The 251,171-nt window shown below is 34.0% G+C and overlaps 19 protein-coding genes and 2 non-coding genes across 31 annotated transcripts; 7 read left to right on the top strand and 14 right to left on the bottom strand.

Annotated features, from left to right (window-relative positions):
* Positions 1-1,197: 1,197 nt before the first annotated feature.
* On the bottom strand, positions 1,198-3,099 carry LOC149487475 (uncharacterized). Of its 2 annotated transcripts, none has more exons than XM_089696146.1 (2): positions 2,514-3,099; positions 1,198-2,222 (listed from the first exon to the last, which is right to left on the bottom strand). In XM_089696146.1, the coding sequence occupies exons 1-2, from the start codon at positions 2,749-2,751 to the stop codon at positions 1,552-1,554; spliced, it is 909 nt and encodes a 302-aa protein (XP_089552272.1). In that variant the 5' UTR covers positions 2,752-3,099; the 3' UTR covers positions 1,198-1,551. The 2 variants fall into 2 exon arrangements, with proteins under 2 accessions (XP_089552272.1, XP_089552271.1); XM_089696145.1 differs by having other exon boundaries at positions 1,198-2,240; positions 2,514-3,087.
* Positions 3,100-21,231: 18,132 nt separating this feature from the next.
* Positions 21,232-22,808, top strand: LOC149487474 (uncharacterized). Its single transcript, XM_089695775.1, has 4 exons — positions 21,232-21,259; positions 22,218-22,389; positions 22,516-22,577; positions 22,652-22,808. The coding sequence occupies exons 1-4, from the start codon at positions 21,232-21,234 to the stop codon at positions 22,690-22,692; spliced, it is 303 nt and encodes a 100-aa protein (XP_089551901.1). The 3' UTR covers positions 22,693-22,808.
* Positions 22,809-27,382: 4,574 nt separating this feature from the next.
* On the bottom strand, positions 27,383-36,050 carry LOC149487472 (uncharacterized). The gene is made up of 2 exons (XM_089696164.1): positions 35,891-36,050; positions 27,383-27,595 (listed from the first exon to the last, which is right to left on the bottom strand). Exons 1-2 carry the CDS (start codon positions 35,976-35,978, stop codon positions 27,456-27,458), a joined length of 228 nt encoding a protein of 75 aa, XP_089552290.1. The 5' UTR covers positions 35,979-36,050; the 3' UTR covers positions 27,383-27,455.
* On the bottom strand, positions 31,313-32,482 carry LOC149487473 (uncharacterized). Its single transcript, XM_089695849.1, has 2 exons — positions 31,812-32,482; positions 31,313-31,506 (listed from the first exon to the last, which is right to left on the bottom strand). Exons 1-2 carry the CDS (start codon positions 32,360-32,362, stop codon positions 31,452-31,454), a joined length of 606 nt encoding a protein of 201 aa, XP_089551975.1. The 5' UTR covers positions 32,363-32,482; the 3' UTR covers positions 31,313-31,451.
* Positions 36,051-36,984: 934 nt separating the features above from the next.
* Positions 36,985-37,845, bottom strand: LOC149487471 (uncharacterized). The gene is made up of 2 exons (XM_089695848.1): positions 37,708-37,845; positions 36,985-37,559 (listed from the first exon to the last, which is right to left on the bottom strand). The coding sequence occupies exons 1-2, from the start codon at positions 37,769-37,771 to the stop codon at positions 37,075-37,077; spliced, it is 549 nt and encodes a 182-aa protein (XP_089551974.1). The 5' UTR covers positions 37,772-37,845; the 3' UTR covers positions 36,985-37,074.
* A 2,533-nt stretch (positions 37,846-40,378) lies between these two features.
* Positions 40,379-41,531, bottom strand: LOC149487470 (uncharacterized). The gene is made up of 2 exons (XM_089695847.1): positions 41,424-41,531; positions 40,379-41,195 (listed from the first exon to the last, which is right to left on the bottom strand). Exons 1-2 carry the CDS (start codon positions 41,485-41,487, stop codon positions 40,459-40,461), a joined length of 801 nt encoding a protein of 266 aa, XP_089551973.1. The 5' UTR covers positions 41,488-41,531; the 3' UTR covers positions 40,379-40,458.
* Positions 41,532-42,778: 1,247 nt separating this feature from the next.
* LOC149487469 (uncharacterized) lies at positions 42,779-47,779 on the bottom strand. Its single transcript, XM_089695846.1, has 2 exons — positions 47,719-47,779; positions 42,779-43,362 (listed from the first exon to the last, which is right to left on the bottom strand). The coding sequence occupies exons 1-2, from the start codon at positions 47,777-47,779 to the stop codon at positions 42,851-42,853; spliced, it is 573 nt and encodes a 190-aa protein (XP_089551972.1). The 3' UTR covers positions 42,779-42,850.
* Positions 47,780-51,293: 3,514 nt separating this feature from the next.
* On the bottom strand, positions 51,294-52,373 carry LOC149487468 (uncharacterized). The gene is made up of 2 exons (XM_089695845.1): positions 52,208-52,373; positions 51,294-51,936 (listed from the first exon to the last, which is right to left on the bottom strand). The coding sequence occupies exons 1-2, from the start codon at positions 52,275-52,277 to the stop codon at positions 51,614-51,616; spliced, it is 393 nt and encodes a 130-aa protein (XP_089551971.1). The 5' UTR covers positions 52,278-52,373; the 3' UTR covers positions 51,294-51,613.
* A 4,269-nt stretch (positions 52,374-56,642) lies between these two features.
* On the bottom strand, positions 56,643-58,736 carry LOC149487467 (uncharacterized). Its single transcript, XM_089695844.1, has 2 exons — positions 58,626-58,736; positions 56,643-58,406 (listed from the first exon to the last, which is right to left on the bottom strand). Exons 1-2 carry the CDS (start codon positions 58,696-58,698, stop codon positions 56,683-56,685), a joined length of 1,797 nt encoding a protein of 598 aa, XP_089551970.1. The 5' UTR covers positions 58,699-58,736; the 3' UTR covers positions 56,643-56,682.
* Positions 58,737-59,955: 1,219 nt separating this feature from the next.
* On the top strand, positions 59,956-60,860 carry LOC149487466 (uncharacterized). The gene is made up of 2 exons (XM_089695843.1): positions 59,956-60,029; positions 60,358-60,860. Exons 1-2 carry the CDS (start codon positions 59,969-59,971, stop codon positions 60,708-60,710), a joined length of 414 nt encoding a protein of 137 aa, XP_089551969.1. The 5' UTR covers positions 59,956-59,968; the 3' UTR covers positions 60,711-60,860.
* Positions 60,861-64,459: 3,599 nt separating this feature from the next.
* On the bottom strand, positions 64,460-65,699 carry LOC149487465 (uncharacterized). The gene is made up of 2 exons (XM_089695842.1): positions 65,598-65,699; positions 64,460-64,851 (listed from the first exon to the last, which is right to left on the bottom strand). The coding sequence occupies exons 1-2, from the start codon at positions 65,656-65,658 to the stop codon at positions 64,535-64,537; spliced, it is 378 nt and encodes a 125-aa protein (XP_089551968.1). The 5' UTR covers positions 65,659-65,699; the 3' UTR covers positions 64,460-64,534.
* A 3,686-nt stretch (positions 65,700-69,385) lies between these two features.
* Positions 69,386-70,459, bottom strand: LOC149487464 (uncharacterized). The gene is made up of 2 exons (XM_089695841.1): positions 70,125-70,459; positions 69,386-69,931 (listed from the first exon to the last, which is right to left on the bottom strand). Exons 1-2 carry the CDS (start codon positions 70,183-70,185, stop codon positions 69,543-69,545), a joined length of 450 nt encoding a protein of 149 aa, XP_089551967.1. The 5' UTR covers positions 70,186-70,459; the 3' UTR covers positions 69,386-69,542.
* A 189-nt stretch (positions 70,460-70,648) lies between these two features.
* LOC149487463 (5S ribosomal RNA) lies at positions 70,649-70,767 on the bottom strand. Its single transcript, XR_016315812.1, has one exon. It is a non-coding gene; the product is annotated as a 5S ribosomal RNA (ribosomal RNA).
* Positions 70,768-71,230: 463 nt separating this feature from the next.
* Positions 71,231-72,336, bottom strand: LOC149487462 (uncharacterized). Its single transcript, XM_089695839.1, has 2 exons — positions 72,227-72,336; positions 71,231-71,676 (listed from the first exon to the last, which is right to left on the bottom strand). Exons 1-2 carry the CDS (start codon positions 72,288-72,290, stop codon positions 71,324-71,326), a joined length of 417 nt encoding a protein of 138 aa, XP_089551965.1. The 5' UTR covers positions 72,291-72,336; the 3' UTR covers positions 71,231-71,323.
* A 1,532-nt stretch (positions 72,337-73,868) lies between these two features.
* On the top strand, positions 73,869-89,814 carry LOC149487460 (ATP-binding cassette sub-family A member 17-like). Its single transcript, XM_089696074.1, has 33 exons — positions 73,869-73,954; positions 74,191-74,419; positions 74,975-75,091; positions 75,958-76,131; positions 77,097-77,252; positions 77,450-77,666; positions 78,205-78,391; positions 78,661-78,832; positions 79,025-79,135; positions 79,229-79,352; positions 79,652-79,812; positions 80,060-80,233; positions 80,706-80,771; positions 80,894-81,029; positions 81,305-81,557; positions 81,829-81,911; positions 82,043-82,155; positions 82,384-82,488; positions 82,873-82,958; positions 83,040-83,115; positions 83,202-83,306; positions 84,219-84,371; positions 84,745-84,858; positions 85,115-85,268; positions 85,416-85,538; positions 85,792-85,986; positions 86,207-86,482; positions 86,747-86,917; positions 87,037-87,107; positions 87,376-87,523; positions 88,024-88,234; positions 88,594-88,795; positions 89,297-89,814. Exons 1-33 carry the CDS (start codon positions 73,869-73,871, stop codon positions 89,624-89,626), a joined length of 5,079 nt encoding a protein of 1,692 aa, XP_089552200.1. The 3' UTR covers positions 89,627-89,814.
* Positions 76,545-76,617, bottom strand: TRNAF-GAA (transfer RNA phenylalanine (anticodon GAA)). Its single transcript has one exon. It is a non-coding gene; the product is annotated as a tRNA-Phe (tRNA).
* Positions 89,815-90,717: 903 nt separating the features above from the next.
* LOC149487459 (BLOC-1-related complex subunit 8 homolog) lies at positions 90,718-92,295 on the bottom strand. Its single transcript, XM_089695838.1, has 3 exons — positions 92,077-92,295; positions 91,621-91,798; positions 90,718-91,251 (listed from the first exon to the last, which is right to left on the bottom strand). The coding sequence occupies exons 1-3, from the start codon at positions 92,126-92,128 to the stop codon at positions 90,966-90,968; spliced, it is 516 nt and encodes a 171-aa protein (XP_089551964.1). The 5' UTR covers positions 92,129-92,295; the 3' UTR covers positions 90,718-90,965.
* A 340-nt stretch (positions 92,296-92,635) lies between these two features.
* LOC149487458 (epidermal retinol dehydrogenase 2-like) lies at positions 92,636-96,532 on the top strand. Of its 4 annotated transcripts, XM_089696028.1 has the most exons (7): positions 92,636-92,653; positions 92,687-92,826; positions 93,183-93,227; positions 93,389-93,589; positions 93,948-94,277; positions 94,766-95,010; positions 95,628-96,532. In XM_089696028.1, the coding sequence occupies exons 3-7, from the start codon at positions 93,225-93,227 to the stop codon at positions 95,818-95,820; spliced, it is 972 nt and encodes a 323-aa protein (XP_089552154.1). In that variant the 5' UTR covers positions 92,636-92,653; positions 92,687-92,826; positions 93,183-93,224; the 3' UTR covers positions 95,821-96,532. The 4 variants fall into 4 exon arrangements, with proteins under 4 accessions (XP_089552154.1, XP_089552156.1, XP_089552155.1 ...); XM_089696030.1 differs by lacking the exon at positions 93,183-93,227 and having other exon boundaries at positions 92,637-92,653; XM_089696029.1 differs by lacking the exons at positions 92,636-92,653; positions 92,687-92,826 and adding an exon at positions 92,894-93,071.
* Positions 96,533-99,019: 2,487 nt separating this feature from the next.
* LOC149487455 (uncharacterized) lies at positions 99,020-246,145 on the top strand. Of its 7 annotated transcripts, XM_089696089.1 has the most exons (27): positions 99,020-99,203; positions 124,612-124,662; positions 135,040-135,081; positions 211,960-211,988; positions 224,035-224,175; positions 225,471-225,599; positions 225,885-226,044; positions 226,439-226,667; positions 226,982-227,325; positions 227,413-227,565; positions 227,924-228,067; positions 228,998-229,202; positions 229,611-229,723; positions 230,628-230,727; positions 231,740-231,935; positions 232,486-232,550; positions 233,011-233,090; positions 236,933-237,055; positions 237,376-237,412; positions 237,952-238,085; positions 240,789-240,938; positions 242,053-242,307; positions 242,652-242,819; positions 243,553-243,706; positions 244,549-244,742; positions 245,252-245,392; positions 245,730-246,145. In XM_089696089.1, exons 5-27 carry the CDS (start codon positions 224,060-224,062, stop codon positions 245,799-245,801), a joined length of 3,462 nt encoding a protein of 1,153 aa, XP_089552215.1. In that variant the 5' UTR covers positions 99,020-99,203; positions 124,612-124,662; positions 135,040-135,081; positions 211,960-211,988; positions 224,035-224,059; the 3' UTR covers positions 245,802-246,145. The 7 variants fall into 7 exon arrangements, with proteins under 7 accessions (XP_089552215.1, XP_089552217.1, XP_089552214.1 ...); XM_089696091.1 differs by lacking the exons at positions 135,040-135,081; positions 211,960-211,988 and adding an exon at positions 239,193-239,321; XM_089696088.1 differs by lacking the exon at positions 135,040-135,081.
* On the top strand, positions 108,372-109,813 carry LOC149487457 (uncharacterized). Its single transcript, XM_089695774.1, has one exon. It carries the CDS (start codon positions 108,392-108,394, stop codon positions 109,811-109,813), a length of 1,422 nt encoding a protein of 473 aa, XP_089551900.1. The 5' UTR covers positions 108,372-108,391.
* Positions 211,976-214,268, top strand: LOC149487456 (uncharacterized). The gene is made up of 4 exons (XM_089695773.1): positions 211,976-211,988; positions 213,194-213,416; positions 213,543-213,604; positions 213,679-214,268. The coding sequence occupies exons 1-4, from the start codon at positions 211,976-211,978 to the stop codon at positions 213,717-213,719; spliced, it is 339 nt and encodes a 112-aa protein (XP_089551899.1). The 3' UTR covers positions 213,720-214,268.
* Positions 246,146-251,171: the final 5,026 nt, after the last annotated feature.

Raw genomic sequence — 251,171 nt, 5'->3', positions numbered from 1 at the left:
TTTATACTACCAGTGGAAATTTAGAACCTTAGGAGTCTAGTTAAGTAGCAGAATCTTTTGGTTGAAACCATGATGACAACCCTAATTTTTTATTTGAACTTAATGCAATTTTCTAGTAACATAATATGATTTATTGGTGATCTCTTTAAATTAGTTTGCTTAAATACTTATTAGGACTCACCTATTATAATACATACAAAAACATTTATTTGGTACTAGACCTTATATCTCAGGATTTTAGGTGATTTATTGTGGAACTGATTTTGCATTGTTTGGTGACTACATTTTGGTGACGGATCTACTATTTTGAGAACAAACCCTATTATTTAAGAAACACAAAACTAATTAAATTGGTGATAGCTTAAATGATACCCATTACATATTAGCATTGCATTGCATTAGTATTAAGTACTAAGTAGCACTGAGTGGGTTTATTTTTTATTTACTTAAGATAATATTATATTTTTATAATTATTACATTACTTGCATAATATTCTAGAATGTATTTCTTAGAATTTTGTTTTTTTAATCATTTTACGTAACTAACTACATCCATGAAAAATATCTATTTACAAAATATGTTTTTGATTTAATTAAATTAATATAATTATTATCAGTATTTTTTACTATAGCACTTATAGCGAATCTTTATAATATAAAAATGAATCCCAAAATGTGTTGGTAAGCGCATAACTTGAGAACGGCTGAACCGATTTCGTTAATTCTTTTTTTATTATATTCCTTGAAGTACGAGGATGGTTCTTACGTACCTAGAGAAAACGTAAATATGTACCACGGGCGAAGCCGGGGCGGACTGCTAGTTGTAAGTATATAAATATTATTTATATTGTAAAAGTATATATTTTTTATTAGATTTTGTGAATTTAATATTGTTTTGCTGCCTCACATTGTTTAACAAGTTTAATATTTATATTTTAGGTAGCAAGTCGTTGTAATTTAAAGTATGCCCACACGTTTTTTAATGTTTACAAACATTATTTTGTAGTTTCGAACTAAGAAGTCACGACGATAATAAAATCTAAGAGTTCAAAGTAAACAGGTTCGCATTGCAGGTAAAAAATGAACATATTGCATCCATTTTTTACTTGCATAGATATTAGATTGAACTCATAAAATATAAGTCAACGTGTACCTCAAAGACCTTGAGCACAACGTAGAGAAATAAAAAACATGTGGTAAGGATTTAATGGCAATTTATTCAACGTTTCACACTTAAAGTTTTACAAAAACTTAACTATATTTCTGGCAATTTTTACGTCACAAGTTGATCTACAATGGCTTTTTTATTATATAACAAATTAAAATGTTTCTGATTTAATATAAAATATATTATACCTTTGACAAGCTTTTTGTTTTGCGCGCCATCTGTATTTGATCGGCGTAATTTTATACTCAGACTCAAACCATTATTTGCAATTCTGCAGGCATTGCTAATATTGTATTCCATTTCCACTAGATGTCACTGTTATACACTACGTCGAAGCTTTGCTTTCAAAGGCTCTATTTCATCTTACGTAGATTAATAAGGACTTAGTATTTATTTTCGGGTCTGGGTGGGCCGTACGCCGTGGCGTGGCTGGTAGCAACACCACCACGGCCAGTGCTGAAGGCGTTAGCGATAGCTGTCGCTCCTTGGGGAGCCCCTTGCGCAGCTCTGCCTCCGTAGCCGAAGAACATGGGGAAGTAGGCACCGCTTGGGATTCTGGGGTAGTCATCGCCTTCATCTTCCTCCTCATCGACGGGTCTCTTAACTTGCTTTTTCTTGGTGACACGCTTCCTGGGCACAGGGGCGGGCTCTGGCACTTCCTCAACTTCAGGTTCGGTTATTTCAGGGACGGCTACGGCTTTCACTGTTGTGGGAGATTCGATCTTTTCGGTTGGGTCTGCGATTTCCGTGGCTTCGGTAACAACGGCGGGTTGTTCGGCGGGTTGTTCAGCGGGAACAAATTGTTGTTCGGGAACATAAGACTGCTCGGGAACGGAGGATTGTTCTGGAGTCTGATAATACACTTCGTTCTGTTGTGGCGTGTAGTTTTCTTGCACGGTCTGGCGGCGTCTGTCTGGCACGTAGTATTGGCTCGTCTGTGGGGTGTATTGCTCTTCAGGCTTGAACATGAAGGCTGCCATACTACCACCGACGGCGCGAGGGTTGTAGTAAGGGTTGTAGTAGCGGCTCAGCACCATACCTCCACGATTTCTGTCTGCAGAACCATATGAATCTGTGAATAATGTAATGAAATTAATTACTTTTTGATAGTTAATGGATTATTTATTATTACAGATGGCAGGATTATTGTTAATTAGAATCGATATTATATGAGACAGATATTTTTTAATTGTATAAAAATGTATATCAAAATAATTACTGAAAAAATTAATTCTCCTTTATTAAATTTAAATAGACCCGACGATAATTTTAGAAAAATATTTTTGTAAATATTATTTTTGGAGACACAACCCTTAAAATAATATTAATATTTGAATTAACTCACAAGAATCCACATTAGCGCCATAATAAGGGAATGGGTATCCCGTGACTTCCCAGAGCGCGCAGGCAATAACGAGAACCACGCTTACTGCCTTCATTTTTGAAGATGATTTTTTTTTCAGGTAGCACTGAATTACCCTTAGTCTTCCGAAGGGTGTTGTGCGTTTAGCTGCTTTCGAGTTAGTGATGTACCGAACCTGACGACGCATTATATAGTCCATTTGGTTTGAACTTATTGTCATTCAGGGCACATCGCCAGCGTCTGCGCCTGAACCGATCATTTTACACGATTCGGCTGAGCTTTAGCCCGTTATCGAAATTGGTCTAGGCTGATTCTGGACACGTATCTATAAATCTATCTAACTGTTTGGCGCCTGTGGCCCACTTCTAATTGCATTGGTGAGTCATAAATGCATTTGCAGGATAAACAAACAATAAAATAGAGGAGGATTGGCGAACTGGAATGGAAATTTTATCCTGTGTGTTTTCATTAATAAATATAAAGACATCATCTCTATGAATGCTATTAAAGTTACAATCTGTGATCCCACCAAATTTCCCAACTGATATTTCATAAATCGTTTCTTGAATTTAGATTAGGCCAAGAACATTTTCTGAAATTGAAATCATAAATCCTTGACGTCATACGAGGTAGGAATGAACCTATGAACTACAATTGCCTAAAGAGATGCCTGGTATAGTTTATCATAACAAAGAGTGTTAATAGCTATTTATGTAGCTTACACTGACTGCATATTAACAAGGCATTGATACGATTTACTCCATAGTGAAATATCGTGTGAGTTTACAATACAAAGGCGCCATTGGCTTGCAAGTGAATGCACTTGGATTGCATACACAAATGATAATAATATTGATAAGGTTCATTCATGAAGATTTATACCCTAGCGCCAAGGAGCTTTTTACTGGATTTCTTGGAAGGGACAACGGGATTGTATAATGTATTGAGGAAATTCATTGCGTTCAGCATTATCAGGATCAGGAGTTCTTGTTAAAGAATTGTTTTTAAACAGCCTTGCAAGAAGTGCTTTAAATAGGTTTGAGGAATAATGGAATTGTAAGTAGTTTAATTCATCCTGTGATATTATTTAGACGACATCACAGTAAGGATTTCCGCTTTTGCTTTGTTTTTTTTAATTGTCCTAAGTATATTTTTTTAGAGAATTACTATGACTATTTGTAATTCATATGAGGTTTCATTTCTAGCTTTAGGTACGTGAGAAGTGCGAATGTTGTTGTCGAATAATGTAGGCTCTATTGTGGCATGACATTTAATAATATAATGACTTGCGTGATAGCTATAGATATTAAAATCAATTATCTTTTCATTATAGGAGCAATATCAATGCTCAGATACCGAAATCTATAGTAAATCCGTACATTCACACTGCTATAGTATTTCAAATTTGAACTCAATGATATTAAAGATAAGTGACCCCACGTGTAGATGGAGTGCGATAAAATTTAAATAATGGTATAATTTGTTGTGTATGTTAGGCACGACGCTGCTACCTAGAGCTGATACAATCGGTTTCTTTCTACCTCCAAGATAACATCACTGACCACGCCATATAGCCTCTTAAACGGTCGTAACAGTCAAATTTGCGAGCGAACAGTACATAGTGGGCCCTGTCGGAAAAATGAATGGCGATATTTGTATGCAAACGTTTTGGTTTGGAGTGGACTGGATGACCGATTTTATCTCTTTTGATATGTTTATGAGGCATGATGCGCAGTTATTACGTGAGAAAATAGCGACAGACTGTCTGTTGGAGCGCTTGGTTGGGAATGTTTCGTATATGTAGATTCTGTTTAATCTTTATTTAAATCTGGCTACTTTTGGGGAATGTACACAAATCAAACGAAATGACGAGATGAAGCTGACTGTTGAGAACAAAGTTTTTGCTTTATAGTGCGTGATAGCTTCTTCATCATCAGGCCAATTCCTTCCCTCTGTAGGCATACAGATTAAAGTAAGAAGAGTGAAATTTTAATCCATTCTGGTCAAGTGCGAGCTGAAAATTTACATGTTTTTAATTTTTCCGATCAGAAATGGATGTTTTAACTAGTGTCCGACCGAAACTGGTTTCCAGGCCGAAACCGAAACCGAAACCGAATGTTCGGCCGTGGCTTCAGTTTCGGCCGAAACCGAAACCGAAACCGAAACTCACGTGGTCTAGTATGAAATTTCTAAAAATACTGAACTTTGGTGCATTTTACCTATTATTTTGCCTTAATTAGGGCATGAAAGGAAAACACAGTATATTGTTGTAATCATTTATTTAATACTAGCTGTTGCCCGCGACTTCGTCCGCGATTACGTCGTTTTTCGTCATTCGTCGTTTAAAAAAAATACGTGACACTTTATTTTTGAATGTTCTTAATTGTCTCTTATAAAAATTAACTACATTTAAATTGAATACTCTGATAAGAAAATCTTAAAATCGGAGGACATCGAAAATCTGAGGAAAACATGAGTGAATTTGATTTAAATTCTACATTACTTAGTAATTCAAATAATAATCCAAATTAAATGTAGATTAACAGTTTGAGCGCATCATTATATAATATGTACCTAAGTATTAAATTACGTTAGTTTACATAGTAATTTTACTAAAAACACGATGACTTTCTTTCGCGCTCGGTACAACAAACTAAGCATGTTTGTGGTACGTGGCCCGCGTCACTCGACCCCCCGTGAGTTCCCCTCCGTTACTATGCGAAAATACATTCGTCGCAAGGAAAAATTGTAATATTTTAAATTCGAGAAATATTGATTTCTTGTATTCGACTATTCGTTGTAGTCGAATACAAAATATATTTGAAGAAACTTAGGTTGGCCTTCAGGCAAAAGGGATCCTATCAAATGATAAACTTGACCTTGTATCTTAAAAGTAAGCATGAAAGGATCCTCTGATAATTGTTGAGCACCAAAGGATCATTTAAAACGCACTACTATAAGAGCGAATATTGTCTAAGAACTGTTTAGATTGCACATGTTCCTCTAAAAGTAGTGATTTCAAAGGTTCTGGTGTATCTTCAAACGAAAGCCGACTCCTTACTCCTCTTTAAAGCATTACAAAAAGAACATACTACGTTAATATCGCCTATACAGAAGATGATCTGTAATCAATTGTGAGGTTATAAGCAAACCCACTTTTATATTTGTCGGACCACACCACCGAATTCGTAGATTGATCTTCTATGTTTACCTCTAAGTCATTAAGACTCGAAATCTGTCTACAGTAAGACGGGCCTCTCGCTATTCGTCCGTTTCAAGAGACCAAATAGTTTCAATTCTTAATCTTTCATTAAACAAACTTATTAATCGTACTTGTCTCAAATAATGGTAATATTCGCGTCCCTACTCTAGTCATTGCTTATGCTCATGTTCATCTTCAAGGGATCGAATAATATTATGGTGCACCCTATCATTTGTCAAACGGTCTTCATATTGAGTAAAAGTTTCAGATTATCGAGATAAAATATGCCATTTGCGGTCAGCTGTGAGACGTTATACCCTCTCAGTGAAGGTTTCGGTCTCACAGGATAGTACATGCCGTTCGCGGTCAGCTGTGAGCCGCAATTCTCGTTGTGAAGCGGTTTCAGGTTCTCGGCATAACACATGTTGTTTTCGGTCAATAGTAAGCCTCTTACCTCTAACGATCCTTGAGAACTCTTATTTCTCATTTTCTTAGCTTTGCTCGAATTTCGATATAAAGATTTTTTAGGTGGCACTGATGCGAGTGAATAAAAATTAAGTTGAAACGGACTGAGAGTGTTATAATCATCAATCATCATCATCATCAATACATATAATAAAATTGTGGAAAAGCGATGTCTGTACAATCAAAATATGTAGAAAAAAATTAGCAGGTGTTATTATTAAATCGATCTTGAACCCAAAACTGTAGTTAAAAATTTTTTTGTCTGTTTGTATGTATGTTTGTGCACGCTAATCTCATAAACGGCTTATCCGATTTAGATGCGGTTTTCACTAATGTATTGTGGTAATCTTCATTTAACATTTAGTGTTTAATTCATGTCAATCGGTTCATAAATAAAAAAGTTATGACAATTTATAAGTAATCACGGCGAACATTTGCTAAGGCATTCTATTGTACACTGTACAGTGTACAATAAAACGTAATTTATCTGTTATACGCTACAGTTATTCCTTTACATGTCCAGATGATCATATCAAAATTCCCCAAGGGTTTGGGGGTAAGCTGAGGTAGTAGGGGGGGGGCGGGGTCAAATTAACATTATGGTTACTTCTAATAGGTAAATTTTCCACATAAAATGTCCTTTAAATTATGTCGTATTATATTTTTAACCCCCGACGCAAAAAGACGGGTGTTATGTGTTTGACTGCTATGTATTTCTGTGTGTGTGTGTGTGTGTGTGTGTCTGTCTATGGCACCGTAGCTGGCTAACAAGTAAACCGAATTAGATGCGGCTTTTTTTTTGTTAGGCAGCATATTTTCCGACGCTGGTTCTTAGATAAATTGTATCAAAATCGGTTCATCCACTTATTATACCTACATAGGGGTAAAAGTGGGAATGAAAAAAAATGATATAATAATTTATTTTTAAAGATCGTCGGGAAGTTTATGAAATTATTTATTCCTTTTTCTATACACTTTTCTTCGATTAAACGGTTTAGTTACGTGCTCCCTCTCTCTCTCTTCAGCCTTTAGTTACGTGCGTGAGACAGGAAACATCTAATTTGGATTTGTTGCTGGATTTGATAAAAATTGAGTATCGATTAAGCTGATCAGTGGCTACACCATACATTATTAAAAACATCCATTTAAGAAAGGAAGGAAATAGAATTTGCTCCTCTCCCCCCCTGGTTCCTAAAAAATAATATGACATAATTTAAAATAAATTTTACGTAGAATTAGTTAGGCATTTCTTTTTTGATTTTCGATATTATATACTAATCATAATTTTTAATTACAATATTATGTAGTAACTATTTGGTATAGGTTAGGCATTTCATTTCTTGATTTTCTTTAATAAGTTGGTACGTAAGTTTTTTAGCTCAGTTTAGTAAGAAACTTTAATAACAATTCTTTTAATTATTTATGGTAGTACGTATTTACTCAATAATTGTATGTTAAGTAGTAATTCAGCATGGGCGTAGCCACGGTGGGGCTGGGTGGGGCGCTTACCCTGGCTTTGATCTGGTAGGTACCAATTGTGAAGTGTAGGAAGAGTGGGCGTGGGCGTTGGCGTGGGCCTGGGAGTGGGCGTGGGAGTGGAAGCATGAAAATAAAAACAATTATTCTTGCCCCACCCTGAGCCCATGGTCATAGGTCCCATAGTCACTATTCCACGCGGACGAAGTCGCGGGCACAGCTAGTAGACAAATATAATCAGAAAGCTTTGAACTCCTAAGCTCAACCATAAAAGATAGACATTTATGATGTCAGGAGATATTTTTTATATAATATGGAGAACATTTCTTTCATACTTGATTTCTGTGTAGCTTTAACCCGTAGGTTGCACACGCGACGAAAGCTTAAAAATGGAGTTACTGCTCTGCTCACGAATATGAAAAATAATTGTACCAAGTTTCGTTTAAATCCGTCGAGTAGTTTTTGTTTCTATAACGGTTATACAGACAGACAGATGGAAAAATTTTTGGCGTCAGTGTCGATCCCTAATCACCTCGTGATAGTTATTTAGGAAATATATTTCATGTACAGAATTGACCTCTACAGATTTAATATAAGTATATAAGTATACATATAATTAGATTCCAATTTCCATGTAACGTTAAATTCGACTATACAATAACTAACAGACAACGCAGGTTACTCTCGTTTCCGTAAGTTGAGGCGGCTACATATTCGGTCCTCATAACTTCACTTTTTGTGAACGAAACGACAGCGCGGTTTTATTCGATGCCAACACCATCAAAAAAAAGGAAATATTTTTAATTGTGAAAAAATATTATGATTTACACTATTAATACTATTTTAACATTAACACAAAATATAAGACTGTGAGTGTGTAAAAATAAATCCAGCTAGTTTCACATCAAACTTATGTTTTTAATTAGGTATACGACATGAAAATATTATATTAATTACCAAGCAATAATCATACAGGTAAATACTGAACAAAAGTATTAACAGTCAAAGTATATTTTTACTTACAACATGTAAATGATGAAGGAATAATAATTATCAACGAACTAACCTTTTTGTATTATTGTTTATAAATATAAATTCATAAACAATAAATTTATAAAGAATAGAAAAAATTCGACCACTAAAGAATGCTGGTTCGAGTCCCGCCTCGTTATCGAATTTTTAAAACACGAAGATTTTTAAAAATGTAACCAATGAACACAATCAATATTAGATTAACTGTAATGGTGTCTAGTTTGACTTAAAATAATAAACATCTACCCTCAGTTTTAAAAATGTAGTATATTCACAGTTCACACGAATTACAAGCGCACCTTATCAAGTACCTCTTTTTTAGAGTATAAGTATTCTTTGCACCTTATAGGGAAGGGAAGATATGGGTTAAAGAGTTAAATAAATAAATAACATAATTATATTTAAATTATTAATTTTTAACATTGTGTCCAGTAGTGTTTACATGTAAATTGATTTGATTTTTACGAAATCTCATAGATGGCGCTGTTTCAAATTTGTATACTAATAAATTCATTAAACTGATTCTCTGCCCAAATTACGTAAATGACATAGTTTTTATTGTGTAAAGCTAGATAATAGCATGGCTTACCCGAAACCAACATTTAAACATGAGTCTTTAGATTGTACGCTGTCGTAATACACGGAATACGTAAGAAAAAAAAAGGTTCACAGCTCCTCCCCCGGAGGTGATAGCATGATAATATGTTTAAAAAAGCCTCACTCGACCTGTTAGTAATATTCATGCAAAATTTGAAGTCAATCTATGCAGTACTTTTCGAGATTAGCCTGGACAAACATACAGACAAACAGACAAACAGACAAACAGACAAACAGACAAAAATTCTAAAAACTATGTTTTTGGCTTCTATATCGATTATAGATCATGGATTATGTATTCTTTAAAAAAAATATTCAATGTACAGTTTTGACTTTCCTACGATTTTATTATATGTACTAGCTGTTGCCCGCGACTTCGTCCGCGATTACGTCGTTTTTCGTCATTCGTCGTTTAAAAAAAATACGTGACACTTTATTTTTGAATGTTCTTAATTGTCTCTTATAAAAATTAACTACATTTAAATTGAATACTCTGATAAGAAAATCTTAAAATCGGAGGACATCGAAAATCTGAGGAAAACATGAGTGAATTTGATTTAAATTCTACATTACTTAGTAATTCAAATAATAATCCAAATTAAATGTAGATTAACAGTTTGAGCGCATCATTATATAATATGTACCTAAGTATTAAATTACGTTAGTTTACATAGTAATTTTACTAAAAACACGATGACTTTCTTTCGCGCTCGGTACAACAAACTAAGCATGTTTGTGGTACGTGGCCCGCGTCACTCGACCCCCCGTGAGTTCCCCTCCGTTACTATGCGAAAATACATTCGTCGCAAGGAAAAATTGTAATATTTTAAATTCGAGAAATATTGATTTCTTGTATTCGACTATTCGTTGTAGTCGAATACAAAATATATTTGAAGAAACTTAGGTTGGCCTTCAGGCAAAAGGGATCCTATCAAATGATAAACTTGACCTTGTATCTTAAAAGTAAGCATGAAAGGATCCTCTGATAATTGTTGAGCACCAAAGGATCATTTAAAACGCACTACTATAAGAGCGAATATTGTCTAAGAACTGTTTAGATTGCACATGTTCCTCTAAAAGTAGTGATTTCAAAGGTTCTGGTGTATCTTCAAACGAAAGCCGACTCCTTACTCCTCTTTAAAGCATTACAAAAAGAACATACTACGTTAATATCGCCTATACAGAAGATGATCTGTAATCAATTGTGAGGTTATAAGCAAACCCACTTTTATATTTGTCGGACCACACCACCGAATTCGTAGATTGATCTTCTATGTTTACCTCTAAGTCATTAAGACTCGAAATCTGTCTACAGTAAGACGGGCCTCTCGCTATTCGTCCGTTTCAAGAGACCAAATAGTTTCAATTCTTAATCTTTCATTAAACAAACTTATTAATCGTACTTGTCTCAAATAATGGTAATATTCGCGTCCCTACTCTAGTCATTGCTTATGCTCATGTTCATCTTCAAGGGATCGAATAATATTATGGTGCACCCTATCATTTGTCAAACGGTCTTCATATTGAGTAAAAGTTTCAGATTATCGAGATAAAATATGCCATTTGCGGTCAGCTGTGAGACGTTATACCCTCTCAGTGAAGGTTTCGGTCTCACAGGATAGTACATGCCGTTCGCGGTCAGCTGTGAGCCGCAATTCTCGTTGTGAAGCGGTTTCAGGTTCTCGGCATAACACATGTTGTTTTCGGTCAATAGTAAGCCTCTTACCTCTAACGATCCTTGAGAACTCTTATTTCTCATTTTCTTAGCTTTGCTCGAATTTCGATATAAAGATTTTTTAGGTGGCACTGATGCGAGTGAATAAAAATTAAGTTGAAACGGACTGAGAGTGTTATAATCATCAATCATCATCATCATCAATACATATAATAAAATTGTGGAAAAGCGATGTCTGTACAATCAAAATATGTAGAAAAAAATTAGCAGGTGTTATTATTAAATCGATCTTGAACCCAAAACTGTAGTTAAAAATTTTTTTGTCTGTTTGTATGTATGTTTGTGCACGCTAATCTCATAAACGGCTTATCCGATTTAGATGCGGTTTTCACTAATGTATTGTGGTAATCTTCATTTAACATTTAGTGTTTAATTCATGTCAATCGGTTCATAAATAAAAAAGTTATGACAATTTATAAGTAATCACGGCGAACATTTGCTAAGGCATTCTATTGTACACTGTACAGTGTACAATAAAACGTAATTTATCTGTTATACGCTACAGTTATTCCTTTACATGTCCAGATGATCATATCAAAATTCCCCAAGGGTTTGGGGGTAAGCTGAGGTAGTAGGGGGGGGGCGGGGTCAAATTAACATTATGGTTACTTCTAATAGGTAAATTTTCCACATAAAATGTCCTTTAAATTATGTCGTATTATATTTTTAACCCCCGACGCAAAAAGACGGGTGTTATGTGTTTGACTGCTATGTATTTCTGTGTGTGTGTGTGTGTGTGTGTGTCTGTCTATGGCACCGTAGCTGGCTAACAAGTAAACCGAATTAGATGCGGCTTTTTTTTTGTTAGGCAGCATATTTTCCGACGCTGGTTCTTAGATAAATTGTATCAAAATCGGTTCATCCACTTATTATACCTACATAGGGGTAAAAGTGGGAATGAAAAAAAATGATATAATAATTTATTTTTAAAGATCGTCGGGAAGTTTATGAAATTATTTATTCCTTTTTCTATACACTTTTCTTCGATTAAACGGTTTAGTTACGTGCTCCCTCTCTCTCTCTTCAGCCTTTAGTTACGTGCGTGAGACAGGAAACATCTAATTTGGATTTGTTGCTGGATTTGATAAAAATTGAGTATCGATTAAGCTGATCAGTGGCTACACCATACATTATTAAAAACATCCATTTAAGAAAGGAAGGAAATAGAATTTGCTCCTCTCCCCCCCTGGTTCCTAAAAAATAATATGACATAATTTAAAATAAATTTTACGTAGAATTAGTTAGGCATTTCTTTTTTGATTTTCGATATTATATACTAATCATAATTTTTAATTACAATATTATGTAGTAACTATTTGGTATAGGTTAGGCATTTCATTTCTTGATTTTCTTTAATAAGTTGGTACGTAAGTTTTTTAGCTCAGTTTAGTAAGAAACTTTAATAACAATTCTTTTAATTATTTATGGTAGTACGTATTTACTCAATAATTGTATGTTAAGTAGTAATTCAGCATGGGCGTAGCCACGGTGGGGCTGGGTGGGGCGCTTACCCTGGCTTTGATCTGGTAGGTACCAATTGTGAAGTGTAGGAAGAGTGGGCGTGGGCGTTGGCGTGGGCCTGGGAGTGGGCGTGGGAGTGGAAGCATGAAAATAAAAACAATTATTCTTGCCCCACCCTGAGCCCATGGTCATAGGTCCCATAGTCACTATTCCACGCGGACGAAGTCGCGGGCACAGCTAGTAGACAAATATAATCAGAAAGCTTTGAACTCCTAAGCTCAACCATAAAAGATAGACATTTATGATGTCAGGAGATATTTTTTATATAATATGGAGAACATTTCTTTCATACTTGATTTCTGTGTAGCTTTAACCCGTAGGTTGCACACGCGACGAAAGCTTAAAAATGGAGTTACTGCTCTGCTCACGAATATGAAAAATAATTGTACCAAGTTTCGTTTAAATCCGTCGAGTAGTTTTTGTTTCTATAACGGTTATACAGACAGACAGATGGAAAAATTTTTGGCGTCAGTGTCGATCCCTAATCACCTCGTGATAGTTATTTAGGAAATATATTTCATGTACAGAATTGACCTCTACAGATTTAATATAAGTATATAAGTATACATATAATTAGATTCCAATTTCCATGTAACGTTAAATTCGACTATACAATAACTAACAGACAACGCAGGTTACTCTCGTTTCCGTAAGTTGAGGCGGCTACATATTCGGTCCTCATAACTTCACTTTTTGTGAACGAAACGACAGCGCGGTTTTATTCGATGCCAACACCATCAAAAAAAAGGAAATATTTTTAATTGTGAAAAAATATTATGATTTACACTATTAATACTATTTTAACATTAACACAAAATATAAGACTGTGAGTGTGTAAAAATAAATCCAGCTAGTTTCACATCAAACTTATGTTTTTAATTAGGTATACGACATGAAAATATTATATTAATTACCAAGCAATAATCATACAGGTAAATACTGAACAAAAGTATTAACAGTCAAAGTATATTTTTACTTACAACATGTAAATGATGAAGGAATAATAATTATCAACGAACTAACCTTTTTGTATTATTGTTTATAAATATAAATTCATAAACAATAAATTTATAAAGAATAGAAAAAATTCGACCACTAAAGAATGCTGGTTCGAGTCCCGCCTCGTTATCGAATTTTTAAAACACGAAGATTTTTAAAAATGTAACCAATGAACACAATCAATATTAGATTAACTGTAATGGTGTCTAGTTTGACTTAAAATAATAAACATCTACCCTCAGTTTTAAAAATGTAGTATATTCACAGTTCACACGAATTACAAGCGCACCTTATCAAGTACCTCTTTTTTAGAGTATAAGTATTCTTTGCACCTTATAGGGAAGGGAAGATATGGGTTAAAGAGTTAAATAAATAAATAACATAATTATATTTAAATTATTAATTTTTAACATTGTGTCCAGTAGTGTTTACATGTAAATTGATTTGATTTTTACGAAATCTCATAGATGGCGCTGTTTCAAATTTGTATACTAATAAATTCATTAAACTGATTCTCTGCCCAAATTACGTAAATGACATAGTTTTTATTGTGTAAAGCTAGATAATAGCATGGCTTACCCGAAACCAACATTTAAACATGAGTCTTTAGATTGTACGCTGTCGTAATACACGGAATACGTAAGAAAAAAAAAGGTTCACAGCTCCTCCCCCGGAGGTGATAGCATGATAATATGTTTAAAAAAGCCTCACTCGACCTGTTAGTAATATTCATGCAAAATTTGAAGTCAATCTATGCAGTACTTTTCGAGATTAGCCTGGACAAACATACAGACAAACAGACAAACAGACAAACAGACAAACAGACAAAAATTCTAAAAACTATGTTTTTGGCTTCTATATCGATTATAGATCATGGATTATGTATTCTTTAAAAAAAATATTCAATGTACAGTTTTGACTTTCCTACGATTTTATTATATGTATAGATAGATAAAATAAAAAAATAATATTTTTAAAATATTAATGATAACAAATTTAATTTTTATTATTTTTTCAAATTAAGTTCTCGGTAAAATCAGTCATCTAAATCAAATCAGTAATTGTTACTGTTACTTTAAATACTAAGTTTTGGTATTTTGAGATCTTTCTCTTTATTAAAGAGTCTTTAATACTTTGGATTGGTATTTGTACTTAGAAGAATAAGAAGTCTCTTTTAGGTACCTCTTATATAAAAATAATAATTATTAATTACATTTACACCCAGTTCCAATCTCAACATAGATAATCAAAAATTGTTTCCACCAGTGTGGGTCAACCAACGCTTTGACAGCGTCCGTCAAAGCGTTGCCGAGGAAAACGAAGTTAGGCGAGCGTGAACGTGTGTGAACTAAGAGCGAGCGCCCACGAGCAACTTTGTCTCCGCAACAATTTTGTCTCCGCAACTATTTTGTCTCTCCAGCCATGGGCTAGTATGAAAGTGCGCGTACGTAGCGACGCAACTCCCGGGAGACTTTTTTGTCCGCGGGTTCGGAGACAAGCCCGCGACGCAACTGTCGCCCTATCTATTGGTTTCAATGCAAGTGCGCGCACGGCGACAAAAATGTTGCCAGGCGACGGCCGCCGGCCAGTTGCCGCGTAACCGGCGTAGCGATAATACCTATTTATGTCAACGTATTTATTCTCGTACACAGTAGTTTTAACCGACTTAAAAAAAAGGAGGAGGTTATCAATTCGGCCGGTGTATTTTTTTATGTATGGACACCGATTACTCCGAGGTTTCTGAACCGGTTTACGTGATTCTTTTTTTTTTTGATGCGGAATGGTGTGGAATTGGTCCCATAAATTTTATTCGGATAAGCCCAGTAGTTTTTATTTTATGAGCATTTTTGTCTGGTCTCGATGACTTAATTGAAATGTAGCAAGTAACTTTGATTCATTTCCAAGTAACCGATTGAGCTGAAATTTTGTATACGTATGTAAATTGGATAGCGATGAAACATTATTATGACATAGAGCTGATTTGATGATGGAATCGGAAGGTGGCTTAGTAATAATATATTGTCTCAACTTTATCGAGTTTGGGCTCGTTTGATTCGTGTTGAAAAATACACTAAAAAGTATTAAATAAAAATAACTTCGTTAAAAACAACCAAGTAAAAAATAAAAAAGATTTGATATTATTAATTACTACATATTATTTACCTAGATGTGTTATTTACTACAAAGGTTTGATGTCGGTGCACGGGCTTTACTAAGTGCTTAGTGCTTGGCACCGACTTCAAACCTATTTAATAAATTAATAATAATTAATAATATTGTTTTTAATGAAGTTATTTTTATTATTAGTAGTTTTTCTGTCTATAGTAGAGCCATTTTAATAGGCAACATTGACAGTTCAACAAAATTCAGCAACGTAATCTAGTAACGACGCCATAAAAAATATGTTATTTCGTTTTGTTGGAACTGCACATTTACTGAACTTTTTTCAATTACGATTACATATCTATACTAATATTATAAAAAGGTTTTTCAGTTTTCACGCATAAACTACTGAACCGATTACAATGAAATTTAGCACACATATAGAGGATAACTTGGATTAACACATAGGATAGGTTTTATCCCGGAAATCCCACGGGAATGGGAACTATGCGGGACAAGAGCACAGACCACAACCGTCTCTTCGAAAACCATGTTGATAAATGCAGAAAATTTTAAAGAAAAAGTTGCGTTGCTGTCGCTTTCGTGAGCGCATCGTTCAAAACTTTGCGAGGAGACAGCGACAGAGACAAAATAGTTGCCGGGCAACTAAGTTGCTCGTGGGCGCTCGCTCTTAGTTCACTGAACTTGCGAAATAGGTAAGTTTCGGTTTCGGCAAAAGTTTCGGCCGATTTTGGCCGAAACCGAAACTGCGGCCGAAACTTGATTTTTGGCCGAAACTCGGCCGAAACCGAAACCGAAAGTTCGGTCGGACACTAGTTTTAACTTATTGGTGTCGTATATTAGGAATATTTCTATATTACAAAATTACTATTGCAGACAAAACAAACTCAGAACAGATGTTAGCAAATTGAAATTTACTGCAAAATATATTCAAAGTCGTTCTAAAAATATAAGTGTCCGATAAATCAGATAGTTAAGTAGAATTAATTTGATATTCCGAGAATAAATGCAGGTCGATTGTATTGTAACAATGGCGATCGGTGATGCATTGGCGTGTTGTGACTTTAAAAGATTAATTTAATTGAAGTTTTTACACATTTAATATTATCTAATAGTATTTTGGGTTTGTTTGTTTGTTAGTAGATGTCAGAATCTTTAAGATTAGAATAATTTGAAGATATGATAGGAAATTTTATTATGACTAGGTTAAATGGTCTAATGTAAAAAAAAATAGCCATGACCACTTTTCGATAGGCAAGCAATAATTATAGGCATGTTTGTTAATAAAAATATTTAATAAAAAATACGTCTCATCTGGTTATCAGATCGGTGAAGGACGATCTCCCACGGGCTCTCCTACAATAATGAAATTTCTGCCTTTTTAGATATTACGAAAACAGTTTACAAGTTAATTGAATAGAAAGTCAGAAGTCTTCCCTGTTTTTATTAGAATTCATAAATTCTTGATAAAAAAAAAACAAATCTGTCTTAGCTTTATCAATTTGATTGTAATCACAATTTATTATAAACATTATTTTCATCTACAATAGTGATACAAAACATTTGTTTAAGTATATATTTTAAATCAGGCTTTACCCTTCAATGCAAGTTCCGTGAACTGTTTGTGCATATATTTGTCGTTGCAGACATTTGGACTGCTGCGCCTGTCGTGATAGTAATCTTGTATCGATGTAAGCGCCATACCGTTAGTGTCTAGAACTACTTCGGCTTTATTTATTGTTGTATTTATTCTAATAGCTCTGTTTCAGAGAAATTTGTTCTCATTTTGGCTAAAGTAAAAAGAAAGAGAGGTTGTCTAAACTGAGATGTGTAAAAAATTTATTAAAAGTTCCGTGATGAATGCTATCCTATGTCCTTTCTCAGACAAATTTCACAAATTTCATCCCAATCGGTTCAATGGTAAACCGTAAAAGCGTGAAAAAGAGAGAGACCGACAGACAGAACTCCTTTCGCGTTTATAATATTAGTATACCGATACATTACATTCTATATGATTGAGCCTAAATCAATAAATTAAGGTGCAAACATACATTGTTTCAAAACGTTTCAAAACGCATGTTCCTGGTACAAACCTTTCCAGTTGATTCCAATCTATGAAATTCTAAGTACTTTAGTACTTTTGGCACCCAAACCCATTGTTGAATCCTTAAATCTATTGGTGCATTTGACGTCATTTGCGCCCTTAACGTAGACGGCACACAATGCAGGAGTCATTGCATACTATTAACACTATCATCTGCATATCGAAGTGCAATTATTTACAGAGAATTTTATTGTTACATCGTGGTTTCATTTTTATGAACGCCAACATTTTTACCTTTTGGTAATTCCTCAAACTTGTTTTTCAGGTAGTATACTGAGTATTTTCATTCGGAGAACAAATTCATTAGTTGTAAATTCACGAAAGCTTTAAGCCCAAAAATATTATTCCTTTGTTTTGGTTTCAGTAACATTAATGAAAAATTTAAAATACTTAATTACGCGAGCGGTTAATTTAAAAAAGCAACATGCACCTGATGCCTATGCATCCATACAATTTAATTTACGCCTTTTATCAGATATTCTGCTTTCTTAAGACAATATTCTTAACAGTTAGTCTATGTGTGGTCGCATTTTCCTGTTTATTGTGAAGTCCTATCGGGGCATTAGCATCGATGTGGTTACGTGCCTAAGTTCACGATCGATATTGTTATTATTTGTATCTTCTGGATCAATGTGTGGCTTGAATTTATAGCGGGAAGACGTTTTAACAATGAACAAGGAACAATTATTTAAATATTCAGATTTTTGTTTTCGTGAAAGAGCTAGTACGAATAACTGGAAATGTATAGGGCAAATAAAAAATGTAATTTCTCTTCTCTTACATTACTTCAAATATTCTATTTCGTCAATGTATTAAAAAAAAGTAAAAAATTCGAGATTGTGGTCTGTCAATATAATTATTGGCTGCTTACCTGTGTTAAAGGATTGATTGAATGATATCCGAATTTCTGAGTTAAGAAAATCAGTTTCTATCAGTCTCCTCTCGGCAGTTTGGTTTCCCCGTCTTATTATTGGAATGTGATTAACAAAACAAGTGGTAATAGGTTTTTTGTACTCGAATTTTTGGCAAGAGGACAAAAATATAAATTTCGTTATGTTTTTGAACACGACGTTTAGATAATATCTTATCTTATATATAAAATTCTCGTGTCACAATGTTAGTCTGCATACTCTTCCGAAACGGGTGGACCGATTCTAATGAAATTTTCTGTGCATATCGGGTAAGTCTGAGAATCGGCCAACATCTATTTTTCATATGTACCACGGGCGAAGCCGGGGCGGGCCGCTAGTTTTAATCTAAGATTATTGAGAGACTCCAAGAATATTTTGATTGTTGCTAAGGATTCATACTTTATTCTACAGGTTCTGCCAGACTTAACCGATTCAAAGAAATCTCTATATTCGTGGATCGAGTCAATACAATGTAGCATCAAATTTATGACATTGCTTTATTCAAATTATCAAAAGAATTGTTTAGCTCAATAATCACGTTCGACAAATTTGTTTGGAAAATTATGCGGATGAGCTTAGAAAAAATGTGTCAGGTGTTGGTTGCATACAATAAACCGCTTAATTTAACTTCAGTCGTGGGGAGACTTATGACTGGCTTATTATTTAGCGTTCCTAGAACTCATATAACATTACAACCTCTCAATTGACTGTTTAGTATGATCCATGCACGCCATAATGACGACTTTCATGTGCATTGAATCGAATAAGATGTGGCATCTCATGATCTCAAACATTTTCTATTTTGATGACTTGATCATATTTTTATCGGGAATATCCCACGTAGCTCCCAAACGAATCGTGCCCTTATACCGGGTAGATGACATAATTGTTATCAATTCATAATCGTCATTGTTTCGTCTGATTCATAGTCTGCCGAGTGTTATGACGCACGTCACCACACGCCACAGATTATATCACGCTGTTTCAAAGATAGTTCGTTGTAAACACGGGAATACCTACGGAAGCTTTGAATTCACGTGCCGTTCAACCATTTTTAATTTATTACTCCCGAATCTATGGTCATTATAATGCATTGCGCGTAATACGAATTTTTATTGTTCTCCAATGAAATAAATCCGTTGTACATCTGCGAACTGTGATTTCTGAATTTAAATCCTATCGAGGTCGTCTAGCGATATAGTTTGAGTCTTCAGTTCCTAAACTCGTGATGGATTTAAAAAATTCGTATCACCAATTATCAATGAATATTTCATTAATTTTTTATACATTCAAATTGAATATTGCGCAGGTGTTTAATGCGATTTTTATGTACAACTAGCTTTCCACCCGCGGCATCGCCCGCGCAGTCAAAGAAAAACCCGCATAGTTCCCGTTTCCGTGGGATTACCGGGATAAAACCTATCCTATGTCCTTTCTCAGGTATCAAAATATCTCTATACCAAATTTCATGCAAATTGGTTCAGTAGTTAAGGCGTGATTGAGTAACAGACAGACAGACAGAGTTACTTTCGCATTTATAATATTAGTATGGATTGTAATTATGGGTCGGTAAAGACGAAGTTCAGGACGTGATTATTTTCATTGATTTTCTGATAATAGCAAACAGATGCAATGCAATGCTGTTTTGCATTTGTTTTTGTATGTACAGAATAAGGTAGTAACATAATAATATGTATAAAAATAGAATCATAATTTTGCATAATCTTTTTCAGATTTAAAAATACTTACCGACTGATATTCAGAATTAGGTATACATAGAAAGGTATATAGAATACCTTATTATTCAAATGCAATACTTATGTAATCCAAACATTTTTATAATGTTGGCGGCCTAGCTGTTGCACTGCCCAAAACTTTCCATGGTGTTGTATCATTGATGTATTAGTATTGTAGTTTTTTTATATTAGAAAAGATATAAATTAATAAAGAATAGAAAAGAATCGATCACGAGGCGGCACTCGAACCCACATCCTTTCACGCCAATTCGGGGCGGACGCTTGACCAACTCAGATCAAATTCTGCCACCCGTGACCCGGGTCACAGGTGGCAGAATTTTTTCTATTCTTTATAAATTTTTATTTATATAGCATTTGAATGCCATAAAACCAAAAATATCAAATTCATTAGAAAATATATTTAAATGTTTCTAACTTAACCGAGGCTCAATTTCGATGAATAAAAAATTTAAACTACTGTACTTTAAAATATTGTTTACGGAAGATCTTTTTATCATAATTTATGCAGCTACTAAAAAAACGTGCTTTGAATAATTGATAAAAATTAGTATGAATAAAACTGAATATGTTCCGACAAAGACAAACAGACATTACTAGTATCATATATCTATACGGTAAACAGTAGCAAAATTGCAAATAATAAATGCAAAATAACCCATATTTTCCGCTCTTAAGGGTTTGTTACCTCCTTGCAATACTAAATGGTCTAATTATGTTCTTTCTGTGAACACATTATTCTAATGAACTTGTTAGGATGTACAGTAGATACTAAATCCAATGTGTTTTTGCTTGGAAGTAATAGAACGTATGTACCCAAAAATAGTATAATTTCGAAGGTATTTTGAAGATACACAGGATAACATTATTACAGTAATTCTTCTACTCTCTTCTTCTTACTTCTCTACTTACTTATCTAAAGTTAGAAGAGAAGTTCATAAAAATGCACATTTATATTTGTATAATTTTTAGGAGTAGATGTTTTTAAATATGTACTTATGCCCTAATGAAAAGCTTGGATGAATGAAGCGATCCGCCTGATTTTCTTGCCTAGGTTTTTTATTATGTTTAGTTGAGGTATAAGAATTTCCTAGTGGTTAATATGTTACAGAGAAAAAACTGTGAAGCAGGTTTTCAGTGACGACCATGTAGAGTAAGAGTGGCAGCTTAAAATAACAGAGCATCAAATTTATAAAATACCTATGTCCCAACAAATATACACAAATATGTTATCTAGGAAATAAGTATTCACAAAATTGGCATGCAAAGATCATCCTGTGGCTAACATCAGTCGACCTGCGTCTTAATTCCAGTAATCGATAACCAATTTCGTATGTACTTGCACATCTACGAAACGCCATTAAGGTGATGAATTAATTTTTCTAACATTTACGGCCCTTTTTAAACCTTCGTAATTTTTATATTATTAAAGTTGTAGTGATGAAAATTCTTGACAAGAAAGTTCAATAGTAACACAATACGTCTACCGTTTTAGAAACATGATTCCATGATATTTTCTCGATAGAAAAAAAATACAAAGTTCTCATTGTTATTTTTTTTTAATCTCTGGCATCTTCAAAATAACAAACGTAAAGTTACGACTTTTTGGATATTAACTATAAAATATACAACCTATACGTCTACCGTGTTAGAATTTTGAAATATGCGATGGTTTTGAAATAAACAAGAAATACTTGAAATTAGCGCGCGACCAGCCAATATAGCGAGAGCCGCCCTGTACCTTCCTACCCCGATCGCTGCACGAGTCATTCCCGCTACGGCCGTCACACGGGGAACTTGTGTCGCTTGCGCAATCATAAAAAAGGGTGACAACACGATAAGACAAAATGAGACAAATGGGGACAATAAAGAAAATAAAAAGAAGAAACATAAAGGTTGGAGGAAAAAGAATGCTTACAATTGGAACAAATTAATGAAGTAAGTTGGTTTTATTTTAAATTTGATGATAATTGTATTATAGACGATATTTGATATGTACCCCTGTTTTAAGTACATAACGAATGTGTAAGATTTTTTCATTTATAGCATAAATAATCTTTTCAGAAATCCGGAATCCAGAAGGAAAATAAACCCACTGATTGTTCACAATGTGAACCCACTCCTTCGTAAGTACCTTTATTCAGTCAAAAATGTATGTTATCAACGCTCTACTGGTTTTATCGCATGATTCCATTTTTAGCAAAAAGCAACAAAGTGCAAAGAAATAAAAAATCATGGTGAACTTAGTGGAAGTATGGTGGATGTAATATGGAACAGGAGCTCATTGGAGTAGTATTATATTTAAAAAAATACGAAAAAATTTCAAGAATTACATTTCTTAGTAGGTGGTAGATAAGTATGTTGTATAAAGATGTTGATATTTATTTCATTTATACTTACTACACCTGTGCGGGAAATTGCTTAGTACTAAAACAGGTTTATATTCATATTTACATAGTAATGTGAGTTTTCATTTCGAAAAATTTTGTGTAAGTATATTAAATTGAGTTCCTGGGTGATCTGGAAACACAATTGGGCCCGGAAGATGGCGCTGCAGTCACTCCTCCTAATCACATGAACCGATTTGGATGAATATTTGTGTGCACATTTCATTGTTGTGGGATGATTGGTTGATTCGTTTTCACATTAGCTAATATTATGTATTTTTGTTGTAAACTTAATTTAATGTTTATAATACATTATTTTTGGTATAAATAAGCCAGTGTTCGTCTCACATTGCTGTACCTGCCTACCTACCCTACCAGGGCCTAACTTTGTTCTGGCTATTTTATTTTGAATATTTGTAATGAATAATTACAATTATAATAGAGTGCAAAAAATAAATACATGCGTCAATATATTTTGTGTTTTTTTTAAAACAATTTTTTTATTTAAAAAAATATCATTCCGACCGCGGCTTTGCCCGCGTGGAATTAGGTTATATCGTGAATCCTGTTTTATCCCACAGAAGTGTTCAGTTCGGATAAAAAGTATCCTATGTGTAAATCCAGGCAATTAGCTATATTTTATCAAAATTGGTAATGTAGTCTTGACGTGATTAAGTAACAACTAACAAAAAAATATACAAATTAACATCCAAAGTTTCGCATCAGTTTTACTGTATTAGTGATATCTTCCACTCTTGACTTTGACTGAGAAGAATTAGGGTTTATAACTTCTTTCAGAAATAGTACCTTTCATTTCTGGGCATGATGTAATATCTACGTCAGCATCAAATTCTATCTAAAACAATTCAGTAGTCCGCGTTATTGAGTACCATTTCATTTTTTCAGAGTAACAATATTTTTTGTTATTTTAAAGATTATTTATAACCTGTATTATTTTGTAATAAAGTTAACATTACGAAATAATAATTATTATTAATAATGTCTAAGTAGTTGTTAAAAAGAAGATAATTTTGTGTTTATAAGCAAGAAAATAAAACCAATAAATCAACAATTAAATATATGTATAACAATATTATAACTGTATGACGACTCCATACATGTTTGTCCCGAGTCGGCCAGCGGCAGCGCGGCGAGTATGAAAGAATGACTTCGCGCACACCCGCGTTCGCGATAGCGAGCTATTAGACTCCGCCCGCCAAGCAGTGGATTTTTTTTTGTGTATCGTCTTAAATTGGTAATAAAGCGTGTCTCACAGAAAAATCCATGTAAAAATTGACATAACAACAAATCAATGACAGGTTTTGCATGGAAATCGTTGGATCCTTACTTCTTAGAAGATGTAACCGTATTCTGGGCATATGGTCGAAATAAACAATGGTGGATAGTGCGCGCGCGCCTCTAACGGGCTCGGTGATCCCTTGCGCGTTTGATTGTATTCAAATATGGTATTATTTCGGTAAGTACAGGGTGTTCTTGTGGTGAGAAATCTATTGTCTATTCTACTTCGCCGTATAAAGTACGAATGTCATGTGGTTACACATATCGGCATGTAACTATACTATATGTATTAATATTTGTTCTTGTTATAGTTTGTTCTTCAATGGTATTACTGTGGGTATTGGGTACTCTATGCAATTTGTAAGGCTGAAAGATATAAATTATAGTCGTTGTCAAAGATAGCTAAAACTGCTGAATCTGATACGCATTGACTTGCCTGAAATTTCATTAAGAGTATGGGTTCAAATAACAATAATCCCACGAGCTTTAAGTTTTTTCAATTATAAGAAATTTAGCAAATGTTCGGGCTAACAATCCTGCGAAAATATTTATACAGGCAACCTACAAGTGTAGGTACTTTATCAAAAATGAAATGATGAAAACTATTACCTATATAATAAACTCTAAAACAAGACAGAAAAATCTTATTTTAATATACCATGCTATAATTTATTTGTTAGTTTCTAATATACTCCAGAGTCCAAACTTCGTCTCGATGACTCTCCAATGCTTTTATCGTTTAAAAAGTTACGAACGAATAAATTTTTAAGTTCATAATAGGTAACTCAAGCCAAGCCAAGCCAAGCTTTCAATCTATATACATTCATCACTCCTCAATTCTTTTTTTGTCATTTTTTTTTGTCTAAAAAGCACCCTGTACAATGTATCGCGGCGGTAGTATATTCGCAGCGCGTGCGCATCACATTGGCACGCCACCCCGCGTACCGCTCTATGAATACCATTATTGGTATTAGCGCTTTTTTAATCTGTCATCAAACGCCGACACGATCTTTGGAACAAAATTTTGAACATTTTGTCGCTTGCAAAAAGTTTTTAAATCATTCAAAATAGGTATCTATTTAGCCAGGGAGAGTTCTATTTGTAAATATCCTTAACCTTAAAGTAATGCTAGACAACCTTCTTGTTACCTTTGTAACTTGTAACTTTGTAACTTTGTAGCGATCTTTAGTAGGTTTATTTTAAAGTGAAACTTTTATTACATCGTCTCAAACTTTTTGGTCTGTGTAGCGCATGTCACTACCGCTGACGGTCCAACCGTACGATAATTATCGTACAAATACGATAATTTTGTGCCTAAATTTCCCTTTTACCGTGGTTTCATAAAACCACACAACATTTTTTTTGTATCTGGAGATAAGCTAGACCATCTTTTACCGGGCAAAAGGTAGTTTATGTCAGTCATAAATCATTTCCATGGGATTTTTCATTGACCCGCGACGAAAGATGCCGCAGATGCGACGGTGAAACAGAAAGCTAATAAAACATAAATATTTATAAAAAACAATATACAACATTACTGAGATAGAAATTACGACCTTCCTATGTTCAAGGACTGTTTCAGGGAAGTGTTGAGAGTGAGACCTACATAAATGAAATATCGACTGAACTATCGCGTTTTTCGCGGGAATAAGTCAGTATTTCTAATTTCTATATTATCTGATGTTCTTATCTTTTGGTACATGCGATGAAGTTAATAGCTCATTAGGTGTTGCTCCAAACTTTCGCGTTTATATACTAGCTTACCCCCCGCGGCTTCGCCCGCTTTGTCTAAAACGTAATAAATTATATACTAAAACCTTCCTCTTGAATCACTCTATCTATTTAAAAAAACCGCATCAAAATCCGTTGCGTAGTTTTAAAGATTTAAGCATACAAAGGGACATAGGGACAGAGAAAGCGACTTTGTTTTATACTATGTACTATGTAGTGATGAAGCAGGCTAGGATTTAATATTTCAAACATCTGTTCAAATCTATTTTGTTCATAATTGAAGTGAAACTTCTTTATCGGGGTTGGAAAGAAATTTAGTGTAACATTTTTTCGTTACGCGTGACATTTTTCCGTTACGCGCCATCTTTTATTATCCGTACCACGCGTGATTCGGTATTTCTGTAAAGTTGCATATATGTAGTAAATTATTATTTTTTGAAAAATAAGGTCATAAAGAAATTTCACTTCTTACGTGTGTACACTAGTTAGTACACGTACATATTTTTTATATTCAAAGATAAGTAAGAACCAAAAATTGCAATACGTAAAATTGAGTTCATTTTTAACCGACTTCAAAAAAAAAAGGCGGAGGTTATCAATTCGGCCGGTATGTTTTTTTTTTTTTATGTATGTACACCGATTACTCCGTGGTTTCTGAACCGATTTACGTGATTCTTTTTTTTTCTCGATGCGGGATGGTGTCGAATTGGTCCCATAAAAATTTTATTCGGATAGGCCCAGTAGTTTTTATTTTATGAGCATTTTTGTCTGTATTTGTAAATGTTGCAAGTGCAAGTTTGAAGTCGGTTGTTTTTAAACGCAGTTATTGACTTGTTAGTAATTTTAAAAACATCATATAATGTTAAGATGCGCCATCTATTGACGAGCTTGTGCCATAGATGAATCATAGAGGAGGATTCATTTTGTGTGGAGTTTTTTGTATTCTGTTAAATTTGGTATACGCTAATGTATTTATTATGTTAATACGGTGTTTACTTGTGTTATAAGTACCTATATACCTGTGGTATATACCTATAAATAGTTTATCACTATTATGCCTAATACATTTGCGTATGCAAAACCACGTCTAAAAACTCAGTCAATTTTAGGATTTAATTATTTTAAAGCAAGTGGTAGTTCCTTCCTATTTATAAATTTTATTTAATGATATCGAAATGCATGTTTTAAGTTTTTTTATAGAAGCGGTAACTTTGAGGTACATAAGTAGTAAACTAGTAAGTACCTACATATTATTTTATAGACCACTAGCGGTCCGCCCCGGCTTCGCCCGTGGTACATATTTCGCAATAAAATGTAGCCTATGTTCTTTCTCAGGGTCTAAAGATTATCAGTGCCAAATTTCATGAAAATCGGTCCAGTAGTTTATGCGTGAAAACCATACATACATACAAACTTTTCCTCTTTATAATATTAAGTATATATATTAGTAATTAGTATATATATATATATAATAAAAAAATTCATGTTACTAGTATTATCAAGGAAAGGATTAATTTTAACACAGATTCTTTAATTTATTTTACACACATATAGTACACTCATTTATCTTAAAGCTATAACAATTTATTACAATAATTGTTTAGTTTCCGCGACACGAGCGCCATCTTGCAGGTTCGTTTTGCTGTTGGTCCTCGCTTGCCGACCAGAGGGACTCTTCACACGAAGTACCGATTCTACCACCACTTCTTCTATGACTTGTTTGTTATCTGAAAAAGATGTGTATGCTTAGTGTTGGTTGTGAGACTTGTATATAAATATAGGTACTATATGAAGTGGGTCGTAACTACAGAGGAACTTTTAAAGTTCCGTTTTCAGCTGATTCGATAGATTATTATAAAGTATGAATACAGTATATATAACATCAAACATATTTTTAGGTCGGTACCTATATAATAGGCATGATGTTGCAGAGTGCATTAGAATAAATAAAAAAAATTAGAGTGAATTTTTTTTTTGCAAATATGCTTCTGACGCTTTCTGTTACATTATTATTATTTATACAGGTTGATATAATCGTTGAAAAAGAACAATATATAAAAAAATATATATTAAATTAAAAAGATTCTCGTAACCTGATTGACGGACTCTTAATAAATTTGGATTTCATTATTTTACTAATAATTTTAATTGAATTACTAAAAATTGTTGTTAATTTTATTTTACAATTCAAACAAGTACCAATACGTTTAAATATAAAAAGTCGAAAATTGAAACATGTTCCACATTGAAGTTGTTTGCATAATCGCCATAATCTGGTTATAGTTACATCATTATAATCCCATTTTCTCGCAATCGTATCTTTTTTTTTTTTTTTTGCTTTTTATGGCAAGAAGATGTGACTATTTGCCAGTGTCAAGTAAGTATGATAAAAGGTAAGGAAACAATTCGCGGTAAGGAATAAGGTGAGGAGATTTGGATTTAAGTCAGAGGAGTTGGGAAATATTTATATATACATAGATTACTATTTATATTATTATTTACATATTATATTTACGTTTTATGTTAGGTACTAGCACAGACTAATAATAATATACTACCACAGACTAATAATAATATACTACGGTACTAGATACAAATATACATATATGTTTATATTATTATAACTTTAAATTATTACTTATTATAAATGATGATAAGGCGTTGTATAACTTTATAGGATTTTGTAGTAAACATAACATACGAGTAGGAAATGGAATACGAAGGGATAGTAGGTTGGATATAAACGAAGAGTGGTCAAGTAAGGGGCATGCAAAAAATATATGATCTATATCTCCTACGTCAGTTCCAAATTCACAGATGGCATTGTTTAAAATACCCAGTCTCGCAAGATGAGCTGGGCAACATGTATGACCAAGACGCATTCTTATAATGATAGAGGTTACAAGCTTACAGTCTGTAACTTTATTGAACCAAGGTTTAGTGGGAACGACTTCTTGTAACTTATAATATTGCTTTCCTTTATATAATGTACTTTGTTTCCAGAGATTTTCCCAAGACTCGTGCAAGTAAATTTTAGGCAAACTGACCAAGTCATGGCAATAACTCTGATAGGGAACCATGTCTCCACATCGCACAGCAGACCTTGCCAACTCATCAGCTTTTTCATTTCCTTGGATACCACTCTGACTTGGTATCCAAGCAAATGTAACAGAATAACCTTTGAATGAACATTCTAATAATTTACTTTTAATATCAAAAATAATGGGGTAAAAGGGTTTATTAATAAATGAAAATTTGTGAAGACTTTGCAAGGAACTCTTGGAATCTGTAAATATAATTGTTTTTGGCAGTTTCATTAAGATTACATACTCTACGGCCTTAAGTATCCCTAAGCATTCGCCAGTAAAAACTGACGATTCTGGCGGAAGTTTATTTTTAATGTAAATGTTGAACTGCTGGTGAAACACTCCAACTCCTACACAACTCTGAGGTGATGATTTTGATGCGTCAGTATAAATGTGATTATATTTTTCCCATTCTTTACAATTCAATGCATTTTTAAAGTCTATACAAGCATATGTATCATGTTTCGTTATGCCTATATTATAAACTATATCTGGGGATACAAGAAGAGATTTGAAATTATTACTAAATAGCGGCAACGCCGAAGACCGATGAATCGGGGAAGGTATAGATTTAATTCTGTGATAACTTTGAATCAGACATGGTAACATTTTATGGTCCCAATACCTGCATGTTAGAATTTTGCAATAGAGTTTTTCTAATCTATTGAACAAGGGATGACTAGAGAATTGATATAAACGAAATACATATCTATCTGATAAATATTGCCTCCGAAGGGATAGCGGAGGCTCACAACATTCTATTTGAAGCGCATTGATAGGGCTAGATTTCATGGCACCTGTTATTATTCGTAACGCTTTCGATTGTATAAGATCTAACTTTTTAAAGGCTGTAACATTTCCACCGTCTAAGAGAAACATCCCGTAGTCCATAGTACTTCTTATAATGGCATTATAAACAAGCTTCAAACAAAATGGGTGAGCTCCCCACCACACCCCCGAGAGGCACCTTAACATATTTAAATATTTTTCGCACTTTATCAGCACGTAATTTATGTGAGGAGTGCCTGTGAGCCTATAATCCAATATAACGCCTAAAAATTTAGTCTGATCGTGTTGAGGTAAGGTATTATTTTTATACACGATATTTACGGTCGGTGACGACCGTTGTCTAGAAAAAACTACTACAGAACTTTTGGAAACCGATATATCGAGTGAATTAATATCAAGCCATTCGCCTAATAACGGGTGATTTTTTAAGAGGTTAGGATTTGATTTTCAAAAAAAACACAAAAAATTTGAAAAATTTGTTGTAATCTATAATGGAATCGATAGAACGATCAATATAATTTAATGTTTGAAGATGATTTCATGCAAATGCTGGCCGCGGCTCCGGTTTAGATGGCCCATTCGCAAGGCCCAATTTCGGCACACTCTCTACAACATATCGGCCGGTATATCACGAATAAATGCTTCAATATTGGCTCCCAGTGCGTCAATCGTTGCTGGTTTATCCCTGTAGGCATAAGAAATAGTCCAAAGGCGTTAGATCACACGATCTAGGCGGCCAATCGACGGGCCCAAAACGTGAGATAAACTGTTCGCCGAAGGCGGCTCTCAATTGGGCTATTGTTTCGCGTGCCGTGTGTCATGTGGCACCGTCTTTTTGAAACCACATGTGAGGCATGTCCAATTCTTCCATTTTGGGCAAAAAAAAAATTGCCAATCGAAGAAGTGCATCGCGCACTTCTTAACCGACTTCACACTCTCTTAACCGAGCATGCATTTTGATAGTAAAATTCAATAATTTGCAAGCGTTGTTCGTTCGTAAGTCGATTCATGCTTAAATTATAGACCAAACTGAACAAGTTTGATACAGACACAAGACACGATTCACGCGTGATCTATCAAAAACAGTATTGCCAAAAAGAAACCAGCAAAAAAATCACCCTATACATGCAAGTTATTGTTTATCGAGTTACAAGCTGAAATTAAATTATCATTTGCAATATACATTACAACGTCATCAGCGTATTGTAATATGTTAACAGAATCAAAAAATATGTCTTCTAAATCGCTTGTATAAATGTTATACAATAATGGGCTGAGGACGGATCCTTGAGGAAGCCCTTTATGTACAGTTCGCGATAATGTAGAGTCAGAATAATTTAACTTTAGATTTAATTTTCTTTCAGTGGCTATTACAATTATAAAGTTAATAAGTATTTCGGGGATCTGTAATTTGATTAATTTATTCTTTAGAATTTGTATATTAACATTATCATACGCAGAATTAATATCAAGGAAAACTGCAATGACATGTTGGTTATCAGAAAAAGCAATACAAATATCCGTTGTTAAAATACTTAAGTTGTCCATAGTACTTTTACCTTTCCGAAAACCAAACTGTGTTTTTGATAATGAGTTATGATGTTCAATATACCATTCTATACGGTTTTTAACTAAATGTTCTGCTATTTTGGCTAATACTGATGATAAAACGATAGGTCTGTAGGAGGATGCTTCCTCTGGGTTTTTGTTAGGTTTTAACACAGGTATTACTTCCTGCTCCTTCCATTGAGGTGGTATATTTCCTGTCAGCAAAACAACGTTAATAATGTTAAGATAATATTCCAAGGCAGAATCGCCGAGGTGCGTGAGGAAGGAGTAAGGTATTCCGTCTAAACCCGGTGCAGAATCGTCCACTCCAGACAAAATACCCTTTAATTCATATAATGTGAATGGTGTTGATAGAATTGCATAGTTATGATCCATTTGAACAGATTTTAAAATGGGAAAGTAAGCTAACTGTGATGGGACTGAAGGTGGAGCTATTGTATCTATAAATTCTTCAGCTAACGATTCTGGAACTATAAATTGTTGATCTCTATAAACTGACCTGAAACGTCTTATAGAGTTCCATACTTCGCTAGGATTAGAATTGGGAGAAAGAGAGGCACAAAATGATTTCCATCCCTCCCTTTTTTTGTCTTTGAGAAGAATTTGGGTATCTTTTATAATCGCGTTTAAAATTTCCAAATTTTCTTCTGACATGTCTTTATTATATGCTTTTTCTATGGATTTTCTTTTCTTGATAGCCTCTGAACATTCCTTATCCCACCAAGGGGGAAAAGGTAGTATTGAAGTTTTCGTTGGTTTTGTAGGAAAAATTTCATCAGCTACTTTTAAAATAATTTTTGCAAAAATGTTTGAACATTCTGCTTCTTTCCCCTCTTTGACTTCAGACAGCTCCTTAACCTCGTTTTCTATGCGATTTCGATAAATATCCCAGTCTACATTTTTTAAATTATATTTACAGCGTGGTGATCTTTTATTACAATGCTTATTATTTTTATTAGGAAGATTTAACAAAATTGGGAAGTGGTCGCTTCCAAAAGTAGACACTAAAGGCTTCCACGATATTTTTGAAGCTAAATTTGCCGAGCACATTGATAAATCTACTGCACTAATATTTTCATTAATATGTGTCCGTCGAGTCGGTTCGCCTGTATTCAATAAACATAAATTGAATTTATCAATTAACTCCAATAATAATTCTCCATTGGTATTAGTAATACTACTGCCCCATACTTGATGGTGTGAATTAAAATCCCCTAACACAAGCACTTGTCCATGTAGTGAGTTAAATACCTACCTGTCTTAAATCATTTAAAGCTTCAGAAGTTGGATGGGGTATGTAAATTGACACAACGGAAATTTTGTCAACAACGGCTCCCACAACGTTTAAATTACAAGACTGATTATTGTTGAAAAAAATTATTTTTTTATATAGCAATGAATTTTTTAATAAGATAGCAACCCCACCATATCCATCACTCCTGTCATCACGTAAACAGTGATAGCCAGGAATGCGAAAAAATGAATTTGGTTTTAACCATGTTTCATTTAGGGCAATTGCCAAAGGTTTATATTTATTTATAAGATGTATTAGTTCCGTTTTTTTAGGGATAACACTTCTACAGTTCCACTGAATTATATATGAATCCATTATTATTACCGAAATTTTTGAGCACATTGTTTAACTGAGCAACGTTGGACGGTTTTAAGATATTGTTTTGATGTAAAGCTTCTATTAGGGTTGATAATAAATCTAAAATGACATTATTAGGAGACTGGTCATTACTAGGCTGAATTGCGCAACCATTATCAGGAGCTGGGATCTGATATTCCTTTATGAGGGCTTCATGCGAAGCTCTATCATATCCCACACTTGTTTAAGGTGGAGATCGTGGTTTTAAAGCTACTGTCTTTTTATAAGATGACCTCTGAGTGCCAGCATGTAATAAATTTGTTTTATTTGATGTGAGGTGTACAGTTGGGGTTGACTGTAATATGTCTGTAAAAGATTTAGATATTTGTGGATGTAATTTACTGGCTTCAGCATATGATATATTCTGCTGAGCCATTGAAATTTTAATGTTCCTTTGTCTATTAAATTCTGGACAGACTTTATTCGTAGCGTAGTGAAAGCCAGAACATGTAATACACTGTGCGCAATCTTCCTCAACTGTACATGTCTCACCTGAATGATCTAGACCACATTTATAACAACGAGGTTTCGACCTACAAATGTTTTTTGTATGGCCATATCGGCAACAGTTAAAACATTGAATTGTTGGGAAAATATATAAATCAACCGGTAATGCATTATAGCACATGTATATTTTTTGGGGAAGGACTTGACCATCGAAGGTTAAAATGACAGATTGGGATGGCTTCCAAACATTGGATCCATCAATGTTAACTTTAAAATTGATTCGCCTAATTTTAATAATTTTACCACAACCAGAAGGCACAGAAATATTATCTATAACTTCCTCAGGAGACCAGTCACTCGGAACGCCCCTAACTAAACCCATTCTTGTAATGTGAAATGTTGGTATTTTAGCTTTTTGTTTAAAAACTTTAAATGTATTTAGATTGTTATTATTTAAAAATGCATTAGCATCGTAAAAGGTTGAAAACGCAACAGAACATCTATTTCTCCCTATTCTCTTAACGCTGCCAGGAACAATATTTTGAATTTTATTTTTCTTTAAAAAATTTCCAAATGTGATAGGGTGCAATGTGGAGCCATCTCCCGCAGAATCTTCAATTCTCTGCACATGAACTATGTATGGATATGCATCTGTTTGGATATAATTGGCACGGATAATATTATCCGTAGGATTAGGTGGAACTGAGTTTGATGTTTCTGCTACATTATTCATTGATATAGAGGAAGAAGGATCATTACTAGAATAATTAATATTTGTATCACTATCATTCATAATTTTTTTACGTCGCCTTTTTCTATTTAGTTCCGGGTCTAATAGTATACAGTGCCACAAACTTATCTGACCCGGTGGCAAGAACTGGAACTACGTGCCGCCATTTTGAAATGTCACATTTTCACAGATTTTTCATACGAAATATTTTGTTTATATAAAAAGAAAGCGACATCAGTGACACCGTCACCGGGTCAGATAAGTTTGTGGCACTATACTTTCATTGTTTGATTCTAAAGTGACATAACTTGCCACAAGAGGACCAGACCGTAAATCTGACTCCTCTACAAAAGGATCGGGAGGGTCATTCATATTCCCGCCCGAAACTCCCGCGAGGGTTCTTACATACTAAAAATATACAAGAAAACTTACCAATATATACACAAAACTATATGAATTTACAAATATATATAATAAATACAAGTAATATTTACAAAATAAACACCTCTGACTACGAAAAAAATAATTAAAATTAAATCAGCTTTAGAAACACTCCCTCCAACTTCGAAGTTTCCCGCGCTTTTTTTAATCGTATCTTGTTTTATTGAAAAGGAATTGGCGCCATGTACATTTATAGCCACAGGCCCACAGATAATGAATCATAGATTTTTTTATTGTTAACTTGTCTGGATACAAGTCTATTTGCCGATGCTATTCTATTCTTAAAGTAAATTTAGTTTTTGTAATAGTCCTTTTGTAATAACTTCATCGAAGATACCCTTGCATGCATATATCATCGCATGCATGCATGCATCAATAGTCGCGGCCCGGGGGATTGAATTTTAGTGCTCATAGGTATGTGATATAAATTATGTTATTTTTTACACTTACAACTTAGACATCAGTATCTTGAAGAGAACGGGGGTGTGCAATGTTCTTTCGAGAGAAATAACTTTTGTCTGGTGTCTTTTAAGGATATATTCGCATCTACTTGTAAATTTGGAAATTGATTTTGAAATTTTAAATCAAATTCTATACTTATTTATCTTTGTACATGAACAGATTTAAAAAAGTGGTCAGCTATAGACAATATTGGGATTGTTAGTTGATTGTTAGCAACCGTTATTAATCTCAAGAACATACCTAAGGCAAAAAGGTGACATACACGTACATGATACATTCAACATGTACCTACTTAGGTACTCGGTGGATTTAGATTATTTTATGCTTGTTATTTGTTGACCCTTCGTCTATTATTTTAAATATTATTGTAAAAATATTAGGTACCTACTAAATAAAACTTTAACTATGAAATTTACCACATTTAATTTCCTAAAGTATTTTTTCAATATCTATCTAGGTATGTATGTATCGAAACAAGGTAAAAATAACAATAATACAATGTTTGTTAACATCTTTAATGGCGACCTCTAACCTCTAACGCATAAATCTCAAGGATGATTGTGATTTGTGACAGAATTACTAGTAGCACAGACTAATAATAATATACTACGTATACAACTAGTAGGTAGAGTTTGGTTAAACTACTGTTAATTTGATATCAATATGTATTCAAATATATTTTTACAGATGTGTAATAACTTGATACATAATAAGACAATGCCTAAAATGAAGCCTGTCCTTATATCATATTACAACAAGGAAAGCATCTGTAAATTTTTTTAGACAGAACAAACTCTCTACTTTTTAATCTTCAACAATTCTAGTAATAAGAATTAAAATTACTCACCATATTCCCCAAACTGTAATTTAGACTGTGGTGTAGCGAATACAACAGAGAGAACAAAGAGTACAGATAATAATATAAATATTTTCATGTTGACGCGTGTACACTTACAAGAAGCGTGCGCAAATGCGCTAGACCAACATGGCGGACCAATCGTATTGCTTTTAGTTGCGAAATGCATCTCCTTTTACAGATAATGTGGGGAATAATAAGTTGCAATTAATTGCCGGCTCACATTTACAATATTATCTAAATGGATGAATTTAAAAATTACTTTTAATTTTTCATTTCAATTATAATATCATGATTAGATTTTTAGATAAGTGTTAATTTTCCATTATTGTCAAAAAACTAATTTAGTAACAACATAAACAGTCACAGCATCCGATAAACCTATTTTTGCGGGTGTGGCCGTAGTGGCAGATTATAAGTATCTATATTAAGAATGTTAGGATTTTTTAAGGAATTAATAAATAATTAATTACATTCAAACAGAAATCGGAATTAATGTTCCTTTTCTTTTTTTTTTCAATAGTTTTATCACAGTATTACCATTTACAATATCATTTCCTATAGGTACTGTGGTTTTATCTCATAATCTAAATTACCTAATTGAAACAATGGAAAATTCTAACAACCGAAAGTCTCTACAAAGTTATTTTGGAGGTGGTCTTTATTAACTGTCACATATTAATATATTATATTACCTAATACTTGTGATACCTATATTATGATAAATAATTTTGCAATCCATACGTTATAATTAAGAAACTAAGTACACACCTTCATGCATCTAATGGAATGTGGTACGAGCTGTGACTTATAATTTATGGCACATGGTAATTAAAACAGACGTTATATTCGAAGATAAAACACGTATGAACAGTTAATTTTAAAGCAGACGTTGAAATTAATTTTGCTGCCGATAATTTAAAGGAAGTTATTTATTATAGCACCATAAATAAATGATTATTAAATCTGTGTCAATTTAATTTGTAATTAATCTTGAGGTTTTTGTTTAGACATTTTTAAAGAGGATTTATTTTTACTTATTAAATAGATATCTATTTAATTAGATTAAAAAATAAAAACCGAAAAACATTGTAAAGGCATTTTAATAAATAAAATATCTATATTTAACATTAACAATTAAAAACCTTAACTATACTAAAACTAGTTAACACAATTCACCACATATTCCTAAATGGGTCGTAAATGGGATACCTCCATAAGTTGTAATTTGGCGCGTTACGAATATGCCTCAAAGGCCAAGGTGTTGCCATATTATGGAGTTCAGAAAAATCGGGAAACATTCCCCTTAAAGATATAATGGGAGGATTAAATAACCAAGGATTTAAATTGGGCATTTCAGAATCTGAGCTCCAAACTTTGGTTACTGGTGGGTTAGAACCTGTTCTGTAAGTTGTCACAAACATGCCACGTGGTGCTATTTTGTTGTCTTTACTAAAACTGTTTATATTTCCTTTCTTTTGATCAGCAACGGGATAGTAATGGATGCCACTCATGGATGAAACTTTGCCATTCCGTGACGTCACTTGAGCTACGCTGGTGACACCGAGGTTTCTGGAATTTTCTGGCATAACCAATTTCATGTGAACACCATTTTCAGATTTTCCATGAACACCATTTTGAGATTTTCCATCCAAAGCACCTGAAATTAAACACAAAAATATTAATTCAGAAGTATGAGTTGATATTGAAAATGACCAAATTGGATCAAAACCTGACAGACGAATCACTAATAATTAAAACAAAAAACAAGACCACATTATCATTATATAATGTTACATATATCATACCTGCAAGCGATGATTTAAATAAAATAGCAATTAAAATTAATATTGAACTTGATATATTCGTCATAATGCGGTATGGATTCAAATGCCGCCCGATGATCACAGCGTCCGCTTATATTCACCACAAACTACAATCTCGTTTATAGCTAAACTAACGGGACTTAATAAATGTTCTAAAGTATCTAATATCTCAGTGACACGAAAAGATATATAATATACCATTAAGGCTTGTCACTTATTCGCAAACTATGCGTTGTCTTTTTATTATTTAACAGTATTTTTATTAGCTTTTCGTACATTTAGGTCAGATTTTAATATACTGTAAAATCTATATTAAGGTCGACTTTACACTGTTATAAAGTTAATTAATTCATAATTATGGGCGTTCTGAATTCCAAAAGACAAATATCCATAAAAGGCGACACAATGGTCATTTGTTTCCATCGCCTTTCTTTTTTAACAATAAAGTTTTAGGACACAATAATCGTATATTTTAGCTTATATCTATGTATATGTAAATTTTGTTTTTATTAATTATTATCAGCCATGACTATCCCACTGCTAGGCAAAGGCCTCTCTTCCCTCAGTCCACTTCTCCCGATTTTGAGCAATTTTGCTCCAATCCGGTAAATTTCAAGCATTCAAAAATAATATTCATTTGTGATAACATAAAAGGCTGCGTGGTGGAATGCTAGAATGCCACTTTAAAGCTCTAGACTCTATAATAATAAGTTAAGAAATTGCAAACGTGTGTTTAATTTTATTAAATATTGAGTAAAAATAAATAATAAGTATTTATTTTCAACCAAGACACGCATATTGACGTCTGCGATTGTCCATTACAAATGAATTATCCGAATTTTCTTATTTACCAGAAATTTTAATACTTACCTACATTAATTGTACATGTACATGTTGAGGTTGAAGGTCTTGACTTTTTTTAACCAATTTCTTTGTCTTTATCCTTATCTATCTTAAATTTGGTGCGTCTGTTTGATATAAAACTATTGTTATTGCAATAGGTTAAGGGAAATCATTATTATAAGATTACTAACTGTCCCGACAAACACTGTTCTGCCTTCCTCTTATGAAATGAATGAACTGAAATGAAACGAAAATGAAACTTATACTACTTACTAAACTTATCACTTAGGGGTGAGAAAAATAGATGTTGGCCGATTCTCAGACCTAACCAACAGGCACTGAAAAAGTGAGCCGTTTTGGAGGAGTATGTTAGTAACATTGTGACACGAGAATTTTAATAGAGAGATTTTGATGTATATGTGTATGATGTAATAGTTAACACTGTGTAACCAGTATAGTAATATTATATTATCTCTGAGATATTATCTGTCTCGTCACAGATAAAATATAATAATGAGTCTAGAAAGGGCACGCCAGCAAATATACAAGCAGGCTCTTCGATATACTTACTTAAAAATATTAATCAAATTAAAAGAGTATAAATCAAACAATGAATCAATTTTAATTTTATATTGTCAAAAAAAAAAACACTAAACACCTACACAAAAGCTACCTACATCTTTATCCAAAAATATAACAGAAATGAAGTCACAAAAAATTTACGTTGACTAGGATCACGCGGTAATCGCGACGAAACAAACATTGGAAAAATCTTCATCATGAACAATACAATACATAATAACAGCAATACTTTATTGCACGCCTCATAAGCGAAGCGTTGAGGTGGGTACTACTGTCACTTCGCGCAAAACATCTGATTTTTCAAACTTAAAATGTCTTTATGTATCATACATTGCACTTGTAAGATAATACATACACACACATATTAAGAAAAAACACTATTTTTAACGTTCATGATATTTTTGATGTCATTTTTGTTATTTAAACTAGTTAAAAAACAGTTTAAAAAAGTTCTGTCTTGGACGTCCGTGTGTCTGTATGTGCGGATCCTTTTTCTTGTTAACACGATAGCGACCGAAATACTTTACTAATCGAGTCTTTTTTTTTCTCTTACGCTTGAGTATGCTCAGGAATAGAACCCTTTCATTTTTCAGGGTCTGATTCGATGTGGTTTAATTGTTATTAAATAAACAAAAATAATAATTAATAAATATTTATTAAAAAAAAATTATGAGGCGTGAACTTTTGGACTTTCCAAATTATTTTTGTATACGAGGAGGCAACAGAGCAGACGCGTCACCTGATGGTAAGTTTGCAATGCCGGGGACATTGTGAGTGTGTTGTGTCTTTGAGGTAAGAGTACGCTCTTTTCTTGAAGATCCCTAAGTCGTAACCGTTTGCAAATACCGTATGAGGAATACGGTTGATCTAAATTCTAAGGATTTTGAGACAACTTGAATTTGTATACGTAAGCCATTTTTATATTAAATCTCCAAAAAAATCTACTTTCATATAACGGTTATCTCAGAAATGTTTATCTCAAATTAGGAAGGTGCTTTTTTAAATTTCCTTAAATCAAAAGTGGCAAGTAGCAACTGTATCTAAGCAAACAGGTTTCTGAATAAATAAACGAGACATAATATAATACTTAAACTACTTCTGCCCACATTTGTGACATTCACGATTATAGAAGTTATTAGATCAAATCGCTAAATTAAACATTTCTTCCATGAAAATTATCATAACTTAAATTTCACTCAATAAATTTTGGATTTTCAAATAAAATACATTTTTAAGTGCAGTCTTTATTACAATGGTTTAACCATTATTACATTAAAATACTTAAATGACTAATTCACAGTCTTAAGTTTAATAATAACCGTTATTATTAGAATATGTCTGTGCTACTTGAATTCCTGGTCCGTTTATGGCAACACTATTTTGAACTGAACCTTGGTTAACATTGTAAGCATTGCTTGTTCTGTATCCACCAACATTCTGAGCTACAGCAAATTGTCCATGATTGCCGTACCCTTGTGTTGAGGAAATGGCAGATTGGTATCCTCCTAAGTTATCAGCTCTAGAAATAGCTGTACCATAGCCATGACCGTTACTATTTGTAGTAGCAATGGTCGAGTCATAGCCGTTGCGTCCAAGACTGTTGACGGAAGAAATTGCCGTTTGAGACTGTCCGTTATTCTGTACAGCACTTACAGCTGAACCTATCCCGTCGATAGATTGAGCTGAGGAAACAGCTGATCCAATATTGCCGAAGCTTTGAGCCGAAGCAGAGTTATACGACCTTCCTCCTGAGTTGAATGTAGCGGCGGATGCTTGCTGGAAATCTTGAGGTACTGTGTGTCTATATTGATATTGGGGTTTCCAGTTTGATTGAGGTAATGTTTGTGCATATCCTACACCGCGAGCGTAGGTGTTCCCATCAGCTGATCCAAAACCACCGCCGTAAGCTTGAGCGTTTCCAGTTTGAAATGAATTTCCATAGCTGCTTGTGTGTTTGATGCCACCAATGTCGCTGCTGAAGCCACTGCCGAAACCGAACGCTATACTAGGAGGCTGAGCTTGTCTTAAATAGATTCCAGGATGACCTGAAAAAATAAGATTATTTTTGGAATAAGCAAGCTCTGGATGTTGTGAAAAATATTATAAAAAATGATATTGACAAAGTTATCGATAAGTGCATGATTGTGACGTAATCTGAAAAAGCATGTTCAAATAATACAATCACGATCTTCTATAAAATTACTTTTGCACTTAATAATGTTTACAATAGATCAGTGCTAACAATAGGTAATTTCGTTTGTATTATCACTTACCCAGCCACGGCGCGGCTTTGCTTACAGCTAGGATAGCCAAGAGGGTTGTCAGTTTTGAGATCATTTTTAGTTTGATGAGTACCTTTCTCTGCTCGTTGTGAATACTAACCTACCATTTCTCTTAGTTTTTATATATCATAAGTTCCCCCACCAACTAGGTCAGATTCGTGTGAGGCATTGACACTCAAAAATTTATCACAAACCTTACGGTACAATAATTTATCTGTGATCCTATAAATATTTTGGATAGTAATATTAAATGCTAATTGACACGATGGGTAACATCATAAAGTTTTTTGCAAGTCTCATTTCACAAGGTTTGCCGGAAGGACATAGTTTGCTTTGATTATTAAAAAAATAGTGGTAACCACAAAACAGCTTTGAGTTGTTAAATTATCACATAAAATATGCAAATCTGTAATATAATAAACGATAATGTATTTTGACTCCTTGATAGAGGCAATTATGACATTGGAGAGGATAAAAAAGCAAGCGATTTGTTTTATGTATTGATTTATTAAATAGTTCGCAGTTCAACGTTCGATATATTCTGTAATACATTTCGTCATAAAAATAATCAAGACAATTTATTATGCATGGAACTGGTAATAGTGTATATTTGAAAGTGATAAATCTTGATCTCTCTGTGATTGATGTTAAAGACAAACATTTTAAAGAAATTAATTATTTATCAGCAGAGTTTTATATCCTTCGGAAAGTAGCTATTATAGTTGTGAAGATAATATATTTTAACGTAAACGATAAAACAATAAAAACCGGCCAAGTGCGAGTCGGGCTCGCGCACAAAGGGTTCCGTAGCAGCAAATATAATAAATTACAGTTAAATCAACCTATCTCAAAAACTATAAGAGATACTTTGATCAAACCAAAAATCGTTGAAAGAGTTAATTAGCATGCATCACCTCTATTTTTTTTAGAATTTTATACCCCGTAGTTATAAAAATAGAGGGGGGGGGACATACTTTTTACGACTTTGAGAGCTGATATCTCAAAAACCGTTCACTTTAAGAAAAATGTTTTTTAGAAAACTTTATATCATTTTAAAAGACCTTTCCATTGATACCCCACACGGGTATGTACATCGAAAAAAAAAATTTCATCCCTCAGTTACATGTATGGGGGGCCCCACCCCCAATTCTTTTTTTTACTATTTAGTGTCATATTTTTGTAGCGGTTCATACAACACATATTCTCATCAAATTTCATCACTGTAGTACTTATAGTTTCCGAGTAAATCGGCTGTGACAGACGGACAGACGGACAGACGGACAGACGGACATGACGAAACTATAAGGGTTCCGTTTTTGCCATTTTGGCTACGGAACCCTAAAAAAGACACGACATTTTGAATTTCGTATTTGCTTAACATAATAGCTAAAACTAACAGCTACAGTAAATCTAATAGTTCAGTCTTTTTTGCCTGCAGATCTTTCATAATGTTCATCACCATCATATTGTTCATCATAACCGCCTCCAAAACCGCTTCCGAATCCCGTTAAACCATAACCATTGCCAGTATTTGCCAAGTAATAGTTTCCATTGTATTGATTATTGGATGGACCATAGCCGCTTCCGAAGAAGGGCCTATATGGTCTGTTATGTCCGTGGTTTGGATAGCCTTGGTATCCATTGTATTGATTGTAATTAGGGTAATAACCACCGTAACCACCAGACGCTGAAGATTGAGATTGACTGATGCCTATATTGATAGGCGGGTATGGGTATTGGTTGCCTTGATAGCCTCCTTGGTAGCCTTGGTGGCCTTGGTAACCCCCATAGCCCCCGTAACCTTGATGGCCTCCAAAGCCTCCGTAATTGCCAAAGCCTCCTCCGCAAGATCCGAAATGACAACGTCTCTTCTTGTGTAAATGCCTGGCGTCTATATTATTATCTTCGTATTCATTTCTGTTTTGCACATCTGAAATTGCAAAATAGTTTAACATGAGCTTAGTTTAAAATAATTCAAATTTGTCGCGATTATTTGTGAATATTTTGCTATTTTACTCAAAAAAAAATTTATAAGTACCTATTTTTAATTAAAAGATGGTGACATTTAGCTGCCATTTCTATGAGAATAAAATTAATTAATTAAATAAATCAGAACTTATACCTTTTTAATACCGATATTAAATATGAAATATACGTATTCAAATGTGTTAAAATTATTATAAACAGTAATCTATGTACAATGTCAAAACGGGACTCTATAATGAGAAAAAATAATAACATTGGACCGTAAGCTTTGTAACAACAAAAGCTCTAAGAACATTTATATAACGGTGCCAATATCATATTGTGCTGGCTTAGAAGTTAAATCACCACGTATTAAACAAAGTCGCTTTCCGCTCTTTGTTGGTCTGTCTGTTTATGCTTAGATTTTTAAAAGTACGCAACGGATTTTGATGCTATTTTTTAATAAATATAATGGTTTTTGGCAAATAATTTGTTAAGTTTTAAGCAAAGTGGGCGAAGCGGCTGGTACGCTATAGTCTTTTTTTTTTTTTTTTTTTTTTTTTAACACACTGCTCAGGCATTTGACCGCCATCTCACCTGATGTGAAGATGCGGTCTTTCAGGTTAGCATGCCTGATCAGTAAGGTAAAGCCTATTCACTTTGGCCTTGAATAGATCCAAATTGTAACTATCGGGAAACACGAATGGCGGTAGGGAGTTCCACATCTTCGCGGTTTTTATTAAGAAACTGTTTTCGAAGCGCTTGGTGCGCACATGGGGTATCTCGACCACGTAGGGGTGGAAACCAGTATTCCGTCGCGAAGTCCTGTATTGGAAAGGAGAAGGTGGTATAAGGTGGTGTAATTCAGTCCCACATTCGCCGAAGTGAAGCCGGTAAAAGACTGAAAGGCAAGCAATTTTGCGTCTGTGCTCCAGAGTGTAGAGTTTGCCGCTGAGCAGACTCGGGTCGGCTATAAGTTTTTTAGCACGCCTTTCCATCGAATCTAAGGCGCCTAGGTGAGTTTTTGCAGCTCCAGCCCATATATGGCTGCAGTATTCCACACAAGACCGAACTTGGGCTTGGTATAATCTAAGAAGCTGGTCTGGTGTGAAGTACCGCCTTACTTTGGCCAAAATGCCGAGCTTTTTAGCAGCAAGTTGCGCCTTAGATTCGATGAACTGTCTGAAGGTTCGACGAAACGGTGACGCCAAGCAACTGCAGACTGTCAGACACCACGATCGGCACATCACGAAAAGTCGGAGCTAGGTGAAGTGGACTTTTTTTCGCTGTGAAAAGGCACGCCTGCGTTTTTGACGCATTAAATCTCACCAGATTCGCATCGCCCCATTTGGAGATATCCAGTAAGGTGTTATTCACGCGTTCAATCATGGCCTCTCTCTCAGTCGCTATAGTTTCTTTGGATGCAGCAGCATTGGATAGGTATCTTTCTACAACTGTACTGTCGTCCGCGTACCCAAAAATGTTAGGCCGAAGCATATCATTTATGTGCAGCAGGAACAGCGTTGCAGAAAGTACAGACCCCTGAGGAACACCCGCGTTAATATCCAGAGGATCAGACATGCATCCGTCGATAACTACTTGGATAGAACGCTCTCTCAGGAAGTCGGCTATCCAAGTGCAGAGATCAGGTGGTATTCCGTATGAAGGAAGCTTGCTTAGGAGGCTAGCGTGCCAGACTTTATCGAAAGCTTTCGAGATATCAAGGGAGACAGCAAGTGCCTCACCGTGATTCTCTATGGCTTCTCCCAAAATATGAGTAGCGTGTACCAGGAGATCGCCAGTCGATCTATTCTTGCGGAAACCATACTGCCGGTCATTAAGAAGATCGTTGGCCTCTAGGTACGCAAGGAGCCGGTTGTTCAATACACGCTCCATAATCTTGCAGAGTATGGAGGTGATTGAAATCGGGCGATAGTTAGTGGGGTCCGCACGACTGCCTTTTTTGGGCACAGGCTGCACGTTTGCAAGCTTCCAGGACTTAGGGACTTGACCCGACTCTAAAGACAACCGAAACAAGCGGGTCAAGATAGGAGACAGCTCAGGAGCGCACATTTTCAGGACTATTCCAGGGATCCCATCCGGACCACTTGCTTTATTGACGTCAAGACCACGCATAATGTTAAGAACATCTTTTTGCCTTATACGTATGCTAGGCATAACTGAGTGGCAGTGTGGTAAGGAAGGTGGTGTTGTGTTCGTTGGATCAAGACGTGAATTTTGTGCGAAGAGTATAGCAAATGTGTCGGCTTTCTCTTTTGCAGTATGAGCAAGTGATCCGTCGGGTTTCAGCAGCGGTGGTAGCGAGGATCGTGAAAAGTTCGATTCAACAACTTTCGCAAGCGACCAGAATGCCTTACTACCAGCTGGATAGGATGCGAGTTTGTCTCCGATACGGCGAATATGATCGAATCTTGCCCTCTTGAGTAACCTTTTACAGTCCTTGGCAGCTTTGTTAAAAGCTTTCTTTTTTTCATGTAAATCAGAAGATTTGTGGATCCGAGCATCGGCCCAGGTTCGATATGCGGCTTCCTTACTTCTTTCTGCTTGAGCACATTCAGCGTTGAACCAGGGTCGAGCTTTGGCATCGATGATAACGTCAGAAAAGGGAATAAAATACTCCATTCCCTGACGAATAACATCGGCGATGTTCTCCGCACAGGTCGAGGGGTCGTTAGAAGAGAAAAAAACCTGCCGCCAAGGATAGGAGGAGAAAAAGTTACGCATCTCTTCCCAGTCTGCCAACTTATATCTCCAAACCCTTCTCCTTCCTTTGGATGTAAAGTCCGGTGGAGAACAAGTTGAGACAGATCTTACCAAGCAGTGGTCAGAGGTACCAAGTGGAGCAGAAACTTCTACCACACAACGGTCGGGATCAGTAGTCAGTAAGAGATCCAGGCAATTGGACGTATGGCCTTCAATATCAGGAATTCGAGTTGCCTCTTTTACAAGCTGGGAGAGGTTATAAGAGGTTGCAAAATTGAAGATCTCTCTCCCAGCATGATCAGTTTTCTGGTACGGGAATAACCATTCGCTATGGCAGGCGTTAAAATCCCCCAGGAGGACGATTTGGGCACTGGGAAACCGGAGTTGGACCACATCTATCGTCTCACTAAGGTAGTCGAAGAGCCTAGTAGTCTCCATATCGCCGCTGTGGGAACGGTAAACACTTGCGTATACTGTTTTGTCAAATTTTGTTTCCACAACAATCCAGAGAACGGAAAATTTGGAATCTTCAAGGTGAAGGAGACGTTGTGCACAGACATCGTCGCGAATATACACACAGGTACCGGCTTTAGGTAGGAACTTATGTTCAAGAATGTACCCAGGATACCCGAGGTATGATGCGTCAGCAGGACATCTAATCTGCGTCTCGGTAAGGAAAAACAAGTGAGGCTTTTCGGTCTCAAGGTGATGGTGGACTGGCAAGAGATTTGAGTGCAGGCCTCGAATATTAGAGAGGTGCACATTAAACGAGAGGAAGTGCTGCCGCTGTCTATACTTGTTTCCTTTGTGACCTTTATTCATGTTTGCTTTGAGAAGAGTGAATAGGCAGCAACAATAAGCAGATAAACGAGGCTGAATGTCAGGAGCAACCTTAGAAAAACATTAGGGTCTACACTGGTGGAAGCCTAGTCTGGAGACCGCGGGGACGCCCGAAACCCCCTGGATATTGCCAACGGGTCCTCTCACCCGGTCGCCAACCGGCACGTTGGAGCCAATCCAGGATTATGCGCAGGCGGCGGGGCAGCCTTTCACGGGTGGCTAACCCGCTAGTTGGGCCCCCTACAACCTGCGGTCGGCCAGCGGTGAACCGTTTCTTCGGATCCCGCTACCCTCCATGACTAGGCGTCCGGCGCAGAAACACTAATGCAAAGGAGTCCGCTCATTGACATTGGGCAACTGTTTAGACCTTATTGTTACAGAGATGGGCTTCACCTAGCATAATGCCGGAACACGACGGGTCGTTTGGCGGCAAGGCTTTGCCAGGTGGGTGGTAACTAGCCGGGACAACTGTCTCCCACCAGAAAAGTTACGGTTACTCATTTAGCACCACCCGGGGGGCACGTGTAGGGACACAAGAGTTTTCACCTACGGACGCGAGTAACATTACCCCCCTAAAAGTAGTCTATACTAATATGTATTAGAGGAAAGGTTTTGTATGTTAGTAACGAATTGGTTCAAAAACTGCTGGACGGATTTCGATGAAACTTTACAGTAATATAGCACATAACACATGAATTATTGACTATGGGCGAAACCGTGCGGCACAGCTAGTGATGAATAAGATACAAATTAATACCTGCAGCAGAAACAAGGCTCCAACCAAGGCAGATCAGGAAAATCACAAGATACTTAGACATTTTGTTTGCTTTGTGAAGACATTCGGCGGGTCAAACGGTTATATATTATTTGATGCAAGGGCACCGCCTACGCCTTTAACATTGAAATTGCAAATTTAAAGCTAATTTCCTGCGGAAGTATACAAAATGCCCTTATATGGAATTATAGACTACAAGCCCGCATATGAAAAAAATATGGGTCAAATGAACCACCAGGGGTCATATCTAGAACGAAAGAAGAGCAAAAAATAATAAGATTCATCACTATGCCGTCACTTGTAAGCTGTCCAACTGAGTGCAGATGAGAATTGAAAAGTACAGGTAGACTCGGTAAATTTTGGTCATATATTTTTGTACGGCATTCTTAACCATCGATAGATCCATTAAAAATAATAAGAAACCGCTCAGTGCCGTACAAAAATGTGGGTCCACCAAGTCGGAATTTTTATTTAATTTCCGAGAGTTACCGGGGGTAAATTTGGTCATTTGACCATGTACGGCATCTGTGTCATACTATTGCTATACTGCTTTTAATCCATTATTCCGCAACGCCGTACAAAAATCATGGGGACAAGGGGAAAAAATCGAGAGTTGCAATCCCCTCTCTTTCCCCACTCCAGGGGGTCATTTGACTAAGTACGGCTTCGGTTCCAAAACATTATCTAGCACTCAAAAGTACTATTAAAAGCAATGCCGTCAAAAAATAATTGTTCTTTTAAATGTATACCAATAATCATCTTAATTTCATCGAATTCTTGATATAAAGAGCTGTAAGGTCATTTGACCCTGTACGGGAACTTTTTTTTTAACATGATATTGTAAAATTCAATTGTTATATAGTATTGCCGTTCAAAAGAAACCGTTCTAAAAAAAGTTATAGAGAAATGCAAACCCAGAAATTTTGTTAAAGTTTAAACATCGTAGATTAATGAAATATAATAGTTTTCTACACTTTATTCGTTGTTTTAAATAGTATTAACATAGATAAATTAGGAAAAAACGATGCCGTACATTTTTGTGCAGACCACATCTTTTAGGCTGATGAAAGCGACGAAAGCTACAATTTTAAGGGTGCTTTATGGCCATTTGATACAGTACGGCATTAACATATTTTTACCCAACTACGGCAAAGCAAAAGGAGGGTTATGGTTTTGACAGGTCATGTATGTATGTTTATCTATTCCCTCGTAACTTCTAAACTACTTATCAGAATTCGACAAATGACATATCATTAGAAGCGTCTGAATTGTTCACTGGATAATCAGTGACCAGCTAGCTAAAGGCTATATGGGGTTTCACAAAATCTAATGTGGCGCCCTCTAGCGGACAAAACATACAGAGTAAAAAAATAAAGTTAAGATAAATATGCCGTGTTTGGTATCATTTGAAAGCGCTTTACTTGTACATTTTGAATATGTATATATTACTAGCATTTGCTTGTGACTTTACCTGTATTCATGGGCTGATTGAATATAATTCACATCTTTTCGTTCATAGCTTTTTTATTAGTTCATCAATTTAACGGAGTCCATTCCACTTGACTCCGACTTTCCAAGGTGATAATTAACCACCTCGAGCTTCTTAATATTAATGTATATTTATATTTTATTAGAAAAATATAAAGCAAACATTTCGTTATATGGATTTTTTCTTTTTCAGATTTTTCCCCTTTGAACCAACGAAAATGTACGGCACATGAAAAAATATTATCTATGCATAAAATACTTTAAAAATAAATTTATTTCGTGTTGTGTCAAATGACCCCCTGGAGTGGGGAAAGAGAGGGGATTACAACTCTCGATTTTTTCCCCTTGTCCCCATGATTTTTGTACGGCGTTGCGGAATAATGGATTAAAAGCAGTATAGCAATCGTATGACACAGATGCCGTACATGGTCAAATGACCAAATTTACCCCCGGTAACTCTCGGAAATTAAATAAAAATTCCGACTTGGTGGACCCACATTTTTGTACGGCACTGAGCGGTTTCTTATTATTTTTAATGGATCTATCGATGGTTAAGAATGCCGTACAAAAATATATGACCAAAATTTACCGAGTCTACCTGTACTTTTCAATTCTCATCTGCACTCAGTTGGACAGCTTACAAGTGACGGCATAGTGATGAATCTTATTATTTTTTGCTCTTCTTTCGTACTAGATATGTCCCGTGGTGGTTCATTTGACCCATATTTTTTTCATATGCGGGCTTGTAGTCTATTAGGCGGAAGACATTTTTATTTAAATTAAAAAGTCCTCACATATGTTATTTTATATTTAGATTGTATAATTTTGCATAAATTGATGAGTTAACTGGAACGCCAGAAAAATGGATTTATGGAAACTGGTTGATGATTCACAATATCGGAATATCGAGTTTCTTTTATGTTTTAATAAATTGGTTCTATTCTATTATATTAATTATTGATTTTAGTGGTCTTCGTGTTCTATTAGGAATTGTAACTCAAACACGTTATTAAACAAATGTCAAAAACTATATGCACTGTAAATAAATCCATGAACGAAAGTAGTATCCTGTCCTGTTTGACTCGATTTATATATTTTTTAATATCTTTCTATAGCTTTTTTACACGCTTTATATTAGCTTCACCTGTATGTTTGTTTGTTTGTAACCGACTTCTTTGGGCGCGATTTTGACCCACTTTAAACGGCCAGATTTCGTTCAAACTTTGTAGATTTATTGAGGACCGATGACAATACACTAATTTGATAAAATTATTCCATTTTTTTAGTTCGGTTTCTATAAAAAGCGTGTTTTTTAGTTTTTTTAAACTATTATTATTAAATTAAGAGAACACGGATATTTCTTATTTACATTACACGAATTATTGGCGATTTCTCATCAGAAACCAACAGCAATCGATGAATAGTAAGCCAACTTAGTAAGGAAAAGGAACAGTACATAATGTGTATTCATTTTTTTTACTAGTGTGCCAAGTGAAGAACCGCAGATTGTACTTTTTTTTATGTGAAATTTATGTGATAACACAGGATTACCAAGAAAGTGCTACATTAAAAGCAATAAAAACTGTAAATATTGTCTAAGTCTCTACTCTTATATTATGACATTTATCATTCGTCACATGGAGTAGCACAACGTATCAAATTACTGTGCAATCTTGTATAAAAAATTATCTTTTTCTTAGAACATAACATTAAAACGGTTCGACCAATTAAAAGTCTAGCAAAAACTAAGCACTAGTAATAAAATCAGGAACACTATAATAAATGTCTAAAATTATTTGCCTTGAATACTAACGATATGCTAACTCTAGTTTATGAAGTTTATAGATACTCAGCGGGTTCAATAACCTTATCTATGTATTAATAATAATTTATTATCTATGGTTTTATAAGATTGCTCTCAATTTGATAGATTTTTTTATCATTCAGTAACAAAATTCTTATGGGCAGGTGCGATATCGGAAAAAAAAGGAAAAAAAGATATTTTGTAACAATTGTATTTATTTAAAACTTAATATTATTATAAATAAAATCTATACAAAGCGACTCAGACGACGACTAATAAATAACATTGTAGTGTCCTTTTTAATTAATACTTTAAAAAGCATACATTATAATATTCTATAAGAATTATAAAAAAAACTGTCTGTAACGCTAATCCTCAAAATGGCTGAACTGGTTTTGATAGGAACTTTGTTCTTCACCAATAGATCTGGTGATATGGTGACAAAAGCTTCGTCTAGTTTTAATATGAAACAATATATGCCTTTTCTGTTATTATATTCAGGAACGGACGGAAATAATTTATTAATATTATTTTTCGTTCGTCATTTATTAGTTAATTTGGTGTGACAATTCTCTATCGTTTTTCTTATGTCTTTGGTTTCCCAGACTTCGAAATTGCTATTGAGATGGCATCTCCAGAGTCACTTTTCGAGTTACTTATAGCAGCATTGCCATTGCAATTGTCACATGGTAGTTTGCCAAAATCGTCTTGATTATCTTGTCTTATGTCCTGAGAATGCGGAAAATTCTGCGGTCCAGGTCCCCAATTGTTTCCAAATCTATGATGCCAGGGTGGAGGAGGTCCTGGTGGCCAGAATGGCGGTGGTGGTGGCCAGAATGGTGGGTGAGGGTGTCCATTTGGACCACAGTCTTCAGCAGATCGCTGCAAGCGGTTAAGGAGGATGCTTTCTAAAAAAACATATTTTTTATGAAATATCAATATAATTTATAACATTTTCTTATTATTGTTTATGATATTATATATTGATATATATTGATTTTCTAAAATTTTACAATACTTATTTAAAAAATTATTTCGTTCTCAATCGAAAATTAATTCATATTTTTATATTCATAAGCAGTTTATAAAAGTGAACAAATAAAAATGTCAGATAAAAATATCGCCTAAATATTTTTTTATAATCTGTATTTAAATTATAGATAACTGTCAAAAACTTACGATTATTATCTATGGGCAAACAGCTGGCCACATAAAATGCCGCGAAAAATAAAAAGCCAAACCTCAACATTCTGGTGTGTTTCGGAGATATGCTAAAATAACGGAGATGCAACAAATTTTATACTTTTCAACGATATTTATAAGACAAATTGACAGTCTTACTAAGAATTCCTAATAACGCCTAGATGATAATAAAAAATGTAAAGTGATATTAAATCAGATTACATATCCTCGAAGTTTGTTTTTGATGTAATATGTTTGTCGGACAATGTTTGACAATTTAATTAGTGATTTAAAAAGGATTTTCCAATGTACCTACATGATTCCACACCAATTCCACACTGATATCCGTATTTACGATGACACTTGTTTGGGTAATTTTTATGAAATTATTTTATTATTTTAATTTCAGATTAATCTCTTCTTTGAATGGAGATGTTAACATAGTTTCTTTCTAGAATGTAAAATAATTAACATAATTAAAAAGAAATCGCCAAATCTCGATAAAGACTCGACCAAACGACTATTTTTTATATTTTTGTAATTAGACAGTTTTTGCGGAGAGAAAACTGTCAAAAGGCATATCCGGGCGGTGATGGGGCACTATAATATTATAATATCTACGGATTAAGGGTTTTAATTCATTAATTGTAATTTCTGATTTTAATTTTTATTGATAACAACTAAGGCTAACAATAAAGAGATAGGTAGGTATAAGAGATTGCAACTGCTTTGTGATTTTCTTTTGGCACATATTCTTAATTGTAAATAAATATGTACTTATGAGCTGATGTTAATAATTGTATGATTAATTGAATATAATAATATTTAATTAATTAGGTATCATAAAATTCTTATAATGTCCGCAAGATGAAGAGTTGAAGGTCCTTTTATCAAAAAAAAATAAGCATTAAAAATTGGGTTCGTCTATAATTAAAAGTATCATCACGCTCAAATCGGATATTTGGTTTTACAAATAAAATCTTGAATACGGTCAACACGTTAAAGGCAATTTGTTTATAAGGTGACTTTGCTAAGATTTTATTTATAAAACAAACAACCGATTTGATTTGCGTTTAATTTGTATGAAGTTTACTAGTTTACTTTCGTAATATTTAGAGGTAGATGATCCTATCTAATATCACTACATAGTATAAAACAAAGTCGCTTTCCCTGTCCCTATGTCCCTATGTCCCTTTGTACGCTTAAATCTTTGAAACTACGCAACGGATTTTGATGCGGTTTTTTTTAATAGATAGAGTGATTCAAGAGGAAGGTTTATATGTATAATAACATCCATTAAATAATGGAGAAGTACTGTTATTTCTGAGGTTTCTAATGTGATGTCGTAAAAAATTACATTTTTTCCGCTTACATTGCAAACGCAGGCTGAACCCTACGAGTTTTATCAAAATAATGTACTAAGTATTATACACATTGAAAAGGTCTACAGAAAAGTCCGCGATGGTATATGTCTATCTCTTATGGATAACCCACAATAACTTTTTTTTGTCATTTACTTTTTACGACAAATAATGGCTAATTTTCGAAGCGATTTTAACCAATACAGCATTAATCCTTAACCAATTAAATACCTTGAATACATTGTTCATTTAATATAGATCTATATGGCCCTTTACACCGTATGATTTAAGTGAATATTTTCGAAGATATTACAGATTTAAAAATTGCGGGACGTAGCATTTGCGGCGGTACCGGCCGGCCGCCGGGCTATATCTAATATATATTATAAAGGCGAAAGTTTGTAAGGATGTATGGATGTATGGATGTTTGTTACTCTTTCACGTAAAAACTACTGAACCGATTACAATGAAATTTAGCACACATATAGAGGGTAACTTGGATTAACACATAGGATAGTTTTTATCCCGGAAATCCCACGGGAACGGGAACTATGCGGGTTTTCCTTTGCAAACGCGGGCGAAGCCGCGGGCGGAAATCTAGTATTTTATACCCGTGCGAAGCCGGAGCGGGCCGCTATGTTTTTATATACAACGTTCACAGTTTTTCTGTAGTGTATTTAGTATCAGCATTGCACCCGTGCGAAGCCGGGGCGGGTCGCTAGTATATTATAAAGGCGAAAGTTTGTAAGGATGTATGGATGTATGGATGTATGGATGTTTGTTACTCTTTCACGTAAAAACTACTGAACCGATTACAATGAAATTTAGCACACATATAGAGGGTAACTTGGATTAACACATAGGATAGTTTTTATCCCGGAAATCCCACGGGAACGGGAACTATGCGGGTTTTCCTTTGCAAACGCGGGCGAAGCCGCGGGCGGAAATCTAGTATATAATAATTATTCTATACACGTCTTAGTGACATATCACACTAGCGGATTGCGAGCGGTTTCAAAGCGGAGCGGGTGCGCAACGAATACGTTGCGGTTGCGCAGCGAATTCGTTGCGGACGCGTGGCAGATGCGCAACGTTTAACGTCGCAGTCATGTACACTCATTAACAAAATGGAATCCGTGCTGGTTGTTACTTATAACTTGTGATAGTATAATAATTATGAGATCATTATTTTTTACGAGTTTCATAACATGTTAATGTTTAGGGTATTGTTTTATCTATTAAATCTTGGTCGAAATGCAATCAGATAACTTAATTGCTCATTAAGAAAGTTCATTAGTGAAATAAATGTTAAAGCTCCTTAACTAAAACAGGGCTATCTTATTATTAGATAAATAGCAGTGAATAGAAAATTTTATCAAGCAACCAGCAACTCACTATCACTTTGCTCATAATTAGGTTCACAAAATCTCTTTATAACATACGTTGCTATGGGAGAGATTATACTGGTCAGTCGTTACATACTTTTGGAATGTATGGTACATTCTAAAAGTCCTAGTAATTCAATTTTATAGCACCTTTTTTTAACAACTCCAGTTGTTATTACATCTTTAGTTAACTGTTAAGTAAGTGCATTTCCACAGTACGGTTAAAAAATTGAGTGCTACAGAAACGATGGAAATATTGAATGGAAGTTAGGCAAGGCGGAAGGGCTGGCTTTTGTGCGAGAGTATACAAAATGACGCGTCCGCAACGAATTCGCTGCGCAACCGCGGCGTGTTCGTTGCGCGCCCGCAACGTATTCGTTGCGCACCCGCTCCGCTTTGAAACCGCTCGCAATCCGCTAGTGTGATATGTCACTTACTACTAACCCTGGTAATAATTATACAATCTAGATCTATTTTTTCATTCATTGACCTTTATGAGAAACGTATAGTGCCACAAACTTATCTGACCCGGTGACAGTGTCACTGATGTCGCTTTCTTTTATATAAACAAAATATTTCGTATGAAAAGTCTGTGAAAATGTGACATTTCAAAATGGCGGCACGTAGTTCCAGTTTTTGCCACCGGGTCAGATAAGTTTGTGGCACTGTATTTATACTATTTTGGAAACAAAAAAGAAACACCCTTAGACTAAATAAAAAAATGATAAATAAAATTCTTGGCTAAATTCTTCTCGTGCTAAAAAAATAAGAGAAAAAAATTCGATAACATCTGTGAAAATAGCCAATCCTACTTACATATACCTATAAATAAATAATAACTCATAAATGCGAAATTTTGTGAGGATGGATGTTTGTGTAGATATGTGTGTATGTTTGTTACCCTTTCACGCAAATACTACTGAACATTGATTACACTGAAATTATACTTTTTATCTAGGAAATCCCACAGGAACGTGAAATATGCGGGTTTTCCTTTGATTACGCGTGCGAAGCCGCTGACGGAAAGCTAGTAGAATTATAACTTGTAATTTTGTTTCAATTATAATGGAAATAATGTATAAGCTATTCCTGCTATTTGGATATATTTTGGAAAATATTTATATATATTTTACCATTGATCTTATTTGGTCAACCTCATAATAAAAATTTTCTTAAAAGAAAATTCAATAAAGTAACCACGTTTATATTAACTGAACAAAAAAATATTAATATTAAATTATACAGGGATGCCGCCGAAATTTTATAATTATGGTTTGTAAGTGATGCATATCCTACATTCAATGAAGAAAAAAATTGAGATATTTTTTTTTTTAAGTGTAATTGTAATTTTTTTGTAATCTCGAAGTGAAGATCAAGTTTTTTACTAATATTAAATTTTTAGTTTACTACCATTCAAACATTCTTTAAAATTTTATTACATATTCATACTATGAGTAAGTACTTATTTTGAAATAAAAAAATGTAATTCTGTGTGATTATATTTTAAGAGAAAAGGTTTTCTTCATGTTGCTGAATTAATAAGGCATAATAACTGGACATGTAACTTTTATAATGGCATCCCATTATGGTATAGTGGTATATAGGTGGTACCGTATATATAGGTGGTGGTAGTGGTATAGGGTAGGGACATATCAAACAACAAAAATACATTTATAAATAGCGATTTATTCTCATAAATAATTACAACACAACAATTCACATTGATTTAACCCCCAATAGAAACGGCGACTGCGTTGCCGTTATGACTCCTAGCGTTACTAAGGGCATAACCGCCTTTACCACCGCAAGTACTGCACCCAGCATTCTGAGCTGACTCCAGACCTTGTGAAGCGAGGTTCAAAGCTCCACTTAGCGATGCAGATACGTCTTTGCTACCTGAACTAGCTCCACTAGCCTGCGATCCACTGGCTACACCTGTTTGTTCATTACTATCAGTTGCCTGGTATTTGGAGCTTCCGAAACCGTTACCGCTTCCATAACCGTGGCTAAAGCCGCGACCATGACCATATACATAGCCCCCTTGACCACCAAACTGCGATCCGGTTTGCTGTTGACCTAAGCTGAAGCCTCCTTGTGCAGATGTTTGGCTATTAGCACTTGAGCCAGCTAAGGCACCGCCATTTCCGCTGGATTGTTGTCCAAGTCCAGAAGCCTGTTGACTTTGTTGTCCGAAGTCATTGCTCTGTTGAGCTTGTTGTCCAAAATCACCACTTTGAGCACTTCCATATCCATGTTTGGAACCTTGACCGTGACCAAAACCGAATCCATAACCACCTTGACTGCCAGAACCAGATTGCTGTGTACCCAATGATCCGCTTCCTTGTGCGACAGTAGAGGCTTGGCTATTGGCACCTGAACCAGCTAAACCTCCATTATTTCCACTAGCTTGTTGACTTTGTTGTCCAAAAACACCACTTTGTTGTGTTTGTTGTTCTAAATTGCCACTCTGGGAACCGTGGCCATGGCCAAAACCGAATCCGTATCCACCTTGACCACCAAAACCAGAACCGGAGCCAGATTGTTGCTGTTGACCGGATAGCCCAAAACCACTTTGAGAATTAGAAGAGGCTTGGCTAGCAGAAGATCCAGAAAATCCAGCACCACTTCCACCAGCTCCAGAACTCTGTCCTAATCCGTTACTTTGTTGTGTTTGTTGTCCTTGTTCATAATGTTGATTAAAGCCACCTTGCCCGCTTTGTTTATCAAATCCACCAGCCTGTTGACTTTGCTGTTCAAATGCACTACCTTCTTTATGTTGATGAGCAAATCCACCTCCTTGTTGTTTTTGCTGGCCGAATTCACTTTCAGATTCAAGACCGTTAATCAACGCAGCCCCTTGACCTTCGTCACCACCTTGACCAAAGGAAGAGCTTTCAGAATGAGAACTACTGAAACCGCCCTGTCCCTGTGACTGAGCATTATTATTTCCAGCACTAGCACCAGTAGCACCAAAACCATCCGTTTGACCTTGGCTTCCTCCTTGTCCTGCAAATCCACCTTGTGTGCCAAACGTTTTCTGTCCTCCAGCTTTGAAACTGAAGTGGGATTCTTTGACCTTTTTGAACGAAGAGAATTCTCCGAAACCGCCTCCTACAGATTTTCCACCAAAGGCACCCCCTGATTGACCACCAGCGGCACCTCCGTTTCCACTACTGGCTCCTTCAGATCCGCCAAAAGCACCACCGGACTGAATATTGTATTGACCCGATTGGTCTTCATCACATCCTTCAGCTTGCCCACCAGGTGCAACAGATGCTAATGATAAGGCCTCTCCAGTGTTTTGTCCAGCATTAGCAGAAGCAGATGCTCCACTAAATACTCCTTGAGCACGGCCATCAGTAGACTTTGCTATTCCGCTCCAATTCTTCGTGTGAAAGAATGGGAATGGTGGAGGCGGTGGTGGCGGTAACGGTGGGTGGTCCAGGAAACCTGAAAATAAATTAATTGTATTAAAGCTCATATATACTGACAAAATGAAGTACATATCTATAAAAAAGTAGACATAATTAGTTAAAGTAAACTTCACATATTGATGTTTTCGGAGCTCAAGTTTGTATTAAAATTTAGCACTTCATAGTTACGTCATTACTCTCAGCGTTTATTAAAAGGCTCATTGTATAAACCTTAAGTAATTACAATTGCAATTACCTGGATATCCATGCGCTGCTCCAAGAGCAGCACAAATTGCTACAGTTAAAAAGAACACACTCAATTTTGTCATCTTGTTGAGATCGCTGTGCAGTCTGACCTAGTACAGCTCGATGCTATCATTTTATAGCCAGCATAAATAGGCAAATCCTGCTTTCCAAGAATATTTAGTTTTAGTCAACCTGATAAGTGATAATAAACACGGTCAATATAACACCGATCTAAGAAAACTCACACGAGTTGTTAGATTTGTCTAAAATGTATATAAATTGATAAGGTTGGAAAAACCCGCCTTATAATGTTTTCATTTTATTAAGATCTAATTTTCCGACCATGTAGTGAAAGAAAATTCCCATGGAAATGAAAGGTTTTATCACTCTCTGACCTCCAAATTCTAGCCATAATTTATCCATTAATGCGACATGAAAGAAACAGAGAAATAATTAAGTAATATATTTTCGCATTAATAATAATAAATTAGTAAGGACTAGTGACGCCCATGACTTTATCCGCGCTATACAGGAATAGTTCTAATTATTTTTTTTTAACCTTTTCTAACCTTAAAATTATAATCAAAGAATCAAAATAAAGACATTACCATAGAAATCTAAATAACAAGACACTAGAAGTCGTAAGCGTGCGTGACCTTGTCGCCACTCAGGTGATTTGCACATCACCAGTGCATTCGTCACTGTTCAGTTGCTCTGGAGACGTATGAGTGTATACATGGTGTGTTTCAGCAATTCCCATTGCGGAAATTCTTCCACAAGTTGTAATTATACTTATAAAGGAATAATGTTTCATCGGAAAATATTTTTTTTTAGAAATAATGCCGTTTTTCCTTAAAATTATAGAATATTTACAAGTATTACGAGTGTCACCATAGTAATCGAAATAACAATGAATGACACAGTCGACCCTTCTTATTATCACGTTTGTTCGTATTGGAGCAAAAAGTCTCATATACTTAGGGATGTTATTCTAAAATAAACCGTAAATTCGTGCGTTAGGATACATATTCAAAAGCTTAATTTAATAGATAAGTTAGTTTTCACTAAAATCAAGCTGTCCAATAAAAGGCATAGTTTACTTGTGTGTACTGTTTAGCTTTCGGTTTGAATGTGTTGATTTTGGCGACAGCGGTTTTCATACGAATTATGACATTACAGCACTTCTATGTGTCTTGTTATTTAGATTTCTATGGACATTACCAACGCTCTTATTTTGTCTCAATTCTAGTAATATTTGTTCAAGCAATACACACTACTCTAATAACGTTGTTATTGTATAAAACGAGAGAATATTTCAACTTATATGTCAGTCGCCGCCAAGTGTTACTAAAAATGGCGCGTTTTAACTTAATTTGTTTAACATTTTTGGTGATTTTGGGACTTGCTCTTGCAGGTGATACTATTAATAAGATGTTATCGAATTATTGATGCTTTTGGAGTTTTGCCTTAGTTGGAAGTGATATTAATAAGCACAGCTTCGCAATTCACTGTTCTTAATAATCTTATCTCATGTTATTAGACCTACCTATAAATTATCAAAAAAGATGTGAATAAAATAGATACAGATATATGACAGATCTAGTGAAGATTTAAATGACTTTAAATTAACGATTCAATCCGTTTATCAATGTTAGCTAAGTTTCCCAACTATCCTAATTCGTGTGTCTAAATTATTTCGTGTAATAATTACTACGAGGTATATAAATATTACTTCGTTACAGGTGTACGATTACCTCGATCTCCTCAATTTGGTGGTAGACCAGGAGGTTTTGGCCAAGGTGGTTTCGGCCAAGGCGGTTCCAGCCAAGGCGGTTTCGGCCAAGGTAGTTTCGGCAATGGCAGGTTTGGGCAAGGTGGTTTTGGCAATGGCGGCTTTGGACAAGGTGGTTTCGGGAACGGCGGGTTTGGACAAGGTGGATTCGGACAACGAGGTTTTGGACAAGGTGGTTTCGGACAAGGTCGTGGACAAGGTGGCTTCGGGCAAAGGGGCTTTGGACAAGGTGGCTTTGGCAACGGTGGTTTCGGGCAAAACGGTTTTGGCCAAGGTGGTTTTGGACGGGGTTTCGGAGGATAAATTGAGTGATTTATGAGAGAACTACATAACGGTTTCGATTGAGATGATTGATTTAATGATGTACTCGGCTAACAGATACAGTATATTTTATTTATTTTTTAAACTACGTTAATATGTTTTTATGTGATACTAATGTTATTTAATAAATGTATAAAATGTTTAAAGCTTTTTATTTATTAAAGTATTTACCTAAGAACCTTTGAACCTACCATGTATAAAATTTAGCACCTATGTATTTTTATAATCTGAAACAAAGACAGAAAATGAAAAACTAACAGAGTTTTATTTGAAATCTGATCTCCTCTGATTATTTATAATTATTTGTAATTTATAATGTAATTTTGTAGATACATTTTAATAAATGTTACAAAAACTAATATTATTATCAAAAACTTCGAATTTACCAACAAAAAAACCCAATTGTTCTGTTATAAACAGTTTTATATCATTTGGGTAACACAATATTTTATATATTTTTTTGTTCATTCTCATATATATAAATCTAAATTATAAACATTGTATTGTAAGATGTGCTAATTTCATAGGCGAGGGTGTTCTATGTAAATGATTTTCAAGTACAGTTCAATTATAATGCATTCAGACGTTGTGGATGACGTCATAACAAATACCCATTTATATGTTTGCTTTTCAATTCTGTGGGATTTCGCGGTATTAATTTGTACAAATCCTTGAAATATTTAGCAAATTATATAAATAAACAAATGTAGGTCACCTTTTCATTATAATTATGCACTTCTAATAAGAATTGAACTTGAAATATTATTTGTAGTATTGCACGCCTCATAAGCGAAGCGTTGAGGTGGGTACTACTGTCACTTCGCGCAAAACATCTGATTTTTCAAACTTAAAATGTCTTTATGTATCATACATTGCACTTGTAAGATAATACATACACACACATATTAAGAAAAAACACTATTTTTAACGTTCATGATATTTTTGATGTCATTTTTGTTATTTAAACTAGTTAAAAAACAGTTTAAAAAAGTTCTGTCTTGGACGTCCGTGTGTCTGTATGTGCGGATCCTTTTTCTTGTTAACACGATAGCGACCGAAATACTTTACTAATCGAGTCTTTTTTTTCTCTTACGCTTGAGTATGCTCAGGAATAGAACCCTCGATGTGGTTTAATTGTTATTAAATAAACAAAAATAATAATTAATAAATATTTATTAAAAAAAAATTATGAGGCGTGCACTTTTGGATTTTCCAAATTATTTTTATTTTTGTATCTCCTCTGAGATATGGCTCTCCATTAACAAGAACCTCATACCGGTCGACATAAAAAAGACGGTGTTTCTTTTATTTGTAACCCAGTTAAAAAAAGGCAAACTGAAGAAAGTATTTCTTAAAACTTTTAATAAATCAAATATATTTACATGAGGGTTGTACTCCTTATTTTAAGAAATTGAAATTATTAACTCACACAAAATGACTTTGTAACAACAGGTTTCAAACGAGATACGTTCAAAAATAATCGATTTAAATGTAACCATAGGTTAATAAGGTCAAAGGTACCTACTTGATTAAAAAAAAAACATTTTATCTTTTACACGTTTATTAAATAATTTTCTCACATATTACACAATTATTTTTAGACCGTTTAAATAATGAAATCAATAAAGTCAATCGAAACTGTTATGTTATAAATACATTTTTTGTGAGCTTTTCAAATTATCCACTCCTTCAAAACCACCATTGCTATTTATTTTCCAAGACCACCTAATCCGAAACTGCCGTTGCCGAAAGTGTCTTTTCCGAAGCCTCCAAAGCCTCCCCTAGAGCTACTTTGCCCGAAACCGCCACTTCCAAAACTTCCTTGGCCGGAACCTCTTTGCCCAAAACCAGAACCACCCGGTCTACCACCAAATTGAGGTAATCGGGGTAATCGCACACCTACAACGAATTGATACAAATAGTTACACGTTACATAACATAAATTAATTGACACATTTGAGCAGTTGATGAAACTGGAACTTGGAAATAAAATCTTTCGTCACATTGATAAATTTACTTTTTATGAGCAGGGTTTGTATGATCTCGCCACAACTTACGAGGTAATTACATCGGCATATGTATATTATTAGAATATTATTCTCTCTTTAATATTTTATAGAAAGGTCTTCAGAAATCAAAATCAGAATAAAAAAATAAGTTAAAATAAGTAAAAATAAGTTACGAAAAATAAGTTATGGAAATTAAGAACAAGTTTAAAAATTTAGAAAACTTCTTGAATTCTAATCGTCGGGCCAAGTGGGGACTGGAAATAAACAAACATAAGAAAGAACAACAAAACAGCAAAAAATCAAGGCATTCGTTAAACTGAGAACTGTTGCTAATCCATACTAATATTATAAATGCTTAAGTAATAAGTAACTGTCTGTCTGTCTGTTACTCAATCACGCCTTAACTACTGAACCAATTTGCATGAAATTTGGTATAGAGATATTTTGATACCCGAGAAAGGACATAGGATAGGTTTTATCCCAGAAATTCCACGGGAACGGGAACTATGCGGGTTTTTCTTTGACTGCGCGGGCGATGCCGCGGGTGGAAAGCTATTTATATAATATTTACTCGTATTTCAAATGAGAAAAACACAAAATTTATATCAAAATATCTCATTATTACCTACTATCACCTGCAAGAGCAAGTCCCAAAATCACCAAACATATTAAGCAAATTAATTTAAAACGCGCCATTTTATTAACACTTGGCTGCAACTGAAATATAAGTTTAAGTATTCTTCCATTTTATACAACAACAATGTTAGATTAATATGTATTAGGTACTGAAATTAAAACGATAAAACGTAATAAAAGCGTACTTAAGGTTTTTATTTGGTATTATTTTTAAAATAATTGTTATTTGTATTTAGGAAGTCTCTCCTTGAGTTACTAGGTAAGTACTTCTAAATGACAGCCACCATGATGAAAATAAAATATCTAGAAATTTTTTTAAATTCAGCAGCAAATTCAGCTATTTGTTTTTTTTATCAAAATTAACAGGAAAGTGGTTACTTGGGTAGATAGTGCATATATTTTCACTTAGATTGTGAATTAAATGTTGTGAGCTGATTCTTGTATCACCTATGTGGAAGCGATTATAGTTTCAGGTTTAATCGATGATCTGCAAGAACTCATTTGGTAATTATCCTTCAGTCGTGTTTACCTTCATTCCTGTAATAATCTTTTGCATTAATAAACTATTGTATAGCTTCTATCGCGGGCCTTGAGCGCGGGGACCGAATCCAGAAATTGCTTAGCGAAAAACCTCACGCTCCCCACTCCGATGGGCGCGGAGGTATGGCTTGGAGGTTTTACCGCGGCAGTCCCCAAGTGCCACACGTCTTTTTTTCTTACCGTACACCGTCACACTCACACATAATTGAAAAAAAAAGAAAAATCTACGTAACAGATATTTTAAATGTTAGTTGAATCCTCATTTGGGTAATTCACAAAAGCCCTTTTCTTAAACTTTGAGCCTTGTATATTTTTTTTAAATAATGCATTTATTAATATTAATAATTTTTATCTTGATTATTGATCAAGTCTCTATATACATATATTCGAGTCATTCGATTACACATAATTACAAAAAATACATTTATACATATTTAGACATAGTTTCGTCAAATTTTGTTCTAAATGTTTTATGTGTGAAATAGTCAGGAAGTAATCGTAATTGTGTACCTACGTCTCATATATTGCAAGTAAAAAAACACAACGTAGGAGGTAATTATTTATTTAAAAACAAAAAGATCACAAATTCGGACGGTTTTACAGTCTTATACATCAATTTGATCATTTGCCAAAGGAGTTAGCACTGGAGCTCGACTGCGCACCACCTCTTCCTGCACTAATGCTGACACTCTTCGAAATGCTAATGGACGGACCACCTCCTGGACGGTTGAAACCGGGACGGCCGAAACCACCTTGACCGAAACCGCGTTGTCCGAAACCGCCTTGTCCGAAACCGCCTTGTCCAAAACCGCCTTGTCCAAAACCGCCTTGGCCAAAACCGGGACGAGGTGGGCCGGGGTTAAATCTGTTCCCACCAAAAGCTCCTGCCTGGGCGCTCGCACTGGCCCCTCCAAACTGTGGAGATCTGGCTATCCGAGCTGTAAAGATAACAAAGTGTTAACTTGTTCAAGAGTAATTCAACTGAATGAGATTTATAAAGTAGATATTTACATCTAAAAGTATCTATATAGGTGGATTTGAAAATGGTTTGTTGCCAAGATAACTAGAATTTCGTGTACACACAGGCACATTGTATGTATTATTTTGGTTTAAATGAGATCTAGATGAGATTTCAGAGTATTTATCAAGATCATAAACCTTCAGACACCAACAAATTGGAAAATCTTTGTAGTTCACTACGTCAACTTAAAAATTAAAATTATAAAATTTGCATCTAAATATAGAAACGTATTGACGTTTATATCCCAGTTGATAAGAACTATTTAAATTCTATGTAAATAATGTGATAATATTATTTTTAAGTTGTTTTTATTACCCGAGCATAATTGATTATGACGTAAGACCATGTGAACATTATAAGTGATAGCTCTACATGCTGTCTAATTAAGTATACATGGATATGTATATCAGAATAATTTACACAAAAAATGGTTTTACAAATACAGATGCATAAATTACTAACACAATATCATGAGTCTTGTCTATTCGTATTTCGTAAACACTATGCCTAAAGGCGAATAGAAATGGAGACGTGTATTATTTAGGCTGTAGAAACATTATTATTGAATAGATAATATCTAAATGTAAATATCTATTGTACAGTCTGGATTCTGGATACCAACTCTATCCCAATTTGTATTTATTAAAATCAATTAAAAAGTACCTGCATGGCTTATTCCAAGGACTACCAAAATCAAGACACAGATTAAATTTAACCGACTCATTTTGTTATCACACTGTCACTAACGCAAGGAACATGATGCCTCAATTTATATGTAATCACTACAATACGTCCACTTAACAGCTATGTGTATATTAGTATAGATTCCACATCATCACAATTTATATTATTGGCCAGTGTAAGACGACACCGCTCAAGCTCAATCTATACTAATATTAAAAAGTTTGTTTGTTCGCTTGGCTGCTAATCTCTGTAACTACGAGTCTGATTTGAAAAATGATTTCACTGTTAGATAGTCCATTTATCAAGGAAGGCTATAGGTTGGATACCATCACACTAAAACCAATAGGATAGGAGTACCTAATGCCGGTAAAACCGCAGGGCACATCTAGTTATGTTAAGGTAAGTATGTTAAGGAGGGGTCAAGTTATACTGGTGTAATGATGCGAATTTTGGCAGTCTGTTTGTGTTTGTTTTCGTTAAGTTTGTTTCCAGGCGACTTTTAGGGTTCAGTGTTTCTTTTATCGAGCATAATTTTGTGTTTTAGAAAAGTATTTTTAATCATACCAGTATCAATCAAAGATTTATGAATATAAAGAAAATATTTAGTACTGTGGGGTTCGTGTCTTGAAAATGGTTGAAAAATAACTTTTTAAACATAAGTTACTACTTTTCTATTTATTCAGAAATTCGTCGGAATAAAGGTATTACTATATTTTTGATAGTTCTGTAAAGTTATGCAAAACCTTCCTTTTTAATTAGGTTTCAACAATATGTATTTAAAAACATTATAACAAAATATAGAGAGAAGAGTAGAGAAGGAAACAAAAATAATATCTTACGGAACCCACTGGAATTTAAATCATAACAAATAAGTACTTGGCTATTAAAGTTTATTGACGCTGCGGTTTTAGTTAAATATAGAGAAATACACGGGGATTACCTCTGATAAATTTCTGAGTAATATTATCCGTATATATTTGAACTATACATTTTCACCATAATTTTCTCAATTCTCAGTGTTGTCAGTTGTCATCAAGAATTTTGTTATGAAATTCATTTCATGGTAGATATACCTAAAGAGCAAGCTCTAAAAACTGTATTATTGACTAGCTGCTCCGCGCGGTTTCACCCCCGTGGCTCCACTCCTGTTGGTCGTAGCGTGATGATATATAGCCTAACCTTCCTCGATAAATGGGCTATCTAACATCGAAAGAATTTTTCAAATCGGACCTGTAGATAGTTCCCGAGATTAGCGCGTTCAAACAAACAAACTCTTCAGCTTTATAATATTAGTATAGATTAATGCTAAACATAGCACTCATTACTAAAATTTCTCATAAATAATCGATCACATCAGAAGTCAAAGGAAGCCTTATAGCAGGAATTACTTACATATTGCACAATAATGTAGTTTCTACCTTTAAAATGTAAAGTAGCTCACTATGTAAATAGTGGAAATTACTCATTAGCCATTATTTTTTATATTAATAATAAAAAGTAAAAAACTAAAACCCAACTACGACAAAAAACGGCGGTGAAAAAGTATAAAACAATATTTTCAGAATACTGAACTGAACAAAGTTGCTAATGTAGTTGCAAGTAAATGGACACAGTAGACTCTACTAAGATGCCTTCGTTGTAAATTGACAATTATTTATTTATTTATTTATTTATTTATATTTTAGGAGAATCTACAGCTGTATCCTTAAAGATAGTCACATAATATAATACTTACAATAAGCCATTTACAGATTCTCACGGCTAGAATAATGTTAGTATATAACAATTACAAATGTGAGCGATTACGTACACGAATCAAATGCTTAAAAGTTAAAACCAATGCTATTGTAATGGTGGCCATACACCATACTTCCTATCGTCCATTCGGCTTGACGCTACCGATTGGATCAGTTAGAACTGACCATGTGTGGGAGTGGATTGGCATTATTTGGCATGATAGTTATACTTGACGGAACAATCGAAATTCGATTCTTTTGGCTTGATTATGGCGATTGGATCATGTCGATTGGACCGTGTATGGCGGTATGCGATCGTCACTTCAGTCTGGTCAAGATTTTTCGTCCAAGCTGAAGCATAGGCGCTTCGCTCGCTTGGTCGATAAAAATGAAAGTATATGGATGTTTAGATGTCTACGGTTACGGATTTGGATAAGATTTGTTTGGGAGATAGATGAAGTACCAGATTACTTAACACATTGGGTACTTCTCATTAAATAGGCACATATATATAACAACAATCTTCCCGGCATATAATCCTTTTTTTGTTTCATTTTTACGAATAAAACGCCCTAAACGGCTAAAACATCGACGTCTGTCACCGGTGACGCCATGGCTTCAACTGAACGTTGCTGCCGATTGGACAATTCAAACGTTGTGTGTGTGGTCTCTATGGACAAACTGCAGATTGGATCAAGCTACAGCGTCATGCCGATTGGACGATAGGAAGTATGGTGTATGGCCAGCATAACACTAATCAAATTACATATCAACTTGACCACCAAACTGACGGAAGAACTCATTAGCTAACTGACGCTTAATGGAGTAAGAACTGCTGCAGAATAAGTCAAAGTCGAACTGTTTTGATAGCTTGTTAAAATTATTGCTTACGCGTAGAATAAACGAGTTTTGACGATAGTTAGTGTTGACTGCGGAAGTAAAGATAGGATTATATTTACGAGATAAAATTGAGGGTGTGTATAAAGAAATTTTGGCTAGTAGTTCTGGGCAGTCTATTTTATTGGATGTAATGCCTAAAAGTAATAAAATATCAGAAATCTCCCGGCGATATGTTAGGGGTAGGAAGTGAAATTTGCTGCAGACCTCGTAATAATCCTCAGATTTGTACGGGACGTGTAATCGGTAACATAGGAATTTCAAAAATTTCATCTGTATTCGTTCAATTCTAGTTATATATTTATCGTATCGCGGATTCCATATTGGCGACGCATATTCTAGAATGCTACGTACGTAAGCACAAAACAGAATTTTAAACGTTTTCGCCTTTTTAAAATCTGACGAAATTCTCATTATAAAGCCTAAAGCTTTAGAAGCTTTAGCTAGAATATAATCGATATGTTTATCAAACATGAGTTTTGGGTCATGTATCACTCCTAGATCTCTTATGTCAGGGCTAGTTCCAAGATCTTGATTTTTTATGTCATCATTATGTCATACAATAGGTACTATTCTGAAGTATGCAATATTCCACTATGTAGAGATAAATTTTCATTATATGTAACGTGTGACTACGCCTTTCCAAACATGAAAATTTATCTCTACAGAGTGGAGAATGATGGTATGTACTGTATTCACTTTTTATGTTATTGTAATGATTTAAATGTTGTGTGCAGTTTTAATTGAGTTGTAATTTTAATATTGATTCATTTAGTAAGTTGATGTAAATGTTTTTGGATTATATCCTGTAACTGTGCCTTATATAAATAAATAAATAATAACAACATTCATTGCGTTTGTGTCAGAGGCAAAAAGGGTTTAAATGGCCCTCTATATAATACTTAGGTACTATGAATTTCAATGGCTCTATTTTCCCTATTTCTCTATCGCACAGCTTTTATGTTCATTTCTGTTTTCGTGTTTAGTAAGTATAACAATTTACAATACAATAAGCATATTTTTATACAAATAAGTAGGTTCATAAATTCAGTTGTAATAGGTATTTATGTTTCAGTTCAGATAATATTTCAAAACGATTTCATCAAAAATAAACAACAAGTAGGGTTGCAACAATTTATTCATAAAACACAACACATTGAAACATCAAATTAACAAAACACAAACTTATATTAATTATCTTACATTCTATATTTTAATGGAACGCACAACAATCCAATCCTCATCATTTCATTTACAATAATATACCAGTCTATACAAAACAGATCATTATTCATTTGCCCACAGCATTCGAGCTAGCTTGAGCCACACCTCCTGTACTGATACTAACACTCTTTGCTATGCTCAAGCCTCCTCCGAAACCACTTCCTTGGCCATGTCCATGTGAAGGCGGATAGAAGCCGTTACCAAAACCACTATAAGGCGGTGGAGGCGGGTAAAAACCACCCCCAAAATGCGGTGGAGGTGGTGGAGGTGGGTAAAATCCACCCCCAAAAGGCGGTGGAGGAGGTGGAGGTGGAGGAGGGGGTGGATAAAACCCATGTCCAAAGAAAGGCGGTGGTCTATGTGGATAGAAACTGTGTCCGAATGGTCCGCCAAACCCACCCCCTATTGCTAATGCATTTGATTGCGCGAACTGAGGCGACCGCTCGACTCGATTTGCTGAAATAAAAACATTTTACGTAGATATTTGCTAAGCATAATATAAATAATTTATCAAAACAAAAATCTATCATTATTTTGTGTTAGTATTCTAAAAAAATATATAGTTACTTAATATTGAAAATATTGAATCGATCAATATTGAAGTCGACAAATTATAGTACCTATGTGATATGTCTTAGAAAAAAGTTACCTGCATTTGCTATACTAAAAATAACGATGAAAAACGAGCAAAATATTAAAAGACGGGCCATTTTTCTGTCTGGCTTATTCTCAACGCTGAAAATTGTACTGACGGCAATATGACATGTTTATTTATATAAAAGCAACAATACTTCTATTAACACCTGTGTGATTATTGTTATATCACACCTTATGTATTTCTTCAATATAAGTAGTAAATACCCGATGATGCGCGTGGATTGATAAAAAAACCCATATAAATTAATTGGTATTGCTCCTGTTGTTATCATGAAGGATTATACTTTAGTACAAGTTTACATTGCTTTTAAATTATTAAAAACTTTTTACGTACATATTTAAAGCGGTCAATAATATTTAAAAAAGAAGACTGAAGACGGCACTTAACTTTTGAGAAACTAGTCCTCAAGTTATTATTATTTCAGTTTTTAGGTTACTAAGAACTTATTCCAACTTATTAAATCAAAATTAAACAAAAATAAAAACTCAAATCGAAAAATGAAACAAAATGCAAAAAGCCAACATCACGCGGTGTTCCCAGGCGGTCACCCATCCAAGTACTGACCGCGCCCGACGTTGCTTAACTTCGGTGATCGGACGAGAACCGGTGTATTCAACGTGGTATGGACGTTGGCGATAGGCATAACGAAATTACTTTATATAAATGGTAAGCTACATGATAACAATATTTTTTTACTTTAATATTAAAAGTATATAGTAACCTTCCTCGTAATTCAGACAAATAAAAGCGACTTCATTTCATACTTTGTAGTTGTAGTGATGTAATGGTAAAGAAAAATATTAAAAAGAGGTGTTTTACTATATTCCATGAAAAAAATTACTTACGAGATGAGGGATAAAGAATCTAGGTACTTCACAGACTGGTTTACACTCTTTATTATAGAGTAAAATTGATTTTATAATATGCAAACTTTCCTTATCAATTTTTAAGACGAACCTAAATATGATATCTTATAGGTTTGGATATATATTTTGAAACTTTCGTGTAGTGTTTTTCTTCTAGGGTAAAATACAACATGTACTTATTTTTTAATTGTTATTTTAACAACATTAACATTATTAAAACACAAATAACAATTTATTAAATATGTCTCTATTAACACGTTATTTAACATCCAATGTAACAAGTACAATTTGCAGTCTTCCAGTACATTTATTAGGTATTTATTATCATTTGCCAAAAGAGAAGGCACCAGAGCTGGATTGGGCTCCGCCTCCTGCACCGATACTGACACTCTTCGATACGCTCAGGGAACCTCCACCAAAACCACCGAATCCAGGTCCAAAGCCCCCGCCAGGTCCGAAGCCCCCGCCGGGTCCGAAGCCCCCGCCAGGTCCGAAACCACCGCCGCCATAACCGCCGCCGCCGTAACCGCCTCCACCGAAACCGCCTCCGCCGTAACCGCCACCGCCAAATAAGGGTCGTATCGGAGAGTACCCTCCATAGGGCCCGCCGAAACCAGAGCTCGCGCTAGAACTCGCTTGGCTGTACCCAAACTGCGGGGAACGGGCTATACGAATACCTGCAAGTAATTTATTTATGGTAGTTATTATATTATTATATCAATAAAATATTTAGATTGTAATGTTTTAGTAGATTAAAGTGTTAAGAATCTTTTAACAAGATTTATCTCAATGAAATTTAAAAAATATATATTTGAGCAAAGTTTTTGATTTATTTATGCTATCCTACTTAGATATACATTTTTCAGGAAGAATATTCTTTCACAGTAAAGAAGTGTTAATCTAGTCTAGCTTTAATATAAAGCTAATAATCACTTTTTCACTATTCACTTTGTCTCTATTCATAATTATAATTATTTAAATGCTCTGTCCAAATCTCTATCTCATTGTGTTTACGAAATAGAGGGTGCAATTTTTTCAATATATATCTTATATATAAAATTCTCGTGTCACAATGTTAGTCTGCATACTCCTCCGAAACGAGTGGACCGATTCTCATGAAATTTTCTGTGCATATCGGGTGTCTGAGAATCGGCCAACATCTATTTTTCATATGTACCACGGGCGAAGCCGGGGCGGGCCGCTAGTGTTTGTCTAAAATCAACAAACCTGCTTGTGATAGTCCAGATATTATGAGCAAAACACAAACACACACATAAATATAACGAATCATTTTGAACGCACCATATAAGCTCTACATAAACTGACATAAAATATATGATATCATCCATTTATATAATTACAACCATACATTTATGTACTTGGTTGTATTAGCATAGTACACAACCCGGCAGTAACCGATACAATACCAGTATAAAATGAACCATAGTTATCTCATAGTATAGGTAAGCAAGAGGTCAGCTTACAGTGGTAATATTGGGAAATTTTTAATTTAATTTAAAATATAATATTACGCCGTGTTTAATGTTCTTGTGTTTTGGAATTCCTTTAGAATATATGAAAAACAAGTTCATATGACTTGAATTTCCTTAGTCCTTATTAGAAACTTTTACAAACTAGAACAAGAATCGAAGTGATTTTTACATGAAAGTAGGTGAATACATAATATCTATTATGTATCTTATGTCCAATTACTAATACCGTAGGTAGCGTAAGTAAATTTTTATATTTAAAGTTAAACTATCTTAAAGTAATATAGCATACAGCACTCACGTTTCACGTACATATCCAACCGTGAAATGTTGAAATCAGTTCAGTATAGTTCCAGAGATTGGCGTGTTCAAACAAACAAACTCTTCAGCTATATAATTATTATATACATATTTTCAAATTGTAGATTACGTAATAGCACAATATTACGAATATACGGAACCCATGTAAAATTAAAACATAACTGTTTATTGTATTCATGTGGACTCGTTAGCGGGTATTACCAAATTCGCGTTCTATTTCGAAATAATATTTGCTTAATAATTAACTATCGATAAGTCCTTGACAAGGTTTAAGGCTTTACATTGGAATCTTTGGAATGTACAATACGAACATATTATATTATATTTGTTCATAATAATTACTTAGAATAATAATTATCTCTATATATACAAATGAATCCCTATTTCCCTTGGTCACGACATCACGCGTGAACGGGTGGACCGATTTCGAACATTATTTTTTTACAATATTCCTTAAAGTACGAGGATGGTTTTTATGGAAAGAAAACATAAACATGTACCACGGGCGAAGCCGGGGCGGACCGCTAGTTATCATATAAAAATCTAGAGTTGTAGAGTAGAACGTATGACATCGTGGATCGGCAACTGATAAATGGAACGAGATACAAGACTATTTTAGCCCATGTGTACATAAATTATGTAATGTAATAGGTACCTACTATGTTTTATCTGCAGTGCCTACAAGCCTACAAGCTTAGGCCGCCTGTCCATCTGCAAGAAACTTCCGCAAGAAATGTCCGAGAGTCTGTCTACAGCAGCTTGCAAGTCTAATTCCGCGTTTCCACCTGCAACTGCAAGTAGACTTGCAAGTTGCTGTCAGACAGACTGACGGACATTTCTTGCGAAAGTTTTCTTGCAGATGGAAACGCGGCCTTAGTATACAAGTTTTGTATTATGTATGTAATAGAAGTGCAATAAGAACTCATTATCGAGTAAAAAGTAAATCAACACAATGTCAGTATGTCAGTATTCGTTTTGACATGAATGAATGGTCAATAAATCCTAGGTGAAAATATTATTGTTACACTTTCTTGAATAAGAGTAAATGAAGAAAAATAATGACAGCGGAGGAGAAAAAATCTATCCACAGCCGATTTCAGAGACATTGCAGCACATTATTTTGGAAGTCTTATCTCCAAAGACAGTAAGTAGCTGATCTCGTAATTGGAAATGTGCCAGTCGTGCGTCAGAGCTATGTATATGGATAAGATAAAAATTATTATTAAGTAGATGATAGTTTTTATATGCACTAGGTATGTTAGTAGAACTACCTACATACAGTCCTGTATTTGACCGTCTAGTTATTATTCAGAGCAAATATTACAGTAGCCTACTTTTGAAGCGTGTAATACCTATCATAATTTAAAAAATTCTTCCCAGACGTAGATGGCGCATGCTAGTAATGGAAACATTATTCGCCCTCTGCCTCTATTCCATATCTGTGTACATCGCGAAGCCTGTGTTCATGACGCCAATCGAAGCGATACCAGAACCACCGCTAACGTCTGCTGACATCATAGCGTCTCTCAACACGCAGAATATACTCGGATATGCGCCTGACATCCCCCCGTATACGTATATCATGAACAAGGCTGCTAGGCGGTTGGGTGTCGGTATGTTATACGAACAGTTAGTTGGAAGTTAAGTCGTAGATAGTATTATACTGACTGTGGTTGTAAGCTGAGGTTGTCAGCGAACGTTTTAGCAGCGTGTTTTAAGCGATAGTGATTAACTATTTTAGCAATAGTTTGATTATGATATTATGTGCAACATGTTGTAGCATAATAGATTGATAATCGTTGTTTAGTATCGAACCTAGAATTTCTGCTTTTGACTGGAAAGCAAGTAAATTACATTATTTATTATGCACTTAGTAGGTAGCTCTCTATTTCGATCTCTATCAAGAAACTGTTCCCTTATTTCATTTCATCCGTTCTTCCACTGTCGCTTATTGATGTCACAAAAAGTAAACCACATACATATTTATCAACACAGTAGTTATCATTCAATAATTCTCCGAAAGACATATTTGTCGTCAGTACATTAGCCCTGAGTGTTGGTTAACAGCGCGAGGTTTTTCAAAGCTCTTTACAAGTGTATGTACATAATATTATTACCTATTTATTCGGCGATACTATGCCACTTAATGATTCTAAGAACTTAGATATTTGCAGATACAATGAGTGCGTCGACCGAGGATGACCTTAACAATATGCTGTACAATCGGTCTCAGGGTACACCGATAAATAACCCAATCATATGGGTTATTTGGAAGCTAGAGGTAATGTTTTAAAGACGCAAAATAGACGCTATACCTAGTACCTAACTATATTATATTATCTGTGGACATCGTGCGACATCCAACTCGTGTTTTGAACTTTGAAGTGTCAATAGACGATGTTGGCTATGTTTTTTTTAAAGATCGCATGAGAAACAACAAAATTTTAACATCTTATTTTTAATTTGCGTACCTATATTATAAATGCTATGATCAAATTTTATAACGAAAAAAAACTGAATTGAAAAAATCGAACTTAGGTAGTTATTGCACGCCTCATAAGCGAAGCGTTGAGGTGGGTACTACTGTCACTTCGCGCAAAACATCTGATTTTTCAAACTTAAAATGTCTTTATGTATCATACATTGCACTTGTAAGATAATACATACACACACATATTAAGAAAAAACACTATTTTTAACGTTCATGATATTTTTGATGTCATTTTTGTTATTTAAACTAGTTAAAAAACAGTTTAAAAAAGTTCTGTCTTGGACGTCCGTGTGTCTGTATGTGCGGATCCTTTTCCTTGTTAACACGATAGCGACCGAAATACTTTACTAATCGAGTCTTTTTTTTCTCTTACGCTTGAGTATGCTCAGGAATAGAACCCATTCATTTTTCAGGGTCTGATTCGATGTGGTTTAATTGTTATTAAATAAACAAAAATAATAATCAATAAATATTTATTAAAAAAAATTATGAGGCGTGCACTTTTGGATTTTCCAAATTATTTGCATTTACAATGAATGCGTTTGTTTCTAGTTTTTACCGCCATTCCCATAAACGAAGTAGAGTCTAACTTTGAACCGTATATTCTTCATTTTGAATCGATATATGATTATCAATTACACAAAATAACCATAAAGGTGAACAGAATGTGGAGATTCAGCATTCGTAGTACAGAGCGAGCTCGCTACGCAACTAGGCCAGAAAACACGGTGTCTCACAACCCTCACCTGAGAAGTGGTTTCCTGGCCGTCCAGCTTGCTGTCAGCGAAGCACTGCTGGAACATGTCAGTGCTACACCACCTTCATATGAGGTAATAATTACTAATTAGATGAAACAACAAAAAATATCGTCTAAGTATTCGTACCGTTAACGAGAACATTTGTATGTGTATTTGTGATTTGATTTGCTGAATACTTTAGTTTTTGTATTTGCTCTTTTGTTTTCACCATTTGCTGATAATATCTAATAGCCTATTTGATATTTGATGCAAGGCATGCATTATTTGGTATTTTAACGGAGAAAAGCAAAGTAGTTGAGTAGACGGCGCGGCATGAACGACGTTTCTCATGTTTGCTATTCTTATACAGAAGGCGCTTCAAAACATGTTGAGATATTAAAGTCATGCTCAAAATATAATACGTAGCTTCTTAGAGAATGGTCTAAGCATAGCTTAGGTATAAATAATATTTTTTGAAAGATTTTTTAAATTAACAAAAGAAAGATTGCCGAAACCCGGGATTGAACCGGGGACCTTTAGATCTTCAGTCTAACGCTCTCCCAACTGAGCTATTTCGGCGATGAATATCTATTTGAAATTATCGATTAATTTGTTTATTCAATAATAACTTATCACAATATTATAAAACAGTCACAAAATATATACAATAGGCTACCACTACTGTAACGACTAAAGCTACAATTTTGGCTTGTCTCTCAAAGAATTAAGTTCAGAATATAATAGTTAAGTACCATTCGAATTCTTATGTACTTTTATGAATCGCATTTAAATTACTGTTACTGACCTACAATAGCACAATGACACGCTCATATACATTATAGGTAAATACTAAATCCCTTCAAAAAACTCTGTTTAATTCAAATCACATTCAATTAAAATCCGTAAAATAGTCTTTATTTTCTCTATGTAGCCTAACTGAATTTACACAGTATACGAGCTGGAGAAAACTCTTGAATTCATCAATTTTGCAGTTGCTGACAAAATAAGCGCTTTGCATTGAGTTGCTCAAACATTTTCTTAATTTTATCATTTTCCAGTTAAGCTTGGTGTCCATGCCGGTATCACCATTAATGCAAGAGAACAGAGTGCGGCAAGCAATCTCGGGGATTCTTCTGTGCTTTACTCTGGCTTTGTTACCACCAGTTTTGGAAACTCAAGCTCTGGTTGTTAAGGAGACTATCAATAGATTTAAGGTTGGCTTTTCTAAATCTGTGTTAGTTGTAGGTAATTATTTTTCTTCTAATTTCACTCACTTTTAAACTCAAACTGAAACTTAAACATTAATTTATTCAAATATACTTCTTTTAGAAGCACTTTCGAATCGTCATTACAAATTTTTAACATTTACCACCGATTTTAACTCCTCTCCTTTCTACTATTGTACTTATAGCGCGCCCTCCGCCTCCGCAACGTGGCCTATTCATCCATGTATCTCGGCTGGCTGGTGTACGCCTACCTCACAGTTCTACCTGTCTGCCTGCTCGGTAGCACGTGTCTGCTGCTGATCTTCAGGTGGATCCACCTGCTGTACAGCTTCGTGATACTGCTCGCGTACGTGTCGGTTATGATCATGTTGGCGATGATCATGTCTATGTTTCATGATACAGGTGAGTGTACCTACAGATGTTGATATCACTACATAGTATAAAACAAAGTCGCTTTCTCTGTCCCTATGTCCCTACTCATGTATGCTTAAATCTTTAAAACTACGCAACGGATTTTGATGCGGTTTTTTTAATAGATAGAGTGATTCAAGAGGAAGGTTTTAGTATATAATTTATTATATTTTAGACAAGGCGGGCGAGGCCGCGGGCGGAAAGCTAGTATTATACAAACCAAGAATCAATTCAGAAAAGTTTTATATGAGTAATTGAGAGGCGCGGGTTTTTCACACGGGTGAATAAAGTTTTTTTGGTGTATAAAATGTCATAACCTATTAATTTTTGTACAATAGGTACTGTAGCAGATTATTTTGATAAATGTAGTAGGTTTAAGTGAACGTTTGCAAAAAAAATTGTATAGGTATAACATCTCATTAACAAAACCTCTAAAATGATCATTACTCATTACTCAATTACTCAATTAAAAACTGAAAAATAATATTTAGATTTTAGAATGATTTGACCTTTAACGCAACATTTACAGCGTGGGTGGCAATCGTATGGACGACACTGTTCACACTGATGCAGATGTTCGTGGCGGAGCTGATCATCCACCACCAGATCGACTCGGCGCACCCAGCGCTTACCTTCCTCTTGCATGTGATCATACCGCCTCTGGGGCTCCACCACGCTATGAATGAGTTCGCGCTGCTGCAGACTGGACGTGAGGAATAAATCAACTTAGAGCTTTTGATAAGCATACGATAATAATAATCTTTTATAATTATTGTATCACACTTGTTACAATAAAATTTAAAACTACTTTTTTAACTACTATGGAATGAATTTGATAGCAGCTAATTGTCTTGGCAAAAGCCCACAACAATCAAGAAAACACATAATTAGCTTCATATCGTAAAGGTTGATTAATATTAGCGTAAAAACAAAACAAAAAATCATCTTTTGTTAAAACTTTGTGCAGGTACAAAATTAATATTACATTTTCAGAGGAAAACCACTGGGAGGGACAGTCGATAATATTTACGACGTTCTTCTGGCTCTTCTTGATAGCCGCATACTTCAGCGTGTTGATGTTATTGCAGCGCACGGTAAAACAGATAGCAATAGGTGGAGAAGTGTCATGGAAGACGGTTCTGTTCAAGAAAGTTGAGGTAGATATTGAATCTCTATCTCAAAATCATATTTTGAAAATTTTACAACAGTCTATAAAAGTTGTGGAAAAGTACGCAGAAAGCTTGAAAATTTAATCACATTGAATTTCATGCGCTTAAAAGTCGTTTCAAGTACGAGAAAGCATCAGTTAAATTAACATACTTTTGAAACATTTATGTCGTTTTATTTAGGATGTAAACGTGCTGCATAAAATTGAAAATCCGACTGGCAGGGAACGGGACAAATTGCAAGAGGTAGACGAATTAGTAGCGAAGGCTATTAGTATGCGTAACGTGTCCAAGGTACATTTTACATTTACATAGGCATATAATATAACTATCTTGTAATATAGACCGTACATATTTTCATAATGTTCTTCAAATTGTCCTTTTTAGAGTATAATGGATCGTCCCGTTCTAAATAATATAACGTTAGATATTTACCGGGGCGAGTTTACGATTCTCCACGCAGAACTCATACAAGTGAAAATGATGACCACATTTGAAGATCTTATCACGGGTAAGTAGTTTATATGCATCATTGGATTACCAAAAATAAAAAATAAAATAACGCTTATTTTTCCCCTCTGCACGAACATAGGCTTTTTATGTTTTAGTTTATAATCACCACGCGGACCATTTGGTTAAGTAGATGTCACACGTTTCCTCACAATTCCTCGCACTATTTTCCGAAGACTAGGTAATGATGTCGATAAATTGAATTTCATAATATCAAATCGATACCAAAAGTAGATATCCAAGGAAATCATCAACATATAGGTATATTTTGCTTCGGTAATTTTAAACAATTTGCTTTAGGATTGACTCTTCCTGACAAAGGCAGTATTAACATCCTCGGTGAGGAGCTAAGGCCTGGACTGAATCTAATGTCAATGCAGACAATGATGGGCTATTGTCATCGCAGTGAATTTCTTATTGATGATCTGACGGTAGAAGAGCACTTTATATTCTTTGTTTCTGTAAGCTCTCAATTTATAAATTATATTTATACATTCAGTAGCAATAATTGAGAACGATTTACCAAGACGTTCTGAATTTTATTAATTTTGACCGTCTTTTCCATCTTTTTAATAGTTTAAAATGCTTCAGTGAGCGTAGTGTTTAAATTAAATTATTTTTCCTAATTTAAGGAAGTTTGGTCGTTCATCGATTAAAAATAAACTTCTATTTTGTTAATCAAATAAATCATATTTGTATATTTCAAAGCTCTGTCTTTGGAACGAAACAAGCCAATACGTGTCGGAGTATGGACATTTGCGATCGAAATATCTCCTCAAAGAGTGCGGTTTGGAGGGAGTGAAGAGGGAGTACATACGGAATTTAGACGGATATTATAAAGGACAGCTGTGTTGGGCGATTGCAATGCTTTTGGAGCCTAGGGTACCTATATATTATAAACTAGCTGCTTCGCGCGGTTTCACCCCCGTGGCTCCAGTCCTGTTTGTCGTAACGTGATGATATATAACCTATAACCTTCCTCGATAAATGGGCTATCTAACACCGAAAGAATTTTTCAAATCGGACCAGTAGTTCCCGAGATTAGCGCGTTCAAACAAACAAACAAACAAACAAACTCTTCAGCTTTATAATATTAGTATTAGTATAGATTTAAATATATATTTCAAATCAATCATGGGCTTTTAAACACTCTTTTATCAGCTTCACCTGTATGTTTGTGCCTATGTAATTGTTTCTATAGGCTCGATATTTAACCCAGTTTAAAGTTGAAACGAACATGTTTAATTAAAACTTTGTACTCTAACGAATATCAAGGAGTGGTGACATTACAATAATTTCATGAGTTTATAATAAACTTGTTATAAGTGTTTGTACAAATTAACTCATTTTGCAGATAATTATAATACCTCATTTCACTGGGGATCCACATTATACAGCGGTTATCAAGGATAAAATTATGGTACATCTTATCATTATCATTTTGTTTGGAAAAATAAATAGTAAACTTTCATGAATAATTTTATATTGGTTACTTAGTTACGTTACAATTTCTATTCTTCTTTTTAAATTTTAATGTTTTAGCTATATAGAAAATACATCACTTTGATAAAAGTTAGTTATGCCAGTGTGTATATGGAGTATGCAGACCGTGTGTTTATTTTTGACAACAGATCCTTGGTTTTTGGAGGAACTCCCGCTTATATGTTTTTCAAATACGGTAAGAATCCCTTTGATACTGTAATTTATAAAAAAAAAGACGGGTTGCACTCCGGGAGTGCCGGCAGAAGTGAAAACTTGATTATTAACGTTGAGCATGTTTAATATTTTGGAATGGTATCCCTCTTACGCTTTTTCGATCAGGTCATGTGTCCTGACGCGAGTTTAAGATTTTATACCCATTACAGAAAAAGTGCTCAAGTCTCAACGCCGCTAAAGAAGTTTTCACTTCAAAAACGATAGAGCAAATAAGACGTATTTAAATACCTATTTCAGGCCGAGAATACAGACTAAGAATAACATTCAGAAAGAATAGATACATTGAAGGGAAGGATGAATTATTAGATAAAGCTTCAGAAGTGGGAGCAACTGTAAGGGCCCATTTGGGTACCTTACTGATATTGCGAGTTCCTACACGACCTACTGGGAAAGTAGCGGATTTTGTTAAAACTCTGAATGATAATGAATCTAAATACGGCATTCTATCGATCTCTATTAGCATTGCTGATTCGGAGGAGGTTTGTAACAGGTAAATAGCTCCACTATATAGGTAGGCAGGTATGACAATTAACTTTAATTTTCCAGACAATTTATTGAGTCACAAAGTGGACCACAAATCGATATAGGTAATGAAACAGTGTCAAATTAGGGATGACAGATTTAGATTTTTGTTTGTTTTATTGATGTAGAATAGCTAGTAATATAGTAAAAAGAAAGAAAAAATGCGTACCTACCTCAGCATATTCTTGCCTCATATTAAATAAATTAATATTATTAAAATATTTAATCTTACTTTACAGAGCTATCTTTGAATCTCGGGCTTCGATACACGGAACACCCGAGACTCACGAACTTTCTAGAACAGCTCTAGCACATCTAATGGGTAATTAAAGACATACCTAATTTACCTATCCACATTCTTATAAATAAATAATTCAGTAATAGTTGTTTTGTTGTAATATAGCGTTTTCACATTAGAAATATATTTAAGAAATATTTTCTTTCTCATTTTAGATGAAAATCCTGAAAGAGAAGATGTACAATTTAAGAATGTTACTCATTTGACGTACATTGGACAGAAGTTCACTTCGTTTTATCGACACTACCGAGTTATTTTAGTCAGCACGGTAATATACTTTTATGTTATTACTATAATATTATTAAAGTTTTAGTAATTTAATTTCGAATTTCTTGCTATAATGCATGCTTACATAACATGAGCTCTACCTTCAAAAGATTCAATTTATTCGGCCACTAGAGAAAGTGATTTAGGATTACAGATACTTTGTAGGCCCCGGAGGTTTTTTGGAGTTACACAGATAAGTACAAAATTAAAACATTTTTTTGACTTACAGGTGTTGTCTGCATTAATTGCTGGAGTGTTCATCGGTTTATCATTGTCGCAAGTTCTGACTGATATAGAACACGATCGAGTTGCTAAAAAGATTCTGCACGGTGATGTATGAATAACTTGCTACTTTATAATCTTCTACATTTATATGACTAGCTATGTCCCGCGGTTTTACCCGCACTGCTTTCCCTCTATTGGTCTTAGTGTGATGATATAGCCTACAACCTCCGTTAATAAATGGGCTATCTAACACTGATGATGAATTTTTGAAACCGGACGGAGAGTAGAACGTTCAGCCAAAGAAATAAATAAAATCTTCTCGCTTTCAGCAGCTACATAATATCTAATTTCATATTTTAATTTAAGTAACTCGTTAGATTTAAATTTTCTCCAGTCCTGTATTTTTTATGCAAAATAAAACAAATCACTCATAATCATAATGAAAACTCGATATATTTTGTATTGTACCTACTGTATCTATTTCTTATTTTAGATTTTGACAGTGGAAGCGTTAGAACAGAAAACGACATTGGTGTTACAATCTGATAATTCAAGCGCCGCTCAATCGATAGCCAATGCGTTAGTTAATTTATTTTTTGACATAGAGATGTATATTTTTTTTTCATACGGGTTTTTAAAATTTCAAATATATTGCCATAGATACGTGTTATCCGAAACAAACGCAACGGAAAAAGAAATTGAAAATATGGCCTACACCGCTCTACAACATACAGAAGTAAAAATATAACTTTTATTTATTGTATTTCAAAATAAAAGGCTCAATAATTTTGTAACAATTTGAATTATCATTTTAAATTTTAGAGTATCTCGGAATATCTGGTGACTAGGGCCATAGACTCCCCCCAACATTATGTTTACATGTTCGCTTATGGAATGGAAGTATCATCCATTAGCGACATAATATCGGTAAGCTATTATTTTATCGTATTTAAATCGTCCATATACCGTAATTAGTGTATACTACTTTATAATTTATACTAGCTTTCCACCCGCGGCTTCGCCCGCTTTGCGAACCACTCTATCTATTTTAACCGCATCCAAATCCGTTGCGTCATTTTAAAGATTTAAGCATACATAGGGACATAGAGACAGAGAAAGCGACTTTGACTTTGTTTTATACTATGTAGTGATTGATACCCCTCGTTTTCACCAAGAAACAAGTTAAATACTAGTTTGATACAAAACTTGTAGAATACTTTTCAAAACATAATTATTTATTTTTCACATGTATTGAGACTGTCTCAAACATTCTTTCGTTCACACTTTGTAGCCAACAAGTATTTATACAAGTATAAAACACATTTGCGTTTACACTGAAGTCTGTGACATGGTAGAACTTGTCTGATCCATTGATAGCGTTCTCACCTACAAAACACAGTCGTGGTTTAGATAAGTATTGTTTATTTTATTGCAATTTCTGTATAATACTAGTAACAAACAAGTTTTAAACTGTATCCATGTTTGTTGGATAAAGTTTTCAACATACATACATATCACAAGTTTTTTTTTTAATAGAAGTTATAAAAGTAGGTACGACTGAATTTGTCTCGAATTCTACAAGTATTGCTACAACAAAAACAAGAGATCATAAACATGTAGGCAACTTAGATCAGGCAACTAGAAGTTTTCAACCAACAAGTTTCATATAAGTTATCCTACATGTATCAAATTTTGTATACAACATGTTTTACACATGTCTATGAGAAACGAAAACATTGCATAAGGCTTAACAACCTGGTTACGGTAAAAAATGTCACATAGCCTTTCCCCTGTAAAAGACTCCATTTCATCAATGAGTAACTTCATAAAATATTCCAGATAAAAGTATTATACAGTCCAATACATTACGACCACGGAGCAGCTGCGCGATCTTTAGCTCGCGTATACATGGCGCTGATGAGGCATTACACCATGGCCCCAGACACCACTATTCAGGTCACTGATGACCCACTAGCGTTGGATCTTACTCCAGTAAGTATAATTAAGATTTTAATTAGTTTTGTCTACCTACTATTTTGTTTTGTGTAGAACGCACACTAACATATTATTTAGTTGTGTGCCTGTACCATCTAAAAAAATATTTAAATTATAAAGAATATTTTTAAGCTATTGCATAGCTTCTATCGCGGGCCTTGAGCGCGGGGACCGAATCCAGAAATTGCGTAACGAAAAACCTCACGCTCCCCATTCCGACGGACACGGAGGTGTGGCTTGAAGGCATGCTCAGTAGCTTTACCGCGGCAGTCCCCGAGTGCCACACGTCTTTTTTTTCTGGAAGATGATACAAAGTTATTTTTAAAATTATAACTGTGTTAATATAGTCTATTACCATTTTCGATTTCAGTGGGTAAAGTACGCAGAACACCCGCCTATATTTATACAATTCCTGCTGATTCTAACAATATCACACATGATTCTGATACCATCTTTGGAGAGCGGGTTTATAAGGCATACACAGGTACTGTTACTAATGAAAATGTTTACTTCTTTAAGGTTTTTTCCTTTCCATCAATAAGCTAAAAGAAAATAAATTTGCGCCAGTTAATTTTTGAAAAATGCCCATGTTTAGTCACAGCTCTACTGTCTCTATCTCCGCGGTAAATTTTATTGGTGCCTTCCTGCTACCTGCCTTGTCATAAACGTGTAACAGATAGAGATGTGTGTCCCATTTTTGTTCAATGAATAATAGCAAAAGACTAATTTGATAATTTCAGTGCTATACAATAAACTTCTCTCCACTTCGCTACTGGTTCTCAATGTTTCTATGTGATCTTATTCTCTATTGGATTCTTGTGGCTGTGATGTCGGGGGCAATTGTGGGAATCATGACTTTAGTGGCTCCCTTCTATTTTGGCGTGTCTGATATAGGTAAGTGTAGCAGCTTTTAATGAAATCATTAATGGTTAAAAAAGAAATGGTGGCTCAGCAGTCGAAATCGTAGTAGTACAATTAAAATAATGTTGTTTTCTATTTTCATACGTCAAACATCAAACAGAGCTATGATTATATTTGCAGCAATAATAACAGTGATATTGGCGGTATATGGAATCGGTTGCATACCTCAAGCCTATCTATTTAGCTTGGGCCCACGTGCAGCTCTAAATTCCATGATATTCATCATGGTGAATATCGTTTTTGGTAAGATGCGATTTTAATTATTGCTACGTAGTTGTATTGTTTTAGTAGGTACCTGTGGTAGGTACCTAGTATCTAGGTAGGCATGTAGATTCGCCTTATGCTAAGTTGTACACATACGGCCTAAGGTGGAGTATACATAACTAAACAGTAACTTACAGTTACAGTACCTCTTAACAGTGACCTTGTGTATAGTTTTTCTCGTCCATTTTTAGTTTTTACTACATAAACAAGTATAATCAAATTGCTGTTTCAGGTGAAACCACAGTATTAGCTAAATTGTTTTACGGTAATGCTCTTGATTATGCCCTGAATTTCCTAAGTTTCTCGCCGCAATTTAATATGGCGTACGCTTTAATTAAGATCAAGAAAATCTTTCTATATAATAGCGAATGCCATATATTCAAACGGCGAAATCTCTGCTCGTCGAAAACTCTCCACAAATGCTGTCGTAAGTAAACATTTTTTAAAATTGAAACTTCTTTAGACGCGTTGAGAGTAAAATTTCAAGGTTGCGTCATGGCAATACCGCCACGTAATGGAGTGTGGCGACGATTTTGGTATCTTGCCAAAAGAAGTTTCACTTCTGACGGAAGTAGGTAGATACTACGAAACACAAAAACACTACTGAAACTATGGTTATTTTATATTTATGTATTATTGTTCTACAGCAAAATGCGGCGTCCTGCAGCAATGTTTCTCGAGGCAGTATTATCTCCAAAACGCGCCTGGAGTCCGCATGGAGATATTTGCTATGTTCTCTATAGCCATTGTTTTCGCAACCATTCTGCTTATATGGGAATATAAATATATACAAAGGTTCTGCTCTTATGTTATATGCAAATGGATATATCTTGATAAAAAGGAAACTAGTGTGGAATCGTTGGGTGTGTTACAAGAAAAGGAAGATGTCGTGAATAAAACTATAGAGATGCGATCTAAAACATGTTAGTTTCACTCATTATATTATCGTAGATATATAGTTTTGCAATTATAATATAAAAGGCTAAAAGGTTTGATTATAAAAATAATCCATGTCTACACCTACACATAGTCATATTTATGGAAAGAGTTAACATCTTTGATGCTAAATTCTCAAAACTAAGTTAGTTACTCTAGTTTAATTACGATTTACGATGTTTGCTATCCGTACCTATACTTATTATAGGTACCTTTATTTAATTAAATAATAATGTAACTGTCCTTTTTAGCAATCAAAAGGGACACATTCGGAGAGTATCTTCTCGCGTCCAATGTATCTCAACTACACTATGGGAAATATGTGATCAAACATATTAATTTGGGGATTGGCAGGGGTGAAGCATTGGCATTATCTGGTTTACTTCACCATGGAAGACTGAAGCTTTGCGAGTTACTGGCTGGTAAGAATATAATATTTATATTTTTTTCGATTTCGTTAAGTACTATCTACCTACTTACATCGGTCAGATTTTGTCAGAGAATTTTTAACTATTCTTTAGTTTACGAGTTTTTCTTTCAGGCTTAAAATTGCCCAACGAAGGCAAACTATGGAGCATGTCAAAATGGAGTTTGGATAGAAATCCATATCAGGTAATAAACATTCAGGCCCAAAAGGCTATGCAATTTAATTAGTTAAGCTAGTTGGTTGGGTCACATACATAATAATTACTAGATTTCCGCCCGCGGCTTCGCCCGCGTTTTCAAAGGAAAACCCGCATAGTTCCCGTTCCCGTGGGATTTCCGGGATAAAACCTATCCTATATGTTAATCCAACAATCATGAAAGAGTAACAAACATCTATACATCCATACAAACTTTCGCCTTTATAATAGTATTAAGATTAACTTCAATATTACAGTATAGTCGTCAAATAAGCCTAAGTTGTCGCCACAACCCTCTGCCTCATTGGATGACAGTGTACGATGCGCTGGCTCTCATAGCAGTGCTTCGTGGAGTGCCAAGATCGGACGTGAGGAAGGAGATTAGCAATTATATTGATGCGCTTGGTAATGATATTAATTATTTTCTAATTAAGTCAGTTTTCTCAGTTTAAAAGGCTCTTGTTCTGTTCCAAACGACGAGGAGGACAATCGACGGAGGTTCTCAATTCGCTAATCTTTTTTGTCTTTACAGTTCTATAAAACTTTTGCTAAAAGTAATAAAATTCGAAACTCTGATGATAATAATAGTGTACAAATTAAATACATAATTCAGGTTCAGCTCCCAACTTCAAGATGAAACAATATTCAGCATGTTTACTTTTTACCAAATCTATATATTCGACCGCCTCCTTGGCATAGTGGTTGACGCGTTAGCGTAGCACTGAGGGGTCCTGGGTTCGATTCCCGGTGGAGACGAAGAAAAAAAATGTCTTGGTCTGGTAGGACACAGAAGGCTGATCACCCTACTTGTTCCTAAAGAAAATTGATCAGTGAAACAGATGTATAATGCATCCGCCCCTTACCCCACTTGGGGACATGGGACTTCACTTACTTATATATTCCAGAATTGCACAATTTCACATACAAGCTCATTCAATACCTGGAACCCAACGAACAAACGCGCATACATTTCGCCGCTGCAGTAATTGGAGCCCCTCCAGTTATAATCCTGGATGAATGCACGGCATACCAGAAGTACTCCGTGCAGCGAGCTATGTACTCAATCATCCATAAGTTGAGGAAACGTGGACATGCTATACTTGTCTGTTCTAGCAGGTGAACATAATACAAAGGAACTGTTGTGCGTTTTGAGATTTATAAGAAAAAAAAACTAGTGTTCTCTAGAAACATCAGACAACACTTAGTTAGGTACTGCTTACTTGGAAAGAACCCATTATTATTTATAAGACTATGCGTCGATTGCGTAAATCGTTCAAAGTTACTTACTGTTTGATAAGTAAATTACTGTTTGATAAGTAAATTTTCTGATAGTTAATAGTTAGTTAATGATAGTTAATTGTCTTCTACTTTATAGCATCACTCCTCTGAACCTTTTCCTCACAGATGAATTCTAAAGTTAGTAGGAATTCCGTACAGGCTGGGCAGGAAAAAATATTGTTTCTTATTTTCACCAGTGTTGAAAGCCACATGCCGATCACGAATCGCCTCGCCATATTCGTGAATGGCGGCATCTACGATATAGACTACGTGGACAATCTAATAGAGCGGTATAGCGACAAGGGGTATACCGTAGTGGTACATCTCAAGAACGAAATCGATGTGGAGAGAATGTTCTCGAAATATTTCAAGATGTTTATAATCAATGATGTAACTGAGGTATATTAGAGCTTTAGTTTAACTTTTAGAATGCATAATAGTGTCATAGTTATGACACATCAGCCTATTTTTATTCCCACTGTAGAGACAGTGACCTATGGGAATTATTTTCGCCATAATTCATCTCGTTATTCAAGTAGATGGTGGTTGATATCACGTCTGGTTTCAATAAACATTTTGGCTCTTGGATAGTGGATTAAAAAATGGTTGCCTGTAAAGTCGGTTTTACGGGCGAAGATTTTACGTGACAACGTCTTTTTCTCGATCATAGTTGAGTGGGAGAGAGACGCAAGGCATTCGGCGGACCTCTCTCTCGTTCGGTGACTCATCGTAACGTTACCGAGCGTTACACTTTTTCATAAGTGACTCCCAGTCGCAACCTAATTTAAGACGTTGTCACGTCAAAAGTAAATAAGTTTAAATAACTATTAGCTAAATAATAATATATAAAATATACAAAAATACCTTTTCTATATCTTATTAATATTGTTATTTTCACAGGTACTCGCTAACGTACAAGTTTTAGACGCCGATTTGACTTGGGCAACAATTTTCGAAAAGATGGAAAAGCTACAAGCTGAAAATCACAATGTGTATTCATACGTTGTGTCGTCTGTGCCCATAGACTACATATACAATAGCATATTAAGCAGTGAATCTGGCCAAATGGATGATGTGGAACCAAAGTCTATTTTTACTAAGTATTTGTGCCAATCAAAGCCAAAGAAAAGGCCAAATAAACAAGCCCTGGCGAAGTTAAGACCGTTTGAAAAGAAGTATTCCATAACCAAGCTTAAAGAGTTGCCATGGTCTGTTATTTTCCATAGATAAAATAATTAATGGTAACCACAGATTAAAAAAGATATTATAAGCTTTATGACGTGAAGCATGTTAGTTGGCATTGTTAATATATTTAATGATATTGTAAAGAAGTAAAACATATCTGTTTTTAAATTTAATTTATTTTGTTAAAATAAGCGTGAGGTTAGGCAAGAATAATATTGTGTTAATAAAGCAATTTTGCATACAATAATACAGATATTTCATTTAAATCCTTATTATTAGTGCATGATAAGCTATTTTAAACAAATACCTACCCTAAAATATACAAATTCTTCCTTCACTGACAGTATAACAAAAATCTGATGGTCAAATCAGGTTTATGGCACAAGGAACAAAAAATATAAACTTAAAGCACACTAAAATACAAAAGATACAAAATCTAGCTTCAGACCAATGGTTTTTATAATACCCATAATAAAAATAATACTGCATAATTTTTAGTGCTATCACCTAAGAAATAAGTTTCTATAATAGAAAATATATATAAAATGATTAAGAGTTAACACTTATGTGAGCAATGCACCAAAGCCAGTATTAGAACTGTTTTAGATTGTAAACTATCATTGTTAAATAGACCTCAACCACCGAAATATATTATAATTTAATCAAATAGTGTTACAAGTGCTGAAAAATACAACTACATGCATGTAGATGTATATTTATGTAGATAAATATGACTAGAAGGAAGTTAGGGCCGGCGCCCACTGCCGGCACGGCGTGGCATGGCAGGGCAGAGGATTTTATTACTAATGAAGTTATTTTGAATCTTATTTCAATCAGTTGAGAATTCAAGTTACTTTATTTCGATGCCACGATGCCGCGACGTATCGCAGGATGCTGCAGCATGACGCGGCACGCCGCAGGATGCGGCGGCATGACGTGTCTTGCTTTGGGGTCGAGGAATTATGATTGCTAAGTAGTTGAAATAAGGTTGAAACTTATGCAGCATTAGTGGGGCTTTTAGCAGGATGCCACGGCATGCCGCGGGATGCCATTGCACGCCGCGGGATGCTCTGCCGTGCCATGCCGTGCCGTGCCGGCAGTGGGCGCCGGCCCTAATATGACAAGATATAAAAATTCCCACTGACTATATGGGAATCGTCTCATTTGATTATTCAATAACTATAAGAAATTATTTAATAAGTTATTTCTTATTAGTAATTAAGTTAAAGAAAATAATACATCCACTGTATCCATTACTTTTTGAGAAAACTGACTAGTCTTGCAAAGTTATTTCAAATGTTCCAATGCTAAACAGTGTAACTCACACTGTTAAAATATAGAAATCCTACCAAATATGACCACTATAGGTAACACACTATTCAGTCTAATGTAATGTAGTATGAGACCTATGTAACTCAGCATTAGACCCCCTAGCGTGAGCCATCATATTCTCTATTCTATTGGTTGTCTCACGAACCATAGAGAAATCAGACAAGTCTGGCAGATCAAGAACAATATGAGCAGAGAGACGTTTGTACACAGAATTTGTAACTTTTTTATTTCTCCTAGTCTCCTCATATTTTAACTGTTGTTTTAAAAATATTGCCTGCTTCAGCATTTCTTGAATGTTCTGGAAGCTGGTTGCAGCAGCGTCCATGGATTTTACAGCACTGAAAAGATTGTAGAGTAAAATAAGCAATCATGTACCATACAATTTTAAATATAATACAATTTATTGAATAAACACATAAAAGAAACATCTACTTATAAAATAAGTGGTCTCATTGCTTATAGTAATCTCTGCAAGGCAAACTTTCAATAGAATTATTTTATAAACTAGCAATAGATTACATGGTGTTCAAATTAAATCTGAGTAAAAGAAAGAGAACAATCAAGTGCATTTATACAATAAAAATACAGTTGATTTGAATCGTTAGAAATTTGATATAGATTTTTGCAAATTTCATATAGGAGTAGTACCAACATAATGGGTAGAAGTAGATATATGATATTATAAATCATATGTTATCCTGGCTTACTTCAAAGCATATTCCACATCATAACATCGACCCTGAAGTTCATGTTGGAGTTTGGTCACTTCTACTCTTCTTTCAACCATTGGAGGCAAAGCTTTCCTCACATGCTCCTGTAGTCGATATAAAGCTAGGGACGGTTCGTTTGCTACAATATGCATGTTTTCTGATATTCTTTCTGCCGCTGTAATAAAAAAAGAATAAGTTTTAAATTTATGATTTTTTGTTGTTTTTTTGTTGGCTTTGGGATTGTTGCGGATTAGGTTTAATAATATAGATGTAATGAGAGTGTGTTTGTGATCAAAATCTGTATATTCTCTAACTACAATATCAACACCGTATTCATAATCGGAAACACAACTTCACAATTTTTGAAATTATATTACCCTGCAATTTTCATTACATTTAACAGTTTATTATTGACTTTAAAATAAGAAAATACATGCGAAAAAGATCACAAACCTTTTTTTGCTTTTGTTTCTAAATCAGCATCTCCTTGATAAACAAACGCCATTGTTCCAATAGAATAGTAACGTCTTTAGACTTTAAACCTCACGAAAATGATCCAATTTGAAAAAAAATAAATATTCATACACAATAAATGTAGCGATAAATTTTTTTCGATCAAGTAGAAAACTCAGGAAAACAAAATGTCAAATGAACACCAATGAACACAACAAAATATATCAGCTGCCGTCAGCTGCACATGAGCTGCACACTGCACAGCTGATATTTGACAAGTGACAAGCCACAGATTATGATGAGTCAATGTTTAAAAATGTTAAAAACCAACGCGAACGGCCGTGGCATTTATTATAATTTTTACGGCCGTTGTGTACATATTTTGTGGCCGCACCTAATTTTTTTTCGTAACTTCGATTAGGCTAATGATGGGCATATTTTTTCAACTTATTCTAATCTGCTATTTAATAATCCCGAATACGAATGAATCAGCTATTCAGCTCCATATCAGCTATCAGCACTCTGTGACTCCAAAGTCCGATGACATTATTATCATTTTTCTAATTTTTGAACGACCGTTAATTATTTATTTCAATCGAGATTTCAATAGATTTGTTTCCTGTGGTTTGGTCTATTGACAAATCGTTGACTATTCATATAAAATTAAAAATATTTATTTACATTTTACATAATAATATTTCTGTTCAATCCAAAAAATTCTACTTAGATTCAGGATATTGTACAAAAAATGTAAGTATCTAATATGTAGTTAAATAGGGTATTAATATTTATTAGACAAATAGACAATGTTTTATGTTATATGTATCCGCTGCACATTGTAAGCGAAATATATATTTTACATTGTTTGATATTATGTTTTATCTTTGACTAATTTTATTTTATCAGCTTATCGTGCATTATGTGCACTTGACGTTAATAAGATCCGTTTATAATAATATAATAGCTCGTTAACCTGCTTATATTAAAAAGTCAAGGTGATTGAACAATCAGTATCGATAATTTATTAATCTATGAAATTAATTAATTGTAAAACTTATATTGTTCATTATCAAGGTGTAGGTACTAACATAATATATTTCTTTTAGTTGTATTTAAACCTTTTATAACTTTTAACTACAAATTCAATCATGGTGAGTACTTTTATAAATACCCTCTGTATTTTATAAAATAAATAATAATATTTGCTTTATTAGTAGACTTTTGAGTGTGCTTATATTTATTTATATTACATATTGCTTAATTATTAAGTAATATTTATTAGGCAGATAATTTAGCTAAAGTTTTTTTTCAGTCGTCAGAAAACACCAGTATATTAACGACCATCTTAAATCCCATGTTACCATTCCAAATGCTGCTCAGGTTGTATTCATTCTGTGTTCTTGTGGTGGACGCAGTATGGGTGTACTTGAACACAATTTATGCCATAATTGAGTCTGTATATGAATTCTTTATACCACCACCTATGAAGTCTTTGGAAAATGAAACTGCATTGGTAAGTAACTATCATATTTTATTACAATTAATAAAAACTAAATGAACAATATGAAATAGCGATTTATGTGTAGAGCGAACATGCACATGAACGTGCAATCTTTGAATGTAAATTTTCTAAGATGTATCTATTTGCTATGCAATATTATCATTGATCAATTGAATAGAAAGAGGTGAAATTTTCAATGTATAATAATTTATTAGGTATTTAGGTATTATAGTTTTATAGTTTATATAGTTTTTAATTTTTTATAGTTTATAGTCTGCACACAAACCTTGGTTTCTGGATTTGCTGGTCGTTTGATCATTTTAAACTTTGTACTATCTAGTAAGTAACATCCTATTTACTATCATTCAAGGTTATTGGTGCTGGCAGAGGCGTTGGCCGTTCTATAGCTATACAGTTAGCTGATCTAGGTGCTACAGTAATATGTGTGGATATCAATGAGGAAAATAATGAAAAAACTATAGATTATATAAAACAAAGTAGTAATGCAGTTTATGGATACACATGTGATATTACTAAGAAGGAAAATATTATAGAACTTGCTTCGCACATTAAAGTCGATTTGGGCTTTGTTAGTATGCTGTTTTACTGTTGTGGTATACCAAGCCCAAGATCTTTGATCACACAGCCTCCCCAAAATATACATGATACACTGGATTTGACATTGACTTCGTACTTTTGGGTAAGAATTATAAGCTGTATTCTATTCATTTTTTTTATTAATGTTCTGGACTTTTCATTTTTAATACAGTCTATATTAATGGATATTGAAACTGAAGGTATCTTTGACATTTTAATATGTTAAATGGTTTATTTCTTCTTGAATTAAAAACAACTAAACAGTGACATGATTTAATCAAAATTTATAGAAATTTAGTTTGCATTTTTTAATCATACCCATTTAAAAGGAGCCTATTTTGATATTTTTAAGAAACCAGCAATCTTTTTAAGCTATTGCATAGCTTCTATCGCGGGCCTTGAGCGCGGGGACCGAATCGAGAAATTCCGTAACGAAAAACCTCACGCTCCCCACTCCGACGGGCTCGGAGGTGTGGCTTGAAGGCATGCTATGCAATAGCTTTACCGCGGCACTCCCCGAGTGCCACATGTCTTTTTTTTAACCTTAGACAAATACTCAATTATTCTAATCTTTTTTTAAATAAATTCCAGCTCATAGACCAGTTCATGCCGAAAATGAAAGCCAAAAACCACGGTCACATAGTAGCGTTAACATCTGTAGCAGGTCTAAGCTACATAAAGGATAGAATGCCGCTCAGTGTCGCACAATTCGCTGTACAAGGCTTAGCGGAATCCTTGATGGAAGATCTACGAGTGAATAAAATTACAGGAGTGCATGTAACACTGTCACATATATATCCGTTTATTGTGGATAACAACTCGGATGTGAGGCTGAAGTGAGTACATAGTACATATAACAAAATACATAATTAAATAAGTTATTTTAGCAATTGTATTAGTTTACTATTGCTAAATTAATTGTTGCATTCATCAGAATCCTTTATCTATACTAATATTATAAAGCTGAAGAGTTTGTTTGTTTGAACGCGCTAATCTCAGGAACTACTGGTCCGATTTGAATAATTCTTTTGGTGTTAGATAGCCCATGTATCGAGGAAGGCTATAGGCTATATATATCATCACGCTAAGACCAACAGGAGCGGAGCAGTGCGGGTGAAACCGCGGGGAACAGCTAGTATTCTATAACAAAGCAATGCAGTGCCAAAAATGTGGCGGATATGTAATCACTACCTTATTATGCTTCAGCTTAAAATTGTAGCAATGGAACTAAATAATAGGCAATTAAGAAAATACCATACCATACATTGGCAAATGAAAGAATACCCATTAAATTAATATTTAACATTATTTTTTAACAACAAATCTATTCATTTGTATGCTTGAATGTCATGTATCTGTAACAGCAACTAAATATCATGTTCGGTAAATAATTCGCTATTTCACTAGATATCAAATTCAGCAATCTCTAAAATCTAAACATTTCTTATTTCAGGATACCAAGCTACTTCGGAACAATAACACCAGATAGGGCTGCTACATCCATTCTAGAGAGTGTCCGAAGAAATTACCCAGAAGCATCTGTGCCTAAACATTTGGTATACCTCGGACATTTATTACGAATTCTTCCACGTAAAGCGACCGTTTTGATTAGAGATCTCCTAGATACAGGGGTAGACTTTGGGTAAATTTTCCATGATAAAATGCCTATCAGAATTTTTCTTTAATTCAAAAAGCATTTCAAATGATAGAACTAGAAAGTAAAAAAGGTGCCTACAGTTCAGAGAGAAAATAAGTACCTATAAGAATGTTTTTCTATTTAAAAATTTCTCATCGGAATGATAAGAAATTTTAAAAAATTGCCTATCGTTTAGATTACTACAAAGTCTTGCGTCGTAACTCGTAAGTTTTATGTTATATGTAACTGAACTATTATGTATCAATGTTGAAGGTTAAGATGTGTGTGGAAGTAAAAAGATATAATTTATTTGTCTAATTGTAATTTATGATGTATTAGGTAGATCGAATTCCAGTAAATAGCACGTAATTCAGAGATAAAACAATTTTTGCTATTTTTTCCCGGAAAATATAAAAAATGTTTGACAAAACATTTTTAATCTATCATGCATGAATGATGTTGAAGCCAATGCATACTGAGATTAGCCTTTCTTCAAATATGTAGTTAAGGATTTTAAAATGTTTCAGCTATTTTTTTTTTGTCTTTATGTGGGTTCATGATCCATACTGAATATTATATAGATGTCTTAATGAAAATCTAAGACTGAACACTTACAAACCAAAGGTGTTGATTTGTTTGTTATTAATTATAAAAGGTAACCATCTTTAATATGTAATACTTATACAAATGAAGGTCATGAAATGTTATCTCAGTGATTTATTGGAAAGAAATAATAAGATTTATCAGTTACAAAGATTTTAAGAAGCTCATTATAAGATAAGATAAGATGTGTAATATTTTCTATTCAAATTTGAGCTTTTATTTTTGATATATTATTTAAATGAAAAGAGTTTATAATGTGATCTCCAAAAATAGTAAGTTCCTATGTATAAGGCATTAAAAAAGACTTATTATAATATTATTTTGTAAGATTTATTTTTTATTTGTATAAAAAGAGTATTTTAAAATATATTTAACAAGAGTTAATAAAAAATCATTTCCATTTTTATTATAAGTATAGATTTAAGCTTTTTAGTTTAATTGTATTTTCGTAAAGCTATTTTATACAGAATTTCTGAGACTTTAAAATAAAGTTTTGTAATGAATTGTGGTATTTTGTTTTCCTTATTAGTTTCTGTTTATTAAATATTCAAATATTCAAATTAAACTTGTAAGCTACAGTCAAAAGATACAGCCGTTTATGCTTCAAATTCTTGACATTCGCAAAGGAAGCAAAACCTACCAGGGTAGGTGTGTGAGTGAAGTCCCGTGTCCCCGTAGTGGGGTAAAGGGCAGATGCATTATTCATACATCTGTTTCACTGATCGATTTTCTTTAGGGACAAGTAGGTGATCAGCCTTCTGTGTCCTGCCAGACCGAGACATTTTTTTTTCTTCGTCTCCACCGGGAATCGAACCCAGGACCCCTCGGTTCTACGCTCACGCGTCAACCACTGTACCAAGGAGGCGGTCACCAGGGTAGGTACTTCCCCATTATTACCCCATAGAGTAAGTAATAGTAGCGAACAAAGAATTTTAAATTTTGATAAAAAGGAACGTCTTAGATATAGGAGAAAATTAATTTTCAGATAAAACAATAAAAAATAGGTTTGATCGGAGTCGGAACTCTCGGTGGGTGAATCAGAATCGCACTTGGCCGGTTTCTTTGTCAACAAAAATGTCTGATTCCTAAATCCAGCTGCAACTTAAAATGACGCAAATTTTTGGTTTGTTTGGTTAGTATGGAGCGGGTAAAGTAAGGTCCAATGATATTGTAAATAAAAAAGTGTAGATAGATAACCAACACAGCATTCGAAATTCAATGACGTCACATTTACGTAAATTCTTGAGAAATTTTAATCTGCATTCACAGATTTTTGAAAAAATGTACGGTCAGCAAGGAAATCGGCAGTTTTCAAAAAAAATTTTTTTGATGCCAATCGATCCAGTTTCTCATGGGGATCAAAACACTCTAAAAGACCAACTGAGGTATGAGTACTAGAAAAGTCAGAAATCGCGAAAAACTATTTCCACACATTCACTAAGAAAATAAGTGATTCAACAAAAGATGCGCTAATAGAAAACTCATAAAATCATTATCTCTACTAAATTTGCCCCGTAACCATCTGCAAAATGCAACTCTGCGTGCATAGTCCCCAGATTGCAATGCTTGGACTAATCGCCCATGGCGGTAGCATTTGTAGCCATATTTCTTCCATGTTTTTAAAACTATCCAGTGCGAACAACCAACTTCGACGGCAACTTGTTTTGAAGAAATTTCGGGATATGCTTCTACAATTAGTGCTAAAATTGCTATCAACGTATTCATGTCGCATTGGGTATTTATTCCTGTACCATTCCAATGCAACTGTTGGGTTTTTATTATTTAAAAAGTAAGCCTCTAACAGATCTAAACGTTCTAAATTATTTAAGGACATTTTTAGTGAAGACAGAGTGACTTCTGGTAACTTTTGTTTTCTATGTGTTATTGTTTACATAAGCCATAAAAATGTGTCGTGTTCGTTCGATATTCAAATTTACATAATTTTTCATCTCGTGCACGAGCTGCCAGCCACCGCCCGCTCACGCCCCGCGTCGCTGGCATGTTATGTTGCTGTGCCTTTGTCTTTTTACTTGTTCATGAATGAAAATAGTTTATCGCGATTTCTGACTTTTCTAGTACTCATACCTCAGTTGGTCTTTTAGAGTGTTTTGATCCCCATGAGAAACTGGATCGATTGGCATCAAAAAAATTTTTTTTGAAAACTGCCGATTTCCTTGCTGACCGTACATTTTTTCAAAAATCTGTGAATGTAGATTAAAATTTCTCAAGAATTTAAGGATAGTCTCCTAAGAACGTTTTCATGTAGCTACAACGGTTAAGGTACCTGCCCTTCATGCCCCATCTTAACCTTCCACCCTGTATTATATTGTAATCGCTTTTTTCTAAAACTTCACTGAATGGGACATTACTGATTTCATCGCAATTTGCTTTGGACGGCAGCTATACTCAAACTCAGACTCGCTTGTAATAGTTTTAATAAAATTGAAATAATGATTATATTATCTAAATGTGTATGAGAATTACTAAATTTCGAAGCGTCCGCATCGTGAAATGTCACTTTAATGGGGCCAATAGACTCGTATCCAGTCAAATAATTTTTTTCGGTAAATTTACAATCCAGTTGACACTCGAGTTGACACTTCCAAACACAGTGGCGCTGGCATAGCTGTTTATCGTTTCGAGATTGTTTCTGTTTTTCTTTTTTTAAATTGTTAATTAACTTCGATAACAAATCAGTGTTAAGTTTATCCCATAGTTTGTGCATATAACTGTATATTTGTGACAGTGGTAAGCAGATTTTTTGACTCCAGACCCGTGGCAAAGAAGAAAGTAAGTTATTAGTTTCATGTTCTAACACAGACAGCTAGTTACTGTCGATCGATATAAGAAAATTGCCGTTTTATTGTATTGGTTACGTTAAAGTAATTTTGTTTTATGTCCCTATTATCTTCAAAAATATTAAACGAAAGGTTATATTATTTAATTTGCATGAACATATTGCAAATTACGGAACTTAATAATTGATGTCAAAAGTCTAATCGTTTTACGCGAAAAATAAAATAAACGTGATATTTTTAACTCTCTGGATCAATTTAAAAATTAACAGAAGCAAGTAAATACATTAACTATCTGCAACTTGTGTTGTATTTTAAAGATTGTCATTAATCATTTGTTAAATTTAATAAAACATGTCCTTCACAACGCCGATGGTTGGCGAATTCTTAATATGTAGCCTGATTAAAATTATAATATTATATTTTATGTTGTAACAGACATAATTATTATCAAAGTAAAATAAAAACAATTCTTCTATTTCCTAGCTATGTAATAAAGCTATTTAAAACTTTTAAGATTTCCTAATTATCTGTGTAAAACATTATTGAGTAAATTTTAATACTCTGTAATTATTAATGTAGGTTTTTAAAGCTATTTTAAAAATTATGAAGAATTTAATTTTTCGGTAAACAAGAATTTGTTAATAAAACAACTTCTTTTTAATTTAAACTGCTTTGAAGAAAGTTAAGAATTCTATTTTTTATTTAGGTAAGTACATCTAGAAATGATTTCTATTTAAATAAACATATTTAATAAATTTTATTCTATTATGAAATAAGTATTACACAGAGATATTGCATGTACACACAAATTACATCACACCTACGTATTTAATTTTATTGCAAAATTAAAATGTAAAATTATAATATGTATATATACCATGTATATACCTAGAATTTAAATCCATTAAATGCTTGCTTGTTTTATGATTCAATTTAGAATTGTTTTGACTTTATTTATTTATTTATTTAATACTTTATTAAACATTTTTTGGTAAAAAGGAAAAGAAAATAACAGTACTCATATGTATCAACATGAACTGTATGCTCGATTTAGTTTTTTTTAGTGTCAATGAAACATACATATGAAACAATTTATTACAAATAATTTAAGTAATACTACTTTAATTTTCATGTAATTTAATCTAAATACCTTTTTGATACTTAAATTTTTTGTCTCAATCTTTTCGGTCTCAAATTAATGTATGTTTTAACAAGGTTGTAACTAATGCAATTATAAATGTATAAAAACAGTTTAATAGGTTCAAGGATATTTTTTCCATGTCATCAACCGTTAGTTGTTAGTCTGCTTGACTGAGTTTAAATATTACCTAATTACTAGCTGCCCCCCCGCGGTTTCACCTGCGCTCCTGTTGGTATTAGCGTGATGATATATAACCTTCATTGATAAATGGGCTACTTAACCACAAAATAATTTTTCAAATCTGACCACCAGTTCCTGAGATTAGTATGTTCAAACAAACAATCAAACTCTTCAGCTTTATAATATTAAGTACAGATTAGAAAGCTACAACTCTTATGAGTAACATAGTGATAACAAAAACGTTTTTTTTATTTAATTTTTTAAAGAACTGGCTCCATAGTAATTTTTATGAATTTATTTAAAAAAACATGTCTCTAAGAAAGGAATTTTATGCTATATGAAATGTATAGAAGGTCAGTATAATTAATACAATGCTAGTCTAATTACGTCATACAATATCTAGTTACCAGATTATATTTCTGGTTTAAAAGTATTATTCAAAATACAATATCAAGGTTGCAAGATATTCAATACTTTGTAACATAATGCTTTGCAGTGAAATTCTTACATAATCTACTTATTAACCAGCTTTAAAAATGTGCAGGTTTTCAAACATCTGTTATATTATGCGTTTTTTTATTCATAATTAATTTCCTCTGCATCAATAGTCAAAATAAGAGAGTGAAACTTCCTTAGGCGCATTGAGAGTATTTCAAGGTCGCGTCATCGCAATACCGTCACGACATGGAGTAAGGTGACCATTTTGGTATCTTTAAATCTTGCCAAAGAAGTTTCACTTCTGACACGTGTGCTCGGCACAGACGCTCTTTTTTTGTTAATTTTTTTTATTTCTTACAAACTGAACAGCAAATGGCTAATATCCAGGTACCTCTATTTATTTCTCGTACTTTCTTAGTCGCTTCCAGATTTCCAGGATCGCAGGCTCGCTCCCTAAAAGACAACTAATAATATAAACCATTCATTGATTAACATATATATCGATCGTAAATACGTACCATCAGTTATGTCTATACATAACTCATCAATTTATAACCAAAGATCCGAATACTAATGACCGTTTGAAAAATTACATCGATTATAATCCCTGAATTTTTTGTCATTCCAATTCATCATTTCTTGATTAATTGCTCCGTAATGGCGTGAGGCATTAGCAAATCGTTATTTATTGTAACATTAATGGGAATCGCTATTTCCGCGGACAATTTTCATCGCCATTTAATAGAAATTATATTCACACAGCTAAAGCTTTCTTTTCAAAGCTTAATCTCCACTAAACATTTAACATCGAAAGCAATTATTTATAAGGAAATCTTATAAAAATAAATTTCTAAACTGGATCGAGTGTCCAACATCCTTACATTCAATTATGAGAATTTCTTTTGGAATTGAATTATTTAGGAAATAGAACCGATTTAAACGTTTATTCATTAAATGATGCTATAGACATAGAGTCAGACGATTTTCTAATAAAAAATAATTGCTATACTACATTAAATCATCCAATTACTGAAATATTTTGATTAAAATGAGAGCATTCATTAGTAATTATTATTATTAAATTGTGGTTAGTTTGTAGCGGATCTATTGAAATGTAAACAATACCCCTTTCTATAACCACATTACAAATATTATTTGTTAAACTGGCAAAGTAAACTAATTTTACCTACTTGCTGACATGTGAATTCCCTGTGGCGATCGGCTGGTTAATCCAAACATACCTAACATAATTGTCTATATTACAATAAACATGCAATCAAATATTTTCTATCGTACTATTTTTTTAGAATAGATCAAAAATGTAATAAGTAGTATATATAAGATCCTACCTTTTTGGTTCCACCAAAGCTTCAAAAAAATTGAATGGCTCCGAACATAAAAAGCGGTGTCTAGATACATCGCTTTACTTGGCGTTTGAGATGAGCGTAAAAGCCTAGAGCTTATTTGTGAATCAAGAATTTGTAAAAGTAGGCATATTATCATAACCCTGCGAAAAAGGTCACAGCCCGCACGCCCGCCTCTCCAAAATTGCTCTCACAGCCTTTAGTTTCTACACTTTACGAAAGCTATCTGTACTCACTGTGACACATAAATGCAACATCATTTCGTCTGTATAGAATTCACTCATAACTACGAAAATAAATCCTTGAACTTGGATATACATTACAAATTTTAAAATAACAAATAGTTAGGTACTTTTGGGCAACTTCATTAAAGATACAATTCAGAAAAACTGGCTACTTAAACAAATGCTCCTTTCTCTAAAAATATCCGATACGAACAGGGTACACTAGGAACATAACATAAATTTAAAAATTCTACTACCCTCATTGGGTTTACGGTCGACATTAAAAGGTTTTTGTTCCGCAGCAGGTGCGCAGACTGATCGTTTTCCAAAGTGCGGTGTTCACGTTATTTGAATAAGCCATTATTCCCCGTCTTGTTATTGCTCCAATGCTCCTTTTGTAAATCTGCCAGAGGTGCCGCGATTCATTTTGTTTAATGCATTTGTCCAGGCCTATTCTGAATTGATTTATTCGTACGGTTTGCTGTGAAGTCGTAATACCGTCTTACTTTTGGTTACATTGTTGATGTATATTATGATATGTTGGTTATTTTTGGACCAACACATTATAATGTAAATGGAATATCGTCGAGTTAAACGAATAAATAAAATTAAGCAAATTCAAAATTCAAATTAGATAATTTTACATGTGTGTGACCTTAAGCTAATAAAAGTGTAAATTAAATGCATATTCATACGTAGGAAATGTATGCATACAGAATTCAATTTCATCAAAGGATGTTTAGTGTTTACCATTCTCTTAATTAAGGCCAAGCACTAAGTTACAGTCAATTAAAACTAGTAAAAACTTTCTTAAACCTCAGACACCAGACGAGAACCAAAACTTCACGAGCGTCCCAACAAATTAAATTGCGCAAAGTAAAATAGTCATGATTATGTTTCATTTTTAAGTTAAAATTTTTAAATGAGCAAAGCTGCTCTTTGTTTCCGCTCTTTGTACTTTTTTACAATTTTCTTTGTGATAGGGAATAGCTCTTTTGTTACGAGATATTTTGTTAACCGAGCACGATGTCTGCCTGTTTTAAATTGGTGTTTTCATAAAATACTCTAAATAAACGCGCAATTACATTATGAATTACGTATACTTGAAGGTACATTACCTATATGCTGAACCCGAGCCATTAGCAACAATATTCAGGGACTGTTCTAAATCATTATACATAAGCTCCTTAACTGAAAACAGTTTCTAACTATAATTGGTGATACGTGACTAGTGAAAACAATACGCTTATTGAAGGAACGGACTGTTTCACTGTGAATATTTAATACAATTCATAACGTACAATACATTTGAGATTGTAAATGCGATTCTGATGTATATCGTCAAACTGTTACATTGTTTTCAGGATATGTGTTATAAATCAAAGTGCTTGGTTTAATTTATACCGAAGTGGTTTTCAAAGGATATTTTACAGAATATTTAGGCAGAGTATTGTTCAAAGATATTTGGATGTAATTTCTTGAACGAAACGCATTGTTGCATAAAAACCTGTTCCGTTCGGAACTTGTTTATCCTGTTCACCGAAAGGTAATTCACTTGTAGTAATTAAATTTCCATTCGCAGTTTTTTGTTTCAAGTTGAACAACCTTACAAAATAAAATTTCTGAATAGAATTATAATAGAATAATAGACTATAAGCAATCAAGCGACTTGGTACAAAAAAAGAGCAATTTTAAATGCATAGTAAATTTTGTCATCTATCAAATAGCGAATAGATAAAGAAGGATTGAAGTAAGAATGGAAATATGAATAAATGTTAAGGCAATTCAAAAATAATTCATATAGGTAACGACAGAAGTAAGCGTATTACGCCCCCATCAAATAATTGAATAGTGGACAGTATAATAAAAGCCATATGATTTGTATTATCTATAATCTATATGATGTAGAAATTGTCTACTACTGCTCTCCTAAAGCTTCAAATTACCAATTCGCTAAAGCCTTGGTTTACGTTTCATTGTCAGTAATAAATTGTTTCGAGAAACAAGATTAATAGTTGACGGTTGACATGTGCTAAGTGAAAACAGTACTTGTCGAATAAATTTGAAGGCATTTTGTAAGGTCATCGGAAGGTCTATAGGAAGCTTTGTCACCGTCACAATATTTTATCTTTGGGCAATCTTTAAGCTTAATCGAAAGAGAAAATAGCCTGGTTTATCTATTGGTAATTCTTTGAAATATTACATTTTTTTTGTCGGTGAGGTATAGACTATAGATGTTGCTCATGTAATATGTAAAATTATCTGACTTCATTTACTAAAAGTATCAGAAGTCTTTCCACGTGTTTATGGGTTGGTACCTACTCTAGTATGTTCGCTCCTTTATTTAATAAAAGCTGTTACATTTCACCCGACAGTTGACCTTGATGTGTTTCCTTGACTTAGAAGTATGAAATAGACCTTGAGAACGAGTTGACTATTAAATTTATTTAAATAATGTGTCAAATTGATCATATCAAAATCAGATGGTGCCAGCATAGGAGACATAACAAAACCATTTTCAGGCATCAAACGCTCGGAACTTCGCGATAAAAAAGTAATAATCTTAAATGGCTACATTCAGCCAGAATTCATTTTAATGTTTTTGAACCGCAGAATGACTGGGCTGGGTGTATTTGTGGGGTGCTCTGTAACGTTAAAAGCTTTTATGCTTTCCGGACAATGACTCTTAAACGATACTCTTCTCATAAATTATCAGTGTTGCTCGCTATAAGGTAGAATTAGACGTTACATTTTTATACCCCTAAGGCCTAACGTACGTGGTACAGCTAGGGGGGCAGATGGCTCTTTTTATGTGACATTTGAAACCGTTTGAAGGTATAATTGTAGCATCTACGAGTATGTCTCATGTTTAATCTTCTGAATTTTTGTTGAGTACACATCGCAATGTTGTAATTAAATTTATATTAGATGTATGTATGTGTAGATTTTATCGGAGTTCGCCCACGGGCTACAACGTTCCTTGGATGTAGGGTAGCCATTTAACAGTAAATCGATTTCAGTCTCCTTCTATGGAAAAACATTTAATTTTCCAGATACATTAAAAATTACGACGTATTTATCCTATTTGATACTTTTTCGCTTAGGCCAGAAATATTGAAATTATGATAATTAATGTTATAATATATTTTCATGATGTTGATAAGCGTTTTATTAATTTAAAATTAAGTGGCCAATTCCTATTCAGCAACACAATAGCAAGAATTAAGCGATTCTTCCTTCGTCAGCAATTGCTATTTCGTGAGAAAAATCTTATACCCTAATAATTAAAGAACCTTACGGGGCACATTATCTGAATTTATTTCGTGAAATTTCGCTATCGCCACGGAACGAATAAGGCTTAAAGTAATTGGTTAGAAATATGGGCGGCAGGTGGCTCAGGACCACGATAAATAATGTTTAAATAAACCTATAAAAGTAACTTTGAACAATATGATTCACCCTCCATAGTCGAATTATGTTTATTCAAGACGCGTTGTCTCCGTATTTTAAAGATGTTTGGAACGTGCAGACGAGAAACTTATTTTAAAACGCGTACATATATTAATTTGATTGTATGTATATTTTGCAGACTGTGGAAATGGACTTTAGGATGATATTCTTATATCTAAAATCCACATTTTCCTACACTAAATCGATTGTATTCCTAGCTCCAAGGAGAGGATCAGTGAAAATGGAGACGAAAGCTCAGTGGATTTATTCTTAGGTACCACTCACAAACTAAGCCTTAGAACAACTCTTGGTCGATGTCGATGGAAGATAGGATTTAACGGTACTAAAGCCTGTACATTTAAAAACAATATTCCCTGTTAGCTTGATTATTACTGCAGAAAAATGTTGGACAAAAAAAGTAATTAATTGACCTGTTACTGATCGTTCTGCGCGCTCCCATTGTCCGACAGAATAATCACTTCACTGAAATTCGCATTTCATTGTATACTGCTTTGCATAAAGTCGTGTTGATATTGAGATCACGTAATACAGAGGCTGTAATGTACCGTTCATACACAGGAAATACGGCGGCTGCTTTAGGGCGTTTGTCCACTACAAGGAATTTTACGGTCCGGCATTCCGATTTTTTACGGTCCGGTATGGCACGCCATTAATCTATATACTAGCTTGTGCACTATACGTAATTTTACTGTCCGACATTTTACTTTTCCCTATTCCGGATGGTCTTTTGTGTCTACGAGTCGCTGTAGGTATAATTGTTTTCGAATGCCCACTTGCTTGGATTTTACTGTTTTTACTGCATATGCCAATTAAAAGCAAGCTCTTGTTTTACTTTCTTTTAGTTGGCAATGAGATTTGAGAAGTCGGTATTGTTATTTTATATACATTGACCAAGCATTGACCTATAATTATTATCTAAGTAAGTGTTGGTAAGTTAAAGTTCAAGTGGGAATAGCTTTAGCTCCTCGTCACCGATTAAAATAAATAAGTGAAACACGCATTTTAAATCTCTTACGGAACTTTACTTTTTATTATAACGAAGTAATATAATATTTCACCTTCTCTATTTTTTACTCGTTTCTTGTAAAATGCAAAAACAATCATTTATGATAGCATTATACCGCCAAACTTCCTTGAACTGAACCGCACTGATCCGAGTAAAGACGGACAGGTGCACAAGCAATTCATCGGTTTTTTCATGCCACACCGGACCGTAAAAAATCGGAATGCCGGACAGTAAAATTCCTTGTAGTGCACAAGCGCCCTTATTAGTGGCTGAATATGAATCATTCATATTGTATTCAATGTGGCTGAGTGCACTTCGTATTGGTTTCTGGGGTGTTATTTGATACTCCAATGTTATAATGAACATTGTTTATTGACAGTAACATCCTCAAGCTTATGGCTTCTACAGGAAATTGATTTTGATAAGAAGTAACTATAAAAGTATCTGTTCTTCGCTTTCTTGAAAAATGGAGCGTCGGGGCATTGATGTCTGAAAATTTTATGATGCGATTTCATAAAGTACTACATGGAATATTCAATTCATACTGTTTACGACGTTTGTTTTCGACCTACCGTCACTTTATGTTATATTTTTATTGTTCACACGAATTGCAATTTGCATTGTCATTACTCATTATCTTTTGTGTCATCTTAACGTTTTGTTGGTTGGAATTAAACTGAAAGCGATACATAAAAAGGGAGTTTTTGTTCATGGTCCTTACGATTGCCGGATATAATATACAACGATACTGGAGAATACTGGCTTTGGAGTTACGACAATATCGATGAAATTATTATTGGTGGATTACGACTAATAGTACGTACATACAACTATAACGGTCAGCGTAACATCGAGTTGGGTGTTCTATCATCGTGTCTTCAGATCTGCATCTGGAGGTTATTTTGTGTATAAGTGCTGTGAGTGAGTAAATAAGTGGACAAACCGTGAGTACATTCGAGATATCATAATACATAATTGGACTTTAATATATTGGGACTTTAAGTAAATCGTACATAAAACTTGCTAATTGCTAATTGCTATTACAAAACAAATTGATTTGTACTTTAAAGAATGACGTGTTAAATAGGTCAAGGTTACGTGTTTCGTTGAAACTTAAAACGTAATAACCTACTTATTATAATCTGTGAATGCGTATCAGTTTATGAATATTGTATTTTACATCTTTGTCGGATTTCCTATAGTTAATAATTAACATCAAGTTAATGTATAAATTAATTTATAAGATTACGTATTTCAAATATTTAACCTATAAATTTTTATTAAGGTTTTTTGTATATTCATTTTGTTTAATGTGTTTGTGTATTCATTTTGTTTGTTAGTTTTTGTATTTGAAAGATGGAATCTTATATTAAAGTGCAAAACAATATATATGATCGAATTACAAAAGCTAGATCTAATTTTAAGAAATCGCCTAAAGAACGTTTAGCGAATGATGCGTATTTATCGACAAGATTAGATGCGCTTGAAGAACTTTGGACTCAGTTTTTGCAAACTCACACACAAATTATTCAAGTTTCGGAAAGTGATAAATTGAATGCTACTACTTATGTCAAGGCCGATACATATGGCAATTGCGAAGAACAATACATCGATTATAAGTATGAGTTGCGGGAAGCTCGAGCTAATTTAGTTAAATCAACCACTGTACATCATGCGCCAGAGGGCAGCACCACAGCTTCAGATTCGAAACAACAAGGTTTTAAATTACCAAAGATTGCTATTCCACATTTCTCCGGGAAATATGCAGAATGGACGAGCTTTCGAGACCTGTTTTTGTCACTGGTACATAGTAACCCTACATTGGATGATGTTCAACGCTTACATTATTTAAAATGTCAACTCACTGGAGAAGCGGAACAGTTCTTGCGACATATACCAATAACTGCAGAAAATTATAATTTATGTTGGAAACAGCTTGAAGATCGGTACAGCAACAAAAAGTATCTTGCCAATTGTATCTTAAAGAAATTTATGAATCAAAAAACTGTAACAACTGAATCAGCTACAGCGTTACGCGAAATATTAGATACTACTAATGAATGTATGTTTGCACTTAAAAATTTGTCAATAGATGTAAGTACTTGGGACACTATTGTTATTTATATTGTAAGCTTAAAATTAGATTCCGAGTCCCGTAAGCAGTGGGAACTGCAAAGTAGTAAAAATTGTAATTTATTACCAACATATAAAGAATTTATAGAATTTTTAGAAATCCGCTCACGTTCATTAGAATTTATTGATCCTAAGGTAGCTAAACAAAATAGTCAACAATATAGAACTAATGTTACTCCGAAAGCGTTTCATATTTCAAATTTAAAATGTATTTATTGTTCTGATGATCATCATTTAAGAAATTGTAAAAGTTTTTCAAGAGAAATGACTGATACTCGACGGAATTTTGTCCAATCACATAATCTTTGTTTTAATTGTCTTGGTGCAGGTCACAATGTATATTCGTGTCGCCAGTCTTCCAGGTGTCGTATTTGCAAGAAGAAACATCATTCTTTACTACATCCCAAAAATGTATCGCTTCCGTCGGAGCCTCAAATGAGTGAGGCAGAACCAGATGCTAAAGAAGCAACAGCATCTACATCAACACAGGTAAAAAATATTAATAATATCAGAGCCTGCTTTTCACGTTTCAGTGGACAAGTTTTACTTGCCACCGCATTAGTTAATGCCAGGTCACACACAGGCTCATTGATCACGTTAAGATGTCTCATTGATCAGGGATCACAGGCTTCATTTTTTGACTGAAGCTGCAGTTCAACTTCTTGGGCTAAGAAAGATTCCACACAAAAGCTCCATTATTGGTTTGGGTAGTGACCACTCAAGTTCTGTTGCCTCTAAAGCGAGGGTAGAAATTGAGATTCAATCACGCCATTGCAACTTTAAAATTTGCGTCCAAGCTTTTGTGCTCAATAAGCTCACCTCAGTACTTCCGGAAAGGAATGCTGTTGTTAATCTTAGTCCTGAAGTATCTAAATTAGTTTTAGCAGATCCTTTCTTTGCAACACCAAATAAAATTGACATGCTCCTTGGAGCAGATGTTTATGGTCAGATTTTGCTTGAAGGTCTGATCAAGGATTCACCCAGTGCATTAATCGCGCAAAATACACAGCTGGGCTGGATTCTATCGGGTCCAATTCAATCCAGATCGAGCTCCAGCACTATTTGGTGCAATCATATTCATCAAAATGATGAATACGAACTTATGAAGAAGTTTTGGGAGCTTGAATCGGATCAATTCGCCTCTGATAAATCACTTCTTACAGAGGAGGAAATTAAATGTGAGAGTATATACACATCAACTACTAGGAGAGATAGTTCAGGACGCTATATAGTTAATTTACCATTTCGAACCGATGATCCAAATTGCAAATATGGTAATTCAAAGGCTATTGCAATAAAACAATTTAATCGGCTTGAGAATAATTTATTAAAAAATCCCAAACTTAAGGCTGAGTATGCTGCTGTCATAGAAGAATATAAAAATTTAGGTCACGTGGAATCTGTGCCATCACATGAAGAGGATTCAGCTGATGCTGTATACTTACCTCACCATGCAGTGATCCGAGAGGATAAGGATACTACCAAGGTCCGAGTTGTCTTCAACGCTTCTTGTCCAGGAACCAATGGCATCACATTGAATGACGAACTCATGGTAGGCCCATCGCTACAACCTGACTTACGTCACATTATAATGCGTTGGCGTCAATATCCAATTTGTCTTGTCGCTGACATTATAAAAATGTATAGACAGGTAAAAATATCTGAATTACATACAGATTTTCAACGTTTTGTGTGGCGCGAAGATCCAGATCAAAGACTGCAGCATCTGCGCCTCTTACGAGTTACCTTTGGTACGGCTTCAGCACCTTATCTCGCTGTTAAATCATTACAGCAAGTTGCACACGACGATGGAGTAAAGTATCCGCTGGCTGCTGAAAGGGTACTTCATGATTTTTACATGGATGATTTTATGTCAGGCTGTTTTTCTGTGGAAGAAGGTAAGCAAATTTATAAAGAAATAACACAACTTCTCCAAGGAGGTGGATTTGTTTTGCAAAAATGGAGCAGTAATAGCGAAGAAATACTTAAAGAGATTAATGAAGATGTTGAAGATCAAGCAGAAAACCTGAAACTAAAAATAGATGAAATCATGAAAATTTTAGGACTTACCTGGAACAGAAGAACTGATGAATTTGAATACGTAGTAAAGCTTCCACCGCTCTCTCCTCCTGTAACAAAAAGAAAAGTTATTTCAGAAATTTCTCGATTATTTGATCCTGTTGGTTGGCTTGCGCCAGTAATAATTTCAGCCAAAGTTTTTATACAAAAATTATGGCTCTCGGGAATTGAGTGGGATGATGAACTTCCTGCACAATTACTGAAGGACTGGCTCAAGTATAGAAGTGAATTAGATACACTTACCAAATTTAGTATCCCACGCTGGATTAACATCAATAATGATGATACAGTTCGCGAATTGCATGGCTTCTGCGATGCTTCAAATGTTGCATTTGCGGCAGTTGTGTACTTGCGAGTGGTTAACTCCAATGGGGAAATTAATGTTGCATTAATCGCTTCCAAAACAAAGGTAGCGCCCATTAAACAAGTTTCGATTCCGAGATTGGAGCTTTGTGGAGCTGTGCTACTCACAAGACTGCTACTAGAAGTGTCTCAAGCCATGGGTATGGAGAAATCTTCTATTCATGCGTGGACCGACTCACAAATTGTGCTCGCTTGGCTTCAAGGACAACCTAGTCGTTGGAAAACCTTTGTCGCCAACCGTGTGTCGGAGATTATTACTTCGTTGGAACCGCAACAATGGCAACACGTATCTACCAAGGATAATCCTGCAGATTGTGCATCGCGTGGTGGTACGCAATGGGATGTTCAACTCTGGAAGGAAGGGCCGAAGTGGCTGCAAGAAAAGAATATTAATTTTACAAGACGTCAAATAGAAGATACACATCAAGAAGAAAGAAAAATGAAAATTTGTTTAATAAATACTTACGGTGATGAAGCAGATCCCGAAGAAGAAATATACTCACGGTTTTCATCTTTGAGAAGACTGCTCCGGGTTACTGCACTCTGTAAAAGACTAATTAAAAGGATGAGAAAAAAGGAAGTAGAAGATCAGAAGGATTGGATAACAAGTTTTGAAATAAGAGAAAGTTTAAAAGTATGTATTAAAAGATGCCAAGAAAAATATTTCGGTGAAGAGCTTGCAGATTTAAGAAATAAAAAAGAAATAAATAAAAAAAGTAAACTTACCTCACTTAATCCAATAATTGACGAAGACGGTATTCTACGAGTAGGTGGCAGACTGCAACAGGCAATCCTTAGTGATGAGAGAAAACATCCTATCATTCTTCCTCGCAAATCACAGTTTACAACTTTGATTATTGCGGATGCTCATGAGAGAACATTTCACGGCGGTCCCCAATTGATGCAAAATTATTTGCAATCAAAATACTGGATTCTAGGTGCGAAGGATTTAATACGGCTGTGTGTTCGTAAATGCGTTCGTTGTGTACGATATGCCGCTCGCACAAGACACCAGTTGATGGGACAACTACCGGTTGAAAGATCTACTGCTTGTCGACCTTTCTTAAAGAGTGGAGTAGACTATGCAGGGCCTATTAATATAAGAACCTCTAAAGGCAGAGGTAATCGGTCATTCAAGGGATATATTTGCTTATTCATTTGTATGGCCACACGCGCTATCCATCTCGAAGCAGTAAGTGACCTTACAGCTCAGGGATTTTTAGCAGCTTTTAAGCGTTTTATAGCACGCCGTGGTCATTGCGCTGAAGTATGGAGCGATAATGGGACAAATTTTGTGGGTGCAGCACGAGAACTCAAATCTTTATATGCTCATGAGAGGTCGAGTATAGCGCAGGAAATTGCAGATCAACTGGCTACAAATGGGACTGAATGGCATTTTATCCCTCCCCATTCCCCAAATTTTGGAGGACTATGGGAGGCAGGGGTAAAATCGACGAAACATCATTTAAGACGCATTGTTGGGAATTCAACTTTAACATTCGAAGAAATGACAACATTACTTTGTCAAATAGAATCTTGTCTGAATTCTCGGCCTATTTCTAAAATTACTGAGAATCCAGACAATCCAATCCCACTGACACCAGGACACTTTTTGGTGGGAGAACCTCTGGTTTTACCCCCTGATGTCAATTACGAAACGTCCAATATCACAAATCTCAGACGGTGGCAAATGACTCAAAAAATGACACAAGATTTTTGGCGTCGTTGGTCAAATGAATATTTGACTCAGTTCTACCATCGTTATAAATGGAACAATATTGTTCCTGAACCTACAATTGGAGATTTAGTGTTAGTAGTGGAGGATGATCTTCCACCTGGAAGATGGTTATATGGTATGATAGTTGAAAAACATCCCGGATTGGACGGAATTACGCGAGTTGTCAGTCTTAAATGTAAAAACAATGTAATTAAACGTCCTGTTTCTAAATTGTGTTTTTTGCCAATTACCAACTAATGTTGATTTTTTTTGTTGGCTCTCGAGCCTCATATTATGTTCGTATTAGCACGTATTAGTAAGAAAGCATGCAATGTGGTAATATTTTATTTTGTATTTTTTCTGTATTTGATGTTAAATTTGCGTAAAGACTTTCGTTAGTATTCATGTTTTGATCGGTTAATTGTATTAAGGAAAATTTTGAAAATTTGTCCTTGGTGGGCTGTATGTTTACGACGTTTGTTTTCGACCTACCGTCACTTTATGTTATATTTTTATTGTTCACACGAATTGCAATTTGCATTGTCATTACTCATTATCTTTTGTGTCATCTTAACGTTTTGTTGGTTGGAATTAAACTGAAAGCGATACATAAAAAGGGAGTTTTTGTTCTTTAAAAGCAGATCTTCAGAGAAATATTTCTTAGAATCCGAGCGGGATTTATGTGGAAATATATTTTTTGACATTGAACCTTTATTACCTGTGTGTGCAGATGTAGAGTACATTATTTAACTGCAAACTAATTCTACAGGATTGACAAGTTGCAAAGAAATGAATGTATTAAATTACTAGCGGTCCGCCCCGGCTTCGCCCGTGGTACATATTTACGCTTTCTCTACATAAGAACCATCCTTGGACTTCCACAAACAATAAAAAAAGGATTATCGACATCGGTTCAGCCGTTCACATGTGATGCCTTGACAACGCGAAACGGGTTTCATTTAGATTAGCGTGAAATTAGAACGAAAATATCTCTATTTATTAAGACATTACATTAGTAATGTATCCGATAACTTGTTGCAATTTCTCCACTTAAGATAACTTGGGGATGTGGAAATTTCACAATATTTCGGAAAACTATTTATCGCATGAAATTCAATAAATATCACATTAATTTTCACGTATTACTATTTTTTTTTAATTTAATATCTGCTTTAAAATACAAAACCATTGTATAGATACATATATATACTTTCTCCCATTTTCCTTAAACATAATTCAAGATTATGTGGTCTTGGTATATGGTCGCCCTAATAGAAACGCTAAACACCAACTTCCCGCTTCTTAAAAGTACTAAAAAACTTTAAACTACGTAAGGAGAAAATTCTAACGTTACTTATTCAGGCAACGGTATAAACTCGAACTTTTGGATCTAGGTTTCAGCAATGCGTATGCACGTACGTAAACTTTGCAGGATCAGAAAACAGGAATTTTGTCTTGCACAGAGGGAAATGCTACTGAATCTTAGGATCACATCGATGAAGTATCGACACTAAAATATATCTAGTAAGGTCCAAAATTGCAAAAGCGAGAAAACAAAGCGAATCTTGAAACATTTGAACTGGTTTAGCTCTGAGATATTTAATAGTTTAATTAGAACGTAGTCGCAGAAATTTCGTAATCCTGAGAAAATGTTAACTTAAATAATATCCAAAGAAAACTGAAATAAAGCATTAAGCACACTCCTGGTTTGTATTCATTTGACCTCGGAGACTAGATCATGATCAACGACCGTATTTTACCGGAGCCGATAGTAATAAACGGAGTCCGCCTAGAAATTGTTCAGGAGTATGTATACCTAGGGCAAATGCTCCAACTAGGTAAGAACAATTTCGAAGGCGAGATCAACAGGCGGATACAGCTGGGTTGGGCGGCATTTGGTAAACTCCGTCGAGTCTTTTTGTCGTCACTACCACAATGCCTTAAGACCAAGGTTTTTAATCAGTGCGTCCTACCAGTTATGACCTACGGAGCCGAGTCGTGGACACTGACAGTACGACTGGTCCACCAACTTAAAGTCGCTCAGCGAGCTATGGAGAGAGCTATGCTCGGTATTTCTCTGAGGGACCAGGTCCGAAACGAAGTTATTCGCCAGAGAACGAAAGTTACCGACATAGCTCAACGAATAAGCAAGCTGAAGTGGCAGTGGGCCGGTCATATGTGCCGCAGAACGGACAACCGCTGGGGCACACATGTCTTAGAGTGGAGACCGCGGCTCGGTAAACGTAGCGTAGGACGCCCTGCTACACGGTGGAGTGACGACATCCGCAGGGTTGCTGGTCAAAACTGGCGACAACGAGCAAACGACCGGGCTCAGTGGCGTGCCATGACTGAGGCCTATGTCCAGCAGTGGACAAGTGTGGGCTGAAAATGATGATGATGATGATGATGACCTCGGAGACTATTGATCATTCTTTCGTAAGTGCAAAAACTTGTTTCCCGCAAAGCTTAGCTAAGACCAACGTATTCGGTGATTCCATTCAAATGTTCCATATAAGTTTAGCTCCACTTTCGCGAAACGGGTGCGGCGAGAGAATCTGGTTTCTTGATTTTAGTCACAGTTTTAGTTCAAGCTATGCCAAAATGTGTACTCGAGTGTATATGAATATGATGTGAATGCTTCAGGCAAATATAGTTCTATGTTACGGTTATGTTTTACTACCGTCTAGGTTTATGTTGTCAATAAAAATATTAGGTCTGGAACAAATTAAATCTCTGAATTTAGGGACAATGGTATCCAAATAAAAAGTTTTTTTAAAGAAAATGCTAATTAATAGAACCGTTCATATAGGTAAGTAGCTGCAGTATTGGTTCCCGTTTATGGTAACTATTAAAGCGACTTGGTATAAGAGAAAGCTTTCTGTTGTTACCTAGGTACTTGTTACAATGGCCAAGCTGTTGCTATTTATAAAATTATTATCGTTAAGGCTTATCTCAATTTTGCTTTACGTATTTGGCAGAGTTGTATGAAATATATTCAATTTTAAATATAGCATCAAGAGGTATCAGCTCACGTATATCCGAATGCGATCGCTTCTGGAGCATTCGATTATGGAATTATATTCGGCGTTGAGTGTTGTGTGAATCGATTATAGATGATTGACACGACAGAAATGTTCGCGATACGATCCATTTATTGAAAACTATTTGAGTTTATCGAGGTATTTTTGGTACTGCCGTTTTAAAGCCTGTTGAGAAGTAATGAAGAAATAAATTTGATTCGACTTCGTAATATGTGAAATCATTTCTTTTTAAAAATGTTTTGGATCCGGATATATTTTTCATAGTTGAGCTTACCCTTCTCTACATAGCATTTAAAATAAAGCCGCTGTCCTCTGCCTGTTTTTCCCTATGTATGCTTACTTATACTTATACTTAAGCACCAACGGATTTTGATGCAGTTTTTTTTTATAGATACATCTCGATGAAGGGTATAATATAATTTGCTTAGTTTAAAAAGGGGACGATGCCGCGGGCGAATAGTTAGTAAACTATTTTAGAACTAGATTAATAATTATAAACTTTCGAAATTGCTTTGGGACATGATATTGTATAACATAACATTGGTAAGGTCACGGGGCCGCAGGTTTTCAAGGTATAGGTATCTTGGCATTCAAGACCACGTACGGTAGCCACAAATGCCGCAGGCCAAATATCAAATTCTATACATATAGCTTCGGAAACTGTAATATAACGTGCAAAAAAACTGATTATCAACTTTATTATTCCCAAAAACAATTCTTGCAAAATCTGTCGGGATTCTCAGAAACAAATTTTAAATGTCAATATTTCCTTCAGCGATGTGATTTTTATCCAGCCACAAAATATTCCGTAATTTTTTCCTACTTAAATCCGCTTTCCGGTTTCAATAATATAATATTCTATAACTTACGTAGTTGTCATGATTCTCAGAAGAACTGGTTTGGAGAAAACTACTTACGCTCCGTTTGCTCGTTAATTCGGTACAGGGTCAATTTGATTGATGTATTGCTTGCCCGCATTGCATCATTTATTACTATAATAAGACCATATATGGCAAAAACAATATTATAAATGTACGAACGAGCGCAGCCCAGTTGACTAATGGAATGAAGTATGCATGCATCCTTAAACTGACCCGACCCAACTCCAGTATTGCAAAAACACAAGCCGTAGTTTTAACGTTAATACATGAATATTTCTTTTCCATATAAACCAAACATAAAAGCGCTATAATTTAACGTTAACCTACTTATACAAAGTTTTAGTAGAAAATGTACGAGCCAAGTTATTACGTAGTCATCGGTTTTAAAAGGGGTAAATACAAGTTAAAGTTGGACGTGCAGGCGTTCACTTAATTTCTTTTAATTATAAAATTCCAAGCTCCAATAAATTTCAACGAAAGCACGACGTACATCGCCAAAGTTAATGATTAATTAAAAAATACGGTTCGGTTTATTACAGCTAGTATTTACTTTGTTCTTTTGATGAGCGAAGTTGTAAGAAATTGTCTATTCAGATACTTACAAGTAAATCAATCATCTGAGTTTAGGTTTATGAGCTGTATTCACGAAATGCGATTCATTTTCGATACCTATGTAATATCTCCGTGGATATTGTAGATATTTTTTTTCTGTATTTTCCGAAAGTTATCTCAGTATTCCCTGGTCAAATTATCCTCCACTTCAATCATCTAAAAAGTAAAAAATTTGCGAGCGAGCGAGTGTTTATAAGTAAAATAACTCTAACGCCCTTCTTATTTATTATTCCCTCAGTTCTTAGACCGCCCTTTCCTCTAAAAAATCGATTAGTTTTCAATTCCAACCTCGATATAATATTTGAAGCACGTTCCGTCTAGACGATAAGCAACGTGGTCAGTGCAATACTTTATGCTGGGCAATATTTGCTCAAGAAACCAATATCTCGCTTGCTGATTGGGGTAAACTTTCCTACAGTACTATTGGTTTTTATAATTAATGTAATAAGTCTCCCCGATGAAGTCAGGAATACCAATTCGATTACTTCCATTTTATAGGCAAAGAAACAGCAATACCTTTTATTGTTGGTATAAAATAAACGTAAGCATTCTGTTTATTTTATTGTTATGGATATGTCCGTAATAATGAAGTAGAACGCTTTTTTATTTAGATCACATCTTTAAAATAATTTGGAAAATCCAAAAGTGCACGCCTCATAATTTTTTTTTAATAAATATTTATTAATTATTATTTTTGTTTATTTAATAACAATTAAACCACATCGAATCAGACCCTGAAAAATGAAAGGGTTCTATTCCTGAGCATACTCAAGCGTAAGAGAAAAAAAAAGACTCGATTAGTAAAGTATTTCGGTCGCTATCGTGTTAACAAGAAAAAGGATCCGCACATACAGACACACGGACGTCCAAGACAGAACTTTTTTAAACTGTTTTTTAACTAGTTTAAATAACAAAAATGACATCAAAAATATCATGAACGTTAAAAATAGTGTTTTTTCTTAATATGTGTGTGTATGTATTATCTTACAAGTGCAATGTATGATACATAAAGACATTTTAAGTTTGAAAAATCAGATGTTTTGCGCGAAGTGACAGTAGTACCACAGATTAGAGAATAGTTACTTCGTAACAGATACATCACTCCCATACAAAAGCTAAAATACCTACGCTATATTTACCTACAAAATGCGCCGCAACTCGGCTGCAGTAAGAAATGTACTCTACGAACACGCATCGAGAAGCGAGTTTCCCGCGCACGCCGCGTGATTGCGTCATCAAACGAAAACTTTAGGGTTGTACCGAGCGCGTAAATTAAACACAGAGTTGCTGAAACACTTAATTTTTTATTGTTAATTATATTTGTTACATTATACAATAAAAAAATGAAATCTTATTGATAGTAGTTGTTTCCTTCGGTTTCACCCGCGTGGACCCGCTATATGTGTCTCCTGGATTAAAAGTAGCCTGGTAGGTTTGTTCCTGTTTAGGCAATTGGAAAAAAGACAATTCCTTGTTATTCACTCTTGAACTCCGACACCCGTCCACATCGCAAAATCCGGGCATTATGGTAGCGAGCGCGGGAAACGTGACGCGGGTGCGCAGTCTCGCGTGTGCCAACCAACTGCCGCTTGGGTCGGTACCGACCTACTGTGCGGTAGGCGCTTATAGCGCGACCTTGAGCGAGTGACGGAGGCCTGGTAGTACCCACCTCAACGCTTCGCTTATGAGGCGTGCAATTATTGAATACATTTTTTGATTACTTGAATTACATAAGCCTAAAGAAATGGAAATAGTGTCCATTCTAGAACATTCGTGCTATGATCGACGATCGATCGATTTTGGTTAACATTGAGTATAATATTTGTTCAATGCTAAGAAAGCAATCAACTAAATTAAATCAATTTAGAGCATCACATTTAATAATCTAACATGTAAACAAGTAAAAGCCGCATGCAATAACAGATTAATGGACTAATTTACTCGAAACTCAGCGCACCTAACGTATATATAAGTTCCACACTGTTGGAATCCAATTAGAAAACATATTGTTTTAGAGAGTGGAGTTTACTGAAGTTTGTATGACTTCGACTTTCATATTGAGTCAATATAGGTGAACTAAATATTGGTCAATACGTCAGGAAAACTGTTTTCTGAGCAAATTTAGAGTAGTTATTTTTGGGAGTTTTTCTTGCCACGTTTCTTTGCACCTACAATGTGAATATTAGCATAAGTAAAGTTTTGTCTGGGGGAATGTTGGAACTTGGAAGTTAGTATTCAGTAGTTCGCCGTGTTTTCCATAACAATATATTATGCTATGGTATGGAAACTTTGTTTATTTTGGTATAAAATGTTTACATTGCAGAGTTTGCCGAGTTCAAAGCTTTTAAACCTTTTATCTTTGAGATTAGGTGCAGAAGTATTAAACTTAGTTTTGTAGATCAAGTTAGTTACTTTACATGGAAGTTCTGATCAAGCTAATAATTTAAGATATTTAAGATAATGATAGGTGTCCTCTACCTATGATCTGAATGCATTTTGCCAATTATTGATGAATAACAGTAGTCTATACTGTGTTTTTTTAAAGGTAATAGTACTTTGACATATTTATTTGTCGTGTCAACTGACTAAACAGAACATAAAATTGTGAAATTGGCTATAGATATCCTGAACACAAACAGGTGAAATAAATTGACAATATTATCTGTACCATGTGGAAGTTTTATTACACTGCACGACCAAGTTGGTTCAACTGACTAAGACTTGCATGCTCCAGAGATCACGCTGCCTTCCCAACTTCGCACCTGAAACTTCGTCTTACTGCATTCAGTTCACGCCTAAATTGTATTAACATGTTTATTTAGCTTTAGATTTAGTGCATTCAGGATTAACTAGAACACTTGTAGTTTAACTATTGCGTATTGTTTGTTACTAACACGTCTGAAGTTTCTGGAAGAACTCGAGTCCAAGTCCAGTTATGGGCTTGATGGGCTCGAAATTAAAATAAAACAACCAAAGCAATCATAAAAATACGTATAAATTCACAAGTGGGATATTACTTGTTAATATTAAGAGGAATCAGGGGTTTCGACTCGGATTTTATATTGATCAAATTATACTTAACCATTTTGATCGAATTTGGCTAACCCTCACAGATTTAAAAGGGTTCCATTAAGTTCTATCGGAAGATTAAACGAAGGATAATCTTCAGTAATATTCGCTGGTCTATGAATATTGATTAGTTAGTGACAAAATTGTCCAATTATTTCCTAATAAAGACCTCATAAAGAGAATATTCATAATTCTGGGTATTAGCAGCGAATCTGGGCCGGTAGCGGTTAATCCGATCATAGCTGGTATCAAGCGGTGCGTTGGGATTGAGTTACTGACTTGGTTAACTCGTTTTACGACGATATTCTGACCCTGCTAGGCATTGAAATAGGAGCAAATGTCCGCAACTAATATATGAGCACCAGCAGCAAATTTGGTTAAAATTAAAGCAGAAAAATTACAATTATAAATATGTACAGAAAATATAGGATGCGAATCTGACGTCTGAACCTGTTACAGCAGTGATACTTCAGACATTTTTTACCCAGTCATGATTACAATCCAAAATAGAGTTTCAATTTCTCACGTGCACTATGACCAAATGTGTTTACTGTTTGAAAGATATCCCTCGTAGATAGAAGGATGAAGGTTTGTTGGAGACGCAAGATTCAATATTGTAAGCATGCTTTGACAATATTGCGTGTATTTCTTGAAAATATTTATAGCAATGCACAATAGTAAGCCATATTGCCATTTTCATATGACCTGCAACGTTAACAAATACAAAGAAGTTAAAGTATTTCGGATTAGCTTTTCCTTTCACGAAACAAAATAACACTGGAATTTAAAATGTATAAATGTGAATCGGCGAACCATTCAAGTTACAGCGTGGATCTAGGTAAGGAGGCACTTTATCTTAGGTGGGACGAGTATTCTATCTATGGCACTCGTTTGTGTAGGTGGAATATTGTCAGTAAGTATCTATTTCTAGCGGCAAAAAATATGATTAAAGATTATATTACAGAAATAAGGTAAAGATTTTGTTTCTTAAGTATTTTTATTGCGTACATTACTGATCTTCTTAATTAAGGAAAATTGCGATTTTTTCTTAACAATAAACATCAAATAAGATGAATATAAAAATCTTCCAGAACCTAAAGTGTAACAACAAATAGCTGCGTAGCGTAATTCAACCTTACATAAACAAGCAAATTAAAGCAAAGCAACAAGTACTAAAATCCGCGCTTATTACTCATTCCTGTTCTCCAAAAAATCGGTGTTAAATGATCCTAAAGCGCAGCTACAATTACAGCGAACTCCATTCCGCAGCGATAAGCCGCTGAAAGGCTTCATAATCAAGACTTAAGCCCACATTACCAGCTGCAGTTTTATGAGAGGCATGGAGAGGCTTACAACGCTTATGGCTTGTACTCGCTTTGTCCATAGCATCGTATAATGCCGCTCCATGGATTAATATCCGAAGTTTTACTCTCACCGTCACGGATTATCCACTATTGAGTTCTTTATTAGATACGGTGCTTGATTCCGCCATGCTCATTATTTTGATTTGATCTTGTCTCTTTTAATTATGCTTTCGAGCTTTGTACCTGTTTTAAAGTTATTAATTGACTTTAAAAGGTCTTGTAGATTTTGTTGTACAGTTTTCCGCCAATCATAATAGATTTTTATGTTTATTTTTTGTTAGATACTCAGGACCTGTTATACAGAAAACATTTACCGTAGCCTACATAATATTTGCTTCATAAATATGGATAAATGGGCAAATATAAGCCTGGAAAGTCAATACAAATGGTACATTTGTTTCTATATTTCAGGTCTAATAATAACTGTATTTTGTTGTTTGTTCTACCCTATTTTCAATCACACATTTTATATAATATACCTACTGAACAGATTCGTTTAAAACCTGTTAAACTCTTTTAATAACTGTTTCGAGTTTTTAATCAACAGCAGAGTTTAAAATCTGTTGCAAAGCATTATGCAAGTGATTTCAAGTGATAAAATGGCAGTCAATCTCAAATAGGTCAAGAGGAAAGATTATCGCGACCTAGATAGAGGCCTATTTTTCACATTTTGTAGTCCACTGGCGTGTCTCGTCTTTGTAATTACTGTTTGTGACTTAATTTCGGTTAAACACAAAACACAAAAGTTATTAACGTGGTACTGCAAAATTTTGGATGAGACAAGTTGGTAAAATTTTGGTTAAATGTAGCGTGATTTTTGGGAGTTTCTTATATACGAAGAATAATGATTTACCTTGATTAATAGCTACAATATACTAAGTTTGTAATGTTTTTGATTCAGAAATATTACTTCAAAATATATGCCATAATATCCCCTAAAAAGTATACATAGGTACCTCATCTTTCTAATTGATGTCTTTAGTAGCTACAGTAAATTAGGTCAAAGCATTATAAAAATAAAAGTAATTTAAAAGAGCCTGAACAAAAGCGAAGTTATGTTTGAAGAGAAAAATAAAATGCGCTGGTGATTTTTCCTCAACGCCCAAAGGGTTTATTGCGACAATAAACAAACGTCAAGAGGTACTGTACAAACGGTTTATTACAGTTTTAATATTTCACCTGCGTTGTTAAATTTTAATGTGCAATACATACAAAATGGGTTTTAATAAACGAAGATAAAAGTGGCGTAGCAGCGTGCTACGTAGTACTGTTTGGACAACTATTATTCATATAATATGTGATATACTTATAAATTACTAGCGGTCCGCCCCGGCTTCGCCCGTGGTACATATGAAAAATAGATGTTGGCCGATTCTCAGACCTACCCGATATGCACAGGAAATTTCATGAGAATCGGTCCACCCGTTTCGGAGGAGTATGCAGACTAACATTGTGACACGAGAATTTTATATATAAGAAGATTAGTACAATTACATGTCAAAAGAAAACGATTAACCATGAGCAAGAAATGCATGTTCTGTGTGAAATGATCTAATTGACCGTATGCCGCTGGACATTCGTATAAAACTTAAATCCATAGAATGGGCTCTGAATTTACATAACCAATCAATGAGCGCTATCTTTCTTAGAAAGAAACTACAGTGGTCTCTGAATACTGTATCCTGTAGCGTTGAATTAAACTGCTTGTTAATTTATCAGTTTTATGTACAACTTGCTTTCCTGATAAATATAGCTCATTTATGTGACTAGGCTATATTTATCAAGGAAGGCTAACACTGAAAATAATTATTCAAATCGAAACCGTAGTTCTTGAGATTAGCGCGTTCAACCACACAAAACTCTTCAGCTTTGTCTAGATAGGTACTATAAAAGGTTCCCATGTAGAGATTCTAAACTGTATTTTATTTGACGAAAAATGCGTTTAGAAATTGGTACAAGAATGTTCTAGTATCCTTGACCGCTTAACATTGTTACACGTACCGGGAATGTAATGTCATTAGTTACTAGAAGTTTATTCTCTGGAAACGAGAACAGCGTTTTCTTTTTGTGTTATTTAATTTTAAATTACCAAGCAGCGGTTTTATTTGTTTAATTTAGTTTTGTAACTATCCTTGCGATAGCAGAATCAGAAATCTAAGAAAACTATAACACCAGATCTAGGCCTTTCGCGACTACACAATTTAATTCATATTTTTTTGCAAAATATAATGAAACACATCATAGAAAATAATAACATCAAGCGTTTTATTGTTACATCATCATTGTCTCATTATTAATTAATTTTATTTGATTTCAGGTTTTTCGAAGCGGTTTAGAAAAAAATCTCTGACACATAAATACGATTGATGTAAGTATCAAAATTCCTTGTATAATATGTTTTGGGTCTAAATTTCGCCAACTTACACAGTTAATGGGCGAAAAATCATGCTTCATTTGCTGCAAATCATATTCGAGTGGACATTTAAGACCCCTTATTGAAAGGAAATTTTCTTTAATGGATCCCAATGTAGGTTGAATTTATTTCATTTTGAAATATGTTTATTTTGACGTGATTTTTTTTAATAATTCAATATTTACGAAGTATAATTTTTGTTGTTGGTAATCAATTGATAATAAAATAAATATGAGTGAAATTTTATATCATGAGCGAAATCTGATATTTATACTGAACTAGCTTTCCGCCCGCGGCTTCGCCCGCGTTTTCAAAGAAAAACCAGTTCCCGTAGGATTTCCGGGATAAAACCTATCCTATGTCCTTTCTCGGGTATCAAAATATCTCCATACCAAATTTCATGAAAATTGGTTCAGTAGTTTAGGCGTGATTGAGTAACAGATAGACAGAGTTACTTTCGCATTTATAATATTAAGTATGGATTTTACGATTATTTCAAAGAAAATGATGTTCATTCTGAACCCTTTTTCCTAGAATACATAGTACAAGCTACTTGACCTTAGTGAATATTTGATTACTCGAGAAATCTAGTGTATGGATATTTTGATAGGTTTGTAGCTATTTCTTTTGTATAAAAACGATTCTGTACTAGTAGATACTTAATTATTTTGATGTTATTAAAAAAAAAAACTTTTATTGAAACTGTTGTTTTGTATGTCTAGAATAATACATTTCATATTTCATTATAATCTTATATATAAAAATGAATCGCAAAATGTGTTGGTAAGCGCATAACTCGAGAACGGCTGAACCGATTTCTATAATTCTTTTTTTATTATATTCCTTGAAGTACGAGGATGGTTTTTATGTAGAGAAAACGTAAATATGTACCACGGGCGAAGCCGGGGCGGACCGCTAGTCAAAGATAAAAATAATGCTTTTTTGTATAATATATCCTCAAAAATTGAGAAGCACGACGTGGACGGTTGTGTTAACGTTACACGATGAAAAATTAGAGCCTTATATGTTTCTAGGTACCTTACTTCAAACTGATTACAGCGGTCAAGTTCATGCATAAAATAATCTAAAAAAAATCCTATTTTTTAAATGTGAGGGTTATAAATGACGTGTGGTCGGTTTCAGGTAGGAAAATATATGAACCGCACTGCAAACCCGGGTAAAGGTCGGGCACCGCGTGTTTATCATAATTAAATAAAAAACACCATGTTTTTCTGAGGAAAATTACACAATTTTACTTCAATCATAAATGATAAGTAAATGATGAAAGAAAGAGAGAGTAAAGATTGGATTATAATAATAGATTAATGTCTAGATAGCTTTCGACAAAAGATTTTCCTTATTAAATGTACATAATAAAATATCAGTATACGTATGGAATACTTTTGCGCCTACACACCTCAAGCTGGAATTTTTCTATCCAGACATAAACAACATTGAAACTTATCCAAGAAAGCAATCACTCTCTAATATCGATTAGATTCAATACAAACGCTGACTGGTGAATAAAGGAAATCCTATTTCCGAGCAATAACAAATTTAGGTTCAGTGGATACAATATTTGGCCGGCAATTAGGTGGGCGTCGAAAGAACCTATTTCTCTTGAATGATTAAGCGGACGCTCGGCTACCGTTCAAAATAGATATAGCTTTAAGATGGAATGAGTTGTGTGGGTATTTAGATGAAATTCAATAAGTTATTGTAAACCATGAAAAAATATATTTTTATCTTATTACTGAAAAAGGTGACCTTTTTATAGTAAAAAGTAAAAACAAATAAGTATGTTATGTATATCAAAATAAATGGTAAAGGGATAAGAAAATTGGTACTAAATTTTAAGAATAACCAAATCAGTGGCGAACGAAATACCATGACATATTTGGGCGGTTTTAAACTTTGCAAAAGCTCCAAGATCTAAATTATATAAGCATTACTAAATATGTTAACATAATGCTAATAATTCGGGTATTATCTGTAAACATTTCACACCGAAATATCTGAAGAATTCTCTACAAAGTTCGTAGAATCTTTGGTCAGATAATTAAATTGATTACTTACTTTGGTAATTTGTTGTTGTTTAGAAACTACTGATTTACCGACACGAATAAGCTTCTTTCGTAATGATTAAACTAAAATCCACATAAAAGTTTAAGTAGGTATACATATTTGGAATTAAAATTAGGTGTACCTTTGAAATCATTAAAAGATAAAGACTTTAAATAAATAAATAGTCCAATAGACTCGACTGAGTATAACATGTATGCATAGTAAATACCTACATTATACCTTAGACATTGGTGGCCTTGGCAAACAGAACAATTTTGTTAGGGTAATTTTTGGGTAATCTATTTAGGCCAGTTGAGCATTTAGTTCTAATGAACGTCTGATGTTGTTGTTGTTCCTTTTTTCCTTCAAGGCAAATATTGACACATTATTAAATATATTTTGCTATTGTTACATAATTAGAGCATTTTCTTTGGACGCTACTCACCCACTCAGTTCTGGTACGCTATTAAAAGGGTCTGCGACCTTCATTACAGCTTCATAGCAATTTTAAAGATCTTTCGAGAGCAATTTGTCTAAGTGCCATTTTGGCAAAATTGTAATAATCATTTTCGCCATTCATTTTTATTAGATATTAAATCTATTGAGGGTTAAGAGCCAGAACTGATGAATTTATTTTAGCTCCATTATATATACTTTAACTTCGTATATACTTCCAGTATAAAATTTAAAATACGGATGATGTTCCGTTTATCATAAACTAGTTTTCCACCCGCGGCTTCGCCCGCGCAGTCAAAGAAAAACCCGCATAGTTCCCGTTCCCGGGGGATTTCCGGGATAAAACCTATCCTATGTCCCGAGCTAAAAAGTAGCCTATGTCCTTTCTCGGGTATCAAAATATCTCTATACCAAATTTCATGCATATTGGTTCAGTAGTTAAGGCGTGATTGAGTAACAGACAGACAAACAGAGTTACTTTCGCATTTTATAATATTAGTATGGATGGTGCTAAACAATGGTTATAATAGGAAGCCAATAAAAAGTCAAGAAACGAATTTCATGCTGATTTCTTTTCCTCTGTTATTGGCCTATATGTATATGTATATTTCAATAATTATATGCATTAGTCCATACAGTTCTGTATTCATCTCTGCTTTAGCTTAAAATTAATTTCGAAGAAGTCTGATACAATGTCGCAATAAATGAAAACAAATAAAATATATTCTACATCAATAATGAGAATGAAATTATTCCTGAGACAAACCCCAGCTGACATGTTTTCCACATTTTTTACGCTGGGAAAGCTTTTTCGTTGATCCAATTACGCAGGAGAAAATTTTAACACTTTATTAACAAACCTTTGTTGTGTACCTGCAGGCATTTCGGCATAATGTATATGTCACGGCTAAAGGTAGGTGAGAACATAAACTTAAGATTAGCCGGCTAAACTTAGGTTTATTTTCGACGAGGTGTTAATGTTAGTTTGTTCTATCTTTAGCCGGCTAAACTTAAGTGTAACCGCAGGCCCGTGGCTAAAAATGTCGGGGTGGGTAGATTTGGTTAGCGCCGGGCCGGTGGAGGGCTTGAGGGGCCCGCACAGTGCCAGAAAACACTCGCCCTGTTCCTTACATGTATTATAGTAACCAAATCTACCCACCCCGACTCAGGGCAGAAAGCTGGTGGCTAGGTTAGGTTAGGTTAGAACTCTTAAGACCCGCACGAGCCGAGCGAGCGCAGCGAGCGTGCTGCGGCAGCAGCCGGCGAAGTGCCAGAAAACACTCGCCCTGTTCCTTACATGTATTATAGTAACCAAATCTACCCACCCCGACATTTTTAGCCACGGGCCTGCGGTTACACTTAAGTTTAGCCGGCTAAAGATAGAACAAACTAACATTAACACCTCGTCGAAAATAAACCTAAGTTTAGCCGGCTAATCTTAAGTTTATGTTCTCACCTACCTTTAGCCGTAACATATATATACGAAGGCCTTTCTACGCTTTTAAAGTACATTTAATTATCCTTATATACCTACATGTATAGCTAAAACGGAATACTCACTCAAACATGTATTTCAAAAGTTTTTTTTTTTATAAATCAGATAGAACGCTAGAAGCAATATCTTTATAAGTATGCTTTTCGGTTCGTCCTTTTTAACTACTGAATACGGAAAAAGATAAAGATGCTCTTTAAATTGTGAGTTCTTCCAATTATTTCGAAAACAATAACATTAAATAATATAATTTCTACGAGACGTTTTTCGTCTAGAAATTTTATGACACAGTGATTGTTACTTCGTGCCCAGATCAAGTCCGGAATGCCTTACAAACCGAATACGTAAGAGATGTGGGTAGCATCTGATGCAAAGTAAAAGAGCAAAAATGATATTAACTACGTCGACCTATTGCAATTCTTCACAATTTCTCAGATTTAAAGTAAAATTGCGTAGTGCATTTCCAAGAAATGGTTGAAGCGGGGACGTCCAAATTCATTTATGACAGCTATCTTTTGATAGAAGGTGTCGGTAATGAGCGAGGGTTGCTAATGCACTAGAGGAAAGGTTGAGGTTTATTGAAATATTTCTATTCTCAAGCGAATGCTAAAAGCGTAGGGCGGACGGTCGGAATGCTTGAAATTCTCCGGTGTTAATTTAGCTGGAGAATACAAGATCGAAGATTGCGTTTTAAAGAAGGGTCTGTCCGTGGAACATCATTATATTTGCGCTGATTTTATAGTGTGATCAGATTTTAGATAATACCTAGTAGTAAGTATACAAAGAAATAAACTAGAAGTAAATAAAATGTATTCTAATTCAACTGTAATTAAAAATTAATTACATCCGTTCTCGGAGAAAATAGCAATTAAATTACGTTTGTTGTTCCAGAGATTTGCTAAATTGAAGTAGACTTGAGACTCGGGACTTAAAATATTACGTTGTGATTACTTTTAAAATGTTGTAGGTAATGTGTTTAAACTTGGCCTCTTATAGTAGACTGTATTTTTAACAGTTTATAGTACTTATCAATAAATATGCAAGCATATTAATAACAGAACATGATGCCTTGTTCTATAATAACACTAATTATAAGGTATTAAATCTTAATATATATACATAGATATAAATCTCGTGTCACAATGTTTGTCCTCAATGGACTCCTAAACCACTTAACCGATTATAATAAAATTCGCACACCATGTGCAGTTCGATCCAGCTTGAGAGATAGGATAGTTTAAACATGTAGGTACCACGGGCGAAGCCGGGGCGGACCGCTAGTCTAACTATATAATGTTCCTGAAAAAGGTTAATGTCGATAACTTTTCGTACTAGGAGCCGAGAGACAATCTGAGCTCATTTTGTCAAAGCCATCAACAAAGAGCCTTTGAATCTAATTTTCGTTACTTTATCATTTACTTTTGTTTTTATCCAATATTGAATCTCACTTATTTTGTAGCTCTCAGTCTCTAAATCAATCGACAAATTTTAAATTAGATGGAAATGGAGTTTGTTTTGGATGATATTTGTTAAGTCTTCTATTGTTTGCTTTATTTTTGGCTTATTTATGTATTCCTTTTGTGTATTTTTAATGCTTCCGTGTTGAGAATTGTGATCAGGTTTAATGTAAGAGTACTGCGAAATATTACGACACAAATAAAAATAAAATAATTTATGTATATGCAGCTCTAAACACTGAAATATTATATATATTTTTAATAACATTGTAATATTTAAAGCATAAAATTTTGTAGAAAATGTTTCTATGAATTTTGTACAAAGTTTTAATAAAAGAGTGCTAATTATATACAAATGTTGGAATTTTCATAATTGCAAGACTGCATTCATCAGTTGTTCGTCGTCATAAAAATAGACAAGCTTATTTCAGTTTTAGTTTTTATTTAATAACTTAAATTAATAGATACAAATTTTAAAGTGTGTTTGAAAGTATTACAGTGTAACGAACATATAATTTATGTAATACCTTGAAAATAATTAATCACATCTCTAATTATAAGACTAACTTGTTGTCCAATTTGAGAGAATTCGTAGTTCCACTTAAACTGTAGGCGCTGAACAACTTTGTGGCGAAGTTACACCTCTGCGGATATGCAATTATGTATTTACTGGTTAACTGCAATAGTTGTATCCTACACTATAATAATATAATACTAATATATTAAGGTATTAAGTATCTAGCACGTTAGCGGGCTTAATCGTATGTGAATAGATGTGATCGGCTCTTTGTATATGAAGTACATAGTGACTTGTATTGTTCTACTTAAATATATTATTGTACCTACATTGTCTTCGAGAATATTTAGCGTATCATGACAGCATGTAGAGTCGTATACTTCTTCTTTCGTTGTTTTGTTTTTGTTATATATACTTTTGCATCTAATAAGCTCATTACCCGTAACTTTCTCGTCATATAAATCAGACACGGTAGGTAATATAGGAATGTACTTACAGACTTTTGAATCAAAATGACACAATGTCTTCGAATGATTGGTTAGCCAGCTTGTGACTCAAAACAGAATCTCATTACGTCAGCCAAACGTCGAATGTGGTCAAAGCTCTGCGGCCTGGACACAGGATCTGTCGCAATCTCCGGTTATAATCGTTCAGTTGTATTGGCTTCACCATTGGCTATGTGTTTCGCTTCATGGTGCATTTACACATTCGTGTTCGGTATTCGTCTCGTCTCTTGATTATGCATTAATATACAAGTGATGTCTTGAATCACTGTTAACACATTCTTGAGTAAGTCAGTACAATATCTTAGTTCGTGTTCTGAAGGCAAACAAATTAGACTTCTTCTAGAAACTTTTTTGAATCGTCATAACATGGTAAAACATACCATTTACCACTAGTTGATATTGTTATGTATTTATAAGATAAATCTATACCTATATTAAAAGGAAGTCATGGATTCAAACCACAGGTCAATACGGTGCAGCAGGATATCGGTTAATCTCCGTTTGTAGCTGCCCTGCGCTAATTAGTCCCCATTTCGACGCGCGTCATTAAAGTTTCAAACTGCATCAATGTTTATGTTACATATTGCACGCCTCATAAGCGAAGCGTTGAGGTGGGTACTACTGTCACTTCGCGCAAAACATCTGATTTTTCAAACTTAAAATGTCTTTATGTATCATACATTGCACTTGTAAGATAATACATACACACACATATTAAGAAAAAACACTATTTTTAACATTCATGATATTTTTGATGTCATTTTTGTTATTTAAACTAGTTAAAAAACAGTTTAAAAAAGTTCTGTCTTGGACGTCCGTGTGTCTGTATGTGCGGAGGATTTTCTTGTTAACACGATAGCGACCGAAATACTTTACTAATCGAGTCTTTTTTTTTCTCTTACGCTTGAGTATGCTCAGGAATAGAACCCTTTCATTTTTCAGGGTCTGATTTGATGTGGTTTAATTGTTATTAAATAAACAAAAATAATAATAAATAATTATAAAAAAAAATTATGAGGCGTGCACTTTTGGATTTTCCAAACTATTTTATTGTTTGCTTCGTTGAAGTAAATAGAAACATGTCTTATGATTTATCTTTCTTTTACTTTTGTAATGTATCTATGTGTATCTTGCTGATAACTTGTACGTTCAAAATCAATCAGGCAGTGAATTTAACATTATCTAGTTGAACAGGTCTATGACATTATAAAATCATATGAAAATATTGATTGGTAACTCAATGTATGAGCTATTTCCTACCTTATGGGAAGGTGACCATAAAACTTTTTATTTCTGTACATTATGTAGACCTGCGTAACGAGTGGGTAAAAGTTATATGCAAGTATTGACCGGTTTTACAAAGATTTAGTTAACTAGATAGAGCTTGTGTCATCATGTTAGAGGGTTAGTACGAAGCGACTTTCCTTGACCTTCTTTCCTGTGTTAAAGTAACTGTACCAAAGAAGCAGCACAAAATATTTTAAACCATTGATTCATTAAAAGACGTTTAATTACACTACTAGCATCACGAGTGTGTAAAATTTAAAAAAAAGAAAAAAAAAACATTCAGTGCCGTCTTTTACTAAAATGCGCATCATCTAACCGAAGCGAAAGAGACAGCCCAAAATGTAAATTGTATTATACCTTTGATTCATTAACAATACCTTTTGTTGCACCAATAGTAGGTCAAGAGTGTAAAGAAGCAAATAAAAAATATCGTCGTTTTTTTATATGCGATATCCAGTCCACTAATTCCTTAGTCACCCCAGCTGTCATTTGCAAGCCATTTCACGTGCTGATTGTATCAGTACCTACGTTTAATTGCCATGCCGGTGTGTTATCCGTTGTTTTGTTTATGGCATACTAGCTTTCCGCCCGCGGCTTCGCCCGCGTTTTAAAAGAAAAACCCGTTCCCGCAGGATTTCCGGGATAAAACCTATCCTATGTCCTTTCTCGGGTATCAAAATATCTATATACCAAATTTCATGCAAATTGATTCAGTAGTTAAGGCGTGATTGAGTAACAGACAGACAGACAGACAGAGTTACTTTCGCATTTATAATATTAGTATGGATTGGTTTCATTGCCCGTATTTTTTCGGTTTTTATTCAGCGCATTGGGAGGCTGTTAAAAGAAAATCTCTATGAAAAATTCATGTTTATGTAATTTATTGCATTGTGTAAGGAAAATATTATGAAAATTGTAATTTGAAGTACTTAATACTTTTATGAAATTTCCAAATATTATATTAATATTATAAATGTATTTAGACCAAAAATTTTCAAATCTTCACTTTTATTTTTTACTATTGAAAACTTCATTAATCTAAGATTACGGCTTGGATTTTAAATCAAGTCCATATACAATCAAATTAAAATAAAGTTAAACTGAGTTACATATTCAATCAATCTTCTTCTTATATATAAAAATGAATCACAAAATGTGTTGGTAAGCGCATAACTCGAGAACGGCTGAACCGATTTCGATAATTCTTTTTTTATTATATTCCTTGAAGTACGAGGATGGTTTTTATGTAGAGAAAACGTAAATATGTAACACGGGCGAAGCCGGGGCGGACCGCTAGTTATAATATAAAAATGAATCCCAAAATGTGTTGGTAAGCGCATAACTTGAGAACGGCTGAACCGATTTCGATAATTCTTTTTTTATTATATTCCCTGAAGTACGAGGATGGTTCTTATGTAGACAAAACGTAAATATGTACCACGGGCGAAGCCGGGGCGGACCGCTAGTTACTAATAAAACCTTATTACAGTGTTAAATCCATTGTTTATTAATACATTTATTGCTGCATAACATTGTGAATTATAAATTCAGGTAGCGTTTGAATAAGTTATAACACGTTCTGTACAAGGATATAACTAAAGTTAAGCTTAATTATTTAGAATACTTAATTAAATAAATACTTGATCCATATAAATTAAAAGAGAATTATTATCAACTAGCTTACCGCCCGCGGCTTCGCCCGCTATGTCTAAAACCTAATAATTAATATACTAAAACCTTCCTCTTTAATCACTCTATCTATTAAAAAAAACTGCATCAAAATCCGTTGCGTAGTTTTAAAGATTTAAGCATACAAAGGGACATAGGGACAGAGAAAGCGACTTTGTTTTATACTATGTAGTGATGTTTTAGCAAATAGGTACACGATTTGATAAAGCACCCAACCTTTTTATATGTATCTGGAAAATAGGTCGTTATTCTTAATCTCATTAAGGCATTATTAATGTCCGTCTGGATACTAATAAAGCACATTCATTGACAAACATGATGACCCTTACTTTCCATTTACTAGTCCCAGGAGACGATTTTATACCTTTTTGTCGAGGTCAAATCTCCCAAAGGACGAACTTAGCCATGTAGTAAATTGACCATTTTTGGCTCCTCCGCATTATTTTCTTCTAAAATCTTCTGGATAACATCAGGATCAACTTCATCTGAAAATTTTCCACTGTTCGACTTTATACTGTACTAGCTTTCCGCCTGCGGCTTCGCCCGCGTTTTCAAAGAAAAACCCGCATAGTTCCCGTTCCCGTGGGATTTCCGGGATAAAACCTAGCCTATGTTACTCGTGGATAATGTAGCTTTCGAATGGTGAAAGAATTTTTAAAATCGGTCCAGTAGTTTATGAGCCTATTCATTACAATCAAACAAACAAACAAACAAAGTTTTCCTCTTTATAATATTAGTGTAGAAAATTATAATCATAATCCAGGATGCTAGGCATGTCGTAATGCCGTGCCAGTTGCTATTAGGTTAAATATTATTTCATATACTTATTAATAAGTTATTAATATTATTTATTTTTGTTTACAGGTAAGTCTCCAGATGCTTATATGCACTAATTGGCGCCCCGGCGTGAGTATTTCCTTGATTAATTTAAAATTGTTTTTTCATTTTTGATTTAAGTCAAACTGAATTCAACCGAGTCACCACTTTTCTTCAGTACTACACTCTTCTCACTCGTAGGACAGAATATAATTAATACAAAAATCCAGAAAATCCTTAACCCACATACTTAGTAACCTCTCTTTGAGCTCTATTCCCGGATTGGCACATTGTTTAGCTGCGAATCCCGCGGAGCGTGAGGTTAAATCGGATTCCCGTGCTGCCTTCCCAAGATAGCTTCATACCCAGTTTTAAATAGAAAATTTTATATTTTTTGCCACTCCGTACCCAACTGGGTGCGTTTAATAAATTATGAATGCCTAAAATAGCGGCCATTTAGACTGGCAAGTATTGTATGGTGTATAAACATTTTTGTGAAAGATAAAAATTTTATATTTAAAAATGCAACTTGCATATCATTTTGACAAAGGTTTTAAATTAATATTCCAGTTTTTTTTTAATAAGCAATTATAATAAAAGTATTTCTATTCATTTCATTAACATGCTAACATTGGAATATGCTTCTAATAACCTATTAATAATTACTACCAAATAGAGAATATGTTCTGTTAAATTTAATCCTTGAAAATCACATTATCGTGAGAAATAGCACTCACATAGCCTAAACTTACTTCATTTGATACAAGCTAGTCTATTAAACACAGGTAACCCAAATGACAAACAATACGTCAGGAAACTCAATAAAGACAGCTATGAGCTCTCATTCCCCGTAATTTGTAAACTCATTAAACTCATAAGTATTCAACGCCTGTTTCCCCAAGAGCGTAAATCACACAGACTCATATTGTGTCGAACGGCCATAAAACCTTATAGAGGTACATGGTAACACGGAGTTGACAACTGCGCAATTTTGATCTCGATGCTGTTTATTGACTTGGGAATCATTGTTTTTAATTTGTGCTTAGTGTATGATTGTGTCGATATGGTTTGGCTAAATTTTTTGGGTATCGGTGGTTTGGCAATTTAAAGAAACGTATCATTTATAAATTATATTTATTATGAACTGGGAAGAATTACGCTAGGTATTATTAAAACATGGAAAGCGCCTTTGAAGGCCGTTATTACTTATTAAAGCTTTGTTTGCTCATTTGTTTTCTTTAATGATAAAATTAAAGCCGTCCTTAAAATTTTCTAAGTCGATGGATCCGCACTTGAGATTTGAGCCCTAAATAATAAGAGATTGTATCGGCCTCTCAGCAGTTTTTTGCTCCACAAGTGCTTGTTTCAAATCTAGCGAAGGTCGGGTTTAATTTGCGCTTGCTAGGAATTTCATCTCGTTGAAAGTCACTTCAATGGAGTGAATTTTCAGCTAATTTGTTTCGATGAAAGCGACGGACGTGAAAAGCGAGAAAATTGTAATTGTATGGTCGTATTCACTCTATTCAGCCGTTCGTTTACTTCTCTGTCAATTGCGATATTGCTAACGATAGCTCGGAGGGGAGGAAGTGCCCTTACTAATTCTGTTATCTGTCTTAATTTATGTATCTATTGAAGTTTCTTTGTTACAAAGGAACCCTGAGCTTGAAATTTTCCCAAATTTTGATTTGAGCGTCTCCAATGTTATTCTTATTACAAGACATATTTAAAGTTACAAAAATCGATTATTTTAAAACAGCAGGCGAGGTCCCCAATTATTCTCACATATTCAAACCAAGACCGTAAATTCAGAATCGGTTCGAACAAAGCATGTTCTCGGATAACTAAGCATTAAAGAAGCTCGTGCAATAAATCAGCCGCGTCTTCGCCAACTTTTCGGCGTTCGAGTTATTTACTGACTCTTAATCACTTGAGAAGGTGCTCTGTGAATTATAATTTTATACGTCATGCGTTGAATGTGATTGTCACGTTCGCGATTGATCCCCCTTTTTAGGAGCAACAATATTAGCTAGTTCAATAAAGAAACGAATCTTCAATGGCGGCCAAAGCTGACTTTGACAGATGGTAGGATCAGCAAAAAAGAAAATAAAAATAACGTAAATTGATAATTATTTTATTTATTATTTTGTTAATTATTTTAATTTGTTTGTTGACAAACTGTTTTGTTATGATATTTGTGTATTTATATGAACTATCAAATGACATATACAGAACGCAACAAAATCCCCATTAATATTCGTAGTCTCGTAATTAGCCCATAAACTGAACAACTTTCCCCAAAGAATATATTATTAAAGAAAATATTATTTACTATAGCAAATACATAATTGTTATTCTAAATTTATGATCGGGTTTCGCATAGGGGTCGACAGGTAGTCAAATTCAGGTAGTCAAATTTGAAAATTATAATTTTGAGCAATACATTTCTTTAAATATTTCTTTATTTCTTTGTTTGAGATTCATCATCATCATCAGCCCATATAAGTACCCACTGCTGGGACTATACAAGTGGGAATGGAAGGAAGAAAAGTTCATATTATTTCTTGTCCATATTTTTTTTTTGCAATTTCAAGGCAATTCTCAAAACTTTAAACTCCAATATCTCAGAAACTAAGTGACTCCTCACCCCCCCCTTTGGAGGAGGGATTCCCACCACTCCCCCCTCCCCTCCCCCCCACAAAAACTCGAGGGTTGTATTTGTACACTTCTTCCAAAAATTATAACAGGGAAAATTAAATACATTTTACTTTACCCTATTTTTTTTGCATACCGTACGGCCGTGTGTGAGCGAGAGGGAATGATAAGCGCCGCCATTGAAGATTCGTTTCTTTAAAGAACTGACTAATACTACCGTTTTAATTGCGCTGTTGAATATCATTATTAATTATATTGTTCTCATCATTCTCCTAAACAAATTCAAACAGATTAGATTGCCGATCGTCTACGTTTAAAAGTGTTCAAACAGGATTTAAAATGTTGAAACCTTTTTTCCTAAAAAAGTAACTATCGTTAAGGAAATTCACGTCCCTTTCAATTTTTTATCTTGTTTAATTATTATTTTTCATTAACGATATGGTGTTTTCCATATGAATCCTTTAATAAAAATACAAAATGATGCGCACCACGCAGTCATTAAGTTAACAGCCTTATCAGGTTTCAATTTTTAAATGAAATTTTTTTATTAATTATTTTTGCTTGACACGGAACACAAAATAAGGAGAGTTTGTGTAAATTATTATTTGGGAACTGATAACTGAACTGACAATTTTTGACATGTAATCGCCCCAATACCCAAATAACAATTGAACCTATTGTAATTATTATTTGAAGAAGTAATAACAAAATGAATACAACGGAACTAAAGTATCACATAAATTTCTGGTGAGGGTAGAACCGATGACCTCACAAATACGATGCCGGTCTCGGATTTACTGACTTTTAAAAAGATATACTCCCTGATAAATAAGACGGACTAACCCCTTTTATTAAATTGATGGTAGACTTCGATTTCGTGAAGAACCCTACCTACCCTACGTATACATAACACGTGTATTATACAATTTCGATTCCAGGAGTTCAATAGGAAACACACTTGTCCTATACATTTCTGGAATCTTCCGCATACATTATTCACTTTCTAATCGAAAGTTTTCCCATTCTGCTCAAAATGCATCTCTTCGAAGCTGATAAAAAAGATTTGGCAATATTTATGCTAAAACACCATTCTGAGCTAAGCGACTTTTCACTTGGAATTCTTATCTCCTAACGCTTTTAGGAGCGTTATTGGGTTGTAAAGAAACATTAATAATATGATCGTTAACACAAAGGGACTGGTGGCTAGATAAGCTTCGGGTTTCCTTGCTTGACCTAGATGATAAAGGGTTATACTAAATAAGTTGGGAAAGGATGGGCGGACTTTTATAGTTCGTCTAGACATGAAGTGTGGGGTTCAGAAATACTAAAACTGCTAATATTCATATACCGAGGGAAGACAATAGGTCTTTCTTTTTGGTTATTGCCTGGGTTGGATTTTAGACATTTGACTGAAGAGCTATTATAAATAAATTGTATTTGGTTTTTATGTACAAAATGTGTGGCACCAGCTTCCACCTATTATCCTAAAACTCCTCTCTACCACGAGGTTTAAACAATAAAGTTACAAATATTGCGTAATGTGTATTGTTTCGATACTTGATCAGGTTAAATTTTTTATTAAGCTATTGCATAGTTTCTATCGCGGGCCTTGAGCGCGGGGACCGAATCCAGAAATTCCGTAACGAAAAAACCTCACGCTTCCCACTCCGACGGGCACGGAGGTGTGGCTTGAAGGCATGCAATAGCTTTACCGCGGCAGTCCCCGAGTGCCACACGTCTTTTTTTATTTTTATTTTCTACTAGGTTTCCGCCCGCGGCTTCGTCCGCGCAGTCAAAGAAAAACCCGCATAGTTCCCGTTCCCGTGGGATTTCCGGGATTGCGTCATTTTCCCGGGATAAAAAGTAGCCTATGTCCTTTCTCGGGTATCAAAATATCTCCATACCCAATTTCATGAAAATTGGTTCAGTAGTTTAGGCGTGATTGAGTAACAGACAGACAGACAGAGTTACTTTCGCATTTATAATATTAGTATGGATTTCCCAAATTTAAATTTCAGTCTGCCTTTCAAGAAAATATCAAGCATCGTAGACATATAAACATTTCAATGTCTATATTATCACAGAACTTTCATACACCCGGATTATGTTCGAGGGAGGAATATTTTCTATATACAAGTCCTCTGTATGGAAGGATCACGCTTTTATAAATCACTGGAGTAAAAATAACGGCAGGCATGCATGAATTTTGTGTTGACATAAAATTTAAAAGTATTTTGAAATCTGGTTTTTCGGATATAGTTGCAGTTTTAGGGTAACGTTTTTCATTTAAATTTCACATAGGTACATATTGCTTTCATTTTTTATTAAAAAAAATCTATCTTTTCATTTTGATGAAACTAATATAAGTCAGAACTCAAAGAATACAATACGTAAATAACATAATGTAACAGCCACATAATACGGAGACACACATTAATTTGAGTTCAGGAACTTAACCCTAATATCCACCACTCTTCTAACATATGCGTAAAGCACCCATAGTCTAATCTTGTAGTTACAAGCACTATGCAAATGGAAGAAGTTAACGTATAGGCATTATTTATAAGCAGTTTTATCTTAGTTCAGTGGAAGCGCTCCTGAATCTAGTGCTCTTGTAAAAACCCCACCTGCCTCTAAGCTAGCTGGTCATGAATATTAAACCCGGTTTTACGGTAAAACTGCAGCTATCTTCAAACTATAATTATATTTTAATGGAATCTCTCTTTGTGAAACTTCATAATTCCTGCTGTAATTGTTTACGTGCTTAAATTCCTTTGTGCGGATAGATTATAAACAAAAATATTTTCCATCTATCAGGATATGGATAAAGGTCCTTTGAAGTAACATAAAGAAACAAAAGATAATAAAAAAGATACATTTTAGTAAAGCAAAATATCAAACGTGAATACACAATATTAGTGGGAGATAATACTAACACTATTATAATACCCGTAGTAAATTGAGATTACGCTTTCATAATTAAAACTTTCACAATGCAAACGCTTCAACAGGGCTACTGCAGCACAATAGGTAGATTATCCGCAAAGCCACTATCTCATATTAAAAACGTCATAATATACGATATATCAACGCGAATGCCTCGTTTGGTATAGAATTTCAGTTTAGTAAATATTTACTATAGTCAGCAGATTATTTGCTATTACACGTAGTCTTATTAAGGGGAAAAAATGCATTTACATTCCACTCTTATAAAAACAGTCGCAACTTAAAATTAATCGAGTCAGTGTAACAGAATTGAATTTCGTCATTCAACTTTTTGATAGGATTGGGGGAGAAAGGTACAAAGTTTTTATAATTAAATAGCTGGAAGTGAAATGACGCAGCTTTCTTGCTTCCTTGAATAATTGTTTTCTTTTACCATAGATCAGGATTCACAATTTAACTTTGCCACTCGAAAAAATGTGCCAAAAATTTTCTTGATCCTGTATACCTTTTTTACGATTTGTATCTTGCCAAATATTTCTTCCAGCCCCTCAATCGTGAAACAAAAAACACCAAACCAAAATAGCCAGCAAGCAATTCGATTATAAAGCGGCGCGGGCACGTCGCATTTCGTCTCCAAGACCCGATAAATTTTGTTGGCCATAAATCCGGCCATGTCGATACTGCGAGGAAAACTAGCGACCCTAATAGCTCCTCTAATGAAACTGCTCGAACGTTCAGGTGAATTAATGTTCATTGTGAATTTATTTAAACATTCAAGTATTATCTGGGTTTATTGCCTGGTCTGTGGATTCATGAATGAAGTTTGTAAGCGATTAATTGACAAAGAGGCAGATTTAGTTAGATCCTTGTATTGGAATTGTGTTATACTTACAAAATATATGATGTGTTGTATAATATCATATTATACAGGGTGTCCCACTGTTGGTATACTAAGCTCAAAGGAGGTTATAGTTTTGCATACGCTGAGTACGTAAAAAATACTTATAAAATTCCAAACGCATTCTTTTTTCAAATAGATGAATTTTTAAAACTCTATATTGTACACCCATAACAAGCAACCCGCCCAACTTTGCCACCCGCACGTGAGCTATCGTTTAAGATTATGTTTTCATAGACATAATGCTCACATTAGAGAAACGGTATATGCCGGCTGCGCTAAGCTAAAGAAGAAAACATGAATTTTCAGGAAAAATTTAGCAAAATTTTTTTGGCGTAATTTTGTTGTTTAAGTATTTTTTACGTGATCAGTGTATGCAAAACTACAGGTCCCTTCGCGCTTAGTATACCAATAGTGGGACACCCTGTATATACCAATCATCTTATTTGTAGAACCTGAGTCGAGTGATATTGTTTGTTACTCTTTCACGACAAACATCTGTTTTGGAGCAAATTATACTCATGCTAATTCCTAAAGCATGTGCCCGAAATAATTGACTACATTTTATGCGGGTACCACACGAGGACAGCTGCGGTCTGAACCAAATTGTCTCATAGAAAAAGCCCCGGTTAGAACCGTACTCAAACTTCTAAACAATTAACCCGAGTGAATCTAGGCTGGCAAATACTCACCACTGTTTAATTTGATGTAAAAGCAAGTGTTCAGTCGTTGACTCGGATTTTGATATGCAGTGTAAACTTTGCAACAGTTGTATATAGCCTAAGACATCTGAAAATCTATACTAATATTATAAAGCTGTAGAGTTTGTTTGTTTGAACACGCTAATCTCAGGAACTGCTGGTCCGATTTGAAAAATTCTTTCGGTGTTAGATACCTAGCCGATTTATCGAGGAGGTTATATATCATCACGCTACGACCAACAGGAGCGGATCAATGCGGGTAAAACCGCAGGGCACAGCTAGTTAAATTATGTTTCTACTGCGTAAGTTGAGTTGGCATTAAAGGAAGTAAGAAAAGCATCCGATTGCAATAAAGATTGCTAATGGTATTTATGGGAACGATGTTTTCGATAAAATATGACAATTGCGAGACGAAATCTGGTAATTTTCGTATTTTATGTTGTTATAACTTGCCACCAATCGTAAGATTGGTTTCATAACCTTTTTCAATAAATGAGACTGAAAAAAAAGCTTTCTGATCTTCATGAACCTTAATAATTGACAAGTTTATCAGGAAATACATCAGAAGATTATCCCTAATAAAGTAGTTTTAAAGGAACTTTATAACCTAATTTTTCAGGAATACACAACCACCTGTGCTGTTACCTCATTTTGATCAAAAATAAATATGGAAATGTGAAACTATTCATAATGAGTCCATTCACGTTCGAAATTAATTCTTGAGCCATGAAATTCAAGCTTTTTAAAAGCTTTAGCAAGTTTAGGAATTATAATACTTTTACATTCAAATGAATTCCATTGATGTAGCTTGTATTAAGGTTATTTCAGCTATTTTTTCAACGAAAATAAAAATATGAATGAAAGTATCAAGAGAAATGTCTGGATTACATAAAATGTATGCATACGCATGAGATGGGACATACAATATATAAACTGAAATGCGTTTTTTCGTTCTCAAAATCGTCCTAAATGTACAATTTGTTTCTTACAATGGTGGAGAATTTCTAAATCTTTGTAAATAGCACTAATTCAGATTAAATGATTATATAGCAAAACAAATACATGTAAGTAACATAAAGCAAACGAGCCGTGAATAGATAAGTTGTAGATGTCTTGTCGATACCAGAGAGAGTGAGGCAATGGATGCGGAAGTAAGGGTGTGGCTAGAAGATGAGCGGGAGCGGGAGCGGAAAATAAAATTGTTTGTGTTTTATATTTTGAGGATCAATAGGGAAGTGGTCAAGACCACGCTCGATGGTAAGGCGAAGATTTAAATAAGTATGAATAAATATAAGGTCGTAAATGGTTAGGTAAATAGGTAATGGTTAGTAGGTAGGTCTAAAGGTTTAGGTATGATCGAACTGAATTATTGTTTCAACGTTGTATAAAATCCGTTGTAACTTATTCCTTAAAATATTTTAACACACACACTTGAAAGGTAGAATATGTAGACAGATATATTGTAGCCGTAATAAGGCTGGGGGGACAAAGTTTATATATATTTCCTCTTTATAGCTTCGAAGGGAAACAACTTAAAAGTTCCTTTGTACATTAAATGAAAAAAATACTCGCTATCTCATGTTTATCGTCGTAGTCTCATACGGCCTAAATAGGACGCCGCACTCAGTATATATTTGCTGGATTAGTAGCTATTAGAAAAAGTAGCGTATTGCGGTTAAACATCGTATATATCTGTATCGTTGAGATCGTTTCATAAAAAGTACTACGTAAGTAAAAATGTACGACTCTGGAATTAAAAGAAACGAAAAGTATTTTTATGTTGAAGTTTTTATGTAGTATTTTAACTGGAAAAATTCTTCAATTTTATACTATTCTTGTGTTCTTTACTGTATCAAAATAATGATACATTACAACGATGTATGAATTTTCCAGACTTTTTATGTTGAGCGTTATTAAGCTATTAATAACGCTCAAATATATATACAAAACTAGCGGCCCGCCCCGGCTTCGCCCGTGGTACATATGAAAAATAGATGTTGGCCGATTCTCAGACTTACCCGATATGCACAGAAAATTTCATGAGAATCGGTCCACCCGTTTCGGAGGAGTATGCAGACTAACATTGTGACACGAGAATTTTATATATACAAAATATTATGAAATTTATGTTCATCAATATACAAAAGCTATACGAATGTCTAAATATAACTACCTAAGGCCAATTTATTATAAGAGATAAATAAAAGACTCGTTTCGTTATTTATAGACGTGGAAAATTAAATATTGATTTGCTTCGATATTATAAGCAGGATTGTAATTTGTAGACTGAACATAACAATACCTGTGTTATTCTATTTTCGTTTATAAGCTATAAGCTTTAATCAATGTTTATTATAATAAATGAGCAATTATATTTGAAGCTTTGTTGTTTCAATGTGAATTCTAGGTCTCTCATATACTATGGAAACATATTATATATTATAAGGGCTTTGTCTGACGTAGGTTTGCGTATCAAGTATTTCATACAGCCTGTAGAATATACACTCGTAAGTCTATACGTAATCTTACTACATATGATATACTTTTTCGTCACACTGTAAAACTATTCTTACATATTCCTATCTTTACACAGTCTATAGCTATACAGTATATAGTATACAGTAGTAGCTATGACTATTATATCAGCTAGATAATACTCATTCAGTGGATAATCTCATTACCGGCCGCTGAACCGCTCGTCTGTTTCACTTTTAACTTTATTGCTTTATCGATTGTCACTCACACCGTCATGCGACACGTGATACGCAATTTTCGTGTTCAAAATAGGTTTTTTTTAATTGAAGTATAATTTTTATCTCTTTAGCTGATATAAAATAAAATAAAATGCTTATAATTATATGATAGACTTCAAAGAATAGAGAAAATTGATCGTGGGGCGCGATTCAAATAAGCAACTTTCTGTAGTACCGTAGCCATGCCATGATCTCACTTCAGCAGTCTATAAAATGGTCAAATGTTTTTAAAACGATTTCGATAAAGGTAGTTGTAAACGTGTACGAAATATCCTTTGAACTGAAATCTGTTTACTTAGGAATAGAGTAAAGCCACGGTATAGAGACGTTACGACAGCACTTTCAATCACAATCTTTTGAACTATAGTAGTAGTTAAATAACATAATGATATTACTGTATCAGTAAGACTAGTATTAAAACAGTAGACATCATGTTACGGTATTATTCTAATAAAAAAAAAAGTGAAGTCCCGTGTCCCCGTAGTGGGGTAAGGGGCAGATGCATTATTCATACATATCTGTTTCACTGATCGATTTTCTTTAGGGAGAAGTAGGTGATCAGCCTTCTGTGTCCTGCCAGACCGAGACATTTTTTTTTCTTCGTCTCCACCGGGAATCGAACCCAGGACCCCTCGGTTCTACGCTCACGCGTCAACCACTGTACCAAGGAGGCGGTCAATTCTAATCAACATTTGTAGAAATAACTTGAAACTCAGAGACAAGAAAAAGGTACCATGACCTAGATATTTATACAAATATACGTAAAAAGGATCGAAAACTATATTACAGGAATCATACATTAACATCTAGTGACAACTATATGTAAGGGTTACAGCCGGCTTGCATAATGAATCAGCTGGATTTGCATTTTATCACACGCGATTGAACTAATGCCTCAGCTGTGCTCAATAAGGGCATGTGTTTAATTTATTGTACACAAAACAATGCACCTTTACAATTTACAATACAAAATATAGTGTTGCTTTTACAATTACACTTATATTATACAAAATACAGTGTGCCACTTTTACAATTAAACTGGTACTATACAAAATTGCAGTCTGGCACTTTTACAATTATATTTATGTTGAACGAAATATAGCGTGGCATGTAGACGCCAATTTTATAGTGAGTTACGTGATAATTAAAAAGTGCAGTGCTTTTAAATTGCTATTTATTTGTTGCTAGTTTTAGAGCATGCTTTCTTTGGCATAATACCCAGATATAAAAGGTTCTAGTGCTAAATGTATAATCTATATCTGAACAAACTTTTATACTGTTACAAAAAACTTTTATGCTGTCGCTACTAACTGTTAGGAAGATTGTATCGATGTGCTCTATGAAGACAGTTATATTGAAAATGGCGGCTATTACACTAAACATAATGTTAAAATGTGTGTTAAAATGTTGTGTTTTAATATCCTTGTTTCAGGAAGTAATTATTCTTACTATCCATACTGATCATAAAATCGTAATAAAATCTATTTCAATATTTACTATTGATTATTTTAGTTCGATTTTGAATACTGTTATGTACTTTAAATGTAAATCACCTGAAATTCTATACATAACATAAGGGTCTATGTAACGCAGTGTAAGTTAAAGTAAACGTCTCGAGAGGGTATGCCGTTTTAAAACGAAACCAATCTGTGGCTTCCAACAGACAGACGAACTTACTCTGCAATTTATAGCTACCCACCTTTTTGTTAGTTTCGAATTTGGATTCTGTGTTTCAAATTGTTCCTCAAAAACGTATATTTATTTCTTTCGAGATAAAATTTCCTCTCGTTTATGAATATTAAATATGTACTAGTTGTGGCCCCGTGGTTTTACCCACATTGCTCCGTTCCTGTTGGTCATAGCGTGATGATAGGTTATACCTAAGACTTCCTCGATAATTGGGCCGAAATAATTTTTCAAATCGCCCAAACAAACTCTTCAGCTTTATAATGTTAAAATTAGTATAGATGTTTGCATGCATATGCGTGAATCGATTTTTTGTAAAAGAACAATTTTGATGTCCAAATAATATGACATTTAAAAATAATCCACTTTTTCTAGACTACAAACCTGAAAATCATTTTATCACAAATTGTATTCCAGAGCGCGAAATGAGATTCAGTCTCATTCTTTCATTACAAAAGTAAGATTAGACTCTATTAATGTTCACTTCATAAAACTTTGGACAAAAAGCTGTTATCCCGAAGTATTGTGAATGATTTCCGCTCGATCGGCTGCGTTTTTGATGCTTTAAATTGACTTTGTATAGAGGGAAATTTATGATAAGCCTTCTGGAATTTTCTACAGTCTTTGGTAAAATTTAACTATTGTATTAATTGAAAGGGACTAAAACCGATAAGTTGGGCTTCTTCTATCTAGGTATACTAATATTATAAAGTTGAACAGTTTGTTTATTTGAACGGGCTAATCTCAGGAACTACTGGTGCGATTTGACAAATTCTTTCTGTGATAGATAGCCCATGTATCGAGGAAGGCTATAGGCTATGATATATCATTACGCTTAACGCTAAGACCAACAGGAGCGGAGCAATGCGGATAAAACCGCACAGCACAGTTAGTCAGGTATATTTTAGGTATAATTTTTTTGTAAAATATCATCTAATATTAATTTATATAAATTATATTGCAATGATTGAAGTGCAGTAATAATAATATGTGTTGTCTTGAATGTCGATCATACGAGATACATTATAATAGAATACTAAAAAAATATTTACTTAAATTATTATAAGTATTTTAGTGTTTTATTTGCACATGTTCTGTTCATGTATTTGTTTAACTTTTGTTTGTATTTATCTGCATACGAGTTATTTAAATGAATTGTTTTACAAAAGCAATGTAAATAAAGCAAAAATCTCAGCATATTGTTGATTAAAATGTGTCGAATGTTGGAGTTTCCATCAGCGTATGTTTCACATTTTTGAAGAATAATTTTTACATTTGTGTATTCGCCACACCTTCTACAAAATGTTTTCATATTTTTGGTTGAAACATTTTTATTTCAAAAACCTTTCCCGTAATTTTAATAACGACATTTGAAGTAAAAATAATGAAATAATATTTGGAAATCTGTTTCTGTATTACGGCTAAACAATTGAACTAATTGTATGAGAGCTTTCACTAAAATAGCTGTGTCTGAAGAATTATTTTAAACAATAATATATTATTTTCTCTAAATAAGGGTAGATAAGGTAAGCTTTCTACATTCATTTACGTAATACAGGCTTAGCAATACCAATTGATTCATATTACCTTTTTGCCTTATCTTTCCGCTTCGATATTGTAACTCGTCAGCAAACGTTGCGTCTAAAGGCTTTGTCAGATAGAAGGCGTACATACCGTGCGTCAGAATATAGCGTCGCCGAGCTATGACGTCGAATTGTGTTGTATAGTTGCCGGCTCGTAACTTGACAAAAAGTCCGGCAAATTTCTTGAATAAAAAGTATTGCGAATCGAGTTTTAGTACCTTTTTACATGAGCAAGCTTCCCTCACTACGGCACTTTACGCTATACTAAACGATAATATACCGTTATACAAAACGACAAAGCTCTGACCCGCGCTAAGTAGTAAGTAACTACACGTTCTATCTGACGTCAATAGCGCCTAGTAGAATTAAATCACGGTGTCATAGCGCGGCGTAGGTTAGCGATCTGATGCGGTTAAAAACGCGTTCTATCTAATAAATCCTTAACCCATTGCAACGCTCTATTGCCAAATTTAATTTTGCGCCGTAATGGCTCGCTATCAGCGGGTTTAATATCAAATAACAGCCTTCCCACAAACGTAGTGAATTCCTGGAATATTACATTGTTTAGAATTATGGAGATGAGGTATGTGTTTGGGATTAATTGCGAGAACTGGCCCTGAGCTATTTATATGATATCAGTTGATGCGGTGTTTGGCATTTTCTATCACATGCTTTATGAAGTTTTCACACATGTATGTAATTGTATTACATATAGACATCTATATTTATTACGTGTAATGCCCTCTTAAAAAACATTTCAGGCTTTCAATATATTTTATTCTCTCGCGTGTTATACATAATATTATAGGAATATTCCTATTCCTGCGACGCACGTAGCTCCGAATTTGCATCCCCCATTTCACGCCTTTTAAATTGGCGGCGTAGAAGTAACTTACTGCTTTTAATTCAGATCAATCTCATAAAATGTTTACTTGTAAAAATTGGTTGTCTGTAAAGTCGGTTTACTGACGATAGTTGAACGTGACAACGGCCGATTGTGCTTCTTTGTCGCTCGTTCCGCGCTCTCGCTTGCACTTCAAGCCTTACATGGAACGCCTCAGAGCGAGGTAACGCCGCATGAGTCATGTTTTTTCGTGCGTGCAGCCGGCTCTATCGAATTATAAGACGTTGTCACGTCAAAAACGTACTCTTAGGATACCGTACCTTCTAGCCTAAAATCATTCTGAATTTAATGATTTGAGTACGGGTGGTAGATATGTTAATGCACATTTAATTTATAATTTACAACATCTATATGTTTATTTGAATTTACAACGCTATTCAGCTTCCTGTTTTTATTAGCTCTTACTATCGATTTGTCTATCCGTTGGTTTATCTATTCTATATGATCTCTAAATAAAGCTTGAGGCATAACGATGTAATATAAATAACATCGTTATGCCTCAAGCCTTATTCTAATTAATAAACGAGAACATACAAGATAAAGTTGGTAATTTGAAACTGCGCTTATCAATTCGCGTCACGGGTTTATTGGGCCAAATCTCGGTCCTCAGTAAACGATTTCCTTAAGGGTTTAGGGATTACATTGATTGAAATTATCCGTATTGATGTGTTGGATATGTTCATGTGGATTGATTGCGGCTTTAGTCATGGGATGGTAAATTTAAATGACGTTTTTAGGTGGGTTTTGTGCTAATAGTAGTCGATGTTTTAAATTGGTGAAAGTTCTAAATGTTTGTAGACTGTAGTTATTGTTAAGTATGATGGATACATCATAGATTCAAATAGTAGTGTAGAGTCTGTTTATTTTTAATGACTATGTAAAGCGCATCACACACGGTGAAGATAATGTAAAATATATATTATCTTAGCGCATAACACACGACGAAGATAATATATATTTTACCTTCAATATCTTAAAATACCAAGCCATCTATAGGCCGGGAGATACTGACACAAAATTTCGGGTCATTTGTAACAGGATGGCGGTTCTACAGGGGTCTTAGTACGCAATGACATAAAGAAAAATGATGGTCAGAACGCTGATACCGGATACCTTAAGATACTGTAATATTTTATATTAGAGAATTTTAACATAAAATATTATAGTATCTTCACCGTGTGTGATGCGCTTAAGTCTTAAAACAAAACGATAGTTAAAATAAAACTTGAAATTACAAGACATTAAGAAACAAACAAAAAGATAAAGCATCTATATAGATTACCTTCTGTTTCTGGACGAATAAATTTACCAACGGTATCCTAGCATTATTCAAAGACTAAGATTCCTCCAGACTCCAGATAGGTATTAAATTTGATTAGTTATGCAGATTTCGTATCCCTTTGTCTCCTGTTTTGCATGTTATTTTGATATCTTGTTCAATGTATGCACAACAATTGGATCGGATATTTGCTAGATGTTTTGTTAATTTCTTATTTAAATATTTAGGTCCTAATAAAAATATAGACTTAAGTAATATTTTGAAAACAATCAAATAAAAGAATAAACCAATAGTATTGCATGGACGGCATAATTAATAAAAAATCAGTCGCGTACCAAACGTTAAATTACAAATGGATATGTATTTATTTTTAAAACTTCATTTTCAACCAAAACACACTTCATAATAGAAAACCTGTTTGAAGACTTTATTTACCGTATTGACTGTTACGTCACCGCATTTTTTGCTTTTCATTATTGCCTTCATGAATCTTTCAGAGTCATACATCCAATTGTACAAATACAGATGTGACAGCATGATTTAAACCTACAGTTAACCCCGCATTGTTCAAAAGCTCGTTTAGGCGTACAATCAATACGGCGTTACGTGCCAAGCGTTGATTTTTTGTCGGCCACAGCGCCCGGGGGAAATCATATGTCGGCAACATGTCGGCCAGCTTGGGGGTTGTCGGCCAGTTTTGGGAGATGTCGGCCAACTCTATCGCTAACAATTTGATGGACGTGGATCTTTTCGGATGAAGGGATATGTGTTGTTTTGATGTGAATGGCTTACGGGAATTTTCATGAGTCGTTTGCGGTTTTCCTTCGTTTTATTTAGAATCCATACATTTGTAGGTAAAATTCAGATAGAACAATTGGAATTGTCGTTTATGTTTTTTTTTATTTCCTATAAATTAGGAATTTTAATATCTAAAAAAAAAAATGTTGTGTGGTTTTATGAAACCACGGTAAAAGTGAAACTGTTCGAACGGTTCCGAACACTGCTTTGTGTAGCGCATGTCGCGTGACGGTCGGCTGCCGAGTAGGTATACCTACTCGGCAGCCGCGATACACGCGACATGCGCTACACAGACCAAAAAGTTTGAGACGATGTAATAAAAGTTTCACTTTAAAAAGGAAGAGTGAAATCGTTAGATACGTAAAATCTGTACGCCATTTATAACAATTTGTTTGAAAATACAACATCTTTTAAATCAATAGGTTTACCTACTGCAAAAGTTTAAATTAACCATCTTCATGAATCAACTCAGTCTCCTTTTTATAAATACTACATTAGCCCATATATCGTTACGAAAAGTCACTTCAAGTTCCCAAAGAACTAAAACCTTAAGGAACCGGTGGGGAATCGAGACTAATTGTACTTAACGGGTGCCATGAGACACTTCGCGTCTGGTTCAATGACCTGACTTCTTGGTACCCCCAAAATCGTCCAGACGTATAATTAATGTTCCCCGTGCTTGCTTGGCAGTTTTATGGTATGAATTTATTTGTCTTGTTCAGAGGTTTTAATATTGTGTATGAAATTTGAATTTAAATGCAACTTAAATTTGTCATGTTTTGGCTTATGCAAATATGTATGTTTATAATTCACGGGTATGATTAAGTGTGGTGACTAAAAGGTCGATCTCCTAATTGCTAAGAAAATACAATCACTAAAATAGATGGAATTTTAATTATAAAACACTAGCTTTCCACCCGCGGCTTCGCCCGCGTTTTCAAAGAAAAACCCGTTCCCGTAGGATTTCCGGGATAAAACCTATCCTATGTCCTTTCTCGGGTATCAAAATATCTCTATACCAAATTTCATGCAAATTGGTTCAGTAGTTAAGGCGTGATTGAGTAACAGACAGACAGACAGAGTTACTTTCGTCGCATTTATAATATTAGTATGGATTAATATTCGCAACTGTAATGAAAAACTGTTTTGTTAAACAACAAATAATTTTTAATTCCGTTTGAAAGTCATTAATTTCTAAATGGAATTAACGTTGCTTATTATAAAACAAAAGATATAAAAAATATATAAAGGGAACGTTGTATTTATAAGAGCTCAACTGGGATAAAGATTTATTATAATTAAGCTATTGCATAGCTTCTATCGCGGGCCTTGAGCGCGGGGACCGAATCGAGAAATTCCGTAACGAAAAAACCTCACGCTCCCCACTCCGACGGGCTGTGGAGGTGTGGCTTGAAGGCATAGCATGCAATAGCTTTACCGCGGCAGTCCCCGAGTGCCACACGTCTTTTTTTTCATATAAGCTGTGAGGAGGGATTTTCCTTACTTACCTACTCAAACAGACAGCGATTGACTATCTTTCTTCTTATATATAAAAATTATGATGAATCGCAAAATGTGTTGGTAAGCGCATAACTCGAGAACGGCTGAATCGATTTCGATAATTCTTTTTTTATTATATTCCTTGAAGTACGAGGATGGTTTTTATGTAGAGAAAACGTAAATATGTACCACGGGCGAAGCCGGAGCGGACCGCTAGTTTTTTATAAAATTAAGGCTCTGATTATTATTAATGTATCTTTTGCTATATTTTCTTTTACTTCCCTTTCTTGTGGAGAAATATTGTATAGGCACGGCTCCCAGGGAAGTGTTACGTCGGATTCCTATCGACTACATCATATTCTACTAATTCGGTGTATACGCAAGTATTTTTTAAACCTATGTGTATTGTGTATATTGCGTTTTTGAGCCAAAACGAAAGATTTTGATGTAATTTAGCATCGATAGAAGATCTTGAAGAATAATCAAACAGACACATATTTTTCTCGCGAAAAACAAACTTGAAAGGAATGCGATAGTGGGTGAAAATAAATCTTTCTCAGCGAGAACTTGCACATGCAGTAATGATTAAATTTTAAAACATGGTAATCAAATTTGTTTATGTTATAATGGTTAAATTTTTAAAAAGGATAATAACAATTTGAGACGATCAAAATCAAACAAACATAAACAAACCTTATTTCTCACAACAACCACATACAATGTATTCATAATTCCATACATAATAACACTTGAGACTTTAAAAAGTCGAATCCAATTTGTACCGCAGCGACACGAAATTTGTTGATAAAAAGTTTGAGGTTTCAGTTAAAACTTCTTTATCGCCACTTGTTACAATACTGAGGTAATGAGTTAACTTGTATCTGCTATGTTATTTTTATAACGAAATCGTTATTTTTGCCGCTTGTCCATGCGTCGCCTGGGTAGACTCAGGATAAAAACAATGACGATAAGAGGGAGGACCAAGTGCCGCCAGATCTTTTATACAATTTTATACCTAAAAGAGAAAATACGGAATTGTTTAAATACATTGGCAAATACAATATTTAAATCTAAATCTAATAAATCCCCATATAGGATAATTACTAGTTATTATTCTGTGATATAGTTAGGTAAGTATACGAATCTTAGAAATATCGCATTACATTTTTATTTGGTCGTGTTATAAGCGACGCACGTTGATAAACAATGTGAAATTCATAATTAAGTCGTAGTATTATCTACAATTTCATTAGTGATATTATATCAAGATCGGTCAGTGCCCTCGCACGCTCAATATCCTAACATAAACTTAACGTAATTGAACGGCTCCTGAACTTAAAATTGCCTCGTGAATCGTGATGTATAGTGTATACTATAATGCTATCAATTTATTTGGGTCTTATGGGTAAGTATTTATTATTAAAGTGTAGGTGGGTGAGGTAGGAAAAGATTACTTTTTAGGGCTCCGTACCTAAAGGATACAAATGGTGTATTTCCGTTGCTGATACATATAACAATAAACACTAAAAACTGATTAAAATTAATGTTTTTTTTGTCATGCAACACATTTTTTGTCGTTTTGGATAGAGAATGGAACCGGTCATTATCTATTACTTGCCTATTACAACGTACAGGTATGTGTAATGTATTGCATATTACATTAAACCTGTGGCACAGCAAAACATATCTATCAATGAGTACTGTAAAATAGCCCAAGTGTGAGCGTGGGGAGGGGGTTGGTAGTGCGCCAGTCGCGATGTCCCACTTTCCGTTCATTATGTAAGACGTTCCGAAATATTGGTTTGTTTTGCTTTGTTACTACAGCACATCTACAGTTTGTGTAGTGGCACCTTCAACGACAGTGGAACCTTTTACAGATAACTATGCTTTTACAGATGACTGGGGAGGTGATGTTACAATATATTTCGATAAATAAGGATCGAATTAGTAAAGTGAATGCCATTTCGTTTCGCGTATTTAGTTTTTCTAGTGAATTTTTCTTGTATAATTATCATATTGGTTTTGAAATCTGGGGGCACGGCAGTGCCCCCGCCAAGTCGAGCAAAAAAAAAGCGGCACGGCCGTACCATCCTTTTCTCGAAGCAATTCGGGCCTTTTTCGACCCCCTATAATTCGGTTGTGGATAAAGCAAGAAACCTGAATCTTCAGTAACTAATCCGGCATTGTATAAACACGGAATATTTAAAATTTCAGTCAATTTGAACCAGTAGTTTAAGAATGACAACTTGTTAAAGTTTCTAAATTTTGTCACTCACTGACTCACCGATCATCAAAAGTCCAAGGCACTTCTAGCAGACTTAGAAGCTTCATATTTGGAATACATATAGAGTTTAGTGTCTTAATCATGGGAAAAATTAAATATTTTGTAATTTCGGTCCAGTTTTCCAAATACACCAACTGCATCAATAACTTTGTAAACCCATATAAATATATGGGATTACAAAGTTATTTATGCAGTTGGTGGTTGGTGGTGGTTATAAATTTAATAGGTGTAGATAGGTACCTACCATATGAGGCAAGGGAGGGGGTATAGGGTGGGTAAGGGTGTGTTTAGCCCATGAAACTGAACAACATTATTACTTGTAAAATGGTCGACGTAATGAAAAACACATGATTGGACATGTCTTGAAGTACGAAAATCTAATAAAACAATATATTATAATTTAAATTAAATCTGTTATATATAAATTGTTGGCGCGACTAGCCTCCTTACAGACAGACTGGCCTCTATTTTACTCTATGACTGACAAGCAAAATATACGCCAAAATGACAGAACAATGAAATGTGAATGCCTTCGAGCGAGCGGCAGCCGCACGCATACGTGCGAGCGCCCTCATGCTGTTCGGATGTGCCTCGAAACCTAACCTATAAGTTTGCGATTTTCATTTATAATTTCGATTGATAAATTACATTTACGACTAAAAGGCTTGCTCATTAGTTTACTGATATTATTTGCTTACGATTGGGATGTTGTTTGGTTAATTTTAAGGAACTTACATAAATACCTTAGTCTTCAAATATAATTACTTAATAGTGTCGGTCGAAATAACGAGACCAAATTTACGTTTAAGTATTAATTGTATTCTTACATGAAAAAGAGGAAGACTACATAAAAAAATAAGAAAATATCATAAGACCTTTAACAAAATTCGTTAGAAGTAGATGGTATCAAAAAGAAAGGCTCTACAAAAAGAAGTGAGATCCCATCAAAAACATCCTGTAAAAAACCCAAGTCTCGCAGCTCAGTCTTTCTACCGTCAAAAGTTGTGAGATCCATGTAATACCAAGTCGGTTAATCTATTTAGTGTCTACTTGAAGGACCTTCTGTCTTAAGTTATTACATAAGTTATTATCATGCCAATATTAAAAATATTTAACGTTTTAAACAAATAGATCGACTTGGACATCGCATGAAAACAAAATGAATATTACAATATTATATTAGATTCTTTAGTCTCTCGCGCCTCACGCGATTGAAACTCTCGTTCCTGTTGGTCGCTGGCCCGTCGTGCTGTGTAGTGTGATACATACTAATAATCAAATCAAGCGATGTCCAAGTCGATCTATTTGTTTAAAACGTTAAATATTTTTAATATTGGCATGATAATAACTTATGTAATAACTTAAGACAGAAGGTCCTTCAAGTAGACACTAAATAGATTAACCGACTTGGTATTACATGGATCTCACAACTTTTGACGGTAGAAAGACTGAGCTGCGAGACTTGGGTTTTTTACAGGATGTTTTTGATGGGATGTCATTTTTCACATTATGGTCCTGTCTTGATATCTGATTTTTTATTTGCTATTATTATCTAAGATTCAACTCACGTACCATTAAGAGAGTCCCGTTCCCTATTTCATTGCATAATACATAAGAAACAATCCTTATCTAACCAAACATAGACTGAGTGGTCCATTTATTTTATATGTTATTTAGTTTTTCTGACATAAGCTGTTCCTGTATCGAGAAATCTCAACCAACTGTGAAACAAGATCCTTGTAAAAGTACTTATTTTATGCTACAGCTAAGCGTTATCAAAACATTACATACTAAACCCTTCTTCTATAACCACTCTATAAATAAAACCGAATATACCTACGTTCAGAAATATGTATTACTAGCTTACCGCCCGCGGCTTCGCCCGCTTTGTCTAAAACCTAATAAATTATATACTAAAACCTTCCTCTTGAATCGCTCTATCTATTAAAAAAAACCGCATCAAAACCCGTTGCGTAGTTTTAAAGATTTAAGCATACAAAGGGACATAGGGAAATAGGGACAGAGAAAGCGACTTTGTTTTATACTATGTAGTGATAAATTATGATATAGGTATATAGTGATTATAGTTAAGAAAATATTTAATTTCTAACGTTTGTCAGAACTTTAGCAATGTTTATTAAACAAAAGGATACGTTACCTAAAAACCTCGTTCCTAGAAAAGCTTTCTACCTTTCTGAGTACAGATGGACTAGATTTATATAGGACTGTGTACGGTACAAGCGTTACAACGTAAATCTATACGTTATATTGTAGTTATGAATAATTTGACATAGTGCGCCATTTCAATGCTGTATTATTTGTATTTAATATTGTTAAACAGGATCAAAAATGTTATATGTGTATTAATTTTTGGTTAAAAATTTTCAGTTAATTTTCACATCTAATTTGTAATTTTAATCAATGTTTTGCACGCCTCATAAGCGAAGCGTTGAGGTGGGTACTACTGTCGCTTCGCGCAAAACATCTGATTTTTCAAACTTAAAATGTCTTTATGTATCATACATTGCACTTGTAAGATAATACATACACACACATATTAAGAAAAAACACTATTTTTAACGTTCATGATATTTTTGATGTCATTTTTGTTATTTAAACTAGTTAAAAAACAGTTTAAAAAAGTTCTGTCTTGGACGTCCGTGTGTCTGTATGTGCGGATCCTTTTTCTTGTTAACACGATAGCGACCGAAATACTTTACTAATCGAGTCTTTTTTTTTTCTCTTACGCTTGAGTATGCTCAGGAATAGAACCCTTTCATTTTTCAGGGTCTGATTCGATGTGGTTTAATTGTTATTAAATAAACAAAAATAATAATTAATAAATATTTATTAAAAAAAAAATTATGAGGCGTGCACTTTTGGATTTTCCAAATTATTTTACCTATTAGATGTGTTATCTATTAAAAATTTGATCTTTCGATTAATAATATGCGGAAAAAATGATTTTTTATGTTCTGTGAACAATTGATAAAAATCCTTCCCTAATAATATTTTTTTTTGGTTTTGATCCTTATTAATAAAACACTGGTCAGTATGTGTTCTGTATATAAGGTACCTATATAGTTATACATACGTAGCTATATTTCACGTTGCTCTAAAAACGTTATAAACACATCCAAGCTCTGACGTCATGGTTTGAAAGCACACAGCTTAATCGCGCGTGAAGTTGCGAACGTGCTCTATGTAAACGATCGTGTTAATTAACGTTCGCTAAATGGCACTGTTTGAGCTAAATATCGCTTTGTTTGATGACGATGATTGAGTACATGAGGTGTGATTTGTGTTCCGGGTTCCGTATAGTAAGTTATTAAAAAAAAAGACGTGTGGCACTCGGGGACTGCCGCGGTAAAGCTATTGCATGCTATGCCTTCAAGCCACACCTCCGTGCCCGTCGGATCGGGGAGCGTGAGGTTTTTTCGTTACGGAATTTCTCGATTCGGTCCCCGCGCTCAAGGCCCGCGATAGAAGCTATGAAATAGCTTAAAAAAACATACAATAGAGAGTGGTACTGTGTTGATAGGTATGATTTGGTTATAGTTTGTTGGAAGGTAGATAGTACGAAGAAACAACCTTCTGAATATTATTAGGACAGCGATTACTGACATTTACTATTCATAAATTTCCCCAATACTTTGTTAGGATCAAGTTTTGTACGTAGAATTTTTAAGTACAATGTCTGTAGTAGCAGTTGATTATATAAGTATTACGATCTACAATCATTCCATAGAACGTCTCAAGTGTTCAATTCATGGAAAATATAGTAGAAAAAATTGCCTATTTTACCGATACAAAAGTGCTCTTGAAAGAAGCCTAAATATATAATATCAAGTTTGAATTTGTTACGCATACTTTTTAGTTTGGGATCTAGCTAATATTTACTAAGTCTTTTAATACATGAATATTTGAGTAGAACCTTACTGAAAAGCAACTTGTTTAGGGATTTAGGCTATCCATTACTGGAACATGACTCATGAGTGCTACCTATAGTGTATGGATGTAGGTCAGCCCTAGATGTATAGAAATTAGAAATCTCATGTTTCAGTATTGACAGTTGTAGCTAATGATCATTTATTGTGGAGCAAGCTAATTATTGTTTAGTATTTATTTATTTTATTATGATTTATAATTTTATATGCTTTTTATTGGGGTTGGCTCTAAAATTAATAGAAAAGTAAAATATGTTTTTTTTCTATAAACTTCGTTTGAATGTAAGATAATCAAACTCAAGATTTCTTATAAAACCACTTTTGAATCGTCATAACATTTTTTAACATTTACCACCACCGATTCGGCAAGCAGTATCTATGGAGAACGGGCAAGAAACTCCATAGTTGCTCTTTAAAAATCATGTCAATGTTACACTTTATTTGAGATAATATGTAACTATGTACATAATATATGCCAAAGAACTGTCCTGTTCTTACGCGACAACCCGCTAATACATAATCAAATGTTTGTTCCTGAATTGCAACTCAGAAAAAATGTAGAGTTCACATAGATAAAGTCATTATCTACAGTATACACACTGCAATATATTTTTAATTTTAGCAACAGATTTATTTAAACTTAACCACTAACTCACAGAAAATGTTTGGCAAGGTACCCTAATCAGATATCAAAATGAGATATATTATATGACCATACAGTACTGAATATATAAATTATTTAATCAAAAATATCCATCAGTCAACCCGTATCAGAGGAGTTAAGTGTACACTGTGACGCGAATATACAGATACAGCCTGTCCTTAATCCATATCAAATGTATGAAATATCCCAAATCTGCTACAATACCATTTATGTATTCTATTGTGTTCTGAATATTACTTTGTTCTTTTCTGTCTAGCCAGCCATATGGTAGCCGTTATTGCAATAAAACTAAATACGGACGCATCGTGTGCCGTTTTAATAAATATGTGTAGGAGGCTTTTGCTTTCAGTAAGCGATTAAACCAATAGATAATGGGCAGGTTAATATGTGCACTATATGCATTTACTTTGCAGGCAATAAAAATAAATTTAACACAACAATTATTCAGTTCATATTTTATAACAATTTTAATACATCTTAAAATATGTTAAAGTTACTTAAATTGAGGAACGAAGGATTGAAGTGACAGAGGTTTTTCTTTTTTAAAGTACTCGACGTGCATAAATAATTTACAGAAAATCTGAACCACACGTATTAAAAACATGTCAGGTGTCGATCACAAAACAATGAAATGTAGGTACATTGTACCTACTTACAATTCAATATTGCATTATGTAGATAGTGATAACGAGAACTATCCAAAAATTACTTAGATTTTTAGATTTACTTAAGTGAAGGTGTGCTTAGGTTTGATTTACGTTTTAGTTAGATTACCAAATGCCGACTATCCGAAAATTCCGACCAATATTGCCAAATATATTACACTAGCGGTCCGCCCCGGCTTCGCCCGTGGTACATATTTCGTAATAAAAAGTAGCCATGTCCTTTCTCGGGTATCAAAATATCTCCATACCAAATTTCAAGCAAATTGGTTCAGTAGTTTAGGCGTGATTGAGTAACAGACAGACAGACAGAGTTACTTTCGCATTTATAATATTATCAACTATGGATTTAAAAATTATAATTAAATAACAAAAAAACTCAAAGCACCAGTTAGACTGAGTTGGCTTTAGTTAAAATGGCAATATCAACACAGTGTAATCGAACGCTGGACGCCATCTGCTGTCAAGTATTTAACTTCAGCTTAACCAATGAAGCATACACTTTAACGTATTACTTGCTTAACTTAACAATAACTTATCGACGAGCAAGTAGTTCCTCACTCCAACATGATACTTTATCTAACAGTTGTTTTCAAGTGATTAGTTTAACGAGTACGAAATAAAACATTTTCAAATAGATTGAATTCACGGTTTATTTATTTTTTTGCACCGATTTCTATCTTCTAGACAGTCTGGTGTTTTTTCTTGCCTTGCCTTTCTATGGTTTAGCTTATCGGTCAATTAAAATTACACAGAACACATGAAACAGTGTTCAAAGGCTATCAGAGACATTGTCAAGACGTCGTATCGTGTCGTAAGTAAAATATCTTAGCAATACTGTTTCTCACTGCCCAACAAGGATCACACATTATATCCCGCTATCCAGACGAAGCCATAGGTTTAGTAGTTACAAGTGAGGTCGGGTAAGACTCGCTGTCATCGCGTCCTCATACTTAACAACCTAATCGTTTATAACAGTAAAACATCTTAGCAATATTACTTCCAGTAAGGCAAGTGGGTAGTGTGCCAACAAGGATCGTACATTATTTGCCGCTATCCAGACGAAGCCATGTCTAGTAGTTATACAAGTGAGGTCGCGTGAATCCATGTCGTCACTTCTTCATCTAACCTTTAAAACAGTAAAACATCTTAGCAATACTGTTTTTCACTGCCCAACAAGGATCATACATTATGTCCCGCTATCCAGACGAAGCCATAGGTCTAGTAGTTACAAGTGAGGTCGGGTTAGAATCGCTGTTATCGCGTCCTCACCTTAGCAACCTAATCGTTTATACCAGTAAAACATCTTAGCCATATTACTTCTAGTAAGAGAAGTGGGTAGTGTGAAGTGTCCCAACAAGGATCGTACATTATGTCCCGTCATCCAGACGAAGCCATAGGTCTAGTAGTAACAAGTGAGGTCGCGTGAATCGATGTCGACGCGGCGCCGGCCAGACCGCTGACGTTACAGGGCTGACTGCATTAATGTATGGATTTTTAGTTAGCCACTGCGAATTGTAAGCAAATTTAGTTTTTGGTATAAATGGATTGGATTGTGATATTGTGTGAGGTTGTTTTGTTCGTTTTTGAGTATCGGTGTACGATTTTGTTTGCATTTAAATGTTCGTTTATGCAGTGTTGATTTGGTATATGTACTTGTATAACGTAGGTTATTAAACAACGGGTTCATAGCTTATGAATGAAACATATTAAATAGCCGAAAAATTGTATTCTATACTCATAAGTTTTAAGTATAGGTAATACATGTCTTAAAATGCATGTTGATTTGTAGAACATACGAAGAGAAATCTTCAGAAACTCTACATGTAGAATAATATAAAATTCTATATATGTACTAAAAAAAAATCAGTCAATGCCCAATGCTCATAGCATTGCAGTGTGATGTAAAATAATATTTTGGGCCTGTTGTTTTTCAGCAAATTAAAAAAAAAATGAATACAAAATAAATATAAAATTTATATGATACAGCCCTAATAGCCAGCTAATATTTCATACCAAAAGTACACTTTTCCGTGCTGCTACAGATTATAGGTAAAGTTTGAATTTTCAATATAAACTTGTAACGAAAATGCTATAGTTTTAAGCGCTGGAATTTGAATTTGAAATTATTATACCAAAACGGTATCTATCTAGAATATCTGGAAAAGATCTACCTTAGTGATACTATAGCTTTTTCATGATCCTCTATTGTAGAGTTATTATGTATTTTAATTTTAAACATGCTTTTTATTAGTTTCACCTGCATGTTTGTACCTTTGTATCTAACAAACTACTTTACACACGATTTTGATCCTCTTTGAATGGACAGATTTAATTCAAACTTTCTACGTTTATCAATGATCGATGACAATCCATACTAATATTATAAATGCGAAAGTAACTCTGTCTGTCTGTCTGTTACTCAATCACGCCTGAACTACTGAACCAATTTGCATGAAATTTGGTATATACATATTTTGATACCCGAGAAAGGACATAGGATAGGTTTTATCCCGGAAATCCTACGGGAACGGGGTTTTCTCTGAAAACGCGGGCGAAGCCGCGGGCGGAAAGCTAGTACAATATAAATAAAGCGTGTTTTTTTATTTTTTAACTCTATTTATTATAATGTAGTTTAAAAATAAAGAAGTTATTAATTGACGTTTCTATACAAGATAAATAACTGCCTAAAATTTCCACCAAGTACGGTGTAAACTCCAATAAGAACAATGGTCGGTATATCATAAACCGTTTATTTGTAAAACCTCAAATACCTTTTGTTGTCTGGCCGCATGCTTTGTACAGTCTAGGTGTTCTTGTTGCAAATTAAAAATGCATTTTAAACTATGGACCAGGATATTGATATTTTGTAGATTGTTGTTTGTGTGTACATTTATGAAATTACTACAATTTGTTGCGAAAAAAGCTTGAAATTAGGCAAATTAGATATATTTGTCAACGGTGGATAGAAAGCTTATCTTTACTGTATTAGATAGACATAAAAAAGCACTGTTTTTTAGATTTCTGTGGGTAGAATATAACACACGTGCTGTGTTTATACTAATTCTGCTACTTATATCTGGTATTTAAGTAAAAAATATTTTCTTTAAAAAGTCGTTCGTGAATTACAAGTGCCAGTAACATGTTTTAATTCTCACTTTTATTTACTCTAATAATAATTAAAAGTACAAAACTTAATAGCATTAATAACACGCGTAAGCTTGTAACAGGGCTGAACGTGGCTAAACCGTCGTTTAAACTTAGGTCACTCGTGTCGTTAAATTTATTGACTCAGGACTGTAGCGACCTAACTACTTAGTCTTAGTGCTTATGTGTGTGTATAAGCTTTGTGTTAACAAATGTTGTATTATTTAAACAGGGTTTGTAGATTTTGTTTAGTTTATGAATTGAATTATATTTTGGTTGAATAAACTAAGATGCCTACTTGAGAAAATATCGAAATAAACATGAAAAGAACAACACAAATTGGTATTTCTTTTGACTGACTATGAACCTTTTTTGAAAATATTTCAATATTCGAAAAATTACACCATAATTCTTAAATTCCATTCACAAAATTCGCTCAAATTAATGCAGTCTACGCATAAAGCTACACAAATGAAAAACGCGGGAAGCATAGATCTACATCCACGGTTTCTTTGACGCTGAGTGTCTAATGTACTTTGGAATTTCACATCACGTCAGCATAATCGGGTATACGCCGACGATGTTCACTCTACGAACATTTATTTTCATCTGTCAAATAAATGTCTATTCGGGTATGGATTCACGTAGTTATCCCTACCGTATGCGGTGAACATGGACTTACAAATGGGTTAAAACTGTACCTATCTAGATTTTAGCCATATTTGTAAGTTCGAAGTTTCAGGTTAAAAGTCACGTAAAAATGAAGTTATTACGAAAAATGCCAGGTTATTTTTTTATTTTAGCTGTCGTTCGGTATTTATTGATATTCTAGTAATCGATACTTAGACATAAAAGTTAGGGATAATCTGTATCCCATGATCAGTCTACCGATGACTACCTACTCTCTGCAATCCGTTCGACACATTGAGTCAAAGTGATGAATTTATTTTCTTTATAGTTTGTATTTACTACTAGCGGTCCGCCCCGGCTTCGCCCGTGGTACATGTTTACGTTTTCTCTACATAAGAACCATCCTCGTACTTCAAGGAATATAATAAAAAAAGAATTATCGAAATCGGTTCAGCCGTTCTCGAGTTATGCGCTTACCAACACATTTTGCGATCCATTTTTATATATAAGACTAGCGGTCCGCCCCGGCTTCGCCCGTGGTACATATTTACGTTTTCTCTACATAAGAACCATCCTCGTACTTTAAGGAATATAATAAAAAAAGAATTATCGAAATCGGTTCAGCCGTTCTCAAGTTATGCGCTTACCAACACATTTTGGGATTCATTTTTATATTATAGATTTACCTATTATTCTTCCTTTGAATATTCATTACGAACGTTTCACGATTGCGTATTATTTATATAAAAATCATGATACTCATATTTATTACTTCATATTTTATCTTCCCAATTTTACACTCAATCATATAATTTTATCATTCTTATTGTCATTTTCTCTACATGTTCTCAATATTAACAATAATTAAAATGAAACCATCCCAAGCTTTTAAAATAATGAAACTTGCGAAAAAAGGATTGACAGCGCACGTTTTCTAATTAAATACGTAATGAGTGTCTGTTGAGTGCAGTGCAATTGTTTCATTACGATCCCAGTAAAATACTGAGGTCCTTTATACTGCGTCTGAAAAGACTTCCCGACCTCTAACCGTTCATTATTATGGCAGAATATTCAGACAAAGCATTTCGTAAATTAAAAGCGAGGAGCTATGGTGCACTGAAAATGACGGTAGATGGAAAATATGGACTGAGATAGTTTTACGGTTTTGTGATTGGCTGGTTCTTGCTTGGACTTATGAAGGTATCTGAATTGTTTTGCGGTACTTTTCAAAGTGTGAAGAATATTAAGACAATGTAGTTGCAAGAAATATTCAGTTTTTATGTAAACGCGGAATTGCTTTTTGTATTTAAGTGTGTTGCTATTCTTTGTTCATATCACGTAAGTCAACGCCGTATTGTAACTGTACACTTTAACAAATAAACTTTGTTTTAGATGACAGAATCTGTATTAATATTTTATCAATAGTAACTTTGTCCTTATAATCGTTTGTGTATTTTAATGTGATTTTTTAAGAAGAGAAAATAAAATATTTTTTTTAACATTATCGTATTAATTTCGTAATCGACTGTCTTCCTATAAAACATTTATCTATTATTTATAACTTAGAGATCTTACATTAACAATTGCCGGAGTTTATATTGTTAGAAATAAGTTCTGTTGTATCTGTTGTAACAAAATAGCATTTATTATCTATGAGCATAAACTGGTCACACTGTCTGTGTAATGAATTAATAAAGTTAGTCTATTCCAAGATGTCTTCCTAGTTTTATTAGGTTATGGACCCAGTCACATATTTGCGAGTTTTTCTAGTAGTTTTATCGTGTAAAAGTAACAATGTCGATGTCAGGCTATTTAGTAAATGTGCCTAAGTTAAAAGGACGCGAAAATTACGATGATTGGGCGTTCGCGGCAAGTAATTTTCTGTTGCTGGAAGGCATTGACATTGAAAACGTGCCGGCGGCCATCAGTGAAAATGAGATGAAGAAAGCCAAAGCGAAACTTGTGATGACGATAGACTGTTCATTATATGTGCATATCAAGAGTGAGACTACAGTGGGCGGTGTATGGAAAAAGTTGAAACAGTTATTTGATGACTCGGGATATCAACGAAAAATAAGTTTGCTTCGAACATTAATTTCAATACGTCTCGATAACTGTGAAACTATGACATCGTATGTATCTCAAGTGGTGGATACAGCACAGAAATTGAAGGGGACTGGTTTCGAAATCACAGACGAGTGGATTGGATCGCTACTTTTGGCTGGACTCCCAGAAAAATATTCACCGATGATAATGGCTATAGAACATTCCGGAATCGCCATTAGCGCTGACGTCATAAAAACGAAATTACTTGATATGTGTTCGGAGGTTGGTACAACTGGAGCGGATATTGCTTTTTTGTCAAAACATCAGCGGGGAAAAAGTAGCAACACTAACCGCAAGCAAAAATCAACGTCAACGTCAATGTCATACAATGACGCTTCAACCAGCAGTAAACAAATAAAGTGTTATAATTGCAAGAAAATAGGTCACTACAAAAACAAGTGTCCAGAATTAAAAGCAAATAAACAAGTAAATGCTTTTAGTGCGGCGTTTTTCAACGGTTGTTATAGCACAGAAGACTGGTACGTCGATTCGGGCGCAAGCGCGCACATGACGTCGAATCAGAAATGTTTACTCCAACCACGACCGGTGCACGATAACAGAGAAATCGTAGTGGCAAATCAAACGACGGTGCCTGTAGTAAGTGTTGGTGAAACACAGATAACGACATGCGTGAACAATTCTCAGTACAATGTGATTGTGAAGAATGTATTGTACATACCGAAGCTCACGACAAACTTATTGTCAGTAAGCCAACTTATAGTTAATGGCAATAGAGTTGTGTTCAAAAAGGATGTCTGTTTAATATACAATCAAGTGAATAAGCTTATTGGTACAGCAGATTTGATTAATGGCGTGTACAAGTTAAACACAAGAAAATTAGAGAATTCATTATCGGCAATGTCAACCTGGCATAAGAGGTTAGGACATGTAAACAGTAAGTCCTTACAAAAAATGAATGAAGGTGCTGTGATAGGTGTTTCTTTTGAAAAGAAAGCTGACATTCAGATACAGAATTGTGAAGTGTGCTGTGAGGGGAAACAGTCACGTCTACCCTTCCCATCAGCCAACCATAGAAGTGAAAACCTACTGGATGTAGTACACTCAGATTTGTGCGGGCCGATGGAGACCAAGTCAATTGGTAATTCAAAGTATTTTCTTCTGTTTGTGGATGATGCCAGCAGAATGACTTTTGTCTACTTCTTGAAGGAAAAGAACCAGGTGTTTCAGCATTTCAAAGAATTTCGAGGTTTAGTTGAGAATCAAACAGGAAACAAGATAAAGAAGCTGAGAACCGACAATGGAGGTGAATTTTGCTCACATGAGATGGAGAATTACTTGAAACAAGTCGGTATAGTTCATCAGAAGACCAATCCTCACACTCCGGAGCAGAATGGACTCTCAGAAAGGTTCAACAGAACTATAGTTGAACGAGCAAGATGCTTGTTGTTTGAAGCTGACCTTGACAAAAGTTTTTGGGGTGAAGCAGTTAATACTGCAGTATACTTAAAGAATAGGACACCAGCCGCCAGTTTAGGCATGATGACCCCATTTGAGAGGTGGACAGGTGAGAAACCAGACCTAAGCAATGTTAGAATTTTTGGCAGTAAGGTAATGACACATGTTCCCAAAGCACAAAGACAAAAATGGGATAAAAAGGCTGATAAATTGATATTAGTTGGATATCCAGATAATGTTAAAGGATACAGATTGTATAACCCAAAAACTAGAAAGATCACTACGAGCAGAGATGTCATAGTCATGGAGAAGACAGAATTAGACAAAGCTCAGGTAGTAGTAAATAATAGTGAAGAAAAGTTAGAGAACAATGAAAACTTAGAAGAAGAAGAATATTCATCAGATAGCCTAGTCTCAAATCCTAATGACCCAACTTATGTTAATGATACATCCACATCCCAAGATGATTCTTATCAATCAGTAGCCGATGAAGACTCTGTCATAGATGAAGAAGTTCAGGTACAGCAAGTTAGGAAACGTGAGAGAAAGCCAGTAGAAAGATATGGTATGACCAATCTATGTATTCTGGAAAACCTGGAAACTTATGAAGAACTGAGTTATGAATCTGCGATGAATGGACCAGATCAGGAACAGTGGAGACAAGCGATGATGGATGAATTGAAAGCTTTCAGTGACAATGAAGCATGGACATTTGTAGACAGGAGTGAAGCTGATAGAATAGTGCAGTGTAAATGGGTGTTTAAGAAAAAATGTGATAATAGTGGTAAAGTGCGGTACAGAGCTCGACTAGTAGCTAAGGGCTTCTCCCAGATTAAAGGTATGGATTATAATGAAACTTTTTCACCTGTATTGCGTTATTCTACTTTAAGACTACTTTTTGCTTTAAGTGTTAAACAAAATTTAAAAATGAATCACTTGGATGTACCAACAGCTTTTTTAAATGGTAATATTGATGAATGTGTATTTATGGAAATACCAGAATATTCTAATTCCATAAATTGCGATAATAAAGTTTTAAAATTAAAAAAGGCTATATATGGACTTAAACAGTCGGCTAGAGCTTGGTACATGAAAGTGGAATCTAGTTTGTTAAAGTTAGGTTTCAAGAAGTCTAAATATGAACCCTGTTTATTTATTAAATGTCATGATAATGTAAAGATTTATGTAGCTATATTTGTTGATGATTTTTTTGTTTTTTATAACTGTGTAAATTCTTACAAAAAGTTAAGAAGTGTATTAGAAGCAGATTTCAAGATTAAAGATTTAGGTCAAATAAGAAATTGTCTAGGCATGAATGTAAAAGTTCAAAAAGATTGTGTAACTTTAGACCAACAGCAATTTATTGATAATATTTTAAATAAATTTAATATGATTAATTGCAAAATTTCAGATACTCCAATGGAATTGAATCTTAAATTAGAAAAAGCTGTAAATGACAGTTGTAATAACTCTTATCCTTATCAACAACTTATTGGTTCACTGATGTATCTTGCGGTTCTAACAAGGCCAGATATTTCTTATAGTGTTAGCTTTCTAAGTCAATATAACACATGTTTTAATGGAACACATTGGAAACATTTGAAAAGATTATTAAGATATTTGCAAAAAACTAAACATTTTGGATTAATTTTTAAGAAAACTGAAACTGATTTAATTGGTTTTGTTGATGCTGACTGGGCATCTTGTAACATTGATAGAAGGTCTTACACAGGATATTGTTTTCTATTATCAGGTTGTGTAATAAGTTATGAGTCTCGAAAGCAAAGGACAGTTGCCTTATCTAGTACAGAGGCCGAGTATATGGCACTTGCAGAGGCTTGCAAAGAGGCCATTTATTTAAAAATTTAATGCTAGAACTTAATATATGTAATAAAAATAAACCTTTGGACTTGTACACTGACAGTCAAAGTTCTTTAAAATTGGCTTCTAATCCAATGTTTCACAAACGTACTAAGCATATTGATGTACGCCATCATTTTGCTAGAGAATGTGTTGATAATAACCAAATTAAAATTAACTATTTAGAAACTTCTTCTATGCCAGCAGATGTATTTACTAAGTCACTTTGTGTTAATAAACATTATAAATTCATAGAACAAATGGGAATAGGGGAAGTAAATTAAAATAAATATGTAGTTTTTCAATTGATTGTTTTTATTGTTGAAGCATTTGTAACGTTTAGTTATTGTAGCAAAAGATGTAATTTTTGTCAGAGTATTTTGTTAAGAGAGGGTGTTAGAAATAAGTTCTGTTGTATCTGTTGTAACAAAATAGCATTTATTATCTATGAGCATAAACTGGTCACACTGTCTGTGTAATGAATTAATAAAGTTAGTCTATTCCAAGATGTCTTCCTAGTTTTATTATATATAAAATTAATAAAAACAAACAAACACAATGTTACACCAAAAACAAACCAAAATAGGTATGACTTCGAAAAACCTTCATTAGGCTTTCTTGTGCTTTCTTGCAAGCGTATCCGCAAGTCGAATACAGTTAAGGCTAGTTATACATGTACTTGTTTTTCAGAATTAAAGAACAATGTCTCGAGTTAGACGCACTACAGTACTGTACACTGTACAGCTAATCTCACTGTTCATTGTGATGTACTGTTGGTAATCACAATTTTCTTTTGTACTCTCTAAGTATTATTGCGCTTGGTCTTCACCGTCGGAAGTCGTCCATTGTGAGTCTGATAGAAAAGAGTAGTGTTTAAAATGTTTTGATTTTTTTTTCTTTTTGATCAAAGCAGTGGAAGTTATTTTTAATAGCGACGTAAGAAACGTTGATATTGCTCGCGTATAGAAGAAAGCTCTTAGTAATTAACATTAAACAATAGTAATTTCTTCAAGCGTTTTCCTGGAAATTGAAAGGTATTTTTTTGTTGATAAACATTATTCATCTATCATCAAATTTATCACAATTATACTGTGACTGTACTATACATAAGTAAGTCAAGTAAGTCATACTGAGACTATAATTAACGTATCTATTATGTAATCTGTGCTATAGTCGTTATTACTCCAGTACCACATACCTTTTTCATTTCAGCCTTTTATCAAAGTTTTTGATTCTTTGTACCACTTTCATCACAATATTTTCCTTTACCAATCGCAGTAGCAACGTGTGTATCGTAGAATCAAAAATCTGAATTAATTATTGCACGCCTCATAAGCGAAGCGTTGAGGTGGGTACTACTGTCACTTCGCGCAAAACATCTGATTTTTCAAACTTAAAATGTCTTTATGTATCATACATTGCACTTGTAAGATAATACATACACACACATATTAAGAAAAAACACTATTTTTAACGTTCATGATATTTTTGATGTCATTTTTGTTATTTAAACTAGTTAAAAAACAGTTTAAAAAAGTTCTGTCTTGGACGTCCGTGTGTCTGTATGTGCGGATCCTTTTTCTTGTTAACACGATAGCGACCGAAATACTTTACTAATCGAGTCTTTTTTTTTCTCTTACGCTTGAGTATGCTCAGGAATAGAACCCTTTCATTTTTCAGGGTCTGATTCGATGTGGTTTAATTGTTATTAAATAAACAAAAATAATAATTCATAAATATTTATTAAAAAAAAATTATGAGGCGTGCACTTTTGGATTTTCCAAATTATTTTTATTTATTTTATTTATTTAGCATCAAAAATTCGGATATCGTAGATACATTTGTTAGTAAAAAAATAAACCTAAGTATTAATGTTAGTAAAATTACATCTAAAAAACTAAAAACTAAGTCCACCATAGGACACTCTACGCGTAGATACATAGATAGATAGATAGATACATAGATAGATACGTTAATTGCACGCTAGCTTTGAACCTTGTAGTAGGTACTTCGGATTCATCTGTTTGGAACAATTGAGTAGCTTCAATCATTGCGCTAACAAAAAATGTATCGATTGTTACCTGATTGAGTTTACTTTGCCGAAAGAACTCAAAGCGATAAAGGCCCGATCACACTTCTAGCGGAAGAATCAATTTCATTTGGCGTCCGATTTCTCAACTTTTTGTACGAGCCATTTAAACGGTGCTCGGTGTTTGTGACTTTAATTATTTGCGGCACTTTTGGATTTGCAGTGATCGCGCGGAATTTTCGTTTCTATGTATAGTTTTTCTAGTACTCTGAAGAGTTAAATTTGTTTATTAACTAAGTAAAAGGTGAATGAAAAAGGATTTTCGCATTAAAGTATGTACCTACTTCTGAACTTGTGATTAAATCTCTTTGGCTATACTAATAGGTAGGTAGGTATAGTGAGTAAATCAAGGCGTCTATAATTGCTTCTCTCATATGGCTAAGTTAGTTTATTTAATCGATAGAGTATCAAAGCATATTAAGATATTGAAGCACATGTATTACCTATAAGAAAAATTATAACGATTAGTACATGATTTATTTATTATAATCTACTTATAAGAAAATACCTAGCTATTTAGAACGATTGTTGTTACATGGTTGCTATGGTTACCACTACAGTATGCAATAGAAAAAAGAAGTAATAAATCGAGTGTAAAACTTGCAAACTTAAAGATTCATATTACCAAAGTTTTTGCTTGTGAATTATAAAAATGGAATAGTTGTAACGATCGATAAAATGTATTGTTAAATACAATACCTACACTTGTAAACACATATTCATTAATGTTCGTTAAATAATGAAAATCAATAATATTGAAATTATAATAAAATGTTTTTTATAAATTTCATCGGAACTTATAGTACCTATTCGAACTTATACTTTAAACTCTAAAGAGCTTCATACACAATATTAAATTATATATCTCTATGTATTTATGTAGGCACATATAGGTACTGTAAATGCTTAATATATATCGTAAATGCTTTAACACATTAATCCCGTTTGTCGGAATACGGTCATGTATCATCAGTGCTCAAAGCGATTGCGACACTGGACGAGCTTTGAGAGCCGATCCCCTAAAATAACATAGATTCACTTTGATGATATATATTGTAGTAAATTACAATCCCATCAAAAACATCCTGTAAAAAACCCAAGTCTCGCAGCTCAGTCTTTCTACCGTCAAAAGTTGTGAGATCCATGTAATACCAAGTCGGTTAATCTATTTAGTGTCTACTTGAAGGACCTTCTGTCTTAAGTTATTACATAAGTTATTATCATGCCAATATTAAAAATATTTAACGTTTTAAACAAATAGATCGACTTGGACATCGCTTGATTTGATTATTAGTATGTATCACACTACACAGCACGACGGGCCAGCGACCAACAGGAACGAGAGTTTCAATCGCGTGAGGCGCGAGAGACTAAAGAATCTAATATAATATTGTAATATTCATTTTGTTTTCATGCGATGTCCAAGTCGATCTATTTGTTTAAAACGTTAAATATTTTTAATATTGGCATGATAATAACTTATGTAATAACTTAAGACAGAAGGTCCTTCAAGTAGACACTAAATAGATTAACCGACTTGGTATTACATGGATCTCACAACTTTTGACGGTAGAAAGACTGAGCTGCGAGACTTGGGTTTTTTACAGGATGTTTTTGATGGGATCTCACTTCTTTTTGTAGAGCCTTTCTTTTTGATACCATTGTTAAAGGTCTTATGATATTTTCTTATTTTTATATGTAGTCTTCCTCTTTTTCATGTAAGAATACAATTAATACTTAAACGTAACTTTGGTCTCGTTATTTCGACCGACACTATTAAGTAATTATATTTGAAGACTAAGGTATTTATGTTAGTTCCTTAAAATTAACCAAACAACATCCCAATCGTAAGCAAATAATATCAGTAAACTAATGAGCAAGCCTTTTAGTCGTAAATGTAATTTATCAATCGAAATTATAAATGAAAATCGCAAACTTATAGGTTAGGTTTCGAGGCACATCCGAACAGCATGAGGGCGCTCGCACGTATGCGTGCGGCTGCCGCGCGCTCGAAGGCATTCACATTTCATTGTTCTGTCATTTTGGCGTATATATTTCTTGTCAGTCATAGAGTAAAATAGAGGCCAGTCTGTCTGTAAGGAGGCTAGTCGCGCCAACAATTTATATATAACAGATTTAAATTATAATATATTGTTTTATTAGATTTTCGTACTTCAAGACATGTCCAATCATGTGTTTTTCATTACGTCGACCATTTTACAAGTAATAATGTTGTTCAGTTTCATGGGCTAAACACACCCTTACCCACCCTATACCCCCTCCCTTGCCTCATATGGTAGGTACCTATCTACACCTATTAAATTTATAACCACCACCAATCACCAACTGCATAAATAACTTTGTAATCCCATATATTTATATGGGATTACAAAGTTATTGATGCAGTTGGTGTATTTGGAAAACTGGACCGAAATTACAAAATATTTAAGTTTTCCCATGATTAAGACACTAAACTCTATATGTATTCCAAATATGAAGCTTCTAAGTCTGCTAGAAGTGCCTTGGACTTTTGATGATCGGTGAGTCAGTGAGTGACAAAATTTAGAAACTTTAACAAGTTGTCATTCTTAAACTACTGGTTCAAATTGACTGAAATTTTAAATATTCCGTGTTTATACAATGCCGGATTAGTTACTGAAGATTCAGGTTTCTTGCTTTATCCACAACCGAATTATAGGGGGTCGAAAAAGGCCCGAATTGCTTCGAGAAAAGGATGGTACGGCCGTGCCGCTTTTTTTTTGCTCGACTTGGCGGGGGCACTGCCGTGCCCCCAGATACCTATATATTGGAATTTTAGATAATATTAGATAGCTATATTACTTATGTAGATAAGTAAGTAATAAATGATAAATACCAATGGTATTTTAGCTCTTACTAGAGTTTAAATTCCATTTGTATCATTTATTACTAGAGTAGAGACTTTAGAGTTAGAGACGAAGGTTTATGAATACATCAATATAGAATAGAACATGACTTCCCTTATTTGTATTTTTACATTATAATTAATTGTTTATTTTCATAAATGTATGCGATGAACTGATTGATTGTATAATTGAGTACACATTTGGCTCGACCGGAATGTAAACATTACATTGTGACATACATTTTAATTAATTATTACGTGAAATTATTCCTACAACGTGTTGTTAATATTAAATAATAAATTCTGATAAAATAATTAGATAAAATCGAGTCTTAAAGGAGTCGGTTACATACAAACATACAAGTGAAGCTAATTTAATTGTTGATAATTTTGACGTTCGAAACAAAAATACTTTACACCAACCTTAAATCTTTCGAACATAAACAAACATAGAAAGTTAGACCAACCTTCACCTAACAGTATCAATTAATATTATATTCCTAAACCGGCTAGTCAGAGTTTTTGTGACGTAGGTTCGTTATAACTGTTGCGTGACCTTAAAACAATCGATTCTGTGCTTTATTTCCGTATGCTTTACTGCAGTGGGCTTAGATTTAACTGTCTCTTGGGAATTAGCTTATAGATTTGAGCTGGGCTTTTGGGCTAAGCGTGTAATAAAATAAATGTTGAATGTAATTATTATTTTTTGTGAATGGTGTGGGTTCTTGTTTGTGAACAAATGTATGATCGATGAATTCATTCGATTTGTATTTGTGTCTGATGTCCGTGATTATTCATTTGTCACTACCTATTTAAAATAATCCACTAAGAAAGGAACCAACTTTTTAGTAGACTTTGAACAACAATCTATGAAATTGGCTGGATTTCGACAATCAAAATTATTTAGGTATAGGTATTTCATTTCCATTTTATATATATTTTCGATATACTCAGTGAAATATCATTCTAATCGGTTTCAAACTGTTTGAATATTCTCTCATAAGTAAGTAATTTCATTAACGAAACTTCGAAACGCAAAGACAATGTCGGGCATCAGCATATAATGATTCTAATTGAAAAAGTACTTCGACAAAGGAAGCTATGAGCGACGCCGCCGGTTCCACAAAGCTAATAGAAATGACAGTTTAATGAAAAGCCAGGCACATGCATGAAAACTTACAAAGGAAAGTGTGTTGGCCTACAAAAATGTGTACATCAGTGTTACGAGATAAAGTTTTGTTTGGATTGGGAAACGGGAATCTTCGAGGAACAATGCAAAGGACACCTTTCTAATCAGTAATCATGTTAATATTAAAAGTAACTCAAAAAGCTATAACTGATAGCAAAATGTTATTTTTAACTCATCCTGTTAAGCGCTGTAAATACAGTACTGAGTATGTTTTTTTAAAAGTTGTTGGTTTGCACCTAATTATTTCCGAATAAAAAATAATCCAAGAATTTGAAAAATGTCATGCATATTTTTTTCTTTCTTTGTGTTCTAACCGATAATTATGAATATCCTGGAATAACATCTTACATTCATAAGGCTCACCAATCAACGCTTTTCAGTACCGTTCTACACTTCTCAAACAACAATTACGAAGTAAATATCAAACATTTTATTACGTTTAATAATACAAAAGTAATTTGCGCGGGTTTAATTCGCTATAAACGCGTCGGAACTTCGCCTATCCTGGCTACAAAGGAAATGCGAAATAGTTTTCACGTTTTAAGCCCTAATGGAGTAACGGAAGTTATGATTTTGTTATGCAGGTTTTTAGTAAAAAGGTTTTGATGGTAGGTGATTTCAATATTATAATTTTTAACGGTTATTAAATGGCACATATGGCCATTTTTACAACTAATATTAACAGATAAAGTCTATTTCATACTTTTTGTCCGGTATTTTCATAAAATAAGTCTTTTTAACTGACAGATAAGCTAACAGAACAAATCCGGAAATTGTGGCTATAGTGGAGAGCCTGTAGCATTCAAAACCGTAAAACCTCGGATTAGAGTTATAGTGAATGAATTAATATGATCGATGTGGGATATTGTTTTTTTTAAAAAATACTATCAAAATATAAACAGTTTTATTTTCTTCTTTGGTCTTCATACTGAAGTTGTCATAATGTCAACTATACCGTTCAATGTTCTATTAAAAGTGAACATTTTCCAAATAGTAAACCTATAAATTAATGTATTCTATCATCAAATCACCAAACACTATATATTATATAATTCAATAAATAACAATGATTACTCGAGATTCATAGAGGTGGCATAAAACTGATATTTGTTCAGAAACAGAGTATCTGATATTCCCTTGATACATTTTGTTTGTTCGAACAACGGGATGGTTAGAAGAGGAATAATGTAAGAGGATATTTTCCGGCGGGCCTCTGCCAAAACTTGGGAAGTCTTACCTGACTGTGTCATTTACAAAGTAATAAACAGGGGTAATATTCGGAAATCCCTCATTTATGACTATTAGGCTGTATGCATAATAAAAATCTGTTTACATATGTTTCGGGTGGGATTGGGTTGGTCTAAATAAAATCATTCTTTCTTGTCCTTTCTTTCATTTTTTTACCATATTATATGGCAATTAATGTTAATAGAATATATTATATTAGCATTAATTCTAATAGTATAGGTATATGAAGGTATATGTTTGAAGTTCTTGTAATGATTATTTAAAACGAATTTATTATACACGGAAAGCTGCCCCTCTATTTATAGTGAAGTATACGACACTACGAAACTAACCCTAAATCGTTCTCTTACTAAATTATTACAAGCTAACTTCGTGCCTTCAATCCTAAATATATATACAGTAGCACCTCGTTAAGTCGAACCTCGATAAGTCAAAAACCTCCAAATCTCGAAAAAATGTCTTGTTCCCTTCCCTTCAAACCCGAAAACCTCTATTACTTGAAATTTTGACCCTCTGTTAGTCGAAATAATCACCGAGTCCCTCCAAGCCATTTTGGTACATATTTTCACTCTATAACTCGAAAAATCAAATTTGACCTCTGTATCTCGAACATAGCAACATTTTATTTTACAACCTTTAGAACTTGATGATTTGGAATTTATTACCTCAATTGTTCCAACAAAAATAAGTTACTGACTTTAAGAATTTGCCGACAGTGCAAGTACACTATTGTTTCTTAGAAAACATTTTAGGAGTATACGATAATTAATTTATGACTCACGAAACACGTGTTTGCGTTAAGTATCTGATGACGAAATTATCGATTCAGTAGCTCAGAAAACCGATACTAATGATTAAGATGACATAGAAGACGTGAATAGTACATGCGCTCCATGGGTTTCCATCAAAGAGGCAAGAACCGCATTGAATACCTTACGAAATTTTATAAAGCAAACCAGTATCTTTGAAAAAGAAGAATTTTCTGCTCTTTATAGATTATAAAATGCTAGAGAACAACCAAATTATCTAAAGCAAAAAAAATACTGACTTTTTTAATGCCATATTTTTTATTTTAAAATGATTTGAAATAATGTTGATTTATAATAAATTAAAAACATGTTTGTGACCTCTGCAAGTTGAATTTTAATTTATTTTACCTCTCTAACTCAAAATTTATAAGAATAAACCCTCTTTATGTCGAATCAAAATCCGCGTAAGTCGAAATCCTCCATAAGTTGAAAACTCTATAACTCGAATTTTTTGGCGTCTCCCTTGATATTCGACTTATAGAGGTGCTACTGTATATTACATTTCATTCTCTATACTCCATCCAGTTACCCTTTAATATAAAACAACAAATTAAAAAGTAATATATTACCGCATGTGACGTAACACGGCTTGCCCCGTTCGCGCCCGCATTAAGCTGTTATAATATCGCGCGGATTTGTTTGACATGGCTTATATTAACAATTCCGTTGTTACGTATGCTTTGTTTCATTTTGCTTGAATAATCTATGGTTTTTATCATGGTTCGTTACGTGCGATTTGAAACATACATACCTACGTATAATGTACCGTGGAAATATACTGATGTTGTGTCTATGTTTTGATTTGTTGTTTTGACTAGAATGTTCGCGGAGCGCTTAGTTACGTACTATTTAAAATAGAGGTCCGACTTTAAAATTAGGAGAAGAGCGTATTTTAATTTTCTTTATACATTTCTTTTAACATACACCGTCATTTAGTTACTTAATTTCTTTTTTTTTCATCAAAAAGCTTATTACAAAAGTATTTAATGCAATTGTTTAATTTTTAAACTAACTATTTTCCTCATATTCCTCACTAGATTTCCGCCCGCGGCTTCGCCCGCGTTGTCAAAGGAAAACCCGCATAGTTCCCGTTCCCGTGGGATTTCCGGGATAAAACCTATCCTATGTGTTAATCCAAGTTACTCTCTATAATGTGTGCTAAATTTCATTGTAATCGGTTCAGTAGTTTTTACGTGAAAGAGTAACAAACATCCATACATCCATACATCCATACAAACTTTCGCCTTTATAATATGTATTCCTCATGTTAGTGAACTTAGCAGATAAAAAAAAAAATGTGAGTTCTTATCGCGTGCAGTTGAGTTCTACAGTTCCTGATACTTTTTAGAAATAGTTCTGGCGTTTTTACCTTAAAAAACGACATTTGAAAAAATGATCTGCCAACTTCCCGTAGCAGATGATTTTTAGCAGATCAAAAAAAAAATGTGAGTTCTTATCGCGTGCAGTTGAGTTCTACAGTTCCTGATACTTTTTAGAAATAGTTCTGGCGTTTTTACCTTAAAAAACGACATTTGAAAAAATGATCTGCCAACTTCCCGTAGTAGATAATTTTTAGCAGATCAAAAAAAATGTGAGTTCTTATCGCGTGCAGTTGAGTTCTACAGTTCCTGATACTTTTTAGAAATACTCCCGTAAAATGAAACACTAGAAAATTTATTTATGTCATATTTCATCACGCCGTAGCACCATGCCGTAGCAGCATGCCGTAGCATCATGCCGTAGCATCACGCCGTAGCATCACGCCGTAGTATCATGCCGTAGCATTATGCCGTAGCTTCATGCCGTAGCATCATGCCGTAGCATCACGCCGTAAGACATGCCGTAGCATTACGCCGTAGCATCACGCCGTAGCATCACAGCGTAGCATCACGCCGTAGCATCACGTCGTAGCAACACGTTGTAGCATCACGTCGTAGCATTACGTCTTAGCATCACGTTAAGCCGGGTCCAGGTCGGGTTTTTTCAAATGTCGTTTGTTAAGGTAAAAACGCCAGAACTATTTCTAAAAAGTATCAGGAACTGTAGAACTCAACTGCATGCGATAAGAACTCACATTTTTTTTTTTGATCTGCTAAAAATGATCTGCTACGGGAAGTTGGCAGATCATTTTTTCAAATGTCGTTTTTTAAGGTAAAAACGCCAGAACTATTTCTAAAAAGTATCAGGATTTGTAGAACTCAACTGCACGCGATAAGAACTCACATTTTTTTTTGATCTGCTAAAAATGATCTGCTAAGTTCACTAACATATATTCCTCCCTACAGTATTTATAGCATCGCGTCACGGAGTCCTCGAGAGGTGTTCGAGGGCCCATCTCTCACGCGTGTGAAGTACCATCTATGGTTATAAGATAAATTGTAGGGATATCATAGTTTGGATCATAGAGGGTTTTTCATGATACCAAGGGTGTATTCCTCTATTATGGTATCAGAAATTGAAGGGCGGATAAGACATATTGAAATACATACTGAAAATATAGTCTAAAAACTCCGCTAGAAAAAACTTCACACCTTCCAATATTTGATCAACAGCAACGTGTAAAAGCATCGAGTTTTCATATTTTTGACACATACGCTTTGATATTCTAAAAAATACCCGCACTATTTTAGGCCGCATAATTCTGCTCTATTTTCTTCCTTTTTTCCAAAGCCCACTGCGTGGTCGGTTGTACGTACGTTCGTGTCACTGAACGATGACTGATGAACGGGTATCTAAAACAGTCGCTCGTATAGTTACACAACCGAACCATAATACTCCTATTTCATCGAACATCAGCGTTTCGCAAACAACTTTACCATTTATCACGCAAACAATCTCAGTTATATCGAGCTCCATAGTTTCAAAACAGTAGGGTACTAAGGTTTTTCACGAATCCATCCCCTCAAATGCTCTGCGCATGTGCGGGAACCGGCGCGTCCCGCAGTGTCATTCGGAACGTTGACAAGGACACACGTCTCGACCGCAATTCGCACCGCAGTGACGTCCCATATCGAATAATCGAATTCGTGTAGTGAAGTGCAATGTAGCATCGATTTGCGTGATCTCGATTGTGGTGTGCGTTATCGATTTCGGAGACAAGGTAATAGGGTTGGGAAATTGAGGGTCGAAATTTTACGACGCGGACATTCATGTGAGTGTTTCTATGGTATTAGCACGTGACATGAAAACTATGGTTATGGATATGAGATTGTATGAGTCAGATGTTCTGTGACAACACTATTTATTTTCAACTTATCAAGTAGAAATAAAGTAATAGAAGAATGAATTTTACTTAGATTTCTAGATTCCATTTCCTTTTAGTTTTTTTTAATCATATGTTTTACAAAAAATTAAACACTGTTGTTTTAAAATATTTAAAATACGTACGATTATTAAATATTCTTATATAAAAAACCCTGTAAATAAAATTTTATTCATAAATACAGTTGGTATTACGTACTTCAATAGTTACGCAATTTAAAAACGTGTCCTGTCTGACGTTCCAACAATATTTCAGCCACGTAGTCCAGTACCTTGACAAGGTTATTATTTATTAACTCCGGTCATAAAGATTGATGTTTTTCTTATTGATGGGAAATCAATAGTTTCGTCTGGACAAGTTAAGCCTTACAAAGCTTACCTCTGTTTAACATTTGGAATCTATTCAACTTTACTCGAACTCAAGAAGTTTTAGTTACAGACTATAAGACGTCAGTATTATATATTCTTTGATTTAGTGATAGAGGATTAGTATGATCTTTAAAATTTTTGGAAAATTAGATCTTGTCAATGTTTTTTTTTCTTTTTTTCAACTTCAACAGGACCATTCTTCTGCCATTACATAATACTTTTCATTCAACGCACAACGAAAAAAGAGGCAATACATCGTTTTAGATATTGTTACAGTTTAAATTACATACGTATGACTCAGTCTAAGCTTAACTTATTCGAATTAGGGCAGTGTAGTGAATACGAGTCTTTATGAAAGGGTTGGCCTGTTAGAAGGACAGGATTTCTTACATCAGACACAGAAATGGAGGTGGCATATATTATTTCAGATTTTGCTTTGTAAAAACATTTTACATCTATTATATTGCAATAAGGAAGTGTGAAAGCTCTTGTTTCAAGCATGATTGAACTTACTACATCGCATCGAGAACTCTTGTTAGAGAAATAAAGAAATAATTTATAAGGCTTTATAGAATTTAGAAATGTGAAGGCTAATTTCGTATAACAGAAAAATGAACGCTTAATTTTAACGTCTTCAATTGTTTGAGGTACTTTACTCGGAAAGTATGCTCTTATTACAATGTTACTTTTTGTTTTGTAAGGAAAATTTGTTATGCTAAATTAGTTTTTTAAATAGTCTAATTTTTGTTTAAGTCTCGATTAGATATGAATTAAAATAATAGATATAGAGCTTTATTGTTGTAATACGGTATCAAGTACGGTTCGTACCGTACGGTAAATTCGTACGTACCTTTCGTAACAATGCCCTAGAAAATGTTAGTACAGTTTCTAGACTTACAGTGAAATGGGAATCGTTATTACTGTCTCTAAGGGCTTATGTTCTGTACCTCGATGTACCGGCACCGCTCGAATGCCGAAATAGTATAGTACCATTATAGTACTCATATTTTATTGTAGTTCGTTTACGTAATTTATACATATCAAAGTTATTGACTACATACTCTGATAAATGTTCTTTTCAGTTGCTTTAGCAATAGGACTATTGAAATTAAAGGATTTTATAGGACTGCACATTGCTGAAAAAGGTGAATTCTTTTTGATCGATAGTAAGTACCTTTTGGATAGGTTGGGATAGGTCATTAGGATGATGTTTAAATTTGTATGCATCTTTTAATGCTAAGATTAACATACCTACTCTTATAGACTTGATCACCAGCTTTTTTACGATAAATAAAAAAAATATATAAGTAGCATCTATGTTACTTTTTCCGCTTGTAGTTTTACAAAAGATGATAGATCCAGACAAAACTATGAATACATAGCAAAATCTATAAACACGTCATAATACGAGGAAATAAAACCGAATGAGTCATATGTATGGGGTCATCCGAATAATATAATTAACTGGAGGGAGACACCCCTGCATCTTGAATGGGGTGCGTAGTGTTGCCATTTCAAATAGGTTTTGAATTGTAGCTGTACTGTTTTGCTGTTCAATTGTATGGATTTACGGCATTTTTGTTTGTACAAAGTTGTTGTACAAAATTGGTGTATGTTTTGCTTTCAAATGTATTATTTTGATGTCAAATTTATGTAAAAATGGATCTTATTGATTGCGATTATTGTTTTTTTTTTATATTCTTATATATAAAATTCTCGTGTCACAATGTTAGTCTGCATACTCCTCCGAAACGGGTGGACCGATTCTCATGAAATTTTCTGTGCATATCGGGTAAGTCTGAGAATCGGCCAACATCTATTTTTCATATGTACCACGGGCGAAGCCGGGGCGGACCGCTAGTATTTCAATAAAATTAATTTACTGTTAATAATTTATTGAAAGATTTTTTTTTTATAAGCACGTAGTTGCTTGCACTTGATAGGTAGACTATTAATATTCGTACTTATTTAACGTATTAGTATTTAGAATTATAGTTGATGCAATATGTTTTATTATTTATACAGTACTAGCTTTCCGCCCGCGGCTCGCCTGCTTTAACTGAAACCTAATAAATGATATATGTATATACTAAAACTTTCCTCGAGAACCACTCATCTATTGAAAAATCCGCATCAAAATCGGTTGCGTAGTTTTAAAGATTTAAGCATACATATAGGGACATAGGGACTTTTAATACTAGGTATGTAGTGATTATTATCATTAAATTGTCCATATAACATTTGCGTATAACAGATAAAATATTGTCTTCTTAACGTTGTTTATTCTTGGTTCAATAATTGCCCCACTTGCAATGTACTTAGTCTACGCTAAGCTGTAATACCTTACTTAAGTAATGGCTTGAACTTGCTTGAACTGTACCATGTAATTATATTGGAGGAAAGATTTTAGCATACACATTGTTAGGGACATGTTTTAGTAGAAATTGTATGATGTTGGGGTTTGGTGTATTTACCTTTTTATTTGTAGGTAAATTAGAGGGTATTCTTTCAACATGAGAAAAATCAATCTATACTAATACTATAAAGCTGAAGAGTTTGTTTGAACGCGCTAATCTCAGGAACTACTGGTCCGCTTCGAAAAATTATTTCGATGTTAGATAGCCCATTTATCGAGGAAGGTTATAGGCTATATATCATCACCCTAAGACAAAACCGCAGGGCACAGCTAGTATTATATATTTAGTAATATACTTATCGAGTCTATGCGAACTATGTTCAGTTAACATACAATACCTACACCAGCAAATATTTGTCTATTTCTTCCTTATGTTATATCTTTTGATAGCAGAAAGGGCAAAATATTTATTAAAAATCTGTATATTTATTAAAATGTACGCACATGTAATTTTACTATGTACAAATGATAAGAAATTATATCATTCAATGAATAAGAAACCATTAACTGTAATGTACCAGGGAAAAGAGACAGCTACAGTCGCGTTTATTTCATTAATCATTTAGACGTGAAGTTAAGAACGTTTAGACTCTCCCAGCAAAACCATAATTAATTCACATTATTCATATTTACTAACGATGATAAACAGTTGAATATTTCTGGAATAAAAAGGTCAACCCTTTATTTTGATTTATTATGGGTCAATGGACGGTGAAAAAATTGGGTACGTACCTATTTAAATATATTTTTTCATCGTTTATTTTTACTATAGATCAATGGAAATTTCAATTTATGTTATTATCAATCAATCATAATATATTTGCGGTATCACTACTTAGAATAAAACAAAGTCGCTTTCAGTGTCCCTATATCCCAATGTATGCTTAAATCTTTCAAACCTTCTTTTTTATAGATAGTGATTCTCGAGGATGGTTTCAGTAGAGCATTTATTGGGTTTAGACAAAGCGAACAAACAAGTTTTTAAACAAAGCCGCGGGCGAGTTGTTAGTTATTACTATTATAATATGTACAACATTTTTTTATACAAGCGCCAAGTATTCACAAAATAAGGTAATACATTTCTAAACCCACCTCCATAGAATAAAGAACTTATCAATTTAATACTATCATTGGCTATAAGGTTTTCTTGGAATAAATGACAAAAGCCATACAAATGCCGTGCTAAATGTCCATGCGTATCGCTCGATCGTGGCAGGTCATTCACCTCTCCATAAGACCTAGTCAATGTCTGATAACTAGATTCTAAATAGATAATAGTGTACTATTTAAATAACCTTTCGTATTGGTATCATTATTTGCGCTGACAAAGTATCAGGACTGGATAGTGGAAGTACCTAACCTTTTGTATTGCTGTAAATGCTTATTCTGAAAAATTGATAAGCAAAATTATAGGGTAGTTGTAGTTATGTGATGTGTAAAAGCTTCTTGATAAGAAAAAAGATCGTTTTGGTAAAATTATATATAACTTTTAATAGGAATAAGCTTCATTTCACAAAAAAAATGAAAAAGTTTATGTTTTTCAATGCACACGAAACAGAATTAGTTAAATTATTATAGTATAAGTTTTTACTGTATTCTCACAATTATACCCGTCGTGTAAATAATATAGTTTCAATATTGTATGAGTCTGAGGTTAGGGTGTAATCATTTCACTGAAACTCCAAAGTTGTGTTTCATCTGCCTTCGCATGTCAATAAAAGTATTTATAGTAACATATTACGTATTCCAAACCTATTAAGGCTAATTTCCTATCACAAAGTTTCAGCAAATCCCGACTTGGTTCTTTAATAAATTGAAGCTATAGTACTTATTTACATCGACCGTCTTTAAACTGTTGTATCATGTATCAAATTGATACTTATTCGCCTACGGAATATTTGCAGGATCAGTATCTGATAACGGAAAGAAAAACGCTTGTATAAATATTTAGACATTCTTTAAGGTGCTTAAATAGGGATAGAATTTTGGTGGCATAAAGAACGACGTATATTTCAGGATTTTGGCACAATTTTTGTAAATTCAACATCTGGAAACATTAGACAGATGTTATATTTATAGTACAGGCTACATGAGACAAAAATTTGCTTCATTACGATTTTCGAACTTTCTAGCTTTAGGTGAAAATTTTCAATTTTAAAACACATTTGTTTTAAAATACAAATTGTATTAATACTTTTAAGGATTTTAATGAATAAGAAATTTTATAACCCAAAGCTATCTCAGGTTGTAATATAATGCCTAGAGCGAAATGTAGCCGAAATGCGGGTAGGTTGTTAAATAGTGACGTTATCATGAACTGTCATGTGTGTTAAATTCGTATTTGAGTTACATAATTATGAAATAATATTTCACTACAGAATGATGTATCTTATATGTAACATATTTCATGATTCATAATGCAATGGAAATTGGAGGTAACTTTTAAGTTGCTTTTTCAAGAAAAAGCTTTTAACTATTATACCTATGACTTTTATAACTCAATGCAGACGTGTTGGAACTGATACGTAACAAACCTTTGTGAAAAAAAATCACATATTTCAAACAATCTCCAAAAGTTTGACCGATAATATTTCCTCATATGATAAGCTTGTTTGATTTAACCGTCTCGTACCACGACTCGATCGATACTTTTTAACATTTGCATTTTACTCGAACTAAAAGTTCGTACAAAACTACGATATTACTTTAATCCGTGGCTGCATAGAAAATAGCTCAGTGCATGAGCCGTCAATAGAACCATAGATATTATAGCAACAAAGAGTTCACAGTTAAGCCGCTTTCTGTATGTCTATGAGTCTATGCCTCGTCTATGAATAGCGACTTGTTATCACGTCGCAACCGCCTTTGTTCTAACTTATATTCCCGCGCAAAATTCCTATTTTAATGCTATTACGTAGTTAGGAGTTACGCGTGCATGAAAATTGTGCAAATAGTAAAGTTCCTTCAAATAGACGTAATTATCATAAATACTATCAAGCTGCTGAAAGTTGATATTACATTTTGTATGTGCAGTCATGCCAGCGTGTTTTCATAGTTTGCCGACCTAGAATGCGAGAATAATTGTTTGTTTTTACACAATTTTATTTCATGCATGGTATGAATAAGTTCATGAATTATTTTGAATTTGGTTTTAACGGCATGCGATATTTTTTAGTTTAGAATAGCACAGTTGGTATGGATAAATGATTACATAAATGGGAGATATCGGTTCGATAAATTGTATTCCATCCACTATTATAGAGACAGATTTACAGATCATATTAATGCTTCTACAATGTTCTACTAAAAGTGTATGTGATTTAACGACGATGTGATGTTCCGACTGGTGTGCTGTATAATCCTACAAATGAGAATGGTCCTTATTTTTATGCTATTCCACAGCATCCATACCTATAAACTGAGCTTCTTATTTTTAATGACAGTAGGTACCTAGTATTTTGATTTTTAACTTATAAAAATATTATTTTAATAATTATTATCTTTTCAGGTAAGTTAAGCTGTTTGCTGTTCGTAACTAAGGTAACAATTGTCCGCTCTCCTTGCAAAGATTGCCGAAATATTACAAGCCGCTTAGTGCTCTCGTAGAGGGATTTCACTAATAACTTTAGACGACCATGTGGTTATGACGTGTATTTGAATTTTAGTACTCGCAATTTTGTATGTACTGAACCGAGATAAAGTGACTATTGTAGAAGGTAGTAACTGAGTATAATTTTTGAACTAAAATATTATTTTATCTGTAGCCTATTTTTAGCTTTAAGAGTTAGAATGATTTACAAGGAAAGCGTTGAGAAATTCCTAAACCTGCGTGCATACAATTAACATTTTAAATAATGTTCCAATTAATGTTTGTTTAACGAAATATGTAGCTTTGTACATTATTACTGAAGTAATTTATTTCAATACAAATAATTATTAAACTGTAATTGCTTTATAGTTGTTCTAAATTTATTTCAATGAATAAACTCCGAATTAAATGTTGCTTATAATTATTGTTAAATAACCAGTTTGAAAACTTATCAATCGAATATTTAATTACATATTATGTCATACATTTATAATTTATTATTTACATAGATATTATACACTTATGACAAAACTGATTTAGCTTCTGCCACATTATTATTTAAAATTAAGGTTATTTATCGGTTCAGTATGTGATTAATTTTAGTAAATTATATTTATTCATAATTTTAATTATATTATTGCTTTTCCTAAATATTTCTCAATTATAATTCATGTCATGCCTCATGGTCGTGTAGCGTCAAGTCTGGAAATTTGCTTTCTGCTGTGCAATGCAAATGATAGCTCTCAAAGGGAGATTAAATATTTGTCTAGACAACGTAGTCGAAATAAATGAAATGGACAAGAAATTACATGCAATATATTTTAGGAATGTATAATTAGTACTTATACGTTTATGTAGGTCTGTTTGCACTAGATCCTGGAATCTTAATTGAAAAAAATGTTTATAATATCGTTACATTTTATTTAACGAAGCAGTTACAATTTAAAGAAAACGCTCACCATTAATTCAAAATATTATCTACTTATATGTACATTTTCACACTCCTTCCGTTTTATATAATACTAGCTTCCGCCCGCGACTCCGTCCGCGCGGATGTCGGTCTTCGCGTGGATGGTTTATTTCTCCATTTTGAGTAACTCTGGCAATGACATCTTATAATTAATATCTATTGGACCCAAATACGGCTAGGCCTATAATAATACGCAACGTGTTCGCGGTTCTACAGAACAACGTCTATGGATAAAACTGAAAAGTTAAGATTAATTTTTTTTCTACGTATTTTTCCAGGATATAAAGTATCCTATTTTACGCCCAGGATAATAAGGTATAATTATACCAAGTTTCATCGAAATCGAACCGTTAGTTTTCACGTGATGTCTTCACATACAGACAGACAGACAGACAGACAAAAAAAAGTGTGTGCGTGTAACCTTTACGCGCGATTGAAGTAAAACTTCTTTGGCGTTGACGACATATATCACTGAAATGATTAAATATTAACTTAAATAAATAAATATTATATTATAATTTAATTATATTTATTATATTCATGTGCTTTACAAAGATTATTTAAATGTTATATTAATATTATTCATTCGAAACAGGTAATTGGATGTCATCATAATTTCTTACGTACGAAATTATAGGTTTGTGGTAACTATAATGTGAAACATAAATTTTACTCTCTAAATTTGCTACTTTTCTTGAAAATACAGCATCTATCGTTGTACCGAAACGCGTTGTTGAATGAAGTCGAGAAGTATTCATAGATAAATCAAATTTTTCTTCTAAAAAATCAATTAACGGCTGAGATTCCTGAGAGCGAAAATTAACATTAAAATCTCCAGTTAGAATCATCGGTAATTCATGATAATTACTATTTAAAAGTCGAGAACCTTCAATTGTGAAGTGAAGTAATTGCTGATGAATAAATTTTATGATATTTGTCAGGCTAGTATATTTTGTAGAAATATAAATAACAACGATAATCACAGGTTGGTCATTCGTATTAACACATCGAACCAAGGCGATGTCACCAATTTGTGAAACCTCATCGGAAATTTGTGATAATATAGTTGAAATATTTTGAATTGGTGTTACATTGTTCAGTGTATCTGTAGATGAATGATATACAGCTACTCCACCAGCAGTTGAGTTGGGTCGTTTGTATTGGGTAACGCAATAAAAATTTTCAATAAGAATTTGTTCGTCATTTTTCATCCAAGTTTCGGAAAATAACAGCAATGTGGACCTTTTTAATACTTTATCATTCAGATCAGAAACATGAGCACGTAAACTTTGGCAGTTGAAGGAAAATAGTGTAATGTTACTCTCATTTACAAGGTTATATAATTCTTCCTGTTGTGTTATTAGGCGAGAATTTGAAAGTCTTTCAAATTCACACTGTAAATCAACTATTTATTCCCCTGGACGCTTTCTTCCATGATAAAATTTGTTGTCATCGGTGTTTGAGACAATGAACAATCCATTTATTACTCGTGATAATGCTACATATAACAGCTGCTGACTGTGACTTTTATTGTATTCATAAACGATTTGATCAAAAGTACCACCTTGAGACTTATGTATTGTAAGCGCACAAGCAGATACTAATGGAAAGTGATTTCTCTTTGCAAATATTGTCTTATTTCTATTCATTGGTACAGATGACGATCTTCGTAAAATTGGGACTGCTGTTCTACTAATGTTTAGAGTTTGAATATGATGGGCAGCTTTTTTCCTAATTTTCTCTCCTATCTTACCAGGAAACTCAAGCCATAAGCGTATGATGTTATCACTGTCATCACGTTCAATATACACTAACTTTCCAACACAACCGTTGGCTAAGCCATCAGATACATCAATATTGGTTGTAATAATGTAAAATTTGTTAAGAACTAATATGATTTCATAAGGCGATCCTCCTGTATCAATAACTGACATTTTATGAAATTGTTGGCGTACATATGCTTCTTGTTCAACTGAATGACAACCTATATACATATCTGTTGCTATGGATACTACTTTGTCTTCAGCAATATTTAAAATAGATTGATTATAATCCGCAACATGTTTATTTTTATTTTTAATTTACTTATTTTAAAAGTAATAAATAAACAAGTATATTTAGAGATTTTCAAAAAATTTTGCAATTTAAAATAATGTTTTTAAAACTGTTGAATTTTTCATTCACTTTGCTATTCACAATTGATCCGTTTGAAAATTTGAAAATAAATAATCCTAATTGATTATGATATTTGCCACTAGCTGGCGTATAAGTCAAGAAGCGTGTAGTATATGACATATACTTACAACCAATCAGAATTATTATTTTTAAATGGCGGAAACTACGCAGACTATAGTAAGCGTTACTTCCGTCAGAAAAAAAATCTGAGTTACTCCCTAGTCGCGCCTAAAGAAGTTTTACTTCAAAAATTTTTTAATCACATATTTGGGTTTAGTATCGATCCAGTAACACCCCCTGCTATTTATTTTTTCAATATTTTCAATGTACAGAATTGACCCTTCTACAGATTTATTATATGTATAGATTCAGAAATAGTGTAGGTATAATGGATTTAAAACGCGATTACATTATTGTTTTATATCTATAAACTAGCCTACGTTTTCCAATAGAATAATATTCAAGAAAAACCAAGCATAAAAATGGAAAAAAGATACTCTACCAACAATATTTGGTACAGATTATAAAATATTGGTATCTAAGGCGCGCTATTCACAACCCGTCTCGGTTGGTCGCGGGTGCATAACACAAAATTACCTTAACGGGATTGTCCTTCGGCCCGGGATAAGAAAGGGATTTGATAGACCCCCCTCTCCCTTAATACTGGAGTGTAATACAAAAAGATTTTGCGGCGATAGAAGTTATTCGATCAGACCGTTCATTAGGAAGACTCAATATCCTGGCTCGTATATAGAAAACGATTCACATTTTTTAACAAACAGTCTAGGTACCTGATTAAAATTAGTGTACCTGTAGTTGATATTTTTTGTGGATGGCAACCATCGTGTGCGAAATAGTGAAAAGAATGTGTAATTTCCCAAGAGCTAAAATCGAATCCAATTGAAAATATGTAGGAGCGGAAAAAAAATCGCAATACGTTAGGGTGCTTAAGTGTCACTTTTTGACCAATAAGTATTTTATTTTTAATCAAAATTTGACCACAACATCTCCAAAGTTAGAACACAAAAGAACATTCCCAACAAAATCAAAAATTATAAATACTAATCTGAAACTAAACCATGATATACAGTAACTGGTTCCAGAATAAATTTCAAGATCATTCAACCGGTGAATGCAAAGCGATATCCCTTAGTCCCGTTTGATCCAAGCTTCATCATATCTTATAACCAGTCTATATTTATTTATCCTGTTTAAGGAAAATTGTGTATTTGGATCATGGAAAAATTATGATGACTTAAATTTTGTGGACTATTTATTGTTATTATGGTGGTTAAAAATTGTGTAGGTACCTAAATATCAACGAGTTTAGGACATATCCTAAATTCAAATGTACATATTGTTTCTATAGGTCTATCTTTAAAAAAGTTATTTTCTTTGCTTAATAATACTAATTGCAATAACTTTTTGTAATTACGATTGATCACAAACATAATATCTATATAAGATAAACTCTCTTGTAATCTAAATTTAATAAAACAAAATACATTAAAATATAGGCTTTTAAAATACCTAAACTGTTTCCATTTCACTTCTGATAAGCCAACACGACCACAACTTCGTAGTCAAATTATCCGTACCGTTATATTTAGCAAATCATGATTCCTTGCATCTTTGCTATTCATATGATTAATGGATGTAGGAAACTAGAAGCCACAGAAACGTCATGCCTCGGAATAAATGGCTCGAAATGGGTCAGAGTGCGAATAAATTAGTTGTATATTATTATAGTTTTGTATTTAGCTACTTGACAATGCTTATTCCATAGTTTACTATTCTCAGATTAACAACAACAGCACCTTCCATCACACCTACCGAACTTATAATGATCAATAAAAATCGGTTCAGCCGTTTCGGAGGAGTTTCGGTCACAAATACGGACACGCGGATTCTACCTGCGGATAGAAAATAATATACTGACACAATTTTGCAAAATTTCATTAAATTCTTAATAAGTAAAGGCTTCTTTGATTTATAAACCCTACTATGATGCAATGCTATCAAAAAGTAAATATTTATGTATTCATTTATTCACCGACCTATAGCAAACCACAAAAAGGACAATTTACTTTTCTCTCTTCCAATATATCCGTAACGGGATAAAACAAGTAGGTTCGAGCAATAAATAGTATATTTTATTACGCTCATAAAAAACGAATACCAAATAACAAAAGCTTTCTATTGAGTTAGGAATTAGGATACACATATAACTGAAAATGTTTATATGTGAAAGAATATCTCTTCATTTTGTATGCTGCAAATATGAGAAATGTGCTTCATGTTTAGTATCACGAGCTTATTATTATTATAAATGTAAAATATAATGTTTAAAATTGTTAAGATTATTTCGTTTTCCACTAATATCTATTTAACTGTGAAAATACTTGTGGCGTACAGTGGTATGAAGCATACATCTTATATATAAAAATGAATCGCAAAATGTGTTGGTAAGCGCATAACTCGAGAACGGCTGAACCGATTTCGATAATTCTTTTTTTATTATATTCCTTGAAGTACGTGGATGGTTCTTATGTAGAGAAAACGTAAACATGTACCACGGGCGAAGCCGGGGCGGACCGCTAGTCTTATATATAAACATGAATCGCAAAATGTGTTGGTAAGCGCATAACTCGAGAACGGCTGAACCGATTTCGATAATTCTTTTTTTATTATATTCCTTGAAGTACGAGGATGGTTCATATGTAGAGAAAACGTAAACATGTACCACGGGCGAAGCCGGGGCGGACCGCTAGTTATTTAATACGAATGACAGTTTGAACTTTGAGTGGTGAAAACTTTGTAAGTTGTTATATTGATAAGAAAACATTTTATAATTATTGTATCAACGATTACGTGTCAAACTCAAAACATTAATTAAATATATACTTTCATAATATCAAGTCTCTTTCAAGTTTTTTCACATTTTCACTTAAATCCAAACAACCACTTACTTTATCTTTACTTCCTGAATTTATTCTTTACCTTATTGTACTTAGAAATACGATAATTCCCAGAACCAAAATCTAAACATCCTTTAAAAGATTTTTATTCCAATGACAAAGTTTTTATAAAAACCAAAGAAGGTATTAATACCTCATTTTCTCCCATTAAATCCTAAAGATTTCCGGGATTTCTCTATCAGGGAAGATTAAATTTCTGATTGCACGACGATTGTTTCCCAGCGGATGACAATATTGATTTTGATATTACAAAACAAAGTCTCTAATCTCGATTTAACATGTATTTCGATATTGTGGAATTTGTTTCCGTTGATTATTTTCCACCTGGATATATTTTGTTGTTTTATAAATTAAATTTGAATTGGTTTCGATCATGTTTCGGAAGGATCATATTTCCATACTTTTATTAGTTGATTCAATTACAAATTATTGTGATAAACATGGGCGAATACATTTCCTTCTACATAAATCTTTATTCTATTGTTTAATACATTAAAGTCGACTAACAATTTCACGAAATATTAAAAAGTTATAATGATAACTCTAAGGATAACTCACTCTGCGTAAGTTGGAATGACAAAGTTGTCCAAAGTAATGATACCATCAACGATGAGTGCCATTGTACCTTATTATGTTGGGTAAAGTAATTAATAAGTTTAGACTCACAGGTAATAATGTTATTAATCCTAATTAATTGTGACAGAAAACTGTTCAGTGATTGATGTGTTTGATGATTTCAGGATAGGTTATTAGATACTTCTAATAGATGATTTATCATATGATTGATATATTTTATGAGCTGTGATTAAATCTAGCGGAGAGTAAAGATGCTCGACAGAAATGATAGTAGAATAAAGCGACAAATGAACATACATTCGTAGCATAATTGTTTCATATAATTATAAATCACATGAAATCCACAAATATTCTGATCAGAAAAATATGTATAGTCATCTAACATCTAACATTCTAACATCTAACATATATTATAAAGGCGAAAGTTTGTAAGGATGTATGGATGTATGGATGTATGGATGTTTGTTACTCTTTCACGTAAAAACTACTGAACCGATTACAACGAAATTTAGCACACATATAGAGGGTAACTTGGATTAACACATAAGATAGTTTTTATCCCGGAAATCCCACGGGAACGGGAACTATGCGGATTTTCCTTTGCAAACGCGGGCGAAGCCGCGGGCGGAAATCTAGTTGTTTTAATTTTGCTGCAACTAACAAAAAAGGTTTGCTGTGTATCTTTATTTTCAAAAAATTATCATACCTTAATGTGTATAGTTTTTGAGCTAAAACAGGTCATTATAACGAGTAAACACCATAGGGAAGCAAAACGTTTAAGACTTCGTTTCATAAAATAAAATTTCTCGATACACACCTGGTCAAACATCACGATCTCAACGGATAATTCCAATCTATATTCCAGGGGAAATAGTGTAAAAATTTCAAGTACCCTTAATATCTTTTGTCTCTACAGATTTGGCAACTTTGTTTTCTTGGAAAGTCACTAACGAATCATTGGGAAGTGACCATTTAATTATAAAGCTGTCATCGTCCACATATGATAGACGATCGTTTATTAAACGTAGGAATTTCAATAATTGTGATTGGGATGCCTATACTTTATTTTTAGAACAATCATTTAATAACTTTAATGTTCCCTCAAATTTACAAGACTTTTATGATTTATTTGAACATACTTTGGTATCTGCTGCTGATAGACTAATTCCGTATAAGAAAATTCCCCAATTCTTTTGTGATAAATTTAAACCTAAACCCTACTGGAATGCAGAAGTTTCAAAGGCGATTGCTGAACGTCGTTTAGCTCTGTCAATTTTTAGAAGCTGTCCTTCTCCTGCAAATCTAGATGTACTCAAAGATAAGATTTCTAATGCTCAAAAAATTATTCGGATCGCAAAGAATAAATCTTGGCAGCGCTTTTGTACTTCTATTGATCACTCCACCTCATCTTCGGACATGTGGCGTAAAATGAAGTGGCTTAAAGGGCATCATGTTAGATCGACTGGATACATGGTAAGTAAAGATAGGGCGGAGGCTTTACTTGTAAATCTAGCGCCTATGTATGTGTGCCCTGCACAACCTACCTTTTCGTCCAGGAATACTAAACTAGAATCAGCAATAACTATTCAAGAACTAAATAATTCTATTAAAAAATCGGATACTGCCCCGGGGTGTGATGACATTTCATTTTCAATGATGCGACACTTACCGATGGTGGGGAAGCTTTTATTACTTCAATTATACAATGCCTTTTTATTAACTGGTTTTGTGCCCTCCCAATGGCGTACAGCAAAGATAATTCCTATTCCTAAACCTAACTGCGAAGTCAATACTCCGCCTGCATTTCGTCCTATCGCTTTATTATCGTGCATTTGTAAAATTTTCCATTCAATTCTAAATAAAAGGCTAGAATGGCATTTTGAATCGAATGATCTTTTCTCCCATAGTGTTGTTGGTTTCCGTCGTTCTCGCGGTTGTTTTGACAGTCTTACATTTCTTGTGTCTCATATTCAATCCAGTTTTTCAACAGGCGCTGCAACTGTAGCCTGTTTCTTTGATATCAAAAGTGCCTATGATAACTTGGATATAAGTGCTTTGTTAAAAACTTTAGATGAGGTAGAAGCCGGGTCAAAAATTTGTAATTATCTTTGGTCGTATTTAAGTGAAAGGCGTCTCAGGATTGAAGCTGAGGGTGGAGTTGTGACGAGATCTACCGGACGGGGCTTAGCTCAAGACGACCCAATTTCACCATTGCTTTTTAACGTTGCCACGTATCAAATTTGTAAAAATATTCAGAGTGTTAAAATGTCTCAATATGCCGATGATTTTGTTCTATTTGCGTCAAATAAAAATTTGTTTCGTGCTGTACAGGATGTGCAATCAGCGGGAAACATTTTTATTGATTTTCTAAATGGTTTGGGTCTTTCAATTTCAACTTCAAAAAGTAAAGTGTGTGTGTTCAAAAGGGGAACTAATAGAACGTTAGTAGATTTAAGTTTTGATAACGATTTGTTACCTGTAGTGAATGAAGTCAAATATTTGGGCATGTGGTTGGATTATTCTTTAAGATGGAAAAAACACATAGAGGAGATGGTTGTTAAAGTGTCTAGGCATATTAATATTCTGAAAGTATTGGCTGGCCCCGGTTGGGGGATTCATCAAAAACATATAAGACGGCTTTATATTTCTCTCATTCGTAGCCGAATAGATTTCGCTTGTTTTTTATATGATAATGCAGCTAAAAGTACATTGCTCAAATTGGATAAAGTTCAAAACCAGGCTTTGCGTGTAATAGGTGGCTATATACGTAGTACCCCTATTCATGTTATGGAGAATGACCTTTGTCTTCCTCCTCTGTTTATTCGAAGAAGGTATCTGGCGGGGAAGTTTTGGCTAAAGTGTAGGTCGTGTAAAAATAGTTTAGCAACTACGGCGCTAAATGAACTGTTTTCACTGAGTCGATCAAGGTATTGGAATAATAAAAAGCTTCCCCTTCTTGTTCGATCGCAAGCCGGATTATCTTCGTTGAGTTTACAGAGTTGTGGTCGACTTGAGATGTTCTCGATGGACACTTGGGTTAGTAATATTAATGTTCAGGATTTTATTTCAGATACCATCCCGTCAGTAGATCGTGCCAAACGCACTTACCATCATCGTACTCTTGAGGCTATTTGTTCCCAATTCATCCTTAATAAATATGGAGCACATCATAAAATTTACACTGATGGCTCTAAATGCGCAAGTAGTGGTGGTGCGGCCGTGTTGGATTCATTTCTTGGATGCAGCCTTAAGTTCAAAGTTGATTCAGAGATATCCATTATGCATATGGAATTGATTGCTATCGCGGAAGCTTTGGCTTATATTCAATCTTTAAATTTCGGACATTTTGTCATTTTAACTGACTCTAAAAGCTCATTGCAACATTTGGCTCGCTGTGCCTCTCAAGTGAGAGGAGTACCGATTGCCTATAAAATTTTAGAGTTAATTTTGAACTTAAAAGCTAATAATAAGGAAGTAATCTTACAATGGATCCCTTCTCATATTCAGCTCAAAGAGAACGATGAGGTTGATTTATTAGCCAAACAAGCAGCAATAGATGGGGTACCCTTGGAGGTCGCTCCATTGTACTCGGATCATTTTAAATATGTGAGGGATAAATGTCTATCCGATTGGCAGGAATATTTTGATGAACGATCGCGGGAAAAAGGAATTTGGCACAGAACAATCCAACCACATGTACCTCGGTACCCATGGCTTGATGAGATTGTATGCGATAGGAGGACGTTGACAACTATTTTAAGATTACGTTCGGGACATATTCCATCGAATAAGTTTGCACATCTAATGCAGAAAGCCGATTCTCCGTTGTGCAATGATTGTGGTATTGTAGAAGATGTGCAGCATATTCTCTTGGAGTGTGTTCGGAACGCGCAATTTAGACAACAAAATAATGTCTTCCGCTGTATTAACAATGTCGGTTGTGTGAACAGCATTCTAACTTGTCCCTCGTCGGCAGAGGTGCGGGTGCTGGTCAGACTGACCGATGTTGGATTACAAAATTGATTGCATTGTTTACTGTAGTTTGTACTTATATTTTTTATATTTAAGTGTTGATTGTTAATGGAATTTACGGGACGACGTGGTCGCTAAGCGACAAAGTCCCTTGAAAAATAAAGAATAAAAAAAAAAAAAAAAAAAAAAAAAAAAGTACCCTTAACCGCTCAAACGCTTTATTTATCACCCCCATCGGAATGGAGTTGCTGAAGAGGAATGCAATTTATAAACGCCCTATTTACGTGGATTTATATGTATTTCTGTATTGGATTTGCGTGCAAACTCTTCTAACTTTATGGAGAAAATTTATGGGAATGTTAATGGGGATTCGCTTTTGTTCTTTGTATTGTGAGGTGTTTTAGTAATATGGATTATGTTTTGGACAATAGGTTTTGTAAATGAGGGAATTTGTGAGTGTGATGAGAACTTTTTTGCAAGTACTTTGAATCAAGTAATTTTTGCCCCGAATACCGCAGTGTTTTATACGTCATTGATTTTTTTTAGATTCAAAGATAGATTTTCCTTTCCATTTTATGGGGCTTTTCCCAAATCAAGTAATTTGATTTCAAGTTTAAGTTTTCAAAAAAAGCCATTACTTTAATTAAATCTGAAACAAGCTAACCTAAAATTGTACACCCAAAACTCGACTTACCAAATAATTGCACATTCACAACAAAATTAAACAATTATAAAACAAATCAAAATAATCAATCAACAGCCACTTAGCACTCAATGGAAGTATCCAATTTGCCGCCTTTTCCGGCGATGCAATTAAACCGTGACAAGGAGCCATAAGTTCAGTTTAATTTGAGGGTCCTCTGTCTGTCCTCGCGCGAGTTGGAATTGTGCGCTTATCGTTTATGCTTCAGTGTTGGTTATAATAATTGTTATTGGATACATTATTAAAGCAGTGTTTGGATACAGATTTGTCAGGATTGATTTTGTCATTTTCTTAAAAATGTCTGTGGTTGTTCATGGGCGGCGCAAATCATTGCTTTCTGTACGGTGACGCGCAAGCTCGTTTGCCGACTTATACATAAAAAAAAAATAAAAAAAAATTGTTTTTTTCATTCAATTTAAACTAACAGTACCTCAAAACGAGTACCTCAAAGAAAATTTATAGTGCAAGTTATATTAAAATTTTCGTATGCGATTTCATAGAACTAAGAGGTCTATCTTTACTAGTCAGAACTGTATATACATATGTCCTTAATCTAACATTTGCAAGCTTTCGTTATAACCCGTCTTTTATATTTTCGCTCATCGTAATCCCTTTGATAGAATATTTTTCTTAACGAGTTTCTGATATAACGCGTGCCTCTGCATATTTATTATATTGGAAATTTGTTTGAGTTTCTACTAAAAAATATGATATAAAAAGACTGCAAATCGAAAATTTTAAGTTGTTAACCTTTTACTAGTATAATATTAAAACGGCAGATCATCAGCACATAATGTAACCTATGTACCTAATAATAAAAGTAAAGTAAAATAACCTATGTACATTTGTAGATATGAATGCAACTTTGGATGATAAAGGCGAAAACAAAACAGACTGAAATAATAGTATGTAAAATGGTTTTAAACATAAAGAGCGAACGGAACCATAGCAGGACTTAATATACTATATATTTTACAATTTTACGATGCTACCAAAACCAGTGACCGCAGTGTTAATTTTCCAAATAACAATGTGGTTCTCAATAATTATAACATAAACATAATTTCTATACCTATATAAATAATAGTAAAGCTGAAGCTTTTATGACGATTAAAACGTGCTTCTAGAAGAAGTCTAATTGAATAAATAAGTGTTTAAGTTTGAAGAGTTTGTTTGTTTGAATAAGCTTATGTTAGGAACTACTGGATGAATTTGAAAAGTGCTTTCTCCTAGTACCTAGACCTTCCCTGAGCATTATGCTTCCATAAGCATTATGTACCACGGGTGAAGCCAGAGCTGAACGCTAGTATAATATAATATTATAGAAACTTCACAAACTACATGGTACAAGTAATAAAGAATCTCCCAATGAAATTGGCTAGCCAAGTTTACTTGGATATGGAAGAAGTTCTCGAGTAAAGAAATAGTTGCACTTAATAAGACGCTGTGTGTGCTTGTATAGCATTGTTTTCTTGTTTTCATGATATACCAGCGCAACTACAATGTATTCCACTGAAAACTAAAATATATTCCATGTCACTAATGAAGAAAATGCCTTCTTCTGATGAAATAATGTTCACAATAGGTTCAGTAGATCTGGGGTTAATTTGGTTCAAACGAGAAAAAATATTCCTTCTGTAACTTAATAGGTATAAAAACTAAATATGCTGTAATAGGTACAATTTTTCCATAATTTCAATCTTAAAGTGGGTTAAAATGTCGGTTACGTTTTAATAAAAACAAACAGGTGAAGCTAAGCGCGTTAAAAAACTCGCGATTCAGGAACTCTACAACAAAATCAATAGAAAACTACTATCATAAATCAGAAACATTTTAAATAATGTAATTTCGTTTCATTTTAAACTTCTCTTATTGGCGTAAAAAGGGTAGTTACATCAGACTGCACATTCAACGCAGCTGAATTTAACCGCAGGCTAACCTAACACTTAAAAAGGTCAATTGCACTGTATGGACCGCTACGATTCATGTAGGTCATATAATATTACGTACTGAATTCCAATTTTATAGTCTTCATTGTCTTTTGTTTTTAAATTCGTATTTAAACGTACTGTTAGTTAATGATTGTTTACTACGTATTACCTACTTGATTACATATGGCCTATCTCAAATACCATTTTTAAGATTGATATAACTATGAAATCATCAAATACCATTTCTCAGATTGACTATAAAGCCAGTATTATTTCAGCTTACCGGTGAAATATCTCTACCGCTCTTTAAAAAAATAACCTTTTTGACGAATACTTTAAACTCGGTTGTCCATACCTCCCGAAGTTTATCAGTAAACATTTTTAGGAATATTGTAAACGTAAGATATAGCGGAGGGGTTATACACCCTAAAAGGCCGTAAAGTCATAACTCGTCTAGTCGTAAATAAAAATTAAGTGTACATCTAAAGTCTTTATAATTAAGCGGAAGAAATTGCGTATTTTATTAGCGCAATAAATGTCGCCTTGCAAATAGCTGGATGCGACCCTTTTTATTTTGAGAAAAGGAATTCTTATTTAAATAAAAGGAGAATTATTTACGCGCGTGCTTTTATTTCACCCTTTGAGATGTCTGGAAGGTAATAAATAAATGTGTGGAAATTCTACTTGTCTCTATTTTGTTAGAAAATAGGCGTCAAATGTTTATTAATTCATTTTTAGTGCAATATAGTGTCGATGGCCGGTCTTGACCATGTTTAATGTATTTTTTTTGATTGTGTATCCAATTTTGAATCTGGTGAGAAGCGGTTGTGTATGTTATAGTGTAAGAAGTGTCGAACATACAAACATTTTTTTGGAGGAAAAACATTAAAGTATTCTGATAACATTAAATATGTAAATATTATAAACAAAATTATAAGAAAAATAGTAACTTATTATAAAAAAAGATAAACAGCTAACGATAGAAAAGTCAATATTCCCCGTTATTTACCCATAAAGAGCAACCACAGGATATATCCAAAGATAAACTAGTATTAATAAATGAAAGGTTCGGTGATGAAAAAGCCTCCGAAGTTAAGTCGATAATATTTTATAAGGTTGTCTTCAACGCGATCCCTCAGGCGCAAGGGGATACATGAACCAACTTCATATAACGTGTATTTTCCCTAAATAACATTTCAGTATCGTTGATGTAAGAAAATAACATTTCGATGTAATTTCGCGAAGTTTAACATGTATTTTAAGTTTGAGTTTGTTTCGCGGTAAGGGAGGAAATAGAGTAATAGAACTTGCTTTAAAAGTATATTTTGTTTATTTATTCTGAGGTTTGGGTCAAAGAGAAATGCTGTAAGTGACGATATTTTATGCATTTACGTTATTATGCTGTATTTTATTTGTGAATGGTTTAATGCGATTATTATTGAATGTAATGACTTTGTGAAAGGGGTATTTCATTTATTTATGTCGTATTTCATTTAGTAATTTAAGAAAAATAACTTCAGTTTGCTATTTGTCGTTCTAAAGGTCTGAAATATTGTAATAGAATGTAATAAATAATACATTATCAGTTGTTGTTTAAGCAGCAACTACAACTATCAAAACAGTTTGTACCTACTGTTGATTTCTTGCCAACTTATTTAGAACTAAACATGACGGTTTTGATACTTTATAAGCATATACGTTGCAATAAATAAAAGCAAATGTTAAAATTCTTGAAATCTAGTATACTTCGCATTTACGTTTAAAGTCTCAATTATATTATTACATATATCTGTATTTATGGAGTTAATAGACAGTCAATTTTATATTGTGTATAAGGTGGTGCAAAGGTTTGTAAACAGCTTTGCTTGACCATTGCAATATAATATTAAATGGTAACTGGAAGTTTTAAATTGCTTTGCCAAAAAGCCTATTAGCCGGTTTTAGGGGTAATATATTAGATGAGCTTGAATCTTTCCGCATAACGCTTAAAAGCTTGAAGCCAAGTAAATATACACAGTACACACCTAAGTGTGATTTGCTAACAAGAGATACATTTCCACATTATTTCTTAACACTCCAATATCACTCCTAAACCCATTTACCATTGAAGTATCACAGCTATTTCAATAAATACTACCACAACATGGCTTGAGCATACGAATTCAAGCCCCTTCATATTGAAATGTGCGATGAGATCTTGTTGTATTCCACATAACTAAATTCTAAGAACACTTAATAAACGTCAGGAGATAACATGGGTTTTGCAGTTGCAACCAAGGCAACTAATAAATCGGAATGGCCTGAACGCCACCGTCCTTGACATAAGGGTACTCGACCCAGTGCCGAGATATGTATATACTATCTATATATATAATCTTTAGCACACACTAAACGAATATGAAAAATAGTGTCAAGGAACGTTTTTAACGAGATTTATGTAAGGGAAGTAGAGCAGCAATTACTTTTGCCGGTGCATTTAGCTTCAGGTATTTGTGACGTTAGTTCTATGAAAATTGAATTACGGTTATATTAGCGTTCGTTCATTAGAGACAATGTGTTTATGGAACGTGTATTATGTATATAACCTATATATGTATAGTGACGAAAAAAATAATTGTAAAATATATACCTATGAAGTACATAATCAATGACGAAAAATACAAAAATTAAGGTTTATTTTGTTTCTTTTGGTCTCAAATAATGTAACTATTTCTGAGCAATTTTAGAGCAAAATTATAATTGACGACAAGCAACATAAATAATAATCATAAAATATAAAACTGAATATGAACAACGGTTGCGAATGTTCAAATAATAAATGTGATCTAAATAATAAAGAAAAGAACAAAGGAACTTCCCTCACAGTTGTTATTTTTGCATGAAATGTTTAAATGTTCGTCTCGTTTCATACATAACGATCATATTGGTCCCAATTATTTATATTTCTTACGAACATTAGTACAACGATATGCTTTTACATTGAAATCATTAAGCCCTTCACTAAATAAAAATAACTACGTTAAAAATAAAAAAAGATTTGATATTATTAATTACTACATATTATTTAGATGTGCACATACATATTAAGTAGTAGGTAATCGATAATATCTAATCTTTTTTATTTTTTACTTTTCTGTTTTTGAAGTTGTTTTTTTTTAACGTAGTTATTTTTATTTAATACTTTTTAGTGAATCAAAGTTACTTGCTACATTTCAATTAAGTCACCGAGATCAGACGAAAATGATCATAAAATAAAAACTACTGGCCCTATCGAATAAAATTTTTATGGGACCAATTCGACACCATTCCGCATCAAACAAAAATAATTTGGAAAATCCAAAAGTGCACGCCTCATAATTTTTTTTTAATAAATATTTATTAATTATTATTTTTGTTTATTTAATAACAATTAAACCACATCGAATCAGACCCTGAAAAATGAAAGGGTTCTATTCCTGAGCATACTCAAGCGTAAGAGAAAAAAAAAGACTCGATTAGTAAAGTATTTCGGTCGCTATCGTGTTAACAAGAAAAAGGATCCGCACATACAGACACACGGACGTCCAAGACAGAACTTTTTTAAACTGTTTTTTAACTAGTTTAAATAACAAAAATGACATCAAAAATATCATGAACGTTAAAAATAGTGTTTTTTCTTAATATGTGTGTGTATGTATTATCTTACAAGTGCAATGTATGATACATAAAGACATTTTAAGTTTGAAAAATCAGATGTTTTGCGCGAAGTGACAGTAGTACCCACCTCAACGCTTCGCTTATGAGGCGTGCAAAAGATTCACGTAAAAAGGTTCATAAACCTCGGAGTCGGTGTACATATATTTTTGAAGTCGGTTAAAGAGAATACAATAATCAAATGTTATAAAATTCCCAATAACATTTCTCCATCTAGTTTTGTTCCACTTTGAGTCAAAGCGGAGATAAACTTAATTCTGTTTCCTTCAGCTATCGAAACAACAAATTCGGGAATCGAATATTTACGTTTGTTCAAAGCAAAAAGGAAATTACGTATGTAAGAGACAGCTTTTGAATTCATAATGCGATAGATTTCAAAGTTTCCAATACAAATGCCTGACTGATGTTCGAATGAATTTAATATCTTGATTGCTTGATACTAAATACTATTGAATATAACATTGATTGGACTAGTTCTCGATTGCTGACAGTTTATCGTTTGAGTTGCCTAATTAAAGATGTTTGGTGAGATTGACATTTCAAACGAATTCTGCTACTTTGAGATGTTTACTTTAATTAAATAGTGTTTGTTCTCCTGTTTGTATGTTATGATTACATGCTTAAATGATTTTCTTTGAATTAATCCAGTTTGGAACAGTATGTAGAATTATTATTAAGATTTATCTATTTATAGTAAGAACTTATATTAACTTATTGACTGACACACGTTTATTATAAACACATAAGTTATAAATTCGATTATAAACAATTTTACTTAGGTATAAGCAATTTATTCAAAAGTAAACTTCCCTTTATGAATTAAAATAAATTGTTTTGTCAACGGCAATTTTATTTGACCTTTGGTTCTAAATATAATGTATGGTGGGAATCGATATGTGTGTAATAATACGCATAATGACATTCTATTTACAGCCATGTTCCCAGAATTTTATCACTGATTGAACGTAACAAGGCATAGGAGAGATATATTTATGTATTTGTACGTTAAATGATACATTCTATTTTTTAGCTAATAACTGTGCCACGCTGTTTCACCCACGGACGAACCCACGAGCAAAATCAAGTAATTTTATAGCTCATGTGTTATTCTGATAAATAACGATAATTCTTTTTTTATTATATTCCTTGAAGTACGAGGATGGTTTTTATGTAGAGAAAACGTAAATATATACCACGGGCGAAGCCGGGGCGTACCGCTAGTATTACTATTAAGTTTGAGTCAATTTCGTCTAATAGTTTTTCAGGAAAGAATAACGTCCATCCATACTCAAACTTTCCCGTTTATAATACTAGTAGGATATTCCTCAATTCTACTACCAAACCTATACGATTTTAACAAGGTATACAAGATAGAGTGCACTAATGGCTATATCATCGTTAGTTTTAATTATGACTTCATGAGCTCCCGCTAAAATGTTTATTCAGCAAACGCGTGGAGGCGGCCAATTAACATAATATAGCCTTTATCAAAATATTGCCCCTTAGCTTGGGTTAAATTAACCTATGTGAATATTTTATGGATCGTTTGAAAGGTTTTATTAGTGACCGTGATGGTGTAGATTTTTATGGCTGATTGATGTAAGGAATTATTGGGTGAATTCGATCTAGAATTTGGATATAATTGTATGTAGTACATTGAGTTATTATCTTATATATAAAAATGAATCGCAAAATGTGTTGGTAAGCGCATAACTCGAGAACGGCTGAACCGATTTCGATAATTCTTTTTTTTATTATATTCCTTGAAGTACAAGGATGTTTTTTATGTAGAGAAAACGTAAATATGTACCACGGGCGAAGCCGGGGCGGACCGCTAGTAGTTAATAAAATAGGTTCACCGCCTCGGACACGAAAATCTATTTTGAATAACTCCATAAGGTACACAGGTAATTGTCTTTCCTAAAAAGAGCAATATGAAGAATATATAAACCATTCACAGTAGAGGAAAAGTCTGTTAGATGAAAACTCGAATTTTTGTCATAAAAAATCGTTACGTAAAAAACAAACAAAACAATAATTATCCTTTGAAATAATCAAGCTTAAGCTTCGATAATTACAAGCCACAGATTAAAGAGTCACAGCTGTAATAAACATAAAAAGGATACGCTTAACACAACCTTTTAACACGTACAAAATGCATCGGGAATTGTTTTTATTGCTTCATTTCGAGGTTTAAGGCGCGGGACATATACAAGCGGCGGGCGCGCTGCCGGCGTGCATCGGGTGCGCTATTGGCATTTTGTATGAAATAATTTTGGAAAGGCGGCGCAACCTTGGCACAACCGTGGCGTGCCGTCTCGACGCCTGTCCAAAATTCTTTCATACAAAATGTATAAGAAGGACGTGGTGCAAAACAGATTCAAGAGGTGCGCTTATAACACGCCCGCGCCCGCGCCGCTTGTGTTTGACCCGCGCCTAAAAGTGCTTTGGTCTTATTAGGGTGTATATAAGGGTGGTTTTAAACGTGTTTATTTATGTAGGACTTTGTTAATGTGTTATCGTTTTAAAGTCGTTTGGTGCATTGTATTTTTGTACTCTGTTCATTGTAAAAGTTTTGGCTGATTAATGTAAAGCGTAATCAAAATATTCATTCTCTCTGCGTGTTTAAAATCTAAGCAATGTTTATCCAACAGTTGGTCCGATTTGAAAAATTCTTTCGGTGCTAGATAGCCCATTTATCGAGGAAGGCTATATATCATCACGCTAAGACCAACAGGAGTGGAGCACTGCGGCAAAACCGCAGGGCACAGCTAAGCTAGTTACTTTGATAACAAGCAATATAAAAATAGTGTCAAGATATATTATTTCTACGTATGTTCCATAAAATTGTGCGATCAATTATCCTTTATTCTTCTATTTGACAAGTTTATTCTCTTTGTGATGTTTCTGAAAATATTGCCTTTTGATGTGTTCTGCTTACATATTTAATAAGAACGTAAATAGGTATGTTCGATATTGAAGATAACGTTTCTCATGTTTATTCTTTATATAGAATATGTTATATCTATAAATTATTCAACAGTGAAATAACTCTTTAAATTGTGGCTTTTTGGGTCATATTTTAAATGACAAATCATGGAAAAGGTTCTCAATTTCGTTTTGTGTGTCACTTCATAACATTGTTGAAAGCTTGGGCCTTTTGATAGTCCTAATAAAATTAGACCCTGAACTTATGCGTATTTTTTTGCACGCCTCATAAGCGAAGCGTTGAGGTGGGTACTACTGTCACTTCGCGCAAAACATCTGATTTTTCAAACTTAAAATGTCTTTATGTATCATACATTGCACTTGTAAGATAATACATACACACACATATTAAGAAAAAACACTATTTTTAACGTTCATGATATTTTTGATGTCATTTTTGTTATTTAAACTAGTTAAAAAACAGTTTAAAAAAGTTCTGTCTTGGACGTCCGTGTGTCTGTATGTGCGGATCCTTTTTCTTGTTAACACGATAGCGACCGAAATACTTTACTAATCGAGTCTTTTTTTTTCTCTTACGCTTGAGTATGCTCAGGAATAGAACCCTTTCATTTTTCAGGGTCTGATTCGATGTGGTTTAATTGTTATTAAATAAACAAAAATAATAATTAAAAAAAATTATGAGGCGTGCACTTTTGGATTTTCCAAACTATTTAAATTATGATAAATAATATGCATTTGAATATAGTGTTTTACTTTGTAAAAAATATCTGTTATCCTTCAGCTGAATTTCTCACATTATATTTCATGGTAAATAGCAGAAAAAGTCAATCAATGAACACCATCGTTCTCTTTGTCTATTTCTTCCATTACCTGACATACAACGTAAAACCGGTGACCTTAATGACTGGCCCGTAGAGTCATCTATCCTTGTTAATGGTAGAAAGAACTGAACTGGTGCCAAAGAAATAACTTATAGAAGCTTTGGAGAATGGTGGAAGCGAAAGTTTGTCTTTGTATGCGAAAGAAAATTCGAATAAAGTGAATCATTTGTAAATTCCCATATACATAGTTTTATATGCTGAAATAGAAAACGGGTTCATCTACTAAAGATGACTTGGAATTAAGGAACTAAGCCTATATTGTCTTTAAGTTATCATGGCCATTTTATTACCTAAATAGGTATTTTTCTTTCCTCATGAATTACAATTCGTCTACCTATTCGTCAGAATTGTATAATGACTATTTACCTACTATATTATAATAATTACAATAACATTATTTTAATTAACAAAATTACATCTATAAGTATATAATACTTGAAACACAAAGTTTTTCGTTCCTAATCAAAATTATTAATCTTTATGACACAGGTATTTTAGCGAATTCTCGTGGGGAATTAAAGCAAATGGTTCGAATAAATGGAAACTCGAGGGTATTTGTGATCCAAATCGTTTCCATTTACTGATTTGGAAAATTTCAATCACATAAAATTATGAATTATATATGAAGTCTAGTCTAGTATACGACAAACAATAATAGGCGAAACCTTCAAGTTACTTTTGAAGTTTTCTAAGTAAGTATTTTAATTTTTTTGACTTACTAATGTTCCCAAGTTTTTCTACGCAAATAACGTAATGCTTACTCAGCTCTTGTTTCGACTCCAATTAAGAATCTCTTTTGTCAGTAATTATTCTCTATCATTCAACCAAAAACGATTAATTCGGTCGAGTTATTTCGGACCATAACTTAAACCAATATAAATATTATCTTACACATCACAGGAAAATGAGCCTTATTTACGCTGCTATCACCGATTTCGTCCTAACTAAACGCACACCATAATAGCACCCAATTATTTACATGAAAACATTTTTAGCATACGTTACATAAGTGACTCGAGTACACTTACGAAAACTGATTTTCTCTAAGAAAAACTGTCACAACCAGACGCTTTGGTTCTCCGAAAGCGATGTAATAACGTCCCTGCGCTAGACGTTAAGTTTATTTAGAGCGCTAATTCCGCTGAAGGTTGAAAGAAGTCGACGTAGACGGCTATAAAAGCGATGGAGATGCCAAAGACTTATGTTAGAGCTTATGAGTTACAATAGTGTTAGTTGTAGGGTAAACGAGGAGACGTCTGATGAGCTGTATAACGTCACATTAACGCGAATTGACGGATGATGTGATTACCTATGTATAGCCCTTTTGTTGATGTACTATTTATGTATAGCTTTGGATTTTATATGGTTTTCATGTTAAATAAAACATGTCTACTTAAATGATACATTTGTAAAGAATAGAAAATAGTTCGTCGCGCAAAAGGAGCCACGTCCTTCGCCTTGCCCGGGCGACGCGGGCCCGAATCTCGCCTCGCGATCAAATGTTTTCTATTCTATAAAAATATTATAAAGCATTTGAATGCTTTAAAACGAAATATCAGATATATCTACTTAGATGCCTAACAAAAAAGTAAAAAAAAGACGTGTGGCACTCGGGGACTGCCGCGGTAAAGCCATGCTTTGCCTTCAAGCCACACCTCCGTGCCCGTCGGAGTGGGGAGCGAGAGGTTTTTTCGTTACGGAATTTCTGGATTCGGTCCCCGCGCTCAAGGCCCGCGATAGAAGCTATGCAATAGCTTAATAATACATTATGCGCTATTTAAAAAGGGTGAACGAAAGATTCGAATACGAATTTCGGCGCACGATCAATTCTTTGACTCTTTACTTTACTCACAGATATATATAAAACTACTGTATAGTTTGTATATCTGTATACTATAGATATATACTATCACTAGTAGGCAATATACACTACAGATAGTAGGTACACAACCACGGCTACTATGTTACTCGTAACTCCTACTTCTGAGAATATTTTTGCACACAACGTTATAAAACATAAAATTTTGCTTCAAAGTTTCAAACCTAACATTTCATACATTGTAGTGTGATTGTAGTGACACTTGAGTGACAAGCTGTTGGGCTTACCCTAGTTTATTCCAGATTAGATTATCCGTACGTGCTAGGTATTAATTTAATTTAAGGGTCATTGGTCTAGAAATAACACCTTACCTAGCGCCTCTATTACAATAAAAAAGTACCTATACCTTATATAGAACCTGTATTATAATAAAAAAAGTACCTATAATAATATATTTTTAATCAGACCGCCTATTCCTAACAGGCTTATGTTGTATTTCTATTTTCTTAGAAAATCAAAGTTGTCAGATAATATAAGGTAAATAAAAATATACCTACTAATAAATCATAGATGAAAAAATTGTTCCAAAATCACAGTAAGTGAGTGAGTGAGTATGAGATCTTAATTCGTTACATTATTTAATCCGATGTTTGGTTTATTAATGAAATACATTGAGAATACAATCCTGAGAATCTTTAAAATTTTAAGAAAAGCAATTGTTAAATAATTTACATATTTTTGCTCAAGTAATACGCATAAAGCGATTTATAAATACATTTAAAATCGATCAGTGAACCAAACAAAACGCAAATAGCTCATTATAGAAGCTTATATACCTACTGTAATATATGTATAATCGAATTTATGTATTGTGAAGAGGGGAAGTAGGACTTATTAATAGAATCGAGTAGGATTTATATTGAAGGAAATATTTCAAATAACATTATCTATATGAAACATCAAATGAAATTAAATGTACGTTCAAATCATTTATATTATTTTTGGTTCTTTTTGACATTCAATATGGTTGACATGCGTGAAAGAATAGACTAGTGGCAACATATTTTGCTATTTGAATTACTATTTTTATACGTATTTTATTTGTAGTATAGCGCCCGGCAAACTTCTTGGCCAAAAAGTAGCGTGGTGGGGGAAGCTTGCGCATATAAAAATGTACTAAACTTGATGCGCAAACTTCCCCAACCACGCTACCTTTTGGCCAAGAAGTTTACCAGGCGCTATACCTAAGGTAGGTATACCTTACCTTACCTTATAATATTCCTTTAAACAGCATCAATAATGTCAAAATTTTACTTTGCAAGGAGAGAGGAGCTCTTGTACCTAAATACCTTTAAATTTTTTGCTATATTTTTATATTCTGTGTTCCATTTTTAAATGCCATTCCCGCCAATTTAAAACACATTACCGTTCTGAAAGCTCTTGCGAAACTTACGTACGTGATATTTGCATAACTTACCGTAGTTTCCTACCACAGAGATTGGCGCGTTTTATATCATCTATGTTTGTACGTGAGAATAAACCTATTGTCTTTGCTCTCCATTGTTGTTTGGAATGGAAGCCTCTGGAAGTATTGTTATATCCCTCTTTTCATATTGAATAGAATCCATAAATCGTTATTTAAAATGCCATCCGTTTTTAATAGTTTTTGTGATGGAGAGCTTTTTGTACATTGTATTGAATTGTAATCAACTTTATCGTTCGAAATTTGTTTTTCTTTTATGTTTTTTACTAGCACTCCGCCCGTGGATACGCTCGTTTCATTGTTATTTCGATATATACAATTTTTGTGTTATTTCGCATGAAGAACTTATATAACCTACCTTTGTAGGTCGTATAATAAATTATGTGTTGACCAATCTTTTTTGTTGCCAAAATTCACCACAACTTGTTCGGCAATTTAGGCATATATTAATAACGCATGTTAATTTAAAAAAAGTTAAAATTGAATAACGATAGACTTAATAATGTTAACTATTTGGATAAAAGCGTTGATGGACGAAATTGTAATTGGTATTGTGTTTTTGTTTCAGGCATAAATCGGACACGATGATAACCGAAGGTCAGTAACTAAAGTTAAATTATAATACAATTATAATAACAAAGACATTGGTCACGTAGTTCATGTGAAAGTTCCTAACCAAAGCTAAGACAAGTTACTATATGGTACGAAAACATTTTTAAAAAATATACCTAAACACATTTAATAAATCAACAACATTTTTGAAGCTATGAACTATCTTGGTTACACTAAAAAAATGTCATAACTATCATTCCTTTCTCTTGCTTTTATATTCAATTAATTATATTCTCTCCTTTTATATTATACCAACTTTCCGCCCACGTTTTTAAAGAAAAACCTGCGTATCTCCTGTTCCCGTGGGATTTCCGGGATAAAACCTAACCTATGTGTTAATCCAAGTTACCCTCTATATGTGTGCTAAATTTCATTGAAATCGGTCCAGTAGTTTATGCGTGAAAAACATACATATATATACATAATTACAAACCTTTCCTCTTTATAATATGTACTAGCGGTCCGCCCCGGCTTCGCCCGTGGTACATATTTCGCAATAAAAGGTAGCCTATATGTTCTTTCTCAGGGTCTAAAGATTATCTGTGCCAAATTTCATCAAAATCGGTTCAGTAGTTTATGCGTGAAAACCATACATACATACATACTTACAAACCTTTCCTCTTTATAATATTAGTATAGATTAGTATAGATAATAGTATACCTAGATAACAAGAGGTTTTTTATTAACTAGTCTCCTGTTGTTGTCTAATATTAAATTTCAGTTCTTGTGCAAAACTCCGAGTTCTTTCAGAATAAAAATATAATTGCTCGAATTCTTAGAATTTACAGACAAAGGTTGAAACCTCATCGCGATAGAAGATTAAATTTAAAAATTTTATTAAGGTGATGAATTAATTTTTCTAACATTTACGGCCCTTTTTAAACCTTCGTAATTTTTATATTATTAAAGTTGTCGTGATGAAAATTCTTGACAAGAAAGTTCAATAGTAACACAATACGTCTACCGTTTTAGAAACATGATTCCATGATATTTTCTCGATAGAAAAAAAATACAAAGTTCTCATTGTTATTTTTTTTTAATCTCTGGCATCTTCAAAATAACAAACGTAAAGTTACGACTTTTTGGATATTAACTATAAAATATACAACCTATACGTCTACCGTGTTAGAATTTTGAAATATGCGATAGTTTTGAAATAAACAAGAAATACTTGAAAGCGCCTGACCAGCCAATATAGCGAGAGCCGCCCTGTACCTTCCTACCCCGATCGCTGCACGAGTCATTCCCGCTACGGCCGTCACACGGGGAACTTGTGTCGCTTGCGCAATCGTAAAAAAGGGTGACAACACGATAAGACAAAATGAGACAAATGGGGACAATAAAGAAAATAAGAAGAAGAAACATAAAGGTTGGAGGAAAAAGAATGCTTACAATTGGAACAAATTAATGAAGTAAGTTGGTTTTATTTTAAATTTGATGATAATTGTATTATAGACGATGTTTGATATGTACCCCTGTTTTAAGTACATAACGAATGTGTAAGATTTTTTCATTTATAGCATAAATAATCTTTTCAGAAATCAGGAATCCAGAAGGAAAATAAACCCACTGATTGTTCACAATGTGAACCCACTCCTTCGTAAGTACCTTTATTCAGTCAAAAATGTATGTTATCAACGCTCTACTGGTTTTATCGCATGATTCCATTTTTAGCAAAAAGCAACAAAGTGCAAAGAAATAAAAAATCATGGTGAACTTAGTGGAAGTATGGCGGACGTAATATGGAATTATGGAACAGGAGCTCGTTGGAGTAGTATTATATTTTAAAAAAATACGAAAAAACAAGAATTTCTTAGTAGGTGGTAGGTATGTTGTATAAAGAATTTGATGTTGATATTTATTTCATTTATACTTACTACACCTGTGCGGGAAATTGCTTAGTACTAAAACAGGTTTATATTCATATTTACATAGTAATGTGAGTTTTCATTTCGAAAAATTTTGTGTAAGTATATTAAATTGAGTTCCTGGATGATCTGGAAACACAATTGGGCCCGGAGGATGGCGCTGCAGTCACTCCTCCTAATCACATGAACCGATTTGGATGAATATTTGTGTGCACATTTCATTGTTGTGGGATGATTGGTTGATTCGTTTTCACATTAGCTAATATTATGTATTTTTGTTGTTAGAAAGTAAACTTAATTTAATGTTTATAATACATTATTATTGGTATAAATAAGCCAGTGTTCGTCTCACATTGCTGTACCTGCCTACCTATCCTACCAGGGCCTAACTTTGTTCTGGCTATTTTATTTTGATTATTTGTAATGCACATACAATTATAATAGAGTGCAAAAAATAAATACATGCGTCAATATATTTTGTGTTTTTTTTAAACAATTTTTTTATTTAAAAAAATATCATTCCGACCGCGGCTTTACCCGCGTGGAATTAGGTTATATCGTGAATCCTGTTTTATCCCACAGAAGTGTTCAGTTCGGATAAAAAGTATCCTATGTGTAAATCCAGGCAATTAGCTATATTTTATCAAAATTGGTAATGTAGTCTTGACGTGATTAAGTAACAACTAACAAAAAAATATACAAATTAACATCCAAAGTTTCGCATCAGTTTTACCGTATTAGCGATATCTTCCACTCTAGACTTTGACTGAGAAGAATTAGGGTTTATAACTTCTTTCAGAAATAGTACCTTTCATTTCTGGGCATGATGTAATATCTACGTCAGCATCAAATTCTATCTAAATCAATTCAGTATTCCGCGTAATTAGGTACCATTTCGTTTTTTCAGAGTAACAATATTTTTTGTTATTTTAAAGATTATTTATTAAACCTGTATTATTTTGTAATAAAGTAAACATTACGAAATAATAATAATTAATAATTATTAATAATGTCTAAGTAGTTGTTAAAAAGAAGATAATTTTTTGTTTATAAGCAAGAAAATAAAACCAATAAATCAACAATTAAATATATGTATAACAATATTATAACTGTATGACGACTCCATACATGTTTGTCCCGAGTCGGCCAGCGGCAGCGCGGCGAGTATGCAAGAATGACTTCGCGCACACTCGCGTTCGCGATAGCGAGCTATTAGACTCCGCCCGCCAAGCAGTGGATTTTTTTTTGTGTATCGTCTTAAACTGCACATTTTTATTTATACAATAAACGTCTGAACAACTTTATATTTTACTATCAGTTAGTTAGGTTATATATACCTAAATACCTTTTTATTTGCTAGAAAAGAAATATAACAATATTATATTAGTAGATTGGAGGCAATAGATAATTCCTACTAGGTACATATTTAAAGTGAAGAAAAGTATAGTACATAATATCATTACGAAACACAAGTTAAAACAGCACATGACAACATTGAAAGTTTTAAATATTTATTATGAGTATACCTACTTACCTCAAAAATTAAAAATATTAAATACTATATGAGGCAATTTGTATATACAATTTTGCACCCTTAAAATGTTCTTTTTATAAATTATATTCCGATATTCCGTGACTTATTAAATTCATGAACGCACGAAAAACAACCTTATAAAATTCTTCACGAGAAACCCAGCTGTAAAAGCGCTTTATTACTCGAGTAGCGAATTCTAAACACTCGAGTTTACAATTTACAGTGTAAAAAGTTTAACGAAATTGAGATTCTTTGTGGTGTTCTGTAATTCACTGCGGTGCTTCGCTTTCATGTTGCGTTGTTCCTTAGAAGGGTTCCCTTGTTTAAACTTTGACAGACTTCAACTGACCCCCATTACAGCTGGGAGCGGAAAAATGTTTCCGTGGCGAAAGCAAATGGTTATATAGAAATAGCATGAACAGAGGTTTTCTAATTTGGAAAAAAGGATTTGTTACAGACGTTTAACACTTTGAAACATTTTGTTCGTGTGATTGCTTTGGGTTGTTAAAGGGAGGAGAAAATACGATAATAATTAATTTTAAATGTGACTCTCACTGAGTGTCTTTAAAACGAACAACTATTCTGAAGTAGATATTATTTTATATACGTTTATTTACAAAAGTTATAAATTATGAAAGTAAAGAGAGCCATCATATAAAATCTTCGACTTTTCTTTTCTCTATGACTACCCGTAACCCGACATTACTCATATTTCGTTCCTCTCGAGAAGATTTTATCCATTTATCTCAAATAGGAGGGTGTTGATTGATCCGTGAGTTCGTTTAATACAAATCGAATATCATTCATGTATATGAAATTACAAGACAATAAGGGAAATTAAATTTCAATATTAAATCATCTCGTAAACATTATGGATGCATAAAATATTAGATGACACGGCAAATGTCTCCTCAGGGACATTCTGAGACCGCGTATGTAAAATTCTGACGCATATGTTAGAAATAGAGTCAGTGAAATTGCACTTTATGTTACTTTAAATAAGATTGTTTATTCTTTATTCCTAAATCGACAACTGACCGAAAACAGCTACGACTGAAGTACAAAGACTTGAAAAGCACAGTTTCGTAGACTATCGTAGAACTTGCTACGACGTTCTCATAATCACTTCTATCGCTACGAGAAATTTCTTATTTAGGAAAATCGGTTCAAAACTAGAACTTGTAGCATTAGTTAGTTTAGTAGCCTTGGTATTTCAAGGTTTAGACAAAGGTGAACACTAATCAATATTACCGTTACTATGGTGGAACCACAGGTGGAACATAATGAATAAACGTTTTGTAACTGTCACCATTAGCGGACCCTAATTATATAGGTACCTTAATGGAAAAATCATGAGAACTTTTTCTGTTTTTTTGGGAACTGCTATTTACCGTGATCTTTCCCTTAACCTATATTGTAAAGTTAAATGGCAGAAAATGGCATTAGCTATTATTGACCTTTGCGTTTCGTATACAAAGGTTAACTACGAAGCTTCTGACTTTGTGTCAGATCAAATGTGAGAAAGCGATTCTGTTTTGATTACAATGTGAAGTCGTAGAACATATAAATGTAGATTTATATTTTATTTTTACATCTCTCTGTTTTATTACTAGGCAATTCTGTGTGAATCCAAAGTACCGATTTTACGGATACTTTATAGTATCAGTACTTTCATTTGGTTAGATTCAAACGACTCTTATCTAGAAGATAACTATACAAATTCTGTAATAGTATTTTTATACTAAATTCAAATGACTCACATATAGGCACAGAATACATACCTAATATGTAGTAGCTAAACGCTACAGAACGGACACTCTCCGCCTCCCGCCAAATTTAAACACTTACCTCACCCCGCACGATCATGATTAAAATGGGCCACATTTTTCTGCAACCTGACGATACGCAACGAAGATTGACAACATTAATCAAATTGACTTAAAGTAATTTTATTATTGGGGATTTGTGATTATCGTTTTTCGTAGAAAATGGTTAGATATTTTGCTGTTTATGGATGTATTTCATCAGAATAACGCGAATTTTTTTTTACGCTAGTCACAAATGTGCCAACCATAAAGCGTTAACACACACATTTGCAGTCTCTAGTCTCTACAGTGTGACTGTCAAAACGATAATTTTGTATGGAGTGTCCGGGGTGTGATATAGGTTTAAATTTTCCTACTAAATTAAGCCTACTGGATGTCCTAGAGTGAAGTCCTAGAGTCCTATATGGAAAACAAATTTTCGTCCGAAGAATGCCACTGGATAATCAGGTCATAATCACATTTTTCATTATGACGTCACTTTCATACTCGTGGTATATCCACGATATATTTTATATTCCACGGATGTACATCAAGCTCGCAGCGGATATAATTAAGACTCCATTTGCTGAATAACTCGCGCTTCCCATTTCATGTGGAATAGTTTTATACGCCTTAATGTGACCTTTTATGTGCTAAGTGTGTTTACTCTTCAATATTTGAAGTGCTTTAGAATAAATGTAGTGATCATAAGTTTATATTTTTTTTTTTAGTTGATTTTTTATTTTAATAGTTTGCATCTAGTGATGATCTGGTAGGCAATCTTACAAATAAAAATAGATGGAAGAAGAGAAAATGTAAAAATTGTTAACTAACAGAATTTAATCAGCAGTATTACTGTAGGTATACTTTATTTTTAATTATAATAATAATCTAGTCATTAATTTTAAATTAACAAAATTTTGTTATACCTTATAAGCAGTTCTTGGGTTTCGTCATTAGTCAAATCAATCGAATATAAATCAGTCGAAAACATTTATTCCAATCGTTAAAAAGATACTTAGCGCTACTTGATTTAAGAGCTTCCACTAAAACATAATTGAACGCAATAAACAACTGATTAAAATTATGCTTAAGCTGCGTTGTGCAGAAAGTTTATCAGTCATTTTCATATCAATATTTGAAGAGAAATCTAAACATTTGCTTGCTTTGCTTTGCTTGCTGCTTTTATTTAAGTCGATTGCCTCTATTTCAATTTTTAAATGATATATATAGGGACTCCGAAGAAATACAAACCTTAGGTAACTATTCATACCTTAAACGCAATCATGAATTAATATAAAAATTATAACAGGCACATATTAAACTAGCGGTCCGCCCCGGCTTCGCCCGTGGTACACATTTACGTTTTCTCTACATAAAAACCATCCTCGTACTTCAAGTAATATAATAAAAAAAGAATTATCGAAATCGGTTCAGCCGTTCTCGAGTTATGCGCTTTCCAACACATTTTGCGATTCATTTTTATTTACGGGAAATTCGTAATTGACAGTCTTAAAAGCTTTGTCATCTCGGACACTCAATTAACTCTTCTTATAGAAATATCGTTTCTCCTGCTATCAAATTAAAGTTCAATTTTGAGGGACGCTTCAGAAATCAGGATAAGTCCTGAGATTGCGTTCCTTCAAAGAAAACCCATTCAATAAAAATGTTTTCGTTTGTGATTAATGTCAATGGAAATGCTTCTAAAATAATATCCTTGTGGTTTTTTACAAGTGTTCCTGTATAATGAGTTAATGTTCTATAAGGAGGTAATGAAGTTGCGTCAATTAGTCGCTTGAAACGAAAGGTTGCATTAATATTAAATTCTAGGGATAAGATGTTCGTGCTTACATAATAAGTATCACCTTAGTCAGTTTGAAATTGTCAAAAAAAATTACGAAATGTGATGTAAACTAAAATTTCAAAAGATAAATTATTCGATAGATTCAAAGCAAGTTTCCATTTACTGATAATATTTTCATAAAATTAAAAACATCCTCATTTCTTACGTTTATAAGATTGAGAAAGCAAATAATTTGTTTATTTTTAATATTTAATTGTACGATGATTTTTTTGTTCTAATAAATTACACAAACGTTATATTTAACTTCAGAAAGGATTCATAGCAAGGCATACATTACGAGACGCTACACAAATTCAGTGAAGGAAACAAACGATGTAAGAAAACAATTTAAACAATCATAAATTTCCTTAACATAAATCTTTTAAGCGTCTTGCACAAAGATTTATTTGACAACTCAAACCCATCATACTAATTACATATTATTGAAGAGAAAAGCGGAAGACGACGCATTATTTAAACTAGTGGTAGCTCATAACCATAAACAAAAGAGACATATCTTTGTGTGCGTGTCAAATGCATTGTAGTGTGTGTATTGTATGTTTCATGCATTACTAAAAACCAACCTTAAAACAAATATAAGTTCAGAAATATAAGCGCACTGCACTTATCTATACAGTTGTTATTTTAAGCTATTGCATAGCTTCTATCGCGGACTTTGAGCGCGGGGACCGAATCGAGAAATTCCGTAACGAAAAAACCTCACGCTCCCTACTCCGACGAACACGGAGGTGTGGCTTGAAGGCATAGCATGCAATAGCTTTACCGCGGCAGTCCCCGAGTGCCATACGTCTTTTTTTGTTTTGGTCAAAGCTGTGCAGCCTGCACGCCTGTGCAGTTAAAAAGGAGATAATTATTTGCTTCACGTATTAATTATATTGACTCTAAGATTTCTAAATTAACAAAATTTATCAGTTTAACACATGGGTAACAGAAAAATACAGAAACAGTAATGTCGCAGGCAATAAGTGTTTGTTTAAATTCAACCCGATGTAGGTTCTATAGCGTGACTATTGCGGAGACGGGTGCGAATTCTCAATATTCCTTTATTGTTGAATCGCAAATATTTGCGAAATTCAATAGATAACACTCAGTGCAGATGCCGTCTGAGTTGAGGCTTTGTATACGCGTTTGTAGGAAAGGAAATTAGCTTGAGGATGCTAAAAAGATAAAAAAAATATAATATAATGCTCTAAGTTGACTTGAGCTAAAAGTAGAGTGAGATATAGATATGAAATATAATAATATTCAGTTAATTTTTAAAATGTCCAGATGACGGGAATTATTGAAGCGTATTAATAATTGCACTTCATGCCCCTATATGATGCCAAAGCCATCGTATCTCTATAGTAAATCATTCACAATGAAAACTAACATAAAAGCTTATTGAGCGCTAGTGTTAGCATGTTGGCTGTATTTGTTGTTATAAAATTTTCATTCATTTTCTATTGTAAACTATTCATTTAATGTTTCAATATTTTTACCACTATAGTTAATCCCAAACATAAGTACCGTTCATATAAGCAAGCTGTACTCCTTTCCTAGTTGGGAATGTAACCACATTGTTGATATAAATTCCGTACTGTTCTTGAAAATGTAATACTTTAATACAAAAGTGCCAGTGTTACATGTCTCAACAGCAATAAAAAGTCTCAAGAGGACAATGCATCAGATGCATTTCACGAAAGATAAAATTTGCTCTTAAGGGAATTGACAATCACCATTGCCTGCCTTAAGTAGGAATGGTTTAAAGTTTTAAACTGTAGTAATAGCAAGAGTGTTACAATTAAGATAACATTGTATAAATTTTAATATTAGTCTGCTAACACTTAAAATAATTACTGAAGAAACTTATCGACGCCTATTGCGGCAAAAAATGTACTATCATTTATAATAATTGTTACGTATTAGAATTTGACCTGAAGTTGGTCGGTGGGACTATAGGCGTCATGTCAACAAGTATAATTTCAATTAAACAGTTTTATTTAACGTATAGTGTTTTTTATACTGTCCAGGCGTTTAACAGTGTCCTCGCCTGATACTCAACTAAACCTTGAAAGTAAACCATGTTGTCTTGTTTTTGATACATTTATCATTATGTATAGTGCACGAATTATAATAAATAGCTAATAATGGTTTTTGTTCAACATGGACTTTGTTCTCAGATACGAATCTTCTCGTATTTCACTAACTAACAACAAAATTCTCCCCATATAAAATTCACAAAAGACATTCCAGTAGCCGATGTATCGATCTGCTATTTGGCAACCAGCGGTGCCATGCGGCGCTGCGTCCTCGACACTAATGGATCTGCCTTACGTTGCTTGTAATTATGTATGCGTCTTGGATGTCGATACGTCTAGAATTTTCTATGGTGGAAATACTGAGGTTAGGAGTGATTATTCTTTGAACGGCTTTACTGGAGTATAATTGATTGGGTTATAATACATACGTATTTTTAGTAAATTAGTAAATATTATACATGACAGGGGAAACTCAAGGATTCGGAAAATAGTTTACGGCTTAGGTATTTATATGCGTTTGTTCTTTTCACTTTTACATCTGGGGGCACGGTAGTGCCCCCGCCAAGACGAGCCAAGCGAATCGCACGGGCACTACCTACCTTTTCTCGAAGCGCTTCGACGTTTTTTTGAACCCTCATAACTTGGGTTTGGATTATGCTAGATCAACAAAATTTTCGGGATATATTGTCAATAGCGGACTTATTGAACATATTAAGTTTTAATTACATTAGCTTTTATACTTCAGATTTTATTTATATCTGAAAAACGCTAATTTCGTCACTGACTCACTGATGATCATCAAAATTCTTAAGGTATTTCCTACTGTCCTAGAAAGCTGAAATTTTGTATGTAAGCTAGTATTAGCACACAAACAACAAAAAAATTATAAAACTTGTAACTTTCATCCCCCAACCCCTTACTAGGGGATGGGAGTTTGTATGAGACCTGTAATTTTAAATTAAATTTTGATGACGCTAGAGGTCTAATCTAATAATCTAAAACTTGGTTCCCCTAGATATATATATGTATAGGTACTCCTTGTTAAAAAAAAATAAAAAATTTAATCGACATATATTGAGGCATATACTTAAGATCAGATCATATAAATATGAATGAATAGAAGTTTTGCGAACGTCTCCTGCCTCTTACGTCCACACAGTAGCTAAAAATAAAAATAAAAATTGTCCTTGACAGCGAGCGTGAACATGGATTGTGAAATAGTTTCACTTGAAGTAAATCTTGGACCTTGCCATCATCATGTGGTTCATATGCCGGGAGATGGTTCCTGCCTCTTTCATTCCTTGCCATATATTTTAATGTGTGAAGAAATAGACTTTGAAGTGGCGTTGCAAGTCAGGACTGCTATTGTGCGATATGTTGTAAACCACTGGGATGAACTACAATAATTGTATACTTGTGCCGACAATGGAGAAAATAGAGAGTGGGCTATAAAAAAGGCGTCTCTGATGTGCAAGAAATACACCCCAAAAAAAGAAGAAAAAAATAAAAAAAAATTGTTACAAACAACTTACAAAAAGAAATGAAATCCCACCAAAAACATTTTCATGTAAAATGTTGCCAAGACCAGCCCATATGACTCGCACTATCAAAAAGTTATCAGATCTCATGTAGAGCCAAGCTTCTAACACTACACGCCCTAACTCTACAAGGCCTAACTTCACAAACTCTACACCTTAGTCAAAATATGTGGCTTGGCCGTTCGTTACTACAAGAACTATTGTATAACACAAAAGTAATGAACAGTGAATTAATTTTTCACCTTACGCCGATGTGAATGTAGCGAAATGGCCAAGCCACATATTTTGACTAAGGTGTAGAGTTTGTGAAGTTAGGCCTTGTAGAGTTAGGGCGTGTAGTGTTAGAAGCTTGGCTCTACATGAGATCTGATAACTTTTTGATAGTGCGAGTCATATGGGCTGGTCTTGGCAACATTTTACATGAAAATGTTTTTGGTGGGATATCTATTTTGAGTAAGCAGGAATTTGACACTATATAATAATATACAGTTATTACGTATAAAACAATAATTTATAGAGATTATCGTTACAATCCTAATGCACTGAATTGACTGCGCTTACCTACTATGACTTATAGTAAATATATAAATTTCAGCTTAAAAACTTATTGAAAATAATAATAATAATATATTATGTTAAATGACTCCTTTACTGCAACACTGCTTTATTATGCACACAAATAACTGCACACGATAATTCAGCGCATTACGATGTCAGGATGTCGTTAAATCGATAATCTGGATTTGCATCAGCAACGAAAATTATTACCAGATTTTTCGTGCCTTTGTTGTAAGGTTTTGTGTAACAACTATAGGTAGTTTTCTAAAATTTATTTAATAGATATTCTATTCTTTTAATAATATGAATTGTATAATATCAATCTGCTTCTGTAAGTTAAATTTACTGGTACTGTGAAATTTACACAAAGACAGAGCATTAGTAAACAAACACATATGTTAAAGTTGGTCCGTTTTTGGGTTTTCTACATTTGGAGTTATTGTTATTTCTGTAATAAATTAACCCTTTCATGCTTCTCGTTCATAATATATATGAAGTATAAAATTAATATTTATTATTTATGCTCCTTAAATTATCAAAGCTGTGGCAATTAACTAATGCGGTTTTTTTTAAACCTATTTCACAATCCTATTAAAACATTATATATATTAAATTCTACATTTTTCTAGTGTCAGAAATAAATAAAGTTTATAGTGTAAAATTTGTTGTATTGTATTACTTGCCCAGCTGGTAGTGGTAGCTTATAGCCTGACCTTTGAAACCTATGTCGCTGCATTAGTAACAAATATAAGCTGATATTCAAATTGCTGTTACTTTTGAAACCAATATCCCTGCAGCAGCGACATATATCCAGGGTTTATAATAATGTTCAAAATTTTCAGGCGGTGGAGTGAGGGCGGAGGCGCCATGAGCGCGGGCGTGCGCACCGCCGCGGGCGACTCCACGCCCGGCTCTGACGGCGATCGCATCACGCGCCTCTTTCCTAAGTGCAGACCGAAGAACATGCAGCACCACCACGATAGGTAGGTAATATTCTTTCTTATATTGGACAATGCTCATGCATAGACAACAAATCATATAACAATAACTTTTACTTGCCAGAAATGTGGCAAACGCATAATACCGGATCTTTGAATTGATAGGCAGGCATCTCCTTCATAGCCAGTATTGGAAGAATATTATGTAGAGACTGCCAGAAGAATATGAATTAGAGTTGAGTATGACATTTTCATAATTGCGTTGTTGTGAAAAATAGTTATCGTTTTCCACTCCTGCAATTATGTCTATAGTACGTGATAGTACTACAATTATAAGAGCATTAACACGAAGCACTTTGTCAAAGTCAATATGTCATATATTTCTAGAAATAACAGCGACTACTCAGGACTCATGAACAGTTTCTGAGTAGCTAAGAGAGAGGACAAATGCCATTACAATCATATTAGGCCAATTCTTTCAACAGTCAGCCCTTTGATTTATTACTACAAAGTTGGAATGTAGGTACGTCACCATATAATTTGACGAGCCTCACTAACGAGACGTAATATGTTATTCAACCATCGTAAAATGGACGCATAATACCAAGATTAGCATGGCTGATGGAAGTAAAGCTCGTGGTTAGGTTGTAGACGTAAATCGAAGAAACATAGACGCAACTAGGTCGTTACGTGAGGCGGCAAGTCTGAGCGGTTTGCAGCCAACACGCGAAAGGGTGATTAAACTCTACTGATTAAAACGGATTGGGGTGCGGGAATACATTGAACTGTTTGCTTTTTAGGACTTTATTGTACGTTGAAATTGGAATATGTATGAACAGGTTTTCGGTTTTTATCAGTAATTCTGGAAAACCTCAATCGTATTGCTTTTTTTCTTTTTTGACGCATTGATCGAATCCGAATTAAAGTTATTTAGTTTAAAAACAACACAAGAAGTGGTTGTTTAATCTTGTTGTCCTTTGTTCTTTATTTTAACAAATAGGTAGTAATTAGTCGCAAAAACTAACATAAAATTGGCACAGCGTTGCTGGTTTTATATTACAGTTTCCTAAAGTATACTCGTAATTTGAAGGCTTCAGTTAATCAGTGTCCAAATACTATGGAAGCGCGATTATTCTATAATCTAGTCGAGACATTCCTTAATGAATAGCGTTTATCATTGTATTATTTTCTTATATTTCTGAAGAAAAATTGGATCATCTGTTGAGATCTGTTCTTACTCTATTTTAGGTATATCTCAATGTTTATTGTATTTATGTTTGTTTGTTGTATGCAATACTTTTCATTTTTGTATAAATAGTTTGTTTAAATATTACTTTCAGACTGAATACTGCCATAGAGGGTCGGGAGCTCAACAACATGAACAACGTGTCATCAGACGAGGACCGGGATAATGACGTGCAGCCCGTCATCGTCAACTCCAAGGGTGCCTACAAGCTTAGGGATTCTAGGTGATATAATGTTTTAATGTTCGAAAGTAAGGACAAGTTAGTAGTGCAGTTCCAGTGTAAAAGTTATAAAATTTCTAAACAGCCACTCTTGGTCATATTAAATTATCGATTTTTTAGATGAATTTGTTTTTCTCATCACAAAGGACGAAATAATTGGTCAATTTAAACGTTTTTTCTTTGTATGCCTGTTAAGACAATTCATATAAATAATAAATCGTCTTTACGATAAGTACTTAAATGTCACGTTCATTGATTCGCTTTAATAACAAAATTTCTCTCAACCAGAATAATAGAAATCGCCGGAGGGAGGGAAATTTACTCCCAGAGTCGGACAAAAGCGGTGAGAAAATTACGTCACAATAACACGCATAAGCACAACTTGAGGAATAAAATAAGATCCATCAGCAAAGATGCTGCCGACTACGGAGATACCATCACAAACGAGGTATACTATCTTTATTAGAGGCCTGGAAGTTTACCTAATTATAAGGGTCAGACCGTCATTAGAGATTTGAATAGCAAATAGACAACATTCACTGGCTTGATTGGGGTTGTGTCAATGTGGGAATGCCTTTTAACTAACTTGTCATTGTGTCACCAAAATATTACATGTTGAGATTTGTAGACTATAATTAGGGACTATAATTTATTCCATTGTATCTTTCTAGACAGTTGACATATTGAAGGAACAAATAATAATACTTGTTTCTTTGAAATTACGAGTATAGCAGCACCATCTTTGAAGTTTTCCTCATTTTATTGATAAATGCTGCTTAATCATTATAGTCTTAACAACAATGATATTAATTTTCTATAACACACACATTTCATATTTCCAGATATCCTTACACAGGATAAACAGCGAGCCCAAAAAGATGATATCAAGACACACATCACCGACTTACACGAATGGTGATCAAATTCTAGAACAAACCATGGGAATACCCAAAAACAGTTCCCCCATACTCGACCCACACAAGATTGCGGATGTTAGCGCTAAGAGTAGTCCGATAGCAGTTGTAGCTGACGGTGAAGTCGTTGTCTTTGATGACAATGACGACTGGAAAGGTGATCTTGAAATTATTTCAAATAAATGCTTTAATCTTGATATTGCTTTTGACTATGTTTGTAAAATTGTTGTGAACGAAGAGCTTAATAAACTTGCTGTCTTTACTCAATTAGCATTAAACTTAATGTGTCAATTAACTGTCCAACCTTCTCCATAACTATTTTATGTTGCCTTCACACCTTTACTTTCTCCTGTTTTCACGTATTTATTCATAGCTTTTGCGTCGAGCATCCACGTTCACCGATTTGTGTCATTTATTTCCTCCCGTTAACCATATTCATACAATCGTTTTTTCTCTTTCTTTTATTTTCAGTTATATTGAATTCTGTGTCTCTAGGTTTGAGGACGGAACCAGACGCTAGTGATGACGAAATCGATATGAGTGTTAAAAGGACTTTAGACAATTTGAAAAATGGTGATAGTGAAATGAACAATAGGAGTGAAAGTGATGGCAGTGACTCGAGTCCTTCGAGAGATGACGTCAGATTGAGTGATGCCAGTCCAACTGGAGTCTGGCTTTCTGGGGATGAAGACAAGAACAGGGTTACTAGGGTAATAGGTGAATTGCCGATCGCGGAGTATGAAGGATCGCCGAGACGGTATGGCATTGGCACCCAGAAAACTCATGTTAGATCGCCGAGGCCTGGATTTCCTCAGGTATGAAGTCTGATATGACTTTCGGGTTTTCTTATTCTTTCTAGTCAGTCAGTTAATACATTGAAGACATTTTCTTCTTTCTTACAGCGAATAATAACGGAGAGTAGAGATGAAACCCCTCCACCAAGCTCAACAGCATTTGACTATTTGTACGAGTTCTCTGAAACAAGGAAGGTGCTCGAGGAATTCTTTAGATGTCCACAGCAACAGAATTCCAATGATGAAATTGTTAATTTTCAAGTAAGTTCTTTCCATGATAAATTAATTATACTTACTGTTACTATTAATTATTATTTATTAGTGCCTTTTGTATATCAGATTGATTCTTTCCGTCTTATTGTGTGTAGTTCATTAATGTCAGCACGATATTGTTTGGAAACATACCTATGCATAAAAATTAGGATTGGAAATAAAACATACTAATTCATAATTTCTTAAGGCTAGGGCAGCATAATTCAGGCTTCGATGGAAATTTCAACTAGAATTTATACATTTTTTATATGTACAATTAAGAAAATTATTTGTATTTTTCTACTCTATTTCATTCAACAACTTACAAAATCTATTAACTACTTATAAAATTTTCATAAATTTCCAGGAGCTAGACTACGAGCTCCGTCGCCAGACCCAAGAATGTCCTTCAGAAAACGGTATAGAAGGCAGCGATGTTGAATGGCCGCTCGCTGACGCGCTGCACTCGCCGCACACCGCGCACAACCATACTAACTTCCTTGGCCTACAGGTATATTATAATCCTAGTATAATAATTATTATAAGTGAGAATGTTTGTATGTTTGTTACTTTCACAAAAAAAAGACGTGTGGCACTCGGGGACTGCCGCGGTAAAGCTATTGCATGCTATGCCTTCAAGCCACACCTCTGAGCCCGTCGGAGTGGGGAGCGTGAGGTTTTCCGTTACTAAATTTCTGGATTCGGTCCCCGCGCTCAAGGTCCACGATAGTAGCTATGCAATAGCTTAAAAACTTACTCGACGGATTTGAATGAAATTTTACAGAAATCTAGGTTAAAAATCAGAATAACAATGAGCAATTTACTACGCGGTTGTACCGTGCGGCACAGCTAGTGTACACAATTTTAATATTTCTGAATTGGTTTCATAATCTTCTAGTTGGATAAGCATCTTTACTGACACTACTTTACTTTCATTACTGTTACAAATTTTGTCAACAATAGTTATCTATATTATAATCTTATATATAAAATTCTCGTGTCACAATGTTAGTCTGCATACTCCTCCGAAACGGGTGGACCGATTCTCATGAAATTTTCTGTGCATATCGGGTAAGTCTGAGAATCGGCCAACATCTATTTTTCATATGTACCACGGGCGAAGCCGGGGCGGACCGCTAGTAATATTATAAAGAGGAGAGGTTTGTATGTATGTATGTATGTATGGTTTTTACGCATAAACTACTGGACCGATTTTGATGAAATTTGGCACAGATAATCTTTAGACCCTGAGAAAGAACATAGGCTACCTTTTATTGCGAAACATGTACCACGGGTGAAGCCGGGGCGGACCGCTAGTGTAATATATAAACTAAAATTTTAAAGACTCCCCCACGTGACAATTGTGCTTGTTAAAATTTTCTAAAAGTTTTTCGGTCATAAAACACTAATTAATAATTTGAAATACTTGCGGGTACCACAGCAACAGCGCGGGCGCTACAACGCCCCAGACATGTCGGCACTCCGCGCGTCGCACTCGGCCGCAGTGGACGCGTGCGAGCCCGACGCGCCCGACAGCGTGTGTGCGTCGCCCGCTGTGAGGGATGCGCTAGCGTTGTCGTCTGCTAGTGACACGCCTAGTGACTTGTCGCTCGCGCTTATGGAGAACGAGCTGAGCGAGATGAAAGGTGAGTGTATAAAAGGTATTTAACGTCAGAGTCGAACATGTTTCGACACGATCGCACAGGTTGCACTGAACCAGAATAAGTTCCACACTGACCGAGCTGCTTCGTGCAGCTATTTCTTCTCGAGACTGTCTAATAAATCCTGGAAAATTAAACAGAATTATTACCTATACGCATTTTGTACCAAGAAAACATTACAAATCCCCTCATAGTTCACATTTAATTTGGGAACGTTGTATCTGGTCGTAATTATTTTCCTTCGATAGAAATGTTTCTTTTATTTTTAAACGACTACCCAGTCATTCTGTAAGATTCATAACTTTGCATAAATTCTATATGTAAGAAAATATATTATATCTATTTTATTCTAATTTATATATTTTGTACTAAATAAATCTTATCAAATTTCAGTACAAATGGAGCTGAACCGCGTAGTGGGCGCGCACATGCCGGTGGTTGAAGATGGTCTCTCGTCGGGACATGTATCCGACAGTGATAATAATAACCAGATTATCACTATACCGGTAATTATTTACTTATGTAAAGTATTATTAGAGAACTTTTTTGAAGTGAAAACTTCTTTAGCGGCGTCGGGTATAAAATCTTGACTCGCGTCAGGACACGTGGCCTGATCGAAAAAGCGTAAGACGGATGTTTTTTTTTTAGCCCTTATATTCCATGCGTAAGACGGATACCATTCCAAAATATCAAACATGCTGAACGTTAATAATCAAGTTTTCACTTCTGCCGGCACTCCCGGAGTGCAACCCGTCTTTTTTACAATGCAATGCTTAAAAAATAAAATTTAGAAAGGACATTTGATTTTTTTTTTAATGCTAGGCTAATTTTTAAATTATTTTACCTTTAGTAATATACACATTTGCCTAGTAATAGACTTAAATATTACATATAATATAGGCATTAACCCGGAGAAAGAGGGACACAGAAACAAACGTTTTATTTCTTAATTTTCATGACCTACGTGTTTTTGATTGCAACATAACTATTCATAGATTAAAACATTCTTTATTTTTCTCCTGAAATATTGCCAAGTCGACGTATCCAATTCTATTATTGTGAAGTGATAACAAATTAAGAGTGTCGTATTCAGTCCAGTCAAAACCACACGAAAAATATTTATACACGGTTTCACAGTTTCTAGACGTGTTTTGTTTAGTATATTTGTCAGATAAAATTACAAATAGTGTATGAAAATAGAGTCCAAAAGTGTTAAATAGGCTATCAGTGAGATTTGAAACGGGCTGTTAATAATTTGTGAATAAAGTCTGATATTTACTCAGTCTATCTATTAAATGAAAATATACGACATAAAGTGTCAAAAGTAAAAGGGACATTTTCAGTAAGTGTTAAAACGGACCTTAAAATAATTAAATAAATAAAGTTCTTAATATAATGTGTTGTTTTTAGGCGCATTCACCGATGAAGATAGAGGAAATCGTAGATAGCGGGACAAACACAGACCCACATTTATTGTCTGATGCAGACCTGCATTCTTTGGATCCATTGGGTAAGTGATAGCGATTGGCTTCAGTACTTTATTTTTAATTTCGGTTTTAATATTTTTGGAGTAAAAATTTAAAGATAGTGTAGTATTGATAAATTCTAAATAATAATGAAGAAGCTGTTCTTCATTACGAAGCCGTCATCTCCAATATGTTCATTAAATTGTTTATGTGATGTTTATAAATTATAATACTGAACTGCTCCCAAGGCAAAGTTCTTTATTATGGGACTACAATTTAACTTCTACAGTAATATTTTATACGTTTATTAAGCATAAATCCGTTATAAAACTTAAATATTATACTAGAGTAAGGCAGAACATCGTTTGCTGGGACAGCTAGTGGCTGTTTTCCAATTACAGAGCATAATGTGACTCAATGCCGCACAATGCCGAATTATGCTGATGCTTAATTGGAACGTGAAACGCACCAGCAGGTTGCGCTAAGTTCAGTGTTGAAAAAAAATATATTCATAGAGTTAGCAATAACCTCATAAATGAGTAAATAAGGTGGTATACATAATAATTGGTTGAATAATATTTACGGTTATTTCAAGTAATTTGGATTTTGATCATTTCATTAACATTTTTTTCAATGTTTGTACCTTCATCCATACTTATATTTATTTTTTAACACAATTTGAATTAACTTTGATTATTTCGAAAAAACTACAATGAAACGAAAGCTTTAAATTGTTTTCCAACAATTAATAATTACTAACGATAAATCGATTGCACGCATCAATTCACGCGCATAACTTTTTCTAGTGCTCGATTGTGCGAAGCGTTGCTGTAGTTGGAACATTCAACATTAAGCATTATGCCGCATAATGCGCTCTAGTGCTGTAATTGGAAAACGGGGAATATTAATAATATCTGCCATTATTTTCAATGTTTTTAATATTATAAGGCAGACGTCCATCCACATAAGCCTTCCAAAAGACCGGGTCCCTTCTGGTGGTTCCCGTGTATTATAGAGAGAAACATAATATTATAAAACTAATTCTCCCCATTCCAGCGTGCAGCTCAGCCCCGCCTCCCCCCGCCCCAGCCCCGCACCGACCACTAGAACACGCGCATGCGCTCTCCCCGCACGCGCATGGACACGTGCAGCACACGCCGCATGCGCACAGCCCGCATGCCATGTCGCCCCATGCGCACACGCCGCACCACCACCATGCGCACGTGCAGCACCATGACGATGTGTATCCCAGGTGAGTAGACTTATAATAATTAAAGTAAAATATAGTGATATAGGAATAAAGTGTTTTTTGTTGGTGACAGAGTTGTCAGATATGTGTGTTTTCTTTTTTGAGTAAAAAATATATTTTTTGATGTGTGATAATATAGATAAATTAAAAAGACGTGTGGCACTCGGGGACTGCCGCGGTTAAGCTATTCCATGCTATGCCTTCAAGCCACACCTCCGCGCCCGTCGGAGTGGGGAGCGTGAGGTTTTTCGTTACGCAATTTCTGGATTCGGTCCCCGCGCTCTTGGCCCGCGATAGAAGCTATGCAATAGCTTAAAATTTTAAAATAATATTAGGGAAGATTGTTATGTCTTTGACAGTAGATCTTGTATGGCGTCGTCATATTTTATATATGTTTAGCTTACTTTTTAATAGGTATTTTACACAATGAAAATTAAATTTCACTAATCACCCACTGAAAATTATTTACACAAATTTTAAATCTATTGTTCAACTATATTTACAGAGACTAAAATTTTAATATGTATATAAGTATTCGAATTTGCGTTTCCAGGAAAAGACCAACATCAGCTCAGAGCAATGAATCTGTAGAAATCAAACCTGCGAGTGGAGATGAAGGTAATATACTTATTGACATGACTAGACATTATATTTAAAGAGAGCCGATTATTAACCGAATTACATTATTTATTTCAATCATATAAAATATAATTTTAAAATATGTACAGAAAAATAAGTCTAATTTTTATCAGTCATTCACTCGATTTTTTATCGAAATATACTTATCTTAAATAGTAAATTTGATGTCTTTGTTATAATTTTCTACGTTGCAGAACAGTAGAAACAAACGGCTTGAAAGAAAAAATATAAACATAATCTGTCTTCCACACAAAACTTAAGGCAGGGTTTAACTTTAAGCGCGGGTTCTCTTTACTCTGGTTTTGTCGTATGTCACATAGACAACTATTAAAGTGACGGATCCCTGGTTTAAAGTTAGACTGTGTAATTGTTTTGTGGTAAGACCAAATATTTTCTTATTAATAAGTAGGTATTAATTATAAAATATTATATATTCTAGACGAAGCAGACACTGATCTCGAGACAGATAGACTACTGGGACAGCAGAGAACTGACGATCAAGGATTCTTTGATGACAAAGTGAGTTAATTATTTATTACATAATTATTTTTGTTCGCAAAAACGTCTTGTCTACACGCATATTATAAAGAGGAAAACTTTGTTTGTTTGTTTGATTGTAATGAATAGGCTCATAAACTACTGGACCGATTTTAAAAATTCTTTCACCATTCGAAAGCTACATTATCCACGAGTAATATAGGCTATATATCATCATGCTAAGACCAACAGAAGCGGAGTAATGCGGGTGAAACCGCGCGGCACAGCTAGTGATTAGATATAATAACATTTCAGTAGAATTATGTATTTAATCACACAAAATATAGGTAGTTAAAAAATATCAACTTTAAAAACCAATTTAAAATATTGTTTTTTTTCTAATTAAATAAAAACATAGGTGCAATAAAAAAACTCTATCAACTTCATTATTTAATGGAGCTATAATTTTATAAGACAGGAAATGTAATATTATGTCCATTACCATTCAAATTCAAACAACATCTCAGTCTCGATTTAAATTAAAAACACATAAAATTCGTTAATTAAATCTTCCCAATTTGCATATAAAATAATAAATCGAAGGCGATGAATCAACGCGTGAAGTAAAGTCCACATTCGTCCGGTACAATGACGATAATGTTCTGACGACCTTGCCCTCAAATAAACGTCATAGATTATCTGTATCATGGGTTTCTGTTTATGTGCCTTGATGATAGTTGCCGCATAGAGGTGATAGAAAAATTTAGTAGTATGTACTTATTCTGTATTTTATAATCAATGTTATTAGAATTTTTTTTATCAAAATTATTTTTCTGTGTATTTTTTAATTACCAAAACAAACAAAAAAAAATTCTGTGATTTATCTTGTATGCATGCTAGAATATATACAGTTTAGCACTTTTAAATAAAATAAAATAATAGCATATAACTCATTTATTAGAAAAAAAGACGGGTTGCACTCCGGGAGTGCCGGCAGAAGTGAAAACTTGATTATTAACGTTCAGCCTGTTTGATATTTTGGAATGGTTTCCGTCTTACGCATGGAATATAAGGGCTAAAAAAAAATCCGTCTTACGCTTTTTCGATCAGGCCACGTGTCCTGACGCGAGTTTAAGATTTTATACCCAACGCCGCTAAAGAAGTTTTCACTTCAAAAACTTAAGTTAAAAAGTATTCATGGAACGAACATCCGACTAAACTAATTATCGAACATAATTTCAAAACTAGAACCTGCCGCATGTCACGCCTACACACCACATTAGCATAATCTTTGGCCGCCATCTGATAACTCATTCAGTCAGTGCCGAACCGCTTGTATTATCATAACGTGTTCCAATATTTATTATCTGTACTCAATAATTCGATAAATCTAATTCCATTTTCAAAATCGAAAACTGCGTAATTAATCATGACTGATGAAGAAAAGACGTTGTGTATAGAACATTCTATAGATTCCGATAGTGAAAGTCATTTAGAGAGTGAATCGAATGATTGTATGAACGATTTACAAGTGGATATAAATAAAAATGTTTATAGTGATAATGTAAACAATGAGGTTGAAAACATTGGCTCTAATGATTGTTCTAATGAAATATGTGAAACTTCGAAATTAAATGAAGAATGTGTGAATAGTGTTTCGTGTAAAAGTGAGAGTGCTAAGAAAAAGAAGGTAAATAATTTATGTTTTTATATGTTGTTAAACATTGTTTTCATATTAAAATAAATAATGTGGGTTGCATTATTATGTTTTCTATGCATTATTATTAAAATGAAATAATTATTATAGTGCTCAAAAATTATAAAGGCACTCAATTTCATGAGGTCGATTTTAAATTTTAGTGAAATCTAAGTATTTATAATATTTTTATACGACACAAGGACACAAGGATTTTATATTTCCCTTTTGATTTAATAATTTTATATTTCAATAACTTTTGTAAATTGCGATATGGATAAAAAGTAATTTAGGGTCGCTTTATCATTAATTAGTTTATTACCGTCATTAGATGATAATATGGTAAAACGTGACGAATCAACTCGTTATACACATATTTAAATATTGATTATCATTATCAATGTTCCACCAAAACGCTTTGACAGATTTTAATTATTATATCTTACTAGCTAACCGCCCGCGGCTTCGCCCGCTTTGTCTAATACCTAATAAATTATATACTCAAACTTTCATCTTGAATCACTCTATCTATTAAAAAAAACCGCATCAAGATCAGTTGCGTAGTTTCAAAGATTTAAGCATACAAAGGGACATAGGGACAGAGAAAGCGACTTTGTTTTATACTATGTAGTGATTCGTTAGGTCTAAAAAATAAGTTACAAAATGTATTTTAAACACTTAACTGTTGTTATATAGCCAGTAAATAAATAAAAATACACGCTTAGAATGCAAACATTTATCGACAATGGTTTAAAACGACTTATAATTTATCAGAATAGAATCGAAAATTAACATAACGTATACCTAATGATAATAGCAATTTAATTCAACGATCAAAGGTTATAAGGTTTAATATTGTATACAATATGTAAATGATACAATCAATATTTACCACTATTTATGAAAAATAAGTGAAAATATCATCTAATATTTTAGTTATCTTAATACTTAACTGATATCCCAAATATTTCGCTTATATAAATTAACTAGCGGCCCGCCCCGGCTTCGCCCGTGGTACATATGAAAAATAGATGTTGGCCGATTCTCAGACTTACCCGATATGCACAGAAAATTTCATGAGAATCGGTCCACCCGTTTCGGAGGAGTATGCAGACTAACATTGTGACACGAGAATTTTATATATAAGATTTTAAACTCTTTATATTCGAGCAACATGCACTACTAACGGAAATCTTAAAGACCAATTAACTAGGTATAGTTGAGCCGTATCATGGAACGTAATTTGATACTAATTGACGTTGTACTCAATTGTAGTCATTCTCTTCATGGTTATGAATTTCTCTGTTCCCAGAAAACTCATGGGTATTCTGAATATGGCTTTTCGAGTCATTATAATAACTATAAAATATATCCACATTATAGATAAATAATAGGTATCTAAAGTTATATATGCTTCTATATGTTTTCACAATGTTTTCGCACAAAAAGTAGGTACTGGACCGATATCAAAAATACGTTTTCCATTAGTCACAAAATATGTTATAATATTTTTTTTCCATCCAGGATGAGCGGCTTGTTAAGAATATTATTCTAAATTTGCTTGGAAGAATTATTTATGTGCATATTAAAACCATAACAATGTTTTTCTTAAAAAAAACTGAATACGTATGAATTGCGAACAACAAGTTAATTTTACACACCATAGCTCTAATCACTGAGTCACCAATGTACTTCGTGTATAATTGAAGATAAACCAATTGCCACTGGGTTGTAATAAATACTCTTGGACATCTTTTTAAAGACACAAATAAGGAATGACTTACAATTAATGAAATTTTCAACACGTATATCTAATTGTTATATTTTGTTCTTCACTCATTTTAAACTGTACAAGTCTTCAATATAATTTAGATAAGCTAAATATTGTTACAAGAATCCAAAGCATTAAATCTAACAATACAACGTTTTTTCGCAGAAATCGTAATAGTGTGTCAAAAAGTATGTACCCAGAAAGTTAAATCGCTTATTAGCGCACATTATATCGATCGGTGGCATATAGGCCAAAATGTTAAATTACAATTTAACACATATTGTACATTTTTACGAATATAATATTATGTCGGTACGTTATATTAATTATTGTATATCTTATACTTTTTCCCTACCAGGGTTGTCCCAAACAACAATTTGTTAAAACATACCATTTAATTTCTATTTCTATTTCAAGGGCTGGCGCAAACCAAAATCGCGAACAGTGATGCCCTCTGTGGGCTCGACGGGAACTAACAGGGAGTCGCACGCGCATGAAAACAATGATCCCAGGGACGAAGACACGCTTCATAATGGGAAGGTAATCCTAATTTCTATTATTTAAAATAATACTCATATTTTAAAGATTCCATTATGTATATTGAATAGTGCATTAACGTAAAAACATAAATTTGTAATGTAAATGATCCTAATGTATTCCCTAGTAAATAATTAATGAGAAAGTGTAGTGATCTTTTTGAATTTGAACAGATTTTATGAATTGTAGCGCACAGAAAGATTTGCATGTAGGTATATCGTGACTATTTATTAAAATATTCCAATTTAAGAAAATTCACAGAACAAAAAATCTTATCAAGATCATCGAAATAATCTACATATGATTTTTAAATTATTTCGCAGGATAAAGATGCAAAAAAGAAGAGTAAAAATAAAGAAGGTGAGCCGTTATTTCCTTAATTTTTATTAACAATTGAAATAAGTAGTATGTATATAAAAAATAAAAATAAAATTTCGAAAATTACACTAACATTTGATCTAATTTACACGCATCTGTGGATATATTTATAACGGTGAGTATTTACTATAAATACTAAAACTGTTCAAAATTACTGTACCGATTAATTTTAAATGATTAGTAAGTTATTTCTTACCTACCTTACCTTTGTACGTAGAATTATAGAATACACTTTAATACATAATAAACGTCCATCTTATTGGTAATCAACTTAAATCCGATCATTTTTACTCACGGGTCAACAGTTTACCTAAAACCAGTATTTCCAGAATATCATTATTAAATTAAATAAAAATCCATCTTACATGTTTTAACCTGTATGTTATTAAAAAGCATGTGGATCAATACAAGACCCTTTTATTGTTATGATTTTCTTTTTTCTTTGTGTTTATTATTTTTTTCCCCTATGTATGTGTGTGTTAAATAAAGAATTTAAATAAATAAATAAACCCTTTTTCCAGACATCGCTTCAGTCCTCATAGAGGGTGTATTATTCCGAGCCCGGTATCTCGGTTCCACACAACTCGCCTGCGAGGGACAACCAACCAAAGCCACTAGAATGCTGCAGGCTGAAGAAGCTGTGTCTAGGATTAAGGTTAGTGGGATAAAAGAGGTAATAAAAACACCAACACAATATATATTATGTAAATCAGTTTAAAAAAAAACGGGATTTGACCATCCAGTGTCTGGCTTAACTTTATACTAACATTCCGATATAAAAAGGTATCGTGTAGAGAGCATTGACGTACTTGAAACAACTACTCACAATACCTATTAAATGATCGTCAAAAAGCCCGGAGCGTTTTCTCATTTATTCATTCAAATTTACAACTTATTCCGTTGCAATAATGTTCAAAGTCTATTGTATCGCGCGTGAGAAAACTCTGCCTAAATAGATTAACAGACGCCAAGGCAGAGTTTTGCTTCGGACTACTAGTGACTATTTGTTTATTGTACGTCAATGGTAGAGAATAACGATTAAGGAAACTATGATAATAGGATCATAGGATCCTTGTTGTTTATAATGAGGAATTGAAAAATGTTATGTATGTTTTCAAAAATATTATTTTACTTGACAATACTACGTTTGCTATTTAATATATACCTAGTAGGTTACTCATAAGTATGAATAGTAAAGAATTAAATGTAATGTATTTTAATAAAAATGCATTATTTTAAAGCTTTATTCATGAAAATGTATTGATTATAGTCATTACTATTCAAACTTAAATAATATTATAGAGCGTTTACAACACTGTTATGAAAATACAATTTTATATAGTATCGATATATACAAAAATACAGTAACTGATGTTACTCCCGTAACAATTGGCATTCTCATAGGTACACGTACGCCCGTGTGAATCGGTAATATTGTATTACCTTATTTTTTCGTAGTTAAGAGCATGAAATTCGTATACTTATTTAGTATTATTTATTTTACATTTCCTTCAGCATTTTGAGAAGATTTAGAACAAAGAAAACACTGACTTTATAATGTACATTGTGTATGACGTGAAAATAAAATATTTAGTATCTTTTTACTATCTATACGCAATTTTATGCTCATTAGAATTAGTGTTGAGAATGCTAGTGGGATATCCTCTATCCAAATACCCCGAATTATTCTAGAAGGTACCGCTAAATCACGTGTGGCCAGCCCACTGCCAAACTATTTTCGCTCTTATTGACTTGGCACTAGAGTATTTTTTCAGTGTTCCTCACCCCTCGACCTGACCCAAGAAGATGTCGGATCCCGTATTGGCCGGCTAGCCTCCTCTGGATATCTTTACTGTCGCTTATTCGCTTAGCTCGCTTTGCATCCCGTAAGGTATGGTATGGCTTGACCGTCGCATCGAAGCTGTTTGACCTAAAACCGTAGACTTGCTCGTACAATCGTGATTGCATGGAATGTTTTACCGGGTTAACCTTAAAGATTGGGAAGATCATGAATGTTTGTCCCCGTCACCCATTTCATAGCACAGCGTAGCTTGTTCTAGTCCGATTCACACCGGCTTAGGTGGCCTATCTAACACGGGAGACGCACTAACATCGGTCTAGCTTCCGCCGCACGATATAATACCCTACTCTCAATACTGTTAAGGTTTATTTTCCGAGGTCCGCTTTCATAACGACGACGGCTTCTCACATATCATTGTCTGTGTGTGTTCGCGTTGTTTTGCTTGCTTATGCGCAAAATTTTTTGTATGAACCAATTGGCTTTTTGACATTATTTGCAAAGTATCCAGAATGTTACTACATCGAAATATTTTTTTGGTTGGTCGGGAAACGGCTCGAAATGCATTATTTAAAAAATAAATGAGCCATGTTCTCGTATTTACAATTAAGAATGCTTTCTCTTCATCGCGCATTCTGCAAATATATCAACCATTCAAAACCCAACTTCAAGCAAAACGACGCAACCGGAAGGGTGTTGTCCAGAAACGATTCAGATATACAAGCAATCTATGCCAAACTGGTTGTTATAATTCCAGTACAATGCACCAAAATGCAAACAGTTTTAGATTAGGTACTTACATACATTTGATATTTTCGTACAAACTCAGCTGATAAATGCAAACCTGAGGCAAAATGCAGTTTACAAAATAATTACATTGCTGGCCAAGCTTTAGTTTTCACGCGCAATTTCAAAAAGAGCAATTTGAGCTTTTTTCATTGCTCTCCAATTTCATTCCGTAAAAGCGTTTGCTTTTGGTTGTATAACCAAAGCAGTGGTCATCTAAAAAAAACAATCTACACTAAAATCCAGTTTTGGATTACATTGCTTCTCAAGCTTCTCACCCGCAACTATCACGCAAACAAATATAAACACTCTAAACGTAGTAAAAATGGCTAAATATGAAATGGGGTTAAAACCGGCTTGAATTACATGTGTGGCTAAAATCTAGTTATCACTCAAAACTATTTTAAAACCAAACAGACAAAATCAGCCATTGGCGTACATTACTCGTTGTAGCCAAGTTTGGCAAAACCAGTTAAGCTCACAAACAAACAGCTAAACAGTCAGCTTTGACATACAATGCTCGTTCTAGCCAAGCGTGGCAAAACAGCCCGTTCTGGCATACATTGCTCTATCTACTAGCCAAGTTTGGCATACAAAACGGCCATTTTGGCATACATTGCTCAGTAGAGCCAAGCGTGGCAAAACAGCCCGTTTTGGTACACATTGCTCTATCTACTAGCCAAGTTTGGCATACAAAACGGCCATTTTGGCGTCTGGTCGTACTGGACAAGCACGGCAAGGTATGTGAGGGGGTTAGCCGGCGTGTGCCCGCAGTGCGAGGGCCCGTACAGCGGCGTGTACGCGGCGCCCGCGGCGGTGTTCCGCCTCGCCTTCCTGGGCTCGGTCGAGGTGGACGAGGACTCGAGGCGCCGCAAACGACGCCCCAAAAAGAACATGGTGGAAGAGGCGGTCACTAAGATCAAGGTTGTTTGGTTCTGTGGTTACATGGTTTTAGTCCGTTTTAGGGCCGGCGCAGAGCATTTTTAATTGTTTAACTATTAACAACATTGTCCATATTAAAAAAAAGACGGGTTGCACTCCGGGAGTGCCGGCAGAAGTGAAAACTTGATTATTAACGTTGAGCATGTTTGATATTTTGGAATGGTATCCGTCTTACGCTTTTTCGATCAGGTCACGTGTCCTGACGCGAGTTTAAGATTTTATACCCATTACAGAAAAAGTGCTCAACGCCGCTAAAGAAGTTGTCACTTCAATAATATTCAAACGCGCAGCGCGCTACCTTTCGTATGTGATGCTTCAATGCTTCTCGGGAATAAATTGTTATTATTTGATTTGAATTGTATTTTGATGAAGACAATGTCGATAATAGTTTGACAATGTAAAATTTCAATATCTTCGCCATATCTGCGCTGGCCCTTAGTTTACGGTTTCGTAGGTTAGGTGGGATAGTTTGGTTTGATTTCGATAGGTTATTAGGTCCATAGGATCATTACATAATACGTTTTTTCGGTCATTGCTTTTAGAAAATAAATTCTTATTCTATTATAGTTTTATTCGTATGATAAAAAACACAAGCTGAATAATTAATATCTACTAATATAGTGGATGCAAGGATGAGGTTTCTTAGTAATTTATTTTTAAAGATGAAGTGGCAGGTTTGACTTTTTAAAGTTACCGATGCTTTTTATTACTTAGGCTTAATTAGGGCTTTTATTGTAGTTAGTCAGATCAGTGGTGAAAAAAATTATTAATACGTGAAAATTGTCGGGGTTCTATAAATTTAAGTACCTAATTAAATAGGACCATGATTAGTTTTATCAATACCAATACAATAGCATACCAGCAAAACACTGCTTGAAAGCCTCATAGTAATATTTATTTTATTAGATTTAATTTTTAAAAATATTATTGTGTATTTTTTTATAACTCTATAAACTCTTATTAACATTTTATTTCTTACACTTGCTTTCCATGGATAAATAGGCTTTGGTAAGTTTTAAATTTTAGTCGACAAGTTTTATAACAAATCTTACCTTGAATATTTCATTAAAATAACCACAAAAAATATCATATTCAGGCCCCCGAGGGTGAAAACCAGCCAAGCACAGAGGTGGATCTATTCATATCAACGGAAAAAATAATGGTCCTGAATACTGAACTAAAGGAAATCATGATGGACCACGCTCTACGGACAATCTCATACATCGCGGATATTGGAGACTTGGTAGTTCTGATGGCCAGGAGACGCTTCGTGCCGCATGAAAGTGATTCTGATCAGCCGAAATTGAACCGTACGCCAAAGATGATATGCCACGTTTTTGAGAGTGAGGAGGTAAGATAGTAGACGGATATATGACATTTTTTATTTAAAAATATTTATTGGTGTTATGAAATGTGTTTTAGTTAAGTTTCAAAACAATATACGTAGAATTGTTTGTCCCTTTATTGTTGGAAAGTTTGGATAATGTTAATGTTTTTTTTTTAATTTCTAAATAGCATTAATAATAAGAATTATGTACCTTTAAATTACTAATTACTACATTAAGCATCTAAATAATCGACGCTTATTATAATTATCATTATGCAAACTACAAATGTCATTTCAAAATCAGGTGCATCGTGTTAGATTACTTTTTAGCAAATAAACAAGCTACTATGGGAAAAAATGCGTTTCAGGCTCAATTTATCGCCCAGTCTATTGGTCAAGCATTCCAAGTGGCATATATGGAGTTCCTTAAAGCCAATGGGATCGAAGACCACAGCTTTGTCAAGGAAATGGATTATCAGGAAGTGCTCAACAGCCAGGAGATATTTGGAGATGAGTTGCAAATGTTCGCTAAGAAGGTATGTACAATTATTCTTTTGGTCATCAAAAGTGGGATATGGCGTTCAGTTTAGTACCATTTTTATTTAGATTCATACATTTAGAAGACTATCACGATATATTCCTCGAATAGAAAAAAAATTGTAGAGTAACTAATTTTTTTTTTTCATATTATTGGATTTTAATAACTTACCATTCAAAGTATAATATAAATTTCATAAAGAGTAAATCAAATTCTTCCAAATACAATTTTCATAACAGCACAAAGGCAAGAAATCACCGAGCGTTCACTACACGTGTACAAAATAGCTCCGTCCGTTCTTAGCCTAACCCCAATAGCCCGGTTTACACGCATACTCTTTACTGCGTGATTGAGTGCGAGGGATTGAACGCGGGAAAGAGCGTGCGTGTAAACCGGGCTAATAGTCTCATCCAAAGAACATATAAAAGAGGTTAGAATGGCAATAATTCGCCGTTCCTTTATGAACCGGTGTCGCCTGTGGGTGTCGCCAAGTCCGCGCAAGTCCGCTTACGCACATATTTGCAATTTCAAATCTAGCCAATCATAGCGCCGCGCGATCACGCGATTTAAAATGGAACGAATCATACGCATGATGATGATGTGAGCAGTGCTCATATCCTTGGCGCGTCTGCCCCGCCTACGATGCCTTTCTAACCTCTTTTATATGTTCTGTGGTCTCATCTGCACCACCATACATAGCAGCTCGCTCAAACATGAATGTTTATGATCAGGAGTTACAGAAAGAGGTGGTGGTGCCGAAGAGCAAGGGGGAGATCCTGGGGGTGGTGGTGGTGGAGTCGGGCTGGGGGTCCATGCTGCCCACCGTCGTGATCGCCAACCTGGCGCCCGCGGGGGCTGCGGCCAGGTGCGGGCAGCTTAATATTGGTGAGTTTTGGGGAATAATAATAATATGGCTTTTATGCCCGTAGTTCCCCCGCTATGTCCCACTGGTCTAAGGGTAATATTTTTCCCCGTGGACCCACTGCTATAGAATGACATGACAATTAAATGCACTTTTTACCCGTGGTCCCCTGCTGCCATGTTTTGACTATTATAGAGACCGAACTATTATATCATTATCTGCATTTCCCGTCCCTCCGCTATGACCCACCAGTGGGTCATAGCGGAGGGACTACGGGTAATACGCCGCTATTTTACCTTACTAATTATATTAATCTTTGTTTAGTCAAAATGCTTCAGCACGAAAGAAAACGACGCAAAATTTAAATATAAAAATGAAAAATAGCGTGTGTGCTGAGCACATGTGTCAGAAGTAAAACTTCTTTGGCAAGATTCAAAGATATCAAAATTGTCGCCTTACTCGATGATGTGACGGTATTGTATTCTAGCGGATAAGCCTGATATCATGGATAGCAGGATTATGTTTATAGATACCAATTTGTAAATATTATTGTTCTTATCTTTCGCGCTTATAATGTTGTATTAAAACATTTTATGGTTATGGATTACTTTCTGGGATTTTATCAGATTTACTTCACATGTAATAATATATTGTCGATTTATAGAGTACTTAATATGTACTAATATATAGTCATATTGAATTCATAATCAATTCAAAAACTATTCCACCAAAAGAAAAAAAATATTTCTGATGCTCTATTACATGTCCAATCCCCATCAATCCCCACCAAATAAAATTTCGCCAAAAGTTCAAACGTTATGTTAAAAAATAAATATGTTATCATCCATACATAAACTTTCAACAGGAGACCAAATAATAGCCATCAATGGGGTCAGTCTGGTCGGTCTCCCGCTATCCACTTGCCAGACATACATCAAAAACTCCAAGAACCAGACCGTTGTAAAATTGACCGTGGTTCCTTGTGCTCCCGTTGTGGAGGTGAAGATCAAACGACCAGACACTAAATATCAGCTCGGTTTTAGTGTTCAGAATGGTGTGGTGAGTGAATTTGTAGTATAATGTTTCAAATTGTTTTGTGTGTTTGTTAAAACTTAGCTTATTTGTTAATGAATTTATAAAATAGAAGCGCACGGCTAGTTGAATAAGTATCTAACGTGGCTTCCAGGCTCATTCTCTAAGTCAGATTGTTGTTTACAGGATTTTCAACATCAACAGTAAAAATAAATCACCACATTACCTATCTCTACAATCTATGTTCTCTTATATCTCATTACTATCTAATATATCTCTATGTTCTTCACAATATATTAGACTTACAGACACTTTTTTATTATTTAACACTTCTTACTAATCTTCCTTTGAAGGCCATAACACTGTAATTTGATGACATACTTTTACTTTTTACACTTTTATCTAAATTTTGTAACCCAAAAATCCTGACTTATACCAATTTTAATTTCTCAATATGTGTTTTAATTTATGTACAATTGTGTATAATTTATCAAAATTATCAACTTTAGTGTGCAATTTTTAAAATAAATTCACAGATATGCAGTCTCCTCCGCGGCGGTATCGCTGAGCGTGGTGGAGTTCGCGTCGGACACCGCATCATAGAAATCAACTCGCAAAGTGTGGTTGCCGTACCTCATGAGAGGATTGTTAACTTGCTCGCTACTTCTGTAGGGGAGGTATGGGCAAAAATGCTAAAGTATTAAATAATATTTAAAAAATACAAATAATGTAACTGGATTTCTGTAATTCTAATTGAAAGTAGTAGAGAAAACTTTAAAGATGGTGTAGTTTGTGCGAGTGGTAGTGCGTGGACACCGAATAATTCAGATGTATGAGTATAGTAGGATATAGCCGAAAACAAATGTAGTGTGGAAAAAATAACAAAAAAAGTGGGTAGCTATAAAAAAAATGGAAAAAATACTGGAATTAAGAAAAAGTTGGGTACATTGTATAGTGAACAGTTTAAAATACTGAATTTTTATAATATTTTTAATAATCCATTCCTACTTCCAGATCCTAATGAAGACGATGCCCACATCAATGTTCCGACTGCTCACCGGCCAAGAGAACCCCGTGTTCATATAACGCGAAGTGCCTCACTACACAATACACACCTTTATTACATTTGGAATTAAATCGCTATTTCTATACTCGAATCACGGAAACATAGTACATTTAATGCTAATTGGTCCTTCGAGGACGCTTAAAAATTAAACACTGGTGAAGCATTTGTAATTTTATATGACACCCGAATCTCGCTTTCGTAATAAACACCTAATAAAAATGTGTGCGTGTACTAGTGTACACACGTAAGAAGTGAAACTTCTTTATGACCTTATTTTCAAAAAATAATTTACTATATGCAACTCGATGATATTATATATATACAAACGCAACTTTACAGAAATACGTCGAATCACGCGTGGTAGGGATAAGAAAAAGATGACGCGTAACGGAAAAATTTCACGCGAATGAAAAAATGTTACACTCAATTTTTTTCCAACCCCGATAAAGAAGTTTCACTTCAATAAAACATCATGTATTTGATAAAGCGTGAAATGCTGTAACGGACTCGACAATATTTACTTAAAAAATGTTGTGTGGTTTTATGAAACCACGGTAAAAGTGAAACTTTCCGAACACTGCTTTATACCTACTCGGCAGCCGACCGTCACGCGACATGCGCTACACAGACCAAAAAGTTTGAGACGATGTAATAAAAGTTTCACTTTAAAAATCACACATTTTGGTGAATTTCCAGCAAGCGATTTAGTGTCCTAAAGCTGTGCTATAATACTCAAAACAAAGGCTATACAATGTGATGTCTTACTTCGGATCGCTTATGCTTAAGTGGTTAAGACTAGATCTAAGGTGTATATTTAGTCGGTTATTATTTGCTATCAATATTGTAATAAATTTTTTCACAATGGTTAATTTTGATCTAAAACTTGCCTGTTTTTTACTTGCCCAAAATTGAATTACTTGTTTATAAAATAATTTCTTTTGGTAAATTTTTTTAGTCATTCAGATGAAGTGGAAATTCTGCACTATATTATGTCTTTATTGGTAGCAAATATAACTATAAAAATTATCATAACAAATGTATACATACATATTATTCCATTTACTAATTTATTATTATACGTATAAAATGTGAAAAACTCATATCTGCTTAGATATTATTAATATAAGTGTCATAGTTATGCTATATTACGTTTTCCCTCTAATCAAATTTGATGCCATTTTTGCCGCGAATTTTTATGTTTTTTAAATTTTTATTTAAAATTATTGGTTGTGTAACAATATTTTGTTGTTTTATATTTAGTTAAGTAAACGATTGCCATATTAATATTAGTTATTTAAAATTTTGATCATTCCATTACTATTTTCTCTTTTAAAGTCCCTCACCGTGCACCATAGTTCAAATAAGTTCAGATTTTAAATGTATAGCTGAAGTAGGACGGACGGGTCTTGATACTCGCTGGTAAAGTATCAAAGTTATCCGCGACTATACCGAGACCATGAATCTCAAGTGATCATTGATAAATAAAGAATTGATTAGCGGATAGTATTAATAATACATTATTTCGTGTAGCGTTTCAAAAGATATGTCATATTTTGTAAATTTTATAGTGTGGCTATAGCATTACTATATAATCTATGTGTTTCATAGCTAAGCTTAGCGCGACAAGGTTTATTTATGTATAAAATTATTATTGAAATGATATTTTCAAAAGTGTATGATGTAATTCGTGAAGTAACCCTGATATAATGCTTTCTTGTATTCTCAATATTCTGATGCTTGGATACAATTTTATTTTTCATTCTAAAAACACCGATTAGTCAAACATTGTGTCTCTGTTACGACCAATAACTTAGTTTTATTTTTTTTAATTTTAGAAAACTTTGTTTCTGTTGAATACCTACCACTTGATATAATTTAAATTGAACACTTCTATTCCCACCTAAAATCCCGCTAAGTATATTTATAGACAATACAGTCTGACATGTAATTTTGTATTGCTAGCTGTTGTGAATAAGATTTATTTACATTGAAATAAACAGATAATAAATAGCATTTTATTGTAAAAGCTGGTATATTGTAGGTACACTATAACATGTGAAAAACTATTGTTGTTCTCATTTCTAAGAGTATTATTCTAGTCTGCATTAAAGTTAAGAATAAATTGAACAAACTGAGGTTGTATTTTATTTTTACCCGCCATTGTGTTAATGTTAATATGAAATGTTTTTAATTTCTATTATTAAATTTTTACAATACAGAACATTTCAAATGAAATGATATAAAACTGAGATATAATAGTTTTAATTCTTCAAAACGGTAAGCTAGTATTGCGTATTATGATGGATAAATGAAATGAACTTATCCTACTAATCCTACTTCCTACTAACTAATATTATAAATGCGAAAGTTTGTGAGGATGTGTGTGTGTTTGTTACTCTTTCACGCAAATACTACTGAACCGATTACAATGAAATTAAGCACACATAATATAGAGGGTAACTTGGATTAAAACATAGGATAGCCGCATAGTTCCCGTTCCCGTGGGTATCCCGGAAATCCCACGGGAACGGGAACTATGCGGCTTTGAAAACGCGGGCGGAAAGCTAGTTCTCACATAAATACTTTAAAGTATATGGCAATAAGTGATACATATTTTATCTAACTAGGTAGCTATTAATATAACTTATCCCGGCGCGGCGAATGATGATCCCTATGACAGTTCGTCTTAGTGATTGCTCGTATGATGGGTCGTGTCGATACTTTACTATTTTATAGGCAAAGGCGTGGTTTGCATTCAGCCACGTCGGTAAACATGTTTTTATAAATATTATAAAATGAATTTTTAACTAAAATTTTTAACGTCTTTTATGTTGTTGTTGTATTAATTTAAGTTTTTTGCATAGATTAAGTAGGTTAAAGTAAAACGAAAGTTTTCCAAAACATAAAAATTCGCCTTATCATTTTCACGTAATTTTTAACCCGTTTAACACAGTGTATATTATTTTATCGTGAAAATGGAAGCCCCCATTTAATTTGTCTAAAAAACTTATATTATCATAGGTAAGTAAATTAACGCGAACGGTAATTAATTATGCTGCGAACTTCTGTTCCATTCAATAGTGAATGAACTGAAGCTTAAGCATGGAAAAAATGTGATCTCGTTTCCATTATCGAAATTTGTTTATCGATACTTTCCGCACTAGTCGATAAATGCCAACGATGTAAATTTTGTAGGACGTAAACGTAAAGTCAGAGTGATATAATTTCTCGTAAATGTTAAGAATTGTTATAATTCCAACAGAATATCATTGTTATGGCATAAAGCTACGTAAAAAATAATAAATGCCATTTTTAGACGCTTCCAATACGTTTCTAATTTAATGGTGACGCCATTACAAGTTTGTCTCTTGAGAATAATTGTCAGTGTCATAGGGATCATCATTCGCCGCGCCTGGTATAAACCCATGGGTGGTTATACACTTTTTATCAATGTTCGATGTTCTGTTCGGTGTATTGCTCTCACCAAATGTGCATTTACCTGTAACATTTTGTTGTACTAGAAAATATAATGAAGAAGCATTCGCTATTTCTTATTAAGATGTTACCGAAATACGCTCATTAATTGACTTATTGTACATACGCTCTTAAATCAGGTGGCTAACAAAAAGTTGAACATCAAGTTCGAATGGCGGTTCGTAACAAGTTCATAACTTTGTAAATTTTACAATCAGCGATTGCTTGAGGATCTTTTACAAGTAATTGCTCTAGGATGTAGTGTATCAGCACCCTTATAAAAAAAAATGAGTCAAACCTCAAGACTGATTATTCTAGCTGTTTTAGATACAAAAAATATATGAACCACTGTTGGTAGGCATTTCTCCTCACTGTTTCTTTTTTACAAATAATTAAATGCAAACTAGTTAAAATTTAGTCTGTAAAATGCTTGTGTAGTGTTCTGTGTTACCAGGTGAAGCTATCTAGGTAGTATTTAGGTTTTATTCAATGCCTGTGTCATATTTCTTCAGATTTGAATACATTGGTTAGTTCATACATAGATACATGACTTCCAAATTTCTGTTTACATCAATCAATCATCAATCAATTACCAATTTTAACAATAATTTACCTTAATTACTTACCAATTTTAAATAATAAATCAAGTTACGAATTTGCTGTTACGCTTTTCTAAATCTTAGGGCCTTATCATACTAGCGGTTTGGTACCTAGCGGCTGCGAGGCGGGGGGGGGGGGGGTAGCTGCGTACCGAGGACGTCGCGGAGGCGTTGCAAATAGGTACTTTACGTTTTCGTTGCGTGTTTGTAACTAGCAAATTATCGACGTTCAATACACTACAAACAAACACCGACTATGAAACGTAGCGTCATCTCTGTAACTCGGCGTCGGCCGTCGACCTCTATTTTTGCATGCAGTGATGGCCATAATGATAGAAAATCTATGCCATATGATTAGGTACTATATTATGAAACAAATTGCTATGTAAAAATATTAACATTCTATTTAAAGCAATACTAGAAATTAGTACCTACCTATAGATCGAAGATATATAATCTTTTATCTTATCAAATTGAAAAAAAATAAAGTTGGCAACACAGTTGATCTCACAGCAACATTATGTGTATGTATGCTAATATATAACATTGTTCTTCTCTAATGTCACATAATTATGTGGCTTACTCTGGTTAATAAAATGTAAAATTGAGTACAAATGTCTATAACTACTTCAATTAAAATGAATTATTTATGCTAGTCTTGGTAGTAAATAATTAACTCAGCAAAGTCTGGCAACTGGAATTGGAAGAAGTCATAGACAAAAATCTTGTTTAAATCTTGTATTAAATTATTGTTTCTGCATTCACATTTCCTTCTCTCAGTAGTTAGTATGTACCTACATTCATCCAATTAGTGTTAAGTTTATTTAACTAAATAAAGACATGAGTTAATTGATTAAAGATAATCCCTTTACTATTCATTACCAGTCATATTTGTTATTATAACCATATTCCATTCCTATTATAAAACCAAAGCACAAATCACTGCGATAATGAAGCCTTTGAAATGATAAAATTGGATAAACCTAACGTGATTTCTCTAAGGCATAGAGCATGTTATTGTTTATGCATGTAATTCACATAGGGATATTAAAATAACCGTTTCACACATTCACAAATCAGCATCATATTATTGTGATCCAATTTATAGGTAGTTTGAATAAATCTGTAGGTTAGCTGGGCATTTCCATGTCTACAGACTGAAAACAAACAGTATTACAGTATTTCTTGCATTTAATTTGATATTTATGTTATCCAGTTACACTAATATTATGTTCAGAGTTCTTGAAGGCAAAAATGTCAAGAAAAATTACATGGTTCGGTTATTCCGGGAACACAAATCTATTTTCTAGTTTCTAG

The sequence above is a fragment of the Colias philodice genome, chromosome 6 (assembly GCF_061535455.1).
Source record: "Colias philodice isolate Cphi_HAF_F1 chromosome 6, ilColPhil1 Martin Lab GWU primary, whole genome shotgun sequence".
In the NCBI taxonomy this organism is placed as follows: domain Eukaryota; kingdom Metazoa; phylum Arthropoda; class Insecta; order Lepidoptera; family Pieridae; genus Colias; species Colias philodice.
The sequence above is the reverse complement of the archived record's forward strand: the minus strand, read 5'-3'. Positions and strand labels throughout refer to the sequence as shown.

Coding starts and splice junctions, on each gene's coding strand:
- LOC149487472 (XM_089696164.1), bottom strand. CDS start 35,978: ATGAAAATATTTATATTATTATCTGTACTCTTTGTTCTCTCTGTTGTA. Junction 27,596..35,890: donor ATTACAGTTTGGGGAATATG/GTGAGTAATTTT, acceptor CATCTTTTTCAG/ATAACAAACAAGTCATAGAA.
- LOC149487475 (XM_089696145.1), bottom strand. CDS start 2,751: ATGACAATAAGTTCAAACCAAATGGACTATATAATGCGTCGTCAGGTT. Junction 2,241..2,513: donor TGGCGCTAATGTGGATTCTT/GTGAGTTAATTC, acceptor CATTATTCACAG/ATTCATATGGTTCTGCAGAC.
- LOC149487458 (XM_089696028.1), top strand. Junction 93,590..93,947: donor TGGAAAATGAAACTGCATTG/GTAAGTAACTAT, acceptor CTATCATTCAAG/GTTATTGGTGCTGGCAGAGG. Junction 94,278..94,765: donor CATTGACTTCGTACTTTTGG/GTAAGAATTATA, acceptor AATAAATTCCAG/CTCATAGACCAGTTCATGCC.
- LOC149487465 (XM_089695842.1), bottom strand. CDS start 65,658: ATGAGTCGGTTAAATTTAATCTGTGTCTTGATTTTGGTAGTCCTTGGA. Junction 64,852..65,597: donor CCTTGGAATAAGCCATGCAG/GTACTTTTTAAT, acceptor TTATCTTTACAG/CTCGGATAGCCAGATCTCCA.
- LOC149487455 (XM_089696091.1), top strand. Junction 232,551..233,010: donor ACCTGCGAGTGGAGATGAAG/GTAATATACTTA, acceptor TATATATTCTAG/ACGAAGCAGACACTGATCTC. Junction 238,086..239,192: donor AAGCTGTGTCTAGGATTAAG/GTTAGTGGGATA, acceptor ACTTGGCACTAG/AGTATTTTTTCAGTGTTCCT.
- LOC149487464 (XM_089695841.1), bottom strand. CDS start 70,185: ATGGCCCGTCTTTTAATATTTTGCTCGTTTTTCATCGTTATTTTTAGT. Junction 69,932..70,124: donor TTTTAGTATAGCAAATGCAG/GTAACTTTTTTC, acceptor TTTTTATTTCAG/CAAATCGAGTCGAGCGGTCG.
- LOC149487469 (XM_089695846.1), bottom strand. CDS start 47,779: ATGTCTAAGTATCTTGTGATTTTCCTGATCTGCCTTGGTTGGAGCCTT. Junction 43,363..47,718: donor GAGCCTTGTTTCTGCTGCAG/GTATTAATTTGT, acceptor TTGCAATTTCAG/ATGTGCAAAACAGAAATGAA.
- LOC149487468 (XM_089695845.1), bottom strand. CDS start 52,277: ATGTTGAGGTTTGGCTTTTTATTTTTCGCGGCATTTTATGTGGCCAGC. Junction 51,937..52,207: donor TTTGCCCATAGATAATAATC/GTAAGTTTTTGA, acceptor ATGTTTTTTTAG/AAAGCATCCTCCTTAACCGC.
- LOC149487462 (XM_089695839.1), bottom strand. CDS start 72,290: ATGATTCGTTATATTTATGTGTGTGTTTGTGTTTTGCTCATAATATCT. Junction 71,677..72,226: donor ATCTGGACTATCACAAGCAG/GTTTGTTGATTT, acceptor AATTACTTGCAG/GTATTCGTATAGCCCGTTCC.
- LOC149487470 (XM_089695847.1), bottom strand. CDS start 41,487: ATGATCTCAAAACTGACAACCCTCTTGGCTATCCTAGCTGTAAGCAAA. Junction 41,196..41,423: donor CAAAGCCGCGCCGTGGCTGG/GTAAGTGATAAT, acceptor TTATTTTTTCAG/GTCATCCTGGAATCTATTTA.
- LOC149487467 (XM_089695844.1), bottom strand. CDS start 58,698: ATGACAAAATTGAGTGTGTTCTTTTTAACTGTAGCAATTTGTGCTGCT. Junction 58,407..58,625: donor AGCAGCGCATGGATATCCAG/GTAATTGCAATT, acceptor ATTTATTTTCAG/GTTTCCTGGACCACCCACCG.
- LOC149487456 (XM_089695773.1), top strand. Junction 213,417..213,542: donor AATTGGAACAAATTAATGAA/GTAAGTTGGTTT, acceptor TAATCTTTTCAG/AAATCAGGAATCCAGAAGGA. Junction 213,605..213,678: donor CAATGTGAACCCACTCCTTC/GTAAGTACCTTT, acceptor TTCCATTTTTAG/CAAAAAGCAACAAAGTGCAA.
- LOC149487460 (XM_089696074.1), top strand. CDS start 73,869: ATGACAGCGGAGGAGAAAAAATCTATCCACAGCCGATTTCAGAGACAT. Junction 81,558..81,828: donor TCGGAGGAGGTTTGTAACAG/GTAAATAGCTCC, acceptor CTTACTTTACAG/AGCTATCTTTGAATCTCGGG. Junction 81,912..82,042: donor AGCTCTAGCACATCTAATGG/GTAATTAAAGAC, acceptor TTCTCATTTTAG/ATGAAAATCCTGAAAGAGAA.
- LOC149487459 (XM_089695838.1), bottom strand. CDS start 92,128: ATGGCGTTTGTTTATCAAGGAGATGCTGATTTAGAAACAAAAGCAAAA. Junction 91,799..92,076: donor AGAAACAAAAGCAAAAAAAG/GTTTGTGATCTT, acceptor TTTTTATTACAG/CGGCAGAAAGAATATCAGAA. Junction 91,252..91,620: donor GATGTGGAATATGCTTTGAA/GTAAGCCAGGAT, acceptor CAATCTTTTCAG/TGCTGTAAAATCCATGGACG.
- LOC149487473 (XM_089695849.1), bottom strand. CDS start 32,362: ATGTGCTCGGCAAATTTAGCTTCAAAAATATCGTGGAAGCCTTTAGTG. Junction 31,507..31,811: donor AACTCTATAAGACGTTTCAG/GTCAGTTTATAG, acceptor TTTTGCTGACAG/GAAATATACCACCTCAATGG.
- LOC149487466 (XM_089695843.1), top strand. CDS start 59,969: ATGGCGCGTTTTAACTTAATTTGTTTAACATTTTTGGTGATTTTGGGA. Junction 60,030..60,357: donor TTTGGGACTTGCTCTTGCAG/GTGATACTATTA, acceptor ACTTCGTTACAG/GTGTACGATTACCTCGATCT.
- LOC149487471 (XM_089695848.1), bottom strand. CDS start 37,771: ATGACGAATATATCAAGTTCAATATTAATTTTAATTGCTATTTTATTT. Junction 37,560..37,707: donor ATTTAAATCATCGCTTGCAG/GTATGATATATG, acceptor GTTTAATTTCAG/GTGCTTTGGATGGAAAATCT.
- LOC149487474 (XM_089695775.1), top strand. CDS start 21,232: ATGTGTTTTTGCTTGGAAGTAATAGAAC. Junction 22,390..22,515: donor AATTGGAACAAATTAATGAA/GTAAGTTGGTTT, acceptor TAATCTTTTCAG/AAATCCGGAATCCAGAAGGA. Junction 22,578..22,651: donor CAATGTGAACCCACTCCTTC/GTAAGTACCTTT, acceptor TTCCATTTTTAG/CAAAAAGCAACAAAGTGCAA.
- LOC149487457 (XM_089695774.1), top strand. CDS start 108,392: ATGGAATCTTATATTAAAGTGCAAAACAATATATATGATCGAATTACA.